Here is a 268780-nt window from a genome sequence, read left to right as displayed (position 1 = left end):
CAGCCGAGTCCCGCATAAAATACTTTTGCCAACCACCGAAAAATATATGATTTTTTGTTGTTGTTTTTGGAAGCGAAAGCAGTGCAGGAGGAGGATAGTTCTTTATATTCCCATTCCCATTCCATCCTTCCATCCATCCACTATTTCGAAGGAACAGCTGCTGCTGCTGCTCCGTCGGGGCGCTGCTCTGCCTTGCTCTTCTCTGCCTCTCGCTGCCTCTCTCCGTCTCTCTCTTGTTTCCGCTGCGATTTCTGATGACGCTGTTGATGGTTTTTGGTGGTTGAACAACCTTCGCTCTGTTTTTAGAGTATTTTCTGTCTGGCACTAACACACACACACACACACACACACACATGGACACACAGACACTGGGCCGCTTGCAGGATATATCCCGCATATGTTTTTTCTCGCCGTTTCGCTTCCCTGGGACCCCGAGGACTGCATCATCATCCCGAAAACCGACCACCGAACCCCGCACCCCGAATCCCTCACCACGAACCTGATCTCCATCCCTCTCCATATTTTCGCCTCTCTCGCAGTTGCAGCAAAGGGACAAAGTTTTTCCAAAACATTTTCAATTTTCAACGTTTTTCTACGGCGGCGGAGGGCGGAGGGGGGTAGAGCGGCGTGCGTTTGACTTTGAAAGTGTTTGAATAATTATCCTGATCCTGTTTTTCCTGCGACTCGCACTCGCAGCTCCCTTGCTCTTTCGATGCGATGGGATTTCCTTTGAATTTCCCATTTTTCCCATTTCCCATTTTTCCCATTGGGAGGCGGAGGGCCAGGCAATTGCTTTATGAGTTTTTCATCAAGTTTTTCCTTGAGTTTCCATACGTCGTTTTCGGGGGGATGGGGATGGGGAGGGGGGGAGGGAGGGTTTGTTTTTTGAAACCAGTTTTTCGGTTTGTTTTTTGGTTTCGGAAATTTGTGAATGATTCAAGTTTTTGGCTAATAAATGATTGAACTTTGACTCCAACAAAGATGTGTGTGTGTGTGTGTGCGTGTGTGTGTGTGTGTGTTTGGATCAATCTTTCGCGGATGTATCTACAGTCCTGCCTCATTTGATGTCCTTTTCCGAGGCATTCTTTGCAGCTTCTAATTGCCTTTGTTGCACGGTGAAATGTGGCAACGTTGCTTGGCTCTCCCTTTCTCCCTCTCTCCCCCTCTCGCTCTCCCTGTGCGCCCTGCGTCTCCTGTATCCTTCAGGTAGTCTTCTATTTGCCTCCTTTTTCTTTTTGTTGTTGCAAGGAGACTTATCCCTAGATTTCGGTGCGGGCGAGGGCGAGGCCCGGCGACAAAGGAAGAGAATTACGCACGCAATTTTGTCTACAGCTTCATTGCGTCCTCCGACAGATACGAAAGATACACCAGCCACGGATACAATCTGCCATCTGTGTGTGTGCGTGTGTGTGGCAGTGGCGGTGGTGTGGCATGTGTGGCATGGCCAGCAGCTTAGTTCACTTGAATTGCTGCCACTGCCACTGCTGCTGCTTTCTACTACGCTTCGGTTCAAGCTGTGGAGCGCAAATGTATCTTTGAAGTTTATTTTGTGTGTGGCACTCCTCCCTGTCCCTGCCCCTGCCCCTCCCTCCATAGGGCTTTCATGGTATCATGTAACAAAGTGTGGCAGTGGCAAACAGAGCGGAGGGCACCTCCTGCCGCCCCCCTCCCCCTCCCCCCCTTCTCCACATGTGCGTCTGTGTGTGGGTCTTGGAATAATTTTCACTTGTCCAGAGTGGAGCTCTGGACTCCCCCCCCCCCCCCCCCCCTGACCTGCGTGCTGGTCTCCAAATGAAAAATAATAGTCAACAAAAGTGCCACCAAAACGTAAAAAAAATAGAAGCTTCCATTTGGGTTTCGAGTCTGAGGCTGGGGACGCACAGGGGATGCGCACTGGGGCAAGGGGAACGGGATGGACAGAAGGATGGATTCGTTCTTGAAGCCAGCAGGTAGTAGGTGCCCCTCCTCCCCCTCCTCCCTCCCTCTAGCTAGTTGTGTGTGTGTGTGTGTGCCAAATAAATCATCGTGTGTGTGTGTGTGTCGGCCAACACAGAACTCCACTGCGCTCCACTGCACCTCCACTGCCCCTCCTCCACTGCGCCTCCACTGCTCGTAAAGTGCATTGGAAAACTGAAATAGACAAGCACTCGGACAGCACTACGGGTGCCACGGTCGGGGGGGTGGGGAGGGGTAAACAGAAGGGTGCGCCCTGAGGCGGTGGCGGTGGCGGTGGTCAGGTCTGCTTGAACCCAAGAACCCGAGAGTCGGAGAGTCGGAGAACCCGAGAACCTAATGATACACGGGTGAATAGTTGCTGCCCCTCCCCAACCACCCCTCCCCCCGTCGAGGGCAGGGGGTGTAACCAGAGGGGAAACTAATTAAGTTTCGCCTCAAATGCCAGAGAATTTTCCTCGCGGGGGCACAGAGAGGGAGAGGGAGAGGGGCAGGGGGAGGGGGAGGGAGACAAAAGTGTGGCAGAATTTATGCATTTACGAGGGGAAACCGAAAAGGAAAGAAGAAAGGAAAGAAATAACTCAATAAAGGGGAAGAAGGACAAGGGAACGCAGAGGGGGGAAGAAGAAGGAGAAGGGATTGCAAAGGAGGGGAAGAAGAGAAGAGAAAGAAGGAGAAGAAGGGATTGCAAAGGGGGGAAGAGGGGGAGAGAAAGAAGAAGAAGGCAACGCAAAGGAGGGGAAGAAGAGAAGCAAAGAGAAAGAACGAAGAGAGTCGCAGGAGAATTCAAGGCATTATTCATTAGAGATTTGTCTCCGATTCTCCTGCAGATATTCTCACTCTCTCTCTCTTTCGATCAGACCCTAAACAGAAGGATCTGCAGCGTGTCCAGAGGGCGGGGGACCTCACTTTACTGCTCTCCCCCTGTCTCTCCCCCCTGTCTCCCCCCCTCTCTCTATCCCTCTGGCATTATTTAGCACAATGGAAAAGCAAACGCTTTTCTTCCTTCTGGCACGACGGCACAAGTCACTCAGCCGCAACGAGAAAATCGTGCGAGCTGTTAAATGTGTGGCTGCCACCGAAGGCAGCGCAGCTGCAACATCGGCAGCAGCAGCAGCAGCAGCAGCGGCAGCGACTGCGAACTTACGGCCATTGTCTGGGCCCTGGGCTCTCCTTGTTGCTGCCTCTTCGGCTGCTGTCTGTGCTGTGCCTGCCTCTGTGCCTGCCTCTGTGCCACCGTCTGTGGCCGCTGTTTATGCTAAATGAGGTCTAACACAAAGCGGAGAAAAGATCTGCGGCAACGAAGGCCCAAGCCTGGGCTGGCACTGAATCGTCTATGCTCTGCTTTTGCCTGCCTGCCACTAGACGGAGGCATGCCACGGCTGCTCCCTGGATCCAAGGGATCCACTTTTGCTCTTTCGGTGAAGGGTATAACGAGGGGCCTCCACGGCAGGAGGCAGAAGGCGGGAGGCGGCCAAAACTTGCAACTGTAAAATGTCTGCGGGCCCTCTAACGGGGAGGGGAGGTGGGGTGGTGCCACAGAGAGAGGGAGAGAGAGAGAGCCGAGGCCTAGCTGCAATCTTTTGTTGCAAAACTTTTGACACCCTCCCAAACCTGCCACCCTGCAACCTCCCCCTTTTCCAGCCCAACTTTTGATTTGTCGCTGCCCCCCCCCCCTCCCCCCCTCAGCCTTTGTATCTTTGTTTCTTTGTATCTGTGCATCTGTAGGTGTTAATTAACTATCGAATTTGCTGCAACTTTGATGTGTGTGGCATGTGTGGCAAGTGTGGCATCGCATTGACTTTTTCGCAAGAGCAATTAACGCAGAGAATGCCACGAATGAAGCGCCAAAGAAAGGGCCATTTGCGGCAAGCACTAGGCTGCCACACATTTGTGGCACTCTCTCTCTCCCTCTCTCTCTCCCGCTCACCTCTTGAGGGGGAAGGGGGGGGGGGGGCAGCTTAACATATTTTCTTAACCCCAATAATGTGCCACAAAATCAGAGGAGTTTCTGCCGCAGTGCCCCGCCCCCCGCCGCCGCCAGGCCGCCGCATCAGATTCCAAACCGAGAATGGAGTCGCGTTTTGGTTGCTGCTGCATCATCATCATCGTCGTCGTCATTGTCCGCAGCCCCCTGCCCCCTGCCCCCCCCCCATGCCACATGCCGCACGGATAATCGTGTGTGTGTGCGCGCTTGCCACTAAACGCTTTTGACATTTCAATTAAAATTCTACAAAAAGTCTATGCCCCCCTCCCCCCTCCACCTGCCCCTGGCCCGGTAATTGCTGAGCGAAGATGCCACAGCGGCTGCATGCCACTGCAGCGTCATGGTTAAATATTTACCCGAATGTCGAGAGTATTTGAAAATGGTTTGCCCCCTGGCGCCCAAAGGGGGGAGGGGGGGGGGGGGGGGGGGGGCTACCCCTCGTCCCCCCCCCTCCCTTCCCCTGTCAACGAGATAATTAGACAGATGCGTTAATTGTGGCACTCCCCTCCCCCCACTCGCCCCACTCCCTGCACTCCTCCTCCAGCACTTGGAAAATACTTGCTATTCTTTATGGCTGCACTTGCTGCAGATTCTGTTGCAGCTCGGAGGCAGCTCCATCTGCCGTGGCGCTCTAATCTCTTTTGACAAATGAGCAGACGGAGAGGCAGATGCTTAGAGCCTATGGCCATGTGGCACGGTCTGTGGGGGCAGGGACATTGCCTGCGAGAGGCGGAAGAGCATGGCTTTCCCTAGAATCCACACAAAATCTGCCCAGAGAGGGTATTCCGTAGTCGTATACCGACTACGTCTCCGCCTCCGCCTTCAGCGGCAGCTCCACTTCCGATTTCACCATAAAAGGCGGCGCCTCCACCTGATTTGATTTCTCATTTGTGACCCTCGCACCCACCTCTCCACCTTCTGCCCCCTCTCCACCCTCCTCTCCCCCCTCCTCTCCCCCCTCCCCACCTCTCTCTCTCTCTGTCTCTTTGTTTGGTTTTTATATTATTTCTCTGTGGTTTGTTTTTTTTTTTTTGCATATTTCATTTGAGTCACGGCGTTTGCTGTCATTCTGTCATTCCGTCATTATTGATGTATGATCTTGATATATCGCCACGGAACAAACGGAACATACGGAACATAATGGAACACGATGCACACACACACAAACACACACACACACACACACACAGGCACACTTGCAACAAAAGGTTGTTACTCCTTCCTGCCCCTCTGCCTCTTGTCTGTGCCTCTCCTCTACGCTGCCTCCAACTTTTGTTCATCTCTTGGATGCAACAAAAGCTGCGTGCGTGTGTGTGTTGCCTTGGCGCCGGGCAACTCGTCAATGCGTCACAGAGGAGGAGGGGGAGAGGGAGGAGGAGAATGCGTGTAATGCGATGGAGAATGAGGAATGGGGGAAGGGGGATGCGGAACAAATGAAACTGGAAAAAAGGAACAGAGGAACAGAGGAACATGATGAAAATGGCACATGAAAAAGCACAAGGAACTCCTGGGAATGAGAGGAGCAGAGGAATAGAGGAATAGAGACAAAAGAGAGCGACAGGAGACAAGGAGGAACAGCAGAAGGAAGTGTAGAGAGTGAAAGATGTAGATTAAGAACAGTAGGATGCGGAGAAAGAAGAAGGAAGAAGAAGAAGCGGAGAAAGGGGACCAAGATCACGTGGAGAGGAGGAGAGCAGGAGAGGAGCTGAGGAGGAGAACAGAGCAAGAATATCCTTGGGAATCGTTGTGGGTGTGCCTTTCCATGTCTCTCTATTCCTCTTCATTCCTCCATTCCTGCCCTCCAGGGGAATGAAATGGGAAAGAAAGAGAAATGGAAAGCAGTGGAACAGTGGAGCTGGCGATTGTGGGAGGGGGAAGAAGGACAATGGTTCATCTAATGAATCGAATCGCATCAAATTGTTGCGTCGTGTTGCCTCGCCTCCCTTTGATTCCTTGTGCCGCTATAAAAACTCAGCTGCGAGCCAGGGCCAACACTGGCCACCAATTGTTGCAACAAAGTGTCGTCCATGCCACACACTCACACACCCATGAGGCACGCACTTGATGCCTCTTGTTGACAGGCGGCAGATGGGGGTGGGAGGGGAATTTTCCGCTCGTTCCAAGTGAAATTTGGCAACAATGTTTTCCGAGAATGGAATTTCAATGCAATTCATCATCAATTGATACCCTGCCACCCTGCCACCTGCCCCTGCCCCTGCCCCTGTCCCTTTCACTGTCTCTCTCAGATTATCCTACATCAATGGATGTATCATTAGCTTTGCTTTCGAGCAGAGATCCTCCTCCGCCTCCTCCTCCTCCTCTGCCCCCTCCCCCTGCCTTTCAGAGACAGAAAACTAGAGGCAGGTGCAAGGCGCACTTGTGGCAGGTCCTTGAGAGCAGAGATCCCTCATGATCCATCCATGATGAGAGCCGCAGCATTGTCCTCGCACAACAGGACGAAAAGCAGGCAGGAAGGGAGAGAGGTCTCGAATTACAGTAAAAGGGAGAGAAGAGGAGGAGAAAAGGGAGCGAGAACAAAGACAAAAGGGACTCAGGGACACAGGGCCACAGGGAGATCGGAGCAGACAGGATCAATGGCATAACAGGATACCGATAGCCGATAGCCGATAGCCGAGCCTCGAGTACCTGCCCTTCTCGTCCCGTTTCGTCCCATTCCACTCCGCGTATCCTGTGTGTCCTTTGCAGCTGTCTGGCTTCATGTTTTCTCGGTTTTTGTCCCCTCATTTCTGCCTCCTTGGAGCTGGGGCCTGGAGCCTCCACCGTATAGTGGGAGCCTCTGCCACGGCCACGGCCACGGCCTCGGCCACGGCCTCTCTCATTAACAAAAAACAAACCAGCAGATGGCCAGATAATAGCAATCGACGAGGAGGAGGAGGAGGTGGAGGTGGAGGTGGAGGTGGTGGAGGAGGAGGAGTGGGCCGTTGACCCTGGGTGCAATGGTGGGGGGTAAGGGGGGTCGCCGCAAGGAAGGTCGGGGGAGCCACCGCATAAAGGATGAGCATGAATGTTAATATTGACGCAAGGTGGAGTCCCTCTCCCCCCTCCCTTCCTTCTCTCCCCCTCTCTCGTTCCGAAGCGAAGCTGCAACATCGCCAATCGTTGGCCAATTTATTAACGTTTTGTTGCTGTTGTTGCTGTTGCTTCGAGTGTTGTAATTCTTCTTCTCTCTTCCTGAACGAAGAAGAGGCAGAAACCCAGCGACGGACGGGCGGCGGGGGGGGGACACTCGGACACCGAGGGGCAACGAAGATGCCCGAAAAAATTGACAGCAGAGATGATCGCAACTGTGATCGTGATGGGGATCGTGACTGGGTGACAGGAAAACAGTGACACTGAATGGCAGGAAGGGGAAAGAGCAGAGGGGGGAGCAGAGGGAGAGCCCAAATAGTAGTCTAAATGTTCCTTGGAGAGCTATTCCTATCCCCCCCTATTCCTATCCCCATTCCTCTCCCCCATCTTATACCCTTTTTATCCATCGGTTTCCCTCTAGAAACTTCCAATCGGTTTCCAATATTCCATTCGCGTAGTGCAGTGCTCATATTTGCGTTGAAATTCCCGTAAAATGTTGCTCATCTCTGGAGCAACATTGTCGTCGTCGTCGTCGTTGTTGTTTTTGTTGTTCTTTCGCCTTCGCTGCCAACGTTCTTCGTGCTTCCTCCCTAACTCTCGCGCTCTCTCTCTCTCCCTCTCCCTCTGCTGCGGCTGGCACGCATGCGCACAGTGCCTCTGCCGCTGGCAGCAGAGCAGCGACGCAACGTTCATTGCACCCAAATAAAAAAAAAAACAACAGCAACAAAAACCGAAAGAAAGAAAGAAAGAAAAGAAAACAAAATTAAAGAAAAAGAAGAATGAAATTTTTCGTTTGGGATTTTTACGATGACTGAGTGGATGGAGTGGTGCACGAAGGAGGGGCGAAGGGGCAGGGGCATGGGCAGGGGAAGGGGGTAGGTAGAACCGGATGGTCCTCTCGTCGCTGCACTGACCACCGACCACCGACCCAGACCCCAAATGTCCCTCCCCTCTCTCCCTCCCTCTCTCTCCCTCTCTCTGTGGAGCCCCGCGTTCGTTGCCTCTTTGCTGTTGCCGTTGTTGCTGTGCGAATATGTTGCAATATGCCTTTGGGGCAGCGGCAGTCTCCTGCCTGCAACAACCTATCCCAAGTTGAGTGTAGTTTATGCCCCCGTACTTGTGCGGCACGAACGAATGCCTCGCGAATGGTTGGGCGCTGTGCAGGGTATTCGATAGTCGATAGGCCATGCCACTGTGCGTGAGACAGAGAGAGAGAGAGAGAGAGAGAGAGAGGAGGGGGAGGAGGGCGCAAGGTGGAAGAGTTTTTCTCAAAGTTTAAATATTTTTAATTGAACTTTTGCCAGCGGAATGCAAGGGAGGGCGGGAGACAGGGGCGGGGGAAGGGTAGGGGAAGGCGGAGATAACTTTTTGCTGGTTATCGATTGGCTGGATATCGAAAACATGCATCGTCGTAGTCGTCGGCCTTTGGCCTGAGGAGAGGGCAGCCCCCCCCACAGTCTAGGGGTGGGTGGGGTGGAGGCTAGGGGTAGGTGCGTGCTGTTATTAAGTGTAATTGTTCAGGCCACAGATAAAGGACATGGGATATGGAGGGGGCGGTGTGATTGGTGGGCGTGTGTGTGTTTTTCTGTGTGGCATGCCTCAGCGGAACTCCCTCCATATCCCTCGTCTCAGATTCTATCGCATATCGGAATAATTACCCTTATATTCCACACAAAAAAGTCAACATATTATTAACCATTTCCATTCGTTTCTTTCTCTTTTTAGGTAAGTTTCATTCCAACGTTCCAAAAGTGTCCTCTACGCAAGTAAGTCCCAACAAGGATCAAGTAGGGACTTCCGTGCAGCGAATCTCCAGGAGAATTCCTGAAATGGAATCAAATTTCTGCAGAATATATCACGGCCTTGCAGGGTTCTGGAAACACAATCGTTCCACTGGTAATCCTCCCGAAGAAGAGCTCTTTTCTTGGCATTGGGGGGACTCAAGTTCAAAGTTCAAAGATGGGGCGAAAAAAAAACAGCCCAAACTTGAAAACAAAGGAAATTTTTTAGAAAAAACTGCCATAAAAATCATTCGACAACAAAATGCATTAAATTCTATTCTCCCCTCCCTCTCTCTCTCCCCCTCCTTTTCTCTTGTGGCAATCATAAAAATGCGTCATAAAATACATGCTACATGCCACAGAGCGCGGGGGTGGGGAATGCATCTTTGCGGGGGCGGGGGGCTGCGGCGTTGAAGTGTCGAGAAAGTGTTTTGTCCCCTCTGTTTGCCCTCTCCGGAGGGTCAAGCATCAAATTTCAAGCAAGGCGGGGCCATAGAGGGGGGCTGGAGGGAGAGGTACATAAGCCAGTGGCTGTCTAGGGGAGAGGGAAGGGATGGGGATGGATATTGGATGCCACCAATAAATGCAGCAGCCAGGAGAGGGGAGGGGGGAGACGGGAGAGGGGAGGGGGGAGCCAGGAGCAGCTTCCAAACACATTGGAATGCATGTGGAGTGCAGCGCACTAAAGTCATCCAAAGAAATCAATAAAGAAAGTAATTTGAAACGTGTCCCTCACTCTGCACCCCCCCACCCCCCCCCCCCCCCCGCCTCCCCTCCACACAGCTCTCTCCCCCCCGCCCCCCGAAATGGCAATTTATCTAATGGTAATATTGTATGGCCATAAAACAATATTGGCAAAAGGCGAGTCAGCTGTGGTCCCCCCCTCCCACACCCCCCTCACCCCCCAACAACTTTTGAGGCCAGGCCGAGGCGGAGGCGGAGGCTTTCAGGGAATTTTAGTTGCCATAATGCCAGAGTCAGAGCCTTTATATTATCCAATATATTCTCTTGTTTACTATAGAGAAAGAGAGATAGAGTTGGAGAGATAGAGAGGGCTTCTCTTTAATTGGGAAATTTAATTAAATGACCGAAACAGGAATTGCAAGGATGGATGGAGGGACGGATGGACGGATGGACTGTTGTATGGCTTGTAATTCTCTTGTTTTCAAGACCTCTAAAATGGTTTCCGAATTTGCGGCAGCAGAGGGTGCAAAATGTCTCTGTGTGTGTTTTCCAGGGAATTTCTCATTTCCCATTCGATTATTAAGAAGCCGCGAACATAAACATTGTTTTTCACTGGAATGCCCGAGCATATGGATATGCATTTCCAATTCCAGTTCCATTTCCATCCATCAATTGGAATAGTTTTTCCCCAGAACATGGGGAACGCTACCCATTCCACCCCCCACCCCCACCACGTTCCAAAATTTTGCTAAATTTAAATCTCTCGATGGCCCTCGAACGACATTGATTTGTCATCACATCGCATGAGAGACACAGCCAGAGACACGGAGAAATATCGAAAGATGTACAGAAAGCGATCTCTGATCTTCCCCCCTCCACCTACCCGCCCCTCCCCTCTACCCGCTCTGCTCTTTGCTCTTTGGTTTGCTGTTAATGTGCTTCTCCTTCTCCCTCTTCTTCTCCCTCTTCTTCTCCCTCTTCTTCTCTTTTTGTGGGTATTTATCCAGCTGTTAATTGTGTGGCATCTCCAAAGAGCAGGCACCACGCACCCCGCACCACGACACCCCCAAAGGGCGCTCTCTCTCTCTGTTTGGGAGAAGCCCCCCTACCCCGTCGGACAACATATGGTCCCCCCCCCCTCTACTCTGCAAAGTTTGATGACCTTCAATGTTGGGGGAAAAACTATATTTTCATTTTCCCCTCTTTCTGTTTTTCCTCCCTTCTCTGTTTGCCTTTGCATTTGGATAAACAATTCCGTTTAGGGGGGAGGGGGGAGGGAGCACTGGGGGTCCCCTTTCCATATGAAACCGGAGACAAACCGCCGTGGAACATCCATAGATTTTTCTCTGAACGGAAACAGAAACAGAGGAAAGAAAAAAGGAAAAGGGAAAAGCGAAAAGGAAATCTGGCTTGTATCCCTACAACAAAGCGGAAAAACCGATACAGAAATCCACAAAATCCCTGTTTTCCAGGACAACCTGCTGTGAAAGAGAGAGAGTGGGAGGGAGAGAGAGAATACAGACAATGCACAATTCACAATTCTCGTACAATTCTCATAGAATTCTTCCTTTGCTTTCGATGTTTTCCTCGCCTTAAAATAAATTCTTTTTTTTTTTCCTGGAAAGGAGGATTTCGACATGGTCCTGGGACGGGTCTCGGGCGTGGCATTGTCTCTGGGAAAACTAAAATGGAAAACCGGTATTTTCCTTCTTCTTTTTCTTTTTTCTTTTGTTTTGTATTTTTCTGCCGCCGCTAATTGTGGCAGATATCAGAGGCAGAACCACTTGATGGGATTTTGTACAGAAATTATGGTCTATAGAGGGAAGAAGGTGGAAACCACAGATCTCTCAGAACTAGAGAATCCATAGAGATTTGAGCAGAGATTCAGAGAACAGAAAAAAGAGGATTTCTTTTTGAAAAGGCAAGGGATATGGTTATGGTGGGTGGGGGAATTGCGTTTGGCCTTTGGATTGGGAGAAACTTTTCGTGAAGGAAGCCCAATATTAGCCCATAAAAAACCATAAAGTAAATCTCCATCTCTCTCACTCGCACTCCCAGCATAGTCCACAAACGTGCCTTTGTTCGCAAACGCACTCCCAACATATCGCAAACGCGCTCGCAACATATCGCAAAAGTCTCGCAACAGATCCGTTGGCGAGCAATCATAAATGATAAGGAATGCACTAACAAAAACTGAACGACACAAGTACCGTATTTCCATAATTTCTCGCATTTGATTCGTATGCGACACCTTCTGTGAGCGTTCGGGTTTGCTGGTGTGTACCACATTGTAATCTACATACACGTGATGCACACGCGATCGCTCTTCGGGTTTTATTTTGCTTAAAACAACAGCAAGCTTCGTTCTTCTCTCGTCAAACGTAACGTCAAAGCGCTTTCAGTAGAGCCAAGCTTTGTATATTTGTCGCGCCTTTCTTTCGTTCCTTCGCTCTCGCTCTCTCGATCTGCTGCGCTCTTGTCGAAGCCAATCTTCATATCGCACCTTTCGGTGTCGCTCTCCCGATCTGTCACGCTTTTGCCTTCGGCTTCGTCTCGGCCCGCCTGCCCTTGCACGACGTCTATGGCGAATAGTTATTCAATTACTCAACAGACTCCCTCGCGCTCTTTCCTTTCCTCTCTGCCCCCTCGACTCGGAATCGCATTGTATAATAAACAGTTTTAAGCCGAAGAATCGCCTGAAATCGCTGCTGCTGGAAAGGAGCGAAGCCCAGTGGCTCAACAGATGCAATATGTATTGTTCGAAAACTTTGGGATATTCCCATTTGATATTAGTTTTCTCTGCTCTTTTGCTTCCCTTCCACTTGAGGGGGTGTGGGGGGGGCGTGTCTGTTGGCTTTTGTTTTGACTGCTGGCAGAGAAAACTCCCATCAAAGGGGGAAAACTCATTAAACAAAGTACTCGTTCGCACACTTGATGGCCGGACGGACGGACGGACGGACAGAGGGAGGCAGGGAGGGACTGTGGAGGAGGAACCGAACTCCTATAGACTCCTCCGCACGCTCTGGCGCCTCATCGCGCTCTCTTGAGTTCCCTCCCTCTCGCCCCTCCGCCCTTTTCTAGCGTTGCCTTTTCATTCATACATTCATTCCCTCCCCTTGCGCTCTCCCTCTCTCTCCTCTAGTGCCGCTTCGCTGGCTGATGGCAGGAGCCTCGCGACTTATTAACCGTTATATGTACCTTCTCTCGCATGCAGTGGCAGGAGAGCGGGAGAGAGGAAGGGGTGGGAACGGGCAAGGATTGTGCCTGCAAAAAGTTGCTTCTGTTTGCTGCGCTGCTCTTCTAGTTCGCTTCACACTTCTTTTTTTCTTCTTCTTATTTTTTGTTTGTTTGCATCTCTTTGTTTTTTGGATTTTTCCGCCTCTCCTTTGCTCCCTCCCTTTCCCTTTCCCTCTCTTTCTCTTTGTCTTTGTCTTTTATGTGCCATAAACATTGGAGAATGAAATTTTACAAACTGTTGAAAAAGTGCTTAAAAAACACACCAGTGAGCGAAAGAGAGAGAGAGAGAGGGAGAGAGAGAGAGAGGGGGAATGCATTCCGTAAGTGTAGCACAGCTTTAAGCGCCTGCAACGCGGGCTAAGCGACTGTGGGAGAGGAAAGACAAGGAGATAAGCGAAATTCTCGCATTTCAGAAATATTATTATTTATATTATTATTAACTTTAGCAATAATTAAGTAGAAATAATCAATAATAGTAGTATAAATATTATTTATAAATATTTATTTTATATAAATTTATTTACTATTTTGAATAGTATTTCTAGTACAAATATCTGCTCCATGCCATTCCATTCCCCCAATGGCTCTCCCGTTGCCACTTGCTGCATTCAGGTGCATGCCTCCTGCTGTTGCATTGCCAGCCCTGCCACGCCTTGTGGCATGCCAATAAGTTCTTTGCCTCGCACCTGTGTGGTTGGACTTTTGCCTGTCAAAGATTTCCAAACACGAGCATCCCAGGAGACCCCCCCCTACCCTCCCCCTCTCCCCTGCCCCCCTGCCTACGTGGAAATTTCAATCATCATCGGTTCTTGCAACATCAGAAAACCGTCGCCAAAAAGTTTCAAATGCTCTGCCTCCTGGCCCCCCCTCCGCCTCCTCCTCCCCCTTCGTGTCCTTCGTTTTGGCTCCTTTTATTTGTTTGCATAAATTTGTTGCCACGCCCCCTTTGTATCCTGTTGTCTGTCTGTGTCCTTTCGGAAGGAGCCAAAAACACGAAACGAAACGAAATAAAAAATTATGCACATAAATTCAGAAAATGCTTCTCGGAGTCGTAAACATTTGCCTCTGCCACTGCCACTGCCACACCGAGTTTTTCCTCGAAGGTTTTCCCTGCTTTTCCGTGTGTCCCCTCCCCGGAGCCATAGGGTTTTCCGCGTTCCTAGCTTTGCTTGCAGTTTTTCCTCGTGTTTTCCTCTCATGTTTTTTTGCGTTCTTCTTGTTTTTGTTTTTGTGGCTTACCCGTTGCCTAAGGATTTTCCCAAACGCCTTTGTTGGATTTTTAAATGCTCCTCCCTGTGCCTCTACTCCCTCCCTGGTCCCTCACTTCACCGTTCCCCCAGTTCCTCACTCCTCCCCATGCTCTCCCCATTGCTCCACTCCCCTCCCCACTACCCCAGTCCTCCTCCTGCCTCTATTGCTCCCCTCCCCTCCCCTCTTGTTTTTATGATACGTTTTACTCTTTTTTGCCTTCTTCTTTGCTCTCTTTCTCTCTTTGTTTTTATCTTCTTCTCTTTTCCCATTTTCTTTTGGCTTTTTGATCAAATTTTCCTCGAATTTTCATAAAATTTTGCTCAAATTTTTCTCAAATGTTGCTCAAATTTTTCTCAAATTCTGCTCAATTTTGTATCAAATTCTTCTGAAATTTTCCTCAAATTTTCCTAGAATTGTGCTAATTTTTTCCTGAATTTTGCTAAATTTTTCATAAAATTTTCCCTCAATTTTGCTATAATTTTCCTAAATTTTTCCTAGATTTTTCGGATTTTTGCAAAAAAATTTCTACAATTTTGCTCAAATTGAAATTGTTTCAACTTTGTTTTTGGGATGAATTTTAAACCTTTTTCCACGCCTGTTAGGGGGCATGCTGCATGCTTGCTTGTTCTGTTTATGGCATGTGGCAGGTGGCATGTGGATATTGATATCTGCGAGAGACGCTTGAAGGATTCAAAATCTCTTGATCCATCGCACAATCCGTTGTTGTTTCCTCGAATTTCCTTCCATAGATCCTGAATAGCACTCAAAAATTTCGGGAATCTGATTTCTAAAGCTAATTACCCTATTCCTTCCATACCTCCCCCCTCTGCCTGTCTGCCCCTCTGTCCATTAAAGTTTGAGGACGAGAGAAATCCGCAAACATATTTCGAGCGAAAATAAATATATATTTTGCCCATTAATCCCCTCTCACCCACCCAACATCCACTCCCCGCCCAACCAACCCACCTCCCCCACATTCCCCCTCCCCCTTGTGGCTGGTGCGTGCGTGCCCCCCCCCCCCCCCGCCCCCTCTGCTGCCACACAATTTTCACCAAATGCGAAATGCGAAAGATAATCCACGCTTCACTCTCGCCCGCTCTCCCACTCTCTCTCCGTCGCTCTCTCTCTTGGCTCCGCTCTGGGGATTGCAGACAGCAATGAAGGGGGAAGGTCGGGCAGGGGGGCAGGGGTGGACGCAGCGATGAGGGGGCGAAAAGCGTCGCTTAAAATTAAACAAAACAAAGTTCGAGGTAGAATTTTCGTAGCCAAAAATGGATGCCAGGATGAAGGACATTTTCCCTAGACCCAAAGGAGAAAGAGATGGCAAGAGAGAGAGAGAGAGAGAAAGGGAGAAAAGTGGAGAGCAGAGAGGAGCAATCTCGGTGGAAGCCAAGACGGAAGCAACTCCCCCGCCGGCACTAGCCTTCAGCCCTCCATTCCTCCATCGCTCCATCCCGCCCTCTGCGCAACCCCTTTGCTCATCCCCTCGTGTCACTCGGCTTCTTCTTCGTCCTTTCCCCCCCTTTGCCCCCTCTGCCCTCCTCTGCTTCAACGTAATCTGGCAACTACTCGAACGGTAGAAATGGTTGTCCATTGAAGGCAGACGAGGGAAAGGAGAGAGCGGGGGGAGAGCGGGGGGGAGAGTAGGGGACATCCAAGAGATAGAAGGCAACTTGTGCAACATCGTAAAAGTTACACGGCACGAAAGAGAGGGGGGCGGTAGGGGTAGGGGAGGGGAGGAAGGCCATTACATCACACAGCAGGAAAGAGAGGAGGAGGTGGAGGTGGAGAGGAGGAGGTGAAGGAGAAACAGAGAGATAGACTCCGAATGGACCTCGGCCATCGATGGACATGGTGGAGCACAGGAGGGGGAAGGGGGTGGTGGGGGTCCCCCCATCGAGAGTTTTGGCATAAATTATTTTGGTCCGAGAGCCACCGAACTTGTGTCGTCTTCATCCGCTATGCCCCTGCCCCTGCCCCTTCCCCCACCCCCCTCAGCCCCTCTGAACGGCGTGCATAAGTAATAAAAATAAAATTAAAATACAAAAAGAAAAAGAAAGAAGAAAATAGTAATTTGCTCGTAAAATAGTTGTGCTCCGAAGTAATTTGAACGATTATGATCTTAATCAAGTTAACCCCCCAAACGAGGGGGGGCGAAGGAGTGAGAGGGAGAAACATTCTGTGTGTCAAGCCATCGCCCGGCGCCTCCCTGGGGGCTCGGGAATTATGTATTTATTTATGAAACATTTATAATGAGAGTTTATTAAAAATAAATGAAGGAGAATTAAGCGAAAAAATATGCACAGTGTGGGGAAAGAGAGGGGCAGGGAGAACAGAGGGGTAACAGAGGAGTAACAGAGAGCGAACAGAGTATTAGCAGAGGAAGAACAGAGGAATAGCAGAGGAATAACTGAGACTGAGACTGACAGAGGAAGACTGAAAACAAAAGGAATAACAGAAGAGTAACAGAGGGATAGCAGAGGGATAACAGAAGGATAGCAGAGGAATAACGGAAGATATTTTGGAAGATCTTCCTATTGTTCCCATTATACGCCTCAATACCTCCATATTCGCGAAGATTTTATGTACATTTTTGGAGGAAAAACTCTACGAATAATATCAGATATTTTGATATCAGAAAATTTTCTATATATTCCATTTTTTCTCACTTTTTTCACATTTTTTGAGGGCATTTTTTGGAGGGCATTCCATTGTTTTTGAATCTGAAACACACACAGACACAGACATTGTTCGAGGCAGCGACTGAAAGCGAACGAAAGGTGCAAAATTCCATACCCAAATGGAAAATGTTTACCCCTCTCCAGGCCCCCCCTCGAGGCCTCACTCCACTCTATGTAAAACGCTTGCCGCTGGGCGGAAGGGGGGGCGGGGGGCCCTGGATCGTATCGGTATCCACGTAGAAGTGAAATCCAGAGTCCCAAATCCACTCCAAGCACAACACACACACACAGACACACACTCATGATGCGGTGTATCCGTTATGCGTAAAATAAAATTAGCCACAGGATTTTGCAGGGCATCATCATCTATTCCTCTCCCTGTCGCTCTATCTACCTCTCTCTCACGCTCTCTGGGGAGAGCACACACACGCACACGCACGAAAATGTTGGGCAAACAGTCGCCATCGATGATGGGAGGAGGCGCAGGAGGAGGCACAGGAGGAGGTGGAAGACAGAGGCAAAGGATAGACGCAGGCTGGACCTGGACTTTGGCTGGGGGTCGCACAAAGGACAAACGGAATGGAGGCTGGAGCCAGGAGCCAGGAGCAGGACGACTGGTGCGGTGCGGTGTGGCATACAAATATGGAGGGGTGTGGCAATTGGGGGGTAACGACGTCGACGTCGATGACGACGATGCCAGAGGGGCACGCGTCGCGTACACGTGGATATGTGGGCGGGTGGGCCGCCCGGCCGCCTGGCCGCCTGGTGGTGCGTCCTTCGCGCTCACATTCACAGACACACATGCACTCGTCCCACAACCCCCCCACAGCCCCCCCAGCTGAGTAGATTTTCATGTCTGTGGAAAAGTTTTCGCATGTGTGCGCGTGTGTGTGTGTGCTCGGTGGAAATTCCCGGGGAAAAACCAGAAGGAACCCAAATCGTCTGCAGGGCGACGTCTGGCCAAAGGAAATTTGTCTTCTTTCTTGCGGATTTTCTTGCTGTTTCTTCTTTCATTCTCTGCTCTTCTCTCCTCTCCTCTCCTTTGCTTTGCTTTGCTTTGTTTTCTTCCTTGATTTCGGTTGGAAAAGCGATTTTTATTGCCCGAAATGTCAGATGAGTGGGAGATCGATTGGGTTTTCCCTGGAATAAGCCAAGGATCAGCATTTCCACGGCCAGGGTTGTCGCTCTGCTCGAATATTTCGAGAATTTCAAGAGAGGAAAATCGAAATAGTTTCCCCTACCCCCTCTCCCTTTCTCTCTCTCTCTCTCTCCCTCTCTCTCTCCCTCCCTCTCTCTGTTTGCTTTCGTCCCTTTCGCACTTCCGTTCCCCCCCTCAAATAGCTTGACCCCGTTATCTGGCAGTCAGCAGTCCCGTTAGAATTATTGTTTACCCAAGGCCTCACCCCTATTCTCCTTCTCTTCTCCCCCTCCACACCGGAGAATGAGTTTTATCCCCGAGAGAAAAGAAAAGGCAAACAAAATTTTTGCAAAATCAAAAACTAAACGAAAACTAAAAAAATTAGACAACTAGAAGGGGATGAGAGGGAGAGAGAGAGAGGGAGGGGGAGAGCGGGAGTGCGAATCATCATAAACTTTTAGCTCAAATCAAAATCAACAAAACCCTCAGACAGACAGACACGCTGTCCCCCCCTTCCCCCCCTGCCTCATGCATTCCAGCCCTCCCTCTAGCCCTCCCTCCATCCATTCATCATTCTCTTAGTTGGACTGTCTGTCATTCAGTCAGTTGGTCCAGTGTCCTTCAAGCGTTTGTTTTCAACGTGCCCCATGCCCCGTGCCCCGTGCCCCATGCATATTCCACAGACAAAGAGAGAGAGAAAAATATAGAGAGGAAAAACTGCAGGCGACGCCCCTCCAGGGCACGTTTTTGCCTGGCTCTAGGGGGGGGGGGGGAGACATGAGGCAGCATAAATTTTGTGCACATTTTCCCCCACTACCCCCCCACCCCACCCCACCCCACCCATGCCCCACTCCGCCCCATTTGTTTTTGTGTTGACAAATTTTTCGTTGCCTGACTTTTCTGCAGCATTTAGGGAGCCACGACGCGAAAACTTTGCCTTGTCTCTCCCTCTCTCTCTCTCCCTCTCTCTCTCTCTCTGTCTCCCTCTCTCCTATTGTTTGCCTGTGTGCCCCCATGCGCCACCCCCACCCCTGCTTTTATGGTATTTTTCTGTATTTTTGATTGAATTGAGTTCTGTTTGGGGGTTTAGTTGGAGCCCGAGACCGAGATCCGAGACCGAGACCGGGAACCACTCGAGACCCACTCGCTTCAAGTGTTTGCTGCAAATTTGCTTTTGACTAATATCCTTCCTTCTTTTTTCCTCCTTCTCTCTTTTCTGCACTGCAGTACACTTGAAAGTGCGCCAGAAATCGGCTTTTAAAAAGTGGCACACGTGCCGCGACACTACGATATCACGATATCACGATACCGGTTGCTTAGATGGAAAAACACACATTTCCCCCAGGTTTTTCTTAGACGATTCGATAGCATTTTGTTGGGGACAAAGATGGGGCTCAACCAGTTTTTGGTTTTCATGATTCGAAGGCTTTGAAGTAGTCGATTTTGGCTTGGAAACATCTGCAAAGCGTAAAGGAATATTCGAAAGCGATTCATTTATTTTTAAAGAGGATTTATGTAGGCTTCTATCGAATATTTACACACAAAATTGTCTCTATTGGTATTTTTTAAATTGCATTATGTATCGGTCGGCTTATTTTGTATTTTTATCTCACATTTTCCCATAAATCTCTTCGTATTTCCTTAACAGACAGCCAAGATGGCTTTTAAGAGAGACTTGGTCGAACAACTTTTATCCAGAATCATCTTTCTAATGGAAGAAAATCGTACAGGATTTTAAGCATAAAAGCATGAAATAAAAATAGCAAAAAAAAAAACCTAAATAAATACAAAAAATATTTAAAAAACAAACAAAAAATAATAACAATTTGAAATAATTCCCGTTTTTGTGGGAATTTTTTGTTTCTTTTTTGTTTTTTAATGAAAATTGCGAATTTTTTTAGATTGCAATTTTTATTTGAAAACTTGTAACAGTTACGGTCCCTGGTTTTTTTTTTGTTTTTTTTTTTATTGGCTATTAATTTTTTGACCTCTGTTGATATTTCCACGGAAAATACATTTCCATGTATTTAGTATGTGATTAACAAAAGAATTCAAACTAAATTTGTGTACATTTTTTAAACATATTCACTAACTGTTGTTTGTCTCTTTCTCTCTCTTTTTAGGTAAGTTTCGTCACGTGATTACAAAGAAAAATGATGAGAGGTACATAGACCTCGTAGAGCACCCATGCCCCCCCACCCACACCCCCCCAAAAGTGAGTTGGAGTCAGGGACCAGTGCCCCGCCCCCAACCGAAAAGATCGTAAGTTAAAGTTGAATATACTCCGCCCCACACCCCACCCCCCTACCCCACCCCCCCTCATGTGCCTCATTAAAATTATATAGTCAGACGGATCTTAAGGAAGGATAGATATAGAGATGGGCGAGGGGAGGGGTGATGGGGGGGGGGTTAGGGCAGAGCCACAATAAAAGTTGGAAATTAATTTCGAGCGCCACATTTAGCTGTCGTTGACTTTTACGCGCTGTTGAGCCCCCCACCAAATGGAGCCCCAAGCCCCAGAGCCATCAAAGCAGAAATAAAAGCAACAACAACAACAACACAGCAAACAACAGAAACAACAACACAGCAAAAACCTCATCTTTTTGTTACATTTTTCGTATCTTTTATCTATGCAAAAAAACAAAAGAAACGCTGAAAATGGCTCGAAAAAGAGTTGGGTTTTCCCTCTTTTCGGTGGAATTTAATTGTGTGTGTGTGTGAGGGTGTGTGTATGTGTGTTTTGTAATTGCAAAATGCAAATATTTTCCATGTTGAATGCTGCCCCCAAATGGGGCGGGTTACAAGCCCCCGAATCGCCCTGAAATGCTCTTCTCTACTCAATGCTCTAGTGCGTTTTTGATAGCTGTTTTAAACGCATGAAATGCACTGCCGAAACGCGTGCAAGCGTCTCTTGATAGCTGTTTAAAACGCATAGAAAAAGCGCAACCGAAACGCGTGCAAGCGTCTCTTGATAGCTGTTTAAAACGCATGGAAAACGCATAGCTAAAACGCGTGCGATTGTCTTTTTTATTATAGTGCTCTTTGAGACTTTTTCAAATGCATTTGGCTTGCATTTTCTCTACAGAGAAATTTTCCGCTTAGCGTTTTCGTAGCTGCATTAAAGCCGCACTCAAAACGCACGAGCGTCTTTTTCCCAGCTGTTTAAAACGCATGAAAAACGCGCGTAATTCTTTTTTCTTCTTATATTTTTTGTAGGAGGTCAGTCCACTCTAGCACGCACACACACACCCATAAACACACACACACAGAGAGAGAGAGAAGTTTAATTGCCTTCACAACCGCACCCCTCATATGCTCCAACGCCACCGACGCCGCCACGTTTTGGCCAAGTTTTAATGCCATTTTTGGTATCAGCAAAAAGAGAGTCGACATAAATTATATTTTTAATTAGATGAAGTCTCTCTCTCTCTCCCCCTCTCTCTCTCCCTCTCTCTGTGTGTGTCTGTCTGTTGATTAAACATATTTTATGACAATATGGTGGTATATGGCAGTGACCTCTGTTTGAGTGCCGCCCGCCCCTCCCCCTTGGTGGGGTGTGTGCCGTATCTGTACATATTTTAGATATTATTGTACATAAATTTAATTAGTAAATTTTTAATTGAATTGGCTTCGAAGTGGACATGAATTAAATGTCGGATGCCAGTTCGTTGAACCGTCTTTTTGCCGGCAGATCGTCGGGTGCAATATTTGCAGTAATTAATACCGAATTGGTATGAAGTAAATACCACATAATCAGTTAATACTGCAGGTGAATATACTTTGGATACTGTTATACGCCACTGTTATATTCCAGACATCCGAATGGTTTCCTGCATCTTTAGGCATCTGGACATAAACTCAAAATATACTTTGGCAATGGTATTTGAAAATACTGAAATATACTAAACAATAAGGGAATACCATATACGAAATGCCTTCTTCCACAAAGAGACTTCAAAATACTTGAAAAATCTCATGGAATCACAAAAAACATACTGAAAATATACCCAAATACTTAAAAATACTTGAAAAATCTCATAGATTCGCAAAATATACCGAAACACTTCAAAATGCTGAGAAAAATCTCATAGATTCCCCAAATATACTGAAAAAATACCGACATACTTCAAAATGCTGAAAAAAAAATTTCATAGATTCCCCAAATATATTGAAATTCTTTAGAATAATTGAAAAATCTCATAGATTTGCGAAATATTACGAAATACTTGAAATAATCTCATAGATTCGCAAAATATACCGAAATACTTCATACAATGAATGAAAAATCTCATAGATTCGGCAAATTTACCGAAATACTGAACTACCAGAAAATACTGGATATATTTACTTCACCCCCAAAACTTAGCTCAAAGCAAAAATCCCATAGATTCGCAAAATATACCGAAAGTATACCAAAAAGTGATATGTACACAGTAAATATACTGGAATTGCCAAAACAATAAAAAGTAATGCACCACGAAGTCATTTAGATCTTGATTAACTCTTTTTCAAGGAGTTCCACAAAAGGCGAGTCCCTCTCGGAGTCTCCGAGTCCCCGAGTCCCTCCCCTAGTCCCCTAGGCCCCGCGTCTCTGTGTCCACCAGCGGCAGCAGCTGTGGCCAACAATAGAAAATTATGTTTATTATGGCCGGGCCAGAAGTCTCTCTGTTTCGGCCTGGGTCTCCGTCACAGTCTCCCCTTCAGCAGCTGATGATGAATCATAGTATGCGATCCGAGGAAAGAGATCTGTGGCGTGGAGTGGTGCTCGTGTGGCAACAATGCCCACATAATTGTTACCGAGAGCTTTGATAATGCCACATAATGGTAATGGTGCACTCGTATCTGTGAGTGGTTTCTCGCTGGCTTTTGGGGCTCCGTCTGACGCTCCGACAGATTGATAATTTTTTTATGGGTCACCCAGAGAGCCGAGAACTGTCCGCGAGTCTGCGAGTCTCCATTTGCATCTACATCTGTCTCCCGCCTGTCATTCGGGCCCATAAATAAGTTTCTCAATCTTTCAATTGAGCTGTTTTTCCAGCCAAAGCCAGCCCCCCACTCGACAGCTGCGCTGTGGACTGTGTTTGACCACAAAAGAAATCACTTGGCCGGCCTCTGGCTCTCGTCCGTCAGGCCTGAGCTGGAGATTGATTTCCAACGCTTTCAAGCGCACACACCTTTGGCCATCAATCGGATCCCCTTTTGAGGGGGTTGGGTGTGTGGGGGAGGTGCTTTTCCAAAGCCTTTTCCAAATCAATCAACGCCTTTTTGGCTTTTAAGCTGCCTAATTTGTTGGAGGTGGCGGCGGAGGTGGAGCTTTGATTAATGACAAAAGGGGGGAGGGAGTCTGGGTTTCCCTCCCTGACCCCAGACAGGGATACCTCCCCTGAGGTAGGGCATCCCCCTCCCCCCATCCCCCCCCCCCAATCGATATGGGAATTTTCGTAATCAAAATGCAAACGCAAGCGCACGCGGCGGAGTCGCTTTTTAGCATTTTGTTTGTTTGTCGGTTTTTTGTTTTTGGTTTCCTTCTCTTTTTTTTGTGTGTCTCTCTTTTTGTCAACGCTTCACGTTGCACATGGCACAAAGTGAGGCACTGAGAGAGACAGCCGCAGAGCAGAGGCGGGCAGAAAGAGATGGCGATGGAGCGACGGAGCTGTTGTTGGAGATTGGAGCTTGTTGTGGGGGTCGGGTCTCTGTTGTCGGTTGTCTGTTGTCCGTCCGTCCCTCTGTCCCTCCGTCCGTCCCTCTGTTCTGTCGGCTGTCTGGAAGTGGGTTAGTGGCACAAAACGCGCGCTGTCTGTGGACGACTGCCGCTGCCGCAACGTGACTGCCTCTGACGTAGTCTGTGCTGGTGCTGCCTGCTGCCTGCCGCCTGCCTGCATTTGTTGCATGAAGAAAATTTATTTACATTTTGTGCTGCTAACATTTTCCACTGCAGCTGACGAAAATACTCGCAGCCCGCAAATGAAGTTTCAATAAAGTTTGAATAGCAAATATTTATACACTTCTCGGTGGAAGAGGAACCGAAGATCGGAGGAACCGAGGAACAGGGTATCCACTGGAGTCCATTGTAGCAATTGTAGATTGTTGGAGTACTCCTCTGTATTTATGGCAGATACTTCTTCTATCTTTCATCTAAAAAATGCCAGGGACTTCATTAAGTTTGATCTTTGAAAATCGATTCAAATAAAATGGTTTTTTTTAATATTTTTTTTTGCACCCCACTGCGGCCCTTAAATTCCTAATTTCGAAATCAAAATTATGCGAGCCTCTCGACTGCAGTATCGATGGGCTTTACTGCTCCACTGTGCCAGCGAAAATGATATCTATCGATAGCTAGTGGTGCTACCAGATACTTAGGCCCCCCCAGCTCTCTTGGACCCATTAAAGGTCCACTTTAATAATTTTTTTCATTAAAAATATAACTAATTTTCTGTTTCATTCCGTTTTAATAATTTTTCCATTGCGGTGTTTAAAAGAAAAATAATGGTTTTCCTTAAATTAAACAATTTTCTAAAGGAAGGGCTTTATTGCATAATTTTGTGCAATTTTTTAAACGCAAAATGCTTCAAAATTTGTTGTACTAAAGTTTTTTATATTATTCAGAAGGCATTCTGCTGCGAGCTATATTAGATACTAAAAAAAATACTAAAAAACCGCTTAATAGATAAGAAAAAGGGTTTAAAAACCACTAGTTTATGACTTAAAGTCAGGTCATATTTCGGCTTAGATCCTTAAAAGCATACATTCGATTATTGTTCGTTTTTTTTTTCTTTGGTAAATATTTGGTATTAATTGTAGGTCTTTTTTCTTGAAAAATTAACCTCTATCGTTCGCTTATTGTTGGTTTTTTTGGTGGTAAATATTTGGTATTATTTGTAGTTATTTTTTCTTGAAAACCAACCCTTTATCGTTCGCTTATTGTTCGTTTTTTTTTCTTTGGTAAATATTTGGTATTTAAAAATATTTTTTCCATCAAAGGATCGATCCGTTGGAGGGTATCTTGGATGCGGTTGTGCTTCCTTTTTGGGTTTTTCTTTGACATTTTCGGATTGCATATCTTTCGTTTGTTTAGTTTTGGTTTTTGCTTTTTGGTTTTTCGTTTTGTTTTTAGCTTTTGATGTTTTTTTGTTTTTGTTTTTCTCTGTTTTGTTGTTGTCTGCCTTGAAGGCTGTTTACTTTTTCTGTGTTCCCCCCCTCCGAGAGTACACGTAGGCCCCCCTCCCCCATGCCCCCGTATAATTAGCCAATATTTATGGCCAAAAGTTTGTCATGTTTTTCGCCGTCTAAGAGATTGTCAAATGCGATTTCCGTTCCGTTTGCCACCGCCACAAAAGTAGGTGTCGCACACGGATTGGCATTCTGTATCTTTTGTTGTTTGTTCTACGGATATGCGATATGTCTGCCGTCTTTTGCCGTCTCGGATTTCAAGGTGCGGCGGAGTCGGAGTCGGACTCGGAGTCGGAGTCGGTCTTTTTTCTCTGTTAATTAAACTACGAAAATACAAACAATGCAATTAGCTATTTGTTCAGCGATTGATGGTAGGATAGGCATCGGCATCGGCATCGGCTTCGGCATCGCTTAACTGGAGAATTGAGAACTAATTTGCATAAAATTGCAGTTAACACCTTTTCTGTCTGCAGAGGGGAGGAGGTGTGCGGGGGGAGGAGGGGAGGCTTTGAAATTGATTAGAAATTCGTTTGCGAAATGCCATTCGGCGGAAGGATTGTCAATCTGGTGCTTGATGAAATACTTGAAAAATAATTGGCTAAAATCCGTGTTTAATGGGTTTTATTTTTCTCTGTCTTTTTTTTTTGATGGGGAATACGGGAAAACCGGGGAATATTCTACGGCCGTGTGTTTGTGTGTGTGTGTCCTATTTTGAAATTGAGAAATCTCTTGGGGGTACTCATCTACTCCCCGTTTCGCTGGCACTTCCCCCCCCCCATTCCGAGTGGCCCCGTTTTAATTTCCATAAGTCTCCTCCTGCGGAGATTTCTTTTGGCTGCACTGCAATGAAAAACAAGAGAAAAATCAAGGAAAAAACCCAGGAAAAACAAACAAAAAGTAAAGGGTGGGTGGAGGGGAGGAGGCACGGGAGAGAGAAGGGGGGAGTGCGAGTACTAAAAAAAAAAAAGTATCTTTTCTGCATGGATATTTTTCTACAAGGTATTTCTTTTTGTGTTTCGTTTTGTGCATAAACAAACATTGGGCTTTGGTTCTTCTCTTTCCCACTCCCCCCTCCCCCTCCCCCTCCCACTCCCCTTTTCTCTTCTTTTGAACTCCACTTTGGCTATGCTTTTCTTCTATTTTCTCTCTCTCTCTGTCTCTGCCCCCAACTTTTGACCCAGTTCTGACTCGAAAGCGCGCCAGACAGTCGGGGGAATGCCTCAGCCTCCTACCTGTTCTCCGTCGCCCCCTACCCCACCCCCCACCCCTTTGTCTTTTCATAAAGAAAATACACATTTTTCCTTATGAATTGCACAAAACTTTAATTGCAATTTCCATGCAGGAGAAGCAATGAAAATGCTTGGGAAAATTCTACAATTTTATTTTCAATAAATTCTTTCAGAAATCAAGAAATTTAAAACCAAACAAAAAACACAACTCACGTTTCTGTGGCATGTGACAGGGAGGGAGAGGGAGAGAGAGAGAGCGATAGAGGGGGGTGGGGGGAGTCTGCAGGAGACAAAGAGACAGATGGGGCACAATTGGGTTAGGGGGTCGTTCCTCGTCGAAGAAGGATGGGGGTTCCTGGGGAGCTCCTGCCTCGTGCCTCCTGCCTCGTGCCACAAATATATGTATAATACATATCGTTAAAGCACTACTAATTATAATTGCGATGCACAACAGCTTTAAGTGCTGGATTTTACAGCACAAATTGATGGCTTGGACGGAGATCGATCCAGTTATGGTAATCGCCACATATAATACTATATAGCAATGTTTACCGATTGAAGGAGATGGAGACGGGCGCTAATTGAATTCCTGTTTCCAATTAGAAGGCCAGGAAGTGGCCAACCGATAGAGAGAGAGAGAGAGAGAGAGAGAGGGAGAGATTCCAAACAAGTGCCACACCTTGAGAGCGATCTTTCAGCGAAGAGCTTCTTGTTTCCTTACAAAAGTCTCGACCCCAAAGACCCAACCAAACGGAAAGGTCAACCTCAGATTAAACTTCGAGAGGGAGAGGGAGAGGGAGAGAGAGAGACAGAGAGAGAACTCCTCAAGCATCAAGCATCAAGCATTGCCAGCACTAATTATGATTGCCCTTCAAAAAAGAGACACAGCAAAAAAGAACAGAAACAACAGGGAACGCCGCTGACCTTTAAGGGCCTGAGAAAAGCCACAGCCACTGCCACTGCCATCCGGAGATCTTTGAACCCCTAAAGACCATTTAGAGAGCTTCTTTTGCCTCCGAGAAGTTTTTGATAAATTATAAAACAATCGAAGAGTGGAAATCAATTAGCAATTAATAATACGAGTAACCATTAGGATCCAAGCCTCAGGCGCCTTTTAAGTGTGTTTTACAATGTTTACATTTCCAGTCAAAAACAAGAAGAAGCAGTAGAAGATGAAGGAGAATAACGGATGGCAGAGATGGCAGACAACGGGTAGTGGGTGGAATGGTGTCTTGGAAAAGCCTGAAAGTTCAATCAAAGTTTCAATTAGCAGTTAAAGTGGATGGCCCCATTCCCCACTCCTCCACTGTCCCCACCCAGCAAGCCAGACGCCCACAAAAGGTGTCGCATGCGAGAAAACTCTCGCACTTGGACCCGAAAACGATGGAAACACGATACTTGTGTCGTTCAGTTTTTGGCAATGTATCCTGCGAGACTTTTGCAATATGTTGCGAGCTCGTTTGCAAAATGCTGCAAGCTTGTTTGCGCTCGAGCTCATTTCTCCTGCGCGTTTGCGAGCATTTTTCGGGGCCCTCGCAAAAGGATCTGTTGCCAGACTTTGCCATATGCTGAGAGCGGGCTTGCAATATGCTGCAAGCTCGTTTGCGATATGCTGCGAGCTCGTTTGCAATATGTTGAGACCGGGCTTGCGAGCTTTTACCGATACAAAAAGTCGAACTCATTTTTTTGCGTGTTTTGCGAGTCTTTTTTTTTGGGACTCTCGCAAAAGGCTCGTTTTATGGGTTTGCTGGGCATCCATCTATCTATCAGTTTGCCTCTTGTGGTGGGGGGGCCGTTTATTTCCCATAAAAACCAAGTGGAAATGACACTTGGCAGAGAGGTGAAAAGACCATTTGGCCAGGCAGAGTTGAACCCTCGAAACCCAGATAGTAACTGGTTTTAAATTTAGACAACAATATATGCAAAAGACCTTCTCTAATTCCCTTCCTCTTTCAATAATCCAATCATTAAATTGATTGATGAAAGATCGATCGATTCCGATTCCGAGTGGAGAAGAGCCTCTAGCCTCTAGCCCCTGCCAAGTGTTGCTTAAAGGAGATTCAAGAGCAGCGCAGTCCCCTCTTGGTGTTCTATCCCCATCCCTCTCTCCCTCTCGCTCTCTCCCTCTGCCTTTGCACCACTGCATTTGAAGCTCTCGCACGCAATGCGCCGTGACAGCGACAGCGACAACGACAGCGACAGGCCGCAACAACAACTAGAAAGAGAAGGAGAACCAAGAACGAAGAACGAAGACAAGACATAGAGCGAGACAGGGACAAGTGTCATTATGGCAAGTGACTTCCTTTTTGTCCAAGTGCTGCAGTCCCAAGACTTGGCCTCTCTGTCGCTCTACCGCTCTCCCTCTCTGCCGTTCCTCCTGGATGTGTCGCTGGCTTGGGCTTTTGTGTGTGTGTGAAAGCATTGAGAGCATAGCAGTGCCAGCTTTTTGAGTGGATTATGCGGCTAACTTCAGAATCAGCATCCCTGAGCATCCCTGAGCATCCCTCAGTTATCCTCAGTATCCTTTGCATCAGCATTCTGTCTCTTGCGATAGTTGTTATGTTTCCACAGAAGTTTATCCTTAAACCCCTTGCAACCTTCTGGTTGCGGGTTTTTCAAGTGTTATGCGATTTTGCATTATTGGTTGCGTCCGCCCACTTGGCCCCGCCCCCCTTCACTTTGGGGTCGGGGGGATGGATAGATAGTTTCCCTCTGACGTACGGGACGGGCGGAAAAGCGTTTTTCTTGACGCACTTCTCGGGCTATAAATAGATACGGGGATTTGTCCGATGGCTTAACACGTGGAAGGCTCCTCCCCCGCCCAAGGGACGGCCAGACGACAGGAGATTGTGGTATAAAAACGTGTTGTTGCTAAGGGGGGGAGGGGGTGGGCTAAAAACATCCTTTCGCCGTGTATCCTCACATGTTTTCTATATTTAGCTCAAGATTGAGTGAGTGTTTCGTCGTGGAAGGAGCAAAAAAAACAGGAACAACAAATTTGTGGATAATTCTGCTAAAAGCCCCTGGGTTTTTTCAGATCTTTTCCCCGCTCCTCCCCCTTCTCCTCCTTCTTCTTCTTCTTGTTCTTCTCCTTCCTATTCTGCTCCTTTGTTCTGGATGTAATTTGAGAGTCGTGAAAGCCGTCGCTAATATGAATATTACATACATATGTATGTACATGCATAAGTGTGTGTGTGTGTGTGTGTGTGTGCACTCCTCTCTCTCTGTCCCGCTCTCCTCCTCTCCCATAATGACACAACAAAGTGCAACACTTCAACACTTTTAGTGGCAATTTACAGGAGCTGACCGCAACAGCAGTGGATAAATGGATAAATGGACGAATGGATGGATGGATGGATGGCTGGCTGTAAGGGGAGAAAAAAGCACAGAGACTTCAAGACAGAGACAACAACAATAATTGACCACAAGAAAAGTTTTTGTCTGATTATGACAGCAGATGGGCAGAGAGGAAAGAGCGAAGAGCGGCGATTCTCCCTCTCCTGCTGCCCCCCGCCCCCCCGCCTCCCGCCATTCGCATGCAGATGATGTGAAGTGCAAATAATTATGACAAGCAGGCAAGCATGGCCGCCGCGGGGGGAGCGACGAAACGGAAGCAGCCAACGAGCAAAACCAGAGGGGGAAAAAAACCCACACCGAAGAAAAACAAAAACAAAAAGCAGCAGCAACAAATCTTCGCACACCTGCAAAATGACAAAAAAAAGAAAGAAAACCAGAAAGGGGGGGGGGGGGGGGGGGGGAAAGTGCAACACTTGAACTTTGGCGCAGCTGCAGCCCACAAGACGATGGGAGCGGCGAGCGGCGAGAGGGGGGAGGCGGTGGCGGAGAAGGAGGAGGAGTTGAGTCAGCGCAGAGCCCACAAATGTTTCAGCCACACCTCCGAAACAGCAACACAGTCGTAGGGTGGGGGGTGGAGGGGGAGTGGCGTGAGCCGAAGCACAAGTCACCCTGCCATCGCCATTAATCGAATGTTGTGTAGCCGATATTTTTGCAGAGACCAAGCCAGCGAGGCAGCGAGCAACACCTTCCGTAAGAGTATTCAAGTTCGCTCTGCCGTCGCGGAGGCACACAGCACAACGATTATGAAAGACAATCAGCTGAGTTAACCGAGTTGTTGTTGAGGCTGCTTGGAGGTTTGTAGGGTAATTGACAAACGGCTGTTCAGACTGAGACCCCAGACCGATTCCCCGAGCCAGAGTCAGAGTCAGAGCCAGAGCCAGAGTCTGCTGTCTGGCTGCACTCGACTCTCTCTCCCTCTCCCTCTCTCTCTGTCATAAATGCGGGGCCAGTGGAGCAGCCAAGCGGCAAAACTGAATGCCTCAGTTATTGCTTCTGTTGCAGCAACAAACAAAAAGAAAAGAGAAAAACCTCTCAAGGAATAATAAAAATATAGTTACCTCCAGGGGTTAATGCGGCTGTCAGTCGGTTGCTGTGTGACTAGGCTTTTGCTCTGATTACTGATAAATGTGTTAGGGCAAAAGAAAACAAAACAAAATGAAGGGAAAGAAAGGGTCGTTAGAGGTGCCAATGGGGCGAGAGGGCAATCGGTGGTCCATTCCAGACTGGAACTGTGGAACTGTGGAAACGGAACGTTTGCAGCTCCTCCGAACTGGCAATCAATAACCCATCCTTTCAGCGGTATTTCTGCGTTCAATTTCAATTACCAGCAACTGATTCGCCCTCTCCCTCTGCCTCTGCTTCTCCTTCTCCTTAACCCTCTGTTTCTCCTTAACCCTCTGCTTCGCCTTAACCCTATGATTGACTAATTGCCGGCCGCCGCCTACCGAGCATCCTCTTCCCTCTGGTATCTTCTGTGCATTCTTCGATCTTCGTGTGCCATCAGCAGCTCTATAATTTTCCCTTTTTGCCCAATCAATTCTCCCTCTCTCTCTCTATCTGTCAGAGTTCTCCCTAAAGCATTTCTCAGGGTCTCAGCTGTGAGCCTCGGCTTCATCTTCTTGCCGTTTGGAATTGACAAATCGCTTAATTAAAATGCACAAACGCCCCAATAAATATGCAAGTGAAGCAGAAACAACAACAGCAAGGGGAAAGGGGAAAAGGGAAGAGAGTGGGGTAGATGGGGGATGGTGGGGGTATGGGGGGGGGAATCAGAGAGCGATCATCGCTCAGGTTATACGCTCGATCAATGCTTAATAATTGTCTATAATTTTAGTTAATTTATGGCAAATGCTTTCAGCAACATGCTGTGCGTGTTGCGGGCAACATGTTGCCAATACATTGATGAACCTGTGCATGTGTTTGCCTGTCCGTCTGCCTGCCTGCCTGTCCATGTGTGTGTGTGTGTAATCGAAACCGAAGCGAATCATTGATTTCCTGCGCATTTCATGAGCTTCGAAGACAGACGCCCAAGGGGGCAAAGGGGAGGGGGAGGGGGAGGGGAAGCGAGACGTCGACGAAGTGCCCGATAAGCAGAGAGGCTGAAGCTGAAGCTGAAGGAAAGGAAGAAAAACGAACAGATCGACCGACGACGCATCGATTTCACACACACACACACAGACACCTTCTCTCTCCTCTCTCTGTAGAACACACTCTCTTCTCATCCTGCAATTGCAGTTCTCTTTTTTCCTGAACTGGTTCTCAGACTCTTCTTTGAGTTTTCTGCGTCTCTCTCTCTTTCTCTCGCCCGTTCCCCTCCACCTATTCTGCCACATCATTCGACAATGTTTAGTCTGGTTTTTGTTTCACTTTTAGCCCCGATCTACCCTCTCCCCTCTCTCCCTCCCCCTCCCTCTTGTTGGGCTCACATGTGAGTGGTGTGTGAGCTCCCTGTCTCCCTGTCTCCCTCTCTCTCTCTGTCGCTCTGTCGCTCTTTGAGAAACTAAAAATTCATTGAACTTTCGCATGAAAATGCTCTCAAGGTTATCAACTTTGGGCCTGTCCAAGTCCAACTGTTGGCCTGGTTGGCCTGCCCGGCCTGTTGGCTATTCCGCACACACACACACACGCACGCACACACTCACACGCACACTAAAACGGATCCAGTTCCAGTTCTCTATGGTTCTGTCGGACCTCTGTCGGGGTTTATTCAACTTGTGTGGTGGAGGCTGCCCCCGCTCTCGTGCCACCTGTGGTTTGGCCCCTGCAGACATGTCCCTTTTTCTTCTCTATATTGTGCTTGAATGGCGAGGATCTATAGGTTTTTCCATTTCCCTAATTAAAGGCAAATATTTCTGGATTTCTGATGTATAAAAAATCACCTGAAATTAAATATAATATTTAAATAAATTTCTCGATTGGATTGGATTTTCATTTGATTTATTTAATTTTTTTTTGCTTTTACGGTAATCAAAATTTAAATTACATTTCGACCACCCTCCCTCCCTTGCTCCCTGGGAGTCTCCCAACCCCCCCTTTCCCTGCTTATCGGCTGCCACATGTGTTTGTTTTTTGTTGTTGTTGTTTTTGTTGGGGCATCGAGGAGCAGGCCATTTATTTCTCTCTTCGGCCGCAGAATCAGATTCCCATTTGATTTAGGGCCACACATGAAATGGTGGCCTGTGAAAATAAATTATCCAAATATTTGCCACATTTCAACAAAAAAAAGCAGAGACAGAGAGGGGCAGAGAGAGAGATAGGGAGAGGGGGACATGGAAATTATTCAATTGAAAAGAAAACATTTGAAAGGTTTTCTTTTTCCTTTTCCTTTTCTTTTATTGATATGCCAGACGGCATTTGCCTGAGGAAGGAAGGGGGCGGGGAGGGGGGGAGAGGGGGCCTGGGGCAGACAGCCAAATGGCTTGAAGTACATACAAATTACACAATTATTGGAGTAAAACACGTGAAAAACAAAAGGAGGCAACTTCTGGCTGTGCAACAACCTAATTACATGCCCCGAGCATTGCCGAGCTGCAGGAGGGGTGGAGGGGGTGGAGGGAGGCAGGCAAACGTCTCAGTTGGTTGCATGTTGCACCCCCCACCCCACCCTGGCCACTGCTGTTGCGTGTCTGTTGTGTTGACTGACTGTTGACTGCTCCCCAGGTCTGCCCCTTCCCCCCACCCCATCCCCAATGCATTTCCCTGCATCGATTTGAAATGCCAAACACGTTTGCGGTCTGGACACAAAAAAAAGGAGCCCAAGAAAAACCCTAAACAGGTGATTTCCTGCTCCACGGAAAATGCAAAGCGAAAGAAATTCTTTTGGCCGCAAAGAAAGTTCTCGAGGGCTGGGCAGGGGCCACAATTTGTTGTATTTCCAGACACGTTTTGTGGCAGAGGCAGAGAACTTTGAACGCCCCCTCCCCCCCCTTCGATAACTGTGTGTCTCCCGATAACGATTACGAGATTGGCTCCTTTTTGGGGATCTGATTTTTCCCTCGAAAGAAGAGAAATTCCTGTTTTTTAAACCCATCCTTCATGGCCTCGCTCTCTCTCTCTCCCTCTCTCTCTCTGTCTCTGTCTCTCCTTTGACGGAAGTTGATTAAGCCCCAGGCTACGGGATTTTCTGTTGCCCCATCGTCTAATTGTTGTTTGCCATCCTCCCGCTCCCCCCCCTCGATAACTCTTCTGCATACATCCGTTTGCAGGAATTTCCCATTTTCCAGGGGCCCACGCAGGAAATGTAATAAAAATCTTGGAGCCTCAACTGAAGAGCGGCAAATGGGCAGGGGCAGGGGCAGGGACGGGCCTCAAGGGCGGTGGGTGGTGTCTGGGAATACCAGTTTTCCCGCTTTTCCAACTTCTTAACAATTTATATATATATATTTTTTTTTGAATCGCTTTTCGCCCGAAGCGCCTGTTCAAATTTCAAGGATTCTTGTCCGCCTTTCTTCGTCGGAGGGGGGGGAGGGGCACTCTTTTAGGTACTGTCCAAACGCGGCTGCCGCGGCCCGGCCTGGTACTTGCCTAATTTTTGAGAGCTGTGCGGCTCATGCGGACTCTCTCTCTCTCTCTCTGTGCGCTGCATCCAACGGTTGGCCTCCAACAGATGGAGATTTGATTTGCAAACAGTTATAATTGCATAGTGCATGGAAAGAGGGGCGGGGGCCAGCCCCATCAAATGTAATCAACAATCGTGGGGTGCACATGCATTACCGGGGCCAATCATCGGCCTTTGATTGGAGTTTGTTTTGCGAATTGAACAAAATTGAAACTTAATTACTCGAAGCAGTCACCCATTCGAACATTCACCCACTCAAACACTCATTCACTCATCCATTCATCCATTCATCTATTTAGATGTACAAATTGCAGTCAATTTGATAATTATCAACCACTCATCGATTGACGGCCCGAATATTGCTCTAATCTGCAATTAATCAGCTTTCATTTCATTTGTGATGCCGAATGCAGCTCTGCTGGTCATTTCTGATGCCCAATGCAGCTCTGGCACTCATTTCTGATGCCCAATGCAGCTCTGGCACTCATTTCGATCTGGCAATGCCGCACGAAGGGAGGCTATCGATTGTGGCTCTCTCTGCCTCCTCCTCTCTCCTTTCTGTTGATGCAAAATTGATTTGGTAAATGCATTTTATTTGTTAGCTGTCACCTGGATGGTTCTCTTTTTTGCTGCTTAATTGATGAGCTGTGCACTGTGTTGCATGTGCGGCATGTGTGGCATGTCTAGCGTGTGGGAGTACAAGTGGAAAACTTAATTTAACCCTCCGCCTGGCATGCGGCAGCGAAAGGGAGGGATCCCCCTGTAAAATGTGCCCCATTCCGAGTATTTTTTCACACTTTTCGGGCGAGTGCCGAGACTCTTGCGTTTAATAGAACCCGTTTTTCAATCGAAACGATCAAATGGTTGCATAAATTATGAGCCCAACCTGCCACACGCTCCACACACACAGAGAGGGAGAGGGAGAGGGGGAGGGGGAGGGAGTCGGGCAGGGGAATTATTTATGACATTTGCCAAATGATTTGCTGGCGAATGAAATGTGGGCTTCGCTTTAATTGACTTTATTTTACCCAAACCCTCCCCTCCACCCACCCCCCAACCTACCGATACGTCCATCAAATATACATAATATTTATCGATTATTCCCTGTTTTCGTTTTCCTTGCAGGTAAGCGGAAGTCCTTGTTATATCTCCTGTCTCTCGGGGGTCTCCTGGGCTCCAGCTCCAGCTCGAGGGCGTGGAACGTGGAACGTGGGGGAGGGGGTAAGTGGTTATTTTTGGTAACATTTCAATGGATTTCGAAGGGCCAAAGGGGGGCACCTTTTCGATTGGGAATTTCCTTGGAATTTAAATAGAAATACTTTAAGATCTGCACACAGAAATGCAGTTGCACGAGGGGGGAGGGGGGTGGCAGGGGGCTGGGCTTAAAGGGCGGCAAATGGCTGGCAGCAACCTTGACAAAAGGCAGACGCAGAATCCGAGGCTGGCCACAAAAGAAAACACAAAAGGAGGAGGAGCCAAGGAGGACGCGCTAAATTACAACGTCAACGCGTTGACAGAGAGCTCTTTTCTTTTCATTTTCCTTTCTTTTCATCTTTTGTCATTCCTTTGGCTTTGGTCTCCCCGGCCCCCCTGCCCCCTGTCCCCCCCTGCGACATGCGGCTTTTGTCTGGGCTTGGCCAGGGCTTGCACAACCCAGCCCTGGAATGGGAAAGGGGTATTGAGGGGGTGGGGAGGGGGGTAACCCAAAAAATAGGTTAATTGTTGGATTGGGGTGGGAGGGGTAGGCCTACCATCTGCAACACTCAAGTTCAATGGCTTCGAGTGGCAACAAACCCTATCTTATCGTTATCTCTGTCTCCCCCCTCTCTCTCTCTTTTGATACCCCTCTTATCGTATTATCAATGTGGGATATTCTTCGAACTGAGAAGCATTTAATGTCACGTCACGATGCCAGTGGCAGCTCCCCAATGATCCCCAATCTTCAAATCGCATCCATTTTATGTGTATTTTTCCATATCTTATCCAAAGACTGACACGCGGTGGGGATCACAGCCCGCCACCCACTTGCGAGTGTCTAATTTCATTCCGATTGAAGTATTGCTCTAACGGGCGGAGGGGGGTGGAGAGAGGGCGGTGGGGGGAGCTCATTGAACTCTGTTGTTGGTTTTTGTGTGTCGTCTTATCTTTCGGGCATATCGAATATCGTATAGATAAAGCCCATGTTTCACTCAAAATCAAAAATCAGTGGCTAACAGTGGGGGAGGGGGAGGGGGGGATCCCTATGAAACATTCATTCAGCCCCAGCCTAAATCTCTCTCTCTCACTCTGCCTTTTCTTGATACCCCTCTAATCGGTTTTCCTGTTCCTCAAGGCCCTCCTTCCCTTTTCCCCTTTTCCCCTTGCCTTCTCCACTTTTCTTGTTGCCAAGTCTCCCCCCTTCCCCCCACCCTTCTCCCCCCACCCCCTGGAAACATTAGTGAATCCACTTTTTGCGTCATATTTTCCATTCAGTTTTCGCCAGTGCCATTTCCGCTCATTTCATGCCATTTCCCATAGCCTCTTCCACTCTCCCCTGCCACCGCCCCCCCTTCACACACCCTCATATGTCATTGACATCGTCGTGTGCGTTTAGGGTCATAAATTGTGCGGCTAAATATAAACGAAATATCGTATAGGGTATACAAATATAATAAGCTAGATTTCGTGATTGCTGTGTTTATGGCAAGATGAGGATTTGAATTTTTAACGATTTTTCATTGACTGAATTTGATGGGAATTTTATGGATATCTATAAACAGAAACGCCCCCAACAAGCAGAGCTCTCCCCCGGGTGGGGGTGTGGGTAGGGGGGACGGCACACTACTACAGTGTATTCAATTTACACTTGACACAATTCCCTTGTGTCGAGAGGCGGCAATTTTTAAACTATTTAAAAATAAAATTCACTCGGTTTTCTGCCAATAAACGGAATGGGTTGAGGGGGGGGTGGGATGGAACAGCGTGCGGATAAAATTAGGCACAAAACATACCAGCGACACTGTCATGCTCTCTCCCTCCCTCGCGCTCGCCCTCTCCCTCTCCCTCGCTAGAGGCGACCACATGGCGAGGCGGTGGCGGTGGTGGCGTCTGCTTGGCAGGGGAGCGAATACCAAAGTCCCAAAGAGAGCGAGCGCGCAAGTGTGAGACAGGGAGAGAGAGGGAGAGCATAAAGCAACTTGGGCAAGGTCATTAAACCACACAAAAGCAGAAGCAGAGTCAGCAGAGGCGGAGGCAGAGCAGCGGTGGCGGCAGAGGCAGCGGCAGAGCAGCTAGCAGCCAGTTTTTGTTGCTGCTTTTTTAATCGTCATCATCGGGCGCGCTGTCGCTGGTGCTGTCGCTGTCGCCGTCGCCGTTGGCGTTTCTTTGCTTTTGCTTTCTCAGCTGTTTCATGTGGTTGTTGTTGTTGTTGTTGTTGCTCTTCCTTTTTGTGCGGGGTGTGCGCGGGGTGTGTTTTGCTTTGCATTTCCGCTTGCCAATGCATTTCCAAATGCAAACACACACACACACGCGCACACACACTTGTGCGCACTTGAGTGTGTGTATTTTTAGCGTAAACTGGATTTAAAAGCAACAAAAACAGTTCTAGGGCCCCGTGATTCTCTCTCTGTCTCTCTCTGCCTTGGAAAACAGTGTGTGGGAAAAGTTTTGGTACCTGTTGTTGAGAATCTATGCAGCAATGCAGGATGCCTGTGCCAGGATTATCTGGGCTAAGAATTATCATGACCCCCTCCTACCCCCCCCCCCCTACCCCCACCCCCTTTTCGTGTGTAATTAACACGCCCACCGCCCACTCGTACCCAGGGCTGGCCTCAAAAACTGATTTGCATTTCCCTCTGCCTCTGCCTCTGCCTCTTCCTCTATGGCTTTTTTTCCGGCCTTAATTTATGCACTTTGAAACATGTTTTGCTGCTCGTCTTCGTAGATTTCGCACTTTTTGTGGTGTGTGGGAAAATATTTTTGGAGGCAACACTGCCAACGATAAGAGATCGGGTCCATCGGAGCGTATTGATTGGGATTTATGTGGGAAACCCACCCAAGCCATCAGCTGCTGATTCATGATCGATCCAAGACTCAAAATCGGAGGGCAGCAGAGCTTGTGGCAAGCATATGCTAATGCCCAGGGCCCACACACCGCATCTGAAACCGAAACCGAAACCAAATCCAAATCCAAATCCAGAGCTATAGATGTTTCAATCAAGTATTTAAATCAGGCTGGAATCAGGTTGAAAAGCACTGCTGTTGCCCCAACAGTGTCTGTGTGTCTGTGTGTGTGTGTGTGTGTGTGTCTGGGTGTGTGTGTGTGTGTGATGCAGTTGCCAAATTGCTTACGGCCTAAACCGATTACCAAACAGCAGGTTGCCAAACGTTGCAGCCACAATAAAACCCACTTAAAATTGTGAAGAAAACCCCAAAAACGGGCCAGGGAAAAACCCCCAAAGAAAAGCACACAAATCAAACAATCGCAATCACCTAAAAGCGTTCGTTATTTCAAATATAAATTAACAGCAAATATGGAATATAAAACATACGACTATTACGCCAGAGAAAACACACACAAAAAACAAAAGCCAATGTCAAAGAGCAGGCAGTCGACAGAGGACATCGACAAAAGTAATTAATGTCAGCGATAAATGTCAGAAAGGATAATTCCACCAATTGGGAATTCAATTTCGAGGAGCAGCGTCGCCGCGCCACAGGGCGTATGAGTAATATCGAATCGAGAGGGGAGGGGGGGGGGGAAGAAAATATATTTCCATTTAATGGAAACACAACATGCACTACGAGTGCTTTTCCTGCCCCAAAAACTGACTTCATTTTCAGGCTTTTATAATCAAAATTACTAAAGTTTAAGCAAATACCTGCCGCCCCCCGCCCCGCACCGTGCTCCCTGCAAACACTTTGTTCTTGTGTTCCTTCGGGGCAGGCGACAAAGCACTGAAGGACCCCTCTTGGAAAATCACAAAAAAATTACAACAATAATAATATTTTCCACAGATAAAAAGCTTCCATTTGAAATGCTAAAAATACTAGAATAAACGAGAGCGTGGGCGCTGTTGGCCCTGGGCTGGTCAGGTGGGGGGGGGGGTTTGGGGGTTGGGGGGGTTCGGGGGGTGTTTGCTTCGTTCATTAAATACCAAGCGTCCCAGGTTTTACGCAATTTCCCAAAGCATTTTTATCCAAAGAATCTCTTTTAACGCTCAGGTACTGGAAATGTGCAGAATCCTTTGAAATTTATAAAGAAACATCAGGCTTTGAGCAGACCAGCATAATTGTGAGCATTAGAATTGGTTAAGGAGGGTTCTTGACTTTAATTTTTGATTTAAGCATTTGGAGGGACTGTAAGCCTTCGAATGAGAGATTGAGGTTACCTTCTAGCCCTAGCAGAATGGTCTTTCATCCTTCGGGTGATCCTGGGTGCCGTGGATAGCCCTGACTTATTGAGCCGCATAGACTACCCATTAGATCCACTGGAAACTATTTACCATTGTTCTTTCCGTTTTGTAGATCCAGTTATTCCCGGCCTGAACCGTTTAGGGTCTTGTGCTTGGATTATAATTCCCTCTACCGTAATTATACCCACAACTAATGCGCTTCCTCCTCTGAAATCCCTAATGTTAGCACACCTTTCTTGTAGCTAGTATTAGTATTAATGTTTTGAATGCATTATTAGTTCTTTTAGCGTCGCGCGTCATGCGGCAGCGCCCCTCAGTCGTTTGGGCGGGCTTTGGGCTGCACTACAGGCCTCGGCTTGGTATCAATTGGGCCTCTTAAAGGTGCCGTCATTGCATATCAACGTCCAGAAAAGAATGGAGGATAAAGCGGGTTAGAAATACTAGAAATACTAGAAAACTGCAGTCTCTCTGTTTCTCTATTCCCAAATAGCAACCCGGGGTATCCATAAAATCAAGAAAATTCGAACCATTTCCTAGGAAACTATCACGATACCTATGTGCCTACCTCTTCTATATAATTCCGACCAGTAGTATACCCGTTTCCGTTCATGTCGTGTGCATGATTTTGGTATTATTTTGGCAGTTCGTTCGGACTCGATTCAGCGTCGGTTTTCGAGGCCTTTGTAAGGTTGGAAAAAGTGGAGTCTGCTTCCTTTTTGGTGTTTTTGCTTCTTTGCTGCTTGCTTGCCTCTTGCTTAATCATTAAGCAGCTGTTGCACATGAGATGTTGTTGTTGTTGTTGTTGCCACTGCCACTGCCACTGCTGTTGCTGCATTCAATCATCAATCAAAATTTTGTGCTGTGCGTGCAACAAAAAACGAGCAAGAAACGAAGGAGGCCAGGAGGCAGAACAGCAAAGCAGGCAAGGGGGGCAAGTGGCAAGTGGCATGTGGCAAGAGGTAGAAAAATGCTGTAACTGAAGGCTTTAATGATGCCAAAATGAGCAGCAGGAGGAGAAATGTTGCAAGGCTCTTCTCCCTCTCCTTCTCCCCCTCTCCTTCTCCCCCTCTCCGTCTCTCTTTGTCTCTGTTTCTCTTCATGCTGCAGGAGGGCATGGAGTGCCGCAGTAAAATTGCGTGGCCACAGGCAAATGAGGAAATGCTCCTGCTGCTCTGGCTGCTGCAACCTTCTGCCAACCTGCCCCAACCTGCCCCAGCCTGCCGCTGCGTTGCACTTTGACTAATCCATCAACAAATGAGGCTGCAGGGGATGTGGCAGGCGGCAGGCAGCAGACAGCACAAGAGAGAGAGAGGCAGCGAAAAATTGCAATAAAAACGTTTCGTACTTTCTGGCCTGACCCAAACCAGGGAGCTATTTGGTCAGCAGCTACAGCAACCACAACCCCTGGTGCCCCGTGCCCCCCGTGCCCCGTGCCCCATCCCATTGCCGCTCTCTTGATTCATCCTTTCATTGGCCACTTCTTTTAGCTGGATTTTCAAGTGGCTTCCTTCACTTCTTGGCCAAAAGAGCAGAAGACCCGAAGAGGGGAATTTCTGTAATTTTTATATGGTACTATTTTTCTCTCTCTCTCCCCTTCTCTCTCGCTCTCTGTTTCTGCCCCAGAACTTTTTAGAGATGGTTCTGCCTCGAATGGCCCTCGCTATCTATCTGTCTCTCTCTTCCCCCCTCCCCCCGTGACTCGACCCTTGGGATACCCTTCCTTCCGCCATGCACCCTCTGCACCCCCCCTCCTTTCCTCGACGCATTGATGTGCAAAGTTTTTATGACGCATTCGTGATTTCTCTTTTTCTGCTTGGCTTTTTCCTGCAGCTCTTTATCCTTTTCCCCCCCATTTCATTTTTGTACCCTTTTTTCCTGTTTTTTTTTTTTTTTGTTTTTTAATGCTGCAATGCGCCCATTTTTATGATTTTAAGGCCTTTTGTCCTTGGCTCAAGTGCTGGGAAAACTGAACTGAAAACTCGAGATACCAGCCACGAGCCACGAGCCACGGGATGTCCAGTGAAAGGCGCCTCTGCTCGGCTCTCGATTGAAAAAGAGTGAAAACATTCTTTAAAGAGCCTGCAAATAATGGCGATGGCCGCCAAATCAACTAGGGAACGGATTCCAGGACTCGACATCGACATAGAAGGGATACGAGGAGTACTGGCTGGCATCGTAGGGGCTGTGCCAGATCTGAGGGATATGGGCCTCGCCCTTCGTCAAGGGGGGGTTTACTTTCGATTGGTACTGGCAGAGCCGCTATGTATTTGTTTTGGCCTCTTTTCTGGGGCATTGAGTGGCGTAATACACTAGATTCCTGTGCGGCACCGCCACCTAAGGGGAAAGCTGAGTGATCAGATCTTCAGGGAAAATCGGTACTGAAAGCATTTCACCACCATCCCCATAAATAAACTATATAAAAACTATGTTTTCTGTTGAAAAATGAGCAAAAATTCTTCAAATCCCACAAAGACTCAAACGAGTCCCCCCAACGAATATGAAAACTAGCAAAATTTGCCAAATCTTACTCTTAAAATATATTTTACGCAAAAAAAAAAGAAGAATAAAAAAGAAGAAAAACCCATTGGAGATGCGGGGCATCGATCCCCGTACCTCTCACATGCTAAGCGAGCGCTCTACCATCTGAGCTACATCCCCGAGTGGGTGTAGGCGGACCCGCAACCGAATTGAAGCCCAAGGCGCGAGGGAGATGGAGAGGCAGAGAGCGAAGCATATTCGATCGCATGCTTGGTGGCTTATCTGCATAAACACACACGCACACACATGCATAAGCCTCTGCCTATGCCTCTGCTTATGCCTCTGCTTATGCCTCTGCCCGCATTAGTGCGCTCTGTCTCTCTCTCTCTCTCTGTCTGCCTGTCTGCATTTGATTTGTCAAGAGCTTTTTGAACTTGACACCTATTTAGAGTAACAGTTGCAGCTGTTGCTGTTGCTGTTGCTGTTCCACTCTCTCCCACTCAAAGCTCTCCTGCCCGAGAGGCGGGTTGAGAGGGGGTAGGGGGGTATTGAATTGCTTTGATTGGCGTCGAGTGCTCTTCTGTCCACAGTTGTGTATGATTAGCTTGGCTAATTAATTAGCCCCAAAGAAAGGCACAAGCTCGCTTACAGGCCAATTAGGCAGAGGAGGAGGAGGGGGAGGGGCACCGAAGCCGAAGCCGAACCCCGAAGCACAATAGGAAGTACAATACAGGAGCTTGAAAGTGAAATGATTGGCAGGGCAGAGGGCAGAGGAGGTAGCGGGCAGAGGAGGTAGCGGGCAGCGGGTATCGAGTGTCGGGCAGATGACTGAGTGCCCATTATAATATTTTGAGTCGAGAGCGAAATTGGGTCACAACTTGTTTAGCTCTCGAGCAGCTGTCTCTCTCTCCGCCGTCGCCGCCGCCGCCGCCGCCGAACGTGTCGAACGTGTTTTAGTTATTGTCTCTCTCGCTCTCCCGCTCTGCCGCTCTCCCGCTCGCTCTCTCGCTCTGATTTTTATCGGCTACAGCAGCTGTTTTGTGCGTTAACTATTCGCAGCAGCTGTTGGACATTTACTTTCAATATGGGAAACGGACGGACGGAAACTTTTCAGTCTTTCTTCTTCGATGTGGGTCACTCGGTGACGTCATTATCGAGTGCTAATCGAAAGACTTCCCACAGAAGAAGAGGCAGGCAGTCGAGGAATGAGAACAAACAGCAGGCTGTCTTGTCTGTTCGTTAATTCAATATCCATATATCCTCCAGGGCCCAAAATTGGGTGCCACAGATGTGGCAGGAGGCAGACAGGTGGACACCAACACGTCGAGAGATTTATCTCAAGTAATTCCATACACATATATCGTATAAATATATCGTATACATGGCCAGGACAAAGACAGAGACAAAGTCTGGTATTTCGATAGAAAATTCCACCGAATGCTACTCATTTTTGTTATCTTTTCGTATGCGTAATGTGCTGCATGCCACATGCCACATGCCACACGAGCCCACGTGCAACCGAAGCACACAGAAAGCCATGATTAATCGCATTTACTAATCAATACAAATGTCACTCAAGGCATTTGACATTCGAGATTTGTGGTCTCCCCCCCCATCCCCCGCCCCCCATCCCCCGCCGCAGCTCCACTTTGGTGCCCGATTTGGGGCTCCTATTACACATACGCACGGTAGTCCAGTGCCACACGGCGAACGGGTGCCAGGCCTTTGTCAATTAACGGGCGTGTAAATTTCCGACTCTCGGACATTCGAGTATCCCATGCAGGTGGTGGCAGGGTGGCACTGCTGCCACTGGTGGCAAATGCAACAAAAAAGCCCTAGGCAAACATTTCCCACATTGTGTACAAGAATTTTGCCACCAAATATCCAATGTTTTTGTTTGTTTTTTTTTGTTTTTCACACAAATTCAGGCCGGGCAGCATTTTTCCACTGGTTTTTCCTCTGGTCTTCCCCGGCTTTCCTGGCCGGATAGCGAGTGCGTCTCTCGTAGCAGCCGTATTTCAGCTGGGAATGCTAATTGACATCGCGTGCCGGAATAAATGTCATCAGCGGCAATGAGAACCGAAATATCGCGAGCATATCCCGACGACGAGGGTATTTATATATATATTTTTAGCCTGAACTGAAACAGAAACAGCAACAGAAGTGTGTAATAAGGTCACTTAGGGGTCAGAGACAGAGAGTGAGTGTTCGGCACAAGACGGGGGCGGGCGGAAGGGCGGAAGGGTGGGAAATTGCTTGGAAAGCGTGAAAAGTTTGCCAAATAAATTGGAATGACTCCAAAGGACTCGCTGGCGGGGGAGGGTCGAAGGGGGTGGGGGGTTCTAGTCACGTACGGCGCTGCGCCTTTTCCTGTTTTGTGATTAATTTTCACATTTTCACATCAAAAATGAAAACTTCCGCTCCTCAAACAACATAAAAACAAGTGGAAGGTGCATGGATTGTACATTTTAATGGTGGCATTTCCTGGCCAAAAAAACATGGAGCTGTTGAGCCACGGGGCTTCAGCCGCTTCAGCCGCGTAGTCGGCGATCTATTCAATGATAAGTCGATGGTTGTTTGGGCTAATATATAGCGGCAGAACTATAGATTAAGGGCAGGGATTAAGGGTCCGAACCCGAAACAGAAACCGAGGCCGAAGTGCTCGTCTTCGTGCCCTAATTCAAGGGAGGCTTCGAGCACGAGTACGACAGATCGAGAGAGGGAGAGCGTAGGAAAGAAAGGCGCGAGATGAAGACACAGAGAGAACGGCCTCGGGCAAGAGCACGACAGATCGAGAGAGCGAAGGCAAGGCGCGAGCCTGATGAAATTATGCAAGCTAGCCCTCTTTCGGGTCTTATTTTACGCTCCGCACTACTGAGACTGCTTTGATGAGAGAGCGGGAGAAGAACGAAGTTTGCTGGTGCTTTAAGCAGAATAAGACCCGCAGAGGGAGCGCGTAGCGGGAGCGGACCACCTTGTATTATTTTATTATGGGCGCGAGATGAAGACAAGAGAGAGAACGGCTGCATGGGCTGCTTTCGTGTGATTGCCGATGACAATGTGGTACAGTGGGCACTGCAAATGACGAGCAACAATAGGGTTGTGCTCCACGGGTGCACCCCAGACTCCAATCTATGGATTACTGGCTAACACTGGACTGAGTGGCACAGAAAATATATGACATGTATAACTCCTTGTGTCAGAAAATAAAAGATTTCTGGATCCCTTCGACGGATGGCTTTGCCGAGCGAGTAAACAATTCGCAAAAGACATAACAATTTATGCCAATAAAAGGCAATCTACAATCTGTGAAAAGGACTCTGCTGTGCTCTGCTGTGCTCTGAGCGGGAAGAGAGCTTATCCTTTGAATATTTAAATAGGCAAAAGTTTTTTCTGCTCCCTCGTTGGGAGGGGGGGGTGGGGGGAGAGGGTAGGGGAGCCCTTGTTTTCCTTCCATTATGATTCCATTTGCGATTATCATTAGATTGCCATCATTTGTCCATCATGCCATGATGGCGATGTCCTTGCCCCTAATGTGGCAACTATCGTATCGTCCGGCTAGCCATTGTCCTGCCAGCCAGGACTATGATAAATTGCTGAGCTAATTTTTAAGCACAGCAAAGGAGAAGTGGAAGAACTTTAGCTCTTTATAAAGGATAGGATAGAGCAGTCCTTGGAGCATAAATATTCACACTTGAGAGGGGGTTGGGGTTGGGGTTGGGGCGTGTGTGGAGGAGAGCACGCGTGTCTGTCATAAATATGAAAAGCGTTTCATAAATTATTGATGGAAACAGTGGCAGTGGCAGTGGCAGGCACGGGAGGCACTGTAATCCTTTCCCACCCCCCTCCCCGCCCCCCCCCTTTGGGCTCCCACCTCAAGCCAAAAGATAAAGGATAAATCGTAGCATAACGTGGCTTATCAGCAGCTGCCGCAGCATCCAGGCCGAAAGTCCTTGGTCCTGGGGGGGCCAATGCCTAGGCAATCGCTGCTCGGCCATCCATAATACACATATGCTGATGCCTATGGTGTCTGTGTGTGTGTGTGTGTGTGTGTGTGTGTGCGTGTCCTGCGATAAAAGTGGCAACTTCATTGAAATCCTTGCGGCATTGTTTGGGCTTTGAGTATTGAAATTTATTGGACCGTCGGCCATCAATGATGCGATTCGCAGAGTAACAAAAGGAACCAAAGAGAACTGAGCAGAGACCTTGAGCTGTCGTCTGCCAGTGCGGGAAATCTTTATATTATTAACGAACGCCCCTCCTACCCCGCCCCGCCCCGCCCCTCCTTGTGGCCCAGTTCGACCTTCGCTCGCTGCTAGACTTTCTCTCGAATTTTGCGCCATAAATTCTCCCTCAAGGAGAACCTTTTGCCGAAGCTTGCAACTTTTTCGTGGCACGTAGAAAATCTAATTTTATTTCGGGGCGGCGTTCGTTCTTCCTTTTTTTTTTTACTACCAATTTGTCAAGAGGAAAAGAGAGGCAGAGAGGGTGGGCGAAGGGGGGGGGGGGCACAAGAGGATCTATTAACTTATTAGTACAACGTGGCAACGTGTGTGCAACTTGTTGAGAGGCATGTAAAGCCGAAAAGGGATGCCGTGGCAAGCGGCACACACAAAAAACGAAACGAGGACGTGGCACAGAAAAAACAATGACAGCTTGTCACACGGCTTGTGGCACGCGCGTTGCTCTTCACCTGTGCAACACACACACACACACACACACGCACACACACAGATACAACTACATGACGCGCAAAAGTCGACTACATTATTTTTTATGTTGATTTTTTCGATGCGTGAGGAAAAGCAGGAGAGGGGGAGAGCAGAAAAGGGGATTAAAAGATACAAGATACATTCCAGATGTTTGTATCTTTGAGTATTTCCAATATTAATCGATTACCGACTAGCGATTACCGATAAGCGCTTCGATAACTTTCAAATAAATCTGCTTGGACGCTTGCCACACGAAAACTTTCCGCTTCCATGGCTCGAGGCTTTGTCTGGCAGCACATGTGCTCCCCCCCCTTTGGCCCCCTTTGGCGCCCCCTTTCTCGAGCTCCTTCTTCGCTGTACAAAGTCCTTTTTGTTTTCCTTCCCGCACATGAGAAATGTGCTCCGTCGACGACGACAACAGCGGCGTTTGCCATTTACATTTATAATATTTTTATGTCACCCACGGCAAATGCCCCTCCCCTCCCCTCCCCTACGCTCCTCCCCTCCCCGCCGCCGCTCTGTGGCAAGATGTGAAAGATGGTGGCATATTCCAACGGTATACTCGTATATCATTAGAGTGCTGGAAACGCCCTTGCGGCTGGGGCTTAATTTTAACAAATTATTCACAGACGCCACCGCCGTGGGGCGAGCGTTTTCTTCTTTTCTTTTTCGTATGTAATCTCATCTTTTATTACGCCTCTCGCACCCCTTTTTAATGAGCGCCCCGGAGAGGGGGGAGGGGTGTGGGGGGAGGGTGGAGGATCATACATACATTTTCCTGCCAGTAGCCACCTTGAACTTTTGTTTTTGGAAAATCTTTGGGGAAAACTTTCAACACGCATCGCATGCGTGGAGAGCAGAGGCGGGTGGAGGGGGAGAGGGAGAGTGGGAGAGTTGTGGGTGTAAAGAGGAGGCAGGGCTTGGGCAGGTGTAAAATATAAATAGCCTGAAAATGATCAAATAAAGAGCGGACTCAATCCGGCATTTTAGGTCTCCGACGAAGGACAAAAGGGACACCCCCTCAAGGCAGTCGAGGTACCAAAATATCCTCGGCTCGGTGCTCTGCAAAAAGTACGATATTTCATGGGTAGACTCGGTGGAAACTCCCGAGGCAAACTATTCTCGGGAATTCTCTCTGTCTCTCTGTCTCTTTGATAGATTTTACCTCTTTTGTTGGCTTTGTTGCTGTGCAATAATTAGACAATTAAGCGCATAATTAATTTAAAAGTAACCCAAAGAGCCTCTCGGGGTTGCCCGGGGAGGGCAAGGGGGGGGGGGGACACTGGCGAGGACTAATGCTCTATCCCTTTTGGCCTTGGCCCCGCCAGCGGCAGGGCGGGGCAAGCATAACATGTAAATGTTTGAAGAGCTCCCAGCTCCAAGCTCCACCAAGGCGATGGACACTCGGGCTAAATTAAACATTCGAGGCACAACAAGAAATCGCTGGGGCATGCAAAATGGACTGAGGAATGCGGAGGGGGTTGGGGGGGATCCATGAGAAATGCTGATGACGGTCTTAAGTGCGGGGCAACAACCGAACAAAAGAAACTGGAAAGAGACGGTAGTCGGCCACGGGGATACCCTGGAGGGAAGGAAGGACTATATGTATGCACCAGATTTGGAGTCCTGTGGCGAGTCCTTGGAGGCCCAATCAACCCGCAAGTATAGCTAACTTGTGGGCGTGGCTGGCAGCGCCTTTCCCTTTGTCCTTTGGCTATTTCTGGGCCACCAAGGACCACGAATTGTTTCCATTGTTTGCCCCAAAATCCCCACAAAAACGGACGCGCAACGAAATGAAATGAAATGATTTTAGGCCCCGGCCAGGCCAGGCCAGGCAGCCAGCGCCCACACGCGCCTGCCACATTTCAGTGGCACATTCAAGGGCAGAGCATCATCGTCATCATCATCGTCAATATTTGTATCTGTATCTCCCTCTGCGGTGCCATGTGATGTGATGCTCGAAAGTTTTTGCCCCCCCCCGCCGCGTGCCCCATGTGTCAAATGCAAACTTGGCGCCCCTTTCCCCCTCTGCGGCTCGCTTTTTGTGCGGGAGCGGGTCTCTTCTCTGGTATCTCCCCCGCCCTTGGGTTTGGGGCCCCACGGGCTTCGAAGGGGGCCGAAGAGGGGCCGAATATGTCATAATCAATCTGTGTGTGGGGCGTGGCACCAGCCCCTAATCTGGGGCATCAAATAGATTTTTACATAATTGTTGGGCAACAAACTCTTACATCCCCGCCCCGCCGTCATTGCTGTGACCTCTAACCTCTGGCACCTCAACTGTTGATAAATCATCACTAATTCCCGTATTTTCTGCACTCTCTTTCTTTATAGGTAAGCCCCCAAAGAGTCAACGAAGGGAAGGAAGGAGGAGATTCTTCTGAGCGATCGAAGGACACTCAAAGGAGAGCTTGCCACAGGCATGCCACAAAAATTGAGGCATAAATTCATGTCTGAAACAATTACCCAAAAAAATTATGCAATTTCAACAGTCCCCTCAGCACCCCTCTCTATCCCCCTCTCTCTCTCTTTTTGTCCCTCTCCCTCCATCTTTTTGTTTACTTAAATATTTCATTTAACGTCTTTGGCAATTTGGCGCCTGGCAATGTTGTCATTTTTCATTCCACCTACTTGTAGGCCCCCCCCCGCCCCAAAGGAGGAGGCGCCTCCGCGAGGCGGCATTAAAGTGAAATATAGCCGAGAACAGACACACCCCCCCACCCCCACCCCCAGCACCACCCCCAGCCCAGAGCTAACGACATTGACAATGACTCTATTGTTTTGCTTTTGTGGCGTGGGGTGGGGGCTCGGGGACACGAATCCTGGTAGATTTTTAATGTGTGCTCATTTTTCATAGCATACTTTTTAGGGGGCTTGCGAAAGGTGTGGCACATGATTTCCCATTTGCATGTCTGCAAGAATGCAATCAAAATGGATTTTAATTGATTTCAGCCTCATTCGGCTGTAAAAGTCATTGACTGAAACATGCAGCACACTACAGTGGAGTACAGTACACCCTCTACAGACAGACAGACAGGGAGACAGAGAGAAGGAGAGCGGAGCTGAGCGTATTAGAGTGGAGTGCAAGAGTCCGACAGACCCTCGGAAAATTCTAAATTGCATAAATTTATTTCTCTGCCTCTTGCTGTCTCTTTCGCTCTCTCTCTCGCTCTCTCGTTTGGCCTGCCTCTACCATATGCCACGCCTACCTGCCTGCCTGGCTGCCTTTGCCGCCTGCAGGCCATTTGTAAAATTGATTACGCGCATAAATTGAAGCAGACGACGACGACGGCGACGACGACGCTGGCGCAGGACATGGCTGTTGCCAAAAGGGATTGGAGAGGGGTAGGGTGGGGGCCGGGGGAAGGGCTTGCTGTGCAAAAGAAGGCTGGAAAAGCGGAGATTGAGTTCCCGTACATTTAGGCTAGTTTTAAATTGAGTTTTCCCCGCCGCAAACACACAGAGAGAGAGAGAGATAGGGAGGGGGGACCTTTTGCCCCCTCTGCTTGCTCTATTTTCCTATGCCATTATATTTATATAATCAAATTCAATTAAGCTTAATTGCTTTAGTGTGCGTGTGCGTTCACGTCTGTGTGTGTGTGTGTGTGGTCCCCTCTCTCTCTCTCTTGCCTCTGGGAGAATATGCCCCAAAGTTATTAGTCAATTAACAGCAGCGAAAATGTTGCAATTAATGTTGCGTATTCTCTACAAACAACAAGCCACATGTACACGTGTGTGTGTGTGTGTGTTTGCGGGGGGCAGTAGTGGGTTAGAAACGAGTCGGATACAACGAGATTAGCATTAGCATTCCCCTGCTGCCACTGGCATACTCGTACGGTGCCATAATTATAACAGTTTGAAATGCTGAAACATACGAATTAGTCGTCGCATCTGGGAAGTGGCACAGGCGACAAATGTGTCGATATATGTACGATCGAATTCGAATGCAAGCAATTACTTTTTATACACATATAAATGCACATTTTGTTGGCAACATTTAAGTCTTGAAAACACTTTTGAAACCTTTGTCGCCTGCACCCGCATGTTGTTTTGCATGCGACGCTGGCTTTGAAAGAGAGCGAGAGAGAGAGAGGATGCTGGCATCAGCACAACATTTGGATGGCTGAGCACATCAGAAGACAACAAGAAAACATAGCGGCGCGAAGCGGACGACAATGGGCAGTAGAGAGAGAGAGAGAGAGAGCGGGCAGGAGAGCGTATGACAGAGGCAATCAAAGCGACAGCAGCAGCAGCAACAACTGAAATTAGTAATTTACACGCAAGCCAAAACGTGAAACGTCATGTTTCCGCACACCCCCCCTCCCCTCCCCGGCCACACGTTGGGCGGGTGACACACGGAATTCAGAATGTAATGTGCCCATGATTATAGCAAAACTGCAATTAGTAATTGAGAGCTTTAAAGCGATTGCAGTGCGGTGTGCGATGCCGGCGCGCTTTAACTTGTGATCGAAATAAATTTGAGAAGCAAGAAGAACAAGCAAGATGAAAGGCGAGATGCTCTGGAAAGTTCAATGAACGAGTCGAGCCAGAGCTGGAGCTGGAGCTGGAGCTGGAGGAAGGTGTGAGTGGGTGGGGGAGACGCAGAAGTGAGGAACGGCAGGCAGACGACGTCAGCAGCAGCAGCAGGAAGCCAAAGGCCCAAAGGCAACAAATGCTCACTTGGCTGGATAAGCTTTTTTTTGCGAGGGAGGGGGGGGAGGGCATATGCTGGACAGTGATGGAAGGAGGAAGAGAGAGAGAGAGGGAAGGATAAGCAGCAAGGAATGTTTGACGATGGCTGCACGGAATAAGGTGATGAGTTATTCAAAAAGCATGTGCAAAGTGTCAAAAGAAATCAAAAATGAAATTATGGAAGCAGATGCGAGGCCGTGCCTGTGTGCCGCCCAAAAAGGGACCAAAACATCAATTTGAAGAGCAAGAGAGAGGGCGAAGGGAGAGAGCGAAAAGAAATATAAATAATAATGTAACGTAAAGGCAGATGTGACCCGCAGGCAGGGTTCCGAGAACCCGAAAGTCATTCAAAAGTTACTTTTCGACAAAAGCTGCTTAAGCACCGAACTCGAGAGGAAAGGATTGGGCAGAGAGCGAGAGAGAGAGAGAGACAGCAAGCACTGCCCCACACCCCGCATGGACCCTGGTATTACAGGGTATTTCACTGTACTGCCCAAGAGTCAATCGAAAGGATATTTGAAAAGAGAAAAAAACGCTGAAAACTTTTCGGACTTTCAAATGGCAATTTGAAGTTTTTCCTTTTTCTAGGGTGGGGGAGGTGGAGGGGAAGGGGGAGAGGGATTCTCTGCACACTTGAGCACGAAATGGACACACACCTGGAGTGGTCCCAGACAATTGAAGATGCTTCCCCCGATCAATCAGTCGGGGAGGGTGAGGGGGGGGGGGGGGGCAGGGGAAACTATAACAAATTTTCAATTCGAGCTGAGACCAACACGAATTGAAGGACGGCCCCCCGCCCCCCCTACTAGATTCAGAGAGCTCTTCGGGTCAAAGATGATAAATTATTGATCCAAGGGTGGGGATGGGGGGAGGGGGGGGGGGGGGGGAATGACTGACAATGACCGCCTCCTTTTGGTCCGATTTTCGTTATTGTTGTCTTGGGTAATTATCATTTAGTTCTGGCACTTTTTGTTTCGTTTCGAATCTTCCCTGCTTCCCAGCGAGGGAGAACGACGGGGGGGGCACACGCACATGATAAATGATTTTCCATTAACTGACATCGAAAGGAGATGAGGAGAAGAGGAAAAGGCAAAAGAAACCACATCAAAATTGCAGCAAAGACGTGAAGGAGGGGGGGCGAAAACTATAGAGTATTTTCAGAAGATATCCCAAGAGGGGGAGGGGGGGGGGATAGCACACATATGTATTGTATGTATACGCTCTCTCTCTCGCTCTCTCTTTCGACTTTGAACATGAACGTGCTTGCATTTTGTCATCCATCATCCATCATCATCATCAGGCGCTCTCCCGCTCTCCACCCGACTCTGTCTCTCTCTTTTATCATTCCCGCCTTATTTGTCCATCAATATGTGGTCTTATCTTTTCATCTTCCTCTGGGGTTCAGTTGATCTGTAAATATTTTTGATTTTAACCCATTTCAATCTCAAAACCGGATCCTCGCTTTGGAGAATTTGATGGATGGCCCCCGCTCTCCAGAGAAGAATGAAAATCGAATCGAGTATCAAATATCTAAACATTGAAACAAATGAAACCTCTACGCAGTGCCCTCCAAACCTAATCTCAAGCCTCTTCTCCGCTCAAGTGTCGCATTATGTGCTCTGCAGGCGTCCCCCAAGAATTAATGTCATTTTGCAGTACCCATTCCACCCGCCCGCCCCCTCCCCCGCTGCCATGCCCCTCCGCCAGGAGAGGACAGACAAAGCCCAGTCGGAATCAGACAGGGAGGGGGGGGAGACCGAGAAACAAACAAACATTCGATGGAGTTGAAAAGTTCGTTCAACTTTTTAACAATGCCAGAGTTATTTGCCTCTTGTTTGGTGTGGCAGCAACAGCCGACAGCCAACCCCCCTGCCATCCCCAACCCCTAGCCATGCGGCATAATGTGGAGAGGCCTACAAATACATAGATACTCGGCAAAATGGCGCCTACAAGTAGGCAAGTGTGCATTGTCTCTCAATTGATAAACGTCTGACAGAAAATTAGCAACAAAATGTGCACGAAAAAAGGTCAAACAAGAGATACCAACACAGTCGGTCTGTGTTGCAGGGGTATCTACGACGACGACGACGACGACAGAGGCGTCAGGGCGGCCAGCTTATGGAGAGAACTTTTACGATGCCATTGGCCATGGGAGTGACTGTGCGGAGTCCCTGTCTGGTCTTGGGTCTGGACTGGTCTTGGGTCTGGGACCCCGTCGATGTCGTCGTTGTTGTCTGTCTGCCCTGACTCATCCTGTATCTTTCTCCCTGCCTCATGCCTCATGCCGCATGCCTCTGTTTCTGTTGTCGTCTGTGCTGGAAAATAGAAGTGTGTTATGGTTTTTGCTTTCAAACCCAAAAATTGCGCAGCTTCTTTCACATCTCGGAGTTACCAACCATCTCTCCCTCTCTCTCTTTCTCCCTCTCTCTCTTTCTCCCTCTCTCTCTTTCTCTCTCCCTCGACTGCCGTGTGTCGTAAATCTCCTCGACGACAGTTAGGCGTTCAAAATTATGGCAAATAGTTGCCGATTCAATTGGCATCTCTCTCTCCTGCTCTAATCCATAAACACAAACACATCCCTCTCTCTCCCTCTCTCACTCTCTCCCATGGCTAGGGGTGTGTGTGTGTCTGATTGGATGAGTCAGCATTCCATTTGGGCGTAGCATACATTAGGGCGCTTCTTTCAATTCTGAAAAGCGACGATTTGCATGTCTGAGTGGGAGTCGCAGCAAATGAACGAATGAATGTCTAGGCAGAGCCTCAGAAGTGTTAATGATAATGGGAAACGATTATGCTAAAAAGCCAAAACAGAAGAACAAATAAACAGAGAAGCCCCCCCACCCCACACCACACCATCTACATGTGTCGCAAAACTGTCTTGGAAGATACTTTATCTTAAGATACTCCTACTTATAGTATTTCCTCACTAATCATTCTCTCTCTCTCTCTTTTTGTATCCTTTTTAGGGCTGTCACAGATCCTCGGGACGGCAGACGCGTGGCCCTCAAGAAGCTGCCAAATGTGTTCCAATCTTTGGTCTCATCGAAGCGCGTGTTCCGCGAGCTGAAAATGCTGTGCTTTTTCAAGCACGAGAATGTAAGTAAACCAATCAGCCAGATAGATCCCTCTATAGCCCCCCCCCCCCCCCCTCTCTCCCGCTCTACTGCAACTATGTATCTTTATGGAAAACATTGCGTTTCATTGATGGCAGGACAAAAATGTAATTAAAAAAGAGATATATATATGTATATATACACACACAGTACGTTTTCAATTGGATTATTGTCGCAGAGTGAGGGTGAGGGAGAGGGAGAGAGATATTTATCCTTTATTTCTTGTTAAATAAAAATATCACGCATACGCCCGGCTGGTGTTCGGCAGGGACTGCCCTCGGCTCTGCCTGCCCTCTTCAGCCGCCTTTGCCCCGAGAATTTATGAACAATTATATTTTCCACTTTAGTCGCGGGCTCTTTTTCATAATATTTACAACTCAAACAGGAAAGAGGCGGCTCCAGGGAGAAGGCAGGCAGGCATTGAGCCTGGTAAAATATGATTTCCTTTTGGCAGACATTTTTCCGCATTTCTCTCAGTCTTTTTGGCCTTTTGTCCTTCGTTCGAGTGGAAATTATTGTTCGCTGGCATTATTGTCATTAATTAAATGTTTTAAATGTTTTAATGTCATGTTAATTTATCGAATTTAAGGAGCTCTTTCAGATCTGGGCATACAAAAAAGTCCCCAAACGTCTCATTCGGTGACGGGGCCCACGACACACAGAAGAATATTCGAACTGATGGAACAACTACTTTGTATAGCGTTTATAATTTATTATTAATTTCCATATATTCATGGCTGTTGGCTGTCGGCTGTCGGCTGTTGCATGCTGCATGTACTGCTGCACGTGCTCAAAAAGCAGAACCTTTGGCGTTCGGCTCCATATTTGGGGCAGTCGGCAGTTGGCATTTGCATTCAAAGCAAAATGTCACAGAGAGAAGTAGAAGTGGTTTACGAGCATGAGCTTCGATGGAGGGGTTATTGGAGCAAGGGGATGCAGGGGGTTGCAGGGGGATGCAGGGGGGCCTACCACCATATCACATATGATTCGTTGTGGGCCTCGGCTGTTAAATGTCACGGTCTCTCCCTGTGGCCTCCTTCTCTTTGGATCTCACAATCATTGCCAGATACAGCCACAGATACAGATACGGATACGGATTCGGTGTTTCAGCGTCGATTGGTTCAACATCATTAGACGGCAAATAGGCCGTGGGCTGTCTGGGAATCAGCTGTAGCGTAGAAAGGGGCCATCCACTCGAATGTTGTGCATTCATCAACGGCATAATTATCATCCGCCTCAACCTACAGCCTACAGATGCATCTATAATAGCCTGAAGAGTATCCAAAGCTTCGACGGAGGTAGAGGTAGAGGTAGAGGCAGTGGGCCTCTTCTTTCCTCTCTCTCTCGCTCTTCGCTGCGTGTGAATTTCGTAATGCAATGATGGAGAAGACGGTAGACGATGAAGAATCAGTAGGCGGTAGAGTGGAGCAGGCACTGCCCCCCCCCCATAGCCCCCCAGCCATAGGCCTTATGCCGTATGCCGTCTACCGTCGTATGTGTCGACAACAGCACCTTGCCCAATATGCAAATTTTCTATTAATATGCATAAATTGCTATGCTCAATGTGGGAGGGAGACTGGCAATAGGGAGGGGAGGAGGGGAGTACACATGTTTCTTTATACCTATATGTGTGTGTGTGCAAAAGAAGGCGCGACTCTGTTGTCTCTTTCTGTGCTTCCTGTTTCATTTCCTACATGACAGACATCATTCAGAGAATGGCAAACAAGTGCAATCAACTCGGGAGGGGGGGAAGGGGGCATGGGGCATGGGGCATGGGGAGTGCCGGGACCAGGTGAAAGGGTACAAGATACAAGGCGCTGCGACAGAGGCACGTGGCACGTGGCTGCATTGAATTTTACAGCAAATTGGGTTTCTCTCTCTCTTTAGAGATTCGTGTACTCGGCAGTTCAACTATTTATAACTCAATCAATTGGGGCAGGGGGCGGGGAGGGGTAGCGGTGTGGCACACTTTATGAGTGGTTCGGTCTCTGGTCAAGGGGGCGTGAGGCGATTGATTGTAGAACGAATTAAAATGTGGCATTTCCTTTGGCAATCCATTGCCTTGTTTGTGTAATAGTTAGACGGATGGATAGATGGATAGATGGATGGATGGATGGATGGAACATTCTTGTGTGGTTACTGCACTGCCTTCGAGAGGAGTGGCTGCCCCCGTTGCCACTCCCTCCGTATTGTGTGCTTTTTTCATTTGTAGTTCCACAAATCGTTGCAACATATTTGCGCTCCTTTATCCATGGGTACTGTTGTTGTTGTTGTTGCTGCTGCAAAACTACGAAGAGAAATTTCAATAAAAAACGAATCTTTTCTGTGTATTTTTACCCCCTACCCCCTACCCCCTGCCCCGCGTCCTGCAATTCGTATTGCAACGTGGGGCACATTTCAAAAGAATTTCTCGAGGATTTTGAATTTCTTTTCAGAGCTGTCAGCCCTCGTCCCCGCCCCGCTCGGCCCCCCCGCTGCCGGCAAAATGATTGAGCTTCAGCCTCGAACAGCATCGTCAATTGCATGCAAATTTCGTTATTATTCCATTCAGATATTCAGCCATGTAGATGCCCATAGATCTTGCAGGTAAAAGCCTCCGAATGGCAGGTAATCCAAGCAGTTCAACAGCTCTACTATACATACATATGTGGCATCAACAGCAGCATCCGCATCGGCATCGGCATCGGCATCTGGTGTAACAGCAAATCAAATTATGTTTCGTTGGGCTTATCCCACCGCCCCCCCCCCCCCCCCCCCCCCTGCCCAGGGTCGTACAATACTCAATTTCGGCGAAGCTCGTTCTCTCCACCTCCACACACACACACACACACACATACACACACAGACACACGTATATATTCCCCGTAATTAATGAACAAATATGTGTGGACAGCTGCTGCTGCTGCTGCTGCCTGTCGGGCATTTTTTTTTTAGCTGGAAATTTGTCCCTTAGCTTGGAATGAAAATGGAATGTTCCGCTTTTGGGGCGGAGGGGCAGCGACACTTTTGCTTTTGTTTTGCGAGCGGGTGGGGGGGAATTCATGGAAGTTGTTGGGGAGCAAAAGAAGTTGCAGACAAGATCTGGCCTGTCCGGAATGGCTTAGACACGGCCAGGGGGGGGTGGGGGGTAATAACAGCTTGCCACAGCTGCCTGCTTGCTGCAAGTTTCTGAAGAAAAGTTTCACTTGTTGTTTCTCTTTGTATTTAACTAGAAAATGTTTGCTCTTGCTCAACCTAGTTAGTGTTAGTCCTGGTGTTGTTGTTGCCTTCCCCTCGAGTTGTTTGGCTTGTGCTGCCGCCTCTCACCCTCTCCGGGTACGCCGGGTACTACCCCACCGTCAAGGACACTTGAAGCTACAGAATGCATAAATTGGCATTCTGATTGCAAGCCCAAGTCGAAATGTTAATTAGCTGCCAGCCACTGCCACTGCCACAGGCCGCGCTGCGTTGCGTTGCGTTGCGTTGCGTTGCACGTGGGCCCCGAAAAAATAATTCGACAGAGCAACAAGAAACAAGAAAACCGCAGCAGCAGCAGCAAATTACGCGCCTGCGCAGAGTGGAAGTGCAGTAAATGAAGTTAACCGAATATCAAAACACTTGAGTCTCGAGCCTCGCGTAACATAAAAATATTGTATGTGTACGTGCACGCATATTTGCACATGTTTTCGGTGCGTTTGTGGGCGCCGACAGTCGGCAGAACGGAACAATGTATGCCCTTGCCGACCGCAGCAGAAAAACTTTGACTAGAGCCAGGGAGCAGCAGCATTAGCAGAGAGAGAGAGACAGCAGCAGACGAGGTGGTTGATTAACTCAGGTGGTGGTCTGCCTACTCTCTCTCTCTTACTGAGCCGAAGAGCGAACGCGTAGCGAGACGATCAGTAGCCGATTTGACGAATGATCAGAGGCGGTAGAGAGAGTACAGCTACTCACATATTTAACGCAAAAACGAGACCCAACACCCCTCCCTCCACCCAGCAAAGTGCATTCAAAGTTCGACTTTTGCGTTGCGCTTACGCTGTTTTTTGTTGCAAACCGCAAAAACGCAACAAATGCAGTCGCTAAATTACAGCAGCGGCCGTCAAGAAATATTACAGAATGAGAAATATTCAAACACATGTATACATATACATACATATGTATGTATGTCTAAAACAAAGGCCTTAACAAAGTAAAGGAGCTGCGGTTGGGGTTGCAGAAGCCAAAGCTCTCGCTCCTGTAGAGCACAAAAAAAACTTTGCCACTTAAGACACGGAGACTCGACGACGACGACGACGACGAGCCAAGCAGGAGACAGGAGGCAGGAGGCAGACCATGAGCCAAAGTTGTCGGCACTTTTTTTGTTGTTGCCAGAGTGCTCAAAATTGTTGAACTGCTTTTGCTTTGGCAACTGCCGACAGTCGGTCGGCCAGAGGGGGAGAGAGAGGGATAGAGGTGCATTCTGTGTACCCTTCCCTGCAGGAGGATACAGTAGATGTTTAAACCGCAGATAATATACATACATACATACATATAATTGATGCATATCTAGAGCCATCGAAAGGTCTATACCGTATATAAGCAAGCTTTAAGTTGCGGCATTCCGATGGACATTAAGGGGTAACACGAGCTTCGGTCAACGCAGCCAAGCTTTCGTTCTTTCTCGTTTTGTTTTTTGATCACTTAACGCATTTTGTTTGCTGCGGTTTGTGTCCCCACTGCAGCTCCACTGGGGCTGAATAAATATTGTAAATTGATTTTGAGGGGGGGAGTGGCGAGCGGGGAAGGGAGTCCAGAGACGAGAGACAGAGACAGAGCGAGAGCTGTTAGATTTTTTGATGTGATTGCTGGCCTTTGCTTCTCTCTTTCTCGCAGTTCCTTCATCATCTTGACCGCAAGCGAAAATAAATCAGAGCCTGTCCGCTTGTCCGTCCGCTTGTCCCTCCGTCTGTCCCTCTGTCTGTCTGTAGGTCTGTCTGCTGGCTGGGGGAACGGGGTACGGGTCCCTCGCCTTTTTTCCTGTTGGCCTTTGTTCTGCTGTCCGTCAAATGTCCGTCTGCTGGTCACCGCTGAGGTCTGCTGATGGATACCTCCCCCATTGGAAAGACAGTGGCGTGTTTCGTATCTCCGAACGTACAGGTAACCACATCAAGGGGTCAACAATTTCCTTGCTTTTGTTCTGTTGCAACATTAACATGCAATTGGGTTTTGTTTTTTTTTTTTTATTTTATTACGATTCCATAATTTATGATCAGCCCCAGACTCAGACCCAGTCCCAACCCCAGGTAGGTAATACCCTCCAAATGAGGTGTAAACTGTTGCATTTCCTCCGCTGAATCGTGTTGAATATAGGGATACTCGTATAAATATTAATATGAGTACCGATTGGCTTAGACGGTGATTAACGCTTGCTTTTTCTGTTCTTTTTGCAGGTTCTTTCGGCCCTGGACATCTTGCAGCCGCCACATTTGGATTTCTTTCAGGAAATGTATCCTTTTTACAATCAAAACAAAAAACAAGGCTCTTAAAGCTCTTTGGGATGGAGATTCCAAGTGCATGAATCTCCTGTCTCTCTCGCTAGCACTCTCTCTCAGTCAGTCTTAGCTCTCTCTCACTCTCGAGAGACGGGCTCTGATGTTTCTCTTTCGCCTCGAAGGGATCCGAACCAAAGCGCATCCAAATCAGAAAGAAATGGGATAGTTCCATGCTTTCGATGAGGTGCCTGCTTTGCCGAGGGACCTCTCTGGTCCTGCTTTATATTTGTTTACTTTCCTTCTATTATTGGTTTTCGCCTTAACTTTTGATTGAACAAATAGCTATGTGATAACGGAGCTGCTGCAATCGGATCTGCACAAGATAATCGTGTCGCCGCAGCACCTATCCGCCGACCACATCAAGGTGTTCCTGTACCAGATACTGCGGGGCCTCAAGTATCTGCACTCGGCCCGCATCCTGCATCGCGACATCAAGCCGGGCAACCTCCTGGTCAACTCGAACTGCGTGCTCAAGATATGCGACTTCGGGCTGGCCCGCGTGGAGGAGCCGGACCAGGCGAAGCACATGACCCAGGAGGTGGTCACCCAGTACTACCGCGCCCCGGAGATCCTGATGGGGGCGCGGCACTACTCGTCGGCGGTGGACGTGTGGTCGGTGGGCTGCATATTCGGGGAGCTGCTCGGCCGGCGCATCCTGTTCCAGGCGCAGAACCCCGTCCAGCAGCTGGAGCTGATCACGGAGCTGCTGGGCACCCCCACCATGGAGGACATGCGGCACGCCTGCGAGGGGGCCCGGACCCACATGCTGCGGCGCGCCCCCAAGCCGCCCTCCTTCTCGGTGCTGTACACCCTCAGCTCCCATGCCACACACGAGGCGGTGCACCTGCTCTGCCAGATGCTGGTCTTCGATCCGGTTTGTGGTTACACCTTTCCCCCTCCTCCTCTTGGGTTCTCTCTTGCTAACATTTCTCTCGTTTTTATCCTATGGCAGGACAAGCGAATCTCCGTCACAGACGCCCTGGCGCATCCGTATCTGGACGAAGGACGGCTGCGCTACCACTCGTGCATGTGCAAATGCTGCTTCACTACCTCAGCCGGGATGCGCCAGTACACAGCCGACTTCGAGCCCTCCGCCGGCCAGCCCTTCGACGATCTATGGGAGCGCAAGCTCACCTCCGTGCAGCAGGTCAAGGGTGAGTCAGTCCAGCCCGAGTCCATGGGTCTCTCAAGCTCAATCTCCGTCTTTTGAACTTCCAGAGGAGATGCACAAGTTCATCGCCGAGCAGCTGCAGACGGGTCGGGTGCCGCTCTGCATCAATCCGCAGAGTGCGGCCTTCAAGAGCTTTGCCAGGTGAGTGGGCGAGAGTTCCATTCTCCACGTTTAACAGAACCCCACCTACCACCCCCCACCCCACACCCCACACCCTCTATCTCTGCCTTCACCTGCCCAAAAAAGATACAAAAAAAAAATACTTTTCCAGTCCTTGCACGCCGTCCCGTCCCGTCCCGTCCCGTCCAGTCCAGTCCAGTACAGTACAGCTCCTCCTATCTGTTGAAAACCTTCTTTTTGGAAAACTTTCTTCAACCTTTAGTCAAAATTTTGTAATCCTAAAACTAAATATATTTTTTAACTCTTCCTTTTGTGTTTTTTTTTTTTTTATTGTTTTTCTCCTTTTTTGTTTACACAAAATTGATTGATCATGGCTTCGTCTCCTGTTCTCCTGTTCTCCTGTTCCCAAACTCCATAACTATCCCGCTTTAGTAACGCTCTATCTCTCTGTCCCCCCCCCCCCCTCTCTATCTCTCTCTCTCTCTCTCTCTCTACACATAAACATATAACTCTCTCTATCTATCTATCTATCTATCTCTCTCCATCTATCTATCTATATCTCTCCTCTGATTATGATTTGTAAACTGATTTTGAAATGATTTTGATTTCGTTTGTTCTTTTATTTCTGTTGTTCAACATGGATATTAATCTTGAAATTTCTATTAAATCGAATCGTTATATTTGCGTTGTTAAGCCAATGAGAATGAGAATATCTACTACTACCACTACCACTACTACCACCACCACCACCACAAGTTGCACTGCTGCTCCTGCCGCTGCTCCACTCCGCCGCCGCCTACTTCTTCGCTGCCCTCAAAGAATCGAATCAAGACCAGATCTCGAGAGTCCAAGATCCTAGGCGCGCGATCTCCTACTACTAGAACGAATCGAAATAGCAATGCAGAAGTCAGAAGAAGATCTAATCGATATGCATAATCTGCCGAATGATCGAAGCAAATGAAAGCCAAGCCAAGCCAAGCCAAGCCAAGATACAGATACCAAGATACCATGATACCAAGATACAGATACAGAATGAGATACAGAGGCCAAGGGCCGGGCAGCAGCTGTCTCTCGACTCCTCTTAGGTCTGTTGAAAAACCTGCGAAAAACTTTACTAAATATTTATTTATTTAGTTTATCACCTTTTTTGTTCATCTCTTTATTATTATCTCTCTCCTCTTTTCTACCCTCTGCAAATGTGTATAAAACCAAAAGCAAATCTACAACAATTACAACAAAATAATTATAATAATAATAAGCCAAATGTTTTTTTAGTTTTAACCCCCCTCTCCCCTCTCCCCTCTCCGCTATCCCCTCTCCCCTTTCCCCTATCCCTTTCCCAATGTTTTTTGATTTCTAATTTTAATTTCCAACTCTCGTATTTTTTTTTTTTTTTATTTAATGGGTATTTTTGCGTAACTCGTTTTTGTGTAACTCGAGCTGAAAATTCTATAAAATTGTTTAAATGTCGCAATGCATATATATTTTGTATATATCTGTCCAAAATTGGCTTGGAAAAAGAATGCAAATTAAATTTTGTCAGACATTTGCAACTATTTTATAAAGACCGAATCAGTGACCGAATCTGACCAATCTCATGCATATACCCACGTATATATATCCATAGTCCATAGTCCATAGACCATAGTCCATAATCCATAATCCAAACTCCATAATCAATTTTGTGTGTTAATCTTTTGTGTTCACAAACCCCGCCGCCTCCCACTCCTCCGCCTCCTGCTCATTCATGCATTTGTCTATTTATACAAACACTCATACATATATATACACACGCACACACACACATGCATATATTAATCGTATTCGTGTGAAACAAAACAGAGTTTTAATCAATTCATTACCTGTTCCATCCTGTTCCAGACTTGGAATGGCGAATGACGAATGACGAACACATGCAAATGCTCATTAATATACATCTTATTATAAATATCTACTATGTTGTTACCTTTTTGTGTACAAATCTCACATCCAGCCAGCCACCCAGGCACCCAGCCACCCAGCCTATAACCCAGTCAGACCATCATAACCCTCCAACCCCCGCCCCGCCCCGCCCCGCCCTCGTTACTGCAGTTCGTGCTTTTCCCAACAAACATATCCCAGCCTCAAACTGGATCCAAAAGAAAAGAAAAAAACAACAACTGCAAAGAAAAAAAAATGGCAAATTTTGGAAAAATATTACCACCCGTAGTACAGTGCAGATTGCAGATTGCAGATTGCAGACGAGCAGCAGTGACAAAAACCACATGAAAAGAAGAAGCAAAGCGCTTGAACAACTTCCACTAAACAAATTTTAATTATTGTATTTATCGAACCATTAGAACTATTTATTTATATCCGCCCCACACCCACTCCGTCCCACTCCCAGCCTCTTCTCCAGCCCGAAAAAAACGTTGTAGTTCATTTTGTGTACACTTTCATTTCATATTTTAAGCTTGTTATTTTATGGGAGCTTCTGTCTATCTGTCTATCTGTCGTTTCGTTTCGTTCAGTACCGTATCGTATCGTATCGTTTTGTTGTATGTACCTACATGTATTATATTGTATTGTATTGTATGTAAATTGTTTAGCTTTAAATGTTTTTGATTTGCGTAGCATGAACACTAATCTAGATGCAGCTAGATCTCGAAGAGACGAGATGCCTTGCCCCAATACGAGACTAATGTATTTTCTGTTTTGCTATTCCGAAAATCTAGCTCGACTGTGGCCCATCCTTCGGAACTGCCGCCGTCGCCGCATCAATGGGAATGACGGCAAAATGAGGCCATTGCTGCCTAAAATCGAAATAAAAGCAAACACAAAAGCAAAAGCAAAAGCAAACCAACAGCCAAACCATCAGGGAAGGAGCTATCAGTCGCAATCGCAATCGGAGTCGCAGTCGCAGTCGCAGTCGGTGTCTCAGAACCTGAACCTGAACCCAATCCCAATCCCAAGAGACAACCTAGACAAAATTCAGCCAGGAACAACGATTCAATGATGTTGTGCAAGCGCCAAACAACTTTTAAGTGGGCGTTCCGTCTGTTTAAAGCATTCCACCACCGAAATTAACAAACTACAACAAAAGCAAAACAAATAATTAATAATACTGTAGACAAACAAACAAACAAAACAAACAAATAACGTAACGTAACTCAACTGAAACTAGTCTAAACTGAAAAAAAAAGGAAAAACAAAAAACAAAAACAAACAATTGTAGTTAAAGTAGCAGCAGATACGCAGGAAAAGAGGAAAAAACAAAGAAAAAAAAATTTCTTATAAACAAACGAAAAAACCAACAATATTAATTACAACAATCATAAGTTTCCGCCAGGAAGGAGGAAAGGCAGGAACATGTTGTTGTGCTTGACAAGAATTGAAACGAATCGAATCGTCCCTCAAATTCAATGCAAAAGAAAGGATAATGTTTTATGTTAAGCTCCTAGAACAGCTCCTAGGAAGTCTATGTATGTGTAAATTAATTAGCAGCACACAACCACACAGACGTCGTGTCGTATTCATGATTATTATTATTATAATTATTATTAGATAACACATAAATATATATATATATATATATATATATAGATATGCCTAACGATTAAATATATATCCATATATATATTTAAAATCAAATTGTAAACGCAAAATGCACACAGAACTCAAGTTTTTTTGCCAAAATTTACCTCAGAGCGAGCGAAATGAAATCCATCAAAATTCAACTAAAACCCAAAACCCAAAACCCAAAACCTAAAACCTAATTATGTGTAGTACCTATTGTATGTAGAAAAAGCTAAACTAAACTAAACGAAACGAAACTAAACGAAGGGAAAACTCATTTAAAATTATGCAACTATTTTGATTTCAACTAAAATTTGAAGCTTCAATTTTGAAACTGGTTTCTAGACATACACTTAATATCTGACTAGTGTCAGAGTTATATATATATATATATATACAAATACATATATAGTACGACTACGACAAGAGTTTGATGATAGCAAAAAGGAAAGCGGAAAAGCAGAAAAGCGGTAAAGCGGGAAAATTTGACGAAATTAGTTCAAAGTTTCAACTGTCGACTGAACAACAAAATACCATTTAAACAAATATACATAAAGATATACTAATCAATTTGAATTTAATTTAGTTATGACAATTTTCGCTTTGATAATAGTTTGTTAAGCTTTTTAAAAATACTTTTTCGTAATTGTAATAATATTGAATAGCAACAAAAACAACAAGAAACAACAAACATGTGGACGACACACTGCCCCCTCCCAGTGAATGATTCCGGGCGGTAGCAGACAAGTTGCCCGCTCTGTGGCATCCCCCCCCGTACTTTGGCCGCCCGAATCAATTCGATTTTAGTTGATATATTTATATGTACCTATGTATACGTTTTTTTTTTTTTTTACCTTAGTTGATTACCATGTAATATAGCTTAATTTTCGTCTGACCAACATTCTGTCTCTCTGAATGCTCAATGCTTTGGCCAGCAAAGGTGCAGGATAGGACCGGCTATAAAGGATGCAGAGGACTCGACGGCCTCCTCGGCTGTCCCCGGACATTATAGATGCTTAAGACTGAGTTTACTTAATTAATTGAGAACGTGCACTGCAATATGCAACATGCAACGTGCAACATGCAACATGCAACATGCAATATGAAATTGATTTCTATTCTTTCCGCCAAAACCCAAAATGTATGGGGGTGTATCTGCATCTGCATCTGTATCTGTATCTGTGTGCATTTGTATTTTGGATTTATTTTGCATTCAAATGATTAGAGATCTAAGCACACAGGCATACGAGTATGTATATGTATGCGTATAACCGAAGGACGTGCAAATGATAAACTACGATTGTAATGTAGTAGAAGGAAGTGGAAGGAAACTCTCGAAACTGAAGCTTAACTAAACTGAAAATTTCCTCTTCGATTTCCTCTTAGCTTCTTAACTGTGCTGCTTTCTTATTTATGTAGTTATTAATTATAGCAATACGAATACGAATACGAATACGACTATATATATAGTACACATAAATGGATTAGCTTAAAGAAAAAACAAATGAAAAAAACAAAATATGAACTTTCAAAACTTTCACGGAGATCTCATAGCAAAAACAAAACGAAATGAAGGAAAAGAAAGGAACGGAAAGGAACAGAAAGGAAAGGAACGGAAAGGAATGGAATGGAATGGAAAAGGAAAGGCAATTAAAAACAAAAGAAATCAGTGTCCAAAAAGTAGAATTCCTTTCAACTTTGTTTATAACTAAAGTTTTTCTTAAATATATATATGTATCGTATATATATATATATGTATAGAACAGATTTCATTTGACCAGAGACATACGACATTCGAGTGCAAGTTATTGTGACTATTAACTCAATCGATCGATACACAAACCAACAGCATATACCACACATCTCTAGATCGTAGAGGTAGCAGAGGTAGCAGAGGTATTAAGCACCTTGTAGAATTAAGAAGAATTATATTTCGTTCGGCTTAGGCACCATGTACATAGAATTATCTCCACACCCCACCAATAACTAGCCCACATCTACGATTAGTAATGGACATGTATATTATAGACACATAGCACAACCCTCAATTGGAGAAGGAGAAAACTATTGAAACTATTGAAACTACGAGTATATGATATGGTATATTGTATTGAGTAGGTATATATATATATATATATATATATATATATATAGATATATATATGTGTATGTATATGATTTGGGAGACTCCTGTTTTCTGTTCATGCATATATGTATGTATGTGTATATGTGTGAGGGAGGAGCAACTTTAACTGTAAACTGCATTAGTATTTGACTTCTAAACCAATTACGGAGCCCGCTAAGAATCATTCTTAACTTAAATATATATATATATATATATAAACATATATGTATATGTATATGTATATGTATGTATATTAGCCACGTATTACATTAATTTACATTTACGTTAACTGGTAATTAAAACGAAAAACCTTGTGTAAACTGTTTGTATAAAAAAAGAAGAAAACAAAAACAAAAACAACAACAAAAAAAGAAGAAAACGAATCAATTCTTGTTTCATTTGTTCAGACATCATCTAAGAGTGGATCCAACCAACCCAATGCATTTGCTAATTAGAATTTATAGTTATAAAAAATGAAAACACACACACACACACACACCTACTACCTACTACCTACTACTATATACGATATACGATATAATACAATATACAATATACTAGGTATATATATATTTGTGTATGTGTATGTGTATATGTATGGACAATATTTGAGATTAACAAACCATAAATCGCATCCAGAATATATATTAGAAAAGAGGTAAATAGGTAATCCATATTTGGACATTGGATAGCAACAGCCATTTCCAAGGAGAATCCTGATTATCCTGATCCTTTTTGAATATTATTCAACTATGTGTGTGCATGTGTGTGGGGGAGTAGTACGAGTATATGTATATGGATATGTATGTGTATATGTACACACATTTTGGTAAAAACAAACGAGCTCTCAAGATGCGAATTCAAGACAAGTAGAAACCATTTAAAAAAGATTGCGCTCAGGTTATAAAATGTAATTCTTATACGAGTATATAGCACAACACTTATTCGCATAGCAGACACACATTAATGTACGTTTAACAAAAGGCTGTTTGTAAAAATTGTGACACAGTTTTTTTTAACCAAAATACCCCAAGAAAATATATACCACCTCGATCCTCAATGTGTAAATGAAACGAAGGAAAACCAGTAAACATTTCCGGCTTGAAATTAATCGTAGTTGTAGAGTTGCTTAAGGCCAGGCCAAATGTGCTGGCCAGAACATTGTGCACTGCATGACATCTAAGAAATCGTGTAAATACATGAGGAAATTTACTCAAGAATAGCATTCCAACAAAAGGAATGGATATAATAATAATATTAATAATAATTGTGGCATATATTAAGAGAAAACTTTGTGATTGCTTCTCATTGATGAAGACATGGACATGGAAGAAGGTGGGGCATTTTTTTCTTAAACAGCCTGTAAAATGGAAAAGGCAAACAACAGCAAAAAGGAGCTAACAAAAACGAAATAATAATACTACATGCATACAATATATACACAATCACATATAATATAATCAATAACTCGGAAAATCTCAAGCAAAGGCTTAAACAAAATTATGATACTCGTATATATTTGATGTGTATGGGGGCTATTTGGCTAAATGTTGTAAAAAGTGTATTACGCAATTATATATATATTACGTGTATGTATGTAGCACTCGAAATGAAATTTCTCTTCTCTTATAGGAAACCCTCCTCTTATGGGAATCATCCAGTATGAACCACACACACACAGTATGAGCCACACTCGAGACACAATTTGGTTTCCTAGACCCGCGAAAGTAAATTAAACAAACACTTATACTGTTTAACTGTATATATGTAATTATACATGGATGTGTGTGCGTGTGCGCGTGCGTGCGTGTGCGTGTGCGTGTGTGTACTCACCCTCTAGTACCAGGCAACTAGTTCCGCACTGGTGCCGCACTAGCTACCATTCTCACCTCCCTGGTTCCAGATCGATTACCCGCAATGTATTTCAGCGGAGAATTTAACACATGCATGTCCTAGGGCGGAACCACCCCTGGTTCCCGCTCGATTACCCTTCGATTACCCGTAGCTAGTTGCTCAGGAGGTAGTTCCGAACTAGTTACCAGTAGAAAGCCAGCAACTAGTTCCCCACTCGACTACCCTTCGATTACCCGTAGCTAGTTGCTCAGGAGGTAGTTCCGAACTAGTTACCAGTAGAAAGCCAGCAACTAGTTCCCCACTCGACTACCCTTCGATTACCTTTAGCTAGCTCTGACCTAGTTACCAGTAACTAGTTCCGAACTGACTACTGGTAGTAGTCAGTCTGGCAGTCTGGAATAATACAAAAATAAAAACACAATGTCTTTCATTACAACGAATAATTTTTAATTAACTGATGCTTAGCCTACTCCTGGTTTTTGGCAATACACTTCTTCTTAAAAACCCTTTTCTTCATTCTTTGCATTGCCTTCCGCAAAGTGTTTTCGGCAGGCTCATCGCCAGGCGGAATACATTCTGTAATTAATGTTTGTTTTAATTTATATGAAAAGTTTTTAAATCTCTAGAAATGTAAATGGTATTTTACCTAGCAAAGCTGCAAAAAATTCTTTGTGGGTCCTAAGGGCCTTCTTTCCTTGGACCCCATCGACGTTATAGGCTAAAACAATTTCCTCGCTCAAAATAAATTGTAAGCCGCTCAAAACGCCTGCTGGCTGCAGAATCGATTTCATTGCTGTTATCTGTAAGTGAAACATTAAAATATAAAGATAAGACAGAGAAAAAAGTCATAAAATTTAGAGTTTAGACATACTTACATAAATGTCCCTATTTAATTTTATTTTTTCCTCCAGTTCAACTAGTTCTTCCTCGCGTTTTATAGGGAACTGTCCCCGAATGGGATTCAATTCCCCCTTCTCCTTGACCAGCTGCTTTATTAAAACAGTTTGATCCGCTAAAATTTGGATCACTGCATTCAATTGATCTAAAAACAATGTTGTTAATTAATTTGATTATAAAAATATTTTTCTATTAATCTTTATTAGTCTTACCACGAATAACTGCATTCTCCTCTTTTAGAGTTTCTAAAAGTATATACATAAATAGTTATTTAGATGTATTCATTCCACTTTTATGTGCAATGTAATAAAAGGAATTCATAATAAAGGTCATCACTGACTTCGTTTTTGAAGGCAATAATTCCCGTGTACAGCAAAAATTGTCTAAACTCCGTGGCCTTCCAATTACACAATTCATCTAAAGATCTAGGCTTACGGGCAAACTCTCTCGGAATGAACTTTTTTAGGAACACTAGCTTATCTGAAATGCGTTTCTTTGATTCTGTCGAACTTTTTACGACCAGCTTGTTATTTACAAACCTTAACAAAATCTTACGCATCACTCCTAACTCTACCAAATGCATACAATCTAATGGAATCTGTGTCACCATGGAAATATCAATTTCTTCTAATATTGACCTACAATTTAAATATTGGCTGCTATGGTGACAAGGATATCTTCTAAGCGCAAAATCTTCATTAGTAATTAAAGCTCCTGAGGTAGTACTATAAGTCAAAATTCGGTCTACCTTTCTAGCTATTTGCGTACATTTTGCACAGCCATGACGAGATGTGTGTCCTGGCGTGCCGCTAATAAACGCTCTTGCTGGAGCATCGCAAACTACTGCCCTAATAACTATATTTATATCTCTGCCACAAATGGTGAGCCTGCCATTCCTTAACGCTTTAAATTCTAGACAAAATTTTGCTAAAAACTCTTCACAGCTATGGGGCTTACTTTTCCCTAAAAATATACCGACTGGAAATACTGGAACATTTGGATAATTGTTAACTCTAACTAATATTGGCCATAGCTGTGCCCTTGAACTTCTAAATAATGGAAGTCCGTCAACATTTATATCAATATTGAGTTCTTCCATTATATCTATATTCTGAAAATGTCGTTCCAGCTGCCAGGCTAGGCCTATGTGAAGATAAGATCCGCCACCAACTAACTGAATATCACCTCTGTGCTGGCGTTTTGATTTATAAAACGGACAAACATCTATATTTTCCGCTTTCAAAATTTTTACTAAATCTAGTGCACATTCACGCGTTGGCCTATGCTTCATAAACCACTGCCTAAGTTTGTCATTTAATGACGATTCATTTGGCTGAGTTTTGGGATTCTCATAGATGAATTCATCCTCTTCTATCAGAATTTCTTTTTCTTCCACGTTTTCTTCCACGTTTTCTTCCACGTTTTCTGCCACTTTTCCTACCCCTTTTCCTGCCACTTTTTCTGCCACTTTTTCTGCCACTTGTTCTGCCTCTCTTTTTTCCCTGCACAACGCTAACTTTGCAATGTTAGCTTCCCTTTCACTCTTACGGAGTCTACGCAAATGTCTTTTGCTTATCATTTTATTTGAAATATATAATATATATTTGCACGTACCTGTTTATATTAATTTTATTTATTTTGTTTATTTATTAATTACTTTTCTCACTTTTTTAACAAATCTTCACACAAAAGACTCTTCCAGCGATTAGATGTTGTACAGAAGTGAACAAAATCAACGCATAAAGCAAACGAGGAGAACAAATGCATTTTGTTTGTGTAAATTCTTGTCTCTTTCATTCCACGAGCGCAACTACAGTAAAATATCACGATTAACTTACCATTTCGGTGCTTATTGCATGTCGTGGCTCGGTAAAAACTAGCTGAGTGGGCACTGTAACTCAACGGAATTGCGGTTATTTGCCGCCTTCAAAAACAAACCGAAGGCGGCTTCGTTTTTCGGTTCTTTTTCGACTGGTCCGCGTTCGCTTCCCGCGTAACTAGTTGCAGAACTAGTACAGTGTAGTCGACGAAGACCTGGTCCGCGTTCGCTTCCCGCGTAACTAGTTGCGTAGCTAGTTGCGCGGTAAACAGCGCAGAACTAGTTCGAGAGGGGTCAATTGACCCCTTTGGTTCTACAGGGCAACTACTCGTCACAGACACAATATACGACACAGATACTAACTAACGCAACTAAACCAAAAACTTCCTTGTGTAGCGGGAAGCAGAGATCCTACAAGAATTGTACATTTTAAAATGCGAAAACCATTTTCCGGAAACCGAACACTTACACTATATACTACCACAGCTACCATAAATACATACTAACCATTGTATTAACTAAACGGGAAATCAGCATTAGAATTACTAAATATTATTATAACGTAACAAAAAGAAGCAGAGCGACGAAGATAATGAAACCGTAAGGAAAATGCTTTCAAACTAAATAAAGTTCTTTGGAAATACAATGCAAACAAAAAAAAACAAAAAAAAACAAAAAGATACGAAAAAGAAATACTTGTTTAATTATTGGGCATGGACGTCGGTAGGGCTGTGGGTCCAACTGTCCAGATCGGACCAGAAATAGATCGACTATAAGTGCATACACTTATGTACATATTTTAATGGCCTACTGCCTCTTCACCTTCGCTGAGAGGCTTCCGATATTGACACTGAGGCAGCACTTTGATGGCGATCTTTCGATCCTGAAGCCTACCAGACCGGTCTACAAGTATAGGTACAAAAAGTACAGGAAAATATCCTTGGTATTGACAATTACTCCATCAATAAAGTTTCGTCCATTACAAAAAGCCGTGACAAGCCCTGATCAGACAAGGCGGATGTAAGAGAGTCCAAGTTTTCGGAAAGCTATATCTCGCCCAAGTAGGCCCAGATCGGTGCAGGACCAACTCTCCCAGGACCGCGAGGATCCAAACTGTCGAACGGCATCGAAATCTCGACTTCGAAAACGAGGCCGATTTTTGGCAAATTCAATGATGTAACCATCATGATTTTTTGCGAAAATCGTGAGATCATGGATGTCCTTCTTTCTGGTGCCAATCGGTTGGCAGGACTCTCCCGATCACGGAGAGACATGCCACACCCCGATCGGCGCGAGGATCCAAACTGTCGAACGGCATCGAAATTTCGACTTCGAAAACGAGGCCGATTTTTGGAAAATTTAATGATGTAACCATCATGATTTTTTGCGAAAATCGTGAGATCATGGATGTCCTTCTTTCTGGTGCCAATCGGTTGGCAGGACTCTCCCCATCACGGAGAGACATGCCACGCCCCGATCGGCCCACAAATAGTCGAGATATAGCGTGCAGAAGAAACCAGTATTTTACAGATACGCAAATCCAAATCTTCAGACGGCTATATCTCAGACAAATAGGACCAGATCTGTGCAGGACCAACTCTCCCAGGACCGCGAGGGTCCGATCGGCCCACAAATAGTCGAAATATAGAGTGCAGAAGAAACCAGTATTTTACAGATACGCAAATCCAAATCTTCAGACGGCTATATCTCAGACAAATAGGACCAGATCTGTGCAGGACCAACTCTCCCAGGACCGCGAGGGTCCGATCGGCCCACAAATAGTCGAAATATAGCGTGCAGAAGAAACCAGTATTTTACAGATACGCAAATCCAAATCTTCAGACGGCTATATCTCAGACAAATAGGACCAGATCTGTGCAGGACCAACTCTCCCAGGACCGCGAGGATCCAAACTGTCGAACGGCATCGAAATTTCGACTTCGAAAACGAGGCCGATTTTTGGCAAATTTAATGATGTAACCATCATGATTTTTTGCGAAAATCGTGAGGTCATGGATGTCCTTCTTTCTGGTGCCAATTGGTTGGCAGGACTCTCCCGATCACGGAGAGACATGCCACACCCCGATCGGCCCACAAATAGTCGAGATATAGCGTGCAGAAGAAACCAGTATTTTACAGATACGCAAATCCAAATTTTCAGACGGCTATATCTCAGACAAATAGGGCCAGATGGATGCAGGACCAACTCTCCCAGTACCGCGAGGATCCTCGCCTTTTCAACCCCGAAAGTATACTATCCTTTGCAATTCAAGTTTTCTATGTAACTAAAAGTATGCAACGCTAAATTTTGTATTCGCTAGAGCTGCCTTCTGCTGATTTCTGTTCGCCTGGGACCACGGCCTGAAATTTATTCGTTTTCTGCCATTTGAGCTGTCTCAAGTGGAGGGCTATTGTTGTGCAACAAACAAATTCGTCGGCTACTTCTGGGCCGATCTGGAAGTGTGATCTTCCTGGCTTCCTGCGATCCCGACTTAATGTCTCCGAATCAAGGATCAAGAATATTTTTCGAATCAAACATATGTATGTATTTATTCATTTATTTATTTATTTTATTATTCGACAGCGAAATCAAAATAGTCCTTAACTAACTTATATCATCTATCTCACATAATAACGAAAAACAAAATAGGAAAAAATACATAATCAACCGTCTTATGGATCCTTTCTCCTGGAAGCGGCCATCCAGAGGCGCAGAGACCTACAGATGGGCTCATTATCGCCATAGCTGGTCCGGTGGAGATCAAACACAAAGGCGGCATGGGTCCTTAGGCTCCTGGCAGGCGTACTGAAGACAATCCTACTAAGTAGGCCAGGGCAATCGATTTTCCCACTAAGCGTTCATTGATAAAGATCTGAGCACCAATGATCCTTCCATCCTAGAGGGAGGAGAGATGCACTAGACGAAATCGGCGAGCTTTCTGGATGCCAGGATGGGCTACAGCTTCAAAACGCGTAAGTAAATCTGTATATAATTGTTAACATATTTTAAAATACATCTTCCTTCACAGAGGACTTATGTATCCTACGCTTTACCTCAAACCGAGTCGTATCCGATTTACCGCGGCCAGACGGAGTCCTATCCAAGCATTAGCGAGGCGTATTCGAAAAAGCCCGAGTCCTACCTCACCACTTGCAATTTCGAAACAAACAAGCCATCGTTATCCTTCGACCTGGCCATCGACAACAAGGATTTTGACTATGCCAGCTAAGGGAGGGGCTACGCGGTCTAGACTCTAGATGATCTCGTCTTTGTTAGGTTTAAGGATATATATTAGATAGTCCATATATTTAGATAGTAGATACAAATGTTTTCCACATGTTTATTTATTTATTCTAGGCTTAGTTATGATAAATACAACTATTGAAAAATAATCCTTGCTGTATCCTGTTTCGGGGGAGACTATTCCGATTGCAAAGAGGCGTGGCACGCCCAGATCGGATCACAAATAGCGGAGAAAACTACATTTTTTTGATGGTGGAAAAGGTCCTTGATCCTTGATAAGGATCCTCCATTTAATCAGGGACATTTGGTCGATGACAGGAAGCCATCGCACAAATAGTGAAGAAAATGGTTTGAGTCCTTACCAAAGGATCAAGGACATTTTTCTGATCACACCGGGGCGCTGCGACACAGGGTCGCTGGATTGCTTAAAATTTGTTTTATATTTCCCGCCATTTTTCAAACCCAGATTTGAAATTAACGTTTTTCTCCCCTTCCGCGGCCAAAGAAAATACGAAAAAACGTGAAAATAAAATTAAAAGGAATTTAAAAAAAAACAGCTGCTTTTTGCTATTTCTGTTTGCCTGGTATCCCAGATTTGAAATTAACGTTTTTCTCCCCTTCTGCGGCCAAAGAAAATACGAAAAAACGTAAAAATAAAATTAAAAGTAATTTAAAAAAAACGGCGGCTTTTTGCTATTTCTGTTTGCCTGGTATCCCAGATTTGAAATTAACGTTTTTCTCCCCTTCCGCGGCCAAAGAAAATACGAAAAAACGTGAAAATAAAATTAAAAGGAATTAAAAAAAAACGGCGGCTTTTTGCTATTTCTGTTTGCCTGGTATCCCAGATTTGAAATTAACGTTTTTCTCCCCTTCCGCGGCCAAGGAAAATACGAAAAAACGTAAAAATAAAATTAAAAGGAATTAAAAAAAAACGGCGGCTTTTTGCTATTTCTGTTTGCCTGGTATCCCAGATTTGAAATTAACGTTTTTCTCCCCTTCCGCGGCCAAGGAAAATACGAAAAAACGTGAAAATAAAATTAAAAGTAATTTAAAAAAAAACGGCGGCTTTTTGCTATTTCTGTTTGCCTGGTATCCCAGATTTGAAATTAACGTTTTTCTCCCCTTCCGCGGCCAAAGAAAATACGAAAAAAAGTAAAAATAAAATTAAAAGTAATTAAAAAAAAAAACGGCGGCTTTTTGCTATTTCTGTTTGCCTGGTATCCCAGATTTGAAATTAACGTTTTTCTCCCTTTCAGCGGCCAAAGAAAATACGAAAAAACGTAAAAATAAAATTAAAAGGAATTTAAAAAAAAACGGCGGCTTTTTGCTATTTCTGTTTGCCTGGTATCCCAGATTTGAAATTAACGTTTTTCTCCCCTTCCGCGGCCAAAGAAAATACGAAAAAAAGTAAAAATAAAATTAAAAGTAATTAAAAAAAAAACGGCGGCTTTTTGCTATTTCTGTTTGCCTGGTATCCCAGATTTGAAATTAACGTTTTTCTCCCTTTCAGCGGCCAAAGAAAATACGAAAAAACGTAAAAATAAAATTAAAAGGAATTTAAAAAAAAACGGCGGCTTTTTGCTATTTCTGTTTGCCTGGTATCCCAGATTTGAAATTAACGTTTTTCTCCCCTTCCGCGGCCAAAGAAAATACGAAAAAAAGTAAAAATAAAATTAAAAGTAATTAAAAAAAAAACGGCGGCTTTTTGCTATTTCTGTTTGCCTGGTATCCCAGATTTGAAATTAACGTTTTTCTCCCCTTCCGCGGCCAAAGAAAATACGAAAAAACGTAAAAATAAAATTAAAAGGAATTAAAAAAAAACGGCGGCTTTTTGCTATTTCTGTTTGCCTGGTATCCCAGATTTGAAATTAACGTTTTTCTCCCCTTCCGCGGCCAAAGAAAATACGAAAAAACGTAAAAATAAAATTAAAAGGAATTTAAAAAAAAAACGGCGGCTTTTTGCTATTTCTGTTTGCCTGGTATCCCAGATTTGAAATTAACGTTTTGCTCCCCTTCTGCGGCCAAAGAAAATACGAAAAAACGTAAAAATAAAATTAAAAGGAATTTAAAAAAAAAACGGCGGCTTTTTGCTATTTCTGTTTGCCTGGTATCCCAGATTTGAAATTAACGTTTTTCTCCCCTTCCGCGGCCAAAGAAAATACGAAAAAACGTGAAAATAAAATTAAAAGGAATTAAAAAAAAACGGCGGCTTTTTGCTATTTCTGTTTGCCTGGTATCCCAGATTTGAAATTAACGTTTTTCTCCCCTTCCGCGGCCAAAGAAAATACGAAAAAAAGTAAAAATAAAATTAAAAGTAATTTTAAAAAAAACGGCGGCTTTTTGCTATTTCTGTTTGCCTGGTATCCCAGATTTGAAATTAACGTTTTTCTCCCCTTCCGCGGCCAAAGAAAATACGAAAAAAAGTAAAAATAAAATTAAAAGTAATTTTAAAAAAAACGGCGGCTTTTTGCTATTTCTGTTTGCCTGGTATCCCAGATTTGAAATTAACGTTTTTCTCCCTTTCAGCGGCCAAAGAAAATACGAAAAAACGTAAAAATAAAATTAAAAGGAATTTAAAAAAAAACGGCGGCTTTTTGCTATTTCTGTTTGCCTGGTATCCCAGATTTGAAATTAACGTTTTTCTCCCCTTCCGCGGCCAAAGAAAATACGAAAAAAAGTAAAAATAAAATTAAAAGTAATTAAAAAAAAAACGGCGGCTTTTTGCTATTTCTGTTTGCCTGGTATCCCAGATTTGAAATTAACGTTTTTCTCCCCTTCCGCGGCCAAAGAAAATACGAAAAAACGTAAAAATAAAATTAAAAGGAATTAAAAAAAAACGGCGGCTTTTTGCTATTTCTGTTTGCCTGGTATCCCAGATTTGAAATTAACGTTTTTCTCCCCTTCCGCGGCCAAAGAAAATACGAAAAAACGTAAAAATAAAATTAAAAGGAATTTAAAAAAAAAACGGCGGCTTTTTGCTATTTCTGTTTGCCTGGTATCCCAGATTTGAAATTAACGTTTTTCTCCCCTTCTGCGGCCAAAGAAAATACGAAAAAACGTAAAAATAAAATTAAAAGGAATTTAAAAAAAAAACGGCGGCTTTTTGCTATTTCTGTTTGCCTGGTATCCCAGATTTGAAATTAACGTTTTTCTCCCCTTCCGCGGCCAAAGAAAATACGAAAAAACGTGAAAATAAAATTAAAAGGAATTAAAAAAAAACGGCGGCTTTTTGCTATTTCTGTTTGCCTGGTATCCCAGATTAGAAATTAACGTTTTTCTCCCCTTCCGCGGCCAAGGAAAATACGAAAAAACGTAAAAATAAAATTAAAAGGAATTAAAAAAAAACGGCGGCTTTTTGCTATTTCTGTTTGCCTGGTATCCCAGATTTGAAATTAACGTTTTTCTCCCTTTGAGCGGCCAAAGAAAATACGAAAAAACGTGAAAATAAGATTAAAAGTAATTTAAAAAAAACGGCGGCTTTTTGCTATTTCTGTTTGCCTGGTATCCCAGATTTGAAATTAACGTTTTTCTCCCTTTCAGCGGCCAAAGAAAATATGAAAAAACGTTAAACCAAACAAAAAGGAATTCAAAAAAACCAGCGGCGTTCTGCGATTTCTGTTGGCCTGGTATCCCAGATTTGAAATTAACGTTTTTCTCCCCTTGAGCGGTCGCAATTTGAAAGTTTTTGTTGTACAACAATTGACAACAACAACTTTTGTTGTTTTCTCCGTTATTTTTGGCCTGATCGGGACGTGCGGCGGCTTCCTGCGTTTGGAATAACATCCTTGGTCTGATGGAGTCCTTACCAAGGACCAAGGATGAAGGATAATTTCTCCAGACATATATATCGTATTTTCTCCCTTATTTGGGACTCTATTAGGGCCTGCCATGGTCCGGTGTGATCAGAAAAATGTCCTTGATCCTTCGGTAAGGACTCAAACCATTTTCTTCACTATTTGTGCGATGGCTTCCTGTCATCGACCAAAGGTCCCTGATTAAATGGAGGATCCTTATCAAGGATCAAGGACCTTTTCCACCATCAAAAAAATGTAGTTTTCTCCGCTATTTGTGATCCGATCTGGGCGTGCCACGCCTCTTTGCAATCGGAATAGTCTCCCCCGAAACAGGATACAGCAAGGATTATTTTTCAATAGTTGTATTTATCATAACTAAGCCTAGAATAAATAAATAAACATGTGGAAAACATTTGTATCTACTATCTAAATATATGGACTATCTAATATATATCCTTAAACCTAACAAAGACGAGATCATCTAGAGTCTAGACCGCGTAGCCCCTCCCTTAGCTGGCATAGTCAAAATCCTTGTTGTCGATGGCCAGGTCGAAGGATAACGATGGCTTGTTTGTTTCGAAATTGCAAGTGGTGAGGTAGGACTCGGGCTTTTTCGAATAATGTTAATTTTATTTTATTTGGGCCTATTTGTCTGAGATATAGCCGTCTGAAGATTTGAATTTGCGTATCTGTAAAATACTGGTTTCTTCTGCACGCTATATCTCGATTATTTGTGGGCCGATCGGGTAGCGGTTTCTGCTGCCAATCGGTTGGCAGGACTCTCCCGATCACCAAAAGACATGCCGCGACCCGATCGGCCCACAAATAGTCGAGATATAGCGTGAGCGTGCAGAAGAAACCAGTATTTTAAAGATACGCAAATCTTCGGAAAGATATGCTAACTGAATGATGTAACCAAGATAATCCTGGGCTGCCATGGCTTCCTGTGATCAGAAAAATATCCATATCCATATCCATATATCCATCCATAGCCATATTTCTCGGCTTTTTGCGGCTCGATCTCGGAGTGCTATAGCTTCCTGTGATCGGGGGAAAATCCTTGATGTGTTTGGGGGTATACGTTGGCAGAAAATCTGTTACCAAATTAATAAATCGATTACTTTGTCAATATTTTATGTATAATTTCTTCTATATTTTCGTATTTATAATACAACTTAGTGCTCTAGTTGACTTTCCCTTTTATATAGCGTTTACTTCAATTTGCAGTAAATAGATAGTCCCAATAATTTAATGTTAAGAAATATTTCCCTATTTCAGCCGGTTATTTGATCTTCTTTAACTGCTTAACACTTACTCGATAGGCTTTAATTCAATTGGTAATACTTTATATTATTCCTTAAATAGTTTTGCTTCTTTTCTTTGTTGCTTAAGAGAAGTTGTGTCATAGCGATTTTTTCATATTTAGAGGTTGCTCGAAGGAGTTACGTAAGTTTCAGTATGCACGATTCTTAGCTTATACCTTATCCTTTTATTGGTGTGAGTGTTTCTATGTTTCTATGTCTTTATTTACAGCTAGTTTTAGTTGGTCTGCGGGCTGGTCTGTGGGTCGAACAAAAAAAGAAACGCAACGCATTCGGATCGGAATCCGAATCAGAATCCGTTGTTACGAATTCAGTTTATTGCTTATTTTTGATACAAGTCTGCGGAATCTACCAATAATCAATCAACAAATAGGATTTTTTCTGCCAAAACTACCCAGATTTGGCAGATTTCATCATAAAGTCATCATAAAAGCCAAATTAATTCGAAGAACACCATGGCTTTTGGCTTTTGGCTTTTGGCTTTGGGCTTTTGGCTTTCGCTCTAATTGACAAAGGTTCGTTCTTTTACTGCGGGATCTGGGAAGAATTAGTACATTAGTAGTAGTACACACGTCGATCATCATAAGTATTGATTGGCTTGACTATCTACAAGTGTCTAATAGAATCGACTACAGAAGGGAATAAAAATATTGTGCAGTGTTTATTAGTTTTGTTTTTAAATAAGGCTTTTTTGCTTTTATTAAATTTTTGCTAAGAACTAGAATTAAAATTAATAATCATAATCATTAATTAATAATTAGATTAAACGTAATAATAATAATTAAAAACATTTCTCGCACACACTTATTTACAATTACATAATTATCGAAAACTTTTAAATTTACTCTTGCAATTATTACTCTGTATTAAATTTATTCTTTGCACAATTTGAATTATTTCCTATGCCTTCTTGTGGGTTTTTCTTTTTCCCAATATTTTGGAATTAATATTTGTTGCATTTGTTTCTTTAATGTATTCTGGAGAACTTGTTCCGTTCAATGGAGGCACCACGCCCAATGTGATTAAGTCAATAGGTAATTGAGTGAACAGAAATAGAAATACAGTAGCATGCACAACGACCCTATGGCGATTAGGAGTGGAGTTTCTAAAATTCTAAAATTCTATGGGGACTTGAAAGTCTTTGAGGTCCTGAACTGAAATCTGGAATGCAATCACATCGGGTAAATATCTCCAAGATGGTGAGAGCGCCTCCTTGGGTTTAAAAGCGATTTTTTCTTTGTTTTTTGTTTTGTGTTTGGGCGCGTGTGTGTGTGTGTGTGTGTGTGTTCATGACTTGGCTCTAGCAACAGACCTTTGCTTATAGAAAGCCAGTGTACTTTTGCCTATGTTACTATTGCTTTTACACTTATAAAACGATGAAAAAAAAAACTAAAAGAAACTATTTCATTTGGAGTTTCTTTTCGATACGTCGCGTCGCACTCTTACATTCTAAAATACAAACATTACCCTTGAATTGGGTAGGATAATAAATTGTTAATTTCTTGTTCATCTCTCTAGGTATAGGTATAGGTGTAGGTATAGGTATAGGTATAAGGGTATAATTTGGACGTTGACATGCAATGACTGCATCTTTCAAGAGGCGATGCAGTTACTGCACCGTCAGGTGGCCCGTGTGAAACCAGCAGAAGGCTGTTACGCGCGGATCCCAGGTATAGGGGTATAGGTATAGGCTGGGCTGAGGGATGAGGAAGGGGAGTTATATGCACTTAGATTGCGGTCAGGGACTACCTACCGACTTTGATTTTCGCTAAGAACTACAATTAATGACTATAGGCTACATTTGTTGTTGTTTTTTTTTGTTACTTTTGCACGCTTTTAACAGTTTTTTTGTTTTGCTAATATTTTACGATTATTTTACGCACTTTTGAATTAAATAGTTATTAATAAATAGTTTTTAGAATATGTATATATATATAAATATATATATATATATATTTATATTTATATATATATATATATATATATGCATATGCTTGGTTTTATCGATCATTTGAGTGAGTAGGAGTGGAAGGATTTTTGGGTGAATGGAGGCATTCGTAAACCTAAACCGAGAGCATTTTTGGATTTATAGGTTACACATTCTTTTGCGTTTTGCGATTTGCGTTTTGCGTTTTGTTTTTTAACTTTAATACAGAAATTTACAAAACCTTAAAAGTATAATCTGCTTTTACTAAAAAATGTACAATTAGCTTTACTTGTTTCCTGCAGTGAGGCCTTAGTATACATAATGCTATATATATATATATGTATTGGTATCATCATCATCATCATCATATATATATATATATAGACATGGATCTATATATTGATAATATCTTGTTTACGCTCATGCGATTACAACAAACGTGTTACAGACAGAGGACTAAAGGAGTAGGGTAGAAGGGAGGAAGGAGGCTTACAAACTAACTGTACAATTTAATGTTTGCGAGGGGCGTGGAAGGGAACGGGAGGAGAGGAAACAAATGCTCATTTACAACAAAAGGGGCAGGGCCAGTGCCAGGGGCAGAGGAATCACACAAAGGGACACAAGGAGAAAATGAAATGAATGGAACTGATAGAAAACACACACGTGTAAGCGATTCTCTCGCTCTTTTATGATTATCATCTAACCTCACAGTCTTTTTTCAATGGAAGCAAACTGCCGCCTCCGCTGGCTGCGCCTCCTCCGCTGCCGTTATTGTTGTTGTTGTTCGAATTGCTGTTGCAGGAGTTACTGGATGCCGACCCGGTGCCGCTGGCCGATGGCAACGAGTTGTTGCTGTTCTCATAGTTCCCAACGTTCACGCACAACGGGGTGGTGGCACCTACCAGGGAGGCAGGCACACCCATGGCAGCCACGCCGCTCTCCGGCAGCGAGGTGGAGTCATGCACATCGGCACTCTTGCTGGAGTCGATTACCAAACAGGGCGGCGACGGTGTTCCGCTGTCCTTGCCCAGCAGCGCTGGGGAGGCATTCGCATTCTGGGAATGCGGCGTAAAGCTGTTGAGAAGCAGCCCTTGGGGCGATGTCTCCCCGAGAGGAGCCATCAGCGGCAGCTCGTTAGCTGGAGACACATTCGGCTGGTTTGGATCTGGTGGGGGATCCGGTGGCGGATCTTCCTTCTTTTCAGCCTTAGCGCCGATGATATAGCCTCCTCCCGACAAGTTTCTAGCTATCTTCAGGCGCAGCGGTGCCTCGTTTACCGGCGGCTGCTCCAAGCACGTGATTTTCGCCGACGTCTCGGTCTTGCGCTTGTTGATTCGCAAGATCAGCTTTGGCTTATCGCCTGGAGAGGCACTGGCCGTGTTCTCAATCAACGTGGTGGTCATCGTGGTGGTGGCTGAGCTACTGTTCAAGATCATCTGCTTCTGCTTTTGACGTTTCTTCTCCTTTTTGTCCTTCTTCGGCTTTGACGACTTGGGCCGCTTGCTGGGAGGCTGCGGCATCAGGGCTTCTCCATCTAGAGGTAGGCCGGAGCTATCCTGCTTGTTGTTCTCCTCGCCCTTGTCAAAGTCCTGCATGACTTTCTTACGATAGTTCATGGAGTCCCTCTTGATCTCCTCCAGCGTGGGTGTGCTGTAGTTGCTGGTCAGGCGCTTCTTGGGAGGACAGGCCCTGCGGGTCATCTCATAGCTGTAGCTCTTGCTGTCGCCCGCATTGGAAATGCCCGCAGACGCGACTGCCTCGCTGCCCGACAAGCCCCGGATCTTAATCTTCAGCTTGGGCGTCTGATGATCGTCTTCGCTGCTCTCGAGGGTCTTGCTCCGTCCTCGACGCTTACCTGCACTGGTGGCCGCGCCGGTCTTGCCGTTGTTGTCGTTGTTGCTTCCCGAGCTGCACGCGCTGCGACGTCTTCCATCGCCAGACGCCGTTCCTGCTCCGCCGCCCGAAACGCCTGCGAGCTGTTGGTCCTCCACCAGCACTGAATTGGCGTCGAGAGCGCGCAGTTCCCTGCTGCTGGAGTTCTTCTTGAACCTCTTGGACCCGTTGCCATTGCCGGTGGACACATCCTCCTCCTCCTCAGACTTGCGCAAGAAGTCGGGGCCCAGGGGAAGGTTGTCGGAGGCCGCAGGAAGCCCGCAGGAGCTGTCGTCGTTGAGGTTGTCTTTCTGCACCACGTACAGGCTGAGCAGCTCCTTCTTTCGCATTCGTCGCGAGTTGCCGCTCCCCACGGAGGAAGCACTGACCACCGTGGAGGTGGACACCGTGGTTTGCACAGCACTCGAGGACTGCACCAGAGTGCTGCTGGAGAGGCTCAGGCTGCTGCTCAGGCTGTTCGCCATCGCGCCGTAGTGCTCCCCGGAGTACGCCAAGGGGCTCTTGATCTTCAGCTTCAGCTGGTTGCGGGCATCGCAAATGGACGTTTTGCTGTTCATAATCGTCGTGTCCGAGTCTATTGAGACCTCCTCCGAGGTTGCCTCTAGGGAAGCCTCAACCAACGATCCCTCCATCAGGTGGGTGGCGCCTCCTGTGGCAGCGACACTGGGTGCCATCTGATTGGCCTCTGTCGAGTGCAGGAGCAGGTTCGCGGGCGGTTGAGAGTTTGCAGCTGGAGCTGGAGCAGGAGCGACTGGCGCTGCTGACACCGCTGGGTGCTTGCTGGGCGAAGTGCCAGTCCCTGTTGCCCTGAGGGCCGACTGGAACTGGCGTTCATCTTCCTCGTCGAACTCGCTCAGCGTTTGGTCAGCGGTGCCGGAGTCGAAGGCTCCCAGGAGGTTGTTCTGGTAGGCCTCCTGGGAGGCCGTGCTATGCGGAGCCTCAAATCCGAGATTGTAGGTCCTCATGTCCACGGGCCCTGGCAGCACGGGATGCAGCAGCGGATTCGTTGTCGTCGCTGCAGTGGGCGCTGGCGTGGGCTTGGGCTGTCCTCGCGGGGTTCGTAGCTCGAAGCTTCTGCGCCGATCCCTCAGCGACTGCAGGTTCTCCACTCCTGGTCCCGTGATGTCGTCGTCGTAGTTGTTGAACTCGAAGGGCGTGCCCACCAGGTTGTTGACTATGTGCGTGTTGCTTCCGTAATCCGACATGGGCGGCGGAAGGGGCAAGGCCATACCACTGGCAGCCCCTGCCCCGCGACCTCGTCCTCTGCCTCGTCCCCTGCCTCTACCAGGAGCCCCGGAGCCGCCACTTCCCCTCGGGGCGCGTTGTCGGGGCTTGCCCTGAATCGTGTGTGTCAGTGGATCGTACTTGGATGGCGGCAGAGCCACGGCCGGAGCGGGCGCAGGAGGCGTCGGCGGCTGCGGCTGCACGGGTTGCCTGGGCGACTTTCCAGGAGATTTCCCCTGCGGCAGTTGTGGGGACTTGTTTGGCTGCTTCTTCGCTGCACTCCCGCTGTTGGCGCTGCTCCTCTTGTTCGGCGACTCTTTGGCTGCCACGGCCACCGGCGTCGTTGGCGGCATCATCGACACAACCGCTGCCTCCACGCAACTGCTAAGCAGTTGAGCTGGATGAGCAGGATGGGCAGGATGGGCGGGATGGGCTGGGTGAGCCGGATGGGCAGGGTAGGCGGGAATCTTTCCGTCTACCGGCGAGGCCAGGGCAAACTGATGGTTCGGGGTAGTCGAAACTTGCACGGGCGGAACAACAGGCTGCTGCTGAACGGGCAGCATTCCCAGGCTGGGCGTCGTGTACGGCGTCCCGGAGTACTGGGGTGCTTGTGGTGGCGGTGCCAGTGGCAGTGTTGTCGGCACAGCTCCCACACCCACACCAACACCAGGCACCACGCCCACTCCACCATTGCCGTACAAGCTCGGAGTCGATTCCGTTGTCGTTGACTGAGTGTGCATCATCACCGCCAGCTGGGGATAGATTCCTCCGTTGAATTGACTATTCGGCGTCCTCTGCTGCTGCTGCTGCTGTTGCTGTTGCTGTTGCTGCTGTTGCTGCTGGTGGGTCGGCGTCGTTTGTTGCTGCGGAGCCGCTGCGTTGCTGAACATGGACATGCCGTCAATGCCATTGACCAGGGGAGCATGACTGTAGGGGGCTGTGGGATTGACAGCACTCCCGCCGCCACCATTGCCACTGGCGTAGCTGTTGAAGAAGGTCTTGCATCCCTCCAGCTGCGATATGTTGCGGGCAGCCACAGTTGCTGGCGGCTGGTCGTTGGACTCCGAGACAGAGCTGGGGGAGCTGCTGCGCCGCGCTGCTATGAGATCGTTTTCGTTCCAGCGCTGCATCCTGCCGAAGGGCGACTGCATGCGGGTGTTCTCGTCGTAGTCGCTGAGCTTGTTGCTGTTGCTTCCTGTCCCGGACTGGGCCGTAACCGGTGCTCCGGCTTGGTAGCTTCCGAGACTATTCTTCACGGCCGCCGCAGCCAGGTCCACAAAGTCTGGAGTGGCCCCCGGGACTGCTCCGCCGTTGTTGGAGAGCGGACAGCCTCCCTTCTGGTGGGGCGACTTCTCAAGGAAGCAGCTCAGGGGCGGCGCCTGCTGGGAGTTGCCAAAGTTCACCTGGTAGCCACCGCTTGCTCCCAGATTGTTGCCCATTGTGGCGTTCGTGGGCGTGGCATTCGGAGTGTTCGTTAAGCTGTTGGCATAGCTTCCACTGTTGGCTGTCATCGGCGAATCCTTGATCGTCAGGGAAGCCACAGAGTTCGGTCCCGAGGAGTTGCCATACAGACAGCTTTGTTGCTGCTGCTGTTGTTGCTGCTGCTGTTGCTGTTGCTGCTGTTGTTGTTGCTGCTGCTCCTTCTGGGCGTGAATAATATCCTCGGGGTCAGCAGCATTGTGGAAGGGGAACACTGACGGTATGGCTGGCGTTGGAGGCAACAAGTCAACGGCTTCCTTCGAGCAGCAGTCGTCCTGGGCCTTCCGCTTGGTCTTGCGCAATTTCTCCAGGAGATTTCGTGTGGCCTGGATACTATCCTCCTCGGAGATCTGCTCGCCTCTGTCCAGGCTCGATCCAAGGAGACTCATCTGCCCGGGATTGGGTGGATTCAGAACGCTGGCTAGGCTCGAGGCAAAGTTATTCGCAAATTTGCTGTCCTCCATCTCTAGAATGGTGTCCACAATCGGCTCTAGGACACAAGGGGCCGCTGGACCGGTTGTCAGCACTGGGGCCATGTGTTCCACAGGCAACTGGTCGATTAAGGTCTGATGCGAAGGCGGGGGCTGCTGCTGCTGCTGAATGGTAGAGGCTACCTCGCTTGAGGGCGAGTGTACCATCAACTGTTGTGGCAACGGCTGCTGCTGCTGCTGTTGCTGCTGATCTCCTCCCGAGTTTGCCGAGTTCGAATCCAATTCAATGATTTCCGGGGGATCGGGTGGGATAACCGTCACTGCTGGAGACGACGTTGACGCCGAATACTTACTGGCATTCGCCAACAGCTCGTTCTTCCTCTCCTCCTCCAACTCGCGGGCCATTTCCATCTCGTTCAGGAGGTGCTGCGTGTGATGGGTGTGCTCTTCGTCTGGCTCGTGGCTGCGTCTCCTCCTCCTACGCCTCGAGCGCCAGCGACTGCGACACCGCTCGCTGAGATCACTGCCGGCATCCGACAGCTCGTCGTTGGAGGTGGGCGTGGGTGTGGGCGAGGCAGGAAGTGGAGCGGCAGGCGGTCGCTCGTCGTCAATGATGTCCGCCAACTTGCTGGCATTGGCCGATAGCTGCGTGTGCGTTGGAGCGGTGGTGAGCTCCTCATCAATATCCATGGGCAATTCCCCAGCCTCCGTTGCGGGCTCTATCTCTGTCTCCACCTCGGGCTCGACGACTGGCTCGGGCTCCCGCTGGAGCTTCTCCGGCAGCGGCGAACGAGCTGGAGGCGGCGTAGGCGTGGGTGTGAGTGACTTTCTGGGCGGCGACGCTGGCGTGGAATTGTTGATTTGCTGCTGCTTCTTGTCCAGCATCTTGTCCAACGCGCTGGTAGCTTTTCCGCTGGCCGCCTTCCTCTGGTTGATTTCGTGCTCCAGGTTTGGTAGCTTTTTGGGGGACTCGTCGGCTCGGGACTTTCGTCGGGCGGTCTGTTTCTCTGGCGATGACTTGACTACTGGCGAGGGAGGGCGGGACTTGGAGCCACGTGTTGCTCTTTTGGTGACTTGCTCCGACTGGACTTGCTTCGATCCCTCGTCTGGAGAGGATTGACGTCGATGGGAGTGCGTTTTGGGGGCGCTTTGGGCATCGTCCTGAATGTCAACAGTTGCCACTGACTTTTGGGGTACTCTCTTTGGCGATTTGTTGGTGGAGTTCTGACGTGTCCTTGCAGTTAGAGGCTGTGGAGGCGGGGGCGGCGCGGGAGTTGCGGCGGCTGCTGCTGCGGCTGCTGCCGATGCTGCAGGCTTGTCCACAGATTTGCGCGGTGAACGCTTTGGCACATTGGAGGACACGGTACTGCACGGTGCAGCAGCGCTTGGAGCTGGCTCCTTGCCTGCTTGCCTTGGTTTCTCTGCATCGCTGGCCTGCGAGTCGCTATCGGAGTCACTGCCACTGCCACTGCTCGAGCTGCTGCCCGAGCTGCTGGAGGAACTGGAGCTATCACTGTCCCCGGAACTGGAGCTGGACAGATTGGGTGCCGCAATCCGACGCTTGATCGGTGTTGTCGTTTTCGCTGCCGCTGCCGCCTCCTCCTTGGACTTTCTTCGGTTAGCAGAACTTTCCTTTGGAGTGTTCGGTGCTTCCTTCAGCGAAGTTCTTCTCGAGGGCTTTGCCGGCGAACTCGTGGCTACTCCTAACGTAGTCATCCCCGTCGTTGTCGCTGTCGTCGCCGCTGGCTCCTTCTCTGCAGACTCGTTCGCAGTGGAGAAGGTGGTGTCCTGCAGGGGCTTGCTGCTTTTCAGCTGTTCCGCCGCCTTCTTGGCTGCCTGACGCTGCGGCACATAGGAGACAGCAAAACTGGTCTTGGCCGCGGTAGGCTTTGCGGCAGGAGCAGTGGACTTTGCTTCGGCAGGCGGAGGTGGTTTCTCTTTTTCGGTGCTGCTGGTGGAGGGGGCAGGGGGCTCTCTCGGCACCTTGGGCGGTCTGCCACGCTTTCCACGTTCCACTATCGCTTCTCCAGCCGACTTCGCCGTGGACTTGGACTGCTCTTTGGATCGCACCTTGTCTCCACTTCCGAATTTGTCCGCCTCCGTCGCTTGCTTCGAGCCAGAGTCCTTCAGCTTGTTCTTGGCAATCGTGGTGGCCGGGTGGCTTTCCGGCTCCCGCATTCTATCCGCGGCATCTGGCTGCAGCGTTGCGGCGAGATTCGTGGAGCGCATGTTTTCGGATGCCTTCTTGGCCGCCTGGCGCTGTGGAACCACCAGAAGATCCGCTGGATATGGCAACTTGGCGTTGGAGTTCGCCTTGCAACTGCTGGCTCCTTCTTTTGCCTCCTTTGTGGATTTTGTGAATTTGCTGGCAGCGGCTGTGGCACTCGAGGCTGATTGAGTCGTTGTCGCAGCTGTCCCTGGCACAAACTCCTTCATGGCCGCCTTCGTTCGTATCGTCTGCTGGTTCTGCGAGTCGCTGACGTTGCTCTCGACAGCGGTTATTTCTTCCTGCTCCTTCTCGTTGGAGGAGGAGCTACTCTCAGAGTCGGAGTAAATGTGTTGCCCCATCTTGCGGCCTCCGGTGGTCGGGCCAGACGCCGCCAGTCCCGACGATAAGGCGGCCTCGCGTTGCCGTTCGTTCTTCAGAGGCAGCAGCTCTTCACTTTCATCGCTCGACAAGCTCTCCTCGGCATCTTTGTGCATCTGAGCCAGTCCTCGTGTGTTAGTAGACAGTTTTCTTTTCGCACCCGTTTCGACTGCGGCTCCTGTTCCTGTTCCTGCGCCTGATCCTGCATCTGCTTGAGTGCTCTGCTTTGACTTAGTTGGCTGGGTTCTGTTAGGTACTGTTTTGTTGTATATTGCTCCACGTCCGCGGCCGTCTCGCTCTCGCTCATGCTCCGGCTCCTGCCGCCGCCTCTGCTGCTCATCGTCATCTTCGCTGGAGCTGGTGGCAGATCTTGAGTTCGGAGACGCCGCAGACGCACCCGCAGCCGCCTCACTCTGACGCCGCTGGCGCTGCTTCTGTCGCTGCTCCACGGAGCGGGCGTAGCTTTGCTTTTTGAGAGGACTCCCTGTGGTGGATTTTCGCCTTGAGATTCCGCTGGCCGCGCTTGAGCTTCCGCTCTCACTGCCCGAATCGCTTGCAGAGGAACTGTCGGAGCTGCTGGTGCCGTTCGGCGAGCTGGAATCACCCGATGATGAACTGCCGCTTGACGTATGGGAGGACGCACTGCTCCGGATGTGGGAATGCGATTGCGATTGCGATTGGGTTTTATTGTGGGTCGACGTCCCCGTCGCCGCGCCGCTCTTCGAGGCACGCCTCCCTGCAGGAGGCTTCCCAGGCGGCGCACCCCGCACTTTGGCAGCGGTGGTAGCGGTGGCGGTGGAGGTGGATGTGGATGGCACCTTGCCCATCGCTGCCGGCTTCTCTGGAGAAGATGTGCGGGAGGTAATGGCGCCATTGTTGAGCTTCTTGGTGGGGGAAGCTTTGGCCACCTGCTTACGCTTGTTGGGGGACTGGGAGGCACGTCCACGCCCCTGCTTGCCACTCTGTAGCTTGCCCATGAGCTGCTCGAGGACGTACTCCAGATTCTGGTACTGTGCCGGCACAGTTTGTCCTCCTGCCGAGCTGTAGAAGCGATCGTACAACGTGGGCCCATCGTTGGCATAGATGACAGCGTCCATGTCCAAGGCGGGACGCTGCTTATCGTCCTGCTTCTGCTGCTGCTTGTCCAGGCGCGTCTCGTCGAGCACTCCCAGCTGCTTGTAGAAGACCTGCTCGCGTAGCTTGAAGAGGGAGCGCGAAAGCTTCTCCCTCCGGCTAACCATGTAGCAGAGATTGCGAACTCGCTCCAGATCCTGCCGCAAGTGAACCACCAGCTTGTGGTTCTCCAAGTCCTGCTGCTCCTGCTTGCGGGCTATCATCTCCACGTCCTCGGACTTGGGCGGTATCAGCTCCCGATTGTGGCGCGACTTCCGCTTCAGCTTCCAGTAATTGTATATGGCCACAATGGCATCGTCGTCCACATCGAACAGATGACAGCTGATGTCATTGATGTTCACATGCTTGTCGAACTCCGCCTCCACCTCCTGAGAATGAAAAGCAAAGGGAATTCATGGAAAAATGCGTAACAAAGCGTAACGATCGATATTCACCGATCGATCATCGATTTCACATACCTGTAGACGCTGAGCTCTTGCCTGGTTACGCTCCTCGGAGGTCATGTCGTTCTTTCGATGATTCTTACGCCTGCGTTGATCCTCTCCTGTCTTGCCGCACGCACTGCTGCCCTCGTTTGCTCCGTCGCCTGTGCCCGTGGCGTACTTGTTCGCTTTGTGCATGGAACTCGTGACCGAGGCACTGCCTCCCCCACTTGCACCGCCAGCGTTCTCCTTCTTGCCCTTGCTCATGCTGTGCTTCTGGCAATAGGAACGCAACTTGACGCCATCTTCGGCATTGCCCTCTTCGATGATGGCCCGCATCTCCAAGCCGTGCTGGAATGCGCAGGTCACATGGTAGGCTGTTTTGCAGGGCTTCACCGAGCACTGGATGCAGCTGCCCACGCGCTTGCGGCAGAGCACGCAGACCAGAGACCAACGCGATTGAGGAATGCTTGAGATTTTTGTTATGGGCTCCATGCGATCCACACATCCAATGCTGACTTCTGGTATCCACAGGGCGCAGGAGACGTGTGCCCAGTGCTTGCCCGATTTGTTGGACTTCATGGCACCAGCCTTGTTCGGACAGAGCACGCAGTCAGGCGTTATGCCCATGGAGCAGGTGCGACATAGCCATTGACCTGCAAAACAAGGGCAAACACAAATTAAATGTTGTGGACTATGCACTAAGGACTAGGAGATGCTTCGCTGTCGCTGTCGCCGACGCTGCTCACCTGATGGGATTGCTGTAATGCCGTAACAAGCCTGATGCACACAGATATTGCAATTATCACAGAATACCATTTCGTTGGCCTCCTCGGAGTCGGGGGACCGGCAAACATCGCAGATGACGTTCTCATCGAACTCGATGCCCAAGCCTTCCTCTTGCTTAAGAATGACCTGAATCTGCTCCCAGCAACGAACCTGACGAAAATTCACCCTCAAATGAAGAACTGTTTCGAAGGGTAGGGAACACCCTGAGGGAACACTCACCTCCAGCTCCTCAATGACGCGCTCGAACTGCGTCTCGTTTATGTGGAAAGCACCGCATTGGGCACGATCGCTATTGTAGAGACGCAGCCAGGCCTCGTCAATGGGATCTATGTCGTAGGCACAGGTGTTCTCCGCCAAGGCAACGACATTCGTCAGGCAATGCAGCTCCGGCGAATAGTGCTCGTCTTTGGTAATGCGCAGATAGCGATTTTTCGGACTACAAATTAGATAGGGAGAGAGTTAGTATAACTTCCAAGGTCAATTTCAGGATCAAATTGGGATTAGTGGGATTGGTGGGGACTGTTGGAATTGGTGGATCAAGGATCTTAGCACTCACAGCTTAAAGTCGTGGGCTGGGGACACAATTGGCTCGGGCAGAACGTAAACGCATGGCTCGGGAAGAGAGTCGGGGTTGACAGGTACTTGTACGCCCTTCTCCCACTCCTGCTTCCATTGATCCGCAACAACTAAATACTCATAGTTGGCCAATGGCTCCGAGTCTGGCAATTTCATTGCGCTAATGAGATCCTTGCTGCAAATAGGATGGGAAGAGAACGGAGCTTTTTAGAGAGATTCAAATTCAAAGCAGAACCAGAGGCAGTGGCAGAGGCAGAAGCTGAAGCAGAGCCACTGCCTTTCACCTTTCATCTTTCGTCGACTACTTACCGGTAAAGTTCAGCTGGGGCCTCCGTTGAGCTGCGATTGTAGATGCTCGACATTTTAATGTCTGCCACGGACCGTGCCTGCCAGGAGCTGCTCGTACTCGCCCCCTGCGACTTGCTTTTACTAGACGACTTGGCCAGCTTCGTTGACTTGGATTTGGTAATGCTGCTGCTGCTGCTGGCGGCTCCAAGTAGTCCACTTCCTCCTCCACCAATATCCAGCTCCTGTTCCACCTCATTTTTGCTGTTACTCGATGGTATAACTGGAACTCGATCTCCTCCTGTTGCTGTTCCCGCTGCCGCTGCTGCTGCTGCTGCCGCTGCTGCTGCTATTGCTGCCGCTGCTGTTGTTGCCCCATTGGGCGGTCTACCTTTACGCCGTTTGGTGGGGGGCGGCTGCGGCTCAACATCCTTACGCTGTTGCTGCTGCGGCGGCGGATGATGCGACTGATGATGATGTTGATTACCGCGCTTACCTCTTTGTGACATTTTTCATTGGTGTCGAGTTGGTTTTGTGTGTTTCTGCTGTTTTGATTTACTTCTTCTCCCTCGTATCTTGTGCTTGGTAAGAGAACGGGTTCTTGCTTCAAGACCTGAGTGATTCCAATTCAAAGGAAGGATGAGAGAGAGAGAGACAGAGACAGAGAGAGAGAGATGGAGAGAGCGAGGGAGAGAAAGAGAGAGAGAGAGAGATAGATTGGAGAGTTCAATTGGAATTCGATCATTGCAAAAGCACTTCCTGCACTTACTACATGCTTAAGGCCACAGTTGGCGACACCACACCGGCTGCTGCTGTTGCTGCGCTCTCCTGGTAGTGGTGCAATAGTGGTTATTGTTGTGCCGCCCCTTGGACATGGACGCCGCTGCTGCCCCAGCCCTAATCTTCAGTAGCGACGCCACTTTGCAGTCCTGTGTGCTCAGCACTCCTCTACAGGCGAGTTATCTTATTCCCGCTCCGCTTGTCTTCTCCCGTCCCGTTCGTTTGCTTCGGTTTGTTTTGTTCGTTGTTTTGCACACACTTTGTGCGTTTCTGTGTTTGTGTTTTGCTTAATTTATTCAGATAATTGCCACGCTTATGCTGCTCGTCTGATGTTCAGAAATATAAAGACATTAAAATTTTAGGTTTTTTGCAAGTAGGCTCTGCCTATTAATAAGGATTTAACCATTTTTTGTCCATCCTTTACACCAAAAATACACAAAAAATATAGAAAAACGCTTAAGCTATCGGATATTGTTTAGCTGCTATGACACGCACTCACGCCTTCTCGCTCCCACACAGCACGCTCGTTTTAAGGGCGCGCTTACTCTGTCTATGAGTGCGAGCGGGAGGCAAGCAGGTGGCGCGCGTGTTGCATTTATCAGCTTCTACTTGGCAGCCAACCATCCTCCTCTTCCTCTCTTCTGCCTGTAAGCAATCATAGGTTTTTTTTGCACTTTTTCCCCCTTTTTATTGTCACAAAAGCATTTGTTATTGATGATGGCACACTTTAGATGGGATAGTTTGTACCACGGTTCCTGATACAATAAATTAAACACATGTATCACTACTTTTGTATTGGCCTATGTGAACTGAATTTTGTTATATATTTTTACATTTGGGTTTTTTGCCGCCGCAGACACACACGCGAGGCACTTGTTACTGTGCGAAAACAGCACAGGTTCAACCAATTTTACGTAGCATTTATTTTACACTCACGTTTCACGTTATTGCATTTGCATTTTTGGGGACAATGCAATTTTTATGATTATTTACAAGATTTTCACAGATTTGTCGCCATTATAAATTTTCGACTCCATCTTTGCGTATACACAGGGTTGCATTTGAAAACTTATCGAGTGTGGTCATACTTGGTACATTACAGTGTGCTGTTAAGCGCGAAATCTATTTAGCACAAATCGACAACAAATATATCGTGGCACCAATGTTAATAAACGGTTTCATTTATTTTTTGAGAAGCACAGAAAAATTAATATAAAAGCGCAATAATTTCATGGATTTTCTGCTTATTACCACCCACCCTATCGAATGTCAATTCATGATCCCCTCTCTACGTTACACACCGTGCCATCTCCACGGGCCTTTTGCCGATAAACTGACCACGACATCTCTGTGTAGTTGCCATGTAGCAAAATTCAATTTTCGACTTTGAGAACGAACTTTTTTTATTTAATCTATTTTAAAAGTCATGCAAGTCATAGTCCTTCAAAAATTAGCCCATCTTAAAGAAGATTGATTAATTGATCGAATAAAATTAATAGTCTCCTTAAATTCGCGATTGAAAAGCTCTAAAAGTATCAGTAAACGGAAAAGCTATTGCTGTACCAATACTTAAGTTAATGAGTGTATATTATGTATATATTGCATATATGTATGCATATGCATATGTGTAAAGGGCAATAATCGCACAAATCTAGCTTTGGGACCGGAGGTAATTTAGAGGACTATTGAAGAATCAATGTCAGCGAGAAAAGTTTGCTGATAAGCAAGACAAGCATTGGAGTGGAGATGTTTTTCTATTCAGAAAAGAAAGCATTTGTGTTTGCGCAGGCTCCGCTGTACCCGTAGTGACATTCGTATTTTTTGTTTTTGCACCACAGAACGAACGCAACGCCCTTCTTTGTATCCATTTAAAGTCTATCGAAGTGGTGCGGTTAATCGGAGCTAGCTTTTGCGACGAGGCGCAAAAGAAACACGACAAAAATGTCAACAACTCCCAATTCCAATAGTAGTAGTAGCAATAGCAACAACACCAGCGTTAACAAGCAGCCACAGCAACAACAGCATCAGCACCAGCACCAGCTCCAGCAACAAGACACATACAGCAGCGACAGCAGCAGCATTGAAGAGAACTCTGACGAGGCCGCCGAGGAGCGGAGAAGGCGCATCTCGAAGAATCGCTCCCGGCTGCAACGCCCTCTGAATAAATCTCAACACACAATGTCCAGCGGAGGAGCCGTACCCAAGCACGATGGGAAGTCCCCAGGAGGAGCCTCAACAAGCGGCCAAGCAGCGGCGTCGGGGGGAGCTGTAGGGCGCCTGGTTGTGCCGCCAGAGCGCATTTCAATGCTAGTGGATGGAGTCCGCTTTACGGTGGAGCAATCTCTGCTCACTGCTCATCCCACCACCATGCTGGGCACCATGTTCGGTTCAGGCTTTCAGTTTGTCCACCCCAATGAGCGAGGCGAATACGACGTTGCAGACGGCATCTCGCATTTAGTGTTTCGAGCAATATTGGAGTACTACAAAAGCGGCGTGATCCGCTGTCCCCCGACTGTTTCTGTTCCCGAGCTGAAGGAAGCCTGTGATTATCTGCTGATACCCTTCGACGCCACTACCGTGCGCTGCCAGAACCTAAGTGAGTATGTTATAGGCAAAATGCTCCTCCACGGGCGAACCTCAGTTGTGGCCATCTCTGCTCTTTGCTTCATTTCTCTCTAACATGCCTTCTGTTATGTTCGACAAAAAGGAGGTCTTCTTCACGAGCTCAGCAATGAAGGAGCGCGCCAGCAGTTTGAGCTGTTTCTCGAAGATCTTATACTGCCATTGATGGTGGCCTCAGCACAGCGCGGTGATCGCGAGTGTCATGTGGTTGTGCTTCTCGAAGACGACATGGTCGACTGGGATGAGGAATTTCCACCCCAAATGGGCGAGGAGTATTGCCAAAGTATGTATCTATCAATTGGGGACTAGTCCCGAATCCAATTTTCACTTTTAACTGATATTAGAGGCTATCAATTCGTATAACTATAACACCCTATAAATCCCTACTTCAGCCGTTCACAGCACAGCCATGCATCGCTTCTTTAAGTACATCGAGAACCGGGATGTGGCCAAGCAGGTCATGAAGGATCGGGGCCTGAAGAAGATCCGGTGCGGCATAGAAGGTTATCCAACACACAAGGAGAAGATTCGGCGACGTCCAGGCGGGCGAGCCGAGGTCATTTATAGCTATGTCCAACGACCCTTCATCCACATGTCCTGGGAGAAGGAGGAAGCCAAGAGTCGTCATGTCGATTTCCAGTGCGTCAAATCGAAATCCGTTACGAATCTCGCAGAAGCAAACGCCGATCCTCCCTTAGAATTGGATGCAAGTTCGTAAAAGTCACCAAGGAAAGCCTCCGCTTCCTACAAATCCACTTCCTTTGCAGGTGGAAATCCTATTCCGCCAATTGCTGTGGTCAATCCGAACCCAAACAATGCAGAGCTTGCACCCGTGCCTGCAGTTGGTGCCGCTGCAGTGGTCGCCGTGGACGAGGCAGCCGGTGGGGTTGTGATGCTCAACGATTTGGAACAAGCAGTCGCAGCTGTTGCTGCTGGCATCGTGGATGAGAATGTGTGAGCGACCGGGCTAGACCGAAAGCCGGTAACCGAAGGATAAAACACTGCCAGAAAGCAGCGACGCACAGAGACCCCTTTTTACATTTTTCATCAACACTTTTATATGCAATAAAACTAAAAAGACGAAAGCAGAAGACTCTACTTTAGGCCAATTGCAGGTGCTAATCTAAATCTTCCCGTTGGAAGTGTTCTTCTCTTGCCAGTGTTTGAGTCGAGTCGCTTACGCTCCATCAAAAGCCTCGCGCTCGCCCTGGGGCAGAGTGGAGGTCTCCCAGTTCAGGGATCGATCAATGGCCATTTTCCATTTTTGGTAGCGAAGATTGCGTTCAGTAGAACCTATCGTCGGCTTGACAGGTTCCCTGGGTCCTGATTTGGAAAGGGGAGCCTCCATGGAATACCGATTCTCGACAGCCTTGTACGCTGCCATTGCTGCGCCCTGAAATTTGAGTGGTTAAAGAAGCATTATAGAAAGGTGTGTTAACACTAACCAGCGCTGTTGTCTCTGCTATCTTGGCCCTAAGCACATGAATTCCGACTAAATCCGACTGCAGCTGCAGGAACAGGTTGTTAACCGTCATACCCCCATCGACCATCAGCTTGGCCAGTGGGATCTTGCAATCCTTGTGCATAGAGTCGAGAATATCGCGGACCTGAAAGCAGACCGCCTCCAGTGTGGCGCGGACAATATGTTCACTGGTGGTCTCCTCACTCAACCCACATATGACGCCCCTGGCATCTTGATTCCAGTAAGGAGCGTACAATCCGTTAAAGGCCGGCACAAAGTAGACATCCAAAGAGTTATCCACTGTGGCAGCCATAGCCTCGATCTGCCCGGAGTTTTGAATAAGACCAATGTTGTCGCGCAGCCAATTAAAAGCAGCTCCAGCTATGGACACACTACCTTCCAAAGCGTAGTACGGAGTGGCCTTCCGTCCCAATTGATAGCCCACTGTCGTTAGCAGTCCGTGCTGGGAGTGCACAATGGACGGTCCCGTGTTATAGAGCAGAAAGCAACCAGTGCCATACGTGGCCTTGGCCTGACCTTTAGAAAGACACTGTTGTCCGACGAGCGCTGCTTGCTGATCCCCCAAGTCCGCAGTTATACTTGTCCCCTTGAGAACGCCCTGCGCTAAGCTGCCATAAAACTCTGCGCTGGAACAAATCTCTGGCAAGATGGTCTTGGGTAGCCCAAAGAATTTCAGCAGATTGGGATCCCACTGAAGGGTTTCAATATTCATCAGCATCGTTCGCGAAGCGTTGGTCACGTCCGTCTTGTGGACACCGCCATTCTTGCCACCCGTTAGGTTATACATCAGCCAAGTGTCGATGGTTCCAAACATTGCCACTCCACTGTCCATTGCCGCCTTGACCGTCGGGACATTGTCCCGTAGCCAACGCAGCTTTACTCCCGAGAAGTACGGAGAGAGCGGCAATCCACAGAGGGGGCGCAGGTAGTTGATATTTCTGGCATTGTTAGGAATGGCCTCCAGGAGCTCCTCTACTGTACTCGTAGTGCGATTGTCCAGCCATATTATAGCGTTAGCCAGGGGTTGGCCTGTGTTCCGGTCCCAAATTACGGTAGACTCCCGCTGGTTCGTTATTCCAATCGTGATGATATCCTAAAATGTACATATGTATACATGTATGGGCATCTTTTAAGTTTTAAAATGGTTTAATTCTATATCTAAGCAATGTCTCCCTATCGGCAAAACATTGTTGAAAGGTTAAGAGGTCGCCTAACGTCGTCATTATTGCTGAATAAGAAAGCATTTATAAATTTATATGAAAATATATGTAAGTAATAATAAAACAAGAACAGCTGTTTCTCATTTTTCATGGGTGTGTACACACTGACACTTGCCCCTTTAGCCATTACCAATGGAACGGAAACGCTGCAGTAAACAACAGTAAACATTAGAGGCGATAAGAAATCTAATTGAGCGACGTAACCAGCAAAAATTCCGGACACTCTCTCCCGGTCACCGGTCTTCAATGTCAACCTTAGTCAAAATTATCCGTCAAAGTATTTCCAGCCAAAATCGACAGCAACAACTACGTAAAATGGCGAGCGGAACGGAAAAAATTATAAACGGTCAAAGTGCGACCATTGCCGTGGGGCAGATGCGCTCCACCAACGACAAGGTCTGGAATCTAAACCAGGTGAAGGAACTGATAAAGAAAGCCAAATCTGAGAACGCACAAATGCTCTTTCTTCCCGAATGCTGCGACTTTGTGGGCGAAAGCCGCACCCAGACAATCGAGCTGGCAGAAAGGCTGGATGGGAAGCTAGTGGCAGAATACAAAGAACTGGCCAGGTGCCACCAGATATGGCTCTCCCTCGGGGGCATACACGAATTGAACGATCAGGGGAAAATCTACAATGCCCATGTTCTGGTCAGCGCGAAGGGCGAGCTGGCTGGCGTCTACCGTAAGATGCACTTGTTTGATGCCACCACAAAGGAAATACGGCTACGCGAATCAGATACAGTGTCACCTGGGGAGCGTTTGGAAAGGCCAGTGGCAACCCCTGCCGGCCAAGTTGGTCTACAGATTTGTTACGATCTTCGTTTTGCTGAGCCGGCTGTCTTGCTAAGGAAGTTGGGAGCCCAAATTCTAACGTATCCAGCCGCCTTTACCTATGCTACAGGCAAAGCGCATTGGGAGATTCTTCTGCGTGCCAGGGCAATTGAGACGCAGTGTTTCGTGATCGCCGCAGCCCAACAAGGATGGCATAATCAGAAGCGACAAAGCTGGGGTCACAGCATGATCATCAGTCCCTGGGGAAAGGTCTTGGCCGATTGCGGCGGTGAAAAGGATTTGGATATAGGCACAGCCAAAATAGACCTTTCCACTCTTGACTCGCTTTATCAGAGCATGCCCTGCTTCGAGCATCGCCGCAATGATCTTTACAGCTTGACGGCTTACAACATTCGTAGCAGGGAACCCGACACGGATCGTGCCTTTGCGGAGCACATGGTGGACAAACGAACCATTTTCTACGAATCGGAGCACTGCTTTGCATTTACCAATCTGCGTTGCGTGGTCGAGGGTCACGTCTTGGTGTCTACCAAGCGAGTAACCCCGCGTTTGTGCGGACTCGATTGTGCCGAGATCACAGACATGTTCGCCACTGTTTGCATGGTCCAGCGGCTGCTGGAGAAGATCTATCAAACCACATCGGCCACAGTCACTGTGCAGGATGGTGCCCAAGCCGGGCAGACCGTTCCCCATGTCCACTTCCATGTCATGCCGCGTCGCAAAGGAGATTTTGGTCACAACGATCAGATCTATGTAAAGCTGGAGGATTGCACCGAAAGCAAGCCACCGCGCACACTACAAGAGAGGATTGATGAGGCACAGGTTTACCGTACCTATCTGAGCGATAGCTAACAAGTGTTTGAATAGATATGCACTGTAATTACCTTGTCACATACTTATAAAAATATCCCAGACGGAAATAAAGACATGTTGCTCTATTGACCTTAGCTGAACCTTCAGATCTCGTCTCACCTTGATTTGTCCACCGAGAGAGGTAAGCTTCTTGGTAGCTCCTGCGATGCACTCGTTAACGGTGTTCACTATAACCATGGGATCTTGCTCACACCAGCCCTCCTTCTGGAATATAGAGGGCACCTCGATCTGATGGTAGCAGACAATGTCGTCAGTGCCAGCGCGGAATATTATGAAGCGGGCCGAGGTGGTGCCCTCATCAATGGCTCCCACAAACGGGCCTACAACAGCTGTATCACTTGGAGTTTCCATTTGAACGTTCGACTAGATGTTCAGAGTCCAGAATTCAACAATAATAATGTTTAAACGTTGCTCTTTCCAGTTTGCTTTCAACACTGAAGCTAAGAATTATTGGAATTCTCACAATATTTGTCAAGCTGATTGCGAGTGATAAGGCCGTCGAGCCCTCTCGTTTCTTATCGACAATGGTGAAACCAAAAAACTCGCTCTTCGGAGTAAATATTTATTGCGAGTAATATAAATACAGCTAGCGAAGTTATGCCGCAACAAACTCGCGAACTGTAAAATCATGATCAAAATATGACCGCAACCAATTGTTCTGGACACGTTCATAACGAATTGAGTAGTTTCTTTTATGCTCCATGCTAATAAAACCGATAATGGAAACAAATACCTTAATGTGCAAAATAATTTATGTAAAATTAGTAAGACACGAGTTATACTTCCGCATAATCTACATTCATTTGAGAAATGCACTAAATATTCCGTTTTTTTGTTATTTAACTAAATTTTTATTTTTTGTGCCATTTGGCAACACTGCCCGTTAAGTGTGACCACATCTTCATAGCAAACAGCTGATTTTTAGTTGCAAGAGAAATTGGGTAAACAGGTAAACAGAACATATACGGCACAGAAGCGCAGATATTTTGAATACAAGTTTGTAAGAGCCATGCCCATTTCCGAAGTCTACAAGAAAGGTCTCAGAGACTTCTTGCTGAATGAGAAAAACACGCTTGTATTGATGCAGTTGGCCAAGAGTACGACAAAAAATGTGTGTAAAATCAAAGATCCTGAGGGTAAGAAGTACTGAACTTTATTTAAAAGAGAAATATATTCTGTTGCATATTACTTACAGAAGCCTTGGACTACCTAATAGCACATGTGGAGGACATACACATTTTATTGTCCAAACGTCTCATCACGCGCGAACTTCTGTTTATGTATGTGCACAGACGCTTACCGGGAATAGCCACAAACTTCACCAAGGCGGATTTGGTATCGAAAGTGATCAAATATTGGGAGCAGCAGCAAACCGTAGAACCCATTAATACGCCCAAAAACGAAGATGAGTATCCCATTCACACAATGGCTCGGAAATTCGGCGAATGGTTTTTTGAACGCTTTAATTCTGACTGTCTCAGCCTTGTAGATTTGTGGGACGATGCGGCCTTGCACTTAACAATTTTGGCCAGCGATGGGGTTAGTGTGCACGAGTGTGAGACGGCTCCAGAGGTACTTTCAGTACTTATAAGCACAAGAAACCAATTTGGCTTCGTCTTTAATCCAAACCTAACCCACTGTGGAATACAAGGGCGCATGGATTCCTATGGTCAGGTCTTGGTGCTCTCCTGTGGCACTCTTCACACAACAGAGTCCTGTGTTGGGGTTTTTGAATGCGTCTTTGCACTGTTACGTGACCCCTATTCGGAAAACAATTGGAAGCCCAAGAGATTGAAATGTTTGCTAAAGAGTGAGGTTGAGCCCCGCATCCTCCATAGCCTGAGAGAGTGCGAAACTCTGCAGACAGCTCTGGCACTGCCAGTGCCTAACGAAGAGCTGGACTAGCGGTGGACTATTATTGAGCGGTTAAATGCGAAATGAACTAACCTTTCGATAGCTCCGGTGCACGTCCACCATGGTATGGAGTTTACCATCAGTATGTATACCATATCGTTACTTACCCTTAGCTTAGAAATAAAGAATGTAATCTTGTATAAACTTACGATTTCACTTTTCGAATGGTCAGTTAAAGCCGAAGATCGAAGAAGTCTCCGTATATACTTGTGTAGTCAACCCAACTGCAATTTCAAAGAGAATGTAGGCATTAAAAGTTGTATAATTTTGCGAGTTAAGCCTAAGAGAACACTGTCAACAATATGTTAGAGTAGTCCCAGTCATAGTTTTAAGTCTTTGTTGCTATCTTCGATTAACCGAAGCTCCCTCATACCTTGCAGTGATAGTTTTGAATAAGTAAAGAATAATCCCCTTATACTGTTGTACGTTTTTACTGTACTGTTTTTTAACAACAATAATGGATAGAGTCGTCGGTGTTATTGGCCCACAAGAGAGTGGGAAAAACGCTTTATATTTAATCTAAGCCAATATAAAGTTTCTTTCTTGAAGAGTATTTTCATACACAATTTAGTCAAGTGTGTAGTCATGTGCATAGGGTGTATATAAACTAATAAAAAATTAACTTATTTGTAGTGTACGAACAAGTAAGCAATTTAAGCGAAAAAATACTCAATCATTCTTTGTAATAAACAGAAGATCATACAAAAAATAAAACATGTGCTTAATTTATAAATCTTAAATGCTCTCGACTGACTATCGCCAGTATGGGACTAAAGGATATCCTCTGCAAGGTCGTATAAATAAATTATTACCAGTTGAGTCAGCCACACGGCCAAGGAGCGCTCTTCCGTTATCAGCGGCACACCACACTGAAATGGTAGTACACATTAATATGTATGTTTCTTAAGACAAGTCGACAGATCGGGAACGGTGCTTAGATTTATGTTTATATAGGTATATATATATATATTGTGTGTGGGAAATCGGTTACATGCATTTTCATACAAAGTTTTAGAATATTTATATACACGCACTACACACACGTATAACAATTTCCGGAACAATTTCTAATCGAAAGCATATTTTGTTTAATTCGTTCACCAAAACCCCATGCCTTACAGCCGTACAGCTGCAGGCAAAAATCCACAGGGCATATTTACATCGTTTGTAATCGTGTAAATGTATGGTGCGGGTGACTTCTAGGCGAACTGTTTTTTTAGCCTGATAACAAATGAAAACTAGTAGCTAACGCGAGTTGGGCGTATCGGTTGTCTTACGGGCTAGGAAAAAGAATTACGTTTATTCGATGTCGCTGTTCATCTCTACATTTTCTCCTGAATAAAGGGATGCATTAGTGATTGATTGAGGGAGATCCGCTTCGCTGGATCCAGGGCAAACATGTTCTCTAGCAGATCCTTGAGCTGAGTGACCTTGCGATGCTGATCATCGGGCAGATTTTGATCAGCAATCAGTTCCTGCTGCAGGCTACGCGATGGCTTTACAACTGGCATCACAACAATCTTCTCCTGCAAATGGGAGACGTGAGTAACGTAATCCTGTGCTCTTGCAAATACGAAATTATCACAAAACTTACCCTTTCCGTGAGCTTGTCTATCTCGTGATAGAGGAAATTGCAGTTCTGATCAAAGTGCTGCTCTCTGAATTGACCCTTTCTCACAATACGATTCGGTATCTTGCCCTTCACGTCCATGAAAAACTTTAGCATCTGATTATTACTCTTTCCGCTGAACAAAATCTTTCCCGTGTATAACTCGTAGATGGTGCAACCAGCAGACCAAGTGTCAATTCCATAGTCATATGGTATTCCCAAAATGATCTCTGGCGATCGATAGAACCGCGACACCAAGTACGGAGTAATTTCATTGTCACTTATTGCCGAAGCAGACCCAAAGTCGCACAGCTTCAGTATCAAATTATTCTCGTTGACTAAAATATTATCCGGCTTGATGTCCGCATGCAGGATACCCGTCTTTTTCAGCAGCTTGAGGGCTAAAAACAGTTGCTGAGTGTAGCTGCGCACAGCTTTGATGTGCAACCCGACATTCTTGCCGTATTTCTTTAACACCTCACGCAAATTCATGGCCAGTGGCTCGAACACCATGCAGAGATGCTACACCGGGAAAAATAAAAAAATATTTTTATAAAAGAAAAATCAACGACCTTTGAATAATATCCAACAAGTCTGTGTATATGTATATTACCTGTTTGTGGAAGAAATGGCGATTCAAGCGCAGGCAGTGGAAACGATCTTCGGGATCAGCGTCGTTCAGTTTCTTAAGGATTTCAAGCTCTCGCAGCCCGGTTTTGTGCCTGTTCAAAGGAAATAACATTTGAAGATTCAACAGGCTTAAAAAGGGCAACATATAAACTAATATTATGCTTACATTATTTCGTTGTTGCGAATGATCTTGATTGCCACATTGGCCTGTCCCCGAGCCTGATCACGGCCACGCACCACATTACTGAACACACCTTGACCCGTATAGCCACTGACCAAGTAGCGATTGTCTAGAACCTCACCAATGCGCACACGATAATATCCCTCCGCGTCATCCCAGTTGTCAGTAAGGGCAGGATTCTCATGCTGATGCTTGTTGTGAATAATTGTACTGGGCGACTAGGAGATGGAACAGAGGATTAGTTGAAGCAATGGGAGAATTGGGGACAGAAATTTACAAGCCTGTGACTCACATCGAAATTGGAATCAACATCCTGATCAGCAAACATGTCCCACTCATTGCGTTTCTCTTTTCCTGAACTATTCTTTTGGCTGTTGGAATTGTCCAACTGCTGCTGCTCCTTGGGGTGATCCAAGTCATTGAGCGTGGGTGTGGGAGTTCTTGGTTGGCGATCCCGTTGCGACGAGCCCGCTGAAGTGCTACGAGACTCATAGGAGTTGGAATTTTGAGGCGTGGGCGATTCCTGCCCTGTTCCTAGTTTCTATTGCAAAGATTCAGCTTAAACATACACTATTTAGCAAGGACTAAGAGGATGACTAACCTTGAGAAGCTCTTCGCGCTTCTTCCGACGCTGCTCAATGATACGTTCCTCATCATCGTCATCCTCGTTGATGTCAATGTCCAGATTAACCTCATCGTCACTGCTCTCCTTGTCGTGAATCTTCTGGCCTTCGCTCAGTGAGCCTTTGTAACGATCTCGGTCGTTGTCCGCGCCGCCCCGTGCTCCACCACGATTATTACCACCAAAGCCACCGCGATCCCGATCTTGGAAGCGCTCACGTTCACGGCGCCTGTCCGACTCAAACTTACTGCGACTGTGAGACCGCTGGCGATTGAAGCGACTGTCTCTCTCCCGTGGACGACCAGCACGTTGTTCGGCCGTGGCTTGTGGCCTGTCTGTGCCAGATCCTGGTCCACGGCGCTCCCGATCCCGGCTATGCTCATGCCTTTCTCGCTGTTTATCGCGATTGATCTCCTGGCGTAAGTCTTCCATGTTACGATTGTTCTGCTGATGATTCCGTCGTTGGGAGCTTTGACTGCGGGGCCGAATTTGTTCCTCCATACGCCGGCGAGGGGGAGTGCGGCTACGCGCCTGATCCCGGTCTCTAGAGCGTCGCTCACGCCTTCCAAGAACCGTATCGCCGCGTACTCGACTTCTAGGCGCTGCTGGGGATGCTGGTGCTTGTCGTCTTCGCTTCTCTGGCGTAGGCGAGGGCGTGCGCTGGCCTCCGCTAGAATCATCCAATAATATAACATCGGATTCATTTGAGTTATGGATGCTAGACTGTTTATTATTAACATTTTTACTAGTTGCAGTAGCCTGCGGTTGGAATAAGGGCTGCGATTGGCCCTTGCTGGCTATTTGCTTGGACTGCACCGATTGTGCTCGTGAGTTGGGTTCACTTCTTTCATCAGCGTCCGGGTCCGACATGTACGCGCCCAGGCGAGCCTGTAGCAATGCCTTCTGCTTCATCAGGTCCTCTAAATTCAACTCATCTTCGATCATGGCAGCAATAATCGGACTAGCAACATCCATGGGGCTGAAATGTGCAAATACATATGTGCATACATATATCAGAATTGTAGCAAGAACTAAACGAATAAAAGGCCCTCATGAGGAATTTGGTTGTGATAATGCATTTAGAAATCCAGATGCATATACTTACACATCACTCTCGCTGCTCGAACTGGCCACCTCCAAAACTGGGAGAACCTTGTTCTGTATGGTTTTTGTAATTTCCTCCACGAGACTACACGGGTCTGTTTGCAATTTCGAGCTAGAGATGCACAATTCGGCGCCATTGCGGCTTGCCTTCTGCATGATTTCAGAAAACTTCTCGCTAAGTCCATAGCTTTTCTGTTGTTTGGCGCTTGGATGTTCTGTACCGTCAGAGTCATGGGAAGACTCGCTATGGTGGTGGTGACGCTTCTTTGACTTTTTGTGCCTTTTGTGGACATGTTTCTCTTTGTCACTCTTGCTGGATGTGGACTTTTTGTGTTTCTTATGTTTCTTTTGCTTCTTGAGCTTGGCTCGATGCTCCTCTCCACTATTGTAATGGGAACACAAGAAATTAATATACACACACGGACATAACCAAAAACAAAAAAAAAAAAAAATGTGCATGGCATAATTTATACTTTTCACTTACCTCTTTTCGTCACTCATTTTGTTTTATCACAAACACTTAAAGTTCAAACAGTATGACTTAAATCTGATTATATTTGGTTAAGTTAGCTTTTCCTACACATATACATATGAACATATGAACAGTGTGGCCGCGGATCCGTCGATGAAATATACTGTCCGACGCTCAGAAATATACCAAAATATACCGTCTCATTTGAAAAATATACCGTAAATATACTGACGAAGTCAAGTTCTATGTTACATATTTCTCGTTTTTGATATTCCGACGAATATTACTAGCTATATAGAACATTAAGCCGTGCCCACCAAATTTTAGCCCATTGATGAATCCATTTTCTATACAATTGGTTAGTTTTTAGTCCTTGCTTTTATTGTGTTTTGACTAAAACAAGGTTTAAACAAAAAAGTTCAACAAAAAAAAAACAGTCGAAATATTGCTGTGTATATGTCTTTGTACACCCTATTTCGTTAATTTTATATGAAGATCAAACGTAATTTATTATGACCTTTTCTCAAATTGATATTCTTCAGACATATTCAAGTACATTATTAGTATCTTGTATATATTTATGTCGATCCTGACACCCACTGAGCATTGGAAGACAAACATTTTCTCAATTCTATAACATCCATTTCCCCCAGGGTATGTGTGCATGGAATGGAATCATTACAATGATTGGAAAATTAATTAAATTAAGCGCAGTTAAAAAGGATGTAATGTAGAAAATTTCCTTCGAGAAATTTGATAGTGTACAATAGGGAGATAGTCTGTTGCAAACTGAAATTAACAAATTGGTTGAATATTAAAATAAAATAATTAAAATAGTAAAATAATAATAAAATAATCAAAACTGGTAAATAAAAATAGAGGAAATATATATGGGCAGACGCAAAAGCATTGAGTTTACTCAATTTTGTGGTAGTCGAATTATTTTAAAAATTTTGGATGCCTGGAAATGTGTATATGTATATCGATGGTTCAAACCATCAATGGCATTGCAGCCCCTCCTCTCTAGGTCACACACATGCATAGGGTGCCTCCTTACTAATAATTTTAGCATTTTATGGAAACGTTCACCTTTTTTGTTTAAACATCTAAAAATATATATATAAAAAAACTCAACATCCCTATACAAGCAAAGGCCAAGCTTACCGCATATAATCAAATATAAAACAAATATGTAAGCCATTCGCTATCCAGAATAAACTCAATTCTTTAATTATTATTCGGCTCTTGTACATATATTGGGATGTTATTATTACTGCTAACAGGCAACCACAACGTCTACATCGTGCTCATCTTTGTCAATGCTTAGTTCGAGCACAGCATCCTCTTCTACAGACATGGCTTTGGAGTCTTCTGTAGAGACGGAGGGGAGTTTAACTTCTCCTCGGACTCCATCGAACTTGGTAGGACTACTATTATTCAGATCATCGTCTTCGTCGTCACTGACCTCCATTATGCCATTGTTGTCGTCCAAGTCTGGGTGTGATGTGGGATCGCTCTCGCTAGAGGATGAAGACGAGGACGAGGAGCTGTTTTCCTGATCTAATTGTTGTTCCAGCTCGTGGATACTGTACATCAGAAGAGTAAAGTCATTGCGGCGCTTCTGAAACTTGCGTTCCATTTTAAGTTTCTTTTGGACAAGGTCATCAATCTCTTTTTTAATGATTTCGATGTGCTTCTGGGTGCCGTTCCGATCGGGTTGCTGGTCGATGAGCGAGGCCAACAAATCATATTCCATTTTATTTTTTCGTATTTGCTTAGCTGTCACCAGCTCCTTCTTACTGGCTTCGATCTCCTCCTTGGCCAGTTCGATGCTCTCCTCGTGCTGTTCCACAAGCTTGGTGTAGTTCTCTCGCTCCTCTTTGATCATTTGCAGAGTCTCGACATTTTTCAACGCCGTCAGCTTGCACTGGGCAAATTGAGCCATCAGACGGTCATACATAATTTGGCTATAAAATCAAGCAAAGGCTACATTTTGTGCTTCACTTTTAAAGCATTTTCGTACCTAGTTTCCGGCGAGTCGTTTTTGGCGTTTGCATACTTAAGAAACTGCTTTAGAAGCACATTCAGGCGTCGGTCCTCTCCAGTGCCGTCGCCATCAATAAGAAGTCGCTGCTTTATAATTTCCTCTGTGGATTATATATTTGGTAGATTTTGGTTTTATTTTCCTGAATAATAAACAATATGTTATTTACTTTACCGTCGTTCATTTTCAGACTGAACTATCGATAGAGAATAAAAAGTACGCTCGTATCTGTCAGACTATCGAAAATCGAGAAAGTGATTTTCACAATTTGAGGAAACTATTTTTTGTTAAAACAAATTACTTCTTTTACATGTTAAAAACGTCGGACGTTGATGTGGGCGGAGAAATGGAGAGAAAAATTTGTAGCGGCGACAGTGCTCCCTTGAATCCGACCCTAGAGACAATTCAACCGCATTCGGGGCCCATCGACACCGATTTCCTGCGTGCACGGTCCCAACGCCTCGCGGCCCGTCTGCACCAGGCTTGCCGAGAGATGGAGTTGCAGTCGAAAAGTGCAAGTATCAACGCATCACTGCCATCAGATATGTGGTGTAGTCCTACAGCACCACCTATTGAACAGCCGTCACAGACAAGCAACGGAGCTGCACGCTCCGCAGGCTCCGTTATGGTCGGGGCTTCAATTCCAATGAACGTGCAATATCACTTGCCAGGACCATCTAACACTGCGGCGCCGGAGCAGATGCCAATGCATACAAATCCGCCCCAAGTGGAGGCTCATATGAAGCCAGCCAACTCGACAGCCCGACAACCTGTTAAGCAAAGAAAAAGGTCTAAGCGAGCCCTCAGGGAGGAGGTAACCGCTCTACAGGAGCTAGTTCAAAAGATTTCATTGCTGTCTCCAGAGGTCAATGCGTACGCGGCTCGCCTCATTCGCCAAAGTGATGTGCTGGCGCAGCTGGATTGGACACCCCCTGATGACAAGGGCCGACAACAGGTAGCTATGTCTCCACAATTTAATCCTCGCCAAATGCCCCAGCGTATTGGCGGTGGCAACGACGTTAATCGAAGGCATCAGCACGGGAATGAGGAAACCAAACGACGCGAGTCGGAGGTGTCAAGCGCAAGCAGCAACAGCGCCACAACAAACAACAAGCAAAAAGCGACCACACAAGAAGCCAAATCCGCACGGAAGCGCAAAAGTAAGAAACGAGACGCGGCGGCAGGTGAAAACACTAAAACACAGTCATTAAAGACCGAACTGGAGGCGATGCGCGCGTATATCAACAAGATTGTTCGGAACTACATAGGTGCGGAGCACAAACTTCCAGCAAGTTTGAAATTTACTGGGGACTTTTCCGACCTGGAGGCCCATGCGCAGCGCCTTGCAAAAGAAGGGCTTGGTCGCGTCGTCGAGGATGAAATTCGAGTAAATCGCAAAAACAATAAGCAGGCGTTTATCACAATGTCCACTGATCGTGAAGGTCTCGAGCGTGACGGTATTGTACTGTTGCCAGTGGCTCGACGCTACGCCTTCGAAGGGGATACGGTGCGTGCCTTCGTTTTAAATGTTGGCGCTCAATCCATGACCCTCGGTAAGTTTCTTTTTCCACAAAAGACAAAGTGAAACCCTGCAACTGATTAACCGCTTTCCACTGACAGCCGAAGACGAGGAGTTCTCTGAGGAGACCGCGTCACAGGACTCGGACGCCGATGCTGACAATGTTGTCGTAATATCGTCAGACAACTGCCCCAAGGCGTTCGTCATAGGGATTGTAAAGCAAACCGAGCTTCGCCAAATTGTCGGTTCTATATCGTTTACCAATCCAACGGAGCTTTCTAAGGGTCATTTGTTTTACAAGTTTCGCCCCTTCGATCTGCGCCTTCCGATGGTCTACATACCGGAAGAAACCTGCAAGAAGCACATAGGAAACAAACAGCCAGCTGAAGTGTGTGGCCTGCTCTACTTAGCCCACATCCTCGAGACTGACTGCAATGGCCACTGTATTGCGGAATTGATTCAGCCAGTGGGCCGCATTGGTAATTTGCCGGACGAAATCAAGGCCATTATGATCCACAACAACTTGAGCGATATAAAACCTTTCGAGCAACGATTTAACGACATGTTCGTAAACCAAATTCCTCCGGGGAGCACGAAAGATCTAGACAAACGTCAGGACTTGCGGAAGAAATGCATATTTACCATAGATCCACTGACTGCGCGTGACCTGGATGACGCAGTCTCCATTGAGCAGCTGGGAGATAACGAGTATGAGATCGGCGTGCACATATCTGACGTGTCTCACTACCTTGAAGAGGACTCCGAGTTGGACAATATCGTCAAAGAGCGTTCGACGTCAATATATCTGGCAAACGAAGTTATCCACATGCTTCCGCAAACGCTCTGCATGCGCTGTTCTCTACTGCCTGGTGAGGATAAGCTTGCGTTTTCGGTGTTTTGGCGTATGGACAGAAACGGGGTGCAGCTGCAGGAAAAGCCCCGGTTTACTCGCACCATTATTAGGTCCTGCACTCAGTTTGCCTACGAGCACGCCCAGAAGATCATTGATAATCCGCACGAGCGCTTCACTGAACACGATTTCCCCACCGTCCTGAACGGCTTTCAAGCCAGTGATGTAGTAAAGCGAGTGCTCTGCCTAAATGGCATTGCGAGCTCGCTGCGTAAAGCACGCTATGAAAAAGGGTCCATTAGTTTCAACAATCCCAAGCTGCGCTTTGTCCTCGATCCAATCAGTGGCGAGCCAGAAGACTTTGAGGTGGAGATGCAGAGAGAGGCTAATCGCATGATAGAAGAGTATATGCTTTTGGCCAACCAGGCTGTGGCGCGGTTTATATACGACGCGTTCCCGGAGATTGCCGTGCTTCGCAATCACCCGCCGCCGCTTATGAAGTCACTAAAGGCATTGCGGGAGAAGTTTCAGACCTTGGGCTTTAATTTGGACTACAGCTCTTCCAAGGCCCTTCAACAGAGCATCATAAGAATGTGCCAAGAGGCCCCCAATCCCCTTGCGATGAGCTTCTGCCTCAGTCGCCTGCTGATGAAACCGATGGCAAGGGCTAAGTAAGTGACGCTGCCGTTTTGACTCTCAATACGTTTGACTCTGAACTTTACTTTTCAAATTGCAGCTACTTTTGCAGCGAAGGAAGAACTGAGCCGGCCGATCTCTGGCACTACGCCCTATCTATTCCTATCTACACCCACTTCACCAGCCCGATTCGTCGCTATCCCGACGTAATGGTGCATCGGTAATTGCCGTACATTTCAATGTTTTCCTTTGCTTTGCATAACTCTGTCTCTTCTGTTCTAGTCTACTGGCAGCTGCGCTTCACTACTGCCCACCCCCGTGCCGTACTCCCGCAGATCTGCACTCGCTAATAAAAATTGCGAACGAGCGCAAGTACAATGCCAAAAATGCAGGCGACGAGTCGTGCAACTTGTACTTCAAACGATACGTGGGCAACAAGCAGCGAGTCCGCATGACCGCTGTGGTCATGGAAATATACCAGCACATGATGAATGTAGTTACCCTGGAATCGGGGCATGTTATCAGCATTAACTACAAAACGCAGAAGGTTCTCGTGAACGCACAGAATGCGCCCAACTTTATATTGATCGCCGAGCTCAACGTGAGGCAGACGCCCCGCAAGTTGCAGTTGCTTTCCGTGGTACCCATTTACCTTATGATACGGGACAACAAGTTGACTGGGTTTCTGCATATCGAGAGCCAGCATCCACTGAACACGCCCAAAAATCAGCTAAGCGGTAAAAACAAGCTAAAGTCGCTGCACAATCAGCAACAACGATCGACCAACTGTGACACTGCCAACAGTTTACGGCCTACTACCTCAAATGTTGTTGGGTCTCAAGCACAAGCGCAGGTCCACCACCAGCAACAAAACCTGGCGCGCATACGCCAGCAACAGCAATACCACCCAAATTCACAGCAGCGGGTCTATAGCATGCGGCAAAACAGTCTATAATTATACTTTTATAGTATATAATTTACTTTTTTGGCCGCAGTCGTTACCCAAACATATCTGATCCGAAAGTTTCAGCCAAAACTTATTCATACATATTCAAACATAGCTAGGCGAAAGCTAGGCCTAAATTAAATCTGTGATGCTCCATCTACTTATTCATAGCACATGCATATCTAAGTGAGCTCTATAGAAATTATTGAGTTGTCTAAATTGTAAAGCTTTTAGAAAACAAATTCAAATTGCAGAATGTCCCGAACAATAAATCAAAATCAAACAACTGTCAGTACCGTATCTCGTACGCACGTACGGTACGCAGAATACACAAAGAAATTATACAAACAAATTGATTCTCGTCCGTCCGGTTTTCCCGCACTCTCATTGCAAATAAACATTGATCTCTCAATACTGGTTTATCGATTCAGAAGTAAATAAAATGTTCCTTTTGCCAGTATCGCCCTATAATAATACTCCTTACGTGTATACATGTGTATGTACATATATAATAATATTAAAAGCATGAGAGAGAAGAGAGAACCCTCTTTGTTATGGGCAGAGGGTAAATATATGGATGGATCGGATCGGATAAGGTGTACGCTTATAAATTCGCCATCAAGCTTGCTCTGATTCAGACCTGTCATAGTTTCAGAGTCAAGCACACAACCCGCTGGGCGCTGGTCTTGTCTACAATGGAAAATATCCGTCTATTGGGTGGGTTGTGTCTTATCTGTTCGGCAGCAACTAAGCGACAAAACCAAACATTCTCCTCCTAGGCATTGCGCTGCTGATTGTCGGCCTCTCGGCCTATCCTCAGTCCAGCAACGAGCTGGGAGTCGGAAACCCCTGGCTGGCGTCGCCGCAGCAACAGCCGGAAAGTGGGGGCACAACAACGACTCCACAACCCACTACCCAGTCCCCGCAGTACCTGGCCTGCTTGCAGTCGTGTCCGGCGACCAGCGAGTACAATCCCATCTGTGGCAGCGACAACGTGAACTACTACAATGGAGGGAAATTCGACTGCGCCGTAAGATGTGGTCAGAGTAAGTGGAAATGACTGATAATTGCACCTGATCGAAAGGTCATGAGTTCCCATGAAACGCATATCCGTAGATATCCGACGGATACATTTGGGAGCTTGTCGGAATACATAGAAGCCCCACCAGCCCCCCGGTTCCCTGCCCAGATGAGGCGAGAATAGATGTGGCTGGATATAACCCTCAAAATGTAATTTTGCAGCTTGCTACGAGTAATAAAACAGTCGATCCATCAGTGTCGTAAGCATATAAAAACGTAATAAAATCTCGCGCTTGTATCTGTGGCATGTGAAAGGCCGACCCCAACTCAAACGCAATCTGAATCTCAGTCTCAGTCTCTAGAGCAGTCGCAATCGCGCCGTTTGTCTGTTTAGTACGACATTTTAACGGCGATTTCTTTCGAAAGAATGTCGTGGTTCGGTGTGTCCTACATGTGCAGTAAGTCTGATACGCACTATCTCTGTAGAAATCAAAACACCAGTCGATGATCGTTCTTACAGCTCTTGTGGCATTGATCTGGCAGGTCGGGGTGCTGGCAGCGCCTGTGGACAACCACAATCCCAAGTCGCAGGTAGAGTACATCAGTAGCCAGTCAGTTGGTACCCCCAACGCATATCCGAATATTGTGCCCATCACTCGGCCCCCTCTCGTGAGTCAAACAGCTCCGCCGCCACCTTTCAACTCGAAGAACTTTGCGTATAATCCGAAAACGCAAACATGGACCCTTATAGCCCCTGGCGATCCCCAACCAAATGACGAGACGCTTGTTTGGAATCAGGCCAATGACAAATGGCTGACCAGCTCTCGCTAGGCGTTCAACATTCAAGCAATCAGGAGTGGTGCACTCATAACCTAACTATTTCTGTTCTTTAATGGTATATGTATCAAAGTAAAACTGGAAACATTTCTTTAGACACTCGTCCAATCTCATCGGTGGTAATGGCGGCTTTGACAATGTGGGTCCGTGCTGGTCGACTGGCTCTGGCGCATGCGGCAGAGCTCATCAGCACTGTAGTTTAATTTGCGTGTGGCGTTCTCTGAGAACTGCTCGAATTTCGTCATCAGATCCCCCAGCTGAGCCTTGAGTGCTTGCACCTCGATACGTAAGTCACTCAGGGCATTCGTGTGGTTCTTCAGGTTGACCGTCACCTCGTGCTCCTGTCGAAGCTGCTGCGGGACATTCGTGGCAGACCGAGGACGTAGCAGCTCGTTCATATGGGAGAACTGCTGTGACGGCTTATTCTGGGTCGTGTCAGCCGCGTCTCTCTGCGGCTGGGGGCACTGCTGCTGGCGCTGCAGACTGCGACTGAAGATGTTGTAGTTGCTTTCGAACTGACGACGCCGGAGACTCTGATTCCTGTCACGCCTTTCGGCCACCAGTTTGTATATATTAAGCTTGATGTTCTCGGGCAACTGGTTGTCACGCGGATCGTTGGGTCGAAATGCGAACTGCAGCTTGTCGCGAGAGGTGCTCAACAAGGCACTCCGCTTGCAAAGCTGGATCAGATGGGCAGGCGCATTCCTTAATAGTCGCGAAAAGAAGAGACTCTCTAAGCGCGACACAAGTTCTGCCTGTCTCACCTGGCGGTCCAGTGAGGCACTGACTTGCAGTCCTTGGATGTCACTGACAGCCAAGCCTACCATCAAATTGGTTAGAATCACAGTGACCAGCAGGACAAAGGATAAGAAGATTATGTGGGCGGTGACGGGGAACTTTACGGCGTAGTCCCCGTAGAAAATGTCTTCAAACTCCAGCTCGCCGGACATCATAGTAATAGTCTTCAGAAATGACCATGTTATGTTCTCAAAGGCTGGGTAATCATTGAAGAGCACAGCGAAACTTAGCCCGAAGGCCACAAACAGGCATATGTAGGCCAACATAAATTTCCCAAAGTTAACAGCCACTAATGTGAGTATATAAATGAGTTAATGAGTTCCAATAGTGCAGCTTAAAGGAAAATATTTTGGGTACAGTACAGACCTTTGGTAAACATTTGAACGTAAATTCCAAATATGGGAAAGCGACCAACCAACATCATCAGCTCCAGCCAGACTAGGAGGATGACCACTGCGGCCACATGGTGCTGCCATATAGGGACCGCCCTCAAGTCACCAGTACGCACGATCTCCGGGGACTGGGGGGAGGAGATAAGTGGGCGGTTGATGGGTAAAACGATTGGCTAGGGAGTTAGTTCCGACGAACACGTACCACACAGAGAAACACTCCAAAGACAATTGACCACTGAAGCCAGTTTTCCCAGTATTTCGCATACCCGTGGAGGCCGTGCGCCATCTGAAACAACTCCTTTCCGAGCAGAATGCAATTTAGTACGATTACAAAGTAGCAACTTGTGGAAATATAGCCTGGAGCTATGCAAGTCGCCCCGTCCTTGCAGGAGCGTGCAAACACTCCAATCACGTACAGGGTGAACAGAAGCACGAAGATGGTGTGATAGGCAAGACTCATTAGAAAGAACTTGCGGATGCGGCGCCACTTGAGGAAAAGGAACGTCTCGCAGAGTGGATGCATCAATATGCGCTTTTGCCCGACCTCTATCAGCGCGAGCAGCATCTCCGTCTCGCCGCGCTCCATCGATCGGCTGGGAACCAAGGGCTGAAAGTCAAGATAGATCTGGCAGTCCACATTGCCAAGCTCGTGATCGTAGGCCTTGATCGAAGAGCTAAATTTGTTCATTAGTTTCGGAATTATTTCGGGAGTGCGTCGCACTATGAACGACAGCGCTGAGACACGTCCATCGGTGCGGGCGGTCACATCGGCTCCGTGTTCTGTTGAAAGAAAACTGCATCAGTTTGCGCCCAACTTTTGTACCATGTATCGTTCCATTTCTGGGAGACGATAATTCAAATTGCCACTTGCCAATCAACGCAAAGACACAGTTGCTGTACTCATTGAACGCTGCAGCGTGAAGTGGGGTGAATCCGAAATGGTCAGCCTGCAAAGTCGTGGGGTTATCGTCAGGGATTGGATTGATGACTTCGGGGAATATTCGTTACCGTTACGCACCTTATTAACGTCCGCACCCGCGGTCAATAAAGCGTAGCAGCAGTCCAGGCAATCGGACTTCTTCACGATGGCTGCGTGCAGAGCCGTTCTGCCCTCACGGTAAGTGGCATTCACATTCGCGCCGTATGATATAAGCAGATGGACAGTAGCGATCGACTGCGTGAGACAGGCTATATGTAGTGGCGTTTGTTGGCTGGCATTTCGGCAGTCGACATCTGCTTTGTGTTCCAAGAGAAGTCGCGCGCAGTCGACGTAGTCGTTCTCTGCAGCTGTAATTTAAAAAAATGGATACACCATCCAATTATACCTCTTGGATGTCTCTGGAGGCCAGATTGCTTACCCAAGTGCAACGCCGTGACTTTTCCTTCATAGAACTGCGAGCGAACATCGGCATGGTGGCTGAGGAGTAATTGAACGCACTTGGTGAAACCTAATGCACTGGCTGTATGCAGGGGTGTCTCGGTGTACACCTGAGGGGTGTTCGGATCCGCTCCATACTTGAGTAAAATTTCGACGCAGTCTACGGCGTTCCCATCTATGGCGTAGTGCAAGGCAGATAGTTTCTCGATGCCGATGTTGATGTTCGCCTTTCGACGCAGCAGCAGGAGAATGCACTCAACGCTCTTGGAACTGAGGCGAGAACATTTTAGTTACACACATGTGTACACACTCTGTGGCTGGAGGTTAGTATTTGGTGCGTAGTGGATGCATGGATGCATTTGGATGGAGAATATTTTTGTCGTTAGACCAGCCCACGCAGAGAAATACTCACACATTAGACCTCCCCGCCTCTTTCCTCGCAACTCACCTGGCAGCGCAATGCAGCGGCGTAACCTCCTTTCTGGCATCCCATCGATTCGGCTCGGAGCCGCGATCGAGCAGTACCTTGGCAATCGGAGCATTTCCTCGAAAGCAGGCAAAGTGCAGGGGTGTACGACCCCTGTTGTCGGTGGCATTCGGGTCGGCATTGTAGTGGTTCAGCAGATACACAATGTTCTCCACACTCCCGTATATTGAACAGCAAATCAGAGCCAGATTGCATTCGCTGGAGTCGGGAATCAGTTCTGGGATGCGATGGGAGGGGAAGACGATACGTCAGACTAAGTTTGGTAGTGCCACGGGTTTTCCCACTTACCCAAAATGCATCCCGTCTTTACCATATCCAAGACGTGCTTGGCATTAGGCATTGCACACAATGTACGCTCAATTTCTTGCGGGCGCCACAAGTTCTGGGTTTGTTGCTGGCGGTCGAAAATCTTCTGCGCCTCTTTGCTGAAGTCCGCATCAAAGTTGGCTTCACTCGAAACGCTGCTTTTGTCGAAGAGCAGGTCAGCGTCCTGGTCGGCCGCCTGATCGCTCTCCGAGTTCCATTTAAGATCATTTTCCTGCCAAAACAAACAAACCAATTAACGGATGTTTGAGGCACAGATGAGTACTTTTCTGATGAGAGGAGGGATGGGCATGGCATGGCATGTCCGCATCACTTACGATTATCGAGAAGCGCACGTTCTCCATTTTTCTCGGGCCCACTTCTGTCAGTTGTTATTTGTTTATACTCTTGCGGCCAGGCCAATACAATAATAAACGTTCGCTTTCGACTGACCGACCGACCAAACGAGAGGCTGGCTCCAGCTGTCGGCAATTTGGTGTTCTTGCTGCCGCTCCCTGTACGCCTCGTGGGGTCATCTATTTATTCTTGCGAATGAATAAATCGGCAATTAATCAGAGCACGCAACTAATTATACCCTTGCCATCTTTTCTGACCCTTATTGGCAAGATCTTGTAGGCCAGCAGGAATATTGTTGTACACGGGCGTCGGTGGGTGCCTCTTCTGTGATGCGATCAAGCGAGGGCGTGAAGCAATTTTGTTTATTTGAAACTTTTCAAAATATCCAACTGTTCCCTCGCACCACTGGCAATGTGTGCTAATTTTTCACATTCACGGGCGTGCCTTTGTTTTTCGTATAGATTTCTTTTTCCGTGACCGGCGCCAGCGAGGTGCGAAAGTGTAGTGAACGTTCGTTTCGAGACTCCAATTGCCATCCAGCCTCTCATGTACTCATGTTCTCGTGCATATATCTTTACGTGAGTACGAATGAATCTTTGCTGATATACAAATATACAAATATATATGTATGCAACTTTACACCGATCGCAGCTAGCTCTAGCATATTTTCGAAAAAGATGTTTAACACGAGTTGAGTCCATCAATTCAAGCCGCGCCATGGCTTTTGAAAACGATAGTTCTCAAAACCTTACTATCGCTAAAAAGTAGATGCAGCCCTGCCCAGGTATGCTTTTCGATACCTACAAAATGCAACCCAGAGCCCCGATATTTTAGAAATGTCTGCCTTGCTTCGCTAAATTTTGGGGTGCAATTTTTAAAACTAATTTCCCGACGTTTCCCTGATCCACGGAAAATCAGGTTTATATCCGTGCTTCCTACCGGCAAATAGGTTTCTTTAAAGTCGCTTTTAACCCTCCAAGCCAAAGGCCCTGCTGGAAAAAGGATCCCATCCCAGGTACTACCAACGCCGACGTCGCGTAGCAATACGTTTCGCTGCTGCGAGCAAAACTATAAAAAGGTTGCTGCGCAGCTCGCTCGTTACAGTTATCTGGTGTGCGTTGCAGCGATACGTCATAGTGTTCGAAAATTAGGCAGCAGTAAAGGTGTGTGTGTGTGTATACCAAATTTTTTTCTTGAATCACCTGAATATACAAATTGAAAAAGTATAAAAATGGTTGCATACTACGACGAATGCGACGCCGCAGAAAATCCCAAAACATTAACAGATTGGGTGCGTAATTTTCGTTTAAAACGCGTCCAAATGCGTCGCAAATTAAGAGGTGCTGGCAGCGACCTGCGCGTGAACGCCATTTTGTCTACGGCTCTACTCCACGCCGAGCACGAACTGCGTAGAAAGCAGCAGGAAAGATTTAGTCGCTGGCTAGATATCCAAACCAAGTTTGTGCCACATGGTAAAACGCATTGTGGTAGTGACGCTGAAGCTGAAGCCAATGCCAAAATAGGGGCAGAAGCAGAAGAGTGCGAACGACGCGAAATCGAAAATAATTTGTGGAGGGGTGAGCTAAGTGGCCTCGACAATTTTATGCGCAGCCTTAGTAGCACCAGCCACAACGCCAGCAACAACGGAACCCGTAGCAGCAGCTACAGGAAAAACAACAACCAACACAACTGCGCTGCCATTGCCGTGAGCAGTTAGAAAGAGACAAATATAGTCGGCCATGTTTTGTGTGTATACATGAAATGGAAGAGGAGAACAGCACCATGTTCGAGATTCATCTGTCGAAATATTTTTTCCTCTGTCGCTTTAGATATATTTGTTCATTTGTTAAATTAGTTTTATTACGACAACCCAATTTCTCATTTGCAGTCGCAATCATGTGCAAGGCTGTTATAGATTGTAATGAAATAATGAAGGATTGGAAGAGTGTGAGAAGACGATGAGCAAACGGCCTTCAATTCATTGAAATGGTGTGAGTCATTGGCGCTGCTTCATGAAATCCATGCTGAACGCCACCAGAAAGAGGCTTTGGTTCAGGATTCACACTCGGTTTGTAAATCAGTATACTATTACCACCTATTTAAGTTATGTAGCTTCATACTTTCGAACGAAAATGAGAGGGGCGTGAACATCGCAGTATATCGCGAACATCTTCATAGGCGACATTTTTCCGAACAACATGAAAAAGACAAAGAAACTCACACACGCAATCGCGCTACATACACACGCACGCACACAAACGTTTCCTTTATTGTGTGCGTATACCTGTGAATTTTCTGTACACCATTTCTTTTGTCCGATTGTGGCTTTGAATAATGGCCAGCAACGTCATCTCTAAGAGTGAAAAGTCAACGTTAAAGCTGATTCATATTGAATCTGTGGCGAGAAAACAACAAAGTTAGACACAACGCGATGATACTGCGGTCACGTGAAACAACAACTTTAATTTATATATGTACATATAGTAAGCAAACAGAACTGATATTTGATAAATTATAAAATAAAACTATTGTATTACAAATCAATCAATTTTAAAATCAATCTTGCCTTTATTATTCACTCAAATTTGTCGATAAGCAAACCCCTTTCCTCTCTCCCGTTTGTCATAAACCTCTGTCTATAATCGATTTTGTTTTCCAGTTTCCTGCTCCTCGATACGTTAATGGCAACGATGAGGAGGAATGGAATACTTGAACAAGCAACCACAACGTCAACAGCCTGAAGCTGAAACCGAAACCCAAACGAAATGCCTTAAAATGGCTTATAAAGAAGTTACGTCGATCGACGATGGTTTGTTATTGAGTTACTGAGTGAGTCTTCACGTCTGTCCGTGTCTTCCCCAACCTCAACGCTTGGCAGCGAGTTCCGTAAACCAGCCGATGGCCGATTCTACACAGATCGCCGGAGCAGCGAGCAGCGAGCAGCAGCAGCAAACACCACCGAGTCTCCCCTGCATGACATGCCAATGCCACAGGCAGCTGACAAAGAACAATGGGGACAAGGCGGAATTGCGAGCGGCAGCAGCTCCAGCTCATCAGCTTACGTGTGATTGAAGCTCTCGTGCCCATGTCGGTGCTGAATTCACCAGCTACCACGACATTTCTACATAGAACGCTTCGCAGTTGCTGACCACACCACCCACCCATCCACACAGATACACGGTATTTGGTATATCAGCTGCGAACGAAAAATATTGCTTTTTGAACAGATTTACAGCGAAAAAGCACCAAGGAGTAACAATCATCCAGAAACTAAACTCTCACTGTCTTCGAACCCTACAAACCCGACGCATCGGAACTACGCCGCAATCTCTAAATTTCAGCCATCTAAAATACATCGCCGTCTTCGGATCTCGAGGGACAGGGACTTCAGTTGAATTCTCGCATGTAAGCCGTATGGGATTTTTCTTGTGATTAACACTTGAATTGCAGCCATCAGTATTAGCCAAGCGGTCGCCCATATTGACATTCTTAGTGTATGCTGTGGTACTCTGCACGCTCAGCCCGTCCTGTTTCACTTGGGGAGTTTGCGTAATCTCTTAGGAGTAGAGTGTGAATATCGTTGGATCTCTGCTCTTTGACCCAATGACTTTGCAGATAAGATTTGGACCCTAGCCTGTCGTACCCGATACTCTGTACTTTCCTAACCATTGGGCTATTGTAAGGCCGATTTTAATATTTGTAGCGATGCGTCACAGTCGAACTGTTCCTGTGAGTGTCTGGTGCCAGCAAAGTTTCTTCTCCATTCGCGCTCCAAATGTTGGACATCTTTGAGAGGAGAGCGGCTGCCAACCAGCTAAGAAATAGTATCTTTGTCATACACAACACACACACACACGCACACACGTAACTCAGTTTGTAGTCTGGGAACAAGCATCACTTTTCGTTTACTTTTGCAGCAATGTGGCGCAGTTGAGCGGTACCTGCGTGCATGTGCTGTGCATGGAGCGTGTGGGGACGAGGATGCTATAATTTGAATTGGTTTCTTGAATGTCACAAGTCTACGACCTCCGGCAGCAGCAGTCGATGGGATAAATAACAAAGCGTAACTGGTCTTTGAACGAAATTCGAACAAAATGCTTCTTTTGTTTCAAATTCTCTTTTAGCACATATGCATGTAGCTTTTATGAGCCAGATCCTACAGCTCAACCAACAACTAAAGGTAGCTGGGAAAACGGACCCCCTCTCCTTACGACACGGACATGATTCTACTTCCGCTTCTACGATTGGTATGGGCACCCATGTTCTCGGATATTTCGTTCTTCTTGTAGATTTGCATAGATACATAATCCTATACCGAATCATTCTGAAACTGAAGAATTCGTCGTATGGACGGACAGGAGTCGTTTCGCAATCGCTTATCCTATCCGATTTGGTGGAAGATCCAGACACAAGACTCCAGACATCAGAGACCAGACAGTTACAAAAGCTAAGACATTGCAATCGAAATCATTTCTTTCATATTTTGTAGAAATATGCCGCAGTTGAACAGTGCCTGCGCATATTGTGGTGTGGACTGTCCGAAAAAGGACTAGATGCAAGGAAATTTCGTTCAAGTCTGCGAGGGGTGGTCCGCCCAGCGTCCGCCCAATGTAAATCATTTGAAATGTGGAACAAAATCATTCTTTATTTTTGTAGAGTTGTGGTTGCAGTAGACCGTGCCTGCCCACGTCTACAACTACTCGTTCGTATTGTACAATCGAAAAAGCATAGCCTGGGAATTGCCATCGAAATCAAGAAGGAGCAATCGACAGCTTCAGACAGAGCCATATGTATACTGGCTGTATACTGGATTGTCAGTCACAGTCACAGTTACAGTCACGTTACACCCGTCACACAGCGTTGGGAGCCCAGGAGAATAAGCGTTTTTACTAAAGTTCCCCTCTCTTCTTTCCCACTGAAAAGCGCCTCATATTAATGTATTCATTACAGTGCTGATACCAATCAAAAAATCGCAATGGTCGTGGGATGATCCGATCCGATCACACAGTTAAACTTACACGTGCACTTTCGCCTGTTCTGATTACCTACCGTGTACATGTAGCAAAATTTCTTGAGGCAATGGGAATCAAATGCCAACTTGAAAGCAATAACACCAACACTTAATCGACCGCAATCCAACATCCATACAACACGTCGAATTTGCATTGACTCGAAGCTAAGCTCCCTATCGACTCGAACAGCAAGGTCAGGTCTCTCAATTCAAATAGAACCGTTTGCACCTGTTTTTCAGCTATTGAGAAGGTGAGGCAAGGATGGAGTGTTTTATAGAAGCAACTACGTTTTGGCTTGTTTGACTGGTCGGCTGCCTTGGCACATAGGACCCTCTACCCCTCTACAGAGTGAGAACTTTTAGCGGTCTTAAATTTCCTTTGCACTTCTTGCAGCGGTGTTTCACAGTTGATTGTTCCTGTGCGCATCGACTAGGTAGAAACGACACGAAACGAAACGAAAGGCAACTGCTTTGGAGTGGACAAGCTAGCGAGGGACCGGGACCGGTCAGTTTCCAGTTTCTTGGTCTACACGGCACTCCTAGCAAGTCTTGTGTCTGCGACTGTGCTGCTGCTAATCGTTAAAGGGAATCAAAAACGATGCATCAAGTCCATCCATTAAGGCTTGTCTCAAGCAAGCAAGCCAGCAAGCATACTATCGCCACAACGACAACTGCTTACATTTCACCTAATGCTAATGCTAAATGCACAAAACGAGCAGAATACATCGAGAGAACATCGAGTATAGCAGCAAAACGCAAACAAGCAAGCAAGCAAGCAGCAAGGCTGTCCTGTCTCGTGCGCCTACTTTAAAATTAGATGTAAACTTAACGTTTCTACATTACAGCCAAGTTGTCTGCCCAAAATGGGCCGCTTGTGTCTCTACCAAGGGTGCACCAAGGCGCTTCCTAGCCCACAACCTGTCGCCGACCGAATCAATCAACGCTCAGACGAGGCTAGACCAAGTTCAAGATTGCCGACTACCGCCTGCCGCTGTCCAAAGCACGGGCACGGGCCATGGCACGAGCACGAGCACGAGCACGGGCACGGGCGTCGAGAGCGAGCTGGAGACAGTCCTGCGAGCGATGTGCTAGCCTAAGCACGTAATGCAATTGGCACCGCACAGAGATGTGCGTTCGGTCCACGCTAAAGGGAAACAAATGCGTTTGGACCGAGAGCCGCTACACCGCACCATCACCAGCATTCGCTGAAGAAGTGAGCTGATGTGTTGTCGTTGTTACAGGGCTGCTGCCTGCAAGTACGCTACGGGCATCCTAGCGTCGTCGTCGCTAATTAATTGTCACTTTCAGCGTTGTATTTGAATAACATCCGGACAGATCAGCAGCTAACGACGCGTAGCCAGTCGTTTATCGCAAACGGGAACCAATTGCGATTAGTGTTCAAGCATCCGAAACGGAAGAAATGCAGCAGCCACAGTTCAGCCTGTCAGAGCTTGACGCAGATTTGCAGATCTCAGGAGAGATGAAACCGCTTTTCAACGGGTTGTCGCTTCATTTGTACTTTCCCTCCCGTAGGTAGTCCAGAATTAGAGGTACCCATATTCATCGCAAAAGGGAATCAAATGCGATTAGTGTTCGAAGACCGAGCTAGCTAGCCAATGACTACGCTACGCTCCGCCAGTTGAGCCCTTAACTCCTGGCCCTACGATCCAACATACCGCAAAAGGGAATCAAATGCGAGATGGTACTACAGTCGAGCTCCCCGTTGAGCTCCTGGTCAAATTCTTTACTTCTTCAGCACAGCGATCGTAAAGGGAATCCAATGCGATGTACAGCGACAGCGGCAGGCAGGGTCCCAAGGCCCTAAAGGTATAATAGCAGTTTTGTTGTTGGTGCATGTACGCTTTCCAGGAACGAACGACTATACACCCCACATTCCCACATCCACATAGGAGTCAGAAATAATGCCCTGCTAGGTCCAGATCCACGGCTGTGCTCTGGCCCACTCCACTTGTATTACCGCGCGCCTTCCTGCACACTCGTCACGTTGGTCTCAAAGGGAATCCAAGAGACACGCGCCCGCGGTACAGGCAACTTAAACACACTCTTCTTTTGTTTTAGTTTCCTTCCAAACTCTCATTACAGCTACTCGTAGGCGTATGTAGGCGATGTTAGCGCAGCTCCTAAAGACTCATAAAGAGCGAGACTCTTCTAGGCCCACGTCCAGGATCCAGACTGCATTTGTAATGCAGTTGTTAGAGCTATCAAATTATGTTCTCTTTAAATACCTTGCGTAGATAATGTTAATGTTTTGTTGCCTTTAAATTTGTTTTAAATTTCTTATGTAAGATGTTATGTTATACTGTGACATGTAAATTTAAAAGCCATGGCTGTAGCAGACTTCCCCTGAAGAGTGCAACCGGATATCCTTCCAAAGGCTTTTGGAGCGGTCCATGTCGCACCTAGACGTACCAGTTGTTGCCGCAGGGAACATTTGAATGGGAGGACCACGACTTTTATAGATCAATGGCAAGATCCATGGCAGTGAGGAGTGAGGAGTGGGAGCAGCAGCATACAGAGGACATACATTTTCAATCTTTTGATACCTTCGACCTTGTACTACCTTCGAGGCATTCCTTCATTGGCCTCTTTGAATCATCTAATCGCATCCTGTGTGGACTCAAGAGGCGCACTAAACGACTGGGAGTGCACGCTATTGATCATTTTCGCTACGAGAACCGGCTAAGAGATATCTCTGGGAGCCGAGCCTTCTGTTCAATTCGACATCGCCAGTGGCTTCTGCGATCGCTTTCTGGAGCAGCATATTGACTGGTCCAAGATCTGAGATGCAGGCCACATATCATTATCCTGAACACTTCCATCGACCTGCACCAATAACAATTCCGTACCAATTCGTTCCTCGTACCACTGGCTTGGGATAGCTTGTTGACTCTGCTTTAATGACATGATACTGATGACAACTTCAGACCGTTCTCCAACATTTGCCCCTTCTTCGCAACACTGCTGCAGTTGGACGCGGTGATCGCCAACGCCATCGCCATCGCCATTGCCATTACCATTACCACCGTTGGCGGTGGCATGTGGCATTCACTTATCGCTTCGCTACTGGTCGCTTAACTAATGTGATGTTGACGCTTAACTTTGCTCTGTGAGGACCCTTCGTGAGGAGAATTAGATTTTGTTCGTGGATTGCAAGTTTCATTTAATTCGGATTTGACTGCAGCGTGGGATTCAATATGCACAACGACGGCGTGGTGAGATTCCAAATCGACGGCGGCGAGGGATCCCGACTTACACATGACGGCGGCGATGGATGGATCCGAACGTCAAGACTGCGGCGTGGGATAACCATTTTGCTGCGTGGGATTTTGGCAAGGGCTCTATGCGCCAAGCGCTATGATCATGACTGCGGCGTGGGAACTGGAGGGAGGATTGAATTGACGGCGGCGTGGGATGTGGTTGCTGACGGCGGCGAGGGATGTGGCTTCTGACGGCGGCGAGGGAGCACTTGACTGCGGCGGGGGAGATCTTGACTGCGGCGTGGGAGCGCTGGACGGCGGCGAGGGATCCGCTCCACTTCGGCTTAGAAAATCATCGGTGGTATTCCAAAAATCTTGGCGCAGCGTTAACTTAGGCAATCACAATATAATTTATTCGATGGTTCAAAGCTGATATACTTGATGATGCCGTGATCACCGTCCCAAAAATATCCGCACCCCTGTCTAAGCCAAGCCCATTTATGGAAAATTCATCATTTCTACACACATACATTTTTATTTAACACTTCTGGAATACCGGAAAGCAACCAACATATTTTTACCGATGGTCCAATTAACTGATCGCCGCAACGCAATGGCAGCGAAATAAAATGTTTTTTGAAAAAATTTAAGTCCAAGCTTTATTCATTTGGGGGAGCCTATCATCGTCTATCATCCTCTTCGTTTAGTAAACCAGATTTGCATATGGACTAGAGGAATACGGCTTGCTGCCTGGCGCAAGTGGCAGTCTCGTCGAATTGCTGGATAATGCCGAGGCCAAAGAGCCATTGTGGTTGCTCGCCACAAGCGCTGGACTCGGACCCTGTGTTGACGATGAGTTGCCAACAAGTGTATTATTGTCCGCTAGAAAGATACCGGATGCTGATCCATCCCATAGAGATGACGTCGGCACTTGGCTTGGAAGCCCCTCTGGAGGATATAAAGGTATAGTTCCAGGTGCCGAGCTGAAGTAGGTCTGATTGGTGTACAGCCATGTTTGGTTGTGAACAGGAGACTGGGAGGGCTGTCTAAAACCAGGCTGGTCATTTTGTATTGGCCACGTTTGGTTGTGAGCAACAGGCACGGTAACGTTTCTTGGAGACGATACACTCGATGTATTATTCAATCTTCTGGCTTGGCCAAACCGTGTCTGATTCGACGCCACATGGTGCGTGTGTGCTGGCGTTAGGCGAGTGGTGTTCGCTCGTCGATGCACTTGACTGTGATGGATGACCCGGCCAGGAGCCACGCCTTGAAGTTGGACGTGGCAAAGTACCAAAGCTGCGTTAGAAGAGGATGTTAGAAGACAAAAAACGCAAACAAGTAGTTCCATACCAAAGGTCAATGCGATTTGATAAGAAGTTGGCATCTTCATATGTGTGCTCTGCTCGCTGTGAAAATCGGAGTCGAACTGACTCGTGCTGGAGCTTTCTAGGGGCCAGATCGGCTACAATGGGGTGTACCAACCCCAGGTTATCAGCTTGTGTACATAATGTGCGTATGAATTTATATTCACAACAAAATGTGCACAGCAAGACTGTTTCAGAGTCGATAGCTTCGATAGGTTCCGCTGGTAAGATCGACTTTAATGATTCTCCCCAACAGATCTGTACAAATTTCTAGAATCCTTAGATGGAATCATAGGATACGTATGTCTCCTTGGCATATAGGGACGGAGTGAGAGGAGGATCCCACTTGTCAATCAGCATGGCACATGGTGATTCCCCAAGGACGTCGTTTTAGGAGGGTCGAATCGTATCCTATTTATTACCCATTGTTTTTCTACATTTTATTTGAGGACATGCTTACATTTGAATATATGTATATAGCGGGAAAATACCGCCATATCGGCATATGACTGCGGATAAGGGTATTTCAACGATTTCCAGATCGGGCTACAAATATAGGAGAAACCCATTTAGGTATGACTAGGATAATATCCTTCCGTTCGTCATAAAAAGGTGTGGCACGCCCTGAACAGACAAGAAATGGCGGAGGAAAGTAAGTATGTATGTATGAGTGGGCAAAATATCCTTGATCCTTGACAAGGAATCCTTTGGGGGTGTTCCCCCGATCACGAAAAGACATTCCACAGCCCGATCGGCTGCCGTGCAGAAGAAACCAGTATTTTATTAATATGCAAATCCCAATCTTCGGAAGGCAATATCTCAGCTAAACCGGGCCAGATCGGCGAAGGACCTACCTTCCCAGGATGGTGGGGATCCATCCTGTCGATTGGCATCAAAATCTCGACCTCGAAAACGAGGCCGATTTTTGGCAAATTCAATGATGTAACCATCATGATTTTTGGCGAAAATCGTGAGGACACGGATGTCTGATGCCAATCGGTTGGCAGGACTCTCCCGATCACAAAAAGGCATGCCACGCCCCGATCGGACCATAAATAGCCGAGATATAGCCAAAGAAAAAATGCTAATTAAATCCGACGTCAAACGACGAAAACGAGGAAATTTCAGACCGAGGTACCAGGCCAACAGAAAATGCTAGGAAGCAACTGAGCTTTTGTTTGCCCCCAAAAGTATGCAGCAAAAAATGTATGTTGCAAAAGTTACCTTCTGCTGATTTCTGTTCGCCTGGTACCCCGGTCTGAAATTTCCTCGAATTCTACCATTTTAGTCACCAGTCGAGGGTTGTTGTTGTACAACAATTGACACAAATTGACAACAACAACAAAATAAAATACAAACTAAGTGGTGTTTTGTTGTTTTCTCCGTTAACTGTGGGCCGATCTGGGCGGGCCACGTCTCCTCGTAATCGGGAGAATGTCCCGGATTCCTTGAGCCCAGATTGACTTCAAGGATCATAAGGATACTTTTTTTAGACGCTATTTTCGAATAGATCGCTTTATTTATTCACTTTTTCTCGTCCCATCTGGGAGTGTCACGCCTCCTTGGGATCGGGGGAACGCCCTTGATGCAGTCCTTGTCAAGGATCAAGGATATTTTCACCGGTTATACATACACACATATGTACATTCCTTCGATATTTCTCATCCGCATGCCAATTCGATCTGGCCAAAAACACGTAATTAAGAGTTCTAATTATTTTTTAAATTTTATATGTAATTTTAATTTATTTTATTTATCTAATACGCTAAGCTTTTGTGGCCCGTAAGCACTGTTGATGTCAGCCGCGTGTCATTTGAAAAAGACCCTCACAGCTTCCGCGTCTCACGATTTGAATATCTGCGGAATAATTGGGATGCGAGCACTGCGTAAACACATTCGAGTATGGGAAACATTTGACAAACTCACCGGCACCACAGAATCGAGCGCAGTTGAATTTCTGCTCATTTAAGTAGAGCTGCATGTTGCTGCCACAAATGGGATTGTACTCGGGAGTAGTGGGGCAACGGCCGAAGCAGTCGAGGAATTGTGGCGTCACAGGCGGAGGTGTGACGAAAGGTGTGATAGTGCCTGGTACCCGTACATTGTTGACCAGTACCCAGCTTGGCCCAGAGCCAGGAACAGAACCTGGTGTTGTCCCCGATGACTGCTGGCCCAACGGGCTTGGTGTTGTTTGAAAGATAAGCTGCCCAGCCCCCAAGTGAGTGGCACAGACTAGTAGTACGATTGTTTTGCGAATCCAAAAGCCGATCATCTTGAAAGTCCCGTAGGCTTTTAGCTCGTCCGCTGCTCTGGCGACACTGAAAACGTTTCCGTCCAACAAGCTGCATTTGGAATGACAACAATACGAGTTTACCAAACTGCCGTCTCTGGTAATTCCAGTTCTATGAGGCAATCGTCAATACCCCCGTCAGTCTACGCTTGTGTGGCGCAGGTCGGCGATAACCTAAGGCAGATCTACCACAATCCCCAATTCCCCGATGCGCTAGAGTGAGGTGAGGGAAAATCCAGTTCTAGTTTAGAGCGGCCTGGTGATTCATTCATTCTGGGCATATACAAAGCTTAGCCTATTACAATAATATTATACGGCACTGCTGTTATGCGCGGCCCTGGCATCGAGAAGGTCGGCGAGACGTACTGCATAGATTGCTCCAGTTTCCGATAGCTCGTCTGGATACCCAAAAGCCCAATGGAAGCTGCCAAGCAAAACAAGACAGTTAAAAGTTAATGTTGCTGTTCGGTTAAGCTTACAGTTGGAAGTGCGTGGCACTGCCGGCTCCCCCTTTTTCCCTTCCGAATCCTTGGCACATGGTTGTGCCACGTCATAGTCATAGTCCGGACTCACTGTTCTCTGCAGACATTTGCCCATGTGTGGACCCCGGCGGGAGCGTCCACAGCGGCATCTAGAGAGCAGGCTATTGTACATCTCCGGCGACACAAAGCGCGATTCGCCCTTATTGTCATGAACAAAAGGGCAGAGCTCTGCAAAACTATGCTCTTGTACTCTTGTCCGAAAAAGGACTAACTAATGCACCATAAGTACCTTGCAGCTTGAGTTGTCCCTTCAGCTGGGAGTCAATCTCATTCTGATGGTAGAACCTATTGGTGGCATTGTCGGAGATCTGATGCCACACCTCTGGATAGTTGCGTCGCGACTTGTGCTCCATGCGCACCTGCTCCTTGCTTGAGTGTTTATTCAATGATTAGCTTATGGGAAATACAATCTTTGTTATACTCGTACTCACAGTTTCCCAATTACTTTAGCTGGATCCATCTGGCTTTCTCTCAAGGTCCCCAAGACACTAACTAGGTTGTTCGATGGCAAATTATTTGTTTACTATAGCAACGAGATGTCGTCACGAAAACAAGAAGAAGAACGATAACGATAGGTAACATATATGAATGTTGTATATAATCAATATTCTCATTTATTTAAATCGCATTACTTAATAAATTTTAGTAGAAATATGCATTTACATTTTTAAATACTTGTAGCTAATGTTCGCGCGCAGCTATACGTGTTGTATATCTGTTGGGACACACAGTTGGGCGAAGGTTCGTTAGTCGTGTGTCTCTGTGTGTGTGTTGCTCCCCTTCCCCTTTCCCTTGCCCTTGCCCTTGCCGTTTCCCTTTTCTCCCCTTTTATACAAACTCGAAATTGTTCACTTTCAGTGCCTAGCTATTTGTTTTAGTACTGATTCGTATGCTTTGATTTCTGTTTGCTTAACCGCCGTAGTAGCTCTTATTTCAAAGTATATTAAGTTAGAAAACTATTACGTTCGAATTTATAATTATTGTTTATAATGGGCTAAATAGGCAAATACAAATACAAATACAGACTTGAAGGCGTTCGAATTCCATGAACATTCCATATACTCGCATGTATTATGTTGCATGGTATTGTATTGTATTGTATTGTACGGTATGGTATGGGCGTATATTCGTTATTAAAATTATGTAAATTTGATTGATATTTTGTTGTTGTTGTTGTTTTTGTTGTTGCTATCCTTAAGGAGTATATTGCTGCATTACAATTTTTAGGCTAAAGCAGAAAGTGGCATTGGTGTTACATATACATATACATACACGCATTATATATATACTTATGGCTAAAGATTGGAATTGGATACTTTTATAAGTTACGTTCGTGAAATACAAAAGCGCCAGAGTATAAAATTTGAGAAAGATGAATGGAAGATAAGCGTAGCAGGACTACTGTATAGGTATGTAGGACTATTGTATATGTAGATAGGCCATACGCCTGGCTAATAAATGTTTATATTGTATGTACAATTAACGGCTCGATTGAAGGCCGCAAAGACAGACCGACATCCGAAATCCGACATCCGACATCAACACTCGTTCTCACTCAGACAAGCTAAAACTAAAACTATAACTAAAATTTATCCGCATTTACACTGGATCTTAGAAGCTAGACAACATACACATTACGATAATTCAACAATGTAAACGCACACAACGAACGATTTAAGCTACGATAACAGATTTGGGTTTGGTACAATTTCATTCTTTTTTGTTTTTTGTTTTGTTTTTGTTTGTCGCTGATGTATGTTTTATACAATATTCTCTTTACAAAAAGTCAGTCCATAGTTTTGGGTATCAGCTCGGCATTTATAGTCTATTGCTTATGAAATCTGTTTAGATCTTCATAAAAAACCGTTCTCACAATATGCCATTCGTGTAGTACTGATAACCATCGTAGAGTTTGGTCGACAGACTCTTCAGCGAATCCTGGACAAGCTGTTCAACCTTGCGTTCCATTTCTGGCTCGGTTAAATTCATATGAAAGCGTTTGCGGAGATTCTGTACGGTGCCGGAGCATCCATTCTTGAAGCACGGCAAATGGGCATCTGTACCAAAGAAATGTTTCCATGTAGAACAACTTTTTGCGGGCTCTGTGCATAAAAACTTACTGCTGCGCATGATTTCCACAAAGTTTATGATGCGATCCATGTGCTTTCTGGCGGACATCATGCCCACGAGCAAGAGTCGATTGAATTCGCGCCAATGTTCCGAGCCGGTGCCGCCCATGACCTCAACGAATTCAGGCGTTAGCTTGAATGGGGACTGTTCGAAGCCTGCAAAAAGCCAATACAGTTGATTAAACCTCCATCCACGGCCCATCCACGGTGCGCCAGGTACCTACCCAAGTTCTTTGGAGATATACTCAGAATGAAGCCAAAGTCGATGTGTATTATGTGTCCGTCCGAATGGAAGAGTATGTTGCCATTATGCCTGTATGGGGGACGGATGGATCGACGACTGTCAGTGAAGGTACAAGCGAAGGTGCGCGTGTGGGCTTCGATCTTACCTGTCCTTGACTTGCAGCAAGTAGGATATCAGACAGTAAGCAGCACAGCTCTGAACGAAGTTCTTCTGTGCCCGGCAAAAGCTTTCGCCCGTCGGTGTGCCGTACTCGTCGATGAAGTAGTCCCTCAGCGACTTGTTTGAGTTCTTTTTGATTTGATGCAGGGAGACGGTGTTCAGGATGGGTTCAATGAGCCCGCTGTCGTTCGACAGACAGACTATCTTGTACGGACGCACCCACAGGTCCACTTGCTCCTCCTGCCAAATTATTTTAAACATCTGCAAGAAACAGACACAAGGTCGTATGGTTAGAGCCAGGCAAAAAGCTAGCCACAAGGCTGTAAGACTTTCCATCTACCCAAATACATAAACTATGATATTCCCTGAATTGGTCCGGAAAATATATGCAACGGCCACCCGGAAGCATTCCTGACGGACCTGCACTTGGTCCACAAATCCACACACCGAAATAAAAGAGAGAGCCTTATGGGAAAGGCATGCAGTGCGAGCGAGAGATGCACATATGTGCATGTCATGCTATCTCTCTCTCATACCGAATTTCGCCCAGTCTAATCTTAGACTCCCAACACGCCTATCGGAAGGACAGATACACCGAAACGGCACTGAAGGCGCCTTTAAAAACATCCTCCCGACCGCCATCACGGGTGCACTGACGGACTTGGGGGTCGATTCCCGGACAGCTGGCCTAATCGAGCAGATGCTACAATGCAGGACCATTGAGGCATCTTGCCAAATATCTTGGCCTGATCCTCGATTGGAAATTGAGCATAGAGGACATGGTAAAGAAGGCCCAGTGGCCCAGTGGCACACGCGCCTCCAGAGCTCTCAGACTTCGGCTTCGGGGGGCCCCTTTGCTCACGGACACTTCGGACTTTTCCGAAATCCAACCAGGAATACTGTCCAAATGCCCCCGGATGGGACTGCATTTAAACTGCAATAAGTTTCTCGCCACGGCTGGGGCAATGGGAAGGGGCACATGCCCATGCGGCATCACAATGGACCTTCAATGGGTCCAAGGGAGCCGGGGGAAGGATCGTGCCGTCCCCCTCTAGTGCCAGGGAGTGGCAAGGAAGAGGAATCCAAATTGTACCTGCAACAGCTGTGTGGCCATGAGCTCCTGCCGCAAGTCGTCGCCACATTTGACAATGGCCGAGAGCAGTCGCCAGTTGGATAGGTGCCCGTAGGGCGAAGACTCGCGAATGAGCTTCTCCTTCTCGTGCCAGGGTTCCTGCGTGGAATAAAGGGATTACGTTTCGGGGCCAATAGATCGCGTGTCGTTTAGAAGTATTTACCTTTAGGGCCGCTGCCGAGGGATCTTCTGGGTCGTTGCTGAACGATTTCGTGTTCTCGCAGCTCAAATTGTTGCAGTGCCGCGAGCGCACGTCGCCGATGTTGAAGACAATGGGTGGTCCTGCAGAAGAGGCCGTGAAGCGGCTGTAGACACGCTCTGGACAATGTTTTCGGGCAGAGAACTCACCTTGGTCCCTTGAATCGCACGAGTCCAGCGACATCTGCGAAACAGCATCCCGCTCGCTCATCTTGCGCATGTTTAGGTACTGGGCCGTAATCTCGTCGTCCTCCTGCGACCACACATCGTCCTCATGGACCTGCAGGCCGCCCAGCGAGAGCGGGTTGCCGCAGCAGTTGTGCGAGCCGCCGTCGCCGCAGCCCCCGCCGTCTGCATCGGCGGTCTTTTTTCGGCGGCAGCTTGAGCTCTGGTGGCTGCTGCTGCAGCTGGAGGTGCGGCTGCAGCTCAGGTGCTGGTGCGAGTTCAGGCAGGAGCCCTCCAAGTGCTCCTCGCTCTTGGTGTGGCGCAGCGAGGGCATCATTTTGGGTATCAAGGGGGAGGTGTAGATGTCGGGCACCTCGACCACCTCCACGTAGATGATGTACGGGGTCTTGTCCTTCGAGTTGAGCACGGCCGTCTTCTCCTCCGTGATGCGAACGACATGGTGCGGAATGTCCGAGTAGAGCGGCAGCCACACTCTGGCGGGCAGGTTTTTGTTGATTAAATTGAGGAACATGCGCAACGCCGAGGTCTTCTCCGCCTTCGAGGGCAGTGAGGTGAGGTTCTTGCCCACGTTCATCAGCGCCTTCATGAACTCCTTCTGCGGCGCGGTCTTTGGGGCGCCGCAGCTGCAGAGCGTTCTCTGGCCCAGGAGGCCGTTCACCTGGCCCCGCACCGTCTCGAAGCAGGTGCAGCCGTTGTCGAAGGCATGCCCAGAGGTAAGGTCCCCGAGGCACAGTTTGGTGGGCGCCGTGGGCAGCGTTTGGGTGGTGAACGGCAGCTGCTGATAGATGCGGTGCGACATACTGAGGGTGTGTGGGGATCGTGAGTCGGTGAGCAGCACTGTGGCATCCGACTGCGAGCGGTAGTGCGTTTTCTTGGCGAAGGCCACAATCGATCTCGCCTCAGCGCCGCCACCGCCACCGCCGCCACCGCCGACCGCGCTTGTGTTGGCCGCCTTCAGCTCGTTGAGCGCCTGTTTCTGCTCCCTTTTCGAGAAAATTTCCTTCATGAGCGCCAGCTTGGACTTGCGGGTGCCGCTGTGCGGGTTGCTCAGCGAGTCCACCTGGTAGTTGTAGGCCTCCAGCAGCCACACGCACTTGAGCGAGAAGTCCACGGACTTGCGGCACCGAATGGTCAGATAGGGGTCCAGGACCTCGGCCAGCTCGTCCATTTGTATGTACATGACGATCAGCTGCGGGATGTACAGGTCGACCTCCTGGTCCGGGAAGCTGAAGATCTTGTTGCCAATGAAGCTGAGCACGCCCGGCTCCTTCGAGTAGAAGAGATAGTGCACGGCGAAGTGTATGTTGAAGACCGGCGACTCGAAGAAGCGCAGCAGTCCGCTCTGGCCCTTCTCGGGCTTCATCAGCACGTCCGTGGTGGGGGCTCGCTCGCTTATGAAGTACTTGACCACGCCGGGCACGGGCACCTTCAGCTTGTGCAGCGAGTTGATGGAGGAGCTCTTGGCCAGCGCGCCTTCGGTGGCGCCGTCAGCTTCTGCTCCAGGTAGCCGCAGGTTGAGCGTTCGCTCCTTCACCTTCGTGTCGGTCGATGTGTCCGACGGGAGGTGCAACTTGGAGTCTCCTGCTGCAACGGACGATTCCGTGGGCGTGGCGACCGGCGTACTGGCCGCTGAGCTGGCCGCAGCCGCCGCAGCAGCGGCTGCTGCCTTCTTGCTGGAGTTGGACGTGAGCAGGCTGAAGAACTCCTTCTTTTTGGAAATGTCCGTCGGGGACTTAACCTGCTCGTGCGGGGCTGTGGCGCCCCCACTCGAGGCATTCAGCAGGGCCGTCGGCGCCGTGTGGTCCGGCTGCTGTTCGCCCACCTTCTGCTTGGCCGCGTTCTTCTTCTCGTGGTTCTCTATGATGCTCTGGGCCGTGCGGAAGATGGCGTTCTTGGTGGCTCCGAAGAAGTTCTTGAACAGCACCTGGTCGTTCTTGGTGCTCTCAGTGGGTGTGGGGGTGGCTGTAGGTGTGGGTGTCGCCGATGGCGTGGCCGGCGTTGTTGCCGTAGCGCTCGATGTGGACGTGGCCGTGGCCGCGAGCGTGGGCAGGGGCGGTGGCAGAGGCGTGGCGGTAGTTGACGTCAGTGTCGATGCATCCGCATTCGTAACATCCCGATCTGGGTCCATATTTAGGTCGTCGTCGTCCACTGGCTCGATTTCATTGGGCGCCGTTCCCAGCTCAATGTTGATGGCCGCCCGGGACATGTTCATGACGCGATACCGGGTCCGGTCGTCGACGCCAACGTCCACGCCACGCTCCTGATGCTCTGACATCTGCTTGGCTTGCTCCAGGGCGAGCTGCTGCTGGCGCCTCTGCTTGCGCGACGGACGCAGAGTGCGACAGTCCAGCTCGTTGGCGACTGCGTGGGGCGGATAGAAGCAGCGATGATCCGACTGCATTATGTTGTACTCCTCGTCTATGGATGTCGTCTCCATCATATCTATGCACTCCTCCTCGGCGTCTGCGTCAGCGTCTGCTTCCGCGTCCATTTCGCCCGAATCCAGCGATTCATGGGAGTGACAAATGCGATTCAAGGACAGTTGGTCTGACTCCGAGCCACAGATGATGCCTACGATCAAGAGGAGGTAAGAGTGTTAATGAGGAGCGACTGCCCACAGGATTACGGAAAAGTCAGGGCCATGTCTGTTCTCGATTTGACATCTACAATATTTACCAGAGTCGTCTGATCCTAGGCTGGTGAGATCCTCTCGTTTCTTGCTGCTGCCGGCGCTGCTGCAGCTGTTGTTGCTGCTGTTGCCACTGCCAATGGCGCCGACCAGCTCCGGCCCCACAGACTCCGCCACCGACTCGCTGGACTTGGGCCTCACGCGCAACGTCGGACAGGCCTCCACTGAAAGGAAGAGGAAATAGGTTTCGGGTTAGATCGGGCCGATCGTTAGAGAACTGGCAGCAGCTGCCCGGCGCTTACTTACCCACGGCACTGGGCACTCCTCCCCTGCAGGGGGCATGCAAACAGATCGATGGCTGATGCTTCTGGCTCTGCTGTACCTGATGTTGCACCTTCGGCGTTAGGGTTGTCGGTGCCAGAGACGCCACGGACGTGATGGTGATGGCTGCCGTGGGTGTCGTTGGCGGGGAGAGGGCTGCCGTCACACTTGCCGCTGTGGTGGCAATCTTCGAGCACATATTCGTCCCTAGTATGGACGAGGGAGAGCAGAATGTGTTCTCGGTATCGGCATTGGGGGATGACACTTCGACCTGGATAGGGAATGTGGAATGTATAGAATATATAGAATAATGAAGGCCCACTCCAGCTCCAGCTCCAGCTGCAGCTGCCGCTTTCGCCCTCTCTTCCACTTCCCCTTATTTACAGTTTAGTGGAAGAAGAAGAACGGGGACGGGTACTGGCACTGGCACTGCTTTGCTTTGCTTTGTGGCTGGTCTTGATAACCAGAAAAGTACATAAATATTAAGCACAAAAGTGAGTGCAAAATGTGAATAACAATGCCAGCCAGCGGCAACGATAAAAATATAAATAAACACACAGCGCATCGCCCATACAAACACACACCAGAACACACACACACACACACACACATGTGCTTAGATAGAGACTTAGAAACTTTCCAGGTTTTTGCTACTTTCGGCAAGTGCACATGCATGTAGCGGTAGGCGGAAGGCGGCAGGCTGTATGAGTGTATGGGAGATACGGGCGCCATCAACAAGGTTACTCGCTGACATCTGCTGTGGAATGTTTGGGCTGGAATGGCAGAGGCGGGGGCGGGGGCAGGGGCAGGGAGGGTACAAACACTCACCTCTGGTATGCGTTGCAGGGCACTGTCGAGGCTGCGATTCCGATGATGCTGGGTGTGATTGATGCGTGTATTGGTCACCTGAGAGACGGGCGGCAGCCGTATGCCCATGGATCTGCGAAAATAAACGAAACAGAGTGCAGAGTGCACGGCACGGAACTTAAGTTAGTTAGTGTATGGAAAAAATCAATGTACTCGCGTATCTGTTGCCGAGATTTCTTTACGTACAGCCCTCCCCACCCCAGCACACAGTATGTTTCGGACACACACACACACACACTAACAAGTAGAGCTTACTTCTGCGTCGCAGTTAGGTTATCATATCGGTCGAAACTATTTACAGCTGGATAGGGACAGCTAGATAGATAGATAGATAGACAGAATGGTGCATATACACAGACGCCCTTTAAATTAAATTAGCAACATTCACATGCTTACGGGAATTCCACACAAACACACGAACACTGCAGAGTGTTGTAGAGAACAATGCGCGTGAAACATAAAGAAACACAGACACATGGACTACACACTCGCTACAAGCACCCGCACACCCGCACACCCACACCCACACACCCATACACCCACACAGCACGACGACAACACAATAAAAAGCCAGCGCGAGAGGAGAGCGAAGCTCCGAGCCGAGAGAACAAGTGAAAACAACGCGCGTGAAGCCCGCATACGCTTGCAAGCACCGAAAGAGCTTTCATCACAGCTGATTCGGGCAGCTTTCGGGGCCTTTTGCGAAAGCCCTGCGAGGGCCGATTCACAAGTCACTGGCGCGCAGCCAGCAGAGTTTTGTGTGTTTATCAGCGCTATCTCCTTCAATGTGTTACGTGGACGGTTATCAGCGGCCACGATAAGCGGGAAAGTTTGATAACCAGTTCCACAGGCCACCACAGGCCTGGCCAGGGCATATGGGGACACGACCTTCAGAGGGGAGTTGGGCCCTGCTTGCCCTGCAGGTGCAGCAGCCGCAATTCGGTATCGTTTCCGATAGATCGATAGATCGATGCATCGATAGTTGCCCCGTCCAGATAGTGGATCGATGACATCTCATTTCGCATGCGGGTCGTCGCTTGTTGTCTGCCGGAGATGGCTACTCCACGTCGCTGACGTCGTGTCTGGCAATGTGCACCATTGGGAGGGGGTTGGTGGGGGGTTTGGGGAGGGGCGGCTGGTTGTTGGTTTTGTTGTTTGCAAATTTCATGCATTCCAAGCCGCAATAGTTGTCTCGTTGTGTCAATTATTTACGCATTTGCATTCATTTAGAGATCTTTCGCCGCCTGTCCCAGTCCCTCTCCCCCACACCATCAACCCACCCACTTGGGTGTTGATTGCCATTGCCGGCTTATTGTGTCCGTCACTCCGACCGCAAATCACGTATCGGCTTTTACGTAATTGCACCTGAAAACGAACCCAGTCCGAAGGGGGTACCAAAGGGGACGGGTGGTAGCATTCTAGCAGGTAATATGCAGACGATCATCAGGTGACACTCTATTTCCAGTCGATGCCAAATGCACGTCTCACCTCTGACCCCTGCACACAGCGGCGGTTCAACGACTCGCGTCAGCCGCGGCGCTTCTGTGGCCATTCGGAGAACGAATCGCCCGCAAAGTTTGTTGACCAAGTCGAGAGCTTGGCCATTCATCAGTGGCACACTCGCACTTGTTTGCCTCCGGTGTCGTCAATGGTGCAGTCAGCCATCGGAGCGGGGCTCCAGATTGCCGGAGTTATCGGTGGGTGGGGGGGGGCACGCTTCTTGGCAAATACTAGGCACTACCCCATTTGGCATTTGATTTGAGTAGTTCTTCCCTCTCCTCAATGGATGGGCTACCACATGAAATGCCTTTGAACTTAAAATACAGGAAGTCCGCAATCCATTCGTGGGTGTGGGGTGAAGGGTGTGGGGGGTGGGGGTGGTGCGTGGTGCAGGTCCTTCAGAGCGAAGAAGCAACTAACGAAATTAAACATTAACGCAGGAAAAGCTGCACACAGGACGAGGCAACAAGAAAGAGTGGGGGAGAGAGAGACAGAGCAGGAGCAGGAGAGAGGGTGGTGGTGGTGGTGGTGCGGGTGCTTTTTGCTACCTATGACAAGGTGCGACAGTGTGGGACAGGGCTGGCTGTTCGCCGGTGGCGGCGGCGCACGCACCCAGCAAAAACCAGGGTGTGGCACGTCATCTGCAGGTACCCCACACACAGATACACAGATACAGAGACACACAGTCACACAGACACGTACGTACACCAATACACGTGCCAGTACATAAACATAGGTATGCACGAGCATAATGAAATCATTTCGTGGCGCTATTAAAGACAGAAACAGAAACAGAGACGGCATGTAAATAGTGCGAAGGGTGGCGAGGGTTCAACTCCAAGCTTGTGGGGCGGAGAGGGGGTGGGGGGGGAGGGGTCTGCTCGGTTCTTGGGTCATGCCTGAGAATATTACACATTTCGGGCAGCTGCCACAGCAGCGCGTGTCAATTAGCCAAATGCGATGCCATTTCGGAGGGCCAAAGGCCAGAGACGCACAGAGGCCTCCCTCCGATCAGGTGCTTGGGTGGTGGGCAAGCCCAGCCCCCGCCCCTGCCCCTGCTCAGATCTTAGATTCAATTAAGTTGATTAACAAAGAGAGAGATGGGGCAGGGGCACGAAGCACGAGGCAGAGCTCGGCTCTCCAAGAAACCCACAAACGACTGCGTCTTGGGAGACGACAGGTGGCATGCCAGAGCTTAAGAGTGTGCGGCACACACGGCTGTTGCACTGTTGCATATTTAATGTCCCCCTCCCCTCCCCCCGTCCCCCCTCAGCACCGCACCCATAAGCTGCTGACTTATTGCTTACTGATTTACTGCATATTTACGATGGAAAATAATGACAAAGAGCTTGGCCCACATCTCGCAGGGTGTTGGGTCCCCACCCCACCCCACACCACCCATGCCACCAGCCACCCACTCGTTACCCGATGCCGGAGGCAAGTGCACGTTTTGCATGCTCTCGAAACATTCCATCGCCAGCGACAGCGCCATCGCCATCGACATCGCCAAAATGCATCAATGAATATTCAAATTTGTTGTGTTTGTTGCTGCAGCCTCTGGAATTTCGAATTCCGATGCCAGAACCCACATAGAACCCACGACGGACGCACTCGACGGCCGTACGTGACGGACAGCAGGATCCAAACAGAAGGCCCATCTATTGGTGGGTCCAACCGACGCGCCTGCGTGTCGGCCAAAGCAGAACAGCAGGGGGGTGGGGGGCCACTGGGGGACTTGGCGCCTGACTACATGCACATGGGGCACGCCAAGTGACGCCAAGTGTTTTGGCGCCATTCAGTACGCAGAAGGCTCGGGGCACTGGCACACCCTGACACCCATTTCGGGGAGCAGCTGGACTTGCGTGTCGCCTTTCACCACCACCAAGCCACACACCACAAGGCTCCGATGGGCCTAAGCGGAGTCGTTGCACTCTTCCGCTGCTCAATGCCACAGCAGAGAATGGACTAGGACTAGGGAGGGGCGGGGGGCACGTTCGGGGACTCACCTGAAATCCAAGCTCAAGTTTCTTTGGTGTGTGGAGATGCGTTTGGGGGGCCCGTTGGCGCCGCTGCCGGCGCTGGCGGCCAGTCCGCCGCCGAGCCCGTCGCCCAGGGCCACGCTGAGATTGGGTCGTCCGTGGACCGAGGGCATCGAGTGGTTGAACCCGCGGCTCAGGCTGAGGCGCGGCTTCGGGTAGCGCGTGTGCTTGGGCGTGCTGGCCGCCGAGCTGACAGCCGGCACGGCCGAGGTGGACATGTGGCCGCCGCTGAGGGGCAATGTGACCGGGGCGGCCATTAAGAAGGCGGGTATATAGTTTCCATTCCCCACCGCCGTCGCAGCACCACCGTCGCGGATGTCCTGGGCGTGGCGCGGCGACGCCACCGGCGAGGTGAACGGCGGCGTCTGCGAGGATCCGTTCTCGCTGCAGACATTCGACTGGGACTGCGACTGGGAGTGGGAGTGGGACTGGGACCCCAGCGAGGAGAGCGTGGTCGTGGACGTCGAGTGCGGCTCGCAGCCGATGGCCATCGAGGAGTGACTGAGGCTGCGCGGGGGGCTGCTGATCCCGCAGTTGGCGGACGAGGCGCTGTTCAGACTCAGGCTGGGACTGGGGTGGCTCGCCGAGGTGCTGGTGCTGGTGCTTGCGCTGCTACTGGTGCTGCTACTGGTGCCCTCCGCCACCGTTGGACTGTGCACGACGGTGCTGTTGCTGTGCTCGCTGGAGCTGCTGGTGCTGTTGCAGGCGGCCGCCGAGTGCTCCGAGATGTCCTCGTCGTCCGTCGTCCCCGCGGCTGGGGGGTGGGGCGCCACCCAGGAGTCGCTAGACTCGAGGTTTGCATTGTCTCCGGGCGCGGGGGCGCTGGCGGGGGCGACATCCTTTCCGTTCATATTGAAGTCGGAGAAGGACTCGGCGCTGGACAGGCGCACGGTGGCGGGCAGGCAGTGGTCCACCACGTCGGCGCCGGAGGCGTCCTCCGCCACTCCCACGCCCACCGCGGGGGAGAGCAGCTTGTTGGCAGTCTCAATCTCGCGGATGTGCCGCAGGTACTGGTAGCCGCTGCTCTGGGCCACCGCTTTCTTCTTGGCCACTCCTCCGCCGACACTGGCTATGCTGATGCTGACGCCCACCAGGCCGCCGTTGTGGCTCTGTTTGGCGTCGCCCGGAGGCGCCCCGACGCCGTTCGTTGCAGCCGGCGCGTTGCCGCCTGCCGCACTGTTCTTCTTGCCCTTAAATGCAGATATGACGGAGTTCATTTTGATGGCTGTTCCTGGAGCGGTGCGAGGGGGGGAGAGTGTGTGTGAGAGTGTGGGGAGTGTGGGTGTGGGTGTGGGCTCCCACTTGGCTTCCTTCCGAGTTTCCCGTCTAGTTGGCGGCTCCTTGGGGCACAACCCTCGAATTGCTTTCGTTTTCCATTGCACGGGGATGCGTTCTCGATTGAGCGGCTATGCTGTGGCGCATCGTCCTTGTGCCCTGCCGAGGAGGGGGTGTGGGGGGGTGTCGAATGATCAGTCAGTCGAATGCTCAATGGAACACGTTCGTGTGGCCATCCTATCAGCACTTCCTAAGGTTTTTGGCTGGAAAGATACAAACAGAAATTGGATGTGTCAATGGGGAATAATTCCAATAGAGAGATGTGAGAAAGAGGGGGGCACTCCACCCTTCTTTGGGGTGTCTTTTCCTGGCGCCTGATCCTACAAGACCCTGGTGTCCTGCCTGACCTGTCCGAGAGTGTCTGTATCTCTTGGATACATGTCTAAATGTATCTGTCCGTCTCTCGGAGAGAGCAGAGAGCGGATCACGAGAGCGGTCGTCACAGAGAGCCCTCAAAAGCCATTAGTTATCATTGAAAAACCCCCCGAGAACTACTGTTAAACACTCACTAAATAATAAATACCAATAAACATTCTATTAATTAACACTCCTGCATGTTTGTGTGTGTGTGTGTGTGTGTGTGTGTGTCCGTGTGTAGGTGTGTGTCGTGAGCGCAACGAATAAAAATAAATCGTGTGAGCATTTAAATATAAATCGCAGTCGATTTGTATTAGGAACTCGCGTTTGCCAAGAAATATGCCAAATAAATACTCTTCGGATTGTTCAATGACGATGAAAGTCCAAAAAGTATATCGAGGGGGGGGGGGGGGGAGAGAGAGGGATGGTGGGGCACAGCCTTGACCCATTTATTTCGTTGGCCACGAACCCTGCCGCCTTCCGCCTGCCGCTACGACTTTTTCTTGGCTTCCTTCCGGCACTGTGCCACATGGGAATGTTGCAGCCTGTGTTTCTGGGCCAAAGGGGGAGGTGCGTTGCGGTGCCTGGGACCCCGACAGGTGCGAAGATCCGAAGCTGGGCCTTGTCTTATCGCCATCCTCGTTGACCCCCCCACCCCCCCCTCACACGGATGCGCCGCTTTCATCGAGTCATTCATATTTCATGAGCTGCTGAACTGACCCCAATTATGCGACCCCTCCCCGTGAGGAGCTGGGGCTGGCCTTTTTTTGTATCTGTATCTGCGCAGTGCGTCCGCAGGTGATTCACACGAGGCGAGGCGAGGCGAGTGATCCACCCACAACGACACAGGCACATGTACTGTGTGTGTGTGTGTGTGTGTTTGAATGATTATAATTATCTATGACACATTCACGAGTGCGATTGTGGATTCATTTCGGTGCTTGATTGCTCGACCATCAACAAAAACACTTGAAAAGAACACTCCAAGAAGGATCCGAGCTGCTGGCCCCCGAACTTCTGCAAAACTGGCGTCTGTAATGGGTAAGAGGGACGCAGAGGGCAGACGAAGCTGAGGTGGAGATGTGCGACGCGGACAGTGCGTTCAATTAGTGGAAGTGCAAACATTGGTTAATTAAAAACTCCAAAAAATGAACTGTTGCGTGTCATTCGTTTCTTTGGTTGTGGCCGCAACCTTGGACCATGCCTCTTCCCCCCCCCCCCCCCCTGTAGTCCACCCTCCTCCCCCTGGCTCCCTGGCTGTGCCCCGTGCGTCATTCTATTTAAAGTGGCCACACAATACGTCGTGAAAGAAGCGTCGGACATTCCGCGCTGGACCCAAGCACGCCCGCCCTTTACCCTTTCCCCTATCCCCTATCCCCCTTCCGTGCTACCGTCCGGAGCGGGGGCCGATGAACGATAACACAGACTAGCACATGGTCTGCTGTAATAAGCAAAATTGTATAACGTTCGGGCACGAAGAGGCCGACGAGAATTCTCGCACTCGACGGCCAAGGCGTCGGCAAGCACATTCCATTGTTTTACGATCTGGAATTTCCAGTTGTTGCGATTTGATCTATGGATCCAAGGCACTACCAGTGCCTTTTTTGTGGGTCACACAAGGCAATCCATTCCATGACGTTCCATACCGTTCCGTTCCTTCTGAAGAGAGAATGCCACTCGTCCGATCCGAGCGAGTGAGAGAGTCCACTTGACGCACCACTACGATCAAATTTCGGGCTCCTTGAGAGGATTCGGAGGAGGAGGGAGGCGAGTACTTGGGTAAGGAACAGATTGTGTCCTTGGGAATCGCCTGGAAGTGGCTTATCAGTGAAATGGGATCCTGGGTTAAGTGCTTCCCAGCGATTTGTAATCGGAGCCCCGCCGCCCCAGGAGAGGCAAGGGTGGCAAGCGGTTCAGGGCCTACAGGGTGCCTGCAGGCCGTGGTCTGTGATCAACTGGCATTTACGAACACCAACGAAAACGAAAAGGAAAACTCGTTATGCACTTGCTCCCTTCTTTTGCTGCTGTTTGTGTGTGTGTGTGTGTGATTGCACAATCCGACAATTGTTCTGGTCTGCTGTAGTCGTCGGCCTTCGCTCCACTGTAACGTCACGAAGTGGGCCAAAATGTAGCCGAACGACGGACGAGGCACGACCCGTGCACGCCGCGACTTTCCACCTTTTGGACACCGAACCGCTCTTGCAAAGATTCTGTTGTGGCTGTGACTGTGGCTGTGGCTTGTAGCGAGCGAGCTCTTTTTATTACATTCCATCAACGTGAACTTGAGTCAAACAAAAGTCAAGAGGGTTCAATGGCAATTAGCGGCGACACAAAAAACCACACGAGTATCGAAGAATGCGGGTATCGGCAGGGAAGAGAGGAGAGGAGAGCAGACTGGATCCAGCTATGCATGGTGGTCCGCTAACCCTCGTTCGGGTCTTATTTTACGCTCGGCTCTAACGAGAGCCCAGTGAAAAGAGAAAGAGATTTCGTATGCACACATTCCACATTTTCTGTACGGCAGTAAAATGGAAAGCACTCTGCTCTGTTCCCCCAACCCCCCCCGCGGATCCCTCTCGCCCCACGCTTTGGGGCTTGTCTTCTTTCGCTGGGGGGGGGGGACACGCCCATGTGGAAAGCCAGACATGTAGCGCGTCAGTCATGAGCCAGCAATCAATCAAAGCTCCGGCATGCATCCATCTCCAGCGCAGAGCAGCGCAGCAGCAGCTACGGAAAGCAACGAGTTTTCCGAGCGCCACAAAGGGGGGATGGCAGGGGGGGATTAAAAGATTTGCATACGGAAAGAGGCAGTACACAGCGCACTCGTCGCATTCCGATTCTATGTGTATTTTCGACTTGGGTCTGGGCAGTACCTGTTCCTGATCGGATCGGACCGGAAGTGAGCGTCACGTCGCGTCACACGCATGGAACGGAATGGAATATCGGAGCAGAAGAGGCTGCGCCAGAGGTGATCCACGCCCTGGACCTGCTCGAACAGATGTACATGGATAATGCACCCAGATCTTATCCTACGCCTCAATTACGGAGACACAGATCCCGCATTTGCCCCTGCCCCAGCCCCAGCCGCAGCCGCAGCGGCTTCAACGGTTTCTTGTTCCCCGGGCCCCGGGGATCGCCGGGCAGGCATCCATTTGACAAACACACAAAGCATTAAGAGCAGAACAGAGCGGCACAGCGCATGTCAGCGAACTTTGGACAGAGAGGAGAAGGAACGTTTGGAGCATGCGATCGCTCGTCGGCTCCCCGTTTCATTAACTGCAAATTGAAAATGTTCAATTTGTGCAGCTGCAGCTGCAGCCACTGCCAGAGAGCGCACAGAGCCCACAGAGCCCACAGAGCTCACAGAGCACTGCATCATAACAGATCGTTAAAATGGTTGGCTGCTCGCATTCACAGCATTCTTCTGATGCAGCAGCCCCCGCCCCCACACACTGAATGGAGGAGCCCCTGAAATGGATTCAAAAATTCTTCGAGCCGGGCATTTTTGTAATTTCATGCATCATGTCATCCCCCCCAGCCCCCCGCCTATCCCATCGCCACAGCACAAAAGATGCAATTATTATTTCATGTTCCACATAGCCTGAGTGCAGCTGCAGAGCCCCAACCCCCAAACGCGTTCTCCTTTGCATAGAACTATCCAAGGCGAAACTTTCCCGGACGAGCGGCTCTCCAAGCGGGGCCTCCTTAGAGGCGACGAACGTGGAGCGACAGGCAGGACTCTTGCAACTCCCTTCGATTAAAGCAGGTTTCCGGATGGCTCATCTCCGAGAGGCGCAGGCGCAGGGCGTGGTCCTGTCTGCTTAGGAAATTTAAAGTGTGCCCGGAAAAAGCCCGGAATGCTGCTGCACGGATGGGGGGGACGAGGGGGGAGCAGTTTCTGGCTCCAGCGAATGACAATGAATTAATTTTTGGAAAGGAATTCCCATTCGGCGTTTGGCTCGGTTGGAGCCAATTAGCATTTTGCATTGGCATTAGCTGTGCGTGTGTGTGTGTGTGTAATAGGTGTTGAATAGCGGTAATGGACCGCCATTGTATGGGCCTCAGCAGCGACACACTTTTCGGCACTTTCTCGTGGCGAAGGTCGTTCGACAGATACCGTTTAAAAAAGAAAAAAAACACGAACACGAATTTGCACAACAATCGGCAGTCGGCAATCGCCAAAAGGTGCTCCCCGTTTCATAACCCAAACATCAAGTGCAACTGCATTCCGCAGCATTTGGCCCCGTCTCTGGTGCTCGAGGGAGGGGTCCAGGGGGGGGCCAGAGATGGCACTTTCTATCTCCGACCACACGGCCCTACAGCCACAGCCACTGGGAAGCCAACCGCAGCAGCAGCCACTACTTACGTAGTGCCAATCCGAATCTAGAGTTTCGCGTTCCGCAGCGGTTTGGCTAATAAAGAAAAGCCCCACCGCAGCCAACGGCTCGAGTCGCAGGCGGCAGAGAGATAGACACAGAGACACAGAGATGCTGAGATGCAGAGATAGATGCAGATACTCGTGTGGTGTGTACATTCGCTGATATCCAGAAACTGGCTCCGCTCGAGATACAGATACAGATACCTACGTGACTGGCGGGCTCATTTCAGCGTACGTATCAAGGTCATCCCAATCAGATCAGATCAAATGCGCGACACTCGCGCTCTACGAACAGACCATTCGAAAACTCAGCGAAACGACGAGGTAGAACCAAACGGAGTCCGAAACGAGCCGAAATCAAATGAATCGCCATCGAACGAATCGTGTGGTCAAGGGCGAACAGATCGTTGAGTGTTAGATCTCCAGCTCCAGCTCCAACTCTGTTTCCACCTCTGTCTCCACTCCACTCCCATCCAAGGATGAGGCCTGTTCTCGGTTCTGCAGGAGACAGCCACCTGGTGTTGCCCCGAGACCTGAGCAGCCACTCGACAGGTCCGGCAGAGTCGGTTCAAGTCCGTTCATTTGCGTACAAGGTGAACAGCTAGCGTGCGGTTCGGTTCGGCTCGGTTTGGGCCAGATTCCAGTACGCCTGGTATTTATCTAAATAACTTTTTCGGTGGCAGAAATGTTGCACTGCCGCACAGCCGTAGAAATTCATGGAAATCTCTGCTTCTCTGAGTCTCAGAATCACCGAAAAGGCACTTCTCTGCCACAAGAGATCCAGCTCTAAAAGCTTTCCCACGTATCGCGAGAGTCCAGGGCCAATCCCAGTCCATTATGAGTGGGGGTGGGGGTGGGGGTGTGGGGAGAGTGGTTTATTGTCACACAGCATTAATTTTCCGTTGCATTGGGGAGCAGAAGCAGAAGACAGTGGAGAGTGGAGAGCGCAAGGGGGAGAGGAAAAGCCTAATGGCCGTCTTTCATCTTTTGAGTGAAGGGAAAGTTGGATTACACAACAAAGGGGGAGGGGTAAGGGGGGGGGGGAGGCTTTAGAGGTTCCACTCGATTCCACATCAATCCCTCGCGCAAATATATCTCTGGCTACAAAATTTGGAAACAGTTTTGATCCAAAGTTTTCCCAGGGCGAGCGTGTGGCATCGGCCAGCGGATTATTACCGAAATGTTTATTTAACGATCACGAAAGTTCTGCGCGTTCAGGGAAAGTGGTTGCCCAGGCGGCACCGTAAGTACTCATTACAGTGCCAGTGCACACACCGCCATGGCATAGCGCCCGCTCGACTGGGAGGGAAGCGTGACTGCCGCCAGCTCGGAATATGCTTAATTGCCCGTACGAAATATTGCACGCACATTAAAGTACCACAGTACAAAGCAGTGCAAAGCAGTGCGGCACAGAAAGCCAGCATTCCTGCCATTCCGATCCGCGTCTTTTGCCTAAGAACTGAATTAAATGCAACAAGTAGTGGGCCGAACGGCGGAAGGCCCTGCGGAAGGGATTACTCACGACGATTGCTTCCTTCCTACGTCTCCATCTTCTTATGAGCTTATGAGCTGCGCCCTGGCCAAGCGAATGCACTCCGATTTCCAGAGTGTATTTGTTGTTCGAGGGCGATGCTTGCAAGTAAACATGATAGAGTAAACATGAAACATTAGAGTGCACAGCAGAGCCACCAGAGCCTGGACTTTGATCGGACGGATGCACGACGGAGTGTCGTCTTATCAGTGGGTCGCCGTCGCCGTCGCCGTCGCCTGCAGATCCCATTCATATAAAAATGAATAAATAATCTTCTGGGATGCTGGCACCGACGGGGGGGGGGGTGGGGAAAACGTCTCCCCTCCCCTAAATAGGTGGATGATGCATTCGCAGGCGTTCTCTGGAGATAAAGAGCGCCCGTGTGTACGTATACGGGCGACGCTCTGCCGAGCTCTGCTCCCAGCAATGCACTCTGCTTGTCTGTATAATGTAGAATGTGTATGTATTCGCATTCGAATCAGTCTTGTGTCAGTGTGTGCTGTACGTTTAACAGTTCAAAAAATATCCCCATACAGTAAACACAATTTATATAAACTTTGCTCGTAGGCAGTAGAAAAGATATCAGGCCTAGAAATGAACGTGATCAGAGCCAGAGACATTGTTGACGACCCGCGCCTGGTGGCCCCGAATCCGTACCTTAACTTTTTGCGCTACCTCAAGCGCAAGAAGCCTCGCTACGGCCTCAGGCGACTCCTGCAGGAGGCGCCCGCTCTCTGGGAGACGCTGACAGCGGCCCAGCAGAGGCTGTTCGAACAAGATGTAAGCGACGATGCGTTCTCCTCTCCCTCCCATTCTCTCTCTATTCTCTTGCAGCGCATCTTGGCACGCATCATTCGGCGCACGATTGACAGGCGTCGTCATCGCCGTCGTCGGCTGCTGCGCCGCAACCTGCGCCACCCCCGGCACGGACATGCTCAGGTACGACGACCCATCTACAACGGGCGCCGACCGCCCAGGCGCCGAGGCAGATTAAGAAAATAGTGAAGGAGGACTAGGAGAAGTCCCTCTTTCCTGCGTTGGCTCTCTTTCTTTTTCGCCGTCAGTTCAAGTTCCAGTTTAAATTTAACTTTTTGTGCTTCTGCCTCTGCTTCTGCTCGTGCTGATGCCGACTGACTGACCCACTAGCGGCCACGCATAGAACTAATTAGCTGGTAATACGAGCTCAGAGCAGCCAGGGGTCAAGCGTCGCCACGTCGAGCCAAATAACCTTACCAAAGTCCCATTGTCACCTGGCAACCGGCAACAGCAGTTTTCTGAGGCCCGAGACCACCTGCCACCTGCCACCTGCCACCTGCAATTGCTGCTTCTTTTTCATAATCAAAACGCGGAGGCGTGGGCTGCTGCTGCTGCTGCCGCTGCTGCTGCCGCTGCCGAGTGAATATGCAAACACTCTGCCATCTACTTTCACTTTTTGCACTCTTTATTGGAGAGCTGGAGAGGACCCGGAGGGGACCAAGCACTTCCGGTCGCTCCTTCCTATCTGTTGGATGCTTTTATTGTCCAGTGAACAAATTTGGCCTTTTACTTGGCGATTGTCTTCTCGCCTCCTGGGAAACCACTCAACAATTGTTATATATTTCAGAAGCACATACAAAAATAAGCAAAAGTGTATGTGTGTTTTTTTTGCGTTGATTGCGTCACCTTCTCAGAGCAACAACACTCGCAAGCGGACGAGCGGACGAGCAGACGGACGGGTAGTCGCGGCTCAAGCTGGGGAAGCCGAAAGCGCCGCGCTGATAGCCCTGCTTTGGCGACCTACGCGACCTTCCTTTGTCTGAAAGGAGAGGAGAATGTGGCTGGAAATAGTCATTATCGCTCATTGGACTCGAAAATGGATGACACCCTGGTTGATGCTCGATCGAGAGCAGTGAGCAGTGCTCACCATGGGGAACGAGATAGTCGGGAAAGGGAAGGGAAGGGAGGGCAAGCGAAGCGTGTGTTTATCAGAAACGGCAGTCTCCCATCCCAAGACACTTTCGGTTTGTCAATAAATTATTTATCAATTTTAATTTCCGCTTGCCACACAAAAGCAAAACAGAGAGACACAAAATAGCGACACTAAATGCTTCGGCTTCAGCTTCAGCTCCAACTAGTTTTCAGTTTCAGTATTCCACACGATTCGTGTTTTTGATTCGCTCCAACAACACATACACAAACGCTGGCAAACACAAACAACGAGCAGCCAGCAGCCAGCAACCAGCAAGCAGCACCGATCAACGGACGAGCGGCGCACAGTGGCTCGTTTTATTAAAACACGTTGCAAAAATCATAACTGTTTGAAATTTAATATGGGGTTTCTCAACATACATACAAGTTTGATTTTGAATAATTCCCAATTGAAGTGCAGCTAAAGATTTGCCAAATATTCAACGGGTTTTCGGATAACGAGCCACTGTGCGGCGGTTGCCCGTGATCCGTGATCGGTGATCGGCGATCGGCGATCGGCCAGTCGCCAGATTCGGAACTGTATCCCAAAACTGGTTGGCTTCTGCTGCCGTTGGAGCTGGCCGCAGGCAAATTCCCGTTTTGGATGCGGCGCATGTTTCTTTTGGACTACTCTGCTCTGCTCAAGTCTGCTCTGCTCTGCTGTTTAGTTAACTAACTCGACTATTTGGCAAGTGTCTGCAGACGCAACTTGCATGCGGATGACGGCAGGTGGATGGTGGATGGTAGATGGTGGATTGACAGCGACCGAAACGATTGCAGCGCTTATGTCATACTTATTGTATATATTGCCACCACTCGAAAGAGTAATTACAATATAATTGCCCTCTCACTGCTCACTGCTCTGGTTACAGGTTACATCGGTTAATACTCGCACACACACACACACACACACAAGGAAATCTCTGAAATTGCTTTTCAGCGAGAAGTTATCCAATTCCCAGTGCAGAAGCACCCATACCCATGTATCATATGTACATATTTATGTTTGTGTGTGTGTGCACCTCTGCAGTACTGCAGAGACGAGACGAGACGAAATGAAAACGAACGCTGGAGAGCTGAGGAAATAACCGAATCGAAGTCAAGCCCAGCTGAGCTTAGGCTTGTCTCACGGCAAAGCTTGGGGCAGAACAACGGGTTCTTTCATTCTTCTTCCTCTGCTTTGCCCTTTGTTTCCGTTTGAGGTTTCTCGCGCTTGTTTACACAGTGCTATTCGCACTCGGGCTCGGACACGGACTAGCATTTGTTTTGCTCGCTGTTCTTCAAAGGGTTCATCGACTTGCACTCGAAACGTCTGCCGCTCTCTCGGATGCAACTTGGATGCAACTTTAATTACTGATTATCGCCTATCGACGCGACGATTTCATTTTCACGCACTTCTATCAATGAACTGCACGAAAGCGGGTTTCTCCCAGTCAATGAACTGACAAAAGAAAACTCGAATGAGGAGAAAAGCCGCAAATAGAGAAATGAAACTCATCCCAGGCACATGGGGACGCCGGACCAGACAACAGAGAACAGACAACGGACATCGGACGACGGACAACGGACAACGTACAACGGAAAATAAATGCCATACTTCCGTGTTCTCCTCCCCGTGGCCTACAACGTCACCGTTGCTTCTTCTGCTCTCGCATTCCGCGGATGACTCGATTAACAATGTCAATTGTAAATGCTTCTCCCAAATATTTAAAAGTAAAGTACACAAGCCGAAGAGAGCACGATGCTACAGCAAGTACGGATGCATGTAGAAGGCGGAAGCGAAAACAACAAGGGCGGATACAGAACGGGAAGGGGACAGAGAGCAAGAGTTGCGATTTCCTTATTATCCTTATCAGTAGGAATGCTCTTCACACACTTCATGTGGGGTCGTACATACGGACAGACATACCTTATTATGGTTCAGTCCAAAGTTGATTATGCAGATGGGTGTTGGTCGGTGAGGGTGTAATCCACTTTGGGCCAATCGCAGGTTTGGCGATCTGGTATCAATTGGCGCAGATAAGCAGGGTTTGCCACTTTCACTTGTAGCTTTTCACATTGGAAATCACAAACAACGGAGCGGTGTGGAGAGGAGAGAAGAGCACAAATTCCTCCTATTATGCTTCACGCACGGTCACAGTGACGGATATAGATGCTGAGGCTGAGGCAGAGGCAGAGGCAGGTGGAAGTGAGAAGGCGCCACTGTGACACCTTTGTTGTTGCCCACGGATTTTGTTGCTTTTGCCTGCACTCTACTCTTTTCGGTTTGGTTTCTGCGAAGCCAGCTATGCCCAGCAGTAAACAATTGAATGTTGTAGTTGCACAAGCAACCACAGCTACGGCTACAACTACAACTACAGCCACGGCACAACTACACGGACGCGACTTGCAAAATCTCGTTTCGGTATTGCTGCACGAGTGTGTGTGTGTGTGTTTTGTGGGTGTATGGGTTTGTATGTGCAAGCGACAACGACAGCGAAAACTCAACGAGAAAATCACAATTTGGCGACACTTGTTTCAATATTTGATCCACATATTGCTTAATTCAACACATCTTTGTTGCTTTTTAGAACATAAACACATAAGCAGCTACTTGAACGAACAAGACACAAGCGAACACACACGGACGAAGGAACAAAAAAAAAAGAGACGCGCCCAAAACAGTGTGTATACAAGGGAATACAAGTAGTCGCGATTACTTCAATAATCTTGTTTGTTTTATGTGTATACCACATTAATTTCTGCGGGCACTAGCAAGCACAAGAGACACAACAATCCACAATTCATATTTTTATTTTCCCATTTCCATGAACATTATTTAATGTTGGTAAAAAAAAAAACACCACCGACCACGAGTTTATAAAATTTTCCCGCTGGAAAATACACAGGCACGGAACATATCATAAATTTGTTTATTTTCTTGTATTGGCTAAAAACGCCCGAACGTACAGCCGGAGCAAAAAAAAAAGGTTCAAAACTGCTCTCTATATATTAATTTAGTGTTATTTACTTCAAAACGACACGCGCAGCAACCGCTCGGTTCAAAAAAAGTGGAAGTTTTGACATTCGTTGTTCCGATGAAAAACGAGCTTAACCCACTTAACCCCCCTATATTTAAACATCTCAGCAGCTTGAATAAAACCGCCGAAAATAATACTATTTGTATATTCTTCTTGTATCCTTGATTCTTCCTCTTTCCCGACAACGAAAATATTCACGATATCTTTTACCTCAAATGCGGTAAAATTATTAAATTATTATTGTTTTCGGTGGTATTTTAAAATATCCCCTTGGTCTACAATGGGTTAATCGTTCTTCATCGAGTATTGGAAACCATATTCTTTGATTTTGATATTCGATTTGATATTACTAGCTAGCCAAGACTTCCATACCTGAACACATAATTTTATCCAATTGCTAGATCAATTTTCTTCAGGACATGTTAGTTTTGATTACTCCTTTCTATAGAATTTGGTTTAAGAAACGGTTTTAGCGATAAAGGTCAAGCAAATGAGTAATCGGTGCTAGTGCTCAATTTTGATATTCCGTTGAATAATGCTGGCTAACTAAGACTCCCAGCTCTGCCCACATAATTTTATGCCATTGATGAATAAATTTTCTACCAGATTGCGTACTTTTAAGTACTCTCTTTTATTGTATAGTGTAGAAAACAAGGTTTAAGCAAAAAAGTTCAACAACAGAACAGTGGCAAGGTAAGTGTGTATGGAATGTCGTAATTTCTTACATGTTGCTGGTATTTGAAGACTTGTTGCTTGTCAACTGGAGTATGGGCATTTATATACCCTATTTCCAAACTGTTTTTAAACAGGAATTAATAGACAAATTTTCTTGAATTGATATGTTTTAGACGTATTCATGCATTTGATCAGTTTCGTGTATACATATCCTAATCCCGATACCAATTCTTGGTCTCTGTAATAAGAGAATAAGCTGCAAAATTTCGTTGTGATAGCTTTAAAGTCGAGTGACTAGTTTATATGTACATAAAATGGAAACAGATGACAAACATTTCCACAATTCTATAATATCCATTTCTCCCAGGGTATGCAGAATGTTGCTCATTTCTCGGCACATGAGTCTGGCCCATACAAAATGAATGTTGCCAACGGTAAAAATCTTAAGGGTGTGTAATGAGTCTCATGGTTCCGACGAAAAATCCCTCCATGAAGAGCGGATTTCCCACCACAATGTAGAGAGCAATTCCCAAAAAAAAGAGAGCACGTCCCACCAAACTATAGCGCCAAGTAGAAAATGTTTGAAATTCAATGGGCGACAAGGATTTAAATGCAATCCATTAGAATAAATGATGCACGGAAAAGATAACATTTTGAGCAGCATTAATTTATTACATGGCAAATGCATGGTAGCCACACATATTCTCAACAATGGGAGGAAATAGATGGTATGGACAACGGGAAAAACGGTTTAGAAAATGCAACGCATGCTATGTGAAATACACCCTTATATACCTTTAAAAAAAAATTCAAATTGTGTTTTCAAGGTATATTGTCCTCACACTCGCCGAGGTGTGGTTCGTAAAGGCCTTTGGCCTGTTTTTGCCTCCTGTCCATACCCCTTTCCATATCCCATTCAAAACGATGTTCTTCCGACTCATTTTTTCGTTGCATGCATGAGCAGCAGTGTGGCCGTCTGACCCTCAGAAATAAACCGATGATAACAACCAACCAAACCGGATATAGTTTTTAAAATCTTTTTGTAGATTCCTCCTATTCTGCAGAATATAGCTTATTTCCCGCCAAATGAGGCTGGTCCATGCAAATTGAATGCGGCGAATATGAAGACTGTTGCTGTTGTGTCACTGTTGCTACCACTTCATACCGATTCAAAAAAAGCGAAGAGGGCCAATAACCGATTCGAAAAAAGCAGCTAGAGCTGCGCGCCAAAATGGCATGGTTTGAAAATCAATGACTAATTTTAATTCTACCAATGCATGTGAATACATATATGTAAAGCCTAATCTTCATTCTTCTGTGGAGCTCTAGGGTCGAATTTCCTTCAGAAATAGTCGTACAGCATTCAGACATTATTGCATCTGCATCTTGCACCGATTTTCCGCTTTCGTTTGCATCTGGTGGTGGATCTGGTAGATCTGTTGGATGGATGGCATAAATTGAATAATGCGTTTTTAAGTGACGCTTAGACGCATTCTTCAGTAAATTGTCTGCAATTGTCTGGGCAGCTCAAATTAGAAACATGCACAAACACACACACATGTGCACACACGCACACATACACATGCAGAAAAGATCTTGAGGCGAGGCGTAGATTAGGCCCTAGATGGACTGCTGTGCTCTGCTCTGGCTGGCTGGCTGGCTGGCTGCCTGGCTGGGCCTTGCGTGAGTTCAACAATCTGTAAATTGGTCGACAGAATGAGTCGTCAAGTAAGAGGGTATCTCTCGATGTAAATTGTGCTACATGCCGCTGCAATTGGACGCTCCCCCAGTTCCCGATTGTCCGCCTCATTTATTTGATTGAATTGACTTTTCTCTGATACCATCGTCGCAACAAGATGTCTGTCATCTGGTGCCCAGTGCTGGCTCCCCCTCCTCCAGCTGTTCCGTTCCCCCAAATGGCTTCAACGCACTCGCTAGGGGTTGCAACAGAGAACAAACCCCTTAAATTCGGCACGCCTGCACCCCCGCCCACCCGCACGCTGCTCCCGCTGGACTGGATCTCGAGGCATCGACGGACTTAAGGCAGACATATCCACTCGAATCCGAACTTCACACAGAAATTTGGCACACCGCACACTGAATGAAGCGGAATGGCGTGGAAAATTCATGCTCCGCGTACCGAGGGGGAGACAGAGGGGCGACAGAACACTGTGTGGCTTTGGGGCTATGGATTTTTAATAATACTTCAACTGTTCTGGTTGCTTGTTCACACATCGGAGTGCGGATTGGAATGCTGTGGCGGCGGCGGCGGTGGCGGCACTGGGATGCGGGAGTGGGGCTCTGATTGCGGATGACTGAGCTCTGTGGTGGGGGAAAGCGATAGGGCGCTCATAGGAAATCAATTCAGACATTTTTGTTGGATTTGGATGGCAGGAATTCGATGAAACCAAACCATAACTCAGGCCTTTGCATGGTGCACCCTGGGGCCGGGTTTATGCCTGCATATTCCTGCTGCTGGGCCAAGGTCTGGGCAATGCCGAGTGGGCTCCACAGTCCCTGAATAGTATATATTTAGACACGTCACAGGAATGCCGGCTGGCACTTACTGTTCACCCGATAATTGAGCTGGGAGTCGAGTTCGACTAGAGCCAAAGGGGGGCAGCGTAGCCGCGGGCCGAATGCCAAACGAGACTGACTCTCGAAATGCACTTGGCCCTGCATACGTGCATCTCCGATATACAATACATATGATATGTACATACATATATACTTTAGCTGCAAGGTTTGTGCGGAACGAGCATGGAACTTTTCACACTTTCCAGCGGGTGGGTTGGCAGCTGCCAAGTGATTTCTGATTGTAAACATGTGTGCCATGGGCACCGCCTCTTTGACAGTTCAAGAGCGTCAAGAGCGAAGTCGGTTTCCAAATAGCTGCCGGCATCAGATCAGCAGCACGCTTCAAGTGGCTGCCCCGTGTGGCAAACAAAAAACATACAAAATACTTCAGAGCACAAAAATTTCATTCATCCGAATGGATCTGCTCTGTCTCACTCTCCTCGGTTTGGCCCTGGCTCTGCGGCACAGCCCAAATATACGTTGAATGTTGCATTTCGAATGTGCATCCACGCAATTGCATATCTGCTGAAGTCCTGTGGCACCCACCACCAAGGGGCTGGAGGTGGGTATGTAGTTGGGGACATATGCATTGGTTCTATTTTAAGCAGCCCCTCGAGGCAGCAACTGCGAAAATGAAGTGGCGGCAGTTAAACGAACGGGTGTTGCCCCACGCAAATGCACATGCACCAAAACTCATTCCTGTGCCACATTCGGATGGTGCATCAGCAACCATGGAATGCACTGTGGACCCAGGGGGAATCCCACGGTCCATGGATGGAATGGACTGGGATGGGGACCATCTGCCACATGCCCCATATGCGCTGTCATGCTATTTTCGGCAACGTGAGTCTTCCAACGAAGATGCCTGCTGCTGCCGCTGCTGCTGCTCGAGTTGAGCTTCCTCCAGATGAGTGTTCCAGATCGAAATTGAGAATTTGTTTATGGCATGCCACTATCCCCAGTCCCAGTCCCAGTCCCAGTCCCTGTCCCCCATTTCCCATTCCCCAAGCCTGTAGCCCTGCTATGGCATTCCCCATAGCCACCCTAACCGCACTTCAAAGATGTCGTACTTCACACATTTCATAGTGTATTTTTATCAAACGTTTTCGAAATACAAAAAGCAGCGGGCGAATGCCCGAACACGGGTGTGACGCCCAATCTTATTGAACAAATATTTTGAGTGCCTTGTCCGGGTAGTGGGGATTAATAATGTAGTACCTTCCCTTTCTAGAGAGGTGCGCCTTCGGGCAGCGTCGTTGAGGATCTCTGTGGAGCATAAAGAAAACAAAAGACGGATTTAGTGCTGGTTTACCCCCTGAGAAAAGAGCAGGGAGCAGGGGGACCCCGATCTCAAGCTGTTTATATACAAAAATCCAATGGAGCCACGGAACAAGGCGGCACGCAGCAGCAGCAGCAGCAGCAGCTCCTCCCCGATGATGGTATGGTATCCTAGACGAAGGTTAATTGATTGGCTGGATTAGAGATCCGAATGATTGCCTCTTTTGCGTGACTCTGGGCTCATTCTGCGGGCGGTAGCCCGGTTTGAGGATCTGTCTGTCTCTCTAGAGATGGCTGATGGCCGACTTTCAAAAGGATGAATAAACAAAAGCGGTACGCAGGAGCGTGAGGGTCATGGGGTGCAGAGTGTGTTTACTTGGGCCACGCCGCACAGGATGTGCGTGTCATCGGACAAGGGGTGCGCCCTTCCCCGAATCGCTGGCCTGCACGTGGTGAACACACCCCGTGACGCATTCCCGCGGCACGCACATAGGTCGGGCGCGCTCATTGTGCCAAGTCCTATTTGGGTCATGTTCTAGTAGAGGCAGCCAGCCAGGGGATGGTTAGCTACTCAATTTAAATTCCACTTTTGCCTCCATGTACCCCGAATATTGAACAGCTCGAGCTTCTAGGTGTTTCGCCACCCAAACAAAGTCCTCGCCTATATCCCCTATGTTCCTAACACTTCATTAATTTCGAGTGAAATGTGATGTGAAGCATCCGCCACGCCTGCGCATTGCCTTCGTCTTTCAGCTGTGTATCAGCCCGGAATGGAAATGGCTTTCGGAACGCCTGCTAATGGGTTTCCCTGACAGACAACGGATCACCACCAGCCAACCGATGTACTCCGAAAGTACACGTTTTGAGGCCACCATACGGCACGTAACGATTTCATGGGCTGCATTCCTTCGCTCCGAGACTCTTGGCTTGAATTTACCTTAGATTAGTTGCGAACAAGGCAGACTCGTACTCACCGGACATTAAGGGCATCTCTACTTCCGCTTTCTGCCGCCTCCACCTCCACGTCCACCTTTACCTCCTCCTCTACCGCCACCGCCACCTCCTCCTCTGCTTCCACCTCTTCCTCCACCAGTTGCTTGAGCTCGAGGTCTTTGATCCTTCCTCATGCTGCGCTTGCGGTTCTCAGCTTTTCGCTCTGCGTTATCTTCGTTGCGCTTCTTGATGAACTCCAGGCGCATGCGGGACTTGACGATTTGCTCGGGTCGACGCAGCTCCTTGTCGGGGCCACCCATTCGTTTTTTAAGCTCCACCTTCACATTGTGGCGCGCATGTCGGCTGACAGGGTAGCGCTGGGCATGGCTCAACGGCTTGCGGCTGTCCTCATCGTTGCCAGCGGTCTCACGCTCCACCTGCTCCTCGATCTTGGACTTCTCCTTCCAATCCGTGTAGCGGCCCGTCTTGAAGGAAGCAGGAATCCAAGCGCCAGATTCGGTGCGAATTTTGTTGGCCCGGGGATCCTGCACGGACACCATTTTCTTCTTGATGCGGTCCCATTTCTTCAGCCCGGGCTTGTGCTTCGCGTCTTGTGCAGAGTTGCGATCCACAACCGAGAACTCGGCATTTTGTGCTTGGCGCTCGAACGTGTTGATGGCCAGACCATCCTCGGTGTGCTTGTCGGCCGACTGATAGGGCACGTAATGCTCTGCGTCCTTGGTGTTGGCACTGCGCTTCTTCCTCTTTGGCTTCTCTTTGTACAGGTCATCCATGTGCAGACGTCGCTTCGGCGCCACGACCTTGTTAAATGTACTACTAATGGCCTCTTCATCGGCGGTGTCCATTCTGGCTGTGCTTGGCTCCTGTATTTCAGCGTCCCTTTGAGCCTCGTCAACATCCTCGTCAGCGCGCTGCTGTCGGAACTTTTTGATGACCTCCGCGTGCTCTGAGCGCTTTGTCTTCATCACAACGAATTGAGTGGACTTCTGTGTGCAGTTGAGCTCGAAAACGGTCTGCAACAAATAATCGAAGAAATTAGAGTGTTTTCTGGGAAAATAATGGCGGCTATCATACTCCACACGGCCTAAAGTTGCGCATTTTGACCAGTATGTCGTGCTTGTCCTCCTGCAACTTGCGCTCGGCAGCAGCCACCTCTTCCCGAGACTCACTCGACTGGCCATTGACCTCGGCGGCTTGGGCGAGCGCGGGAGCAGCGGTGAAGAAATCCTCCAGGGGCTTTAGTGCGTAGAATTTAATTTTCTTCACGCGCGCGTTCGCATCTGTGGAGGCCACTGGACGCGAGCTCAAGTACTTCTTGTAGGCATTCTCGCTGGTGCGTAATACTCCGGCCTAAACAGAACAAGAGAAAAGGCATGAATAATGTGCAGAACCACTCGTATAACTACTTACTATATGGTGACTCTTCTTTATCTCGTTCACGCTCAGATGCTCCTCCTCCAGCAGGTCTTGTGGAATGGTGCCCATGGTGGAGCTGTCGTGGATATTGAAGGGCCTATTGAGGAACAAGTGCAGGTCCAGCAAGTGGGCAGTGTCATCGGTGGAGAATATGGAATACGCGGTGCCAGAACGTCCCGCTCGGGCACATCGTCCCACACGGTGCACAAAGAGCTTGGGCTTTCCCGGAAAGTGAAGGTTGACCACATAGTCCAGGCTTGGTATGTCTATTCCGCGCGCCGCCACGTCGGTGACTATCAGTACCGAAACCTTTTTGTTCACAAACTTGGCCGTGTTGATCTTACGCGCAGCTGGGTCCAGGCTGGAGTAGACGGATGTGTTGGAGATGCCAGCTTCCCCGAGTATAAAGGAAATCAGTTCAACGTGATGCTGTGTGCCGGCAAACACAACGGTTTGCGACTCCTTGGGGATAACATATTTGAGCAGAACCACGAGGGCTGTGTAGCGGTCATCGGGCCGGCAATGTAGAAACTTTAAGGCCAATGCGTCTGGCAGTTTTGACTCCACATCCAAGCGTATGAGGACTGGATCGTTTAATCCGGCGCGTGCAAAGTCCACTAATAGCTTGGGCAGCGTAGCGGAGAACATAACCATTTGGCGTGTAGCAGGCAGTCGATGCAGCGTTTCATTCAACTGCTCGCCGAAGCCCATTTCAAAGAGGCGATCGGCTTCATCAAACACTACATAATCTGCAAAGATGAAGGTAGACATTGGTTATTGGCGTTATGCATTTGCGCACAAGCAGGGGGCCCAAATACTGACCTATGGAGTTTAACTTTAGGTCCATTTCGACGCACAGATGGAGGAAACGGCCCGGCGTGGCGACAATAACATCCGGGCATGTGTGGATAGCCGAGAACTGCGAGTCCATTGAGTCGCCACCGAGTACCAGAATGGTCTTCAGCTCCATAAAACGACCCAGTTCCTTGATAAACTTGTATGTTTGCACTGCCAACTCCCGAGTGGGCGATAGTATCAAGGCGCGAGCGCCCTTTGTTGGATCGCGACGCTGCAGCTTCTCGAACAGAGGTATCAAGAAGCACGCTGTTTTGCCAGAGCCAGTTTTGGCCATGGCGACAACATCTCGTCCCTCCAAGATGAGTGGAATGGTCTTCCTTTGAATAGGCGTGGGCACTTTGTAGCCGCGCTTTGTGATGCCTTTGATTAGTTCAAAGCCCAGACCCATGGACTGAAACCCGCCGCTTTTCTTTGATTTGGGTTTACTCTTGAGGATGTCGTCGCCCCGTCCACCGCCACCCGCATCGTTGTCCAACGAAGGAAAACCCGGTATCTCATCTGATTGCTTTTTACCCTGTCGGAAGAGAACATGTCAATTTCATTGTCGTGCAATTTTTATTTATTTCCATTCTCCTTACCATTTTGCCTACACGTGCAACGGATGGGTTATCGATACAGCTATATCGATACTATATCGATTCACGAATGTCGTACTACACTCGATATTTGTCGATGCTAGATTTAATTTTCGGGTACACATTTAAATAATTCGACTAAATGCAGTGCAGACTTCTTTATGATCTTGCAGGCGTTGTCGACATTCGTTCCCCTGAACACCAGAGGAATGTCTCGGGTGTCGTGTGTCCTCCGCCACGACCTCAAACTGCCCTCAATACCCAGCCACAGCCAGCAGTAAAACAAAAATGTTTCATATTAATACAAATCTGTTAGAAAATGTTATGAAACCGCTCAAACAATTTGTGTTTAGCAACTGAACTTACACTTAGCTGATTAGCTTGATAAACTATTCTTAAAACTTAAAACTTAACTGTTGAGCTCCTTCATTAGAAAACTGTACGACGATACGTGCGCCAGCAGTCAATATAGTGACATATTAAATAAAAAGTTCCCTCCGGTGGTATGCACTAGTGCTATCCGCTATTTACATAGAAGTTTATCCTAGGTCCTAACTACAAGTCGCCTAAATAATCGATTTCTGCCTCCGATTCGCGAATGAACACAAGCTGCTCCAAGCGGTCAATGCGCTTCAGCATTTGCTCCTTTTCTCGGTGAAAGGAATCCACCCGCCGGCGCAATTCCTCGTTCTGCCGTCGAAGATCGTGCAGTTGCCGACAAATTTCAGAAGAAGTCAGCAGCGGCATTACACTAGCGCCCTTTGCGCCGAGCTTTGCTACGTTGCCCACAGCCTTGCTGGCAACTCCGTTGCTTGTTGTCCCGAGGGCAGCTCCACTTGCTGGGGATGGACGCAGCTGTATTGTCTGCACGGTGCCCACTTGGCCCCTCAGCGTGCTCGCCGTAGCGGGACTCACCGCGGGGGCCTGCTGGGACGATGGGGAAATAATGTCGTTCAGCAGCTGCTGCTGCTCATCCAGCATGCTGGGTTCCAGGGTTCTCTGAACAGATGGAAGTTTCAGCTAAAAGTAGACAAGATGATGACCATGATGAGTTTTACTTTCGTACATTCAAGCATAGCGGCGCTTAGGAGAAATTAAACCAAACTAATCTTATCAATAGAAAGCCAAAACAACGCCACCACAAACCTGACGAGACTGAAGCTGACGCATGTTCACCAGTTTGGTGCCATCGGGGAGCTGACGTACCATTCCAGAGCTTTGACCATGTATAGAAGATGAAAAATAAACACGATTAGACAGGCTGCTGGCAACTACCGAGGATGCCGGCCTACCTTGCCAATGATGCGGGTATTTTCTGTAAAGACTTTGGCTGATTGTCCGTCCCGCAAAGTTTCTTAAAATCAGTCAACGAGATTATGCGTATGTTCTGCTTAGAAAAAGAACGTCAGTAATGGTGTTACGTAGAGGGAACCACCACATGGGTCTGTCTACCTTGTTCTTGGACACCCCAGGCGGATTGGACGACGCTGGCTCCTTTTGCTTGATGACATTCATCCGAATCTTCTGGGGGGGCGAGTTATTGGGGGTGAGACGAAGACCCACATTTGAGTTTTTGCTGGCACTTCCATTCACATATTGCTTGATGTTTATGCTCGACTTTGTTTCGTGCAACAGCATACGGCCTCCTTCGGAGAGCACGAGCTGTCGACCGTTTTGCAGTGCCGTATTCAACATTTCCTTGGAGGCGTCGTCGTCGTTCTCCTGCATCATGTCTGCAATGCCGTGGGTCTTGAGCATGTTCAACGCCGAGTTGCCCAACACGTTAGTGTCTGCAAAAGGACAACTTGGTTGCTACATTTTTTCTGATTTAATTAATAATGTTTTACTTACGGCCGCGGAGGTTTTCCAGGACATCCATTCTTTCTTCGACTGACATTTCCGTATCTTCACTCCTTTTGGTGTCCCCGGACTCGTTCATTATTGAATTGACCGCCTCACTGGTTTCCTTCTACGAATCAAATATAATACATAATATTAATAGTTAGCCTTCTGACTGTCATTCATTGGGTGTTTGTTAATTCTCTACAGTCCAAAGTGTGGGGTATTATGGGACGGGACATTTCGGAGCTTGGAGCAATTTTGTAGCAACCAAATATGGAATATTTGAGGTACATACTCTGCTTTTATGTGTCTGCCGCTGGAATCGGTTTATCGCATTCGTCGGTAGTGAGAAATCGTATATGGATAAGTTGATAAGTAAGCGTAAAAACTAGGGACTAACGGAAACTAAGAGTATCCTGTACACACACACACACATACACACACAAAACTCTGTTTGGCACTCACCTCCGTTTCCTCGTTAAACTTTCGACTGGCCTGGGCCTGCCGCGCCGCCTCCAGTTCCGCCAACACATCCGCCTGTTCAGTGTACACGGCCAATGCAATTGGGGTCTTGCCGAATTTCGAAACTAGCGACACATCCGCCTGGCATTTTAGTAACATTCGCACAATGGTTTTGTGCTTCTTCTCCACGGCCCAATGAAGCGGCGTCATTCGAAGCTGTGCGATGGGACATAGTCACGTTATTGAATCATGGTAAAACTCGTTTCTTACCATGTCTCGAGAATTGACGCTGCACTTGAGCGCCAACAATAATCTGACTACTCGCTCGTGGCCGTAGTAGCAGGCTAAATGCAGAGGCGTTCTGTCCACCTTTGTTTTGGCGTCCATATTGATCCCGCCCTGTAGAAGTATTTCACAGATTTCCAGTTGATTGTTCATGGCAGCAAAGTGCAGAGCGGACATTCCCAGCCAGTCGGAGGCAAAGGGGGCTCCATGTGCAAGCGTCGTTTTGACGCCAGTCACATCGCTGTCCCTTGCGCATTGAAGCAGTTGCTTTCCCAGGTCAACAACAGTTGATGTTCCAGACCCATTGCCCTTCTTTAGTTGGTGTTCCCCTTCGGTCCGCTAGACAACCGAAAAACGTTAATTTAGCCTCGATATGATACTCTTGCTACTTACAATTTCGTAGTGAAGCAAGTTGGAATGCTCAGTGGGATCCATTGGATACACATTTCCATCCGCTCGGAGGGTAGCGACAACCTTGCTGGGGCCGCCTTGGCTCTGCATTTTAGCATGCAAACACTTTCAGCAGCACGATGAACCTCTTAGTAAGCATACCTGCAAGCTGATTTTCTGATAAAATAAGCCAATCGCCCCGACAAAAAGAAATGTTTATGTTTTCCAACTAAATTTACCAGGGATGTGGAATCTGTCGATATACTTTTCAGCACGATGGTCTTGCAGCCCTAGTTGTACAGCTATATAAGCAGGGTTGCTATCGATAAAACTTGAACGATAGTGGCAGTTGATATACATTTTTAAATTTCACGCTCAGGCACATTTTTTTTCTCTTTTTTTTAATATGCAGCTGTTAGTTTTAAAACAAGACAGTACAGACAGATTGCTGTAATCAGCAAAAAAAAACAGCAAAAACGTATACATAATTGTGCAGAGTTGCTTTCTTTCTTGTGGGAGCCCTGCATATATTGATACATTTCACCGACACAATGTCATATCTTATCACCGATACAATGCCAGAACACGAGCTGTTTATTTCGTGTAGTATTATTCTAGTAAGCAACTTCAGCGGTCGAATTCGGTTTTATTTAATTTTAGCGCAGTGAACTTACATTTTTCCACATGTACGTAAAATTAAAAAAAAAATTGTACATACATATGTACTAGGTAGCCGTTGGGCGTTAGGCGTTAGGCGTTAGGCGTTAGGCGTTAGCCGTTATACGTGCGCCCAAAATCATTATTCACCTTCATTATCCAATACTGCTTCGTCCTGGTGCTTATCATTACATTTTTCAAGGGTTTGTCATTCACTGACAATGTACTTTTATTAGCTGGCACATATTCCAAGAAAGTAATTCTGAAAAAATGTTTCTACTAGCGCAATTATGTACATTATCAATCTGACGTCATGTGTTTGATAAAGATAACTGTAAATGAGACAAATTTTTGTGCCTTGGTTTCGAACAGATAAGATAAATATGTACGTATTTTATAACATACCTGTTAGCCGCAACTAACCTACGTGCACACATGTGAATATTTAAACATGTTTTGTTTACATATTACTGGGGTGCAGGGCTATAGGCAGAAAAAACTGTACTTTCTCTCTCTCTCTCTTTCAAAACTCTTTCAATACAAACCCTTCGTTTCTATCATCATTATTTTCAGATATGTCTAAGAATCCTATATAACTATGAAGCTTTATTCTTTACAAGCCATCGTTATGGTCTATTTAACAACATACCCCAGCACTTTATTAGTATTGGCCCAAACAACCGACCAGTACAGTGCAAACAAATTAAGGTAAGAATACAATTTTAAAAATATATAAAATATTTACCATACCTTCCATGTCCTCTTATTTTAGTAATATTGAGGGTATAGACAACGTAACGACAAGTGAGCCTTTGGACCCAACGTTTTCTTTGAGTACCTCTGTCGAGAAAAGTTCTTCAACCGAATCGAGCACATCGACGTCTTTGGGGCCCATTAATACTGCCTTACCAGCCGACTGTTCGCAACGGGAGAAGAACAGAGCACAGCCAGTAGCAAAGACTTCTTCACGCCTTCGAAAATGCTGTCCGCTTGGGGAAAACCTGGACATCTATCGGGAAAATCAAAGTGATTCGATGTGCGACAATGGCATACTAAAGTTTGAACCGACTGTAATAAGCGCAGTTCTGTTTGATAATTGCATTGAAGATCTGGAAATTGAAACGATTCTTGACTATGATATTGGAAACCCATGTAACAGGTAAGTCGATCTCCAACTTGTTGTTTTTTTCAAGCACTACAATGGCCTTTACTTCAAGAGCAGCTCCTTTCAATATGACGATGAAGAGGATGTTTTCTTTGTGCTGCAAGATGGATCGCTGTTGATTATCGATCATGACAACGAATCCTACACCGTCGAAGAAAACTACTGCCTGGATATTGACAAGACGGGACATTTATTTGCCTTCACGTGCATCACTCAAGTCGAAGAACAAATTGCATTTGCAAAAGTAATTGCCCTTTTTTTGACCAATTGGTTCCCGACTAACGCTGCCTTTCTTACTCCTTCTTTTAGGTGGTAATGGTGGCGGTCCTAATGCTAATATCCATGCCCTGCCTGCTCCTAGTCAGCTATTTGCATCTGACCCTTCGTTTGCTGCGGAACTTGCACGGTCTCTGCCTGAGTTTGATGTCTCTGTGCTTGGCCTCGGGCTACTTTGTGCACTCTGTTGTGCACATCTACGGGATTCCGTACACCGGATTCATTGGCTACGTTATACAGTTCTTCATACTAAGCTATTTCTTTTGGTACTTCTGCGTATGCTTCAACGTACTCTTCAACGTGTGGTACAAGCTGCCCTGCTGCATACAACTGAGCAAGTCGTGGGCCACCATTAATTTCGTGTGCTATTGTTTGATTGCCTTCACGGGACCAGCTACTTTGGTTACGCTTACGGTGCAGAAGGGATTGCCGGGGATGCCATCGTACTTTCTGCAAGGCCTTACGGAATCTATCCGAGAATCGCAGCGCTACTTCATACCTCCTGTATCCACAATTCTAATTTGTAGTTTTTTGGTAAGCTACAGCTGCTGATGGAGGGATTACCATTATATACGCTTCTACCATCTTCCAGGTTAACGTAATATCGTTCTTCGGCTTTCAACGCATTAATGGCTATACAAAGGCAGAGAAGAATGACCATGCTGGACCAACTGATGCCATATTCGATCAGCAAAAATACGAAGATGTGAAAAAGGAGTAAGCGGACCTTGCATCTGTTTGAGACTTGAGCAATCCTTACTGTATTCTTTTAACCTGTTTTCAGTGCGAAATGCGTTTGTCTACTGGGCATCATTATGATAGTAAGCTGGCTACTGGAAATAATCACATTTTACTCGGGATCCAACTCCAAGTACCTGGTTCTCTGCGATATGGTGAATGGCCTGCAGGGAGTGTGGGTTTTGCTCATTTTTCTTGTGGTCCGCAGACGTCGCACAATCATTTTGCGCTGGTGGTACGATCGCGGCTCTCATAAGATCGAAGGTACAGAGCTGCAGGAGCTCGATAAAAGTGGGAATCATATATAGTAGTTGTAGTTTTAGTGCCCCGTATGCCCTCTTGTATAATAATAATAGAAAAATAAACATAGTTACCATAATTTTATAATATGCATATAAATTGTTGTTTATTTCGTCTTACACATAAATATGAAATTTTTGTTTTTGTTTTTGTTCTTGTTCTGGTTGTTGTTTCTGTTATTTGCATACGTGTATGATCATATAGTTTAATAGTCCAGTTAATTGTAAGAAAGTTTTACCAACTATGCTTTAAGTATGCTAATAATCTTAAAGGAAATGTGTAATTTGTTTGGGCTATCCAAAGCATGTCCAAAATGAGCCTTTTCATATTTAGTTACTGATTTACGATGGTTGTTGATGTTAAATAAGGATAAGGATAAGGTTAGAATAAATTGGTTTGCTTACGTTTCTGTGCTACGCAGTGGCATTGTGATTTGCATCATTAACTAAATGCGTATTTACATGTTATATGCGACGTAGATGGGATCCAGCTGATCGGCAAGAAAGCCATCCCGTAAATGCATCCGTTGCTTTTCACCACGGCTGTTAATAGGCACCACTCCTGCAAAAACACACCCACAAAAATTACTCGTTAATTTTACTCTTATACTCTGTCTCTCCATCTCGCTCTTACTCGTGCAGTGCACGCCCTCTGGCGGAGGGAAGCCATACTGACTGAGTATTCTGTTTTTGTTTTTGTTATTTTTGTACAAACCTGGATCAACAACCACCACGACGCCAACTATTAGTTGGTGATCTTCCAATACTGTATTTGTGACCAGGGGAACCAGGTCCAACGCCTCCGATTCATTGCCATCGAGCTCCACAACGACGACCAGCAAATTGGTCCAGGTGAAGACGGCACTGCGGAATAGATTTCGCATGAAATAAATGCAAATTTAGTTGGCAAATGTGGTTGTTCTTACCATTCAGCGATCTTTTTGTGGCACCGCATCACTGAGTTTTCAATATCAATTGGATGATAGTTCATGCCCCGTAAAGAGATCACTTCATCAACAGCGCCGACCACATACACTGCATCGTGCAGCTCCTGGTCATTGGAGTTGCCGGCACCACTTACTATGCTATGCTCGGAGTTGCCCCCCAACGAGGCGTTGGAGAAGTTTAGTTGCAGTTGACTTATGGAATTCAGGGATTCGGTATCACTGTCACGACTAGCCACACTTGGTGTGGTCTCGTCTAGTAACGAAGCTGCCTGTGAACACTCTGTGCGCCGCAAAAAACCCAAATACCCAGTACGTGCGTATATCTCAGCTGTAGCCCCAGTCACCAGTTTGGCGTTGAAGTGATCATTGTAGTCGGTTTCGTCGCCGTATATGGTAAAGTATCCATTTGCATTATGGGGCGCTTGTACCTGCAAAAGAGACATGTTAGCTCCAGCGCCAGCGCAAGCGAAAGATCAGCCACAGTCTTACCCAAATTTCTCCCAAGTGTGAGTCGCCACAGTGTCCTTTGGTATCGGGATTGGCTATTATAACTTTTACGCCTGGTAGAAGTTTGCCCGATTCAATGACACACAACGAATTCGGGGCACCACGTTCAACCAATGCCACGCGGTTGTTGCGCAACGCTCTCATATCCACATAGACCTGGGCACTTTCTGCAGAACTGGCCCCCTGCACACAAATGGCGGGATTCACACGACACCCGAAGGAAGTGGAGACGCATCGGGTGTTCAGACCAAGGGCCTGGAACAGCTTGCAAAATTGTTGTGTCAGCTGCACTCTCGGGCGCTCCTCGGCTACCACAACGCATGTCCGCACGCATCGTAGGTCTATATTTCTTTGCTTCAAAGAGGGTATAGAATTGCTTAGTGCTTTAGTGCAAAGCTCTATCACACCATATGAGCAGAACGTGTCGCGAACACGGTGCTGCGAGAGGGTGGACAGCCACAAACTGGGATTAGCTTCAACCTCGTAGGGGGCTATAAGTATAGAGTGGTGACCACTGTACACCCCAATAAGAGTCCACATTACAAATCCAAGACCACAATAGGGATCCAAACATAACGCAACATGACGAGACGGATAAAGTTCACAGGCCAATTTTAAACTGGCACACAGACTAGAGAGAGATCTGTTGAATAAAAGAATATACAAATTATTTATGTACTCATCAAACGGAGATTCTAATTGTTTACATACCGATGCGTTATATTGACACCGCTGAGACGTCCACAGGTTGATACACTGAAGTCCAAATAAGCGCTAGAGTCAAAGGAGACTGTGGCTATGCCGGCATATTTGCGTTTTGGGTTGTCGTCAATATCCAATATAGGCGGCCATGTCTTTGGGTCGATGGATGTGGCAGCTTCTCGGGACTTGAGTAGCTTAATAATCGGTTGTATAGAGAGCACAATGCCGCTTTTTGACACATCAACGATCATGCGCACCGTGGGCAGAGTAGTGTTTAGGTTTTGAGGATGGGGTGGTCTTATGGTTATAGGTATTGCTCCCAGATAGAGACAACCATAGAATGCGCATAGTAGATCGAGTCCGGGGGGAAATATGAGTGCTGAAAGTACGAGAAGAACCACAAATGATATGGATCACTTCATATTAGTATGTTCTTCTGTGAATGTTTACCAACGTGATCACCGGGCTCGATTCTTCCACGTTCTTGCAGCAAGGCCGCTATCTTCTCGGCCCGTTTGTGCAGCTCGGAGCATGTCAGCGTTTTGGCAATGGCACCTACAGTGTACAGTGTGGGAGCAGAGTATTATTCGCTTATACACACCACAGCGTGCATTCCGAATGAGCACTTACCCTTCGAATTTAGCAGAGTAAATATAATATGATCCGGCGATGTATTGGCGCGCCAACGGAGTACTCCTGTTATTAGTTGAGGCTGCGTATAGACCAATGTTTCGTTGAAAATAAAAGCTATTTGCTGTGGTGGTGGCGACTACTAACCTTGCGCTCACAATCTTCGGAGGACAGTCCGACGTCCCGTCCGTGTGCTTCAGCCAAACGATTACCCTGCACTAAGTTGCCAACCATCACAGAGGCTGGTCCTACACCCGTGTCTGTAATACCACAGCCAGATGATGAGCTTAGTTTTGCAGTAGTTTGCACACCTTTTTGTTTGTTTGGGGAATGGTTAGTAGTTTGTTTGTTGATTTTGTACAAGGATCGATTATGTAAATTATTAATTAAAGCAAATACATTAACATTAGTTATGTTGTCATTTCGGTGTTTTGTTGTTCATTTTATACAGTGTTGTTATTATTTTGTGTTTTGTTGCAGTGTGTTTTGAGTGTATTGTTGTATTGGTCATAGAAGCAATCGCAGCATTGTTGTAGTGTTGTTGGTGGTTAAAAATAGAGGAAAGCAATATTTGTATTTTAATCAGATAACGAAAGCACAGAAAGTCCAGCAAAGCCAATTATTTGAGACAATTAAAACCACTTTTCAGTTCAGTTCAGCAGGCAACTCACCTTGATGCAACTCCCTGGGCTTTGGCAAGTTGGTAACGCACGTGTGTGGACACATCAGCACGTTGGCGGGGTGAAGGGATCCTTCTAAAAATCGACGCCTTGCCTCGCACAAATGTATGCCCCCGAGGGGAGTCTTCGGCAAATGGTTCGGCGGCACCAGTGCTAGGCAATATATCCCGACCTGGTGAATGGAGTCGACGGCCTGAAGGACACGCGACATCCACTGGAAGCTTTCTTCCTCCGAGCAGTCGGGCCGCTGTTCAGCAATAACACAGACGCGCTCGTCGCGAAGTACTTTAATGCTAAATACTGCTATGCGTCCCCGGTAAATGAAACGCATGGGTTCCACTGCTAATACTGTGGCTATGATGTCATCCGCGTTGTGTTTTCGTCCTGTAACCGTCATGAGCCCATCCCGGGAACCGCATACGAACACCAAGCCTCCAGGGCCGAGGAAACCCAAGAGCCCCGACCTGACGTAGTATTCATCGCCAATGGGTTTCGTAATGATGCCAACAGATCCAGTGCCAGTGCCGGTGCCAGTGCCAGTTCCAGTACCCGTCCCAGAACCCTCTTTCGTTTGATCAAAGTCCTCCAATATGGGCTGAACTTTAAAAGTCGAATTTGTCATTCCATCGAGCCCAAAGTAGCTGGCGCTGGTTGAACCACTTGTAACGCATATCTCTCCGACTTGGTCCGTCTTGCACAAGACCGGGGCCCCCTCTGATCGCACGACCACCATTTGCGCAGCCGGCATGACTTGGCCGCAGTCCTGCAGTGTTAGGGATGTGAGTGAATCTTCACTGTCCACTCTTACTACGCCGTGCGACAGAGCTGCCATGGAGAGCACACCGCGTCCTGTGGCTGACTGACTAAACCCACATGACCCACGACCCGGACGACGCAGCGAGACGGTAAAGACTTCTGAACTACTTGCACATGGGCATATGGCGTCTGAGCGTAAGCCTTTGGCTTGAAATACGTTCAAGAACTGATCACACGACGAAAGCGACCAGGGATTGGCTCCGTCGGCCACTAGTAGCATGCGCAATGAAGACAGCGATATGTCCTTGTGGTCTTTAGTGGCCAATAGGCCCCAATGCAAGTCACGGCTCTTGACCAAGCAGCAGGAGGCCCTATGTTTCGTGATCAATTGCATCCAGCTTGAGGGGCGCAGCTTCATCAAGGCATAGGGTATGAAAATAACATGCATGCCGTTCAGTACTGAGGTCAAGACTGCGTGCCATAAGCCAACTTCCCTTTTAAAATCTAGCACACAGACAATGGTCTCCCCCTCGGTGTAGTGGCAGGCCATAGTTAATGCCCGGCAATGATTGATCATAGAAGCCCGCGTCACAGTCACGCCTGCAACAAATGTGAATATGTGATAATGGGGAACACTTCAGTTGGAAAAAACGTGTATGCACCACTTACCCATAACACTGCCCTCCTTATCAGTGGTGTACTCAATATAGGACGCTGCTGAATCATCGATGCGTAAGTTGCCAACGTTGAATTCCTTAGGGGGCTTGGGCAAGTGTTCAGTCACGAACCACTGCAAGCGGGGCCATCCTTTTAGCTTCGCAATTTCGCCCGTGGTAGTCGATTTGGGCAGACCTTTCAGGCAAGCCTCCGACGTGAGCGCCACAGTTATGCCGCAAGAACTGAGCAGGAATCCAACCTGCTGGGGAGGTGTGTCGGAGCTCGAGAGTGGCAGCTCTATTGGCAGAGGGACCAAGCCACGAAACATGCAACCATACCAGGCTGTTATAAAACTGAAAGTATTCGTTAGCATATTAGCATATGGTCCTTGAACAGACAGGTCTTTGGTATCGTAACTTACCTCAATGGATCGTTATTCGGATAAACCAAAGCAACACGGTCGCCCGGCTTCAAAGTCACTTGCTCGGGGCCTTTGCTAAATATCTTCGTGGACAGTGCGTAGGCTATCTTTTGTGCACGTGACAGCAGCTTTCCGTACGTCAGGGTGGTTGTTATTTTTCCATTAGGATCAAGCACCGTGGCCATGGGACTTTTGAATGAATTTGTGCCATAGCGCTGGAGGGCGCACTCCAGCGTGCGCGGCAGTCCTGCCGGTATCGAGAGCTGCTCGCCCTGTACGGGAGTCATTGTGCTGCCTTCCGGTTTTGGTGCATTCGGATCCTTAGTGTTCGCTGCAATCTCAAGCTCAATGTCGTTGTCCTCATAGAATTCGGGCAGTGGCCGACGCTTGGGCCTCTTGAGCGTGTTCAACAGTTGCTGTATTTTAGCGGAAACCTTCCATTTACCATTCGCATCTGTCTCGCTAAGTTCGCTTTGGGATACGTTCACATATCGGGTAACGCGGTCAGCAATGCGATGGGCATTATTAAACTGTGTGATGTCTGGAGCGTTGACTAATAAAAGAGCGCAAAATTAATGCTTGTTTGTACGGAGCTGGGCTATACAAGGGGTTGGGTCGACGTGCAGTTCACTTTAATTGACTATAAGAAAATTGGTCTCTATCTATTGTGCATGAATGGGTTGGTCTAATACGTACATACATACGTACATATGTATGTATGTGATGCACTTGTGATGAAACCAAATCCCTTTTTGTGAGCATTACGTCCACAAATATATCCACAATTTATACAATTACTCACACTGCTTCTGCTTAAATGCTTTGTCCGAAAAGTCACTGTCTCGCTTGTAAGCAATAGGCGGTGACTCCATACTCGATGTATCAGATGTTGGCTGTGCAAAAAAAGGAATTTTTAATTTTAAATTTAATATTTTTCAGTTGACTCGTTTTGCCGTGCAATAACGATTATATTATTATTATTATAATAGTTATAGGTTTTATATAGCCTACAAGTCTACAAGTCAATACTCACAAGTGGGGGCAGATTTTGGGGTGGCCGTCTCTCTGCCGCACTGTTCGATGATGAATACTTCTGATTTGGCGTTTGTGACTGTTTTACATCAAGTCGCAGATGCTGCTGCGAGCTCATGGATGACTCACGAATTGGTGGTTTTATTATCGGTTCTGGTGGTATCATGCTATTGCTTATGTGATCGCGCGGATAGTTGTACTCCTTGTCGGGGGAAATGGTCTCCTCTGGTATCGATTCGTCATCTGTAGATGAGTCCAGCTCATCGTTACAGCCAGGACTACGGTTGAGCACAGATGTGCGCTTTGATGGCATCGGAAGACTAGGTTTCGGTCGACCTTTAAGTGCTGCTAAGGCCTGCTGAACGGCCTCCTGACGCACCTCTGCGGTTTGAATTCACGCTTGTAGTAGAAATACAATGGTTTCAATTATTGCGATAGACCTACCCGAATGATAACGTTTCTCATTGTGCGTTACTTTGCGCTGTGTGCGTCGCTGGCGGTGTTGACTATTATTTGACGAGGAATGGGACTGATTTTGAAAACCGCTCGGTTCGCGTGTATTCTGATAGCCTGGATCGCCGACTGCACCGCCTTGCGGGCGCATATTCTCGTACCCAGGTGTCCCAGCCGGTCCGCTCTGAGCGGCTGATGATGCTGTTATCGAGGAAGACTGGTGAAAGTCTAACTTTTTGGAATGTCTTTGCTGTGAAGAGGATAGAGAAGGTACTTCGGTCACATAGCTATAGCCTTCGCTGGAGACTATGACACCATCATTATTGATGTTTCCGTGACTGTTGCTGTTGTTGGCATCTTTAACGTTGTAATATGGCGGTGGCGGCGTACTTTTTGCCTTGTCGACGCTAATGGCTGTCCATAAAAGTATGCAGAAAATGTGTAACTAAATGGCACAAGACAATATTTCAAATCCTCCCAATTTCGTACATACCTTCATGCTTTTTTAGAAACGGTTGCAATAACTTGGCTCGCTTCTTTTCGTAGCCCTTTTGCGTGATGTCGCCTGAAAAAGTATAGGGACATATCACAAATGCATTTATAACGGCTGGAAGCTAATTATATTACAACTTTAACAGTTATCTCGGCTGTTGTTAGATATGCACAATCGCATATGAGTGTGTATGAATGAATGTATACACACAAAGATACATATGCTTGTATGAGAGAATGCACAGATGCTGATTAAACATTTAAAATCATGTTTACACCACATTCTGCTAGGCGCATGTATCGGAATCACATGAATTTATTAATTTGAAACATTTTTTGATTGCATTACATATTTATTAATACATAAGACGGCTTAAAAAGCACTGTCTGTGTTTGGGATGAAAAAATGATGGACTGCACAATATTGCACACAAATATATGTATTTACTTTCATGGGGGTAATCAAAACATGAAAACTAAATACATAGGCACGTACATATGTATATACATATGGATACAATTACATACCTTCTGAGAGCTCTAGATCTAATTCAGCGAGCTTCTCGCGAATGTACCCAGGCAATGAGGAAGTAGACTCCATGTCCAAAGAATTCGAGTTCGTTGCAAACTTTTATTTGGTTCACTTTTCAAAAGCGTTCAACTTTTTAGCAGGGCGCAGTACACACACACCCAAAATGAGACACCGCTACTTTCCCACTTCGTTGTCAAAAATCGATCGATTTGCCATTCATTATGCTTTACATTTTGCTTCGGAAAATTAACAGAACCCGGAGCTTCTGCAACTAAAACACGCAGGGTCGACCTTAAGTGATAGTTTTTTAAATTCTTAATTATAATTTGCACAGGAAAAGTAAACAAAGAAAAAGTAGCAGTACAAAATCGATTTTATGCTCTGCTAGGCTAGTCTAGCGAAATCTCCGATAAATGTTCAAGTCACAGCCCTGCCGCTGACCATACAGTATATATGTAGATGTGCCAGTTCATGCAACGAAAATGTCGCAAACGATTTCGCTGCGGACGATCCCAGGGTCTTCGGCTCTTGTGAAATGATTTGTGTTGTGTTAATGCGTGTATAATTTCGATTTTATTTCCGCTTCTCGGCTCCATACCCATTACTTCAACATTTCTATTACTTGCCCCACAATATCAGAATAACTGTTCAAGTGCTAAAAATTAAAAAAATACATACAATCATATATCACATATTGTGTGTGACGGCCAGAGCCTAAGACCGTGGGACCGTCCGCAGGCAATTCGTTTGCGACATTTTTGTTGTGTGAACACTGGTACATCTATTCTCTGTATGATTAGTGACAGTGCGAAGTGACATATTGTTAATCGATGCATCGAATGAAAACCATCGACGCACGATACAATTATTGCAGAGTTTACCAAAAGTGCACGCGCCAAAAACAATCTGCGACCAGTTTCATTTGATATCTTTATTTTCCTTAATTAAAACAGAGTTACGGCGACCAAAGCTTTAGTTTACAGTGTTTGTCGTAGCATTTAACACAAGATTGGATTCGATAGTTTGAAAACAAGCGGGCAAAAGAGTTGATCAGTCAACGATAGTCTGGGAATCTTTATTTATAATGGGTGAGTTGAATGGAAATCTTCAATGAAACTAAGTTAATTTTCATTCGTATGTGTAGAGAATTTAAAGCTGCAAGAAGAGATAAAGGCACTGAAAGACCTGGGTCAACATTATGAAAGTCTGTTGAAGATGGCTGGTGTTGAACTGCGCGATTTTTCCAATGAAGATTTGTCGCTTTTGAGCAAGAGTGCACAATTGTATGCAGACTTGGGCGTTCACGAGTTGGAATTAAACTATTTAAATGAATTATATTATGGACTACAGAAAGACCGTATAGAAAACAACCTGATAATCGCGCAGCAGCAAACAGATCTGCAGCGCATCAAGACTTCAATCGACGAAACATCCAAAGATGTAGCTGTATTGGAACGGTAATCAGGACCCCGTTTAATGCATACATATAATGAATATCAATTAATTTATTTTCCTCGCGCTCTAGATTTAAATCCGCGGCCGAAAAACAATTGATTCCTGACGGAGACGTTCAGCTGCAGCGCAGCAATCAACTGGCTACCAAACAGGCTTTGCTCGACAGACAGAGAGCTCTCGAGATCCCGAAGGACTTCAATATTGAGAGTATTATGCAAAAGGTACATTCGCTGGAGCGTAAGGAGTAAAATGTCTGAATTTGTTTTATAAAAAATTCTTTAGATGTATTTACTCAGTAATGCAAAAACACTTTACAATAAAATAAAATAATCAAATTTAAAAAGTGTATCTTTTCGGTTTACATATACGCAGCATATTCTACTCATGCAAAAATGTTATTACTTTCTGTGTTATGTGTCTCTATTTAATGGAGGATACAAAAAGGTTCAATTGCTTCTAGTTTGTGTCGTATATTTATTTAAAGGATCTTGTTTGAAAAAAAAAAAATTGAAAACGAAAATCGATATCGATTTACCAGCTGCTTAAAGCATACAAAATGTGTATTGTGTTCTTCCATGCCATTGCTCAAATGTATGTATGTTTTCCAATTTAGTATATGTTTCATATATATTGGTGTGTATAGATAGAATTAGTAATTTCATATTCTTTAAGTTGTTGCTTGTTGTTATGTATATAAAGGGCGGGTATGTGGCAGACAAACATTTCGGCTAGCAACGCGCTCCACGCCACAGGCCTACTCCACGTTTTAAGCCAACTCCTAGCGGAACTCGGGAGTATCGTCCTGTGTTATGTCTCCGTACTTCCAGATGGCCAAATGGGCGGCTAAAGCGGCTTCTTGCGCGGCCCTATACTGATCCACAAGATCCTTGAGCTTTCGCTCACGACGTTTCTCCGCCAGTACGAGGCCTTCGGCAACGAGCTGTTTTCCAAAGTCAACTTTAGTTGTCGGATCGTGCAGTGTGGCCAAGTTTGGTGCTCCGGCCACCTTCAACTCCACATTAAGCTGCACTTTATGGTTCAAAACGTCTTCAGAAAAAGCGCGTAGGGCTTCCTCCTTATCCTCGTTGTCAGCAGGCAGAGCAACCAAAGCCAAAGCGTACTCCGTAGCATATGGCTTCTCGCTGCTGAAGGCTGGCGGCAAGGCAGCCAAACGATTGGTGGGCAGGGTCTGAAGGAAAAACATACATTAGCATGCCGCAAACGAAAACATTTTGTATAGTGAGTGTCGCTACTGGAGACATATGACGAAGCACGATTCGGGTGCCCCCAGTAACTCTGGGCACTTGCTTCGCACGCGAGTTATTGCAGCTACTGTGGACAGCGGTTGAACCAAAAAATATGGATCATCCTTTGCACCGTTGTAGAGAACTCCTCACGGCTCGGCACAGAGCACCCATTTGGCGTTACTGTAGAGTTTGGTGCACACCCTCGTGCAAGGTCAACACGTCACACGCAGAAGCAGTTTTGATTTAGCAAGCTTATGACTCATGCGTTTCACTTCGAGGCGGAAACGGATCTAAGGAGCGTGCAAATATTGTTTTCATATGGTCGTACGCTTACCTCCTTGTTGCCGTAATCGATGTACAAAACGGTAGCGTTGCTTCCCTGAATTCGTTCCACCTTGGCGCGATACCATTGATTGTCGAAGGTGAACTGAGCGGCCACCAGATCGCCACGCTTGGGCGTGTACGATCCGGCGATGGGGGGATTGCCTTGGAAGTCAGCATGCAGCTTGCTCATTAGTGTTTCGAGCTTGGGGCCGTTCTCCACCGACTGTGCGAAGAATGTTAGAGTCTCGGTAATTTCAGTAACAATTACATTTTCGTAGTTGACTTTGCGCTCTACCACGACCTTCTCATCCTTTTCCTCCTCAACAACAACCTTCTCCTCTGGCTCCACTTGCTCCACATAGTTGACCCAGATGTTCTTCTTGGCCGCCTTGGCACGATCCTCGGCACTCTTCAACAGGCGATAGTACTCGGACTTTCCCGCACTGAAGTGCACTTCGGCAAGACCTTCTTCCACAAGAGCAACTGAGAGGTTGGCCCCGCTGTCGGTCCACAGCCAGCCAATGACTGCAGAGCCTGCCTTGTCAGTGGTGTCAATATGCACGGAAACTTCGCGTTGCAAAACACGCTCGCGGGTAAAGGTAAGAGCTTCGTCACCGAACGGTTCTCCTTCTTGGGCAGGTACGCCATTCAAGGCGGGGCGAGAAGAGCGCGGACAAGATATTCCTGCTAGCAGGAATGTCACCAGACAGCTGTCCTTTGGCACAAAAATACGCAGACGGGAGCCGCTCGCAACAAACTCGACGATGGCTTCGGATCGAAGGGCACGCTGCCACGAGGGCAAGTACTGCACCTTGATTCGGGAATGGTCAACAGTCAGATCGTTCACACGCAGAGTAGCGTTATCCTTCTTTGCGTGCAGGCCCTTCAGTCCCTTGATAGCTTGCTGCTCAGCAGCAATCAGTTGATCGTAGGCGGAAGATCTCTGATCGTCATCTTGGCGGTAGCGGACGCATGTAGCCAAGCCCTTTGCCACCATGGCTTCAGCCACATTCTGACCACCGATCAAGACTGTGTAACAGTACTTCTCAGGGAAATTTTCGCGAGGCGGCGAGATGTAATCCAGATTACACGTCACTTTCTTGTTGATCAGTTTCTTACGCAGGAATTCGCGCGCGTCAAACATGTGCGGAATCTCATAAAGCGGCCGGTAGTTCTTTCCACGCGGTGGAGCCTTCACAATTTCCTCACCATCCGTGCCAACCACAGCACGCTGGTCACGTGGCGGCCTTATTGACGAGAAGAACACCTTTTTAACGTGGCCATTAAAGAGACGCACATTGATAGCATCGCCATTGAAGACCTCGATTACAGTGCCTCCAAAATCTTTTTCCTTCGAGTTAAAAGCGGGTGTTTTCGCTTGATAGTCTTGCCACTGGCGAAGGCGTTTCTCCTTGGCAATACGCTCCGCAGCGCGCAGCTTATCCGCACCTGCAAACGGAAGAAACAAACGTATTTAATTGAAATGTTGAAATATATATTCATAAACATTTCTATCTCAGAATGCGGATGTCGGCGGGGTGAAATGAACACAGCGGCAATATGAATCTGCCACAACATTCTTGGAGTCCGTCATTTATCTAGCAGCCGCCTGCTCAGTAAAGCAGCACATCGCAAGGTTATGTACCAATTGGGTGCTGCGCTGAGCAAACGAGCTGCCTGTGAACTTGTCAATGAATACTGTCGGTTGGACTGTACACTCACCTGTCTTCATTACCGCCATGGACCAGTCCACGCACTTGGCTAAGCCTTCGCGCAACAGCGACTCTGCAATGTTGCCCTTCGGATACAGAATCGATCCGATGAAGTTCGAGTTGTTAACCGATTCCAGTCGGATCTCGACATCACGTTGCAAGAGGCGTGTCTCGACGTAGTAGCGGGCCTCATCTGCGAACGGCACCTTGACGCTAAGGTCGGGCTTGCCATCAGCATCCAGCTTTACGCCCGGGCAACGAATTCCGGATATCATGAGAGTTATATAATGGAAATCGGGCAGCAGAAACGCGCGCACAGTTGAGCCGTCTCTCACGTGTTCGATGATAGCCTTGACAGGCTTTCCTCCATAGATATCAACAATGTGGGCAGGATTCTCGTGAGCCCACTTGATGTTACGAACCTTGTCTACGGCGTTCACATTATGCGACCACTTACCGCGACCAGCGGCACGAGCTTGGTCTTCCAGCTCAATTAGAGTTTGTTGCTCAGGCGTGGGGCGTCCTTCGCGGCGGACGGACACCAAACCCTCGCGCACAATCGACTCAACCACATTTTCGCCAGTTTCCTTATCCTTTCCAATCCACACGAAACCGTACTCCCGGTTGGAATTGGCGGGCTTGTCGAAAGTGAACGTCACTTCAACGCCGATCAACTTCTTACGCAGGAATTCCCTTGACTCCCAGGCCCAAGGTTCGTCTTTAGTCTCGTCACCGCCAGCACCGGGCCGACGAGCTAGTTTCGGTGCTAGGACATGTGAGAAGGTAATTTGTTTCTCCGGAGGTGGGGCACCCTTGGTGGCGCGAATTACCAATGTGTCGCCAGAGAGCACCTAAAAAATAGCGAACGAGGCCCGAAGTGAGGTTAAAGTGGCATGCACATGTCTGTAGTGGTGGCATTGTTATTTTTCGACACTATCGGATGCTATCGTCTATTGTTTCGCCCATTGTTCCACCTCTTCTTAAATCACAATCTATTCAAAATGCTATCGATATTTTGTATTTTTTTAAAATATTATTAACAATTCTTTTAAGATAACAATGCCCCCGATTTCAATAGAAAAGTTGGAAAACTTTGTAGCTCTCTACTTGGGGATCAGTAAAACGGTCGAGTCTGCTGAGAAGTGCATCTATTGTGCACATTTAGGCTTGTAGAGCACGTGCGAATTGGACTAAGAAACTAAGAAATACCGCCAGGGGCAGCTAATATTCACCTAGGAATTTTGTCCAATAAATCTTTTTATAACTCCTATCGGCATACGTTTCGATGACAAAAAGGGCGGACTTTTCTCTAAAAATGCTCAACAGGTTTTGCTGTTAAAACGTACGGATGCCAACGACACACCTCTGGTCTGTTTCTTCTACTTTCTATAAACGGATCGACAGATAATTGTTATCACCATAGACCAGGACAAAGGTGCATCGAGTTTATTTATGTGTCTGAAAATATCATGGGAGTGACGGAAATGGTCAATTGGGCCAGTATTGTCGAAAAGAGAAAGTTGGGAGAATGAATCCTTAACGGAATTATATTTATTTATTTTGTATACATACATGCATGTACATGCATATGTATGTACGCCTGCATGTTGGGGCGAAATGCCTGCCGAGGGCCAATGTATTCGCCGAAGAGGTTAGGAACGAACAAATTGCCATACACCGAGAAGTGCTTTTTATAAAACAGAAAAATACCCATATTTTATGTACATGGCAACGTTCGAGTCCACAAAAATGCTTTCATAGTAAACCGCACCATTAAAAGCGATCAGAAACACCGGCAAATTGTGTTGATGACGTTGCCAATGTCCACAATAACAACAACCTCTCAGGCACACGAATGAACGAATACACACACATGCATATATACATACATAAATACGTATACGAAACTAGCACCGCGCTGAAGAAAATCTGCCAGGTTGGCACCTTCGATAACTTTCATTTCTTCTTTGGACAAGCGTGTGCAACGTGTCACTCACACACTCATAGCGTCAATACGCACGTCTCTTTCGCACTTGTCAGAGCTGCACTCGGTCATTTTAACAAGCCGCCGCATTTGCCACGCTGATGACAGATAATACATTTATTTCCTTTCCAAATTGCGAGCAAGTTCCCTAAGGCTGAGTCCACGCACAGCCTGAATCCGCCCCAACTCCTTTTTATTCAAATGAACTTACTTGTTTCACAATTCCGGACAACGTCTTCGCTGGGGCTGGAGGCGCACCATCTTTCGGTGCTCCGGCAGCTGTCACGGTATTGGCTGCTGTTGCCATTTTACGTAGAAATGCGGGTGAGGTTTTTACCAAAAGGCCCTTACACAAGGCTGTAATAAGCGGATTATATTTGTCACGTTACTGACAGCTTCTAACTTAATTAAGTTATTTGAGCAAGGAGGAGCCACACACAAAATCGTCCGAATTTTCACAGCAACTGTGGGTCGTGCTGGGGATGATGAACCACCGATATATTTGTATTTTCATTTTCCAGCACTGGGTTCTTCATCGATGTCTGGGAACTATCGATGCAGATGGCGTGATCATATCTCTAGCGACGAATTGTATGAGATTTTTATGTCAAACGATCGAAAGTTCGATGCTGATAACGAATTAGTATTCGATGTAGGTTGAGACATGGCTCTAAATTGCATTTCGGCATGATTGCACCAGCACAACGAGTTCGACTGTGGACCAGACTATCGACAAAACAGACACGATAAGTGTTGGAATCCGTGTTTATCGGTGCCGCGCGGTAACACACATCTCTAAATAAAAGAAAGTAATGAGCCGCGAAAACAAATTGTTTGGCGATAAAGCCTTCGAATTGCTGAAGGACCTGGAAAGGTCCTCCCAAACCATTCCCGCTTTTGATGACGACGGAGTGCGCCAAGTACTTGAGGAGATAAAGGCTATTTTCGAGGAGAACGTCGCTCAGGCTTCCAGCTACAACAGCTCTGGCGATCGGAGTTTGTGGCCGCTGCTAAATTATAGGCATGCGGCGTTGCAGCGGAACAAACGTTGTTTACTGGCTTACTTGTACGAGCGCAGTAAACGCATCAAAGCGTTACGCTGGGAATTCGGACCAATTATTCCTGGTGATATCAAGCAGGCCCTGTGCGAGCCCGAGGTTCAGTTTTTCAACAACTACTCCAAGTCTTTGGCGGCCTACATGTGCATCGCTGGCTGCAGCCAAGGGCAGGGCATCGATCTGACAAATAATCTACGGCCTCCCAAATCTCTGTACATTGAGGTGCGCTGCATGGAGGACTATGGAAAATTTGAATTGGATGATGGAGAGCTAATCCATTTGAAGAAGAACAGTCAGCACTATTTGCCGCGGGCCCAGGTGGAGTCTCTTGTGCGGCAGGGCATATTGCAGCACATAGCTTAACGGTAAAAACTATTTTAGATAAAATATATGACAGTAATAAATAATTTTACAGATCCGTGTATATCTTACTTCCGATATTTCCTGTCGATTAATCGTGTAACTGGTGTGGAAACATCGATTGGGGCCTGTCAGCTGTTCGCCGGTCTTACGTGACGGGCTCGTCTTTTGGTTTCCTTAGAATTTAAAGTTTAAACTTGATAAAAATGAATCAGGCAGATGTAACTAAACTGATGTCACAGCTGCGGATTGCTGTGCGGCCCAATCAGCGTAATTTGAAGAATCCAGATGGAGCTGAGGGGCGCTTGCTGAAGCTACGTAAAACTGTTACTGCCTTGATGAAGCATGAGCGTATTGAACTGTACTACAATCGGGCCGATGAAGCTCGTGGCTACGCTGAACTGGTGCGTATAAATGTCGAATACTTTTTCAGTTCCAATTCAGTTGAATACATCCCATTCCCATTCGAAAACAGCTCATTTCCAATGCCATACGACATGGGGACCGGCATAGGGCCACTATGGAACTAGCTGATTATTGGCTCCTGGAGAAACAGCTGGTACATAAGCTGTTTAAAGTACTCGTTCCCCGCTACGAAAACTACAATGTATCGTACACTCGAATGTACAAAGCTCCGCGTGATTATCCGGGAATGTACTACAGACAGTCGGTGCTTGAACTCCGTGGCAATCCCTACCCTTCCCTATTTATGGATCAATCACAGAACCGCAATCTGCTGCACAATGTGCTCCTTGATGAGGCCAGGAAAGAGTATAGGCGTTCAAAGTTAGCCGACTTAGTTAAGTAGGAAATGAAACTACTTTCTTTGTTGCCACTTGGATTGCTTATATTTAAGACTTGAAATCCGATTTATTATAAATACATATATATATATAAGATTCACGAACAACATTCATTGAGCCCCTAACAACTGGGTAAATTAAATTTGTATAATCTTTGGAATGCATATCCTATGTAAATGTCCTGCTAAAGCTTGCTGACATTGCAGTGGCTTAAGTAGTCGGATTTCCAATCTTGAGAACACAGAAATAGGTTAGCGGTCATTTTTAGTTGTCCAATTCGGAAACTTGATACTTACCCTTACCGGTTAGACAGATATCCCGTACCATTTCGCACTGGCTGTAGAAAAACTGATGTTCGTTTATGGACGTTGCACAGATGGGCTTAAATGGATCACAGGTTTCGATGGCCATACATGCCGAGCTGCTCTGTTTTAATGGCAGAGAGACGCACAGCGCAAATAGTATAGACACGATCGAGATCAGGAAGCAAAACAATACAATTTTCGTCGCGGCTTTGCCGGTCAAAGTAAACATTACGTGCATCTTGTCTGTCTAAAACAATCCCACCATAATTAAGTAGAGATCTGTTTTCAGTTTTCAGTTTTCAGTCGGAGCTGCTTAAGCACTGGCAAAAGTGATTGGCATTTGCTGAATAATTGTACACTTGATCTCCGATTGCACCGAGCCAAAATTGTTCTCTGACGACACTTGGAAACGGCTATCCAGCAACTGATAACCACTGTATGTACATGTACATCAACCGCTGATGCATGCTGATTTGCTTTATGCTCTCCAAATTCAAACTCAAACACGGGGCGTTGCCATGGAAACAAGCACAGCACATTGTTACTGACCAAAGAATCAATGATAACTGTTCCCTTTACCGCTGTTCTCTTCCGGGAGCTTTTGTCTATGCCACTCGTGAAATTTGTATACTTTGAATGGCTGTTTAACTGACTGGAACACTGGCTCCGTTCGTTGTCTGCCGTCCAAGTGGTGCGCACATGTGCATACATGCAAGCTGTTTTATTTATACATATTTGTAATGACTCATAATCCTAATTGTTAGCTTAACAAATAAGGCCGGAATTCGGAGGTAAACTAATAATAATAATGGTTCCTTTAAACAATAGACAGCTTGAACTCCAAATGATATTTATTCCTGCAAGTTCCAGTACAGACGATCAGGACGATCCTCTTTAAGGTATTCCAATTTTCACGTAAAAGAAGCCGAAATGCTGATATGTTTCGAATGGAATGCAGGTCAAGGCAACAGAAAGCCATAGAAAATAGAATGTGGCCTTTATGGTGGTTTTAAAATAATGGTAAATGGTATGTACCATGAAGTTGATTGATTTATATTGATTGGGAGCATTTTGTTTGCAAACCAAGTCAGCGCACAACTATTCCAGCCATCTAATGGCTAATCAAATCGTAAGGCATAAAGGCCTCCTGTCATAAAGTAACGACGCGACGGCAACGTCATCAATTTCCTTGTTAAAGGTGCGGCGACTGTCAGGACTGCCAGGACTGAGCGGGAGTCTGCCTATGAGAGGCCAGAGAGGTCAGGTGACTTAATTACATTTGCATTATTAAGTTTTATGATAGCAGTTGGAGCCCATAACGCCTACATACTGACCTCAGGTTTGCTGCTAACGACGCGTCGCAGTGCAATTAAAAAAGCATACAGTACACACATACACACAGCCATATGTACATATGTACAATGTACATACCTATATGTATATATGGTGCCCTTCGTTTTCGCAACATTGTGTTGTGCCTTATATTTCTTTTTTACTTTAATATATTGCATGTATGTAGTAGTAAGGATTACTCTAAGTTGGATTAGTATGTCCTCGAAGACTACAAATTTAATAAAAACTTATTGAAAACTGATTGATTTGGCTTTTCTGGGTAAATACGGAAAGACTGGTTCTTCAGTGGTCTGGAAACGCATTCGGTGGGTGGCCGCAGGATGCATGACAGGGTGGAGCTTGCATTATGACATTGTGAGCACGCTTCACTGAATCGGACCTACGGCCCATGTTCGACTTGCCGAGTGATTATACACCTGGAAAGAATGCGACCATCGTGATTAGCCGCCATGTAATGTAAGCTTACATATGTAAGTACATACACATCGGATAAATGGGATAGTTTTTGGCATCATCGTGCTTTACTTTCATACATTTCATATGTAAGGAAGCAAATGCGTATGATTTCCATCAACTTGAGAGTTTCTAAAGGGGTTGATAACTGCTGTTGGGTCTGTCATAATTCTATATTTGCCGTGGCGATATGTACATACATATGTATGTATGTATATATGTAAATCCATCCATATCTATCGTTCAGCCTGGGATGTACGAATTTTCGCTTGTGCAAGCACACGCCACGCCACTCCACGCACACAGCAGCAGAGCAGCAAGCAGACCAGGCAGAGGAAGCAGCAGGCAGCAAGCAGAGCAAGCAGCGCTGAAACGCCACAGCATTTAGGATAAAAATAGAATGTAGAATATTTTTATATGTGGAACATGCGCAGCTCATTGATAAAAATCCCCGACACTGCTGCGCACTCTCTCAGTACACACGGCCGAGATGAAAGCGAGCCGAAAAACGAGAGAAAGGGCCTTCCTTGAGAGCATGAAATCCTGCAGGATATACGAGTATGTACATGCCGCGGCTGTGGTGTGGCCTTTTATGCTGCTGTCCTTATATTCTGCCATTCAGTTTCGAAGAGTCGCACAACCAGAACAGTTGATACAATCTATCGCCATCGCCACGCTGTCCTTCGCTGTCTTTGAGTCTGGATTCTATTTGTGGACGTGTGTGTGTACGTGTCACACAGTTTTGTGTGTATAACTAACGGTTAGTTATCAATTTTACCGTTGTTTGCGTGCCCGGGGCCAGTGCAATCCGAAGCCAGTGCACACGAAGCTGCCTTTCTGCCCAGTATATTCCGCATAATTGTTGATCAAATAACGCTTTTGAAATACACTAATGCGCAATCAATAACGTACATACTCGCATTTACATACATATATATATATGTACATATATTTTTTTTTAAACTAAATTTGCCCTGTTTCCGTGCGACTCTGCTGTGTATCTGTAGCAAAACGGGCAGGGCGTCGGGAGTCGCGGGAGTCGGGAGTAGGGAAACTGCGTCGTTTTTTTTCATCTTTTTTTTGCAGTTTTACGATTTTACACTTTGACACTGGGAATAAAGTTTTCTTTTACTCTGGCCAAACACAATGTTTCAACTTTTACAAATAAAAAAGGATCACTTTGGCCTTTGCTTGTGCCAATAGCCAATACAAGCGCAAATTTATGTATCTACCATCTACATATGTGAGTTTTTTTTTCCCTTCCGCAGGAGGAAGCAGTGGACTTAACAGTCACACCATGAAATATAATTATAACGCGCTCTTGCTGGCAACATTTGCAACATGGTCGGCAGTGTTCTGTAGCACAGTTTTGGGAACCACAGAGGGCCAGGAAACGCCACTGGCCCTTCCCGTGGCCGAGCATACGACTTCTCCTTCCGTGCAAGGAGAAGTGTGGGAGGAAGACGACCACGAAGTGCTAATAAGGAACGAGCGTGGCACAAAGAGTGATGGTAAGTCTTTGGCTCTGGCTTTCTTGTCTACGAACTTGACACGGGATGACAACAAATCGGTAACTTACTTCTATTTAAGGCCTTTCATGCCGCTATGGTAAGAATCCCTGGACTGAATGTGATACAAAAACCAACACGCGCTCCAGAACCTTGACATTGAAAAAGGGAGATCCGGCATGCGATCAGACTCGCACCATTCAAAAGAAGTGTAAAAAAGGTAAGTTTCTCCCATTGAGGACACAGGTTTCCATGTCGCTCAAATGCCCGAATGCCTCGGTTCGTTTATCATTACGACAGCATGTCGCTATGAGAAAGGATCTTGGTCTGAATGCGCCACTGGACAAATGACTCGAGCCGATAAGTTGAAGGCGAGCAGTGATCCCTCTTGCGAAGCAACGCGTGTTATCAAGAAGAACTGCAAGCCCGGCAAGTCCAAGGACAAGAGTGCCAAGGAGCAGCGTAAAAACAAGGACAAAGGTCAGTTTTCGGCATCATTATTGGCCATCGCACTGCTTTGAGTCTTGAGTCTATTTTGCAAATGAGTATACGATCTCTGTTCTTTTTCTAATTTCACATGCAGCCGCTCGCAAAGGACGCGTTTAAGTGATTTCATACATGATAATTTTAAAGCCCAATGCCCAATGCCCAATGCCGAATGTTGGTTTGTATCGGATGTTGGATGTCAGAGATGCTTTAAGTTGAAATTATTTTTTAAATATATGTATAACAAGTAAACGGTCAGGTCAGGATTAACTGTCTGCTATGCCATGTATACCCGTAAGCATTTTAATTGAATGCACATATTTGATTAAATGTTGTAGTTTGGTTTCCAGCGAACAAATACACTTCAACTAACTTAAACTGGCAGCAATTTCAATTTTAAACAACATTAAACATAGCAAACATTTTGCGGGACTTAGCATACATATGTTACTCGTATTTATGCAACGCAGAATATAGGAATATTCATTCAATACCCATACATACAATACATACAATACATACAAACAAACATACATACATACCTACTCATTTAGTTTATTCGAAAAGCGAAATACATATACATACAACTTACATACATACATATACAATTTTCTAAAATTATTAAAACGGAAAGGGCAATTGCCAAATCGGAAGAAATCGGAATAAATCGGAAGGAACCAGACGAAGAAATACTCGTATGTAGATGCAAGCCCCTTAAATTGTCTAACAGTTTAAATCGGACACCTTTCAACAAAATTACCAGAGTTGTTCTTCGATTGAATTTCACATAATAATACTAACCGTAAATACAAACAAAGGCAAACAATTAATCATATAATTGATGTAAAATGTTGACAAAATATATCAGCTTCTGTATCTGATCTCAACAACAAAACAACAAAACCACAAAACACCCAGTCAAAACAAACAAATAAAAAATAACAAAGAAAATGAAAATGAAAACGAAACAAATTGGAGACCGTATATAAACTTCGTCATCCATTCGCTGATATTAATTACATACATACATACAAGAATAACAAACACTTAGTGTAAATATTGTAAAAAAAATAATCAAAGAACTTACTAACTACGAGTATATTGTATGTACGAAACAGAATATCCGGGAAAATCCAGGAGAATCCAGTCAAATGCAGAAGAAGGACATCAAATGAGTATTTGAGTATGAGTATTTGTATGTGTCGTTTTGCTGCACTGTAGGTGTTGGTATTTTAAAGTAGTTTAAATCTAATTTTCATTGGGTAAAATCTAAAGTTATATGCCTACATACTATATGGATGTATGTGCGTATCCAAATTGAATATGGTATGCAATTAAAATACATATGCGAATAATTCAACAGTATAGTTGTACCATTTTACGGAGATGGTTTATCTTTTTATCAAACAGATAACATATACACACTCGTACATACATTTTGAACGTTATCGACGACTCAATGTATTTGCCAGTAAGCATACCCATACCCATACCCATACCCAATACCCATACACCCGTACACCCATACCGTATACACATTACTACAACAAACAAAAATATGAAGAAGAAGAAAAACAGCTCACATTAGGGGCATTAAACTGTATTAAACTGAAACTAAACCTTTTATTAATTCATGACGAAGAACAACCAAGTAAAACCCCAAAATTAAGTGGAATTCGTTTACGTACGTATACATGCAGACGCATACAATATAAGAAAACAAAAACAAAAGTAACTGAACTTTAATAAATACAAATATTACGAAATAAAGAAATTTCAATAAAATCTGAACGAATTCTTTTCCCTGGCGGCCTGGAGGATAATCGTAAAACAAGGATGCAGCATAGACTCATTAAAGAACATGATGATCCCAATCCGAATCGAACAGCTATAGCTGTTTACACACAGAGTACACCCGCACCCGTATATATGTAGCTGTATTTTAGGGGCTGAAACCTAGAAAATATGGAATGCTGGCTGGTGGCTGGTGGCTGGTGGTACGGTGGTACGGTGCCGAGCATTGCAGACATCTTTCGGGTAGTTTGTTATGCAGCGAGTGCTTTAAATGCTGCCTGTCGACGAGGAGTTTATTGTTACCCCGAGCCACGACACGACCATGCGCACATCTCCTTCCGTCAGATGCCAGAAACGGGAATCTGTGCCGGTGCAGTGGTGGAACAACGTGAATAATCATGTATGTATGTATGTATTATGTCCCCAAAGAGCTAAATGCTGTTAATTAAGACTACCTACTAGTCGTCAAATTGATGACAAAATTAGGCCAAAATTATTCCAACATATGTACATACATACATTACACGCCTGTGTGTGGGGAGCGTAAATTAATTAACAAACATGCCCTTGTACATACATATGTATGTATGTATGTACATGTGCCCTTGGTTTGGTCCTGGGCGCCACGTGGTGGACCCGTACTCCGCAGGAGCACAACAACAAATACTCAAGGATCCGCATGCAAAACGATCGCCGCCGGTCTTCTATGTATTTACTCCGCCATCCCGAGTTGTAGGGGATTAAAAGTTACGAAGAAGTAGGAAGAGGAGCAGGCAAGATTAAGGCAGACACATTTGTACATACATATGTGCATGTGTCGGTATGTATGGACATTTTTTCGATTCCATTCCCTTCGAATCTGCCCCAGTGCTCGGCTGTAAAGTCACTCGAAACTTGTTTTGAGAGAATGTCCGCTCAAACTTGCTCAAAACTGTGTACTTCGATATACATACACACGCTCATATCTGCCCAAACATATAAACATATATATAAATTTGTATGCATGTATGTTTCTGTGCGGCTGGTCGAAGAAAGAACTCCAATCTGTTACACAATGTGTGGTCATTGTTTACATTCACTTTATATGTATGTATGCACAATCTTCTTGCATATTGCATACATACATGCGCACACATGCACACACGAACGACAGCAAAGGCTAGCATGAATATACACACATAAATATATGCATATGTACATATGTAAATAATCGTATGTAATGTATTTTTGTTACTGATAAGAATGCATTCGAGATTTATTAAAAAGTAAACACTGGACACGAACATACATATCTACATGCATACAAATGTCTGTATGCATGCTTAGGTACATATGTACATATGTATAAAAATGTTGACGGCATAAGAAACCATCTCATTTCGCTCCCATTTCATTGAGCGCAAGAGCAAGAGCCAGAGGAAGAGCCAGAGCGGGAGAGAGAGCGCAAAAGAGACAGCTCCAGCCGTGAGTGAAGCGAACCACTTCATGAGCACAATCCTCAATTCCAATTCAAAAAATTCAATTCAATTTTCAGCTCCGATCGTGACGAATCGCGATCCCTCCGCTGTTGCAGAGTCTAACAGTAAAAATCGATTTGCCCAAGACATTTCTTTGGCTTTAGCTAGATATTTTCGTTTGTGAAGTAACAACTTGTCTTGTGCGTCCATTTTCCTCAGTTTTCCCAGTTTCCTCATTTCCCGGGACAGTGTCTCCTACCATTTGAGTGAGTTTCTTTGTGTGATTGTCATCATTCGTGATTTGTGCGCGCGCAGCATTATTTAAGCTCACCTTCCTGTTTTTTTTTTTTTTGTTTTTCATCCAGAAAGAAAGTCCGAAAGAAAACCCCAAAAGCTGCTCATTTTTGGCACTAATTCGGATACGACTGCAAATGCAATTTTAAATGAAAGGTAAGAGAGAAGAACTTCGTCCTGCACATACATATCTAACGATGTATGTATGTACATATGCATGTATGTATATACATATGTGTATCTGAAATGGCAAAATAAGAATCCCCGACCAACCGGCACGGCACGGCACAGCCTCCCAAGTTCTGGTCAGAATCAGTATTCAGTATTCCATTGAAGTCAAATAAATGTATAATACATTTTATATGGTTCAAAATCATCTGCTTTATGTGCTCATCGTGGAACTATTCTTCATCTTCAGCTTTCCCACATGACTGCCAGATGTGCAGCGTCAGAATCACAGAGAGAGATGTATTTTTTTTTGTTGCTGTATTTATTCAGCTTTCAATTCGTTCCCATCGCTATGCATGTTTACTTTTGATTATGTTTTCAGCAGAATACATACATACATACATACATACATATGTACATGTATTTGTTTTTTTTTTGACCGCACAAATTGTACGATTTTGACAAGGGATATTGTCAGATACATATGTTTGGAATATCATTTGGTGGTCTCAGATGTACATAAATATGCCTCCTCCCACATACCCGTACATACATGCTAGTACATATACTCGTAGCCATGACTGTAGGAGCTTGGCAGTAAAGTTTTCAATTGTTTGACTTGAACTTTGAGTGGACGGAACACGAGCCACCTCCTGCACCTCCTCCACCACTACTTACTCCTATTCGTTTTCGTATTCCTATTGCTTTTAGTTTCAGACTTTGAAAGCAAGCAATGAATCTCATAGTTACATCTGCGTCCGCACTAACGGTGCTGAATTTTGTGCTGCTGGTGCTGGCGGATATCCCCTCATTGATTAATGGCGAAGAGGTCTCTGATGGCGTGCGCCTGGTGATGAAGACTCGCTCCGGCGATACGCTTGTCCGGGCGGCCCGTGGGGCACTGCCGGAGGAGGCAGTCTCTCCCGCAACCAATGTGGATGGCCAGCGCATGAGAAACAACCGTAAATCGAACAGATCGCAGGATAATTTGCAACAAGCCGGCGGCCACAAGTCCAGGACGGGCCACAAGAAGCATGCGGTCGCGGAGAATGCCAGTGCAGTCGCTCAGCACCCGGCGCAGCCGAAGCACAAGCAAGGCCACAAAAATAGTGACAAGCAGCAGCGGCAGGTAATAAAGCAACAACAGCATGGACATCAGTCCCATCCAGGGGGCAAACGGCCAGGACCCAAGGCAAAGGCTTCCGAAACTGGTGAGAAATTCTTCGAGTAATCGACTGGAACCTTGAATTAAACATTTTTTGTCGCTATTTGCAGCGTCCACTTGCCGGTATGCGAAGAGCGCCTGGTCGAACTGCGATGCCAAGTCCAACATGCGCACTCGAATTCTGTCTCTGAAGAAAGGGGAGCAGAACTGCCTGCCAACACGAACCATACAGAAGAAGTGCAAGAAAGGTGGGTTAAAACCAACACTACGATTTCACACAATTTATTTGTACTTATCTCCAAGGATGTCGATATGAGAAGGGCACTTGGACACCGTGCATCGCTGGACAAATGACGCGCGAGGATAAGTTGCAGGCAGAGGGAGTCGGGGCCAGCGATCAGAACTGCGATCCAGTGCGTACCGTCAACAAAAAGTGCAAGGGAACTGGCAGCTCGCCTGAAGGAAAGCACCACGGCCCGAACCGAGCCGCAAAGGAGCGCAAACAGAAGGATAAAGGTTACTATCATCTTTAAGGTATCGGAATAAAACTATTAATAGATCAAATGTTCCTTGCAGGTACTCCTCGTCGCACTGCACCGCAGGAGTAGAGCAGGCCTGAAGGCGTGAGGTGGAGCAACAAATTTTATAGCATTATCATTCATATGTGGGTTTTCTAAGAGTAAGATCGTACATTTTGTAAACAATAACATTCAAAAACATAGTTTTCATTGAAAGCTTTTAAAAAGTTTCATTTTATTTGGCTCAAGAAACACTAGCGAGGATCTGCCCGGGCCCGACTTGAATTCGTATTCTTATTCGCATTACGAGTATACCTTCCCGATCCATAGTTCCGGGCAGAGCCTCGACCTACGCGGGATCGCGGTTCGCGACCTCCTCCAGCGCCTCCTGCACCTCCAGCACCGCCGCGTGCCAGATTCTCCAATTCGGGATTAACATTCTGGTTCGCTTCGCGAAGTATATCAATCAGAGCACGTGCGCACCTGGCGTTTTTGCGCGTGAAAAATGCATAGGACGTGCCCTTCGAGAGCTTTCTGCCCGTCCGCCCGATCCGGTGTATGTAGTCCTCCGACGACTGCGGATAGTCGAAATTAATGACATACTTAATGCCGTCCACGTCCAGGCCGCGCGCAGCCACGTCTGTGGCCACCAGGATATTCGCCCGTCCGCTTCGGAAGTCGTTCAGTACACTATCGCGGTCCATCTGGGACTTGTCGCCGTGTATCGATCCAACACTAACCCCAAATGCGTTTATGAATCTGGCCAGTTCGTCCGTTTTCTTCTTTGTGGCCACGAATATAATTATCTTGCCCGGTGCGTGCGCCTGATCGTAGATGTGCGACAGCAGGTCCTTGAGCTTAGCACTCTTCTCGTGCTCTCCGCACACCTCCACGTACTGCCGTATGTTGTGATTGGCCGACAACTCCAAGGACCCGATGTTGATCTGGCGGACAAAGTTTAGATTTGGATTCTCAAGCATCTGGACTCGACTCACCTGAATGTAGCTGCCGAGAAAGTCTTCGGCCAGTTGACGCACCTCTTTGGGCCAAGTGGCACTCCACATGAGTATCTGACGGTCCGGGCGGATCTGGCCGAGTACCTTACGGATCTGCGGCTCAAAGCCCATGTCCAACATGCGGTCGGCTTCGTCCAGTACAAGATATGTGCATCGGCGGAGATTTGTGGCTCCAGACTGCAGAAAGTCGAGCAATCGGCCCGGTGTTGCGATGATAATCTCGACTCCACGCTTCAGGTCGCTGGCCTGCTTGGACCGCGGTGCTCCTCCAAAGACACAGGTGTTGCGCACAAAGGCACTGGAGCCAAAGTCATTGGCCACCGACTGTATCTGCTGGGCCAGTTCCCGGGTGGGGGCGAGCACCAGGGCTATGGGTCCCTCGCCGCGCTGCAACGGCTGCTGTCCATTGATATGCAGGATGGCAGGCAGAATGAAGGCGAGCGTCTTGCCAGATCCCGTCTTGGCTATGCCGACCAGATTGTGCCCTGATAGAGCTATGGGCCAGGCCTGTGCCTGGATCGGCGTGGGCTCGGAGTACCGCTGGCGCCGGATCTCGTCCATGCAATAGTCGGGGAAGCACACTTCCTCAAAGAACTGTATGGGATTCGGAGCCTGTCCACGAATGGCGATTTGGTGCTGTCTCCGAAACAGCTCGACCTCGTGCGATGGCCGGCTCTGGGTTGTGGGATGTTCACGATAAAAGTTCTTCTCAAAAGCTGTTAGGCGCATATCCGACCACCTGGCGCTGGGAAGATCTAGTAATGTGGTAAAGTAGGTCTCTTGTAGGTCTCTATGTGTCAGTTCAGATATCATACCATTGAAATCATCATTCATTCCGCCAGCACCACTGCGATTAGCTCCTCCGTTCCTGCGCCGTGGACTCCCTTTGCCATGGGACTGCCTGTGTCTTCTATCTACGCGACCCGTATGCACTACGTGTTCGAGTACGTTGTACAGAAGCATTATGCCGGTGCCTTGTTCTCTCTAAATTTTTGTAATACGAACCACTTCCGCCGCTGCGCCCAAATCCTCGATTGAAGCCGCTGCGAGGTGGCGACATAATTGGATTTTTCTCTCAAAAGGGGCCAATCAAATTGGGTATTTCCAGAGCAAGCATCTTCAGTTGTATCTCAGTTGGAAATATATCTATCTGTGGTGGAATGCACTTGGACTGTGCCAATTCGAATTTTTTCGATGAGATTTTGCTGGGATTATATCCCATCGATACATCGATACGCCGTTGCACTGCGCAAAAGCGAGACCCGCCATTTGTGGCATATTCAAACCCGTTTTTGAAAGCATGTCCTACGTAGGCCAACTACTAAGGTTAGGTTTGGTTCCCGGACGGCCCTCAGCGGGGCTACGCATAAGCCAGTATGGTCCTCGAGAATCGAGGTGTTTTTGGCGTAGGCCATCATTTCCTGTGGCGTCCTCTTAGAGGCATCATCCAGCGATGCCAGCACCGGGGCGCCCAGGTATTTCCTCCTTGTCCTTGAGAGAGCCGGACAGTTGCAGATGAGATGTTCCAGGGTTTCGATTGCCCCAGGTTCATCACATTTCCTACAACTGTCTCTGTTGTTGATGCCTTGCTTTGTTGCATGTGCCGCAGCCAGACAGTGACCTGTTTATATTCCCACTTACAATCTGCAGTCCTTCCGTGGTAGGTTCAGTAGGTAGTGGCTGAGTTTCTTATTGCGTTCTTTGCAAATGATTTTCGAGGTTCTGCACGTGGTGGTACTCCTCCACCTACTTTCGGTTTGTGATCTGTTCGAGACCGGCACGTTCTCGGTTCTTATATTCGCCAGCCCGACGTCTTCCTTAGCTAGTACGTCCGACGCCTCGCTTCCTTCGATGTCTTGGTGGCTGGGATCCAGACTGACTTTGTCCGAATCTTCTAATGAGAAAGTATAACAAAACAGGAAGCTTTGAGCTATTGGTTGGTTCGAAATACCTCCTGTGGTCCTGTAGTATAAAGATGTATATAACAAAAACAACAGGGAGCAGCATTGATTTTGTTGTGAGTCGTAGGTATATATTTCTCGTATCCAGATATCATTCGCCAGTCGGCTGTCTGAGACAAAATTTCATTTTTCGAAAACAAGCAAAACGAAATAAACAAAATACTGCCGTTTTTTTTTTGAAGCAGCCAAATCTTAAATTTATAATTTAAATTCAAGTACATAATAATATTGAAGCAGTCAGTCTGGATTTTGCGAATTGCAAATGACTTTAAGGGCCATCGCGCGGCTCCACTGCAGACGAGCACGGTTAGGCCGCAGGTCGCGGCTGCTTACTTCAGGTGTGGTGCCCACCATGGTCGACACAGAGGAGGCACAGACCGCTGGAGCAACGGGTTCGACTGCACAGGAAGGGGGCCAGAACCAGAGTCAGGACCAGAACCAAAGCCAGAGCTGTAGAATCATTTTTGGTATCTCGATGGATCGACCCTCATCGCTGGTCTCTTCTGCTCATCGACGCTACTCGACCTTTGAGAAGACGCATACGGAAATTCTATCGAAACTATTTCCGCAAACCTCGATCCAGCCGAAGGATGAGGAAAGCCAGCGGCGCCAGAAGCGCGAGGAGGAGGAGGAGAAGGCGGAGTTCGAGCGGGCCTGGAGGCGAATGAAGCTGGGATTGAGTGCCTTCGGCATGGGCGGCTTGCTGTTCTCGTTTTGGGCCATATATTTCTTCGGCAAGCCACCGCTCGACGAGGAGGGCAACGTGGCCGACGATGAGTTTAGCAAATTGCCGGAAATCCAACAGTATATCGGTCGAACCTGGCGGACGGTGAATAGGTTTACGCAGTTGATACAAGAGCCTTCGAGTCAGAAGCTACTGCCAGACGAACTGCTGGCGCCCTACGTGCAGCCGCCCTATACCTTGGTGCTCGAGGTCAAGGATGTCCTCATACACCCTGACTGGACATACAAGACGGGCTGGCGCTTCAAGAAGCGTCCCGGCGTGGACCTGTTCCTCAGCGAGTGTGCCAAGTACTTTGAGATCGTCATCTACACGGCGGAGCAGGGAATTACTGTGTTTCCGCTGCTCGACGCCCTCGATCCAAACGGCTACATAATGTACCGTCTAGTGCGCGACTCTACACACTTTGTGGATGGCCACCACGTTAAGAACCTGGACAATCTTAACCGCGATCTGAAGCGTGTGGTAGTCGTGGACTGGGACAAGAACTCAACGAAGCTGCATCCGAAGAACACATTCTCGATACCCCGATGGTCCGGCAACGACGACGATACGGCGTTGTTCGATCTGGTCTCGTTTCTGACTGTTCTCGGCATCAGTGAGATCGAGGACGTTCGCGAGGTGCTGCAGTACTACAGCCAGTTCAAGGATCCCGTGGCCAAGTTCCGTGAAAACCAGAAAAAACTCAGCGAGAAAATGATGGCCGAAGAGTTGAAAAAGTCCAGCAAGCCGCAGCCGATGGTCCGAAACTGGACGCGTCGTTTTTTCAATAGTTAAAGATAATTGGTTTTTAAATTCCTGTTGCTTTGTTGTTAATAATACTTAATGAACCATTTCAGCTCGTTGTAGATGGATCTTTTCTGTAGCATCCTTTCAGGCAAGAGCACAAAAAGCAGTACAGGGAACCGCTACTCGCTTCTTGGTTGCTTCTCGCTACGCTGCATCCCTTTTTCTCATCGTTCGTCACCGGCGAGAGCTCAGAGGGCGGCTCGGCTTCATTGCACTGCAAATCGAAATATAACATTCAAGTGCTTCATTGAAATCTTTTTTGTTGTGATTGATCGCTGCTGAAGAAGCTCATTAGCTCAAAAGACATAGAGATGCGATTAAAATTATGTATGGCCGTCTGAGCTTCAGTAAGAGCTTTGATGTGTGGTCACGGGTTAGTGGACTGTATTATTTTTAATATTGGTTTGATGCATATTACAGTGGTTATTTAATGTTGATGGTTGTATGTCGATGATGCGGCGGTACAGTGAACTTTACGTGCGGTGGGTTTCAACTAGCATTTTAAACAAACTCCAGCACTCCGCGGGAACAAGTGGAGCAAAACGGAATTAAAAGATCACGCGATGCGATGGTCCCAATCATGATGAAAAGTTGGTCCGCACCCGCCACGTGCTCTGCTTCGGGTGTTATTTCGTTCCTCGCTCTCTCTCTCATCAAGTATGACTTCAAAGCGATCGCAGCAGTGCTGAGCGTGAAATAAGACCCGAAAGAGAGTAAGCGGACCACCCTGTATAATTTCAACATGGTCCGAACGAAAAAACGGAAGATAGCGTTTCAGCGTTACATAATCAACAACAAAAAACTAATGTGTTTCAGCAGGAATGTACAATAATGAGCATATGAACAGAGAGTTATACAAAACTCAAATAAGCGGATAATTTTCGAACAATGTGTAAGAGAGTCCTTCGCATTGGCGAGTCCTTCCTGGCGATGGCATGGGTGTATGTACATGTTTTTCTGCGATGCTTGTAGATGGATGTATCGTACGCCCCTTAAAGCAGGCTACACAAAACCTTGCTTTGGCGTATCCGGGTTGTGTCTGTGTCCGTGTCCGTGCCCGTGTTTGTGCCTATCTGCTTGTGACAGTGACAGATTTCCGTACATATGCGTACGTGTCTGCGATATGTTCAAGTTTCGGCAGCAATTTCCAAATGTTCCTTGAACTTGGAGTTGGGCTCGGAGCAACACGTAGATTGCTGTTGCTGGCATCAAAGCTGCTGACAGCTTGTCTCTTGTTTAGTGGCAATCGCGGATACACAGTTGTAGCCGTGGGATTGTGGATGGGGGTGGGGGAATGTATATGTAGAATACAGGAGACACCAGGCGTATTCAGCCAGCAACATGTTGCCGCCCAGTGACTAGTGATTGTGTGCGTGAGCACGTGCCAAAACAAGTCAAACGCTTGCCACACAGATGCATCAACACATACACATACACTAACTCGTATGTATGCATGTGAGTGTTTTTTCCACAATCAACAACAAACCTGCAGGCAGCTACACCATTGGGTGAGTCCTGCGCAGTGCCACGTGGAGGGGAGGGGCACATCAAGCAACAAATGTAAGGATTTGATGCCCAAATGTTGCCAAAAATAAATCTGTGTGCAGACCGGCCTTGCGGCTATTGTTGCCAACCGGGATGACCGGTGCGAAAGGGCTTTCGGGGCTCCCTGGCCATCACGGACACTTCTAGGACCTTGGCTGGCGGAGTGACATCTGCGTATTGGCATTTGCGTGGAGCCTCAACAAGTACGGCCTATTAGAGGCTACACGGCAGTGCAGCGCTGGCGTGCCATAGGTGGCACAAAATAGCAGCGGATGTGCGTGAAAACGTCAAAAGCAGGCAGGGCCAAACGCATGCGTGGGGTGCACGTTGCCACGTTTTGCGACACGCTCGCCCCCGAGCCATGCAAACGTCAAGAGGCACATGATGCTGAGCATCCTCGTGAGTCCGTTGCAAGTGGGGTGGCAGGGCCAAGCGACATCAACATTCTCACTTCACGGTTCTCACTTCTCGGTTCTCACTTCTCGGTTCTCACTTGCGAAGTGAAGCTCCCTGGCATCGGGAGCGCGGACCAATTCAGTTTTCGGTTTTGACGTAACGGACGGCAGCGTTTGTGGGTCGTGTGGGGCGGGCCTTGCGGATGTGCGGAAGGAGCGCCACGGACGGACACCACGGAGCGCAAAAAGGCACACAGCGAGGATACTACAAAACGCATGACAGTGTGTGTGTACATTCAGATATATATATACGTACGATTGTGTATCAGTAGCAAAATAAGAAAAATATATATCAAAATATCTGATGGATGCTGGCCCAGGGCTCAGGCAATAAGTAGATCCCAGCTCTTATTATGATTTTTGCATCTTGTATCTGGTATCTTGCATCTTGTGTCCAGGGATATGTTCAGTGCTCTTAAATACAGACACAAGTCCCACCCAACGCGAATCACTTTCCCCCAAAAGGTTTAATCAGGTGCGGGGCCTCATGGCTCCGCTCCAGGGCCTGCCACAGAACGCATCCTGCCACTGCCACACCCTAAAAATCAGCTCGAAACGATGCCCGTCATAGAACTAGAGAAGTGTTCCCGGAGAGTAGGCAAATATGGTATTCCATAGAATAGGCAGGGCCATTATTGAAAACTTGTGGGCTGTGTATGGGGCTAAGACTTATGGCCATATTGTCATCGCTTATTGCAGCTACTCCCACTCCACCGTTCCGCGCGTAGTCCTTGACAAAGTATGACAACCGAGACCTACCTGGACCTGACCTACGAGGGCGGCAAGGGCTCGAAGAGACCGCCCAGACCAAAGCTGCTGAAGCTGACGGATGTCACAATACCGCATCGCAGCCGCAAGAAAAGCAAAGTCAAGGTGAGTCTTGGGGCAGTCGTGTTTGCGGCACGGTTCCTTACCATTTGGCATATCGTTGGCAGACAAAGGACCGCTCGGCCACTCTAGTGCGGGAGCGAATCTACGATGACCCCGCCTACACCGAGGACATCAGCCACCTGGCCAATCCCATGCGGCGTGGCAGCGTGCCCGGCAAGCACTCCGCCGAGCAGTCGAAGGCAAAGTCCGACGTCCCCGGGCAGACAGCATCGGGCAGCGGTCTGCTGAGCAAGCACCAGCTGACCAAGGAGCTCCACCAGTATGTTTCGGGCAAGCAGGGCAAGTACAAGGGCTCCAACAGCGCCAGCAGCGGGCCCTCAGGGAGTGCCGCTGTCAGCGCCAGCTACGACTGTGGCGGCTCCAGCAGCTCCGACAACGAGACGCTGGAGCCCATGACCAAGGCCAGCAGCATGACTCGGCGCGTACGCAGCCTGGAGCGAAGCCTGGCCACGGAGAGAAGCGACAAGAAGGCGACGCAGAAGCGCAACTCCAAGCAGAAGCGGAACCTCAGTCTCGACAACAGTCGACACCTGCTTCCGGGCCATGCCCAGCATGGGCCAGGGGCGGGGGCAGGGGCAGGGGCCGGTGGCAAGCCCAGCAGGAAGAAGTATCCGGAAGGCGGGCCGGATGCCGCCCAGACGGAGGCCAGCGAGCTGGACGCAGACGTGTACTCCGTGCGGAGCTCAGCGCAGGATTCGGCGGCCACAGTACCTACGGCGGAGACGGCTGCCGAGACAGCGGCGAAGGTGGCCATCGGCAAACGCTTCCTGCGCGGCGAGATCGGTATCAAAAGCTTTAACTACTATCTGCTGAAGGAGGGCCTCAAGAGCTCCAAGAAGATGGTGGGGAAGCAGCGCGGCAGCACGTTGCACGGCGAGGAGGCGGATCTGGCCTCTGCCAGATCCGAGAAAATGCACTCCCGCAGCGAGGAGAACATCTATGAGGAGATCTTCTTCCAGGACACACCCAGCGCCGTCCCCCCTGCAACGACAGCACTGGCCGCACCTCCACAACCCCCTGACAAGGAGCCGCATCACAGCCATCCCCAGCAGCCCCACAAGGGGGCGGCACCGGGGGCGCCTCACGCCCTGATTGGGCCCAGCGAGGGCAGTGCCGTGGGGGTCTTTGCCGACTGTGAGCTCTGCATGGAGCAGTGCAGCAAGGACAGCTGTGGGTACTGTTTGGCCCAGGCAGTGCAAGGGGTGCGGAAGAAGCAGCAGCAGCAGCAGCAGGGGCAGGGGCAGGGGCAGGGGTACCACGAGGAAACCAGCGATCCACGGGGCACAGCCCCGGTCGGGCTGCCCGCCGCCCACATCCTGGAGTTCCAGTCGTACAACCCCAACAATCCGGGCGTGTACAAAATCGAAACGACACCTGTGGCCATCACGGGAGACTACAATCCGATACTGCAGTTCCAGCAATCGTCGGCCACCACATCGACCTCGACAACAACAACACCCAGCGACCAGCAGCAGCAGCAGCAGCAGCAGCACCAGCAGCAGCAGCAACCGATCTACGGCGGATACTACCACCCACAGGCGCACCAGAAGCCGTACCATGCAGCCATCGTTGGCAATCCGCTGGCAAGCCAGTATGCCGTGGGCGGCAGTCTTCTGCTGGCGACGGCCCACGGCCGCCCACAGCAACAGCAGCAACAGCAGCAGCAGCAGCAGCAACAGCACTATATCGTCAGCTATCAGAATGGAGGGTCCGTCGCCGGAGGTGCCTCCCTGCAACGCTTGAACACGAAATCCTCCTCCTCGAGCGACTCCCTGCCCCACCACAAGTACAACACAATGACGCGGCTGGAGGGGAACGTGTTTGCCGCGCCCACCACAGGGGACCTGTACTACGCGGTCGGCGGGACGGCCCCCCTGCACCCACTGATGTATGCGGCCAGTCGGCCGATCGGCGGCTCCCAGATACTGATCGACCCCTACGACCCGCCGCAGATGTACAAAAGCGACTCGAAGGCCTCCATCCTGAGCGAGTTCTCGCTCCGCAGCAGCGACAACTCGCAGCGCTACGCGCGCTACGGCGGGGGCCACCGGCGGCATGGCGGCGGCCGCGTCAGCGACTCCAGCCTCTTTTCGGTGTACTCCAACTCCGGCCAGAGGCGGTACTTCGGCAGCTCGGAGAGCCGCTTCGGATACGATTGCCGGCGCTGCAGCCTGGACGGCATCATTGGCATGGGCTCGGCCATGGGGGGAATGGGCGGTATGGGGGCCATGGGGGCTGCTGCGGCCCCCTCCGACAAGTGCAGCTACTCGGACAACTGTCGCTACGAGTGCAGGAACTGCGACTGTTCCTCCAATTACTTCAGCTCCGACTTCGACGACTTGTACGGGTCCATGGCTCGTGGCGGGAGCAGCGGCATACCACGCAAGACTGCGGCAGGGACGCTGCCCTCCAGTTCGCAGGACGACAGCGCGGATCTGAAGGAGAAGCCCCCGCCGCCGCCGTTCCTGCAGCAGCAGCAGCAGCAGTTCTCTGCCCCGCAGGACCTCAAGCAGAACAAATACGCGCAGGACTTCTTCAAGCACGTGAACGACGTGAAGCGCAGCATTTACCAGTCGGAAATGCAGAGGAACAACAGTCTGGAGTCCTCCAGACGAGGACCCAGGGCCGGCGGCAGCACTACCAACACTACCAGGTCGAGCCCCAAGCGCGCTGCCTCCCAGGAGCCCAGCCAGGAGCCCGTCGTGACCACGCTGCCCTTGAGCAGGGGCCGTCCGGCCGCAGGAGCCAGGCCCACGCCGGCGCCCCGGACCAGTCTACAGTCGCAGTCCGTACTACCGCCCACGTCCACGCCCAGTGAGTGTCACGCATATATATTTTCCAGCCCTGATTTCGAGGTTCTAATAATCCATTTCATTCGCCAGGAGACCCGACACCAACGAAGCGCAAGCCCCCATCCAGTGGCCGGCGGGAGTATCCTTCGCTGGACCGACTCGTGGCATCCAGCACGGGAACGATACCCAAGAGACACGGCCGGACAACGGCGGGCGCGGACTCCCTGAGTCCGAAGCTTACGTCCAAGTCGATGGACTCCGAGCCCAAGGACTCGAGGGCGGGGAACGCGGGCGAAGAGCAGTTTACGCCCGGCAAGAGACATCATCGGACGGGCGGCACAAAGTCCCACCAGAACGTGCCCGGTCCCAGCACCCGGCGAAAGGACATCCCCGCCCCCCCTCCACCATCCCCGGCCACCTACTCCGACCTGCAGGAGCTGAAGGCGAACATGGAGGGTCTGCAAGACGATACCAAGTCCCGGAGTCTCGAGAGTGAGACGAACGAATCGCCAGCGTTGGCCAAGCCCAACGTTGTCACGGGACCCCAAAACGACAAGAACCCAGTGACAAGGCAGGCGGGGGCACCGGTGGCATCGGTGCCATCGGTGGCTCCCTTGAAAATCACAATCGCTCTGACGGATATGGACATGCAAGCGGAATCTTCCAACGGAAGTCCACCATCGGTATCGGCATCAGCATCGGCATCGGTATCGGCATCGGTATCGGGTATCGGTGCAGTGGACCAGGACGAGAACGATGTGTTTTACGATGCACGCAGCGAGAACTCCGGCGCGGGTTGCCTGCCCGCTGAGCCCCAAACTAAGGTGAGAATCTTTAATTATTTTTTTATGATGGATACATCCATCTCGATGCCACTGTCTACCCGTACATATGTCGAATGTACGAATGGCAAAAATCGGGATGAACAAGATTTTAATTAAATGATATTCCTGTAGGGCGCGTCCGGTACGGTGGCAGCCGCCGAGAACAGCAAGGAAACAATTTACGGCAAAATGGAACACTCGACCAAGGATGTCAATACCTTGTCCCGCACTGGCCCCGTCGCAGGGGGCCCCGGACAGGCGGCGAACATCTCGGACACACCGGAAGGGAACGACATTGGTGTTGCCAGCAGCAGCGACGGGGTGGGCACACCCTGCCATGTTGCCAGCCAAGTGGGCCTGGACACATGCCTATGCGAGTCCGAGCTGGCAGACGCTGCACCAAGGGGGGAAGGGAGGGGCGAGGAAACGACAAGCAAAACAAGACACGACGAAAACACACCGACGAGCGCCAACGACCAACATGCTGCCGCAACATGTTTGCAGGGGAAGCAGACCAGTTTGCCAGCAACAACAATTGGCGACGGCACTTCAACAATCACCAACGCTGGAAACATCAGCCCCAGCGAGGCCCCAGCCAGCACCACCGATGTGGATGTGGATGTGGATGCCGATGCCGATGCCGATGTCGATGTCGAGTTCAGTTGCAAGACGGGCAACACGGACAGCGCAACGCTAACGCACAGGTACGCGACTCCGCTCCGCTCCGCCACTGTTTCTCTTTCTGTTTCTGCTTCTGTTGCCCGCAACCGAAAATGTATAGCCCGCACTTGGATTAACCAAGAACTTGAACTTTATCCCCACGTAGGTGTTGGGCAGAGACTATGCCACGCATAAATTGGCAGCCACAAACAACACTTGTTGTTCCGCTAGTGTTTCCCATTCGAGTGCCGTGTATCCCCCCCCGACCCATCCGCCTTTTCCGAAGCTCTGAAGCAACATTTGACCACCAGTGCAGTGCAGTACAAAAGTAAAAGTGAGGGCAATGCCAATCGCAATTGATCAATAACTTTGCCAAGTGCTTTAATTAGACTGTGCTTTTATTTACCTTCCACGAGAGTGAAATTATATGCGCAGCAGCTGTTGAGAGTCCTTCATTGCGCCGCATCCTGCATTACACGCACCTTGTGCCCCTGTACCCCGTGTCCCCTCTATCTCCCCTATCCCACCCGTCCGCTGTCCCCCATCGAAACTTTGTTTTCAAAGCTGGGGAGCAGGTGATACCGCAAGGCCGCTGTCGCTTGTTCCCACGCAGAAATCCTGATTTAGCAGCGGCGTATGGCCATCCGGATAAAGTTTTTCCGAGCCACGGGCCAAAGGTCCAGTGAGCTGCAAAGGCTCCTTCTATACCCGATGCTCGAAAGGAGTTTGGGGGTGTATTGGGTTTTGTGGTGGACCCTCTAAAGGATCAGATCTGTCCGTCTGTCCCGACGAGCGCCTAGATCTCAGACACTACAAGACTTCTCTCCAGACCCCTGTGATTTCACACTGTAACAAGTGTGGTCCCTTGTGGCATTCCGAAGGAACAAATGAAATATCAGTGGCCCTCTCTCTCACACACACTCTTCCCCGTGCAGTGTGCGCCCTCTGGGGGGCAAAAGTGTCGCGCCGCGGCCCTTGCCGCCGCCCGCAACGCTCATACTCGTTTATGTGATTGCCTTTGTTTTTTTTTGGTGTTTTTTTTTGCCACGGTAAGATGGCTGGTCGTGATCCCATTTCGTGAATAATTTGCCGCGGGGACTGTCCCCAGAGTCTTAAGATGTGGCCTTAAAATATGAGAATACTGTGGAACACTGTAATGTTTACAGCCAAAGGTGAACTAGAGATAAGGCAAATTACAGAGATGTGAATCGATCAACTACCGATCGATACTCGCGTACAGAACCAGTCACGAGAAAGACCCCTGTCCTCATTCGAGTTGCTCAACGATCAGTGAGGCCAAGGCTAGGGGGAAAACTAAAACATGGTCTAAGAGAAGTGGAATCGAAAGTGGAAAGTGTAAATGTGGATTCAGTGTGTCGAATCGGTCTAGTCCAGATATATATTAGGTTGGAGTAGACGCTCTGAAAAGTAGGCAAGCCTTTTATTTGAGAGCAGGATGCTTCAGGATACTTCTTGGAATTGCGTGAACCTTCCGCACTTGGAGGCTTGTCCGAGGTCAGTTCTCTTGACTCTAGATCCGGCGGTTGTGGGGCTCAAAGGTCACGATCGTAGGCCCACGTGTGTGCCGCGACACATGGGCATACATTTCATTCCATTCCATTACATTTATTTGATTGCATTAATTTGATGCTTGTTTGTGGCAGACCGACTGCGGACCGGGGGGTCCCCCTTTTCTGTCTTCAATAAAATTTTGGCCAATCAATATTTTTGCGGAAAAAGCTTCGCATACCCGTACCCGTACACAAGCACCAACACAGGCACAAACACCAACACCAACACAAACAAAGCGCACAATACAAGAGAGCTCCCAGCCATACATAAATCAATTTTGTCTTTTGTTTCGTTTTTCTGTGTATTCTGGGTATTCAATCATTTACCTACACATATACTTATGTGTACGCCCCACAGCCCCCTCCCTCCCCCCCACACATGTGCAGGATACACGCATACAAACACGCATAGAGCCGCCGCACTTAAACGGAATTGTTTGCGGCTTGTGCCGTGCCCCGTGGACCCCTTGGACCCCGGGAACACGCAAAATTCGAGTATAATCATTTCCATGTCGTCCGTGTTTCACTTGTTCTTGTCGCATCAGTTACAAAACATTTGCTAAATACACAAGGAATTTTTCACGTGCCCGCCCCTTCCCCCCACCCCGCACCCCCCTTCTATTTTGGGCTCCAAGCATACACTGGACGAAATACAATTAAATATTGAGTGAAATTAAATATAATTCACTTTGAAATATGTAAATATAGATTATTGGATTTGTTTGGAGTTTATTATGAATTCCGCTCGCGGCCTTCAATACCATTTCAGGCCTTTTTTTTTCGATGGGCGCACAGAGGCTGCCCAATTTCCAATTAAATTCGAGTACATGTGTATTTAAGGCTAATTGAAAACAAGTTCAACTTGCAAAAGCCCAAAAAGCAGAGTTCCGTCAAGTGAGAAAATCGAACCAGGGCCAACGACAATTCGGAAACCGCCAAAGATGCAAGAGCCAAGAGCCAAGAGCCAAGAGCCAAGAGCTCTGCTCCTATTGAAAAATTTCGGTTGGGTATTTTGTGAAATCGCGGACGACCTTCAAAACCTTCAAGCCATCGCCGCAGAAAATCCATATACTATAAAATATGTTTGTTGGCATTTTGCAATTGAACTGTTACAAATTGCATACGAGTTCGAGTACCATTCGATGGTTCGATGATCATAATGAGCTTCTGGCCAGGCCCGGCTCGGCTCGGCTCGGCCCGGCCTGCCCTGGCCACTTACAAATATGGTATAGAAAATGTGAAACTTGTTTCCTACGGTTGTAACTTCATTTGGTCATTGGCTTGCAGTCAATGCCGTTGCCGTTGCTGTTGCATTGGCCAGCTTACAGCGAGCGAGCGGAGTTACCACATCGCACACAAGACGGCATCGAAGAAGCAGCTTCTGAGCTAGTAAAATGACTAGTCGCCGTCGAAAGTGCAAGTCGACTAACTGGTGTATGCAAGTAAATGCAATCGATTTACTAGTACCACGTCCACGTCCACGTCCCTCGTCCCTGCTGAAGACAACAAGTGCGGCTTTGAAAGATTGCTGAAACCAGTTTCAGCTCTGAAGCTCTGCATGCCTCAGACGGGTGCAAGCGCAGTGTTTGGAGGAGTTTATTTGTGGCTTTATTTACGATATCCAAACCGGCAACAGGCCATGCCATGCCATGCCATGCCATGCCGCTCAACAAATAGTGAGAGAAAACCTCGGTATTCGATATTCCAATCAATAGACCCTTTTTGTACAATTCTAAATCGAATGGGGGGAGGGGGGTCTGGATTCTGGATCAACCATTTTGATTAGCAGCCCCCCACTTAATGGGTTCCTGGCGCTTTCTTTTGTTTTCTCCACTGGCAATAGTTTAACGGCACTTTTCGTACGCTTTTAATCACACTAAAAGGAATGCGCAAGCTTTCACTGGACACTCGAACAGCTGTGCGGCAGCAAGGAGTGGAGATACTTTCAAAATTAACTGATGGACACACGAAGCACACTCACTTTGATGGGAAAAACGCTAAGACACAGGCCTTCCGCCAATCACCTAGAATGGATTCGCATAAAACTTAAACTTTACAACAAATTGGATTGAATGCCGATGAACATAAACAGCACAGGACAGAGGCACACACAAGTTGCAGAAAATCTGCATTTTATCTGGCATTTATCTGGCTGATCGAGTTTTAATTACCAAATGATGAAAGTATGGTGATTAAAGTAATTGCAAATTAAAGATACACACACACACACACAGGCACACGCACAGGCACAGGCACAGGTGCCTCTATGCATACTTAATGGCGAGTGCACACACAGAGAGACGCCAAAGCTGCCGCAAATACAAATACAAATACAACCGCAAAACTCGTCTTGAAACGCGTTTATGAGTGAAGATGTAATTAGCGTCCCACTTGACACACACACACACACGCACACACACAGACACACACTCGTACGCCTGATTTGCGGACATACATTCACTCTCGTGCACTCACTTCCTGTTTACTGCCAGAGCCGGCAATATCCTTTCACTTACACATAAACAAAAACAAAAGCAAAAGCAAAAGCAATAACAATTAATTCTGTGTGTAAGGATGCCGCAAAAGCCGAGGTTTTGGTACGTACAGTACCCCACCCACCCACGACAGATGGAATGCGTCAGGCGAATACTGTGGCCTATTACCTTTTAAAGTCTAGGTTTCTTTATAGCTGATACAGATGTGATGGTAGCCCTTTAAAAAGCACAGCGAAACCAGAGAAACCACAAATTGGGCTAAAAGTTATAACGCCTACACGTGCGGCAGAAAGAGGCAACGAACCGAATAGCCATGCCATATTTTTTGTTGCCCGTTTTTGGAGTGACAAGTTTTGATGATTAGATTCGGCATTAGATGCCATAAACGGCAATGCTGGGCTGAAGATGTACTGGCTCTGGTGGTGGTGGTGGTGGTTGGGGTGCCTTTTAAGATGTCGCATCTTTTTCTTTTCTTCTTATTTTATTCTCGCCGGTTAGACGTCTGAGCCACTTGGAAATTCAAACACAACATCAAAGATATACATGTACGTTCTCACCCGTGAAAGGCGGAGGGTGGGGGGTAGAGGAGCGGAGCTCGGGGAATATGTACATTTATTGACAAGACAAGGGCCCAAGAGCGCAAGAGGTGAAGACGCTCCCGGAAATGTCACTTTGAGGCTGCTCGGAAAAAGAGTTCGCATCCAGACACACGCTGCCTGTCCCCCTTTTGTGCCCCTGCGGGTACTGAACTGTCATTGACACTTCCCTCCCCCTAGATACACATATATTGGTCAGACCCGTTAGCCCAATTCGAAGTCAAGCAGTGCCGGGCTTATCGTCAGCGCTAAACACCACCCACTTGCACTCTGTAATCGAAGCAAAAATGTATAGAAACATGTGTATGTAGCTTTCTTGTTCTCCAGCACCACGCGCTGTTGCTTGAACTGGTTTAGCCACATTTCCTCCGCCCACACAGTCGTTACAGTCGCTTACGCATTGCATTGCCCACACAACAAATGGAACGGAATATTTTCTTTGGCAGCAACTTTTGTGGGTCCAGGGTCAAGGTTGGAGACGTGTAGTAAAATCTTTAGCTGCTGGTACTTGCAATAATTTTCGCAGCACATCTGAATGTTGCAGAGCCGCAGGGGCGGTCACATATTCGGCTACATTTGGTGTGCCCACTCTCAGCCCTCGAAAGCTTCATTGTTGCTGGGGGGGTGGGGGCAGCAGCAACAAGGCAAAGCACTTACAGCGGGTGAAACTGCATAAGTGCTGTCGCTGTCGCTATTGCTGCCGCTGCCGCTGCAAGCGTTTACGGGTGCATGCACATGTGTGCATGCATGTGTGTGTCAACGAGTGGAAGCGAGTGCTGAATCATGTTCCCGGACATTGAACCGGTGCCCCGGCCATCGCGGCCATCCCGGCCATTAGGACTGACAGACTTCAAATATTAGGCTTGCACATTAGCTTTTGATGCGAAACCCAAATATTTAAAACATGGCAGGACTACAGCTGGGTTTTGAATTTCTTGCAGCGATCGGACCCTCGATATACCTGTACTTGTGACAGCCGCAGAGATTCCGGCACAGTCGCGACTACTAACGCGCCAGGACTACGCCTGCCTCGACTCCAGTGAGGCACAATCGGACGATAGTCACCTGACCCGCGATTCCGTGACGCGCGAGTCCCAGAACGATGAACTCTCCTCGTCGACCCTCGAGAAACTAGACGTCAGCACCCTACCACTGCCCGCCCTGCCGAAGCGCCGTCGGCCCCGCTCCCGTGCCAGTCCCTCGAAGAACTTGCAGCATCGGCAGCGTCATGAAGACATCGACAACGCCAATGCAGTCGACACATCGCCAGCATCGTGCCAGCAACAGCCACACGCTAAGCCAAGACAGCGCGCCGACCCACCAGAGACACAAAAGTCAGAGATAAGCGCGCCAAAAAACCACGCAGCCGCTCAAAAGCAAAAGCAAAAGCAGCAACAGCCACAGCCCCAGCCCCAGTCGCAGCCGCAGCACCTCTCCGCCTTCCAGCAGTACGTCGCGAAGCGGCGCGAAAGTCTCGAGGCGTCCAACCGCAGCTTCAACGAGAAGCTGGAGGCCCGCAGAATGCACTATCGCGTGGGCGGGGGAAGTGCCGCCAATGTGACGACTGGCGCCAGCAGCGGAGTGCCCACCTATCTGTTCGGGGAGCACTATGAGGCGGGGGGCGGCCCCGGCCCTGGCTCCGGCTCCGGGCGCAAGTCCCTGTCGCCCGCCGCCAACAAGGAGGAAATCTACCTGAACAAGTCCGGCTGGGTGCAGGTGAACACGAAGCGTGGCGGCTTCAAGGAGGACAGTGGTGGCGGCTATCGACGTCAGCAGAATGGCGGCCCGGCCTCTGTCCTGCAGGACAACGGCAGGAGTCGAGCGACCGCACGCGCGATTCCCATGGACGCGCACGGACGTCGCTCAGATCTGGCTCGCTATTCGTTCATATACCAGCACCAGCAGCACCAGCAGCAGCAATCGAACATGGGCATCGCGGAGCCCAAGTTCGTAGGGTCCAAAGTGGAGGAGCTGATACAGCGGAACGAGGCGCGGCTGGGCGGGTTCTCCTCACGGGATCCCGCCCTGCGTCCGGGCTACCGAATCATCGATCCCCAGCTGGCGAGCATCCTCAATGAGCGGCCGGGCTTTCTGCCTGTGAAGAGCCCCAACGACTTGGACTCGCCCATCACGCCCATCCTGTCGCCGCCTCCCGCTTTCCAGGACAACAGTCGAAGCACGCGCCAGGTGGACCGCCGCAAGTCGAGTCGCCAGCAGGCGCCCATCCCACTGCCGGTGCCCCTGCAGTCCGGCGAAGCGCAGCTCAGTCCGCAGCACCTGGCCAACGGGTCCGTCAAGGGCATGGTCTTCTCCCGCAGCTTCGAGTACGACACGCGACGTCCCACGCCCACCAACAGCTACGTGGAGACGTTCTCCCGCAGCTTCGACGGCAACCTGTCGGAGCGTCCGCTGCACCTGGGCATGCCGCCGCTGGCAGGACAGCGCGAGCGCTCCCCGAACTTCAGCACGCTGACTGGCAACTCGCCCAACTACCTGACAAAGCGGGAGAGCGGTGGCGGCAGCAGTGGCTCCCTTCGCAGTCGCGACAGCTCGCCCAAGTTCCTGAGTCCCCAGACGACCACCGCCTATCTGAACACGTCGGTGAAGGAGGCGCCGCCGGCCTACAGCATGGCCACAGGTGGGGGCGGCACGCAGGCCAAATACTCACCGCGCTCGCGTCACGAACGGACCTCGGAGCGATCCAAGAGCCATGCCCTGGGCCGCTCGCGCAAGTCCCAGTTCAACCGCATGGGCAGCGCAGGACCTCCGGCAGCGCCGCCCTCCTCCCTGGGCATGGGCATGGAAGTCTCCCGCTTTCGCAGCTTCGACACAACAAAGAGCCAGCGCCTGAACTCCTGCGACAGCGGTGCGCGATCGGGTGAGTACCTCCCAAATCTACTTCCCCTTTAGCATCTGGCAATCTGGGGTTCAATCTCCGTCTTGACGTCTCGCCAGATCTTTCCAACGACGAGCTGGACAACGAGGACGGGGGCCTGAGCGAGTTCCTGTCGGCCGGCAGCCAGAAGTTCCCGAAACCCTGCTCGAGCAGCGTCAGTATCTCGCCGTTCAAGATGCAGCGCCAGCGCTCACTCACGCCGGACCGGAACGAGTCGCATAGCTCGTCGAGCAGCCTGCGTAAACAGCGATCGCTGACCCCAGAGTCGCGATCCCTGACGCCCGAGGAGCGACGCAAGAAGGGCTCACAGCTGTCGCTGTTGGGCTCCCGCCAGAACTCCGGTTGCTCCGGATCCAGGAGCAACACGTTGGAGGCACGGCAACGGCACGAGGACAAGACGCCGCCCAACATCTCCCGCAGCTCTTCCAGCTCCAGCTACAGTGGCGGAGAGCCCCATGACCGCCTCATGGCCGCCGGCACCAGTTCGACAGTGGCCCCCGGACCGGGGTCTGGTTCCACCAGCCATCGCCGGGCCATGGCCGCCGCCCACAGTGCCGCCAAGCAGGCGGAGCACGAGCACCGCATCAGACGGTCGAGGTGAGTGGTAGCGAATCCCGTAGCGAATCCTGTAGTGCTTCGGAGAGTACAACGAGGCCGTCCAACGCCCAAACCTATCCTTGCAGGTCCCTGCAACTGAGCGAGCGATCCCCGAATCGAGCGCACAAGTCAATCGTCAACGTGGGTGCCGGGTCCGCCCAGCAGCCGCAGCAGCAGCCGCCACAACAGCCCCCAGGGTCTTCCTATCAGCAGTCCCGGGTCAGTCTGGGGGTCAGTGGCGTCTTTCCGCCCACCATTCGCACGTCCCCGGCCAGCAACAAAATACTGGCCCCCTCGACAGGGTCGTCCGGCAGTGCGACGAGGCCGCGGCAGAACGAGACGGACAAGGCGCGGTCCTTCGACTTTGATTACAACAACTTCAACCGCAGCGGCGGCGCCAAGGCCAAGCCCCCGCGATCCACGCACACGAGCGGCAGTGGGGGCGACAGCGGAAGCAACCAGAACCTGCGCATAGAGCGGGAGACGCGCTCCTTCGACGAGGACTATCGCGAGGCAGTGCTCAACAACAACAACGGGAGCAGTGGCAGCGTCAGCGTCAGCGGTCTGCGTTACCTGCAGCCTGCGGCCGAGGCCGCCCTTGTGCCGGTCGTCTCCGCCTCGACGTCCCGCCTGAGGCAGTCGAACTCCCCCGTGAACGCCTCCGGCATCGAGTACGCTGCCTCGCGATCGCCCCAGTCCTCGGGCTCCTCGTCGAATGCCCTGCACCAGCCGCAGCGAAAAACAGGCAGCCCCCAGAGCTACGGCACGCGGCTCTGCGACCATGAGCTCACGTACGAGATGCTCCGCAAGTCGCCGATCATGAACTTCCGCCGCGGAGACAGCAGCGACTACGAGCTGCCCGTCCTGCTCCGGAACAGGGAGACCATCAACTCCGGCGGCAACAGCGAGCTGAACTTCATGAGCAACGAGACGCGGATCTACGAGCACCCGACGACGGTGCTGAAGCCGCAGCGCTCCCTCCGCCAGAGCCCGGGATCGCGGGACGACATACCACTGGAGGTGGCCGTGGGCGTGGGGGGCGACTACATATACAGGCAGGCGCCCGCCCAGCCGCGCAGCAGCAGGTACTAAGGCGCCTGAGGAGCTCCGCTCAGCTCAGACGCCCCAGCAGCACTCATAACCTACTAGCCACGAACTCCCCGCTAACTCTATTTATAACCAAATTTCGAAACTAAGAAGCACCAAGGCCGCACCTCGTGGCTCCCAAACGACGTACAATACAAGTAACCCTCTGCACGAACAGCGCCCAAGTGTGTGTGTGTTAAAAGACTGCTTGTCCTTACTAACTGATCTCCTCCGGGCGAGTACTAACTGAATTTATCTACTTTTGGTGGTGGCAGTCTCTATTCTAAGCCGCAAGGGAACTACAGAAACTAACATTAAGAGAGTAAGAGAGAGGATACGATAGACCCAATAATCAATCATAGATCATCTGCACTAACCCGGAACGAGGGCCACTTCCGCATCTCCTTCATGAGGAAGGACCGAACCTGGCAGTGTCTGGGATTTGCGTAACCCTGTTACATGTTTTCCAGCGCCACCTCCCAGCCGCAGTCCCAGTCCCAGTCCCAGACGACTACCAAGAGCTGTAGCAAAACGCTAACAACCTGCGACTATTGGCCACGTTGCGGGGCTTGTCAGGAGAAAGCCGCGCCCGCGGCCATCAGGCGACAGTATTCCCTGCCAGCGGTCTCGACCATGGACCAGGAGCAGGAGCAGCCCCACGTCACCACCGTGGCGGTTAATGACAATGTGGCCAGCGTCCGCCAATCGTCGTCCATTCCGCAATGGACTCTCCTGTGCAGCGGCGTTGCCCACTGCCGTCCGCAGGAGCTGGCAGAGAATGAGCGCCGACAGCTGATGGCTGTTGTGCGACCCCGGGTCGTGCCCTTGGCCCCCACATCACTCGTCCTGCTGGGCGAGGGCGACCTCTACAAAAAGGCCTGTCCACAGGTCCTGGCTGAGGCGGAGGCGGAGGCGGAAGCGGAGACGGAGACGGAGCTGGGGCTGAGGTGAGTGCTTCTTTTTCCTTTGAATTTTGTATGTGTCAGATTGGAAATACGTCCTTTTCCCACCGCTCTGTTAATGGCCTGTGCTGGCCCCTGCCATGACAGGCAGGATCAAAATTTGCGGCAAAATACCATTAAAAATTACAGATAACAATAAATGAAAGTGGCGACAGCGTAAAGCGATTGGATGGATACTGTCAATAATAGATAATGTTCTTCTCTACCTGCAGAAACCCCCCGGACACACAGGACAGGCAGGAAGAATTCCCCAACGTGAAGGACAAGTGTCGCCACATGGAGCGCAGTTACTCCCTTCCAAGCCTACGGATTCGCAGATACACGGAACCAGGAGCAAGGTAAGTCTCTCCGACAGTCCTGAGGGGATGGGATGTCGGTCGGCATTGCGTTGAAGTGAATGATAATTGATGTTGAATCGTTGAGGCTTCCGATTTGTTCTGAGAAGTGCGTGTCACATTCCGTCAGGGCTTAAATTCGCAATTTTGTTTTGTATCAGGAAACACCGTCCCCTCCCCCCCAAGGACCCGAACAGGCCGAAGCCAGGTCTGTGCCCCCCCTTAATAGGCAAACAAATAAAGAGCCAGTGGGGCCAAGCCCCCGTGATGCCGAGTTCAGTGACCCACCATAGACACACATTTCAACGTAATCCTTAGTCAACGCCCACACCCGCTCCAGCACCAGCTCCAGCTTCTCCGCTTACTCTGTGGCCCATACATAAATAAGCAATGAGGCTGGGGGTTTTTGTCCCAGTGGCCAACAGGCCACTTGGCCAAGTAAAACGTACGGCCAGTATTGACGGAGGGGTGGCATTTGTCACAAAAACTTGTAAATTAGCCGGCTGCCCAGCGGAAAGAAACAGCTTTAAGACCTCTGCTAAACGCATGGAGAGAATATCTTTGGGAGAGATATGATAATTGAACAGCCAGCGGTACTGCCTCTTAGCCTTTTGTGGACACTAGGTCCTTGGCCCCAAGAGTAGCTTTAAATGTCAATCATCTTACGGTGTCTCTATGATATTATGCTAAAACGAAACATCACAATATCATAGGTACTTTAATTCCTTATTTACACATATAAATATATATCGTATATGCGATATAAATATGGGCATTTCCGCCAAAAAAAACGTATTTCCGCATACTTTTGCACCGAAAATATTTTCTAAATTTATTGAAAGTAAACTAATTTAACCCATTGACATATAATTTCAAGAGCTTTAATGGGAAATCCCACTAAAACATGCAAAAGTTTACTTCGTCGGTACTCGGAATCGTTTTCCTTTACCATTGTCTCTTATAAGAAACATGATTATTGATACAAGTTGTTCCCCAAAGTATCTCCAACATTATGAACTATCTATAAAAATTCCAACAAAAATTGGTTCAATCTAGCGATATATTAAAATGGAATGGTATTGGCATATATCGGATCATTATTATATCCAGAATGAAAAAAACCATTTACAGTGGCTACGCTACCCTTCCACTTCCCTTATTCTGGCTGTCTGTCTCTCTCTCTCTCTCTATCTATCTATCTCACTCTTCCTCGTGCTGTGACGCGAAGCGAGATAGCAACATAGCTGCCTTCGTTGTGAGAAGCGTGAGAGAAAATAGTAGCGGAAAAGTGGAAACAGATAAAAAAATTTAAAACTAAAATCAAAAAGGGGATAAACGAAATGCAAAAACTAACTAGCGGTCCTCTCTTTCTGCCTATGTTTTTTCCATCTCTCATGAAAATTTCGAGCAAAATGCACCTTTTGGCATTCTTTTGCCTCGTTGTTTTCAGACGGTTTTTCAATTTTAAAAATACCAAAACCGATCATTTTTGCGTTCAATACTATCGATAGCACTATCGAAGTTTTGAGTGATATGTTGCGCAGCACTGATGCGATAAATAAATCATGTCTCCATGCTGCCGGGCAACATTTTTCCAGCCGCATGCTTAGGTCCCAGCAACATTTCAACCTCACCTCAGCGTGTTTGATCAACAATATACTGTGATTGCTCACAAGCCATGTAAACAGTGAGGTGAGTTTCACCTTGCATGCCTCGAATTTTCTGGGCCGTTTCGCCGGTGGTCTCCACCCCACTTTTTCCCCAGCAACACACGCTTGTTGCCGAGCGACATTTTTAATCAACAGCAACATCGGAAGGCGGGCCGGGCGTATTTGAAAGAAACGGCCAGCCGCTCAAAACTCATGAACGTAAACAACAGAAAAAAAGTGTCGAGTTCCAAAGAAATCTCTGGGTTCAACCCCTCTATATTTGCGCAACTTGCAACAGAGCGTGCGCAATGCGCAATGCAACCAATGAATCGAAAAATCCGTCAGCTGTTCAGCATGTCCAGAAATTATTTTTAAAAATAACTATACTCGTACAATATTACAATATAAAAGTGGCAATTTAGGGCCCCGTGTGTCAATTCAAATCTTATTGAAATCTGTGCAATTTGTGAACAACGACAGTTTGTGCCCCCGTTACCGGTCTTCAACTACAGAACTCACTGTTTGTCTGCGTGTGTGTGTGTGTGTGTGTGTATCTGTGTGCTGTAAATATGAGCCGCCTGGCATTCCTAGTGACGCTTTGAAAAAGATTATGAAAAAAAAAACAACGCAAATAGCGCATCCAATCAAGAACTATACGCGAAAATCAATAAAACACCTAACCGAACAAAGTTTATTACGCAAAAGCTGCAGCCGAACAGAACGGAACACAAGCGAAATGTCTACAACAGCAATGAGCATGCCCCAGCCTGCCGCGGCGGTCGGGGGGGGAGCTGCAGCTGCAGCTGCAGCGCTGCTGCAACAAGAACAAGCGCAAGGATGTGACGTCGAAACCGAAGCCGAGGCCGAGGGCGAGGGCGACGATTTGCTGGTCGTGTGCCTGGTGGGCGGCGTTGATGATAATAGGAGCGCCGAGAACGGTGCCATCGTTGGCACAGATAGTGGGCGTGCCTCGGCCAACGAATTCGATGGCGTTGCCGAGGAGCCGGGAAGCAGCGCCCCACAGCAATTAAAGGAATTCACAGAAGCTAGTCTAAGGAGAAATGGACGCGACGGCGACGACGATGGCGTTGGCAAGGGCGAGGATGTCTATGCCAGCCGCGGATCCCATACAAAATGGTACTTAATGCCCGTGCAGCCCTCACCCACGTCCACCAGCAGAACCCTCCCCACTCCGACAGCTGACAGCCGTGAGGTGGACGAAGCTGCTTCGCCGGCACTGAGCGAAACCGCCATGTAAGTTGACAGAAGGGTCACCGCACCACACACATGACTTGGAAAAAGGAGCAAAGTGGTGCCCTTGCCCCACGGGCTGGGTGGGTGGTTGCTCTAGAGCCGCAGGCATCGCTAATTTCGCGGACCATTGGTCAATTTTATGCTCGTGGCGACTCCTGCTTGTTGACTTGTCTCATGACCCCCCCTGAGTGCCCCCTGAGTGGCCCCTGGGTGACCCCTGTGCTCTGTTTATCGATTAAATGAGCCTTGCCTAATTTCCCACTGACCTGTTGGTGCTGTTTAGCCTCTGACTTCTGCTCTTGGGATTTTCCTCACGTGCTGCCAGCTCTCTCCTGCTCCTCTCTTGCCACCAATCGGATTATTTTCTTCTCATTTCTTGTGCCTGTCGCCCTCTGTGAGGGCTCTGACGATTCTTATGAATATTCTGGCCCGTCCTGTCACCAAGTTCCTGGAATGTGCCGGTGACTGTGGCTTATTTTTAGATATGCAAAAACAGGGCCGCCGATGGGCTTGTACTTCTAGCGCAGTCTGAGGCCTGGAGATACATTATTTATGGGGTTACCTCATCTCAACCAGGACAAAAGCCACATATGGCCCGAACGGCATTCCAGGCCGGGTTGAAGAATCTCCATTTACGGCCAACAGCTGTCGACTACGAATTGGTTAATGGTTAATGATTGGTTTTAAAGGCTTAACGGAGTTTCACTTTCACGATGCAACGTCTTATGCAACGCCCCATAGATAGTGCGCCAAAGTCTTATGAAATGACAGATCGAACTGAAAGTATCTCACGAATTAGAATGATATATGCTACTCTTTTTATTGGACCACCCTTCGACGGTGCCTTTGTAAACGATGACGACCACCACGAAATTCCGTCGGTGACGACTGACTGCCGAGCTGATTACGGCTATCACACTTATCAGTCGTCCAATGTACAGTGTACAGTGTGCAGTGTACACTCACTGCTGTGAGGCTATGCTTGTACGTGACTCGATTGAGGGGTTGTCGAATCGTATCCACAAGATAAACGCCAGCCGCCAGCCGCCAGAGACAACACAGACAACAAATACGGGGTTGAGCATTGTTACGTTACGAAGTGAGATCGACAAGAATCCAATCACAGCACTACAGCACCACAGCCCACTTTCACAACATCCGTCGCATTGATTAGCGCTAGTTAGTCGGTGCCTCCTCCTCCTAGTTGCAGGTATTTTTCGGATCGAAATCGAATATATCTGTGGCCGTGTCATAATATGTTGGCTGGCTGTCGCTTTGGTGATTCAATCTTCGTATATTTTCACAATTGAATGGAATGAAATGATATGTTCAGTGATCGTAAAAACATATACTTAGACATGTACGTACACATTAGTAGCGGCTCACCGGTGGAAAGTCGTATTTTTGGCCGAATACGAAAGCATATGGCCAAGACAATGTTTAATTATGTTGCAATGCGTCGTGGAGGCAGAGACCCCGGGGGGAAAGTTATGGCTCGAAAGGCAACAGCCACATCTGCTGGCCATGCTATGCGTTCATTCCATTTCCAAAAAGCACCCGCCCCCCCTCCCGCCGACCCCCAAATCTCCAGGTGTAAATAAGACATTGGGGCCGAGGAAAATGCAAGCCAGTGAGTCGTCTCCGTCCTGCAGCAGGAGAACAGGAGCCCCGACAGCTGTCATCTGACGGCGTGTCCTTCTCTCTTTGGGGAAGTTCCACTCCAAGACGCTCAAAGAGATTGCTTTTGCCCTGGTCCTTGACATTTTCGGGCCAAAGATGCATTCGCAATGCGTGGAACAGGGCTAATGGAATATTAATTAATATTTTCCTTACGGCCCCCAGCCCCCCCCTCCGGGTGGTCATTAAGTTTGTAGGTGTCTATCTGCTTAGCTAATTAGATACCTTCGTGCCTGTCATCAATCAGCCGCATTCTTTACTCCTTCCTCGAGACATTCTGCGGGCCTCAGCATCGCTGCGAAAACTTCATCCATGTTTTTGGACGATAATTAGCTGCTGTCATCCGACACCTTATCCTCGTTGGCGGAAATTAAAACAGCAACAGCAACGATAACACGATACAAAGGCCAAGCAAAACTTTCCCCATTAGAAATAAACAGAAAAGAAATAGTTCGAAGGCGAATAAGTATCCATTCCAAGTATCTAATCAGTCTAAAAGAGCTGACGTGGAGGAGCAACAGCCTGGTCCATGATTAAATTGTACAGGGTGGTCCGCTTACTCTCTTTCGGGTCTTATTTTACGCTCGGCTCTACTTAGAGCCCTGCGAGGCCTTGTTTGATGTGAGCTAGAATATGGAACATGTATATTGGAGGCTGTTGGGACAAGTTCATCTATTGAAACTGTTCCTTGGCATTGCCCTTGCCGTACTGGTCAAAATAGGACCCGCAGAGAGGGCGCATTGCCTTTGCGGACCACCTTGTATGCCTCCATCAGGGCCTGGCCGCTACAGGAGTGCCCTCTGTACCGCATATTTCGCTATCACGGGACTCGATGCTCTAAATGCTATTTCCAGTTTATTGTTTGAACAATTTTCTTTTAGCCAGAAGCACGTGAATCATAGATTGACTCGCAATCAGATTGCTGTGTGTTTATTTGGTTTCTACACTCCGTTCAGCCATTCATCAGAAACGCAGGTATTGCGCATACATCCCTGTCCCATAAAAAGTACACGCCCACCAGCGCCTATAACCTTTTGGAGCTACTATAAATCAAGTCGTAATGGCAATTAACAATACACACACATATACGAGTATGTATACGAAACAAAGGAAACACACAACAAAAAAACAAAAAAAGAGTGTACGGAGAAAAGACTTTCGCTTTCAAACGGCGCTGATATGATGCAGTTTTTCTTTTGGTATTTCCGTGTGTCTATATGCCTCTGAGACCGGAGGCTTTTCAGCTTTTCAGGGATTGTGCAGTGAATCTCTGGTTCATTTGCAGTAAAAACTACTTCAAGAATCGTTTCCAGGTACGCGCCATCAATGTCAAAAGTTTCAAGTAAAAAATCAGATCGGATTAGATCAGATCGGACCCTATTTTCAGCCATCTGACTTGTCTGTCTGCCCTCGATAAACAAACAAGTTTACCAGCTGCTGCGTTTGCCCCATCCCAGTCTCAGGCCCAGTCCCAGTCCCAGTCCCATCCCCAGATACAGTGCATCTGCCTGCCGTCACTTGTTTTTGTTGTTTTGAGGGCATTTCTCAGATGGTACGCCATGTACATGGCACATGGCACATGGCTATTTATGAAACGAGCATTAACCATCCACCAGGCCACGGAATACCATCCTCTTCACTCCTCTCCACTCCACTCCACTGCACTCTCGTGATGTTTGCCTTGTCTTTTCTTTACTCGTCTTGTAGTTGGTTCGTAATCTACGAGAATTTGTATCTTGTTCTGCTTGAGTTCTGTACCTCTGTACCCCTCATGCCCCTTGTGTGGCCCATTCAAATCCCGAAACCAAATTTGTAACCCGCACATTAATGCAGCGGATACCCGTACACACAGGTGAATGCACTCAGGTACATAATTGTACGTGTGTCTCGCTCTCGTTGCCTCCCATTGAACTGGAATTTAATACATTAAGTACATGCCAAGAACTATGCTGGCTTTGCAGCTCAACTAGCCTGACCTTTGGCCTTGGCATTCGAGCCATCACACGGCGATAGCCGCTGATTCGCTCTCACGTTTGGGTCGAAGAAAAATTCACTGCTGATCGACTAAAAGATTCGCCACTCGCTGTAAACTACTCTTTGACTCGCCACTAGTTGATGCAAGGATTTCCTACTCGTCGATGAAGAAGCGACTCATGCTCGTGGATGTTCTTTTACAGTGTTCTCTCCTCCGAGAGATCTTTGTGCCTGCATCTATTCGCCAGCGAATAGTCGTAGAACTGCTCGCTCTCCTTCCACGATTCCCATATTATTGTGCGGAGAAACTTGCAAAGGTTTTTAATGGCTTGTTTTAGCTGAACGGAGCTCAACGGACACTTAACTGGGACCGCAGGGGATCGCAGAGTTCGCAAACGGCGGCCCATTGCGTATTCGTCACTCCGTGGGTTCATGCGAAAGTTCAGCTCCGAGTACGCGACAAAAACCCGTGAGTGTAACCCATGGCTGTAATTACCAGCTCTCTCTCTGCTCGCAGTGCAATCCAATCGTTTCGCAGAGTATGGGTCTATGGGTGCATATTGGATTCGTCACGTAATCGAATAACCGCAAATAACGACCCAACATAATCAGTATTTCTGGTTTTTCCCCCACCCCCCATAAACCCCCATAAACCCCCTTTATATGGTATACATTTGATATTTATAAAAATGTATCCCTTGTTCTCCATTATCAACTTTGCAAGTTACTAATTGGAGTCTCCATCCTTGGGAGAGCCAACCAGCCACCAGCCACCAGCCCCAGAAGAACGGAACACAGAATGCCTCGGCTTCAGAGGGAGCCGGTTCTCACCCCCCTTCCCCGTTCCCCATTCCCCTCGTCGGCAAACAGAGCGTGTCGAAGTTGGGGAGAGAATTGTTGCATGCGTGCTTGCGTCTTATTAATAGTGCTTGTAGCCCCTCCTTCCCCCCGCTGTGCCCACTCGTTTTCTTTCTCTTTTTCTTCCTGCCGCTTTCTCGATTCATCTCAATGTTAAAATGTTAATTATACATTCAAAATTCGTAACCAAAACCCACTTTGACTCACAGAAATGCTCAGAGACTCATGAATGTGCGCCAGGCGGCACAGAATACACTCTGTGTTTGATGGGTGGATGGATGGATGGGTGGATGGATGGATGGATGGGAAGTGGCACCCCACAGCACTCTCCACACTCTCCGCACTCTCGGCTGGCCTTTCTCTGATCGGTAAACACCCACCTATCCAAGGAATCGGCATTGCCAGCGACCTTTTGTTGATTCAAATATGATTCCCTCCACCTACTACAGTTGGAGCTTCCTTCTGGCTCTGCCCCTGCCCCTGCCCCCTCTCTCTTATAAATATGCACACGCCTGTGGCTTCCTACTCGCTTCCGACTGGCATCCATAATTCATTTTGTTCGTGCGTCGCTGGAGTGTCTGCCTGTTGTCTGTGGCAGGCAGTAGGAACGCTGTGTGCCACACTGACTCCTCTAGTGGGTCGTAATTGCCTTGGAGTACCGGCAAATCAATACTGATGATTATCATGACCCAATCTTCGTATCCTCCGTGTCTAGAACCTGAAAGACACACACAAAAACCTGTCTCTCCCTCTCTTTTGTTGTCTCTGGGGGGAAGCTTGGGGGCAGGCCTGGCCTGATCGGTCGAGATCTTCCAAGAATCCACACCCCCTCCCCTTTGGGCTGGCACTTGCCGGTCTTCGGCAGCAGAAGGTGCCCCTTTCGTTGGTGGGAATTGGATCTAGGAGGACTACTAGCACAGGTCTGCTATGCAGACACACAACTTGAGACCCTTTTTCGTTTCACGCTTAAACAAATAAGTCCATCGTTTGGAAAATAGATGAATTTATTGGAAAATCGCGTCACTTACGTCCGGCACTGTATGCATCTTGTTTGCTCAACAATAATTTGAGGCTCTTAAATGAAGTTTTGGGCGTGGCAAAACGCTGGGATTAGGTAGGACCCGCTCTCCATGGGGTTATCGGAACATCCTTATTCCTCGTTCCCCTTGGCGATTGGCATTTCGCATTTCGCATTTTGCGCGTCTTTGAGGGCCAGGTAACCGGCGGCCCTGCGCTGTCCCATCGCAGAGCTACCTGTCCCGTCGCGGACCTGCAACATTCAGGACCGGTTTCAGATGCAACTTGCAGTTCCAGTTGGAGTCGACGTCGGAGTCGGAGTCGGGGATTGCGCTGCCTTGACCCCACCTTGCACCATGCACTTCACCTAGTTAAACATCCAGAGCTCGCCCCAGAGCAGGGGCCTTGCCTCAACCTTGGGCCACAATCTCAGCAGCTGCACCTGCCCCTCAACAGCGAGTGCTGTGAGTGCCCCTCAACACATCCTGTGTTCCATCGGCGATTCGGGGGCGCCTGCTGTATTTCCGGTAAACTATCAACTTTCCACGTTTCCACTTCTGTGAGAGCCTAGAGAAGTGGAGAATCTTCCAGTCCTTTCAGGGTTTGGCTTCGGCAGGGGACTCCTCTCTTCGTGGCTCTGCGATAGATCAGGTCTCCTTTGAATTTGCTTCTCTATTGTTTGCCACATGCCAATTGAGAGGCGGAGAGCCAGGCGGCTGGCAGGACTAGGAACCGGTTTCCTGCCAGCAGCGGCAGATGTTTTCACGCCAAGGAAGCCACCACCAAACCGATACTCACACTCACACTCACACTAACACTCACACACTCACACTCAGGCAGGGTACGCGTACGAGTCCTTCCCTTATTTCGGTCGGAAAGCAGGGTGAAAATCGCTGCTGAGATCAGTCTGAATCCGTACGACGAACCGATCGAATCGCACAGGCAAGCACTCAACGAAAATCCATCGTGATATTGGGGTGGAATGCGAATCCGTAGTCTCCGTACGATCCGTGCAACATTCTGATTATGGTCACATACCACGTGCGGTCCGTCCTGACGCAGTTTAGTGTCTCGTACTCGCAAATCGAATCGCCGGGTGAAGTGGCCAGGACTCGAGTCCACCGAACAGCTGCTGCCGCCGCCACGCCAAAGTGCAACAAAGTCTCGCGAAGAGGCAGCAACATGCAGGAGCCGCCACGCGGTCCCGGGTCGAAGTCAGCGCCCGTTTCGCAGCACTGCACGCCCAGGAAGCAGACCTTGGCCCAGGAGGCGGGTCGCCGCTTCAGGACCTTGCAACGGTGAGACGACATCCTGCGAAAGGGGGATGGGATGCCCCGAGCTGGGGCTGGCATTCAATCGAGGCGTCACTCTCCTTCCACTGCACATCAAAGAGAGAGACGACTATCGGTCGGGGCTTATCTGTTCACTGCATTCCTTCACGCACCATAGATTTAATCCGTTTTTTGTTAGGACCTGACCTTCCTTTGGCCTGCCGCTGCTCCTGGCAAGAGTCCAGAGGGAAAGGAAATCCAAAGACACCGCAGGCTCGCACTCTCCATTCTCCCTTCCTTTGTGTGCCATCATGTCCTGTTGCTTCCTAATACCTCCGCACATCCAGGGTCCTTTCTGAGCCGTCCTAGGCCGTTTGCCTGCTTGTTTTCTTTGTGTGGCCGGAGTTCCCGGAATCGATACGGCAGGACACGACGATGTTTGCTTACAATAAGCATACGACAACAGAGGGAAATGTAATTGGCAAAGTTTGCATTTGAAATCCTTTTTGAGGCCACTTTGTTCCCTCACCCTTACCCTCAGCCTTACCCTCTAGAATCCCCCTACAATCGTAACCTTATGTCACGTGAAACACTGCCACATCCTTCTCTGAATTCTGCTGCTGTAAATTGCCCTGCATTGTGCACCCTTTGCCAACGGCTAATGAGGTCTACCTCTGGACCTTCCGCGAGGTCGTCCTACCTGTTGCCCTCGACAGCCCGATCTGCTACTGTCGACGGCGCTAGATTTTGCATAATTATCCCCGCGATACGGCTTGTTTCCCCCGACTAAAGCGTATATTTCTGTTTCCCTTGCAGCATGCCGAAAACCGGAAATCACGGAGTCAAAGTCGTAGGAACCAGGAGCAACAGGACCACCTTTGCCGGCGGACTGGTAAGTTTCTGAGCTCTGACAGCCCCCAAGGAATAGCACTAAAGCCGCCACTAGATACGATCACATGTCTATTTGAGCAGCAGTAAGAATAGCCTCCTTGCAGGACTGCAGAGGTGCGGTATCGCATTACCCGGACAGCAGCTGGCGTCTGTTTGGCCTCCAAAAAATTGTATTTGATTTATTTCGGTCGAGCGACTGCGACAGCTGTGTTTCCGTTGCTGTTTCTGTTTCTGTTTCAACTTTGTTGATGGATATTTTTAGTTCCTGTCACTCTCCGGTGTTGGGGCAGAGCACACGACATGCTTGAGGCCAAGAGCAGGCTCGAGGAGGGGCGTTGATTGCACTCTGAACGCTTTTAAAGAGCAAGAACTTTGTTGGTTTATTACCAACCACCCTCCCTCCCCCCTCGCCACCGCCCTGTGGCATTACAACAGTTCCGTGGAGCTGCCCCATAAAATTGTTGGAGTTTTTATAGACCAAAATAGCTGCTGGAACACCACCAGTTCTTAAAAAGTCTCCGCCGATAAAGCTCGGATAATGAAACTCTATTTTACGAGAGACTCAGAGACATCTGGGAGATGCCTCCAGCCATGTTGCACTCCACCGAAAGAGTTCAATAGACTGGCTTTTATATAAGAGGCGATGATACCATGGCATCCTATCGATTCCGCCAACCGCAAAGCTTTCTTAAGACTTCCCAGTGGGGGGCGGGGGGGGCGGCAGACATTGAGTGGCACTTCCAGTTTGCTGATTGACGGCCCAACCGCAGCCAGGGGGAGTCATGGCCGACTTGGGCTCATGGCTCGCGGGAAGCTCTAGCGAGTGCGAGTGCGAATGCGACTGCGAATGAACCTGAAATCTGATCCCAGAAAGCAGTTGAAAGTCGCATCGAATGGAGTCCACGGCATCGACATTCATTTGGTCATGTGTCTGGGCAGTTCCTGGAGTCCGAGAAGACCCTGAATCGATCTAGGCAGAGCACATGCTGCCGCTTGTCTGGGGTTTTCCCAGCTCTTTCCTTAACCCGGCCTAAATCTCCGTCGTTCGGGTTCCGTTCCTAATGTCTTCGGTGGTGTCAAAATGTGTTCCCAAATCACTCGAGGCCGCGGCTGTTTCCTGCCTGTTTCCCGGTCTGTTTACACTCGCTGCAGTCCAAGTTCATTGCGCCCATAAATAAAACTAAATGTTTTTCCTGCTAAACAGCGGGAGGGGGGCGCAGAGAGAGAGAGAGGCTAGACGTCACGTGTTCCCCCAAAACAGGGTCTCTGCCGGGGATCGGGGATCGGCTGGGAGTGTCTTGTGATTTCTAGTAAACCATCGGCCCTTAATCCGAAGCAGATGCGCGATAAGTCTTCAATCAGTCGTTGTAGCGGCTCCGCTGTGGAAGCGGGTTAATTAAGAGTCCTGCCATTGTCCTGCCACGAGGAGGAGGCAAAAACCAATCAGCCGCGACAAAGGGGAAGAGCTTCAGCTGCAGTTTGGCATTGACCGAGGCATCTGCGATGGCCACCGCGGCGGCGGGGTCACTGACAATGGACTGACCCAGCCATCGGCCCCAAACAAAGCCGGCAAGAGGTCCAGCCATCATTGAGTGGCAACCATCGCGCGGCTCGTGCCATGCAATTCCTGCGCTAATCTAATCAAAGCACTTCACACCAGACGGGAGACTGGAGACCCCAGAGTGCAGAATGCAGATCCCATGTCTAGGCCACACAATGGTAGCGGCAGATAGGGCCGCAGGGAGCCCCATGCCCGCGGCTTTATGTCCATTAATGAGATATCCCCCGCTACAATGAGCCGTCGTGTGCGACGACATTCAGCGCGGCACTTGTCAATGCCTATTCGCATTCGCACTGCCGCTGGCCGCCTCAATTGCTGGCAATCAGCAATCAGCCATCAGTTATTATTTATCGCTTCGCCCGGCTACACCTGCCAGTGCCAGTGCCAGTGTCAGTGCCAGTGCTCCTCGTCCGGGGTGCTCCTCCAACTGGGCCTGCGCTGGACTCTCCGGCGAGAAAGTGCCATGAAGAAGCTGATAATACCCACGCTTATGGACACCTATGGCCTGATTAAGTTCTGGGATTTCGACACTGGCGCCCCGGCCCCGGCCACGGCCCCGTCCCCGGCTAATGTGTCGCCATCGGCCCGCGGAAGGCCGAACTTCGGTGTGCCCCCAGACGGCGATGCCATGCCCAGCGAGCGTCGCTACAAGTGGAGACATCGCCTTCTCCAGGTCAGCCCCCCCACCCACCCACACCTTATCGAAAAAAGTGTCTGATAAGTCGGCGGGTATTTTGGCCATGCTTTCGAGCCCGAGCCCCCCCCCCCCCCCCCCCCCCCCCCCCCCCCCCGCCCCCCGTCCAGGCCCAGGCCATATCAATTTGATTATCAAACGGAAAGCAAAACTCGATAAAAAACTGTATTCCAGTTAATGGTAGCAGTTCCTATTCCTCCTGCCTGATCCTAGAAGCAACAACAATAACAATATTTCGTCAGAGATACAGACATCGATAAGAGCAGGTCAGGGCAGGGCGGGGCGGGGCAGGGCGGGGTGCTCGGGTTCCACTGAAATTCCTGTGATATTACACACCGCCAGCCGCAGAGCAGCGATAGCTATGGCTGATATCATTGTTGCCATAATAAATACCCGTGCCAGCACGCGGGCATAAACAAAGCCGCGAGGCGAGCATTTTTGTGGTTTCGATCGAAGCTCCGGGCTCTAGTAACCATCCCGTTCTTCTCTCTCTTTGCAGTCGCAGCAGATGCGCGCCGTCTCCAGTCCCTCGCTCACAGAGCCCTATTCAGAGTCGCGAAAGCCGCCGGAGGAGGGCAGGGCAGCGGCGGACGGGGCTGCCAATGTGGCCACAAGCAGCAGCACCGGCAGCGGCAGCGGCAGCGGTGTGAGCGGTGTGGGCGGTGTGGGCCTAGGCGTCCTGCTTAAATTTAAGCGCACGTTTAACAACTTCAACAACAAGAACCAACTGCACATCACGCCCGTACCGGCAACGGCAACGACAGCAGCCGCCCCAAAGCCCAAGCTATCGCCAACGACGCCGACCGTGTCGATCACAACAGCGGCACCAGCGGCGGCGGGCGACGGCACTGGAGCGGACGGGGGCGATGGCAGCTCCGGCAAGTACCGCTTCGGACCCCTCATCTGGCGCACCTCGAAGGAGCGCCGCAAGACCAAGTTCAACCGACGCGACAAGTGCAACTCGGGCGACTCGGGCATCCAGATAGAGCTGGAGCAGGACGAGCAGTACTCCCGCGTGCTGGCGGTGAGTGCCCAGGGCGGGGGAGACGGAGGAGGAGAAGGAGGCGGCACGTCCGCTGGAACCGAAGGAGCTGGCAGCAAGCCGCGCACCATACGGCGCACCAACTCGGCCAAGGCGAGCAGCATCCTCGGCTCCTTCGCCCTGAGGTCCAAGCACCACATGCACCTGGACATCGGGGGCACTGAGAATGTCGAGCGTGAGGCGCCCGAGTCACTGCCCACACGATCGCTCAGCCAGCCCAACGGACTGGAAACCTACGGCATGGGCCGCCCGGAGATGGAGGACAGCGACAGCGACAGCGTGGCATCCCACGAAGAAGGTCTGTACACACTACCCTTTTCGAAGAGAATTGATCCACTAATACTCGTATGGTGCTCCCCTTGATCCACAGCTGGCGGCTACCACTACCCGGCCATCTACGCGGAGGTGCTGTACAATTTCACGGCCGGAGGGCCGCAGGAGCTGGGCCTGGAGCGCGGCATGCTGATTGAAATACTGCGCAAGGAAGTGGGACCCTGGTGGTTCGGCCGCATCAAGAAGGAGGAGACCAGTCGCGTGGACGAGATCCTCGACCCCGAGCTAGGCTGGTTCCCGAAGGAGTTCGTGCGCATTATTCAGTGCCCCGAGACGGATGGCTTCTTCAACGCACACCGAGCGGCAGCCGCAACGGCCAGGGAGGACGGCGATGCCGTGCCAGTGCCCGTGGCCGAATTCGCCAAGGAGGCAGACGTCACCATGACCACGGATCAGAGCAACATCACCACCATAGTCATTGAGTCCCCGCCAATGCCCTCGAACGGGTATCCCACCCTGAACGCGCTGGACAGCGACAACAACGTCCTGCGCCGAAGTGCTGTGCGCGAGCTGCTGGAGACGGAGGTCAACTACGTCAAGCTGCTGGCTGCCATTTGTGACGGGTAAGTGGGCCTCGCACTCGTGATCAGAACTACTCTAACACCCCGAACCTTGAACCCCCGACCCGCCACAGGTATCTGCCGGCCATGAGCAAGCGCATCGACATATTCTCGCCGAACAGCATCCGCCTGATCTTCTCGAACATAGCGGCCATCTACAAGTTCCAGAAAAAGTTCCTCGAGGCGTTGCGCAGGGGAATCGAGCAGAACCAAATCGCGAAGGTGTTCCTGAAAATGGTGAGTGCTTGACTGCCATTTCCCCTCTCCAGAGCCATTGACTGATCAGTAATCCGACCCCCCCAAACAGCACAAGGGATTCCTGTGCTACTCCAACTACTGCAACGCCTATCCCCGGGCCCTTATCGAGCTGGAGTCCTACGATCGTGTCAAGGATGCACGCACCATTCTGGAGAAGTGAGTTCAACCGGATAGTCGGATTTTATGTCAACAGCGTACTAACACTGAGTTTATCGCCCTTCCAGTTGCCGCGAGTCGGAGAACCTGGCCGAGCTGCCACTCTCCGCCCACCTGCTGGCTCCCGTGCAACGCATCTGCCGCTATCCCCTGCACCTCAGCGAGATTATCAAGCCGGCGCGTGCTTCTGCTGCCAAGACGGGCAGCGATGGCGAAAAAGCTGAGAAACCCTCGGCCCCTGACTACGAACAGCTCGACGTCAACGAGATGGACATACCCGACACGTACGAGACCGTAAACCTGGCGCTGGAGGCCATGCGCGGCATCACTGAGGCGGTCAATGAGGGCAAACGCCACAGCGAGACCATTGCGAGGCACCAGGCCAGCTTTCAGAACTTCAAGGGCCCGCCGCTGCATCTGCACAGCGCACGCTTCTTCCTGCAGGTGGACGCCACACGCCAGAAGCAGAATCTGTGGAACAGCAGCTACACCCTGTTCCTGTTCGACAACCAGCTGGTCTACTGCAAGCGCGACATCATCAAACGCAGCCACTTCATTTACAAGGGGCGCATATTCCTCGACCGCTGTCGCGTGGTGAACGTGCGGGATGGCAAGATGTTCGGGCACACGATCAAGAACTCGCTGCGGATCTACTGCGAGTCGCGGGACAAGTGGTACGACTTCAGCTTCCGCTCGGCGAACCGCAAGCACCGCTTCCTCAACACCCTCGCCCTCGAGCGGCAGTTCGGCGGCAAGGCCCTCTACGTATCGGAGATGACTGGCTTCGAGTACAACTACGAGGAGCGGCCGGGCGACTTTTCCGATCAGTCGGACTACGAGCTGCCCGACTTTGAGCACGCCATGTGCGGCGGCACATCGGCCAGTGGGGAGAGCTCCGTTCCGGAATCGCCGGCCAAGTCAGCGTCCCGGTTCTCCGATACTTTGCCGAAAAAATCGCAGTCCCGCGATGGCTTCGCCAGCGTGGACAACTCCCAGATGCTGTCGACGACATCGACGGGTTCGCTGGGACGACGCCGCATTGGCAACTGGTTCCGCAAGCCAAAGAGCACCAACTGCACGCCCAGCCAGTCGCCGACGCACAAGCCGTGCTTTGACGCCGATGAGACTCTGACAGCGGCCCGTGTGGCAGCCATCGAGCTGGCCGAGGCCGCCGCCTCGCTCTTGCCAACCGATAGTTCATCCGCCTAAGCACACAGAGAATATCAGAATACTGAATACAGAACACAGAATACAGAATATTATACATACATCCAGGCCTGTGCGAAGAAGGCGCATACTATTTGTTATGTTACATTATTGTTAATGTTAAATTGCCTCTACCAATTGAAAAAAGTAAACAAAACTAACGAGTGTTACAGTATATTTTAGAATTTTTTTTTCCATTTTTTTTTTTTTTGTAAATCTTTTGTCGTTTGAGGATTTCTAGACGGCAAATCGATAAACGTGGTAATAAGTTATGTATTTAGATTTTTAGATTTACCAAAAACAAAACAAAACAAAAATAATGTATACTTGTGGCATTTGAAGGCAGCTTTCGATAAAAGTGCCAGATGCTGGTGTCGCCGACTGCTAGTCTAAAAACCCTATTACCTATTACCTACTACCTGTCCGTATAATCCTAATTTATGTGATAAGGCGATAATAAATTCCTGCAAATTACACCATTATTGTATGCTTTAAAGCCCTCTGTTTGTGTATTCAAGTTCGCTTAGAGACCCCCCACCCACCCCCCCCAGAAGACCCCACTCCAAGCTGAATAGAAAACTACCCACAGAAATACCCGATACTGAGATGCGTTTCGGAAACGTGCTCGCAACTAGAGAACATTTTAACTGAAGGGAAGGTGTTTTTAAGAATATGGCATCAAAAATACATACATATATACGAACCTTGGCATTTGTTAGTGTTTCCAGTATTTCCACCTGCGAAATTTGAGTAGAAAAATCCAAAATAAATAAAAGAAAAATAAAAAACAAACATATTAATACAACAACAAAAATAAAATAGCGAACTGTGTGCAAACGGAATGCAAACGAATAAATATTGTATTATATGGAAATTGGTTGATCAGATTGTCAATTTGAACACAAAACTCAACAATGTTAGAATATGTTTAAACAAAAAAAACAACAAAAACAACACAAGCAAACTGCAACAAAACAATTGAGCGAATTTAATTTTTTTTAAAGAGACACGTATCGTAATATATTGTATTGTATTGTATTATCCCCTTAGTAATTATGTAACCTAACGTCGAACAATTGTCAAGAATTAGTTGAAAGTTTAATGTTTAATGATGGTCTGTATAAGTTAATCAAAAATTATAAATTCAATAAGCAATTGACTATTTAATAGATATTGCAGAGAGAAATATTGGTTGAACTCTGCAAAACGAAACGCCAAAACGTTAACTAAAAAACACTATACCAAACCATATACAACATTTTAGTCCTGAATATACATAAAAACATACAATACATATACATATACATACATATATAGACAAGTGAAACTATTGCAAGGTGCGTGCGAAAAGAAATGGCATTCATTTATCTTTTTGTTTTTATTTTACCCACAAACAAACTATTTTCAAAGTGAAATTCCACTCCAGCCATCGAGGAAACAAATTATGGATAATTTTACGGTTACTTTCCAAAGATGGACGCCGCTGCGACTGTGACCGCGACCGCGACAGCGACACAGGTTGCGTTGCAATGAAATCAACAAGTGGGCTATTTGTTTACTATTCCGACGCACCTTGCATGTTCCATTTCGTTAAGTTTGAATCATAAATGCATGATAATAAATATATTTAAAAGTATACATACATAAATACGCAGAAACGTTTTGAGAATTTCAATTGTACATACAATACATGCAAAAATTGGCAACGGTAAATGTGGTATGTACTTGGTATTGACTGAGCAATTTATATTATAAAGAACCTACACGTTTCAAAAACATAACGAACAACACACTCGTAACTTTAACCAGAAAGAACACAGCCCGTATACATTAGCAACCTAATATGCTCCATATGCCAAATAAATAACATATATTTATCCAAAACAATAACACGACCATTTTTCACTTTACTTAATTTTCCGTTAGGTTTCCGGCATGGCATGTCCAGTATACAATATCGATAGGGAGCGCATTTCAGCACTGTGCGATATAACAATGTTTTTTTCCCCCATCGATATATCGTTAAAGAGAATCGAGTCAACTTAAGTCGGATTTAAAGGTCTTGACAACCAAGGAACCGCCAATCACGAAATAACAGTTCAATAATAATGATTTGTATAATTTTTGGCGGAAAATATGCCACTTTAGAAAAAAATGCAGTGCAGTTTATATCATTATGATGATCAATTCTTGGAGCAGCGCATGTAGATCGGGGTATACAGATCCGCTCCAATACTGGAAGTGCAATAGCATTGAATTTGATTCATTTTGCACCACTTTTAAACAAACAAACCATTTTAAAAATATTCGACAATGCCATCTGATAGTTCGATAATGTAATTTGCAGCCCTGTGTTCAACATTCACAAATCAGTACGAAAACCGACCGACAGATGTCGCTTGCGGCATCCACAAATAAAAGAACCTCTGTGATTGGCTGACTGTACACCTCTCAAGTGGACTATGTTAGGTAAAAGATATTCGCTCGCGGTTTGTTGAAAGACGGTCTAAAATTGTACAATATATTGTGTTAAATATAATCAATAATATGCCCAAAATGCGGGGTAATGTGTGCATTAAATTTTCATGTTTTTTGTGTCAGATTTATCGACGCTAGTAGGAATTAACAAAATTTTCACATTTTATAAATGGCGGACAATGTGCGTTGGCTTCATTTCCTCGCGCACACACACAAGCTCATTTGGTGGTGCTGCCGTTCAGTGCGTGTGCAGTCCATATTATAAATTGAGAATGTGTTTGCATACACACGTACTTATAATATATTAAGCCTAGTCAAACATCCTGAACGAATGAATGTGTATATATTTTGGCGGGTGTTATTAAACGTTCGTTTCGTCAAATATAAAACCATGTGTGGAACGCGTAAACAAAGTGAAATGAATCAAAAAGTATTGCTGCTCTGAAGCTGATCGATTTTTCTCGTATATCCAATTGAATAGCTGTGTGTGTTTGGCAGTGTTCGTAGACGGATGGTTGCGAGTGATAAATGTACACAATACATCGGAAGCAATTTGTATTAAATAATTTTTTTGTTCTCGTTATAGATCTAATGTGCAATTCCTCCGCGAAAAAACGGAACTATATCTGAGCGAAACGCAGAAGCACCTACAGCAAAGACAGTCGTAGTAAGATTGTGTGTATTGGATAGCCCTAGCCTAGCCAGGCAGCCAGGCAAAGGAAAACCACACAAAAATGAGCGGTCGCGGTAGCCGTAAGCGCGGTCGACCGCCAAAGACGCCAAATGAGCGGACTTCATCTGGACGCTTCAGTTATCAATTGCTCAAAAAGCCGAAATATCTCAGCGAAGGAAAATCGCAGGCAAGCACACCGTCCGCTTCGCGCGGCATTTCCCCGCAAAGCGACGAGTGCAGTCGCAGCAGCCATAACAATCACAGCCGTGGGAACCGTGGCAGTGCCGCCAAGAGAGGACGCGGCCGCAAGTCGAACCTGCTGTGCGCGAGCTGCTGGAAACGGAGGTCAACTACGTCAAGCTGCTGGCTGCCATTTGTGACGGGTAAGTGGGCCTCGCACTCGTGATCAGAACTACCTTAACACCCGGAACCCCGACCCGCCACAGGTATCTGCCGGCCATGAGCAAGCGCATCGACATATTCTCGCCGAACAGCATCCGCCTGATCTTCTCGAACATAGCGGCCATCTACAAGTTCCAGAAAAAGTTCCTCGAGGCGTTGCGCAGGGGAATCGAGCAGAACCAAATCGCGAAGGTGTTCCTGAAAATGGTGAGTGCTTGACTGCCATTTCCCCTCTCCAGAGCCATTGACTGATCAGTAATCCGACCCCCCCAAACCCAAACAGCACAAGGGATTCCTGTGCTACTCCAACTACTGCAACGCCTATCCCCGGGCCCTTATCGAGCTGGAGTCCTACGATCGTGTCAAGGATGCACGCACCATTCTGGAGAAGTGAGTTCAACCGGATAGTCGGATTTTATGTCAACAGCGTACTAACACTGAGTTTATCGCCCTTCCAGTTGCCGCGAGTCGGAGAACCTGGCCGAGCTGCCACTCTCCGCCCACCTGCTGGCTCCCGTGCAACGCATCTGCCGCTATCCCCTGCACCTCAGCGAGATTATCAAGCCAACGCGTGCTTCTGCTGCCAACACGGGCAGCGATGGCGAAAAAGCTGAAAAACCCTCGGCCCCTGACTACGAACAGCTCGACGTCAACGAGATGGACATACCCGACACGTACGAGACCGTAAACCTGGCGCTGGAGGCCATGCGCGGCATCACTGAGGCGGTCAATGAGGGCAAACGCCACAGCGAGACCATTGCGAGGCACCAGGCCAGCTTTCAGAACTTCAAGGGCCCGCCGCTGCATCTGCACAGCGCACGCTTCTTCCTGCAGGTGGACGCCACACGCCAGAAGCAGAATCTGTGGAACAGCAGCTACACCCTGTTCCTGTTCGACAACCAGCTGGTCTACTGCAAGCGCGACATCATCAAACGCAGCCACTTCATTTACAAGGGGCGCATATTCCTCGACCGCTGTCGCGTGGTGAACGTGCGGGATGGCAAGATGTTCGGGCACACGATCAAGAACTCGCTGCGGATCTACTGCGAGTCGCGGGACAAGTGGTACGACTTCAGCTTCCGCTCGGCGAACCGCAAGCACCGCTTCCTCAACACCCTCGCCCTCGAGCGGCAGTTCGGCGGCAAGGCCCTCTACGTATCGGAGATGACTGGCTTCGAGTACAACTACGAGGAGCGGCCGGGCGACTTTTCCGATCAGTCGGACTACGAGCTGCCCGACTTTGAGCACGCCATGTGCGGCGGCACATCGGCCAGTGGGGAGAGCTCCGTTCCGGAATCGCCGGCCAAGTCAGCGTCCCGGTTCTCCGATACTTTGCCGAAAAAATCGCAGTCCCGCGATGGCTTCGCCAGCGTGGACAACTCCCAGATGCTGTCGACGACATCGACGGGTTCGCTGGGACGACGCCGCATTGGCAACTGGTTCCGCAAGCCAAAGAGCACCAACTGCACGCCCAGCCAGTCGCCGACGCACAAGCCGTGCTTTGACGCCGATGAGACTCTGACAGCGGCCCGTGTGGCAGCCATCGAGCTGGCCGAGGCCGCCGCCTCGCTCTTGCCAACCGATAGTTCATCCGCCTAAGCACACAGAGAATATCAGAATACTGAATACAGAACACAGAATACAGAATATTATACATACATCCAGGCCTGTGCGAAGAAGGCGCATACTATTTGTTATGTTACATTATTGTTAATGTTAAATTGCCTCTACCAATTGAAAAAAGTAAACAAAACTAACGAGTGTTACAGTATATTTTAGAATTTTTTTTTCCATTTTTTTTTTTTTTGTAAATCTTTTGTCGTTTGAGGATTTCTAGACGGCAAATCGATAAACGTGGTAATAAGTTATGTATTTAGATTTTTAGATTTACCAAAAACAAAACAAAACAAAAATAATGTATACTTGTGGCATTTGAAGGCAGCTTTCGATAAAAGTGCCAGATGCTGGTGTCGCCGACTGCTAGTCTAAAAACCCTATTACCTATTACCTACTACCTGTCCGTATAATCCTAATTTATGTGATAAGGCGATAATAAATTCCTGCAAATTACACCATTATTGTATGCTTTAAAGCCCTCTGTTTGTGTATTCAAGTTCGCTTAGAGACCCCCCACCCCCCCAGAAGACCACACTCCAAGCTGAATAGAAAACTACCCACAGAAATACCCGATACTGAGATGCGTTTCGGAAACGTGCTCGCAACTAGAGAACATTTTAACTGAAGGGAAGGTGTTTTTAAGAATATGGCATCAAAAATACATACATATATACGAACCTTGGCATTTGTTAGTGTTTCCAGTATTTCCACCTGCGAAATTTGAGTAGAAAAATCCAAAATAAATAAAAGAAAAATAAAAAACAAACATATTAATACAACAACAAAAATAAAATAGCGAACTGTGTGCAAACGGAATGCAAACGAATAAATATTGTATTATATGGAAATTGGTTGATCAGATTGTCAATTTGAACACAAAACTCAACAATGTTAGAATATGTTTAAACAAAAAAAACAACAAAAACAACACAAGCAAACTGCAACAAAACAATTGAGCGAATTTAATTTTTTTTAAAGAGACACGTATCGTAATATATTGTATTGTATTGTATTATCCCCTTAGTAATTATGTAACCTAACGTCGAACAATTGTCAAGAATTAGTTGAAAGTTTAATGTTTAATGATGGTCTGTATAAGTTAATCAAAAATTATAAATTCAATAAGCAATTGACTATTTAATAGATATTGCAGAGAGAAATATTGGTTGAACTCTGCAAAACGAAACGCCAAAACGTTAACTAAAAAACACTATACCAAACCATATACAACATTTTAGTCCTGAATATACATAAAAACATACAATACATATACATATACATACATATATAGACAAGTGAAACTATTGCAAGGTGCGTGCGAAAAGAAATGGCATTCATTTATCTTTTTGTTTTTATTTTACCCACAAACAAACTATTTTCAAAGTGAAATTCCACTCCAGCCATCGAGGAAACAAATTATGGATAATTTTACGGTTACTTTCCAAAGATGGACGCCGCTGCGACTGTGACCGCGACCGCGACAGCGACACAGGTTGCGTTGCAATGAAATCAACAAGTGGGCTATTTGTTTACTATTCCGACGCACCTTGCATGTTCCATTTCGTTAAGTTTGAATCATAAATGCATGATAATAAATATATTTAAAAGTATACATACATAAATACGCAGAAACGTTTTGAGAATTTCAATTGTACATACAATACATGCAAAAATTGGCAACGGTAAATGTGGTATGTACTTGGTATTGACTGAGCAATTTATATTATAAAGAACCTACACGTTTCAAAAACATAACGAACAACACACTCGTAACTTTAACCAGAAAGAACACAGCCCGTATACATTAGCAACCTAATATGCTCCATATGCCAAATAAATAACATATATTTATCCAAAACAATAACACGACCATTTTTCACTTTACTTAATTTTCCGTTAGGTTTCCGGCATGGCATGTCCAGTATACAATATCGATAGGGAGCGCATTTCAGCACTGTGCGATATAACAATGTTTTTTTCCCCCATCGATATATCGTTAAAGAGAATCGAGTCAACTTAAGTCGGATTTAAAGGTCTTGACAACCAAGGAACCGCCAATCACGAAATAACAGTTCAATAATAATGATTTGTATAATTTTTGGCGGAAAATATGCCACTTTAGAAAAAAATGCAGTGCAGTTTATATCATTATGATGATCAATTCTTGGAGCAGCGCATGTAGATCGGGGTATACAGATCCGCTCCAATACTGGAAGTGCAATAGCATTGAATTTGATTCATTTTGCACCACTTTTAAACAAACAAACCATTTTAAAAATATTCGACAATGCCATCTGATAGTTCGATAATGTAATTTGCAGCCCTGTGTTCAACATTCACAAATCAGTACGAAAACCGACCGACAGATGTCGCTTGCGGCATCCACAAATAAAAGAACCTCTGTGATTGGCTGACTGTACACCTCTCAAGTGGACTATGTTAGGTAAAAGATATTCGCTCGCGGTTTGTTGAAAGACGGTCTAAAATTGTACAATATATTGTGTTAAATATAATCAATAATATGCCCAAAATGCGGGGTAATGTGTGCATTAAATTTTCATGTTTTTTGTGTCAGATTTATCGACGCTAGTAGGAATTAACAAAATTTTCACATTTTATAAATGGCGGACAATGTGCGTTGGCTTCATTTCCTCGCGCACACACACAAGCTCATTTGGTGGTGCTGCCGTTCAGTGCGTGTGCAGTCCATATTATAAATTGAGAATGTGTTTGCATACACACGTACTTATAATATATTAAGCCTAGTCAAACATCCTGAACGAATGAATGTGTATATATTTTGGCGGGTGTTATTAAACGTTCGTTTCGTCAAATATAAAACCATGTGTGGAACGCGTAAACAAAGTGAAATGAATCAAAAAGTATTGCTGCTCTGAAGCTGATCGATTTTTCTCGTATATCCAATTGAATAGCTGTGTGTGTTTGGCAGTGTTCGTAGACGGATGGTTGCGAGTGATAAATGTACACAATACATCGGAAGCAATTTGTATTAAATAATTTTTTTGTTCTCGTTATAGATCTAATGTGCAATTCCTCCGCGAAAAAACGGAACTATATCTGAGCGAAACGCAGAAGCACCTACAGCAAAGACAGTCGTAGTAAGATTGTGTGTATTGGATAGCCCTAGCCTAGCCAGGCAGCCAGGCAAAGGAAAACCACACAAAAATGAGCGGTCGCGGTAGCCGTAAGCGCGGTCGACCGCCAAAGACGCCAAATGAGCGGACTTCATCTGGACGCTTCAGTTATCAATTGCTCAAAAAGCCGAAATATCTCAGCGAAGGAAAATCGCAGGCAAGCACACCGTCCGCTTCGCGCGGCATTTCCCCGCAAAGCGACGAGTGCAGTCGCAGCAGCCATAACAATCACAGCCGTGGGAACCGTGGCAGTGCCGCCAAGAGAGGACGCGGCCGCAAGTCGAACGTGCAACCCAACACCAGCAACTACTCCGGAAGAAAAGGTGAGTTATCAATTTATGAAATTGTATCAGGAGGCTAGTCTCAGTAGGCTTAATAGTGTTGCCACAGTATCAGAATCAAGTACACATTGCATTTCAAAAGTTTGAAAGTGTCAAATCAAATTTGACATCCCATCGGCTGGAAATTTATTAGTATCATTTGCCATTTGAAAGCCGAGTCACAATCAAGTGAAATAAAAGTAGAAGAAAAAACTGAAATAATAGTGAAAAAAAAACAAACAAAAAAAAAACGAAAGAAATAAAACCTGAAATAACAAGCAAAACCAAAAATGTTCAAATTTCGCAAAAGCGATCGCTTCAAAGGTAAATGCCTGGCAAATAACGTTCTCTAATTTCCCTACCTCGTTTCGTTTCTGCCGTCTATACAGGGTACGAGTCGGAATACCACTACGGATCGGACTTCGGAGACTCCGATGAGGATAAAACCGATAACGAGGATGACCTATTGCTAACGCCCAGCGATGACGAAAGCTTGGATGCGGGCAACGAGAGTGAGTCGGAATTTTCCGTGTGCAGCTTCACCCAGAATGGAGTGGGTCGGCCGCCACGTCCGCCCAGTCCGGAGCCCATCTGGCTGCAAGAGGGACGGAAGTATGCCGCCCTGGATTTGCCGGACTCATCGGAGGACTTGTCCATGGCCAACGCACACGTTTTGCGCGCCCTCAGCATCTACGAAGTGCTGCGACGTTTCCGGCACTTGGTTCGTCTCTCGCCGTTTCGCTTTGAAGACTTCTGTGCGGCCTTAACTTGCGACGAGCAGAGTGCTCTCTTGTCGGATGTACACATAATGCTGCTGAAGGCGATCCTGCGCGAAGAGGACGTCCAGGGCACACACTTTGGGCCGCTGGATCAAAAGGATACGGTCAACATTAGTCTGTACCTCATCGATGCCATCACCTGGCCGGAAGTTCTGCGCAGCTATGTGGAGAGCGACAAGACATTTGATCGTGAGGTCTATCATATCCTGAGCCGATCAGAATATCCATACACCGGCATTGAAAACCGTCTGGCCGTGCTGCAGTTCTTGGCGGATCAGTTCTTGACAGCCAATTCCATACGCGACGTAATGCTCCAGGAGGGACCCATTCACTACGACGACCATTGCCGAGTCTGCCATCGACTTGGAGACTTGCTCTGCTGTGAAACCTGCCCAGCAGTCTACCACTTGGAATGTGTGGATCCGCCAATGAACGATGTGCCCACTGAGGACTGGCAGTGCGGATTGTGTCGCTCGCACAAGGTCAGTGGCGTCATTGACTGCGTGTTGCCCCAAGAGAAGCAGGGCGTATTAATCAGGCACGACAGCCTGGGAGTCGATCGCCACGGCCGCAGATATTGGTTCATTGCCCGGCGAATTTTCGTCGAGGATCAAGTGGACTCCAGCTGTTGGTACTACAGTACAACGAATAAGTTGAAGCTACTGCTCAAACGATTGGATCCTGAAGAACTGGAGACGCGCCTGCACGCCCAGCTAACGGAGCGCCGCGAGGAGATCGAGCGCCAGATGAAGTTGACAGAGTCGCTCACCAACGAAAATAAGCACACCAAGCGCAGTTTGATAGACATGGAGCAAGAGGCTACGAAGGAACTACTAGACAAGGAGATACTGGACGGTACGGCCGAAGCCGAGTCCGACCGCAAATCCGACGACCAGTCGGCAGAGGCAGCGAAAAGGTCGGAGGAGACCAAAATGGTCACGCGCCAGAAGACCAGCCAACTGAACAACGGCACGCTTTACTTTAAGCTCGGCATGGAACAAGGATTCAAGAACTACATCAACCAGTACGCCTCGAATCCCATAGCCCTCAACAAGCCGCAGCGCAACGAGGAGCGGGACAAGCGACGTCACCTCTCGCACAAGTTTTCGCTGACAACAGCCTCCGACTTCAAATGGATCGGCATCACGATGGGCACACCGGATAACATGATTACAACGCTCAGGCAGACGCTGATTAACTTTGAATCGAACATAACGCCGCCGTTCCTGAACCCGAACTGGCAGGTCAACAAGAAGGTCTGGAACACGGCCGTCATGAACGCCCGACACGCCACTGACTTTGCGACTGTGCTGCTGCTGTTTCAATCGTCGCTAAAGAGTGTGGTCTTCGCGAATGTTTGGCACGAACAGCTCGGCCACAGAGCCTTGCAGCGCATCACCAGCGCCGAGCGCGAAGAGCGCAAGAAGCTGGAGAAGCGCGAGAAACGGGAGCGCGACGACGAGGAGGAACGCAATCGACTGGCATTTAACTACATCAAGTATTCCCTGGGACTGAAGCACCAGGTGTGGAAGCAGAAGGGAGAGGAGTATCGTGTGCACGGCCAGTGGGGCTGGCTGTGGCTCTCGAGCAGTCGACGCTGCGGAATTCGCGCCAGACGGGCCCATCCCCGAGCACACAACAGAGTTTTCGTCCACTACACCATGGGAGACGAGAACGACGTCAACGAGATTGTCCTGGTCGATCCACGCACGAAACGGTTCATGCAGCAGTGCGAGTCGAACAGTGTCGACGGCCAGATGTGCCCCTATCTGCCGGAGGAGTACACGAACGTGAAAGTGGTCGAGGATGTTGACAAGCTGGCGAGTGTCAAGGGCATCATCGACGTCAGCAAAGCCCTGAACGACCCGGGACGTATCTACTACCCGAAGCTTGCTCGCAAATGCTGGATCGACGACCTATTGGAGCGACGCAAGAAATTGGCCAAGGTAGAGGAGCAGCTCGCCTTGAAGGGAGTCACCGACGTGAAGCCCTTCGCCATACCATCGTCGGGCAGTGCGGCAGCCGCCGGCAAGCAGACCTACTTGGAAAAGTGCCTGCTGCGTCTCACGGAAGTGTCGGCAAAGGGAGGGTCGGCCAACGTCAATTTTGAGCTCGTCAACTCGCTGGCCAAGCAGATCCAGACTGTGCGCCTGCAGTTCAGCCAGCTCAACCGCTTCGCCAAGACCTTCCGCTGCTACACCAAGGAGTGCAACACCAACTCGAACGCCGTATCTCAAATCACACAAAACACGTGCTACTCGCCGCTGTGTCTGCAGAAGGCCCGTGCCAAGAAGGAACTTCTGCTGCTGCTGCGGAAGGCGCACACCGCGGGCAACGGCTCCAAGGAGACGGTGGCCGCCATCCTGGGTGCCGTCAAGAAGCCCTCTATTCTCGAACAGAAGCTGACCGAAGGCAAACGGGAAGCCACTCAGCTTTCAGTCGACGAGTCGGATGATGCAAAGGCGGCGGAAACCGAAGCGCCGCTGGACCTGCTCCAAGACTGGGAGCAGGCTCGCGCGCACTCTGTGGCCTTCACTGAGCAGCTATTGAGCGACTGCCTGCTGGTGGAGCCAGATCTTCCCAACAATGCCAGAGTCAAGAAGGAGGAGGAGATGGTCCCCGGAAGCAGCACGAACGCCGACTCCAGCACGCAAGACTCGGACAAAATGGACTTCATCGAAAGCATGGACGTTTGCAGCAACGTGGAGATCGAGAGCACTGAGGATTCGATTGTTACGGCGATAAACACCTCGTGCTTGGACGCCAGCGCCGAGGACGTAGACATGCGCCCCGGATCGCGTCGAAAACGTTTCCAAAAGTCCAAGAAGGCCTACATCGGAACCAAGGACGTGTTGGATCACACGCTGGACAAGGAGATACCACTCAAGCAGAATCGCCGTTTTCGCATCAGCTCTCGTCCGGTCAAGCGCGACTGCTGCACGAAATACGAGCGGGAGTACTTCGAGAACGGAAAGGAGCGCGTCTACAGCGCTGTCTCGCCGCGTGGGCGTGTCTATCTGATCAACGACTGGTCCAAGCTGTACGACCAGGCCGTTAAGAGCGAGGACAAGACCACGGTCATGAAGAAGGCCACGTACGCCAGGTACCCTCTCATCTCGAACTTCCTTACGCACAAAAAGAAGCGCAGCCTGTTGGTTCTGCCGCGCTACGAGCTCCGAAAGCTGGCGCGTCTGGGCGGACGATCGGCCACGAATGGCTTCCACCACGGGGCCAAGAACAACTCCATTTGGCAGTATCAGTGCTCGCGTCCGCTCTTCCGAACCTGCTGGTCCTACCGCACGTGCAACGCCACCACGCTGTCCTGCATTGCCCTCCAGCTGCGGATATTGTGGTCGTGTCTGCGCTGGGACGACATGATAGCCAAGCCGCCGTCTACCGATGGCAAACATCAGGTGACAACCGAGACGGAAATTGTCACCCTGGAGCTGTTGAAGCTGCGCCATGCAGGCCGCTACGGCGAGAAAACCAGCTACTTGCGGCGCAAAGTTGTGATCCCTCTGGAGATGCCAAAGACGATTAGAGGTGAGTAATTGGCAGGGCATCCATCCCCTTTGTTTGCTTATCCACTGTATATTCTGGGTCTTCTCACAGAGGTCACGTCGATACGGTCTGGTCTGCGCAAACGGAAGCGCGCTGAATCTCCGCAGCCAACCGAGCCGCAAATAAGCGAGGAGTGGGTCGAGGAGGACAAGCTCGAGCTGTGGGAAATCAAATTCATAGGCGAGAAACAGGAAAAGGCCCGCCTGTCCACAGTGACGCGTTCTGTGGCATCGCGGCAGCTGGAGTCGACCGGCGGCGGCAGTCCGGGCACATCCACCAACGGAACGCTGATCGGTGCCGGTCGTGTCCAGCTGGCCCCGAAGCCCAACGAAGACGTTAAGGAGAAAATGGAACAGCAGTTGAAGCTACAAAGAGCCGCGCATCAGCAACGGAAGGTCATCGCCACAGGCGAGCTAGCCAGGGCCGGAACTCCAGGTAAGTCACGGGCCTGGGACTTGCGATAGCATATGCTTGATGGAATTCCCCTTTTTGCAGTCAAAGGCCAGATAATTGGCAGCAGGCGCGTAATCGTTAAGAATCCAGATGGCACCACGCGAATCATCCAGCAGGCAGTCACACAAGTGGCCCGAGCGGCCCCAGCGAACGCGTCGTCAGCCGCCGCTTCCCACTCAGCGCAGAGCACATCCAACACACAGAGCACGCAGTCGGCACCCACCCCGCACAAGGTACAAATCATCCGTGGCCCGGATGGCAAGGTGAGCGTGAGGGGACTGAACCCTGGACAGCAGCTGGTGCAAATGCCGGACGGAAAGCTGCACGTGTTGACAACTTCATCGAGTCCGGCGACCCAAGGTGAGTGGCTCGGTTTGCAGTGGAATGCAGGACAGGAAGTGGCACTAAATCGCATTTGCTTTTACTTTTACAGGATGCAAAGGCAAGGTATTACCCATCAAATCTCTACCCACACAGTCGTCCACAGCCGCAACGTCCACGTCGGCCGCTGCTACACTAGCGGCACCCGCAGTCAAACAAATGGCCGTGAAACATGTCGCAAAGCCTACCGGGGCCCAGTCAATAGCGTCACAGCGGGTTGCCTTACCTCTCGCACAGATAAAGAACAAAATGCTGATGGCCCAGCAGCAACAGGTGTCGGCAGCAGCAGCAGCGGCAGCCACATCGGCGCCCCCAGTGCAGAAAATTGTGACGAAAGTCGTCAACTCGAGTGCCGCCGGACAGAATATGCAGCAAGTATTCGTGCAGCCTGGCTCCAAGCTGGTAGTTGGTCAGAACGCTCAGGGACAAAAGGTTATCATATCCGCCTCGTCCACACAAGCGGCCACATCGGCAGTGCAACAGCAGCAGCAAATTGTACAGACTCAAGCCCTGCCACAGCAAATCCAACAGGCCCCCCCACAGCAGCAATCGCAGCAAATGGCGATCAACCAGGTGGGGAGTCAACCAACACAGAAAGTAATACAGCAAATCGTTAACACAAGTAATGTCCAACAACAGATAGTGATAGGGGGGCAGCGCATCATTTTGAGCCCCGGTCAGACTATTGTTACGCAGCGAAATGTGCCGCAGAGCCAGGCCCTGCAAATGGTCCAGCAACAGATTCAAACCCAGCAGCAGCAGCAGCAGCAACAACAGCAACAGCAGCAGCAGCAACAACAGGTCCAGCAGCAACAGCACATTGTGCAGCCACAGCAGCAATATGTTGTGCAAACGAATCAGGTTGTTCAATCGTCGACCACGACTCAGACAAAATTAGTTAAACAGCTCGTGGTGCAACAGCAAGCCCCACCGCCAGCAGTGGAGGAAAAAGCCCCGATCAACGCCGCCAATGAGGCCACTGAAACGGCCACCCAGCAAGTGCTCGTGCCGAACTCGACCCTGGCACAACAGCTGGCCCAGGGCAAGCTGCAGGTGGCCACTGTCAATGGGCAGCAAGTGATCGTGAAGCCCCTGGGGAACAACCAGGCCCAGATTGTGGCACACATTAAGCACCAGGGGGACGGTAATGCGCACATCGTCACCAACAACACGGCACCAGCAGTGCCCCAGGAAAGTCCGCAGAGCTCGCCGGTGAAGCACTCGCAGCAGCAGGCTCTGGCGTCGCACAGCCCACAACAACAACAGCAGGTTGTTGTCCAGCAACAGCAGATTGCACAGCAGTGCAGCTACGATACTGCCGCCGCCTCCATACCACAGCAGCATGTGGCGTCAGGAGCTGTCCAGCCACAAGGACAGACACCACAGCAACAGCAGCAGCCGCAGCAACCCATGAGCGTGGAAGAGAGTCTTCTTCAGAACCAGCCGCCCGGCACGGTCATCAAATGCGTTACGGCACAAGTACTGCAAACCGAGCACGGGCCACGCATCGTGCTGCAGGGCCTGGTAGGCAACGACTTTACGGCCCAGCAGCTGCAGCTGGTGCAGACGCAGGTGAAGCAACAGCTAATGAAAGGTCAGTGACACTGCTGCTCTCCCCTCTGTTGGCTCCTCTCTGTAAACGTTCTCTATGCTTTCCAGCCCAAGAATCTAACGGCAAGCTGGGAGTCCTGGGGCCGACTAAAATCTACCTGGCCGTGCAGCCGGAGACCACGGCTCAATCGCAACCACCTCCCCTTACCCCAGTACACCAGTCGACTACACATCAACAAGTGAGTAGTTTCTAATTACAAAACTAATTCGAAATGGGGAAGAACACAAGAGCAAAGAAAACTAAAGAAGAGAACAGAATAGAGCAGGACTTTAGAGGGTGCATATGCTGCCTCAAAGAATGCCAGTTGAGCGGCTTTTCTACATCGTATTTAAGTTATTTTTAATTTTGTTCAAGACCAGAGAGGCATGTTGCTGCTTTCCTTGCATTTTTATACGTTTTTGTTCGAAATCTTTTAATTTGTTTGGTTTTTTTTTTTATTTTTGATTTGATTTGATTTGAAACTTTGGCGCCGCCCAGCAAAAAAGTATTCTATTTCTTGAAATTGAATTGAATTGAATTGAATTTTTCGTTTCCAATTGTGTATACATACATTCCTAAGCATTTAACAATATAAGTCTGTCATTTATCTGCTTTGTATTTGCCTAAGTACAGCGACAAAGACTTTCGTTAAATACCAACAAAGGCTTAATTTTGCAACATAGTTATTCGCCAACCAATTCTCCAGAAGAGAATCTACAGATACCGCACTCTCGACACAGAAAAGAGAGAGCTACTTTATATATTATTTAGTAACCTAATTGACTTATTTATTTGATTTATTTAAGAATATCTATCGAACATGTATTTAGCTTAATATTTGTGAATACGTTACGTTACTAGTCTTAAGCAACCTATTAGCTAGCTAGCGAGTAGCGTCAACTCTGAGGAAGCAACAGCACACACACACAACAAATTTTGTAAGAAACTATTCAGACTGTCGCCCGATGTTTTCGCCCACGGCAAAAGTATTAGACACAACGCAACGCAACTGCGACTCGACTCGATTCGAATCGATTTTCTTGCCTGGGAGACATTTGGTTTCTAAAAATACAACATAAACATATGTATGTTACTTGTAAAATGTAAAGCGCCTTTTGCAATAAAACCTATTATGCAAACCAATACGATTGTGACCAGCTCTGTTTTTTTTAGTCCACTAAAAGCCCAGCCAATGCTATGTGAGCTTATACCCTTTTCGGTGATTTCGATATCGATTCAGAATACAAAGAGCTTGCTTACACGATCAATCGATGCTTTTAAAAGAACAACAATGTATACACGTCTACAACAACAACTCCCCAAATACTATTGAAAGCAAGAAAGAATGCAAGACTGAAAGGAATAACCAATAACGAATACACTTTCGGCTCCAGGCTAGAGGGGCTCCAGGCTCCAGACTCCAGGCTCCAAGCTCCAAGCTCCCAAACGGCAGCACTCATTGCAAGAGCTATGTAGGTCTTTCAGTTTGTAAACGATTCCCGCCATTGTATTGTATATAACATAGTATGTATTGTAAAATAAATGGATGCAAAACCTGCCAACGCTTTCTTGCTTTGAATACTTTCAACCCATTGTTTAAACTCGCACACGGAAGCGGAATCGGAATCCGAATCGGAAGAGCCGTAGTCTATTTCGCGCGCAGTAATGCTGTAATATCTAGTAAAGTAGTGAATACGATTCTCCCCAATATCCCCAATATCCTTTTAACACACAAAAGTTGAGACATTTGTGAATTTTTGTTTCTGAATTAGTTGGATGATTATTTGCAAATTGGCCTTTGTGTTGACAAAAAGCGCATGCTTCATGTATTTACGGGTGTATGAAGAGAAAATAAACCACAACAATAACAACAACCTGTAAATCAGTGCAAGAAAAGCAACAACAGACATTTAACAGAACATGAATATAATACAGAAATCAGAAATCAGAGATCAGAGATCAGAAAATATCAGAAATCAGAAATCAGTTGAAACTTAAGGATCGCAACAAATTATTTGACATCACTCTATTATTTCAATGGCCAAATTAAAATTCCATTCAAATTAAAATACAAACAGTATACAATTTGCTGAATTGCTGAATTGCTGAAGAGATTAACCCTATACACAGAGTTTTAGTTGGCTGACATATTTAAAATAATTATAATCAGAGGCACGATTCGCCTCCTAAAAATTAAAAAAAAAAACAACAAAAAAACAATGGCAAAAACAAAAATACTACCGTTCCTTATAAGCGCATGAGCTATCGTCGCGTTTGAGCTAGTTTTCTTATGATATCCTTCGAAATGAACACAAAGGCTTAACCATATCTATAATCATCTCATCTAAATCGAAACGAAATTTGTACACTTGTCCAAACGAAAACATTAACACGTCAAATGTATACACAATATACACTACAATACTAACTGCCATATCTGCCATATCCATGAACAAACAACCGAACATAGAATATTAGACCTTTGCCACGATTTTCATTATAATTTTAAACCAAACCAGACCAAACCAGACCAGACGAAAACCAGACCAGACCAAACTTAAATACAATACTATCCTCCTATCTTTGTAATAAAACAAAATTTCAATACCCTCAAAATATAAAAATCATGCTTCCACTGCTTTATAAAAAACGTTTATAACCATGCCTTAATGTCGCGTGTCAACAACTACAACTCCTAACCACGTGTTAATCTCTTCGCCAACCACAACTACTCAACTACTCAACTTTAATAACAAACATTAAAAGGTTGCCTGGAATAAGTACTACAACTGATCTCTGATTAAAGCCAGGTAGGTGTCCGTCAACACATTTTGAATATACATTTTGAACCTATATTTGTAGCAATAATGCCCATGCATAAGCAGGCTATAAACGAGATTTTTTATTGTTGTATTGAATAATTACTTCGAATTTTGGTAACAATTAGGTTGGTGGCGGCATGCTAAAAATTTGTTTATTGAATATGAATTTAATATCTGAAGAAGACGATGGCGATGGCGATAGCGATGGCGATGACAATGACGATGACGATGAAATAATCGTCGTCTGCAGTCCACAGGAAGAAAGGCCGAACCGAGAAGAGACTCAAGATATCAAACCGCATTTCCGTGATTGCTCGCCGAGCCACACCAACAGTAGTTGTATGCCAATTCAGCAAGCAAATCAATTAAACATTCAAAATCTAGTTCTAGTTGAAGATCAAGACAATAACGAACAGGATCGCTTGAAAAAATATCAAAGTGAAGACCTTACACGATGTTCATTGCAGCCCAACATCGACAACGACACCACCGGGCCAACAACAACACCAACAACAACCACAACCACAATCCCAACCACATTTGAAGCCAGCCCAATCATTATAAATAAAGCCGTAGACACTGGAAGCGAGCAGGAGCCGGCCGGCCCATGTGCCCAGGCCGATAAAACTAATATTAAAATTAACACGCCACCCCTTGGTGCCTCTGCGCTGCTAGAGGGCATAGAGCACGACGAAAAATCAATCCACATTAGTAACACAACCATGGACAAGGGCGGAGAGGAGAACCAAAGTGAAAGCTTTGTCATCACCAGCGGTTACATACAAGAGTGTGAGTATTCCATCACCAATAAATACGCTTTACGTACCCATGACGATGATTCCCCCCCTTTCAGCCATTACAAACGCACTTAAGCAGGGCAATCTGAGTCCGGAACTAGAAGAGAAGTTGGTCAATATGCGCAAGCAGCAGGAACAACCGAATGCTGCACACAGCTTGAATGACGGGGATTTGTCGTCTAGCGAGGACACAGGCACTTTAAATCGCCGCAGCACGCTATCGCGCCAGCAAAATAGCGATGATCTTGATTGGAAAACTAGGACCGCAACGAAACGTCCAAACGCTATGACAACAAGCAGTCAATTTAATCGTATTCTTAAAAAAAGCCGTATTCAGAAAGAAGATATAGTAGACATCAGTGAACAGAAACAATCCAAGTTAGAAAAGCACAAAGAATTGCTTAAGAAAAGCATCCTTCGTAAGCGATCATTATTAGAACGCAACTTACAAAACGAAATACGCGAAGAAGTACAGAAGAAAGTCCAGCGCCATGTGCGATCCTTGAGTGTCGCCTCACCAGAAGAGCATAGCGAAAACGAAAGAGGATCCATATTTTCCGATCGTCGCGATGAGCAAAATATTGAACAGAAGCGGTAAGTAGCGGTAGGACTGTTTAGTCATTGGCAACAATCATTGCTCATTTGCTGTTTTCTCAGGTGTGTCAAGGTCAGCACCAGTCGAAATCTCCGGGAGGAAGCCCTTGCAGACAACAGCAGACATGGCGTCGGAAGGCCTAAGAAGTTGACAAGGAAAAAGGAAAAGTTATATTGCGTTTGTCGCACACCTTACGATGAAACAAAGTATGTCCAAATCATATCAAAATTGTATCAAAATAATCATTTGTGCGTGCTTTTTTCCACTCAGATTTTATGTGGGCTGTGACCTGTGCAGCAATTGGTTTCATGGCGATTGTGTTAACATCACCGAAGAAGCTTCGAAGAAACTTTCTGAATTCATTTGCATTGATTGCAAGAAGGCACGCGAAACAGAGGAACTCTTTTGCAGTTGTCGCCAACCATACGATGATTCACAATTTTATATTTGCTGCGATAAATGCCAGGGTTGGTTCCACGGCCGTTGTGTCGGTATACTACAGAGCGAGGCTGAGTTTATAGACGAGTACGTATGCCCCGAGTGTCAGCGGAAGACAGATGCAAACGCAGTCAATATGAAAACCCTTACGTCCGATGAAACTAACGAGCTAAAGGAGTTAATTAAGCAAATACAGGTAATAAAATAAATAAATACAAAAAATATTCAGCCATGCTTCAGTTTATGAACATTTTTGCGATTTTGGACAAATTCGAATTCGTACGAATTGAAATTCGTTTGCTCCAGTTTTCCCAACTTGTTGCCATCGATAGTGTTTCATTCCCAAATTTGTTTGGCAATCTCTCTTTATATGAAACTAAAACGAGCGGTAGCGTTGTGACCCGCGGCAAGGGTCGCAGCTGTACTTGTATATGCTTATGTTTTATGTAACCTATAAAATATTTGTCTACCCGATACCCGAAGAGAATAGGGGGGTATATTCGATTTTTGGTGGAAGTATATTATATTAATTATATACCTATTGATCAGAATCAATCAGTCCCGATGAGCTCCAAGATCTTGGAGACTACAAGAGCTAGAGCAACCAAATTTTGTATATGGACTTCGGCTATAACCCATACAATATATTTGTTTGCGGTAGCACCAGAATTGTTTCTCTCTCTTTTTGAGTCACTGTTTGTAAAAGGGACGAATTGATATCTCTGGGGGATCTATTCGCGCACTTTGCTATCACTTACATGAAAGAGATGGAGAAAACCTAGACAAAAACGTAACCACGACCGCTGATGTTAATTCTTGCACCATGTTTATTATCTTTCCACCTAATGACCTATTCGATCAGAATTATAGAATATTTTCTGTTTCACATCCGTCTCTCTCTCTCTCTCTCTACTCACACCAACACCCCCGGCTTATCTCGTTGGCCTACGACAGAGAGACACTGCACTATTTAGAGTGAGATAGAGAGAAATAGAGAATGAGCAAGGGAAGTGGAAGAGGTAGCGTAGCTACAGCAATTTCATTCGGATTCGAATATCTTATAGATATGTTCATTCTCAATGATTCTGGGTTTTTCGGGCACAGATTTTCGTCCTTTGTTAGGTCGGATGGGCATTCCGAAATTGTGAAAAAAAACTTGACACAGTGTGATATCACGGGATTCTGCACACCAAATTTGTGTGCTCTAGCTCTTGTAGTCCCTGAGAACTAGGCGTCAAACAAGACGGACAGACAGATATGGCTATATCGACTCGGTTATTGATGCTGATCATGAATGGGTGTCGAGATTTACGAAGATAAATTTCCAATTATCTAAATTAAGCTTAAAACATCGGCAAATACTTTTATATTTTTTCCCGCTCATAAATATTTGTATTTATGGGCTATTCATTTTTGAGATCGCAAGATCTGCGAAAATCCGAGCAGGCACTTTTGCGATTGCAATAACTACAGCATGGCTGAATTCGAATATATGGACATTTAATTGGTATACATAACACAAAATATATAATTTATTTGACAGCTGCACAAGAGTGCTTGGCCGTTTATGGAGCCGGTTGATCCGGATGAAGCGCCAGACTATTACAAAGTAATTAAAGAACCAATGGGTAAGTTGAAAAAAATTAATATGTTACATGACAACACTACTACGACGATAATTTTACCCGCAGATCTCAAACGGATGGAAACCAAACTCGAATCAAAAGCGTACACCAAACTCGCCGACTTCATTGGCGATATGACAAAAATTTTCGACAACTGCCGCTACTACAACCCAAAAGAATCGTCCTTTTACAAATGTGCTGAAGCACTGGAATCGTACTTTGTGCAAAAACTTAAATGCTTTCGCGAAAATGTTTTTGGCCAGAGTAATTAAAAGCATTAGCTAAGCTATTAAATCTTAAGTTAAGCCAGTTTTGATACGAATGAAGTATCTAATCTTTTGCAACCATAAACATTTAACACGTGCGTTTGTTATACCATACATTTTTCATACCATAACAGAACTAACTAAAATTACAAATTACAAAATACAAAAAATATGTATGTAAATACTATTCATCATGTAAACACATATAACTATTGTATGAAATATAACTGCAGAGCCGTGTAATATACAGAAATAAATATTCTAATAGATATCATAATTAGGTAAGAAGAAATCATAGTAATATGCGGGGAACCCAACCGCTCAATTATATCCTTTTGTACATATAATGCAGCTGTAAATAAATAACGTATGCATTTTTTTATATTGATCTGATTGACATACCGTAGACTTAAAAATCGTATGCTAAGTTGTAAAAATACATGCTTATTCCTAATAATAAATTCTGCATTTTTCTGAATTTGATTACGTAGCATAATCAAGCAAATCATAAGACTTCTTCTGCCTCCACAGCAAGTTTTCCTGTTTTGTTAAGGAATAAGGGAAGAGGAATAAATGTATCGTGTGGCATAGGGAATCGCTCCGTCGGCATTCGTTTGGTGGTTTTTCTCACCGATAGCCTGTACGCCTAGCTGGAGTGGGAGGTATTCGTGAAGCAAGGCCTCGTCGGGATATCCCGCAGCAGAGTGCCTCCTCGTTCCCTGTCCTCACTCGTGCGCTCAGGACAGATTGGCATTTTTGGTGCCTTCTACGAAACCCCACTACTGTCTTGCACTGGCTTCAACGGCACTAACTGGCTTGAACGCCAGACGAATGAATACACAAACTCCTTTCATCGATCCCATCTTCCGAAGGGACTTCCTGTCCCGTCTCTATGTGGACTATGTGTCTTTCTACAATCGTCGGCCCTTCAAGAAGTTGTTTCCAAGATTCTTGGCATTGAATGGGACTGGTCTACTGCCTCAGAGTCCTCAGTCGGAGGACTGATCTGCTGAAAAAGAATGGCTAAAGTTTTTAAAGGAGAGATTGCCTGCTCGAGTCTCAAGTTACGTGTCGACTAGTCGACAAGGACCATCCAACAGCTTTGGACAGAAGATTCACTACCTGCCGCACTGCCGTGTCGCCCAGAGAAGTGCGACTGAGGCGGAGGGACTTCCGATAGATGCGGCTGCTCAGAGCTGAAATCAGATGATTCGCTGTCAGCAAAGAGAGATTAAGTATCCCTACGTCTAGAATAAAGTATATTTAATTTAATTTCATCAAAAAAAATAGGGTACAGAAACTCACATACGCCGCTTTTTTTAATTTTCGATCTCAAATCACTTTTTCTACTGGGTGGCGCTCGTATCTTTGTCGCTCCTTCACTTTCAAACAATTCGACCTTGGCGCGCAGATTTAGCGATTATTCAGTCGATACCATCGATAGTCGAACGGCCTTCTTCGAATCGGTTATGGCTCCCTCTTTTGCTCTCCTTGAGTCGGTTCGACATGATACTCATGTCATATTATATTATAATAAAATATTTACTTTATTTTATCCTCTGACTTGGCCGTTTTAACATATATAAAATGAATTATTTACATACAAATTTTATTTCTGAATAGTTTCTGAATTGGTGCTATTAAATATCGGCTAGCTGCTCATCCCTAACTCTGATCTGTTTATTTTATTGGCGCCGCATATTTTTGTATTTATTTAGCATCATAGTCCATCGTAGACAACAAAAAAAGGCGCAAAAGGCAATGCCAAAAAGCAAGCAGTAAGTGAGCACTTAATTTCATTAAAAATATAAAAATGTATTCTCCTCGCAGGGAGGCACGTCGTCATGCAGTCTCTTTTAAGGAATTTAGTAGGCTAATAGAAAATCTGCCGGGCATTGCCGAGGATGTGCAACGCGACTTTGCTGGGGATGGAGCAAACAAAACGCTGGACGAGTGCGCCCGGTGGTACTACAATGCCTTCTACAAGGACCCCAGCGTTCGAAATCGGTACAAGTTCAAGATGCGCGCTTGTGCCAAACTAAAGAAGGATAAGTTGCTCAGCCTGCCAGAGGCAGAAGTAGATGAGACGTCCGAAGAGAGTCAGCATGAATCGGTTGATGATGTTGAGGTAAAAGTGGACAAGTAAGTATAAGTACCACCCCATGTACGCCACATTTTTGGCTAATTCCCTTGATCATTGACAGAATGGGAATGTTCGTGTTTCCCGTAACCTTCGGCACCTTTGCAAAGTACGCGGACAAGGATAAGATATGCAAGCTTACGACACGGAAGGAAAAAAGCACCGAAGAAATCGAGTCCGATAGCACACAGAAACGACGGCAGTTGCAGAAATTCTACAACTCATTCTACATGTTTCCAGAAGAGCGAAAGTGCACCAATATATTCCCTGAGGCACCCCCTGAACTTCTATTGAAGTTGCTACAACCCGGCTATCCCGTCGATGAAGAAACAGCCAGCAGATTAGCAGAGCATAAAAAAAAGGGTCAATCAGTCCAAGATCTCGAGACGCATCGGGAGCCTGATACTCCTGAAGCCAGCAGGTGAGTCCACGCTATAAATACAAATGTCCTCCAGCAGTGCGCTTCACTTTGTACCCTCGACAGAGACTTTCCCATTGTGAGCTTCCAAGTATTCGAGAAATATCTGGCGAACCTCTACGATATTGTGTGGCAGCTGAAGCTCAACGATCCCGAGTATGTGGCCAAGGGCATTGACGAGGGGGCCTATTGCTATTACTTGGCATTTTATCTAACGCCGGAGATTCGTGACCGATACAAATACATCCTAAGGCCGTGTACGTCGGACCTGAGTGCCCGCCTACTTGCCATACCCAGCCGCGAGGAAGCCGAAAAGCTGAGGCGCAAGTTGCCAGAGTTGATTAAACCATCGCCAGATCTGGAGCGACCAAAAAGTCCCGATTTGGTCACAGAAACAGCAGTGCCACCTGTCGAATTTAAGTTCTTCAAAAAGTATATCGTGAATCTGAATGACATCAGCCAGCAAATGCGAGGCTGCGACGAGTACAAGGATTTATCCGAAGAGGAGTGTGTCGCGGAGTACTTCAGGCAGTTTTACAGTGCGCCAGAAATACGCGAGCGATTCCAGTATAAGCTGAAGCCATGTCCCGGAATGGTACGCGAAAGATTGCTGGGTCGACCGGTCTGCTCAGACGGGTAAATGAAAATATGAACGCCTTTCACGTTCAATTTGAAAATGTTTTGTGCATTGCAGGCCATCGAATGGAGCTGAAAAGGCTGCCGAACAGAACCGACCAGCTCCAATGAAGGATAGCAGTCGTCAGTCAGACCCGTAAGACCTCTGTTTTTAATGTTTTTGTGGCCTTTGATTGGTAAATTACGTTAATATTTATGTTTCAGGGAGCATCTGCCTGAGAAGGAGGACTGTGTCGAGTAAGAAATAACGAATGATGATTGTGCAAAGATTTAAAATCTCTTTTTCTCTCTTTCAGAAACGATAACAACAACAAGAACAAGTGTCCAGTTACGTTCAAGGAGTTCAAGCGCTGTGTGTCGAATCTCAGCGAAATTGTACAGAAAATGCAGCAGAGCGAGGAGTACAGAGAGTGTTCCAAAGAGCAGTGTGCTGAGGAGTACTACCGGGGGTTCTATTCCATGCCCCAGATGCGAGAACGCTTCGAATGTAAGTTCAAGCCTTGTCCCGCCAAGAAGTGCGAATTGCTGCTCCGCTATGCAGTGGAACCCCTTCAACCACCCGAAGAGCAGTCTGAAAACATTCCGCCTCAGAATACAATGTGGGTATCTTCGCTTATAATGCAAGATTTTAGTTTGAACAAACATTACCTTTACTGCAGTTTCAGAAAGCCGGATTCTTTGAGCTCCGCGCCCGATGACGTAGTTACTATTGGGTAAGAGAATGCCATATCTTTCTTGCGCCCACACAAGAGTGTTCTAATAATCTCGTGCTCCTCTCTCTGCAGCACTGCTCGCTTCAAGTTTCCCGTGTCCTTGGGTGTATTCAGGCGCTGCATTAACTACGACGAAATCGTCAGGTCCCGGCTGGGAAAATCTACCGTCAAGCCGCAGCTCCAGGCCCAGACAGCCAACCCGCAGAACCCACACTACGAAAGGTATTTCCGTCAGTTTTATGTCGGGTTCTACGCATTCCCCTATTTTCGCAAGCAACACGCATACCGATTCGACTGTGGGGGGGACGAAGAGCTGCTGCAAAAGCTGTGCGATTATGCAGTACCATTGAATGAGAGTGCCAAGCGGAAAGTGGATGACGAGGAAAAGCTCCGACGACCGACTGGTAGTCGTGGAAGAACAGAAGCTGCACCTACTTTGATGCCCAAGCCAGCCCTGACAGAACCCTGTGGCGTCACACCAAAGATTTCCTTTGAAGTATTTTCGAAACTTTTGTACCTCGAAGATGCAGTTAGCAAAATGCTGCTGCATCCAAACTTCGCGGCACTGACGGAAGATGAGTGCCAACGGCTGTACTACGAGGCCTTCTATAGCACGCCCAGCATACGCGACAAGTATCCGTGTAGAATAAAGCCCTGCCCGGCCGGCTTGAGGGCCAACCTACTGCATATCCCCCCCAAGCCGGATAACCTGTCTGATCACAGACACCCTCAGAGAAACTTATCTGGCCAGCGCCAGAGCACTCCAGATGTGGACAGATTGTATGCGGATAGGAAAGCCGAGCTTGATGGGTAAGAAATTTGAGTTTCCTGGCCGCAGAATTCTTTAGATGCATTGTCTCCCTTCCTTTCTTTCAGCAAGCAAAAGCTTAACGTGGTCAACTACGTGCCCCACAATCTGAGCTCCTACATAGCTCGTCGTGTTGCATGTCCCGAGAGAAGAGCTGTCGTTGAGAAGTATATAATCGAAACGGTAAGTGATTTGAATGAGGCAGCGGCTACCAGTGTCTCGGGGCTGGATACAGCTAGGAGGGAAACCGGTGAAGAAGAGAAGACAGAGGCTACACCAGTGGCTGCAACGATAGACGTAGAAACCACAGCAGCGACTGGCCGTGAACCTGCAGAATGTCCAGCAGCCTCTAATGAAGTTGAAGGGGAAGTTGAAAATCCAGAGGAAAGCAGAGTAAAGGGCGACACTGTGCCAGAGAGTACAACAGACAGTGTTCCAGCCAGTAACGCGAACAATCAGTGCTCTACTACTCTACCAGAGGTTGAAAAAACGACGAATGCAGGGACCACTACGTCTGTAACAGCATCCAATGAAGTGCAGACACCAGCATCTGAGGTAACAGTAAGCAGCACAGAAAAAACAGTGCATCCTGCGGCAACTGCAGTCACTTCGAGCCACCTGCTTGAACAACTTGAACAAACAGTGGGAATCTTTGCCGCGCCGAGCCACCAGGTAGGAAGGGCAACAAGCAGCTATTGGCGCAACCACAACTAAACCCTACCCTGTCTGTCCCTTCACAGGAGCACACTATCAAGCATTTAATCTTCCAAAGCAACGGCCTAAAGAGCACGATTTGGCGCATACTCTTCCAGCTGAGCCAAGAGGAGTTCCGCACCTACACAAGCTTCCACAATGGCGAGGCTCTCTATGAAAACGAGGGCGGGCTGCAGCGATGTCATCAGCATGTTGTGGACCAAGGCCATTGGCCATTTAATTTGTTCGTGAAGCTGCCCATGTTGCGCCAACTGTTACACAGCAAAGGAGTGGAACTGCAGTCTCTGGATCTGTTGCAGTTGTCGCCAAAGATCTTGCATTGGAGCGATCTAATGCTGCACACCGATTTCGATGAAATTGTTGAGCAGCATTACGCGGATCGTACCGGCAGGCAGATCGACGATACGGTATTGCTGTTCCAGGAACGTGAGCAGCTTTATGCGAGCTGCTGGACGCACGATCAATGGATACGCCAAGTACCGAAGATCACAAATGAAGCACTAAATGAGCCAATCTTTGGTGATGCTTTTGATGTTGCAGAGCATACAAAAACAGCTCAAACAGTCCAAGAGCTCGAGACTCATCGGGAGCCTGATACTCCTGAAGCTCCAGAAGACATTAGGTGAGTCCACGCTATAAATACAAATGTCCTCCAGCAGTGCGCTTCAATTTGTACCCTCGACAGCGACTTTCCCATTGTGAGCTTCCAAGTATTCGAGAAATATCTGGCGAACCTCCACGATATTGTGTGGCAGCTGAAGCTCAACGATTCCGAGTATGTGGCCAAGGGCTTTGACGAGGGGGCCTATTGCTATTACTTGGCATTTTATCTAACGCCGGAGATTCGTGACCGATACAAATACATCCTAAGGCCGTGTACGTCGGACCTGAGTGCCCGCCTACTTGCCATACCCAGCCGCGAGGAAGCCGAAAAGCTGAGGCGCAAGTTGCCAGAGTTGATTAAACCATCGCCAGATCTGGAGCGACCAAAAAGTCCCGATTTGGTCACAGAAACAGCAGTGCCACCTGTCGAATTTAAGTTCTTCAAAAAGTATATCGTGAATCTGAATGACATCAGCCAGCAAATGCGAGGCTGCGACGAGTACAAGGATTTATCCGAAGAGGAGTGTGTCGCGGAGTACTTCAGGCAGTTTTACAGTGCGCCAGAAATACGCGAGCGATTCCAGTATAAGCTGAAGCCATGTCCCGGAATGGTACGCGAAAGATTGCTGGGTCGACCGGTCTGCTCAGACGGGTAAATGAAAATATGAACGCCTTTCACGTTCAATTTGAAAATGTTTTGTGCATTGCAGGCCATCGAATGGAGCTGAAAAGGCTGCCGAACAGAACCGACCAGCTCCAATGAAGGATAGCAGTCGTCAGTCAGACCCGTAAGACCTCTGTTTTTAATGTTTTTGTGGCCTTTGATTGGTAAATTACGTTAATATTTATGTTTCAGGGAGCATCTGCCTGAGAAGGAGGACTGTGTCGAGTAAGAAATAACGAATGATGATTGTGCAAAGATTTAAAATCTCTTTTTCTCTCTTTCAGAAACGATAACAACAACAAGAACAAGTGTCCAGTTACGTTCAAGGAGTTCAAGCGCTGTGTGTCGAATCTCAGCGAAATTGTACAGAAAATGCAGCAGAGCGAGGAGTACAGAGAGTGTTCCAAAGAGCAGTGTGCTGAGGAGTACTACCGGGGGTTCTATTCCATGCCCCAGATGCGAGAACGCTTCGAATGTAAGTTCAAGCCTTGTCCCGCCAAGAAGTGCGAATTGCTGCTCCGCTATGCAGTGGAACCCCTTCAACCACCCGAAGAGCAGTCTGAAAACATTCCGCCTCAGAATACAATGTGGGTATCTTCGCTTATAATGCAAGATTTTAGTTTGAACAAACATTACCTTTACTGCAGTTTCAGAAAGCCGGATTCTTTGAGCTCCGCGCCCGATGACGTAGTTACTATTGGGTAAGAGAATGCCATATCTTTCTTGCGCCCACACAAGAGTGTTCTAATAATCTCGTGCTCCTCTCTCTGCAGCACTGCTCGCTTCAAGTTTCCCGTGTCCTTGGGTGTATTCAGGCGCTGCATTAACTACGACGAAATCGTCAGGTCCCGGCTGGGAAAATCTACCGTCAAGCCGCAGCTCCAGGCCCAGACAGCCAACCCGCAGAACCCACACTACGAAAGGTATTTCCGTCAGTTTTATGTCGGGTTCTACGCATTCCCCTATTTTCGCAAGCAACACGCATACCGATTCGACTGTGGGGGGGACGAAGAGCTGCTGCAAAAGCTGTGCGATTATGCAGTACCATTGAATGAGAGTGCCAAGCGGAAAGTGGATGACGAGGAAAAGCTCCGACGACCGACTGGTAGTCGTGGAAGAACAGAAGCTGCACCTACTTTGATGCCCAAGCCAGCCCTGACAGAACCCTGTGGCGTCACACCAAAGATTTCCTTTGAAGTATTTTCGAAACTTTTGTACCTCGAAGATGCAGTTAGCAAAATGCTGCTGCATCCAAACTTCGCGGCACTGACGGAAGATGAGTGCCAACGGCTGTACTACGAGGCCTTCTATAGCACGCCCAGCATACGCGACAAGTATCCGTGTAGAATAAAGCCCTGCCCGGCCGGCTTGAGGGCCAACCTACTGCATATCCCCCCCAAGCCGGATAACCTGTCTGATCACAGACACCCTCAGAGAAACTTATCTGGCCAGCGCCAGAGCACTCCAGATGTGGACAGATTGTATGCGGATAGGAAAGCCGAGCTTGATGGGTAAGAAATTTGAGTTTCCTGGCCGCAGAATTCTTTAGATGCATTGTCTCCCTTCCTTTCTTTCAGCAAGCAAAAGCTTAACGTGGTCAACTACGTGCCCCACAATCTGAGCTCCTACATAGCTCGTCGTGTTGCATGTCCCGAGAGAAGAGCTGTCGTTGAGAAGTATATAATCGAAACGGTAAGGGATTTGAATGAGGCAGCGGCTACCAGTGTCTCGGGGCTGGATACAGCTAGGAGGGAAACCGGTGAAGAAGAGAAGACAGAGGCTACACCAGTGGCTGCAACGATAGACGTAGAAACCACAGCAGCGACTGGCCGTGAACCTGCAGAATGTCCAGCAGCCTGTAATGAAGTTGAAGGGGAAGTTGAAAATCCAGAGGAAAGCAGAGTAAAGGGCGACACTGTGCCAGAGAGTACAACAGACAGTGTTCCAGCCAGTAACGCGAACAATCAGTGCTCTACTACTCTACCAGAGGTTGAAAAAACGATGAATGCAGGGACCACTACGTCTGTAACAGCATCCAATGAAGTGCAGACACCAGCATCTGAGGTAACAGTAAGCAGCACAGAAAAAACAGTGCATCCTGCGGCATCTGCAGTCACTTCGAGCCACCTGCTTGAACAACTTGAACAAACAGTGGGCATCTTTGCCGCGCCGAGCCACCAGGTAGGAAGGGCAACAAGCAGCTATTGGCGCAACCACAACTAAACCCTACCCTGTCTGTCCCTTCACAGGAGCACACTATCAAGCATTTAATCTTCCAAAGCAACGGCCTAAAGAGCACGATTTGGCGCATACTCTTCCAGCTGAGCCAAGAGGAGTTCCGCACCTACACAAGCTTCCACAATGGCGAGGCTCTCTATGAAAACGAGGGCGTGCTGCAGCGATGTTATCAGCATGTTGTGGACCAAGGCCATTGGCCATTTAATTTGTACGTGAAGCTGCCCATGTTGCGCGAACTGTTGCACAGCAAAGGAGTGGAACTGCAGTCTCTGGATCTGTTGCAGTTGTCGCCAAAGATCTTGCATTGGAGCGATCTAATGCTGCACACCGATTTCGATGAAATTGTTGAGCAGCATTACGCGGATCGTACCGGCAGGCAGATCGACGATGCGGTATTGCTTTTCCAGGAACGTGAGCAGCTTTATGCGAGCTGCTGGACGCACGATCAATGGATACGCCAAGTACCGAAGATCACAAATGAAGCACTAAATGAGCCAATCTTTGGGGATGAATCTGCTGTTGCAGATGTAGAATTAAGTAAGTTTCTTACATTTGATTAGTGGGTATAATCTAAATGTAAATATAATTCCCAGAGCGACTCTGTAGAATGGAGGAAAGCCAGGCCACGGCGATGACTATTGAATCAGACAACACCACACCCACACCATCTGGTAAGTGGTTTCCTGGTAGCGCTTGTCCACTTACGCAGCCTTTACGAAGTCTACTTTGCTTGTAATTACAGAAGTATCCATTTGCCTGCCCACTGAGCTCAACGCTCAATCTTTCAACTTTGTGGACATGGACGAAGTGGATCCGGCTTCACAAATCCCAGAAACCCAGAATAATCCGCTTATGGAGAGCATGCAGGTTCCGGTCAAGCAGGAGGCGATTAAGTTCCTCGACAACATGCGCGGCAGCTACATCAACAGCCAGGAGTTTATGTGGGAGAGCATTGATTCGAAAGAACAAATTATTAACTTGGATGGCAGTCAGGAGTCAATTTCGGGCATGGCTTGCTTTACCATCCGCAGAGCTACAGAACTTGCGTCATCGAGTGCAAATGCATTTCCACAGTTTCCAGAAAGTGAAAACCACTCTAATATTTCCACGGAGCCAGAAATTATAGAGACTCGGCCTGCACTTATACAGGCAGAGGAAGCTGTTAAGCCCGAGCCCAAGTCCGAGCCCGATCCCGAGCCGGAGCCTTTGCCAGCGCCTGCGTCGATAGCAATGGCTCAGCTGAATATGATGGAAAACGAGGCGCTGGTACCGCCTCTAAATGAACGCCTAAAACCAAAACATAAAATGCCTGACCCAAACGTGGTGGCCACCAAGAAGCCGCGTCTGAACGAGAAGGTGCCGCAGTTGCGACACGAGTTCCGGGCCCTGCCGCTCCACGCCGTGGTACGCATCGAATCGAGCGACTTTGTCCGCGGCCTAGAGGACGAGCAGCCAACCACTTCCTTGCCAGTGGCTTCTGAAAAGGAGACTACAATCACCGCCTCGCAGGATTTTGCGTCGGGCAACACTCTTCTAGCATCCTCCCAGCTCGATGTCCTATTGAATGCTCCGAACGTTACGGTGCGCAAGGTAAATGACAATGCTGTTACTGTTGCAGGTAGTGCCAAGATTAGCGACAAGGGGCCCCCGCCTGAGGTGCAGAGTTGCGTTATCTTTCGAGACATGGAGCGCTATCGATACTTTAGAGAACTGACAACCGAACAGATAATCAAGCACAGGATCGATGGCTATATCGTGGGCAGTTCCTATGAGGATGCTTTGATCAAGATAAACAGCAAGTTATGCAACGTACGCGGTCCGCTGATCGAAACATTATTTCCCCATATGTCCGCCCGACTAAGATCTGATTTGCGGTACATGCTCTGTGATCTGGGGATTTACATTTTTAATTGCCGCTGGCTCGCGTACAAAGATTCCACCCAGGACCTGCGTGCTCGTGTGCTGTCCATGTTTATGGACGTGGCCCCCCAGTTTGTACACTTCCGCGCCGAGTTCGACAATGCGACTCGAGAATGGGCCACGTGCAGCACGATTGATAGGTGTGACCCGGAACCCGTTGGGCGACGGCCCAAATCCGATGTCGGGGCGGTGCTCAAGCCAGGCGTACTCGGGCGCATGATAGAATTGAAGGCGCAACTTCGTTGAATTTTAGTTTTGTTAATAAAAAGTGTTTTTCGTTATCTTACAACCGACAAATTGTGTTTGTATCTTTTCAGAGACCGTAGTGCCATTAAAAAAGACTCCACTAAACTATTTTGAGAAGAGGAAAATTCAATTTAACATATATTTCGATATATGGGTATTGAAACATGCACTAAATAAAGTCTAGTGCAGTGCTCACACTGTTAAATATTTTGACAAATAAACTTTTTATTTTGGATAAAGGAGAAGGTTTTCACCTAACAGGACGAGCTAATCGCTCCGGTTGGAGCTTATCAGGATGGAAGGCCATCAAAAGAGGAAAAGAGGCAGCATTGCCCGGACGCTCAAGTTGCTTGACGAGTTTGAATAGCCGCACGTGGCGGGATCGTACGGCAAAAGATCACGGTTGTGGCGCGTTCTGGAGTACCTCCTACTTAGATCTTATTCAAAGCAACTTGGTCCAGATGCGGAGGCGGAACGGTTCCCCGGGACACGTCGGCTCTACACAAAGGCCGTATAAGCAGCAGAAGACGCTGAAAATGCTAGCCGCGGAATAGTGAGCTACTCTTATGACGCTGGGTAACGTGAGTCTCCGCATGATAAGCCACCTCAGGCGGAGATGGTCTGCCACATGCTTTGCGCCAACCTGCTGCAGCCCTATTTAAAGAATTATATCGACTTCTTTGATCATTGATCATTGAAGACTAGAACTTGATTGTAGCTGCTTTGATTCTTCGTGGTGCAATGATTTGGGGGATGAGGAGCAAGCTGGAGTACCTGCCCAGCGTGCAGCGGGAGATTTTCGATAATGTAAACTTCAATATGAGCAGAGACTACAAAACGTTTGTACTGCGATACTAGTATAGTACTACTAATTTATTTCAAATACGAATTGAACATTTACATGATTAAGCTGTGTATCACAATCAAGGAATATGATTTCCGATCATGGACAGAGAACGATTTACTACGAAAATTATGAATTTTAAAGGTGAAAGATACCGTGGTCTTTTTTAACGTAAAGATGAAGGATAGGATTGATCTAAGAGAGGAATCATTATTCTTATTATTATTATTTTCCGAGGTATAACTCATGTTGTTATCCATTTTTTGAATAAAGGGCGCTCAAGTCGGCTAAGTTTGGTTTTTCATGGGTGCATTTACGGTACATTTTGATAAAGAGATGGTATTTCGGAATATTTGTCAGGATCAGACCGTATATTTTATCGAAAAATCCGCGGTTGCACTGATTTTCTTGCCACCATATCTGGCTCGCACACCTTGTAAATGTACATCTTATAGTATTTTCCAGTATTTTTTAAGCGTTATGGATCCACCCTCCTGTCTAATGCACCAATGTAAAAACCGTGTAGAAATTCTATTTAAAGCCCTGTCCTAGGCCAAATGGAATTAGTATTTGTGATCTGCATCAAATTCATGATCGTTTGCCAAAAAATCTCAATTAAATCAAAAATGTCGGAATAAAAG

General features: G+C 47.8%; 34 protein-coding genes, 6 long non-coding RNA genes and 1 other non-coding gene across 68 annotated transcripts in view; 21 read left to right on the top strand and 20 right to left on the bottom strand.

The window, feature by feature from the left end:
* The window catches only part of nmo (serine/threonine-protein kinase nemo), a 67806-nt gene extending 3165 nt beyond the window's left edge, over positions 1 to 64641 (top strand). The window contains exons 2-8 of one of the 2 annotated variants that reach the window (XR_004470451.1): positions 54355 to 54484; positions 59910 to 59965; positions 60294 to 60885; positions 60964 to 61165; positions 61230 to 61323; positions 61997 to 62387; positions 64017 to 64637. Coding sequence is in view for 1 of the 2 variants with exons in the window: in XM_033384290.1 (XP_033240181.1) it covers positions 54355 to 54484; positions 59910 to 59965; positions 60294 to 60885; positions 60964 to 61165; positions 61230 to 61323; positions 64017 to 64071 (1129 nt within the window). In the remaining variant the exon portion in view is untranslated. Of the gene's footprint in view, positions 1 to 54354; positions 54485 to 59909; positions 59966 to 60293; positions 60886 to 60963; positions 61166 to 61229; positions 61324 to 61996; positions 62388 to 64016 lie in introns of both variants that reach the window. The other variant, XM_033384290.1, reaches the window with a different exon arrangement.
* TRNAA-AGC (transfer RNA alanine (anticodon AGC)) lies at positions 42095 to 42167 on the bottom strand. The gene has a single exon. It is a non-coding gene; the product is annotated as a tRNA-Ala (tRNA).
* Positions 64642 to 69274: 4633 nt separating the features above from the next.
* LOC26533996 (uncharacterized) lies at positions 69275 to 69979 on the bottom strand. Its single transcript, XR_004470452.1, has 4 exons — positions 69946 to 69979; positions 69712 to 69878; positions 69483 to 69636; positions 69275 to 69412 (listed from the first exon to the last, which is right to left on the bottom strand). It is a non-coding gene; the product is annotated as an uncharacterized lncRNA (long non-coding RNA).
* An 11169-nt stretch (positions 69980 to 81148) lies between these two features.
* Positions 81149 to 94530, bottom strand: rno (PHD finger protein rhinoceros). Of its 2 annotated transcripts, none has more exons than XM_001352474.4 (8): positions 94273 to 94530; positions 93429 to 93765; positions 92684 to 93272; positions 92355 to 92549; positions 92018 to 92234; positions 91759 to 91948; positions 91046 to 91665; positions 81149 to 90955 (listed from the first exon to the last, which is right to left on the bottom strand). In XM_001352474.4, the coding sequence occupies exons 3-8, from the start codon at positions 93166 to 93168 to the stop codon at positions 82535 to 82537; spliced, it is 10128 nt and encodes a 3375-aa protein (XP_001352510.4). In that variant the 5' UTR covers positions 93169 to 93272; positions 93429 to 93765; positions 94273 to 94530; the 3' UTR covers positions 81149 to 82534. The 2 variants fall into 2 exon arrangements, with proteins under 2 accessions (XP_001352510.4, XP_015043641.2); XM_015188155.2 differs by having other exon boundaries at positions 94376 to 94530.
* A 248-nt stretch (positions 94531 to 94778) lies between these two features.
* On the top strand, positions 94779 to 97146 carry mri (BTB/POZ domain-containing protein mrityu). Of its 2 annotated transcripts, XM_033383341.1 has the most exons (5): positions 94779 to 95108; positions 95278 to 96035; positions 96147 to 96344; positions 96454 to 96771; positions 96829 to 97146. In XM_033383341.1, exons 2-5 carry the CDS (start codon positions 95381 to 95383, stop codon positions 97017 to 97019), a joined length of 1362 nt encoding a protein of 453 aa, XP_033239232.1. In that variant the 5' UTR covers positions 94779 to 95108; positions 95278 to 95380; the 3' UTR covers positions 97020 to 97146. The 2 variants fall into 2 exon arrangements, with proteins under 2 accessions (XP_033239232.1, XP_033239233.1); XM_033383342.1 differs by having other exon boundaries at positions 94779 to 96035.
* On the bottom strand, positions 97094 to 100972 carry Gk1 (Glycerol kinase 1). Its single transcript, XM_001352471.4, has 3 exons — positions 100529 to 100972; positions 97507 to 98637; positions 97094 to 97454 (listed from the first exon to the last, which is right to left on the bottom strand). The coding sequence occupies exons 1-3, from the start codon at positions 100778 to 100780 to the stop codon at positions 97239 to 97241; spliced, it is 1599 nt and encodes a 532-aa protein (XP_001352507.2). The 5' UTR covers positions 100781 to 100972; the 3' UTR covers positions 97094 to 97238.
* On the top strand, positions 98859 to 100515 carry NitFhit (NFT-1 protein). Its single transcript, XM_002135311.3, has one exon. It carries the CDS (start codon positions 99011 to 99013, stop codon positions 100406 to 100408), a length of 1398 nt encoding a protein of 465 aa, XP_002135347.2. The 5' UTR covers positions 98859 to 99010; the 3' UTR covers positions 100409 to 100515.
* Positions 100973 to 101308: 336 nt separating the features above from the next.
* Positions 101309 to 102576, top strand: LOC4811982 (uncharacterized protein C3orf38 homolog). Its single transcript, XM_001352470.4, has 2 exons — positions 101309 to 101565; positions 101625 to 102576. The coding sequence occupies exons 1-2, from the start codon at positions 101439 to 101441 to the stop codon at positions 102332 to 102334; spliced, it is 837 nt and encodes a 278-aa protein (XP_001352506.1). The 5' UTR covers positions 101309 to 101438; the 3' UTR covers positions 102335 to 102576.
* A 243-nt stretch (positions 102577 to 102819) lies between these two features.
* On the bottom strand, positions 102820 to 107129 carry Prp4k (Pre-mRNA processing factor 4 kinase). 2 transcript variants are annotated; one of them, XM_015188153.2, is made up of 9 exons: positions 106974 to 107129; positions 106491 to 106871; positions 105365 to 106364; positions 105056 to 105304; positions 104749 to 104981; positions 104566 to 104674; positions 103938 to 104474; positions 103641 to 103869; positions 102820 to 103212 (listed from the first exon to the last, which is right to left on the bottom strand). In XM_015188153.2, the coding sequence occupies exons 1-8, from the start codon at positions 106988 to 106990 to the stop codon at positions 103666 to 103668; spliced, it is 2730 nt and encodes a 909-aa protein (XP_015043639.1). In that variant the 5' UTR covers positions 106991 to 107129; the 3' UTR covers positions 102820 to 103212; positions 103641 to 103665. The 2 variants fall into 2 exon arrangements, with proteins under 2 accessions (XP_015043639.1, XP_001352505.2); XM_001352469.4 differs by having other exon boundaries at positions 102820 to 103869.
* A 1032-nt stretch (positions 107130 to 108161) lies between these two features.
* thoc7 (THO complex 7) lies at positions 108162 to 109256 on the bottom strand. Of its 2 annotated transcripts, none has more exons than XM_033383444.1 (3): positions 109175 to 109256; positions 108985 to 109108; positions 108162 to 108928 (listed from the first exon to the last, which is right to left on the bottom strand). In XM_033383444.1, the coding sequence occupies exon 3, from the start codon at positions 108919 to 108921 to the stop codon at positions 108238 to 108240; it is 684 nt and encodes a 227-aa protein (XP_033239335.1). In that variant the 5' UTR covers positions 108922 to 108928; positions 108985 to 109108; positions 109175 to 109256; the 3' UTR covers positions 108162 to 108237. The 2 variants fall into 2 exon arrangements, with proteins under 2 accessions (XP_033239335.1, XP_001352504.2); XM_001352468.4 differs by having other exon boundaries at positions 109180 to 109190.
* Positions 109257 to 109286: 30 nt separating this feature from the next.
* Positions 109287 to 113432, top strand: Dis3l2 (Dis3 like 3'-5' exoribonuclease 2). The gene is made up of 4 exons (XM_001352467.4): positions 109287 to 110558; positions 110626 to 112045; positions 112111 to 112230; positions 112293 to 113432. The coding sequence occupies exons 1-4, from the start codon at positions 109316 to 109318 to the stop codon at positions 112963 to 112965; spliced, it is 3456 nt and encodes a 1151-aa protein (XP_001352503.4). The 5' UTR covers positions 109287 to 109315; the 3' UTR covers positions 112966 to 113432.
* Positions 113433 to 113531: 99 nt separating this feature from the next.
* Positions 113532 to 114302, top strand: Kaz1-ORFB. The gene is made up of 3 exons (XM_001352466.4): positions 113532 to 113673; positions 113736 to 114002; positions 114073 to 114302. The coding sequence occupies exons 1-3, from the start codon at positions 113652 to 113654 to the stop codon at positions 114111 to 114113; spliced, it is 330 nt and encodes a 109-aa protein (XP_001352502.2). The 5' UTR covers positions 113532 to 113651; the 3' UTR covers positions 114114 to 114302.
* An 11-nt stretch (positions 114303 to 114313) lies between these two features.
* LOC4812145 (uncharacterized) lies at positions 114314 to 114912 on the top strand. The gene is made up of 2 exons (XM_003736128.3): positions 114314 to 114434; positions 114497 to 114912. Exons 1-2 carry the CDS (start codon positions 114404 to 114406, stop codon positions 114805 to 114807), a joined length of 342 nt encoding a protein of 113 aa, XP_003736176.3. The 5' UTR covers positions 114314 to 114403; the 3' UTR covers positions 114808 to 114912.
* On the bottom strand, positions 114834 to 119110 carry pyx (transient receptor potential channel pyrexia). Its single transcript, XM_001352464.4, has 9 exons — positions 118510 to 119110; positions 118157 to 118406; positions 117830 to 118085; positions 117362 to 117651; positions 117022 to 117290; positions 116875 to 116950; positions 116206 to 116783; positions 115978 to 116131; positions 114834 to 115900 (listed from the first exon to the last, which is right to left on the bottom strand). The coding sequence occupies exons 1-9, from the start codon at positions 118534 to 118536 to the stop codon at positions 114924 to 114926; spliced, it is 2877 nt and encodes a 958-aa protein (XP_001352500.3). The 5' UTR covers positions 118537 to 119110; the 3' UTR covers positions 114834 to 114923.
* A 321-nt stretch (positions 119111 to 119431) lies between these two features.
* Positions 119432 to 121754, top strand: LOC117184720 (uncharacterized). 2 transcript variants are annotated; one of them, XR_004470152.1, is made up of 4 exons: positions 119432 to 119446; positions 119509 to 119691; positions 120417 to 120596; positions 121188 to 121754. It is a non-coding gene; the product is annotated as an uncharacterized lncRNA (long non-coding RNA). The 2 variants fall into 2 exon arrangements; XR_004470153.1 differs by lacking the exon at positions 119432 to 119446 and having other exon boundaries at positions 119597 to 119819.
* Positions 121755 to 125677: 3923 nt separating this feature from the next.
* LOC26534264 (uncharacterized) lies at positions 125678 to 128232 on the bottom strand. The gene is made up of 2 exons (XR_001453272.2): positions 128111 to 128232; positions 125678 to 128056 (listed from the first exon to the last, which is right to left on the bottom strand). It is a non-coding gene; the product is annotated as an uncharacterized lncRNA (long non-coding RNA).
* A 1592-nt stretch (positions 128233 to 129824) lies between these two features.
* LOC26533319 (uncharacterized) lies at positions 129825 to 130461 on the bottom strand. Its single transcript, XM_015188151.2, has 2 exons — positions 130051 to 130461; positions 129825 to 129981 (listed from the first exon to the last, which is right to left on the bottom strand). Exons 1-2 carry the CDS (start codon positions 130394 to 130396, stop codon positions 129923 to 129925), a joined length of 405 nt encoding a protein of 134 aa, XP_015043637.1. The 5' UTR covers positions 130397 to 130461; the 3' UTR covers positions 129825 to 129922.
* Positions 130462 to 130653: 192 nt separating this feature from the next.
* LOC6899977 (uncharacterized) lies at positions 130654 to 132436 on the bottom strand. Of its 2 annotated transcripts, XM_015188150.2 has the most exons (4): positions 131388 to 132436; positions 131186 to 131325; positions 130894 to 131124; positions 130654 to 130838 (listed from the first exon to the last, which is right to left on the bottom strand). In XM_015188150.2, the coding sequence occupies exons 1-4, from the start codon at positions 131414 to 131416 to the stop codon at positions 130705 to 130707; spliced, it is 534 nt and encodes a 177-aa protein (XP_015043636.2). In that variant the 5' UTR covers positions 131417 to 132436; the 3' UTR covers positions 130654 to 130704. The 2 variants fall into 2 exon arrangements, with proteins under 2 accessions (XP_015043636.2, XP_015043635.1); XM_015188149.2 differs by lacking the exon at positions 130894 to 131124.
* Positions 132437 to 132680: 244 nt separating this feature from the next.
* Positions 132681 to 154976, bottom strand: fwd (phosphatidylinositol 4-kinase beta fwd). Of its 4 annotated transcripts, none has more exons than XM_001352463.4 (12): positions 153818 to 154976; positions 142328 to 143898; positions 138783 to 138894; positions 137940 to 138225; positions 137681 to 137857; positions 134969 to 137575; positions 134784 to 134902; positions 134582 to 134719; positions 133475 to 133749; positions 133310 to 133398; positions 133077 to 133241; positions 132681 to 133013 (listed from the first exon to the last, which is right to left on the bottom strand). In XM_001352463.4, the coding sequence occupies exons 2-12, from the start codon at positions 143575 to 143577 to the stop codon at positions 132826 to 132828; spliced, it is 5406 nt and encodes a 1801-aa protein (XP_001352499.3). In that variant the 5' UTR covers positions 143578 to 143898; positions 153818 to 154976; the 3' UTR covers positions 132681 to 132825. The 4 variants fall into 4 exon arrangements, with proteins under 4 accessions (XP_001352499.3, XP_015043634.2, XP_015043632.2 ...); XM_015188148.2 differs by lacking the exons at positions 142328 to 143898; positions 153818 to 154976 and adding exons at positions 139077 to 139136; positions 139218 to 139333; XM_015188146.2 differs by lacking the exons at positions 142328 to 143898; positions 153818 to 154976 and adding an exon at positions 139218 to 139329.
* ddbt (deadbeat) lies at positions 150457 to 151591 on the top strand. The gene is made up of 2 exons (XM_002135307.3): positions 150457 to 150741; positions 150796 to 151591. Exons 1-2 carry the CDS (start codon positions 150556 to 150558, stop codon positions 150961 to 150963), a joined length of 354 nt encoding a protein of 117 aa, XP_002135343.2. The 5' UTR covers positions 150457 to 150555; the 3' UTR covers positions 150964 to 151591.
* A 2805-nt stretch (positions 154977 to 157781) lies between the features above and the next one.
* Positions 157782 to 158604, bottom strand: LOC117184778 (uncharacterized). Its single transcript, XR_004470228.1, has 2 exons — positions 158171 to 158604; positions 157782 to 158120 (listed from the first exon to the last, which is right to left on the bottom strand). It is a non-coding gene; the product is annotated as an uncharacterized lncRNA (long non-coding RNA).
* Positions 158605 to 159247: 643 nt separating this feature from the next.
* LOC4812193 (ATP-dependent RNA helicase DDX54) lies at positions 159248 to 163409 on the bottom strand. The gene is made up of 6 exons (XM_001352462.4): positions 163265 to 163409; positions 162651 to 163200; positions 161823 to 162577; positions 161487 to 161762; positions 160433 to 161425; positions 159248 to 159446 (listed from the first exon to the last, which is right to left on the bottom strand). Exons 1-5 carry the CDS (start codon positions 163265 to 163267, stop codon positions 160451 to 160453), a joined length of 2559 nt encoding a protein of 852 aa, XP_001352498.3. The 5' UTR covers positions 163268 to 163409; the 3' UTR covers positions 159248 to 159446; positions 160433 to 160450.
* A 143-nt stretch (positions 163410 to 163552) lies between these two features.
* On the bottom strand, positions 163553 to 166549 carry Atac3 (Ada2a-containing complex component 3). Of its 3 annotated transcripts, XM_033383646.1 has the most exons (10): positions 166480 to 166549; positions 166244 to 166409; positions 165836 to 166189; positions 165569 to 165781; positions 165399 to 165419; positions 165113 to 165230; positions 164714 to 165051; positions 164554 to 164648; positions 164408 to 164477; positions 163553 to 164281 (listed from the first exon to the last, which is right to left on the bottom strand). In XM_033383646.1, the coding sequence occupies exons 2-10, from the start codon at positions 166349 to 166351 to the stop codon at positions 163817 to 163819; spliced, it is 1782 nt and encodes a 593-aa protein (XP_033239537.1). In that variant the 5' UTR covers positions 166352 to 166409; positions 166480 to 166549; the 3' UTR covers positions 163553 to 163816. The 3 variants fall into 3 exon arrangements, with proteins under 3 accessions (XP_033239537.1, XP_001352497.3, XP_033239538.1); XM_001352461.4 differs by lacking the exon at positions 165399 to 165419 and having other exon boundaries at positions 166244 to 166508; XM_033383647.1 differs by lacking the exons at positions 164408 to 164477; positions 164554 to 164648; positions 164714 to 165051; positions 165113 to 165230; positions 165399 to 165419 and having other exon boundaries at positions 166244 to 166511.
* Positions 166550 to 166765: 216 nt separating this feature from the next.
* Positions 166766 to 169469, top strand: mthl14 (methuselah-like 14). Of its 2 annotated transcripts, none has more exons than XM_015188144.2 (7): positions 166766 to 166926; positions 167471 to 167605; positions 167670 to 168056; positions 168120 to 168306; positions 168372 to 168872; positions 168931 to 169055; positions 169123 to 169469. In XM_015188144.2, exons 2-7 carry the CDS (start codon positions 167496 to 167498, stop codon positions 169382 to 169384), a joined length of 1572 nt encoding a protein of 523 aa, XP_015043630.1. In that variant the 5' UTR covers positions 166766 to 166926; positions 167471 to 167495; the 3' UTR covers positions 169385 to 169469. The 2 variants fall into 2 exon arrangements, with proteins under 2 accessions (XP_015043630.1, XP_001352496.3); XM_001352460.4 differs by lacking the exon at positions 166766 to 166926 and adding an exon at positions 167205 to 167282.
* A 65-nt stretch (positions 169470 to 169534) lies between these two features.
* DIP2 (disco-interacting protein 2) lies at positions 169535 to 177630 on the bottom strand. Of its 2 annotated transcripts, none has more exons than XM_001352459.4 (16): positions 177181 to 177630; positions 176654 to 176725; positions 176152 to 176574; positions 175709 to 176088; positions 175478 to 175568; positions 174676 to 175228; positions 174267 to 174607; positions 172833 to 174197; positions 172309 to 172472; positions 172162 to 172243; positions 171982 to 172086; positions 171541 to 171910; positions 170812 to 171472; positions 170302 to 170750; positions 170091 to 170239; positions 169535 to 169937 (listed from the first exon to the last, which is right to left on the bottom strand). In XM_001352459.4, exons 1-16 carry the CDS (start codon positions 177251 to 177253, stop codon positions 169834 to 169836), a joined length of 5382 nt encoding a protein of 1793 aa, XP_001352495.1. In that variant the 5' UTR covers positions 177254 to 177630; the 3' UTR covers positions 169535 to 169833. The 2 variants fall into 2 exon arrangements, with proteins under 2 accessions (XP_001352495.1, XP_015043629.1); XM_015188143.2 differs by having other exon boundaries at positions 172309 to 172421.
* Positions 177631 to 178017: 387 nt separating this feature from the next.
* Positions 178018 to 178982, top strand: wac (wee Augmin). Its single transcript, XM_033383649.1, has 3 exons — positions 178018 to 178272; positions 178329 to 178641; positions 178710 to 178982. Exons 1-3 carry the CDS (start codon positions 178269 to 178271, stop codon positions 178885 to 178887), a joined length of 495 nt encoding a protein of 164 aa, XP_033239540.1. The 5' UTR covers positions 178018 to 178268; the 3' UTR covers positions 178888 to 178982.
* Positions 178983 to 179096: 114 nt separating this feature from the next.
* On the bottom strand, positions 179097 to 184383 carry Tudor-SN (Staphylococcal nuclease domain-containing protein 1). Its single transcript, XM_001352457.4, has 4 exons — positions 184118 to 184383; positions 181933 to 182773; positions 180221 to 181659; positions 179097 to 179828 (listed from the first exon to the last, which is right to left on the bottom strand). Exons 1-4 carry the CDS (start codon positions 184211 to 184213, stop codon positions 179418 to 179420), a joined length of 2787 nt encoding a protein of 928 aa, XP_001352493.2. The 5' UTR covers positions 184214 to 184383; the 3' UTR covers positions 179097 to 179417.
* A 173-nt stretch (positions 184384 to 184556) lies between these two features.
* On the top strand, positions 184557 to 185402 carry LOC6899974 (DNA replication complex GINS protein PSF1-like). Its single transcript, XM_002135306.3, has 2 exons — positions 184557 to 185329; positions 185380 to 185402. Exon 1 carries the CDS (start codon positions 184719 to 184721, stop codon positions 185325 to 185327), a length of 609 nt encoding a protein of 202 aa, XP_002135342.1. The 5' UTR covers positions 184557 to 184718; the 3' UTR covers positions 185328 to 185329; positions 185380 to 185402.
* On the top strand, positions 185392 to 186236 carry mRpL17 (mitochondrial ribosomal protein L17). The gene is made up of 2 exons (XM_002135305.3): positions 185392 to 185728; positions 185800 to 186236. Exons 1-2 carry the CDS (start codon positions 185531 to 185533, stop codon positions 186130 to 186132), a joined length of 531 nt encoding a protein of 176 aa, XP_002135341.2. The 5' UTR covers positions 185392 to 185530; the 3' UTR covers positions 186133 to 186236.
* Positions 186237 to 186248: 12 nt separating this feature from the next.
* Positions 186249 to 187269, bottom strand: LOC26533223 (follistatin-related protein 1). The gene is made up of 2 exons (XM_015188142.2): positions 186424 to 187269; positions 186249 to 186358 (listed from the first exon to the last, which is right to left on the bottom strand). The coding sequence occupies exons 1-2, from the start codon at positions 186668 to 186670 to the stop codon at positions 186312 to 186314; spliced, it is 294 nt and encodes a 97-aa protein (XP_015043628.1). The 5' UTR covers positions 186671 to 187269; the 3' UTR covers positions 186249 to 186311.
* Positions 187270 to 188841: 1572 nt separating this feature from the next.
* Positions 188842 to 191587, top strand: miple1 (midkine and pleiotrophin 1). The gene is made up of 5 exons (XM_015188141.2): positions 188842 to 188998; positions 189507 to 189749; positions 189829 to 189966; positions 190047 to 190226; positions 190330 to 191587. The coding sequence occupies exons 2-5, from the start codon at positions 189536 to 189538 to the stop codon at positions 190350 to 190352; spliced, it is 555 nt and encodes a 184-aa protein (XP_015043627.1). The 5' UTR covers positions 188842 to 188998; positions 189507 to 189535; the 3' UTR covers positions 190353 to 191587.
* Positions 191588 to 193560: 1973 nt separating this feature from the next.
* Positions 193561 to 195831, top strand: miple2 (midkine and pleiotrophin 2). 2 transcript variants are annotated; one of them, XM_033383644.1, is made up of 6 exons: positions 193561 to 193749; positions 193853 to 193933; positions 194657 to 195156; positions 195221 to 195358; positions 195414 to 195626; positions 195687 to 195831. In XM_033383644.1, the coding sequence occupies exons 3-6, from the start codon at positions 194679 to 194681 to the stop codon at positions 195716 to 195718; spliced, it is 861 nt and encodes a 286-aa protein (XP_033239535.1). In that variant the 5' UTR covers positions 193561 to 193749; positions 193853 to 193933; positions 194657 to 194678; the 3' UTR covers positions 195719 to 195831. The 2 variants fall into 2 exon arrangements, with proteins under 2 accessions (XP_033239535.1, XP_001352491.3); XM_001352455.4 differs by having other exon boundaries at positions 193849 to 193933.
* A 51-nt stretch (positions 195832 to 195882) lies between these two features.
* Positions 195883 to 198157, bottom strand: LOC6899972 (ATP-dependent RNA helicase p62-like). Its single transcript, XM_002135304.3, has 4 exons — positions 197650 to 198157; positions 197460 to 197576; positions 196624 to 197399; positions 195883 to 196572 (listed from the first exon to the last, which is right to left on the bottom strand). Exons 1-4 carry the CDS (start codon positions 197702 to 197704, stop codon positions 195883 to 195885), a joined length of 1638 nt encoding a protein of 545 aa, XP_002135340.3. The 5' UTR covers positions 197705 to 198157.
* Positions 198158 to 198697: 540 nt separating this feature from the next.
* Positions 198698 to 200182, top strand: ttm2 (tiny tim 2). The gene has a single exon (XM_001352454.4). It carries the CDS (start codon positions 198868 to 198870, stop codon positions 200122 to 200124), a length of 1257 nt encoding a protein of 418 aa, XP_001352490.4. The 5' UTR covers positions 198698 to 198867; the 3' UTR covers positions 200125 to 200182.
* A 1835-nt stretch (positions 200183 to 202017) lies between these two features.
* Positions 202018 to 217510, top strand: LOC4812112 (uncharacterized). The gene is made up of 9 exons (XM_015188140.2): positions 202018 to 202362; positions 202836 to 203009; positions 203072 to 205841; positions 205910 to 206643; positions 206776 to 207347; positions 212907 to 214843; positions 214921 to 215458; positions 215545 to 216543; positions 217015 to 217510. The coding sequence occupies exons 2-9, from the start codon at positions 202878 to 202880 to the stop codon at positions 217493 to 217495; spliced, it is 8163 nt and encodes a 2720-aa protein (XP_015043626.2). The 5' UTR covers positions 202018 to 202362; positions 202836 to 202877; the 3' UTR covers positions 217496 to 217510.
* Positions 217511 to 219613: 2103 nt separating this feature from the next.
* LOC4812442 (uncharacterized) lies at positions 219614 to 234724 on the top strand. Its single transcript, XM_033383643.1, has 7 exons — positions 219614 to 220744; positions 228358 to 228433; positions 231187 to 232027; positions 232100 to 232625; positions 232697 to 232859; positions 232930 to 233036; positions 233105 to 234724. The coding sequence occupies exons 1-7, from the start codon at positions 220101 to 220103 to the stop codon at positions 234243 to 234245; spliced, it is 3498 nt and encodes a 1165-aa protein (XP_033239534.1). The 5' UTR covers positions 219614 to 220100; the 3' UTR covers positions 234246 to 234724.
* Positions 234725 to 234790: 66 nt separating this feature from the next.
* Positions 234791 to 242896, bottom strand: LOC117184777 (uncharacterized). Its single transcript, XR_004470227.1, has 3 exons — positions 242854 to 242896; positions 235886 to 237709; positions 234791 to 234979 (listed from the first exon to the last, which is right to left on the bottom strand). It is a non-coding gene; the product is annotated as an uncharacterized lncRNA (long non-coding RNA).
* On the top strand, positions 237636 to 239873 carry LOC26533675 (rho guanine nucleotide exchange factor 4-like). The gene is made up of 4 exons (XM_015188139.2): positions 237636 to 237776; positions 237840 to 238002; positions 238079 to 238185; positions 238254 to 239873. The coding sequence occupies exons 2-4, from the start codon at positions 237853 to 237855 to the stop codon at positions 239392 to 239394; spliced, it is 1398 nt and encodes a 465-aa protein (XP_015043625.2). The 5' UTR covers positions 237636 to 237776; positions 237840 to 237852; the 3' UTR covers positions 239395 to 239873.
* E(bx) (nucleosome-remodeling factor subunit NURF301 E(bx)) lies at positions 241698 to 256656 on the top strand. 11 transcript variants are annotated; one of them, XM_033383639.1, is made up of 15 exons: positions 241698 to 241855; positions 242451 to 242890; positions 243277 to 247209; positions 247279 to 247662; positions 247723 to 248040; positions 248114 to 248634; positions 248701 to 249655; positions 249721 to 249851; positions 252600 to 252807; positions 252859 to 253263; positions 253328 to 253865; positions 253929 to 254072; positions 254137 to 254500; positions 255848 to 255932; positions 255996 to 256577. In XM_033383639.1, the coding sequence occupies exons 2-15, from the start codon at positions 242599 to 242601 to the stop codon at positions 256199 to 256201; spliced, it is 8484 nt and encodes a 2827-aa protein (XP_033239530.1). In that variant the 5' UTR covers positions 241698 to 241855; positions 242451 to 242598; the 3' UTR covers positions 256202 to 256577. The 11 variants fall into 11 exon arrangements, with proteins under 11 accessions (XP_033239530.1, XP_033239527.1, XP_001352486.4 ...); XM_033383636.1 differs by having other exon boundaries at positions 248114 to 249655; positions 255996 to 256656; XM_033383635.1 differs by having other exon boundaries at positions 241782 to 241949; positions 248114 to 249655.
* Positions 256657 to 256815: 159 nt separating this feature from the next.
* On the bottom strand, positions 256816 to 257405 carry LOC26532772 (uncharacterized). The gene is made up of 2 exons (XR_001453269.2): positions 257264 to 257405; positions 256816 to 257201 (listed from the first exon to the last, which is right to left on the bottom strand). It is a non-coding gene; the product is annotated as an uncharacterized lncRNA (long non-coding RNA).
* Positions 257406 to 257814: 409 nt separating this feature from the next.
* On the top strand, positions 257815 to 267505 carry LOC6899970 (protein telomere ends associated-like). Of its 3 annotated transcripts, XM_033382362.1 has the most exons (22): positions 257816 to 257973; positions 258026 to 258337; positions 258400 to 258756; positions 258820 to 259389; positions 259448 to 259525; positions 259594 to 259626; positions 259686 to 259988; positions 260049 to 260102; positions 260175 to 260912; positions 260979 to 261582; positions 261651 to 262246; positions 262310 to 262879; positions 262938 to 263015; positions 263084 to 263116; positions 263176 to 263478; positions 263539 to 263592; positions 263665 to 264402; positions 264469 to 265072; positions 265141 to 265666; positions 265723 to 265800; positions 265872 to 266719; positions 267367 to 267505. In XM_033382362.1, the coding sequence occupies exons 1-22, from the start codon at positions 257957 to 257959 to the stop codon at positions 267373 to 267375; spliced, it is 7503 nt and encodes a 2500-aa protein (XP_033238253.1). In that variant the 5' UTR covers positions 257816 to 257956; the 3' UTR covers positions 267376 to 267505. The 3 variants fall into 3 exon arrangements, with proteins under 3 accessions (XP_033238254.1, XP_033238253.1, XP_033238252.1); XM_033382361.1 differs by lacking the exon at positions 267367 to 267505 and having other exon boundaries at positions 265872 to 267342; XM_033382363.1 differs by lacking the exons at positions 258820 to 259389; positions 259448 to 259525; positions 259594 to 259626; ... (4 more) ...; positions 261651 to 262246; positions 267367 to 267505 and having other exon boundaries at positions 257815 to 257973; positions 265872 to 267342.
* The last annotated feature ends 1275 nt before the right edge of the window (positions 267506 to 268780 follow it).

The sequence above is a fragment of the Drosophila pseudoobscura genome, chromosome X, assembly GCF_009870125.1.
Source record: "Drosophila pseudoobscura strain MV-25-SWS-2005 chromosome X, UCI_Dpse_MV25, whole genome shotgun sequence".
Taxonomy (NCBI): Eukaryota; Metazoa; Arthropoda; class Insecta; order Diptera; family Drosophilidae; genus Drosophila; species Drosophila pseudoobscura.
The sequence above is the reverse complement of the archived record's forward strand: the minus strand, read 5'-3'. Positions and strand labels throughout refer to the sequence as shown.

What these genes read in the sequence shown, in the direction of transcription:
- rno (XM_001352474.4), bottom strand. Translation starts at nt 93,168, where the DNA reads ATGTCACAAAGAGGTAAGCGCGGTAATCAACATCATCATCAGTCGCAT. An exon ending in CCAGCCCACGACTTTAAGCT is followed by an intron (nt 92,235 to 92,354) that starts GTGAGTGCTAAG and finishes TCTAATTTGTAG; the next exon opens with TCCGAAAAATCGCTATCTGC. An exon ending in CAAGAGCTCAGCGTCTACAG is followed by an intron (nt 90,956 to 91,045) that starts GTATGTGAAATC and finishes TTTCATTCTCAG; the next exon opens with GAGGTGGAGGCGGAGTTCGA.
- mri (XM_033383341.1), top strand. Translation starts at nt 95,381, where the DNA reads ATGTCAACAACTCCCAATTCCAATAGTAGTAGTAGCAATAGCAACAAC. An exon ending in GGGCGAGGAGTATTGCCAAA is followed by an intron (nt 96,345 to 96,453) that starts GTATGTATCTAT and finishes TCCCTACTTCAG; the next exon opens with CCGTTCACAGCACAGCCATG. An exon ending in TCCCTTAGAATTGGATGCAA is followed by an intron (nt 96,772 to 96,828) that starts GTTCGTAAAAGT and finishes CTTCCTTTGCAG; the next exon opens with GTGGAAATCCTATTCCGCCA.
- NitFhit (XM_002135311.3), top strand. Translation starts at nt 99,011, where the DNA reads ATGTCAACCTTAGTCAAAATTATCCGTCAAAGTATTTCCAGCCAAAAT.
- Gk1 (XM_001352471.4), bottom strand. Translation starts at nt 100,780, where the DNA reads ATGGAAACTCCAAGTGATACAGCTGTTGTAGGCCCGTTTGTGGGAGCC. An exon ending in CTCTCGGTGGACAAATCAAG is followed by an intron (nt 98,638 to 100,528) that starts GTGAGACGAGAT and finishes TGTACATTTTAG; the next exon opens with GATATCATCACGATTGGAAT. An exon ending in TAGCAGAGACAACAGCGCTG is followed by an intron (nt 97,455 to 97,506) that starts GTTAGTGTTAAC and finishes CTCAAATTTCAG; the next exon opens with GGCGCAGCAATGGCAGCGTA.
- LOC4811982 (XM_001352470.4), top strand. Translation starts at nt 101,439, where the DNA reads ATGCCCATTTCCGAAGTCTACAAGAAAGGTCTCAGAGACTTCTTGCTG. An exon ending in TAAAATCAAAGATCCTGAGG is followed by an intron (nt 101,566 to 101,624) that starts GTAAGAAGTACT and finishes TATTACTTACAG; the next exon opens with AAGCCTTGGACTACCTAATA.
- Prp4k (XM_001352469.4), bottom strand. An exon ending in AGCGCGAAGAGCTTCTCAAG is followed by an intron (nt 105,305 to 105,364) that starts GTTAGTCATCCT and finishes TCTTTGCAATAG; the next exon opens with AAACTAGGAACAGGGCAGGA. An exon ending in TAGACAAGCTCACGGAAAGG is followed by an intron (nt 103,870 to 103,937) that starts GTAAGTTTTGTG and finishes TCCCATTTGCAG; the next exon opens with GAGAAGATTGTTGTGATGCC.
- thoc7 (XM_001352468.4), bottom strand. An exon ending in AACGACTCGCCGGAAACTAG is followed by an intron (nt 108,929 to 108,984) that starts GTACGAAAATGC and finishes TTGATTTTATAG; the next exon opens with CCAAATTATGTATGACCGTC.
- Dis3l2 (XM_001352467.4), top strand. Translation starts at nt 109,316, where the DNA reads ATGTTAAAAACGTCGGACGTTGATGTGGGCGGAGAAATGGAGAGAAAA. An exon ending in CGCTCAATCCATGACCCTCG is followed by an intron (nt 110,559 to 110,625) that starts GTAAGTTTCTTT and finishes TTCCACTGACAG; the next exon opens with CCGAAGACGAGGAGTTCTCT. An exon ending in AAACCGATGGCAAGGGCTAA is followed by an intron (nt 112,046 to 112,110) that starts GTAAGTGACGCT and finishes TTCAAATTGCAG; the next exon opens with CTACTTTTGCAGCGAAGGAA.
- Kaz1-ORFB (XM_001352466.4), top strand. Translation starts at nt 113,652, where the DNA reads ATGGAAAATATCCGTCTATTGG. An exon ending in GGAAAATATCCGTCTATTGG is followed by an intron (nt 113,674 to 113,735) that starts GTGGGTTGTGTC and finishes TTCTCCTCCTAG; the next exon opens with GCATTGCGCTGCTGATTGTC. An exon ending in CGCCGTAAGATGTGGTCAGA is followed by an intron (nt 114,003 to 114,072) that starts GTAAGTGGAAAT and finishes GCATATCCGTAG; the next exon opens with ATATCCGACGGATACATTTG.
- LOC4812145 (XM_003736128.3), top strand. Translation starts at nt 114,404, where the DNA reads ATGTCGTGGTTCGGTGTGTCCTACATGTGCA. An exon ending in CGGTGTGTCCTACATGTGCA is followed by an intron (nt 114,435 to 114,496) that starts GTAAGTCTGATA and finishes TCGTTCTTACAG; the next exon opens with CTCTTGTGGCATTGATCTGG.
- pyx (XM_001352464.4), bottom strand. Translation starts at nt 118,536, where the DNA reads ATGGAGAACGTGCGCTTCTCGATAATC. An exon ending in CTGTGTCTTTGCGTTGATTG is followed by an intron (nt 116,784 to 116,874) that starts GCAAGTGGCAAT and finishes TTCTTTCAACAG; the next exon opens with AACACGGAGCCGATGTGACC. An exon ending in CGTTCAAATGTTTACCAAAG is followed by an intron (nt 115,901 to 115,977) that starts GTCTGTACTGTA and finishes TACTCACATTAG; the next exon opens with TGGCTGTTAACTTTGGGAAA.
- LOC26533319 (XM_015188151.2), bottom strand. Translation starts at nt 130,396, where the DNA reads ATGATCGGCTTTTGGATTCGCAAAACAATCGTACTACTAGTCTGTGCC. An exon ending in CGCTCGATTCTGTGGTGCCG is followed by an intron (nt 129,982 to 130,050) that starts GTGAGTTTGTCA and finishes ATTATTCCGCAG; the next exon opens with ATATTCAAATCGTGAGACGC.
- LOC6899977 (XM_015188150.2), bottom strand. Translation starts at nt 131,416, where the DNA reads ATGGATCCAGCTAAAGTAATTGGGAAACT. An exon ending in GCTAAAGTAATTGGGAAACT is followed by an intron (nt 131,326 to 131,387) that starts GTGAGTACGAGT and finishes TAAACACTCAAG; the next exon opens with CAAGGAGCAGGTGCGCATGG. An exon ending in AGTGCCACGCACTTCCAACT is followed by an intron (nt 130,839 to 130,893) that starts GTAAGCTTAACC and finishes TTTGCTTGGCAG; the next exon opens with CTTCCATTGGGCTTTTGGGT.
- fwd (XM_001352463.4), bottom strand. Translation starts at nt 143,577, where the DNA reads ATGAACTCCGTCATATCTGCATTTAAGGGCAAGAAGAACAGTGCGGCA. An exon ending in AGGAGTGCCCAGTGCCGTGG is followed by an intron (nt 137,858 to 137,939) that starts GTAAGTAAGCGC and finishes TCTTCCTTTCAG; the next exon opens with TGGAGGCCTGTCCGACGTTG. An exon ending in GTGCGATTCAAGGGACCAAG is followed by an intron (nt 134,903 to 134,968) that starts GTGAGTTCTCTG and finishes CCTCTTCTGCAG; the next exon opens with GACCACCCATTGTCTTCAAC.
- ddbt (XM_002135307.3), top strand. Translation starts at nt 150,556, where the DNA reads ATGAACGTGATCAGAGCCAGAGACATTGTTGACGACCCGCGCCTGGTG. An exon ending in AGAGGCTGTTCGAACAAGAT is followed by an intron (nt 150,742 to 150,795) that starts GTAAGCGACGAT and finishes ATTCTCTTGCAG; the next exon opens with CGCATCTTGGCACGCATCAT.
- LOC4812193 (XM_001352462.4), bottom strand. An exon ending in TAAAGAAGAGTCACCATATA is followed by an intron (nt 161,763 to 161,822) that starts GTAAGTAGTTAT and finishes TGTTCTGTTTAG; the next exon opens with GCCGGAGTATTACGCACCAG. An exon ending in GCAACTTTAGGCCGTGTGGA is followed by an intron (nt 161,426 to 161,486) that starts GTATGATAGCCG and finishes TATTTGTTGCAG; the next exon opens with ACCGTTTTCGAGCTCAACTG.
- Atac3 (XM_033383646.1), bottom strand. Translation starts at nt 166,351, where the DNA reads ATGCAGAGCCAAGGCGGCCCCAGCAAGGTTGTCGCTACCCTCCGAGCG. An exon ending in GCGTCAATTCTCGAGACATG is followed by an intron (nt 165,782 to 165,835) that starts GTAAGAAACGAG and finishes CCCATCGCACAG; the next exon opens with CTTCGAATGACGCCGCTTCA. An exon ending in AGTTTAACGAGGAAACGGAG is followed by an intron (nt 165,420 to 165,568) that starts GTGAGTGCCAAA and finishes AACCGATTCCAG; the next exon opens with CGGCAGACACATAAAAGCAG.
- mthl14 (XM_015188144.2), top strand. Translation starts at nt 167,496, where the DNA reads ATGAAGCTTTATTCTTTACAAGCCATCGTTATGGTCTATTTAACAACA. An exon ending in ATTGGAAACCCATGTAACAG is followed by an intron (nt 168,057 to 168,119) that starts GTAAGTCGATCT and finishes CTTCAAGAGCAG; the next exon opens with CTCCTTTCAATATGACGATG. An exon ending in TTCTAATTTGTAGTTTTTTG is followed by an intron (nt 168,873 to 168,930) that starts GTAAGCTACAGC and finishes ACCATCTTCCAG; the next exon opens with GTTAACGTAATATCGTTCTT.
- DIP2 (XM_001352459.4), bottom strand. Translation starts at nt 177,253, where the DNA reads ATGGAGTCTACTTCCTCATTGCCTGGGTACATTCGCGAGAAGCTCGCT. An exon ending in GGTGTCAATATAACGCATCG is followed by an intron (nt 171,473 to 171,540) that starts GTATGTAAACAA and finishes TTTATTCAACAG; the next exon opens with ATCTCTCTCTAGTCTGTGTG. An exon ending in CACACTTGGGAGAAATTTGG is followed by an intron (nt 170,751 to 170,811) that starts GTAAGACTGTGG and finishes TCTCTTTTGCAG; the next exon opens with GTACAAGCGCCCCATAATGC.
- wac (XM_033383649.1), top strand. An exon ending in GATGTAGCTGTATTGGAACG is followed by an intron (nt 178,642 to 178,709) that starts GTAATCAGGACC and finishes CTCGCGCTCTAG; the next exon opens with ATTTAAATCCGCGGCCGAAA.
- Tudor-SN (XM_001352457.4), bottom strand. Translation starts at nt 184,213, where the DNA reads ATGGCAACAGCAGCCAATACCGTGACAGCTGCCGGAGCACCGAAAGAT. An exon ending in CATGGCGGTAATGAAGACAG is followed by an intron (nt 181,660 to 181,932) that starts GTGAGTGTACAG and finishes TTCCGTTTGCAG; the next exon opens with GTGCGGATAAGCTGCGCGCT. An exon ending in TCGATTACGGCAACAAGGAG is followed by an intron (nt 179,829 to 180,220) that starts GTAAGCGTACGA and finishes TTTTTCCTTCAG; the next exon opens with ACCCTGCCCACCAATCGTTT.
- LOC6899974 (XM_002135306.3), top strand. Translation starts at nt 184,719, where the DNA reads ATGAGCCGCGAAAACAAATTGTTTGGCGATAAAGCCTTCGAATTGCTG.
- mRpL17 (XM_002135305.3), top strand. Translation starts at nt 185,531, where the DNA reads ATGAATCAGGCAGATGTAACTAAACTGATGTCACAGCTGCGGATTGCT. An exon ending in CTCGTGGCTACGCTGAACTG is followed by an intron (nt 185,729 to 185,799) that starts GTGCGTATAAAT and finishes ATTCGAAAACAG; the next exon opens with CTCATTTCCAATGCCATACG.
- LOC26533223 (XM_015188142.2), bottom strand. Translation starts at nt 186,670, where the DNA reads ATGCACGTAATGTTTACTTTGACCGGCAAAGCCGCGACGAAAATTGTA. An exon ending in TATCTGTCTAACCGGTAAGG is followed by an intron (nt 186,359 to 186,423) that starts GTAAGTATCAAG and finishes TGTGTTCTCAAG; the next exon opens with ATTGGAAATCCGACTACTTA.
- miple1 (XM_015188141.2), top strand. Translation starts at nt 189,536, where the DNA reads ATGAAATATAATTATAACGCGCTCTTGCTGGCAACATTTGCAACATGG. An exon ending in TCAAAAGAAGTGTAAAAAAG is followed by an intron (nt 189,967 to 190,046) that starts GTAAGTTTCTCC and finishes TCATTACGACAG; the next exon opens with CATGTCGCTATGAGAAAGGA. An exon ending in GCGTAAAAACAAGGACAAAG is followed by an intron (nt 190,227 to 190,329) that starts GTCAGTTTTCGG and finishes TTTCACATGCAG; the next exon opens with CCGCTCGCAAAGGACGCGTT.
- miple2 (XM_033383644.1), top strand. Translation starts at nt 194,679, where the DNA reads ATGAATCTCATAGTTACATCTGCGTCCGCACTAACGGTGCTGAATTTT. An exon ending in GGCAAAGGCTTCCGAAACTG is followed by an intron (nt 195,157 to 195,220) that starts GTGAGAAATTCT and finishes CGCTATTTGCAG; the next exon opens with CGTCCACTTGCCGGTATGCG. An exon ending in ACAGAAGAAGTGCAAGAAAG is followed by an intron (nt 195,359 to 195,413) that starts GTGGGTTAAAAC and finishes CTTATCTCCAAG; the next exon opens with GATGTCGATATGAGAAGGGC.
- LOC6899972 (XM_002135304.3), bottom strand. Translation starts at nt 197,704, where the DNA reads ATGTCGCCACCTCGCAGCGGCTTCAATCGAGGATTTGGGCGCAGCGGC. An exon ending in TGGGCGCAGCGGCGGAAGTG is followed by an intron (nt 197,577 to 197,649) that starts GTTCGTATTACA and finishes TCGAACACGTAG; the next exon opens with TGCATACGGGTCGCGTAGAT. An exon ending in TTCTCGGCAGCTACATTCAG is followed by an intron (nt 196,573 to 196,623) that starts GTGAGTCGAGTC and finishes TTTGTCCGCCAG; the next exon opens with ATCAACATCGGGTCCTTGGA.
- ttm2 (XM_001352454.4), top strand. Translation starts at nt 198,868, where the DNA reads ATGACTTTAAGGGCCATCGCGCGGCTCCACTGCAGACGAGCACGGTTA.
- LOC4812112 (XM_015188140.2), top strand. Translation starts at nt 202,878, where the DNA reads ATGACAACCGAGACCTACCTGGACCTGACCTACGAGGGCGGCAAGGGC. An exon ending in CCGCTGAGCCCCAAACTAAG is followed by an intron (nt 206,644 to 206,775) that starts GTGAGAATCTTT and finishes ATATTCCTGTAG; the next exon opens with GGCGCGTCCGGTACGGTGGC. An exon ending in AGCGCAACGCTAACGCACAG is followed by an intron (nt 207,348 to 212,906) that starts GTACGCGACTCC and finishes AATTTCTTGCAG; the next exon opens with CGATCGGACCCTCGATATAC.
- LOC4812442 (XM_033383643.1), top strand. Translation starts at nt 220,101, where the DNA reads ATGAAAAAAAAAACAACGCAAATAGCGCATCCAATCAAGAACTATACG. An exon ending in CGTGGCATCCCACGAAGAAG is followed by an intron (nt 232,028 to 232,099) that starts GTCTGTACACAC and finishes CTTGATCCACAG; the next exon opens with CTGGCGGCTACCACTACCCG. An exon ending in CTGGCTGCCATTTGTGACGG is followed by an intron (nt 232,626 to 232,696) that starts GTAAGTGGGCCT and finishes GACCCGCCACAG; the next exon opens with GTATCTGCCGGCCATGAGCA.
- LOC26533675 (XM_015188139.2), top strand. Translation starts at nt 237,853, where the DNA reads ATGAGCAAGCGCATCGACATATTCTCGCCGAACAGCATCCGCCTGATC. An exon ending in CGAAGGTGTTCCTGAAAATG is followed by an intron (nt 238,003 to 238,078) that starts GTGAGTGCTTGA and finishes AAACCCAAACAG; the next exon opens with CACAAGGGATTCCTGTGCTA. An exon ending in GCACGCACCATTCTGGAGAA is followed by an intron (nt 238,186 to 238,253) that starts GTGAGTTCAACC and finishes TCGCCCTTCCAG; the next exon opens with TTGCCGCGAGTCGGAGAACC.
- LOC6899970 (XM_033382361.1), top strand. An exon ending in AGCAGTCGTCAGTCAGACCC is followed by an intron (nt 263,016 to 263,083) that starts GTAAGACCTCTG and finishes TTTATGTTTCAG; the next exon opens with GGAGCATCTGCCTGAGAAGG. An exon ending in GATGACGTAGTTACTATTGG is followed by an intron (nt 263,593 to 263,664) that starts GTAAGAGAATGC and finishes CTCTCTCTGCAG; the next exon opens with CACTGCTCGCTTCAAGTTTC.